This window comes from Phyllostomus hastatus, unplaced genomic scaffold (genome assembly GCF_019186645.2).
Source record: "Phyllostomus hastatus isolate PE091 unplaced genomic scaffold, TTU_PhHast_1.1 phas_scaffold_78, whole genome shotgun sequence".
In the NCBI taxonomy this organism is placed as follows: Eukaryota; Metazoa; Chordata; class Mammalia; order Chiroptera; family Phyllostomidae; genus Phyllostomus; species Phyllostomus hastatus.
Genome location: NW_025334041.1, coordinates 84763025 through 84989376, shown reverse-complemented (window position 1 = coordinate 84989376; position 226352 = coordinate 84763025). Strand labels below are relative to the sequence as shown.

Below are 226352 nucleotides of genomic sequence, written 5' to 3'. Positions count from 1 at the left end.
CAAACTTGCTTTCTGAAACCATCTCTAGACCCCCTAGGCTCTTCACACACTTTCCTTCCCTTCTCCCAGCTCTCACACACTTGTTCAGTCTTCAGGGCAGGTTCTCTTCTCAGAGTGAATATTTGCTATGAGATCTGCCACCACCAGCCCCCTCCTCACTCCCTGTTCTTTCCCCACTGCACTCTCTTGGCCTCCCATCCAGTAGTACACTTCACCTCAATGTGGAATTTGTAAGTTTTTCTCTGCCTCCCTAGTTTCACTTAAATACTGTTTATGGGGATCAGTGGTCATGTTTCCCTTGTTCTCTATGATTTTCAGAAAGGAAAATCCAGAACTAGGCTGCTAATAACATTGTTCTACCAAAAATCAGAAGCCCAAATTTCTTTTTTAAATATATTTTATTGATTATGCTATTACAGTTGTCCCATTTTCCCCCCTTCACTCCCCTCTGTGCTGCACACCCTCTCCCACTCACATTCCCCCCTTTAGTTCATGTCCATGTGTCATAATTTCTTTAGCTTCTACATTTCCCATACTATTCTTGCTCTTCCCCTGTCTATTTTCTATCTACCATCTATGCTACTTATTCTCTGTACCTTTTCCCCCTCTCTCCTCCTCCCACTCCCCTGTTGCTAACCCTCCATGTGATCTCCATTTCTGTGGTTCTGTTCCTGTTCTAGTTGATTTTTTTTGTTTTTGTTTTAGGTGTGGTTGTTAATAATTGTGAGTGTGCTGTCATTTTATTGTACATGTTTTTTATCTTTTTCTTAGATAAGTTCCTTTAACATTTCATATAGTAAGGGCTTGGTGATGATGAACTCCTTTAACTTGACCTTATCTGAGAAGCACTTTATTGTCCTTCCATTTTAAATGAAAGCTTTGCTGGATAGAGCAATCTGGGATATGGGTCCTTGTCTTTCATGACTTGGAATACTTCTTTCCAGCCCCTTCTTGCCTGCGGTCTCTTTTGAGAAATCAGCTGACAGTCTGATGGGAATTCCTTTGTTGGTTACTGTTCCCTTATCTCTTGCTGCTTCTAGGATTCTCTCCTTCATTTTTACTTTGGCTAATGTAATTATGATGTGCCTTGGTGTGTTCCTCCTTGGGTCCAACTTCTTTGGGACTCTCTGAGCTTCCTGGGCTTCCTGGAAGTCTATTTCTTTTGCCAGATTGGGGAAGTTCTCCTTTATTATTTGTCCAAATAACTTTTCCACTTGTTGCTTTCCCCTTCCCCTTCTGGTACCCCTATAATTCGGATGTTGGAACATTTAAAGGTGTCCTTGAGGTTCCTAAGCTTCTCCTTTTTTTGAATTATTTCTTCATTCGTTTCTGTTTGGTTGTTTCTTTCTTCCTTCCTATTGTTTTGAGTCCGAGTTTCTTTCCCATCACCATTGGTTCCCTGTGCATTTTCCTTCATTTCACTTAGTGTAGCCTGCATTTTTTCATCTAAGTTGCGACCAAATTCAACCAATTCTGTGAGCATCCTGATCACCAGTGGTTTGAACTGTGCATCTGATAGGTTGGCTATCTCTTGGTCGCTTAAAAGTATTGGCTTGGGGCTTTGATTTGTACTTACGTTTGAGCCTTTTTGGAGGGGGGTGTCTGGTCGTGCCTGTTACATATGAGGGGCGGAGCCTTAGGTGTTCACCAGGATGGGGCAACCCAGTCACTGGGATATGACATACGTGAGGATGGGGTCTGAGAGATAACTGGCGCTCCTCTCTCCGTCAGATTTCAGTCCCTTCCTCGGCTTTCCCCAAGCTAACTGGGCCTTTTTGGTGCTAATTCCCATGTGGGTGGGCTTGTGTACGTTTTAGGACCCCGTGGGTCTCTCCAGCGCACTGTCCTGTGAGGCTGGGAGTCTCTCCTTGCGCTTCAGCCCCCACAGGTGTTTTCAGTCAGTGTCCGGAGGTTCTGTTTTCCCACACTGGGACCCTGGGCCGCACAGTCTGTCTCACTGCCCAATTTCGCCTGCTTTATCTGCACGCGAGTGTGGCCCGGACAGCCAGGCACCTTGCGTGCATTGCCTCGCTTCACAGTCGCCTTACACGCCCAGTCCCAACCGCTGTTTGTGGTGACCCCTCAGCCCCTGACTGCCTGTTTCCGCCCCTCCTACCGGTTTGGATGAATGTGTATATTTTAACTCCTTGGTTGTCCGACTTCCATACAGTTCAATTTTCTGTCAGATCTGGTTGTTATCTTGTTTCTAAATTGTTGCTGACCTTATTTTTGTTGTTGGAGGAGGCACAATGTGTCTACCTACGTCTCCATCTTGGCCAGAAGTCAGAAGCCCAAATTTCTTAAACTCTTAAACATGTACATCTATCTGATCATGACACTCCCCTGCTTGAAAGTTTTTGTTTGCTTCAAATTGCATTTAGGATGTACTCCAAAATCTTTAAAGTGCAATCTATACTTACCAACTTTACAGCAAGCAATGCTGTACTTTCCCATAAGCCAACCCTACCTACACCACATTCATCTTTGAGTTCTTTGTGTCTTTTTTTAAGAAAGAGAAGAGAGGAAAAGAGCCTCTTCCATGAGACCCTGCTGGGGACCGAACATGCAATCTAGACCCAGTCAAATGCATGACCTTCTGGTTTATATAAGATGATGCTCCAACCAATTGAACAACATGAGCCAGGGCCATCTTTTAGTTTTTTGAATAAGGAAACACTTTATGTCCGGGTCCAGTCAGAATACACACCAACACTAATTTTTTTAAAGATTTTGTTTATTTTTAGAGAGGGGGAAGGGAAGGAAGAAGAGGGAGGGAAACATTAATGTGCAAGAGAAACATCAATCAGTTGCTTCTCAGGCATGTGCCCTGATCAGGAATCAGACTGGCAACCTTTCACTTTGCAGGATGATGCCCAACCGATTGAGCCACACTCGTCCGGGCCCAACACTAAAGTTTGAAAAGGACCCTTTAATGTAAGTAGTTGTTAATAGTTAAGTGGTTAACTACTAAGAGGGGTCCATAAGTTGCAGGGCTAAAAAAGCAGCTACTACTTATAGACCAAGTGAGGTGATGAAGGAATGGGTTAGGAGAGCCCTAAGATTCTGACCTCTTCAAAGAGGGCTTGATTACCACAGGAATGTGGAGCCTGGTGAAGAAGCATGCCAGAGGGCATGGGCCAGAGCTGGTCTATAGTATAGAAATACAGTAGTTGACCAGGTAGTGAAACAGCTGTGGTTCCCAGATTTAACAAATAAAGATAATTCTAAATATTGCATGGAAGATACACTAAAAATTAGTTTTTTGACGGAAATTCAAACGTAACTGGGTGTCCTGTATTATATATTCCTGTTTTTACAATATATCTTTAAATCCTCAGTTCCCCACTAGAGTAAAAGCTGATGACTGTTATCTTCAATGCTGTATATATTCAGTACATGGCAAACAAATAATAGGTGCTCAATACATGTTTGTTGAATCAATTGTTAAACAATCTGGTTTTGATCAAATGTCTTTCTACCATGTGCTGATAGTACTATTGGATAGAGTACTGGATGTGAGGTGATGAGACTTAAAAGCACTAAATTAGGGCCAATTCTTTATGCCATACAAGTGATTTGAACTTCTATTATCCTAAAGGTCCTAGGGAGCCATTGATCTAATCTGTTTAGTCAAGATGTCTTCAGGGTTTCTGGCTTGAGCAATTGTATGGTAGAGCTAGTTACTGGGGTGGGAATAGAAAGAGGAGCAGTTTGTAAGACAAGTAAGGATCAAAGCTAGAGGGCAAGGGATGAGAGCTGATGAGTTCCATCCTTAAAAATGTGGAGCTTGGATATGTGTGACACTTAGATAGAAATATCCAGTAGGTAATGATTGAGAATCTAGAAGGGAGATGGAGCTCCAGCCAAGTAGCTCAGTTGGTTAAGTGATTATATACCAAGGTTTGCAGCTTCCATCTCAGGTCAGGAAACACAAGAATCAACCACAGTATAGTTAGAATGTCATCATCCAGATGATCTAGGATGCTGGTGCTCATTTAAAAACTTACAATAGCCCTGGCTGGCATAGCTCAGTGGATTGAGCACAGGCTGCAAACCAGGCATCGCAGGTTCGATTCCCAGTCAGGGCACCTGCCTAGGTTGCAGGCTACGGCCCCCAGCAACCGCACTTTGATGTTTCTCTCTCTCTCTCTAAAAATAAATAAATCTTAAAAAAAAAAAAAAACGTACAATAGAAATGGAAAGACAAAACTGGAAAAGTTTTCCGGAAAAAGTGTGCCCTTCTCCCCCTACCTCCAGTTTAGGAAATAACAGTCCTGGAAAGGCCAGGCAACCTTCCTACAGCACCACCACTAGTAAGCAGCGGGAATCAAGCCAAAGTTTCAGGAAATCAACACACACAGGCCTCAGGAGCTTTGTGTCTTCTTCAATCACGAACAAAGAACATTTAGATTTATTCTGTGTAATTCCAAGGACCAGGGCTAGGATATAGAAGGCTGATTTCAACTCATTATAAAAGAAAACGGTAGAGTAATATGTGAGAATGTAGTTAAGGGAGAAAAACATAACGATATAAACACTAAGGGATAGAAACAGTGCATACTTAAGTGAATAAGACCTCCTTTGAGAAAACAATGTCTCAGCCGACATCTACTGACAGCGTAGAAGCTCTAACGCGATTTTTTCATCATTACCAGTGGAGCTCTACTCAGAAAGTGGACACTCTCAAGGCCTGAAACAGTCATGACCAGCCCTAGACAGCTGTGTCGGCGCCTTCGGCCAGCAGGGAAAGCCAGAAACACTTCAGCCCCGGTGACGAAACTGAACGAAATTCCCCAAGTAAACGTAGATTCTACTGCCTGCCGGATTCCGCAGCAATTCTCAGCAGTCTCTAGGAGGCAGAAACTTCAACTCCCATCAGGCAACGGGAGCTGAGGTGGGCGGGTACTTGCTGCACGTGGGCGGTGCTGACCAATAACGACTTTTGTTACAGCGAAGAGTTTGGCCCTGTTTGTAAAAGACCGTGGCAGGCGAAGAGAGAGGAGGTGAGGGCGGTCATCAGCGTGGGGCTCTGGGACTGCTGGGTGGGGGTTGGGGGCGCAGGGCAGGTAAGGGGTCCCTGTTGACAGAAGGTGGGGGCGGCGGTGGAACAGGATGTAGAGCCTGGAATTCCGACAGACAGCGTGTCCAAGCAGCAGGGTGCTGGCCTGGCGGTGCTTCTTCTTGGGCCTACTTAGAACCGGAAGTAAGCCATGGCGGCGAGAATGGATGCCGGGAAACAGGTCCCCGGCGGTGCGACCTGGAGCGGGCTGGGTCCCGCAAACCTGGCGGGAGGTACGCGTCCTGGAGGTCCTTTTTCCCAAATACATTTCTGCATTTCCCCAGAGGCCTTTCTGCGTTATTCCGAGGCTGTGCAGGTCTAACGGAAGCGCCCTGGACCAGAAGTCCAGAGTTCTGGCTTCTAGCCCAGCCCCTTCCTCTCACTTACAGTTTGACAAGGAATCCAGCAGATTCCAGACGCACGTTAGCATACCTGGTGGCTGGCTGTGAGACATTAATCACATCATTACTTTATCTGAGCCAATTTCTTCAACTCTGAAGATAAGTACAGTAGTATCTACTTCACAGGATCATGGTGTCATATAAGAACCGTCTAAATCTGTAAGAATTTTTATGAGTTTATTTGAGCCAAACTGACAACTGCTGGGAAGAAAAATCTCAACAGATTCAGAAAACGCTCCAAAGAATGGCAGTTTTGCACCTTATTTTACTTGTAAGAATCAAAGACTAAGACGTAAGGGGATTGTATGAAATCCATGGGTGATAAAGAGGTGAGAGAAAGCAAAGCAGGGAGAAAGCAAAGCAGAAAGCAATCTGTAATTGGATAAAAGGTAAACCAAATAGACACATTAGATGCAAAAAGATAGTAGACAGGCTCACTTAAGGTGAAGATTGACCTTTGTCAAGAAAGATAGTGGCCTAGGACATGACTACCCGCCATTACTTGATTTTAGTTAAGAAACTTTAATTTCCGATCATCCTGTGTTACTTTAGGTCTCTGAGTTTGTAAGGCCCGCCAAGCACGCCTCCCCTGACCTTGTCAGGATTAGTGGGGGGCCCCTTTTTCATCCACAGTAGTGAATAATGCATGAGTAAAATGCATGGAAAGGACTAACTTCTACTCAGTAAACCTGAGTAAGCTTCATTTGTTCTCTTCACTTACTGTGCTTTACAAACATTAAACAGTACCCACCAAACTTTATAGCTGTACAGCCAAATAGTAACTGGGTGAAAACCCACCTTCCAGGGAGCATTTGTGGGTTAGCTCTTCCAGCACCACTCCTTTTACACCATGTTGCTTTTATAGGCAGGATTCAAATACAGGTTCTTTATAAGTTGTGTTAACTTGTTTGTATATGCTTTCTTTTTTTCTTTTTCTTTCCTATGCTTTCAATATATAATCTGTAAGCCCTGGCCTCTGTGGCTCAGTTGGTTATAGTGTCATCCTGTAACCAGAAGACTGCTGGTTTGATTCCTAGTCAAGGGCACATGCCCAGGTTGTGGCTCAGTCTTCTGTTGAGGCACATGTGGGAGGCAGCTGATCTGTATTTCTCTCTAGCATCGATGTTTCTCTCTCTCTCTCTCTCTCTCTCTCTCTCTCTCTCTCTCTCCCCCCCTCCCTCTCCCCCCTCCCTCTCCCTCTCCCCCTCCCTCCCTCCCTTCCCCTCTCTTGAATGAGAATAAACCTCTAAAAAGTATATACAGTCTGTAATAAGTGATACTAGTATATGTTTAAGATCTAAATATTAGAAAACAGTGAAATGTAACTGTCCCTCCTATTTTCTATTCCTAAGCCCCAAGTCACTTCTTGTGGCAATAGAAATTATCCTGTGTGTGTGTTTGTGTGTATCTTTTCTTTTTAAAACAACAGTATCATATTAGTCCTGGCTCAGTTGGTTGGAGCGTTGTTCCGTACACCAAAAGTTTGTGAGTTTAATCCCTGGTCACAGCACATACCTAGGTTGCAGGTCAGTCCCTGGTCGGGCACATGCAGGAGGCAACTGATCGATGTTTCCCTGTTTCTCTCCCCAAAATCAATAAGCAAATGCTCAGGTGAGGATATTTTTAAAAAAGGTATAGTATTCATGAAGTGCTACACATTTTTTCACTCCACAGTATATCTTGATACTTGTTCCTTGTCAATATGTATATAGGCCTGTCTGATTGTTTTTAGTGGCTTTATATTGGCATATTGTATGATTATACCATAACTTATAAGGGGGACCCGAAAAATGGAATTTATTTAAAAATTGTTTATTCTTATGTTTTAACTTCAGTCATCTTCAAAGTATTCTACATTTGATACAATATACTTATTGAGACTTTCCACTGCTCAAAACAGTTTTTGAACTCATCCATTTTTACGCCTTTTAGTGCTTCTGCTGCTTTTTTGTTTTACCTCTTCCACATTGGTAAAATGTTTCCCTTTGAGGACTTTTTTTCATCTGGGGAAACGAAAAGAAATCGCTCAGGGCAAGATCCAGTCAATAAGGAGGGTGGAGCATTGGGATCGTGCTGTTTTTGGTCAAAAACTGCTGAACACTCAGCATGGTGTCAGCAGGTATGCTGGTAAATCACCCATCATGAAATGGGTAAAAGTGTTTAAAGAGCCTTAAAAATTTTTTTTTTCACTGAAGCCAAACGCAGCCTCTCCCAACAGTGTCAGCTAGTACACCAATATAGATGGGTTCCCAGAACACTCACCTAGTGGGGGAAGCCTGTACTATAAGGGACCTGGCCACCAGAAGATAATTCCGGCTTTTTGTTGGGGTCGGGGGTCCTACCTCATATTTAGTCAGCTCTTAGACTGCTTTTGTTTTTGTGCAATTATGGGCAACCCTGCATGGAGTACCCCTGTGCATACTTTGTGTACATGTGACCCTGTAACTACTGAAATCGTAAAAGTGGAATTGCTAAGTCAGAGTGTGTATTTTACATTTATTTTAATTACATGCCTTTTAAGAGGATGTTCACTCTACACTCCTACCAACAATGTACAGAACCTGTTTTTCCACATCATCATGAACATGGTGTTAACATTTATGTTTTACTGTCAAAGTACTATCTTGTTTTATTATTTATTTATTTATAATCCTCAGGATATGTTTATTGAGTTTAGAGAGTGAGAGAAAGAAAGATGGATTGGTTGTCTCCTGCATGAGCCCAGGCTGGGGATCAAACCCAAAATGTAGGTGCGTGTCCTGACTGGGAAATCATGACCTTTTGGTGTACGGGGACGATGCTCCAACCAGCTGAGCCATCCCATCAGGGCAGCCCCGTGTTGTTTTAATTTTCCTCTTATTCTAAGCGTGAATTTTAGGTGTTTAAAATCATTTTTATTTTTTCTTTTCCATAAGCTGACTTTTCATGCACTTTGCTTATTTTTCTGGTGAGCTTTTTCTTACTGATTTGTAAAACCTCTTTCTTATATTTGGAAATCAGCTCTTTGACATTTGCATTCCTAATATTTTCCGTCTTTTTTTTTATTCCCTTATGGAAATGCAATTCACATAATGTAAAATTCAGCCTTGTAAACTGTTATAGTTCAGTGATTTTAGTATATTGGCAGAGTTATGCAACCTTTCATTACCCCAAAAAGAAAGCCAGTTGCACACATACGCACACACCTACGTGTATGCACACACGTTAGCCATTACTCCCGATTTCCCCTTTGCCTGCAGCCCCTGACAACCACTAATCTATTTTTTTGTTTCTATGCATTTGCCTATTCTGGATATTACATTTAAACAGAATCATAGAATATGTGGCTTTTTGTGTCTCGCTTCCTTTACTTTGAATAATATTTCAAGGTTCATTCATCCATGTTGTAGCGTGTATTAGAACGTCATTCACTTTTAAGGCCAAATAATATTCCATTGTATGGATATACTACATTTTGTGATATTCATCAGTTGATAGACATGTAAATTGATTCTGCTTTCTTGATATCATGAATAATACTACTATGAACATTTGGGTACAGATTTTTGTATGTTTCAATTCTCTTGGGTGTGTATTCTCTTGGAGTTATATGGTAACTCTAACATTTTGAGGAACCATGAATTTTCCAGTGACTATGCCATTTTACAATACCATCAACAATAAATCAGGGTTCCAATTTTTCTAGATCCATGTCAACACTTATTATCGACTGTCTTTTTTAGTCATATTAGTGCCTGTCAAGTGGCATCTCATTATGGTTTTAATATGCATTTCCCTAATAGCATGATGTTGAATTTCCTTTCATGTGTTTATCAATTTGTGTATTTTCTTTGGAGAAATATCCATTCAGATCCTTTGCCTATTTTTAAATTGTTTTTTTTTTGTCTTGTTGACTTGTAAGTGTTCTTTACATATTTTGAATACAAGTCCCTGATATATAACTTGCAAATATTTTCTCTCATTCTATGGACTGTTCTTTTCACTTTTTTTTTTTTAAGATTTTACTGAGAAGGGAGGGAGAAAGAGAGGGAGAGAAACATCAGTGTGTGGTTGCCTCTCTTGCACCCCCAACTGGAGACCTGACCTGCAACCCAGGCGTGTACCCCAACTGGGAAGCAAACCAGTGATCCTTTGCTTTACAGTCTGGCACTCAATCCACTGAGCCATACCAACCAGAGCCTTTTCACTTTCTTTATGGTGTCCTTTGAAGCACAGATTTTTAAATTTTGATAAAGGCCAACTTTTATATTTTTTTCTTTTGTTACATATGCTTTTGGTGTCATAGCTAAGAAACCATTGCCTAATCCAAGGTCATGTAGATTTACTCCTGTTTTCTTCTAAGAATATTATAGTTTAACTCTTACATTTATGTCTATGATCCATTTTGAGCTAATTTTTATGTACAGTGTGAGTGTGGGGTCCAACTTCATTCTTTTGCAAGTGTATACCCAGTTATCCCAGCACCATTTGTTGATAGGACTATTCTTTCTCCATTATGTGATTTTAGTATCCTTGTCAAAAATCAGTGAATTCATCATGAATGTGAGGGCTTATTTTTGAATTCTCAAATCCATTCCATTGTTCTGTATGTCTCTCCTTATACCAGTACTACATTGTCCTTTTATCTACAGCTTTATTGAGATGTAATTGACATATAACATTGTGTAAGTTTAAGGTGTACAACAAGGTGATTTGATACACTTTTTTAAAGGATTTTATTTATTTTTAGAGAGAAGGTAAAGGAGAGAGAAAGACATCAATGTACGAGAAAAATATCAATCAGTTGCTTCTCTCACACCCCCAAATGGGGACCTGGCCCTCATCCCAGGCGTGTACCCTGACTGGGAATCGAACTGGCGAAGTTTCAGTCCACAGGTCAGCACTCAGTCCACTGAGCCATACCAGCCAGAATATGACTTGATATACTTTTATGTTTCAAACTGATTACCACCATAGCCTTAGCTAACACCTCCATCAGGTCACATAATTACCATTTCTTTTTTGTGGTGAGAACATTTAAGATCTACTCTCTCAACAACTGTCAAGTATGTAATACAGTATTATTAACTATAACCACCATGCTGTACATTTAATCCCCAGAACTTACTCATAACTGGAAGTTTTTACCCTTTGACTGTTATGTCCCTATTTCTCCCACTCTTAAGCCCCTGGAAACCACCTTTTCATTCTTTCTTTCTGGGAGTTCAGCTTTTTAAGATTTTACACAGAAGTGATACAAAGTATTTATCCATTTTTGTCCGAATTGTCTCCATTTGCTCTGTGGTAAGTTTGAAATCAGGAAGTGTGAGCCCTTCTACTTTCTTTTTCCTTCTCGAGATTGTTCTGGCCCTAGCTGTGTGGCTCAATTGGTTGGGTGTCATCCCACAGGCTGAGGGTCTCGGGTTTGAATTCTGGTCAGGGCACAGCACATGCCTGGATTGTGAATTCCATCCCCATTTGGAGCATGTGTGAGAGGCAACCGATTGATGTTTCTCTCACATCCATGTTTCTCTTCTCTCTTTCTACCATTCTTCCCCTATGTCTAAAATCAATAAGTCTAAAATCAATTTTTATCTTGTCCTTGGGTCAAGATAAAAATAATTAAAATCATAATAAAATTTTTAAAAACTTAAAAATAGATTTTTCTGGCTCTCCTGGGTCCCTTGCATTTCCATTTCAATTTTAGGATCATCTTGATAAATTCTGCAATTAAAGGGGGGAACATGGGATTTTGATAGGGATTACATTTTATCTGTGGATCAGTTTGGAGAAGTACTATCTTAACAACATTACTGTATTTTCCCATGTATAATGTGCTGTCATGTATAATGCACACCCACATTTTTGGCCCAGACTTTCAGGAAAAAAATCTTTCGTTTTAATTTTTTCATACAATTTTTTAAGCTCTTTTTGTTTTAAAGATTTTATTTATTTATTTTTAGAGAGGGAAGGGAGGGAGAGAGAGAGAAATGGAAACATCAGTGTGCTTTTGCTGGGGGCCGTGGCCTGCAACCCAGCCATGTGTCCTGACTGGGAATCGAACCTGCGATGCTTTGGTTTGCAGCCCATGCTCAATCCACTGAGCTGCACCAGCCAGGGCTTAATTTTTTCATACAATTTTTATTCATTTATATTTAGATACTTTTTTGTATTATATAGGAATTTTAGCATTTATTTTTTAATATATGGTATAAGAAATTTTATGTAACAATTATAAAGCACAAGAACAGATACAAGGTATTTCCGGTACTACCCATGTATAATGTGCATCCTTATTTTCCCCTCAAAAATTTGCGCAAAAAGTGTGCATTATACATTGCAAAATACGGTAAGACTTCTGAGCAATGAACATGAAATGTCTTTCCATTTTTTAGGTCTTTAATTTGTTTCAATGATGTTTTGCAGTTTTCAGTGTACACATCTTGCATTGCTTCTGTTGCTCAGTTTGTTTTCATCTTTGGACTTAGCTTATAGTACTTTTTGACATGCATAAAATTTTTGTTTTTATGTAATCAAATATCAGTTTTAGTTTAAAATGGACAAAATATTTGAATAGCTGTTTACCCAGAGAGATAGATATATGGCTAAATAAGCATAGGAAATGTTGTTTAACATGATTATTCATTACAGAAATGCAAGTTAAAACCATAATGAGATGCCACTTCATACCCATTATAATCAAATAACTATCATCAAGAAACAGTAACATGTGTTGTTAGCCAGGAAGTAGAGAAACAGGAACTCTCTTATGTTGCTGGTATGGATGGAAAAATGATGAGCCAATTTGTTAGTTTCTTAAAAAGTTAAACAAATTTATATGACCCAGCAATTCACTTCTAGGTATCTGCCCAAGAGAAATTAAGACATTTATCTTCACAAAGACTTGCATGTTTATTTTCTCAGCAGCATAATAGCCAAAAGCTGGAAAGCATTCAAATATCTGTCAAGCGGGTGAATAGATAAACACAATGATATATCTATATGATGGAATACTATTCAGCAATATAAAGGAATGAAGTATGGATACATGCTACAATGTGGTTGAATCTTGAAAATGTTATATTGAGTGAAAGAAGCCAAACAAAAAAGGCCACATATTATATGATTTCATCTAAATGAAATGTCCAGAAAAGCTAAATCTATAGAGACAGAGAGCGGATTAGTGACTTCCTGGGGGTGGGAATGGTAATTGACTGCAGGTGGCAAGAGGAATCTTTTTGGGGTGATGAAAGTGTCCTAAAACTGAATTGTAGTGAAAGGTATCCAACTCTATACATTTAATAAATATCATTGATTTCTGCATTTAAATGGGTGAATGTTATGGTATATAAAATACATCTCAATAAAGAGGTGTTTTAAAAAAATACTGGTACATCCAGGAAAAATTTTAATCAGTATTTTTTGGATTCTGAGTGTTGTATTATTAGGCCATCCTCATTCTGATATCCTTCAACAATATTTTAAAATCCTTCCCTTTTTTTTTTATTCTACTATCTTAAGAGTCCTACCTTTTGTACTTACCTGCCTGACTATTTAAGTATAGGAAGTGAGACAGAATGAATACAATATTTTCATGATAATTTTTGCCCTTTTTATATTGTATAATTAAAAAATAGGTTATTGAATAAAATTATTTGGATCTCCTCCCATTGTTGATGTTTAAAATCACTAATGTGTTTTTCAAATATTTTTAGAAGTAAATCTTTTCCTCCCAATAAAACCTTTTTTTAATATATTTTATTGATTATGCTATTACAGTTGTCCCATTTTCCCCCCTTCACTCCCCTCCACCCTGTACACCCTCTCCCACCCACGTTCCCCCCCTTTAGTTCATGTCCATGTGTCATACTTATGAGTTCTTTAGCTTCTACATTTCCCATACTATTCTTACCCTCCCCCTATCTATTTTCAGCCTACATTCTATGCTACTTATTTTCTGTACCTTTTCCCCCTCTCTCCTCCTCCCACTCCCCTGTTGATAACCCTCCATGTGATCTCCATTTCTGTGGATCTGTTCCTGTTCTAGTTGTTTGCTTAGTTTCTTTTGGTTTTGCTTTAGGTGTGGTTGTTATAAATGTGAGTTTGCTGTCCTTTTACTATACATGTTTTTTCCTTATCTTCTTTTCTTAGATAAGTCCCTTTAACATTTCATATCATGAGGGCTTGGTGCTGATGAACTCCTTTAACCTTATCTGAGAAGCACTTTATCTGCCCTTGCATTCTAAATGAAAGCTTAGGTGGATAGAGCAATCTTGAATGTAGGTCCTTGCCTTTCATGACTTGGAATACTTTTTTCCAGCCCCTTCTTGCCTGTAAGGTCTCTTTTGAGAAATCAGCTGACAGTTTGATGGGAACTCCTTTGTAGGTTACTGCCCCCTTACCTCTTGCTGCTTCTAGAATTCTCTCCTTCATTTTTACCTTGGGTAATGTAATTATGATGTGCCTTGGTGTGTTCCTCCTTGGGTCCAACTTCTTTGGGACTCTCTGAGCTTCCTGGACTTCCTGGAAGTCTATTTCCTTTGCCAGATTGGGGAAGTTCTCCTTTATTATTTGTCCAAATAACTTTTCCACTTGTTGCTCTTCCTCTTCCCCTTCTGGTACCCCTATAATTCAGATGTTGGAACATTTAAAGATGTCCTGGAGGTTCCTAAGCTTCTCCTCAGTTTTTTTAATTCTTATTTCTTCATGTTTTCCTGCTTGGTTGTTTCTTGCTTCCTTCTGGTCCACTGTATTGTTTTGAGACCCAGTTTCCTTCCCTTCACTATTGGCTCTCCTCCGTGTATCTTCCTTCATCTCTTTTAAGGTGACCTGCATCTTTTCATCTAATTTGCGCCCCAAATCAACCAATTCCGTGAGCTTTCTGATCACCAGTGTTTTGAACTGTGCATCAGATAGATTGGCTATTTCGTAGTCGCTCAAAAGGATGAGTCCTGGGGGACTGTTCTGTTCTTCTTTTGGAAACATGTCTCTCCCTGTCTCTCCTTTTTTTTTCCCCCCTGGTCTGGTCGCTCTTGTTACGGTGAGGGGCAGAGCCTTAGGTGTTTACCTGGGCTGGGCACCGCAGTCGCTAGATTGTGACATTGTCTGTGGGGACGGGTGCAGGGGCGGGAGGGAACAATGGTGGTAGTTCCGTTCTCCCAGGAACACAGTCCCTTCTCTGGGATCCTGGGTTGCGCGCTCTACCCTGGTCCACAATCACTGCTTCACTGGGTCCGCCAGCCTCCGCTTGCGCACTCACACCGCTTCGATCTTGCACACCCCGGATGGCTCATGAGCCGAGTTTGCGCCCAGTTCTCCCTGAGTTCTCCCCATCACTGCGCACGTGCGTGCCGCTGCCGACCCACACCCGCCTGGCTATGCCCTGCCTACCTGTCTAGGTGAACGGGTCTACTTCAACTTCTTGGCTGTCCGACTTCCATTCAGATAAATTCTCTATCAGTTCTGTGTGTTATTCTAGCTCTAAATTGTTGTTGTTCTAATCTTGGTTGTGCGTGGAGATACGGTGCATCTACCTATGCCTCCATCTTGCCGGAAGTCTCCCAATAAAACCTTTAAGAAAAGTAGAAACAATGTTTCTATTGTTTCTATAGAAACAATCTATTCTGCTGAAATACTTGCATCTATGTACTAAGATAAATGTTTAGGATGTTGATTGCAGCGTTGTCTGGAGCTGAAAAACCTGTTGATAGAACTGGTTAAACTATGGTATACTCACAACACAGATTACCGTACAGCCGTTAAAAATCATTTGTGCTGACATGGATAGAAATCTATGAAAAAATGTTGAGGAAACATCTCACAGCAAAGTGTATAATTCCACTTTTCTAAAAACTAAAATCTACATCTGTACATATATTCATCTAGTTACAAACATAAAATGATCTGATGGATATATGCTAGCATTACCATTAACTGTAGTTACTATTTAGGAGTGGGAACTTTTTTTTTGGGGGGGGGGCGGTTAGGATATGTGGAAATAGTGATAGTGGTAAGAATGGGACTAAAGAGGTCTTTAGCTTTTTTTTTTAAGATTTTAATTATTTATTTTAGAGAGAGGGGAAGGGAGGGAGAGAGAGAGAGAAACATCAATGTGTGGCTACCTCCCACACGGCCCCCACCAGGGACCTGGTCTGCAACCCAGGCATGTGCCCCAACTGGGAATCGAACCAGCGACCCCCTGGTTCACAGGTCAGTGCTGAATCCACTAAGCCACACCAGCCAGGGCAGGTCTTTAGCTTTTGATTGTTATTTTTTTTAAATTGATTTTAGAGAGAAAGGGAGAAACATCGATGACAGAGAGAAATATCAAACTGGCAATTCAGGTATGTGCCCTGACCTGAGAGAGAATCCATCACAGTTTGGTGTAGTAGGGAACATGCACCAACCAACTGAGCCACTCAACCAGGGTGGGCCTTTAGCTTTTTAGTCTGCTTTTGCACTTTGTAAGGTGGCTCTGTTATCTATACATTTTCAAATTTACATTTCTAAAAAGATCATAGTGCCCTGGCTGGTATGGCTCCGTAGACTCTGTACCCCCTGTGAACCAAAGGGTTACCAGTTCGATTCCCAGTCAGGGCACATGCCTGGGTTGCAGGACAGGTCCCCAGTGGGGAGAACTTGAGAGGCAACCATACATTGATGTATCTCTCCCTGTCTCCCTCCCTTACCCTCTCTAAAATAAGTAAATAAATAAAATCTTAAAAAAACATAAAAAGATCATAGATTTACATGGTTCAAAATGTGCAAATTAATAAATAAATCTCTTTTGCCCTGACTGAGGTGGTTCAGTTGGTTGGGCCCTGGTTGTCCAGCAAAGTGGCAAAGTGAAAAGTCACCAGTTTCATTCCTGGTCAGGGCACATGCTTGGTTGCATGTTTCTCCCAGGTAGGGGTATGTATGAGAGGCAACCCATGAGTGCTTCGCACATTTTGTACCTCTCCCTTTCTTTAAAAAATAAATAAAATCTTTAAATAAATGAACTGCTTTTAAAATGGAGTCAGGAAGCTGGAAGAGAGGTTTCATGCAGAGTCACTTAATGCATACTACTGATCTTAACAAGAAGTGATCACCTTGCATCTCCCACAGGAAATATACCTTTATATTTTAGCAGGGGGGGAAAAAAGTTTCCTCCTTGCCAGGCAACGGCTTAGCCAATAGAAAACTGCCATAACAGTCAATGAAAAGTCACTATAATTCCAACTTTCAGTGTCCTCCAGTGGACTCCTTATTTACAACAGCTCCTGTGGACTCCATAAAAGAGCATTTTTCTTCTTTGTTTCTCTGGACTTGCTGGTGGTTCCCTATGAGGTTGCATGTCTCAAATTGCAATTCTTTGTTCTGGAATAAACACATTTTGCTGGACAAATACCTGGCTATTTGTTTAACGTCAGCAAAAATAAACTATAAAACGTATGTAGCAAAACTTTTCTCTGCCATACTGGTCCCTATTTGCCAATAAGGTAACTAACTACCTATTAGTGTGTCCTTTTAGAGTGTTTTATTTATTTTCCTTTTTTTTAAGATTCTATTTATTTATTTTTAGAGGGGAAGGGAGGGCGAAAGACAGGGACAGAAACATTAGTGTGTGGTTGCCTCTTGCATGCCCCTTATTGGGGGTTTGGCCCAAAACCAAGGCATGTGGCCTGACTGGCAATCAAACCAGTGATCCTTTGGTTCACAGGCCAGCACTCAATCTACTGAGCCACACCAGTCAGGGCCTTCTAGAGAGTTTTAAACATTTGTATTTCATTTACAAGCTAATGCAAATATACATCAATGTTTTCCCTTTTATACACAGTTGACAGCATATTATAAATGCTGTTCTATATCTTGTTTTTCCACTTAACATTTCTTAAAGATCTGAACTTCCTTAGTCTGTTTTTTAAAACAGCTGTAAAAGTATTTTATATTTTTGGAATATGTTCCATTATATGGATATACCACAATGAGTTTAACCAATTTCTTCCTGATGGACATCAGTTTATTTCTAACGTTTTGCTATACAGAAATGCTTCAGTGAGTAGCCTTGTATGTTACTCATTTCACATATGGAAGTATGTCTGTAAGATAAATTCTTAGTGAAACTACTGGGTCAAAATGAATATGCAGACAAAACATCAGATGAGTCAAAGTTGAAAGAAGTCCTTTGTAAACTACCTGACTCATCAAAATTGTCAGGATTATGGAAAACAAGAAAAGACAAACTCACAGATCTGAGAAGACTAAGGAGACATGATGGCTAAATGCAATGTGGTGTCTAGAATTGGATCCTGGAACAGAAAAAAGGACAAAATCTACAGTTTAGTTAATAATGTACCAGTGTTGGCTTCTTAGTTTTGACAAATGCCCCATGGTAATACTTAATGTATTCTATCTTTGCAACTTTTCTGAAAATGTGAAGTTATTCTAAAAACATTTATTTTTTAATTATTATTATACATTACCTATAATAAATAAATTAAAGGATTCTTGTCTCCCCTGAAAATGCTATAGCAGAATTTCCTTAAAATACTATTTAAAACAAATTTCAATTGTTAGTCTGTTACAATTGTCCCATTTTTCCCCCTTTGCCTTCCTCCCCTTAGCCTACCCTCTGCTCCCACAGTCAGTCCCTACACCATTGTTCATGTCCGTGGGTTATTCATACATGTTCTTTAACTAGTTCCCTTTTCTTTCCATCATTATTCCCTTCCCTCCTCCCTTCTGGCTGCTGTCAGTCCGTTCCATGTTTCCATGCCTCTGGTTCTATTTTGTTAGTTTATTTTGTTCATTAGCTTCAAGATTTTAAAAAGAAAAGTTTATTGTTTATTTTGTAATATATTTTGTTGATTATGCTATACAGTTGTCCCATTTCCCCCCCTTTATCCCCTCTACACTGCACTCCCCCTCCCACCCACATTCCCCCCCTTTAGTTCATGTCTGGGTTGTACATATAAGTTCTTTGGCTTCTACATTTCCTATACTATTCTTAACCTCCCCCTGTCTATTTTCTACCTACCATTTATGCTTCTTATTCCCTGTACCTTTTCCCTCTCTCCCTCCCTCACCTAACCCCCACTAAAAATCTTCCATTTGGTCTCCATTTCTGTGATTATGTTCCTGTTCTAGTTGTTTGCTTAGTTTCTTTTTCTTAGGTTTGGTTGTTAATAGCTGTGAGTTTGTTGTCATTTTACTGTTCATATTTTTTATCATCATCTTTTTCTTAGATAAATCTCTTTAACATTTCATATAGTAAGGGCTGAGTGGTGATGAACTCCTTTAACTTGACCTTATCTGGGAAGCATTTTCTCTGCCCTTCCATTCTAAATGAAAGCTTTTCTGGACAGAGTAATCTTGGATGTAGGTCCTTGCCTTTCATGACTTTGAATATTTTTTGCCAACCCCTTCTTGCCTGCAGGGTTTTTTCTTTTTTCTTTTTTGAGAAATCAGCTGATAGTCTAATGGGCACTCCTTTGTAGGTAACTCTCTCCTTTTCTGTTGCTGCTTTTAAGATTCTCTCCTTATATTTAATCTTGGCTAATGTGCCTCCTCGCACAACCAAAAGAAGGACAACAGATTTTAAAACAAAAAACAACCAGAACTGACAGAAAATCAAACTGTATGGAAGTCAGACAACGAAGGAGTTAAAGAAGAAACATTCATCCAGACTGGTAGGAGGGGTGGAGACAGGCAGCTGGGTAGAGAGGACCCAAGGCAAGGCAGTGACTGCAGGACCTGGGTGGGTGAGGCAGCGGCTTGTGGACTGGGCAGTCCCACATTTGCATGCAGATAAACTAGGAGGAACAACTGGGGAAATGAGACAGACGGCGCAACCCAGGTTTCCAGCTCAGGGAAATAAAACCTCAAAGCCTCTGATTGAAAACACCTGTGAGGGTTGAGACGACAGCGGGAGATACTCCCAGCCTCACAGGAGAGTTCATTGGAGAGACCCACAGGGTCCTAGTACATACACAAGCCCACCCACCCCAGAATCAGCACCAGAAGGGCCCAATTTGATTGTGGAAAGTGGGGGAAGTGACTGAAAACTGGCAGAGAGCAAAGCAAGTGGCACTGTTCCCTCTCTGACCCCTCCTCAACATACAGTGCCACCACGAAGCGAAGTGGGGTGCTCTGCCCTGGTGCTCTGCCCCTAAGGCTCTGCCTCTTGCTCCATAATAGGCACACTGAGACAAAAAAAAAAAAAAAAAATGGCCCAAATGAAAGAACAGTTCAAAGCTTCAGAAAAAAATACAACTAAATGACAAAGAGATAACCAAACTATCAGATGCACAGTTCAAAACACTGGTTATCAAGATGCTCCAGGAACTCACTGGGTACTTCAACAGCATAAAAAAGACCCAGGCAGCAATGAAGGTTGCGTTATGTAAAACAAAGAAAAATCTACAGGGAACCAACAGTGACGGGAAGGAAACCAGGACTCAAATCAATGGTTTGGAGCAGAAGGAAGAAAGAAACATTCAGCCAAAACAGAATAAAGAAACAAGAATTCAAAAAAATGAGGAGAGGCTTAGGAACCTACAGGACATCTTTAAATGTTCTAACATCCAAATCATAGGGGTGCCAGAAAGAGAAGAGGAAAAGCAAGAAATCGAAAACTTATTTGAAAAAAAAATGAAAAACTTCCCCAATCTGGCAAAGGGAATAGACTTTCAGGAAGTCCAGGAAGCTCAGAGAGTCCCAAAGAAGTTGGACTCAAGGAGGAACACACCAAGGCACATCATAATTACATTAGCCAAGATTAAAGAAAAATTTATTCTTTAAAAAAGGGCAGTAATGGGCCCACTGGTGTGGCTACGTGGGTTGGGCATTGCTCCAATGACTGAAAGGTCACCAGTTCAATTCCTGGTCAGGACACATGCCTGCATTGCCAACCAGGTTCCCAGTTGTGGGCATGCCAAGGGGCAACCAGTTGGTGTTTTTCTTGTACATCATTGGTGTTTCTCTCCCTCTCTTCTCTAAAAATATCCTTTCAAACTTTTTTATCTACGTGTGTGTGTGTGTGTATATATATATATATGTGTGTTTTTAAAATAAAAATTGAACCATGCCATGTAAAAAAAGGGGGGAGGCATTAGTGGAAAAACTGCTTAAATCCAAATAAAGTCTGTAGTAGACTGAATAATATTGTACCAAAGTTAAAATCTTAGTTTTGACAAATGTCCAAAATGTTATTTTTTTAAGGTTTTATTTATTTATTTTTAGAGAGGAAGGTAGTGAGAAAGAGAGGGAGAGAAATATCAATGTGTGGTTGCCTCTTGTGCACCCCCTACTGGGGACCTGGCTTGCAACCCAGGCATGTGCCCTGACTGGGAACCGAATTGGTTACCCTTTGGTTTGCAGGCTGGCACTCAGTCTACTGAGCCACACCAGCCAGGGCATATGAGTGTAGTTTTTAGTTAAGCTCTTTCAATCATATATATAATATTTTTTCTTATTTCGCAAATGAAAAACAACCTGAAGCACAAAAGTTAAAAGTTTTAGTCACCAAAATAATTGGTGGTAATGGGCCAACCAACTCCTCCATCTTTTGACTTTAGAACAACATTGTTTCCTAAGAACCCATGTTCGGCTGAATGAGAATACCTACTAAAGAAATTTATTGACCTGGGAAGGAAATGCTGTGTAAACAGGCTAATGTCTCTAGGTTAGTCGTTTTTAAATGGGTTATTTTTGCCCACCAGAGGACATTTAGCAATATCTGGAGACATTTTTGTTTTTTTACCACATGGAGAGGGGGTGTTGATTGCTACTTGTACCTAGTGGGTAGAGATTAGGGTTACTACTGAACATCCTGCAATGTGCAGGATTCCCCTCTAACAACCAAGAATTATTACCCACACCTAAATGTCAGTAGTGTCAAGGTGGAGAAGCCCTGATGTAGACCATATTTTACAAAGCTTTATTTGCTCAGTGGATACTCAGTAAGCAAATATTACAGTTGAGGGATTAGTTCATAGCGCCAGTGAAAAATGGACATTCTTAGACTTTTCTGATTTGTACTTTTCAGTTTGTTAATCAGTGGACTATAGAAGATACGAAGGGAAAAGGGAGGAAGCAATGCAAATAGCCTATTTCAAAATCACAAGCAGGTTATCTTTTTTAAAAAGCATTAAAAATATTGAACTTTGGTTAATAATATGCATGCTGAAATGATGTCTGCAGCTTTCTCTGAAATGCATCAAAGTAAAAGATTGATGGATGGAGAAGAGGGTGAAAAATAGATATGTAATAAAGCAAATACAGTAAAATGCTATAGAATCAAGTGGGTGAGTATATAGAGGTTCACTGTATAATTCTATTTTTTATATGTTTGAAAATTTTGTAATGGGAAATCAAAAGCAGAGATTTATACGCTTCTTAATAGACACTGGATTTGTAGGAACTGCATAGCTAATTTTTGGGGGTGAACTCAGTCAAATAGTTGAATGTTCATCTGAAGAATGGTGGTTGTTTGGCCCAAAGAAGACACTAATATTGTGAGGTTCAAATAAAATTATGAATGTGAATGCACTTGGAAAAGCATAAAGTGCTCTAAAAATGTAAGGTGTTACTATTAGGAAGGATGAGTGACCAATTATAAACCGTGGCTCTAGGTGTTCTTGACAACTCCCTGTGTAGTGCCATTAGCACTGTTTTATCTTTATCTTCTTGCAGTTGGAAGTAAAAACAACCATTTTCATAACAATTTCTGCGAAATATTTGTGAAAGACTTTTTTTTCTTAAGAAAAAAAATCTTTCTGTCTTTGTATAACTTTAATATTTTTTCTTGTTTTATTTATAGACTGCAAAGATCTCCGTGTAGGGCAGCAGGAACCTGCTTTGGCTGAAACATTGGGCAGGAGCTTTGCCAGTGAGTGGCCAAGAAAGAGGCTGCATTGTTACACTATGGAGTTCAAACTTCAGAAGACTTTGGGTTAAGCAGTAACATTTACTCTGTAAATGATTATGTCTTCACCTGTCCTCTGTGATCATCACAAACTAATGAAACACGCTTTTAGGTCTTATAAGTTTAGGTTACACAATTTTCCATATGCTCTGGCAGCTGAAACAGGTAGGATTGGGCTGGGTGTTATAAGGAAGGGTGGAAGGGAAAGAGGTAACTTTTCCCATTCTCTGGTCCTTGCTCAAGGTAAACATGTGTGCATGTAAAGATTAGGTTCACTAATCTAGGTTGTTGTATAACAAGATTGAACCTACAGTAATGCTTTATTTGTCTACAAGGCAGTGTTTGAAAGGCAGTGTTTTCTTCATTTTTATTTTGTTTGAGGGTTTAAATCGATGTTGTATTTGAGGGTACGATTTGAAAATAGTAGATAGTTTCTTTGCATTTCATTTTCTGTACTAAATATCATAAATGATTTTAACTCTGTGTGCGTGTACATGTATATATACTCATGCTGATGGGCTTATTGCTTTTTCTAGGGGCCTATAAAAAATGGAACCAAACTCTCTGAGGACTAAAGTCCCAGCTTTCTTATCTGATTTGGGGAAAGCCACATTGAGGGGAATCAGAAAGTGTCCCCGATGCGGTACATACAATGGAACCCGTGGACTGAGCTGTAAGAACAAGACATGTGGAACCATATTCCGCTATGGTGCACGGAAGCAGCCTAGCATTGAAGCTGTCAAAATCATAACAGGCTCTGATCTGCAGGTCTATTCAGTGCGACAAAGAGACCGGGGCCCTGATTACCGATGCTTTGTGGAGCTAGGTGTTTCAGAGACAACAATCCAGACAGTAGATGGGACAATCATCACTCAACTGAGCTCTGGACGGTGTTATGTCCCCTCCTGCCTGAAAGCTGCCACCCAGGGTGTTGTGGAAAACCAGTGCCAGCACATCAAGTTGGCAGTGAACTGTCAGGCAGAGGCCACCCCTCTGACTCTAAAGAGCTCAGTTCTGAATGCAATGCAGGCTTCCTCGGAAACCAAGCAAACCATCTGGCAGTTGGCCACAGAACCCACTGGTCCACTTGTACAGAGAATTACTAAAAACATACTGGTGGTGAAATGCAAGGCAAGCCAGAAGCATAGTTTGGGGTATTTGCATACATCCTTTGTGCAGAAAATCAGTGCCAAAAGCTTGCCTGAGCGCCGTTTCTTCTGCTCCTGCCAGACTCTGAAATCGCACAAGTCGAATGCCTCCAAGGATGAGGCAGCACAGAGATGCATTCATTTCTTTGCTTGCATCTGTGCTTTTGCCAGTGATGAGACATTGGCTCAGGAATTCTCAGACTTCCTAAATTTTGATTCCAGCGGTAGGTGGTATGGTTGACACACTATGTTTTTCTAAAATGGCAGTGAAAGAATTCCACTGATGGCATTTGGAGATTGTCCTAGCAACCTTCAGAAGCAGTTGCTAGATAATTCAAATGAAAAGCATTCCTTCTTTTAATCCCAGGCAGCACTTGCATAAAGGTTGGTTGGTTGGTTGAAATTAATGATCAAGACACTCCGACATTTTCATTGAGACAATGAATCTAGTAAAGTTAGCTTTGCTTTGATTTCTTTTACTCTTCCACAGATGGCCTATGTTAATAAAAACAAAAAAAGAAGTCCCTTTTATTTTGGCTTTTTTGCTTCTTATCTTTGAAGCTAGGGAAAACAAGTACTTTGCTCAAAAGAAAACCTTTAAAGTTTGTAAATCAAATCTTTTGTTGTGTGTGTATATATATACATATATATTTTTTAATATTGTAAATGCTTTTTACTTTCACTTTTAAATAATTTCTAATTGGCAGCAGCTCCCAACTTTTTAGTTTTACATTTCTCTGTAGATCCTTCTATCAAGTTAATGTGCTATAAACATGTTTTTGGATGGCCTTTAAAGGAACTTTTTTGCAGGTTCACAATCTTTTTTTTATTTTATTTTATTTTAATTGTTGTTCAAGTACTGTTTTCTGCCTTTTACCCCCACCCTAGCCCACCCCCCAGCCCTACCCTCACAATCTTTTTTTATTATTAAGTTTATTTGGATGACATTGGTTAATAACATTAAGATTCAAATATACAATTTTATAATACATCATCTGTATATTGCATTGTGTGCTCAACACCCATAGTCTGGTCTCCCATATATGTGACCCCCTTTACCCTGTTCATCCTCCTCCCTCCCTTTCCCTTCTGGTAACCCTCAGACTGTTGTCTGTGTTTCTGATTTTGTTTTGTTTTTTTCTGTTTGTTGCTTTCTGTTTTATATCCCACATGTGAGTGAAATCATATGCTTTTTGTCCTTTTCCATCTGACTTATTTTGTTTAGCACAATACTCTCAAGATCCATCCATGTTGTGGCAGATGTCAGTATTTCAGTCTGTCTTATGGCTGAGTAGTATTCCATTGTATATATGCACCACATCTTCTTGATTCAATCATTCATCGAAAGACACGTTTCTATGTCTTGGCTACTGTGAATAATGTAACAGTGAACATAGGAATATACATACCTTTATGAATAAATATTTTAAATTATTTGGGTATCTATACCCAGAAGAGGGATTGTTGGGTCATATGGTAGCTGTGGTTTTTTTTTAAGATTTTATTTATTTATTTTTGGAGAAAGGGGGAGATAGACAGACAGACAGACAGTCATCAATCTGTGGTTGCCTGTCATGCCACCCCCACTGGGGACCTGGCCTGCAACCCAGGCATGTGCCCTGACTGGGAATGGAGCCAGTGACCCTTTGGTTCACAGACTGACACTCAATCACTGAGCCACAACAGCCAGGGCTATTATTCTTTTTGAGGAACTTACATATTGTTTTCCATAGTTGCTGTGCCAGTTTATATTCCCACCAGCAATATATGAGGGGTTCCTTTTTTCCCACATCTACTCCAGAACTTATTTCTTGTTTTTTCATAATAGCCATTCTAATAGGTGTGAAGTGGTATGTCATTGTTTTGATTTGTATTTCGAAGGAACTTATTTTAATGCAAGCAATCACTCCATTATTGGGGAATTTGGATTTTTATAAATTAATTTTTCTTTTTTTATATCCTCACCCGAGGATATGTTTTATTGATTTGAAAGAGTGAGAGAGAAAAACATCAGTTGCCCCCCATGCCCTCCCTGCACCCACCACCTATAGGTATGTACCTTGACGAGGGACTGAGCCTGCCATCTTTTGGTGCACGGGACAGTGCTCTACTCAACTGAGCCACCTGGCCAAGACTAAATTAATTTTTCTATAAGCAGAGTCCATACTTCCTCTTGGATGGTATTAGTAATTCAGAAATCTGTTATATTTTAGGTCTTAAAGAGATTATTGTGCCCCAGCTGGGTTGCCATTCAGAATCAACAATATCAGCTTGTGAGTCTACTCCATCTAAGGCAAAGAAGAGGAAAAAGGATGAAGTATCTGGTGAGAAGATGTTTGATTTGTTTGTTTGATGGTATTATCTTTAGAGATTGTTTATGTGTTTTACTGAATCTCAGCAATTACAAGAAACAGTTTTTATGGTTTTTTTCCTGAAAATATTTTATCCTCCATTGATGATTCTTTGTCCAGTCAAGCTAAGATTGGTTTTACTGGCTAAATATAAGATCAATCCAAACTCAGCTTTTATTATTGAATATGTTTTTCCATTCCTTAAACATTCAGACTAGTCTTACACCTTCACTTACCTTAGAACAGTGTTAGGAGGTTTTCATCCAGAGTATTTTAAGAAATGTGTTACAATAATTCATTATATATTCCATACTATCATAGGAATGTAGTTTATGACTTGCGTTTTCATATATATATTTTTTAAAGATTTTATTTATTTAGCCCTGGCTGGCATAGCTCAGTGGATTGAGCGTGGGCTGCGAACCAAAGTGTCGCAGGTTCAATTCCCAGTCAGGGCACATGCCTGGGTTGCAGGCCACGGCCCCCAGCAACCGCACATTGATGTTTCTCTCTCTCTCTCTTTCTCCCTCCCTTCCCTCTCTAAAAATAAATAAATAAAATCTTAACAAGAAAAAGTGAGATTTCTTCCTTGAAAAAAAAAAGATTTTATTTATTTATTCTTAAAGAGAGGGGAAGGGAGGGAGAAAAAGAAGAAGGGAAACATCGATGTGAGAGAGACAGGTCCCCTGCACACCCTCAACTAGGGACCTGGTTGCAACCCAGGCATGCCCTCTGACCAGGAATCAAACTGGTAGCTTTTTGGTTTGCAGGCTTGGGCTCAATCCACTGAGCCACACCAGCCAGGGCTATATACATTTTAAATTCAAATAATACTACTGTCATTTAAGGTCTCTTATAAATCAATATGAAAATGCTGAAGTACCCCATGAGATATATGTCAAAAGACACAGACTCTAAATAAAAGGAAAATATTACCTGGTCCACAAATGTGGACCAAACTCTAAACTCACTAGTGAACAGTGAAATGCAAAAATTGTAGACATACAAAATTAGAATAAGATGCATTTTGCTATCAAATTAGCAAAAATTTCTAAAATGATGAGACACAGGTAAAGGTGAAATTCAGGCTCTCTGGCATGGCTGGTGTGGTGTAAATTGCCATAATAATATGTGACAGTAGTTTACAGTTCCTGTTAGGAACCTGAAAAATGCTCCTATTCATAGGGATTATTGCTGGAGGTCAGTCAGGTGGTCATACACAGGAGTTTGGGTTCTGAGAAGTTGGACAAGGTGGAGGAACAAAGTGACAGGATCATTTTCATGTTTGTAAGAGGTAATTCTGGCAGCAGTGTAGAGCAGACGTTGTTGTTTACTTACTGGTCTTTCCCAGGAAAACTTGAAATTCAAAAATAGTGTTTACCCTTAGATGCAGTAATCTACTTCTAAATAATCTTTGTTAAGGAAATAATCCTTGGTGCAGGAAAAGCATTTTGCCCAGAGATGCTCATTTTATGGCTATTTATAATATTAAAAAATTAGAAACAACTAAGGGCCAACCACTGGGAATAGTTAAATGAACCAAGATAAAACCACTTGATAGAATATCAGGCAACCAATAAAAATGATTATAAAGAATTTGGAGAAATGTTTAGGTCACTCAGGTCGTCAGGTAAAGTACAGAACGCTCAAACTTGGTTTTTAGACAAGCAATGAATTCATTTTTAGTGTAAGTATTTAATATAAGTAATTCCCATGCAATCTTTGGAACATATTTATGCTAAAAATGTATTTATTTTAAATGTAAAAAATAGTAAATTAATTATTTTTAGAGAGGGGGGAGGGGGAAAAGAGAGGAGAGAAACACTGATAGGAGAGGGAGAGAGAGACGTTGATTGGATGCCTCTCATGTGCACCCCAACTGGAGACCAAACCCTCAACCCAGGCATGTGCCCTGACCAGGAATCAAACCAGTGTCCTGTCACTTTGCAGGACGATGCCCAACAAACTGAGACATACCAGCCAGGGCTGAAATGTAAAAAAATTTTTGGCCAAATCTAGTAGTCCTGGTAAAATCATGGCTACTTAAAATCACAAAACGAGCAAAATGATCTATTCATAGAAAAATAGAAGATAGTTCACCAGAAAATTAATAGTGGTTATCTGAGAGGTGGGAGCAATGGGTGTACTTTTTTTCTTCCTTTCATTTCTGGTTTCCCCCGTTTCCTATAAAGAGTTTTGGAAACTTAAAGTGTTGTGTATAAAGGCTAATGCTACTCCCTTTTAGACACTGAAGCTAACTTAGAAATTATCAAAGACTTTTTATGTTTTAGAAGCTTCAGAAATTAGCATAGAATCTATTTATATTCTACAGACATGTTATTAAACACTATCATGATTTATGGTTTAGGTGCACAGACGAACAGTTCACTCTTGCCTCAAGATGCAGTTAGCAGTAATCTAAGGAAAAGTGGCCTGAAAAAGCCTGTCGTCGCTTCCTCACTGAAAAGGCAGGGTAAGTTTCCCTGCCCCAGAATAGGCTAAAAAGGTGGAAAATCATCTGAAAGAAGGTAAAAGCAATAAATTCAAAGAAACGTACCCCAAGGAATGCTAAGATAAACACTGATAGGCACTGGGACTGAAGCTGTCCTGTCCCATTGGTCTCAAATCAGGCTCGAAACCAAAATGTGTCTTTTAAATAAAAATGCAACAAAAATTACTGACATGTTTTGACAGAAGGTATTTTGTAGGATTTTTCCCTCTTGTTGTTTATTACCTGCATGCAGTTGATATGGAGATTTAAAGTTGAAGAAGAAACATGTTTTATAATTATTCAGGGATAAATATTTGTTAAGAAAGACAGGTATAGTCTGTTTTCCGTTGTTTAATACCTGCATGCAGTTGATATGGAGATTTAAAGTTTAAGAAGAATCATGTTTTATAATTATTCAGGGATAAATATTTGTTAAGAAAGACAAGTATAGTCTGTTTTCCACAGTTAGTGAAGTTTGAAAACGTATCTAAAAGCAATAGCATGGCTATCATTCTGAATTTAGGAAGGCAGAATGACTCAATTCAAATATAACATATTTATATGTTATACATCACTTTTCAACTGAGAATAATTAAGCTTAGACTTGTGGGGATCAACCTTTTTTTTTAACTCTTTTTATACATTGTATAAAATAGTTTAGTTCAATGTTGGTAGAATTTATTGAATACTTACTGTGCTATGGTCAGTCATACAATGTGGCTGGGTGATTACAAACTAGACATCATCCCTGTCCTCATACTCTGATTTTGAACACCAATACGTAAATATAAAGTAATACAAGACCAAATCTTAATTAACTAATTAAGAATTTACACATTGCAGGAATAAATGTTTTTGGAAGATTAGGAAATAAACAGATCAACTGTATTAGGTAGAAAATTTTCAACAAATTTTCATCAGTTCCTTTGGTACAAAGAAAAAAGAAAATAGCTTTTCTTCTAAATTATCACTATATGCATTTACCTATGAGAATTTTAATTTCAAATGGTAGTTATGACATTGGTATTTCTCTGTAAAAGGGAATATACTTCAGACATGTGAAGACATTTCAGGGGAAGAAATGGAATAGAATAGAATGTCTCTGTGGGTAGAGATATATTTATTAATCAGAAATAGGACCAATTTATAGATCCCTAAAACAGCCATTCTACAAGGCTGTTCTTCAGTTTTCAGTTTAGTGTTTGTTGAAAGGCTGCAAACTTTCTGTGGTTACTAATCTTGAACCTATTAGTACCTCAAAGCTTTCATTTCTTTTTTTCTAAATGGATTCTTTAAAACAATTCTAGAATCTTCCATTTTACTTAATTTCTTTGAACTTTAGCTTATTGTTCTTTTTTAAAAAATCTGTATAAACCCTTTCCTTTTAAAAAGTTCAGTTAACTGATTATTCTGTAAGAAAAAATATAAGTTACTAAAGCTTTGTTTTTTTGTTTATTTCTAGCCTGTGGTCAATTGTTAGATGAGGCACAAGTGACCTTGTCCTTCCAGGACTGGCTGGCCAGTGTCACAGAACGCATCCATCAAACCATGCACTATCAGTTTGATGGTAAGTGTTGGTCAACCAGCTGAGCTGTTGATAAAAATAGGAGAAATGAAAGTAACTATGCTAGAGTTCTTTCTCTTTTTTTCTAATTGATTTTAGAAAGAAACATTGATTTGACGTTCTGTTTAATTATGCATTTGATGGTTGATTCTTCTAGGTGCCTTGGCCAGGGATCAAACCTGTAACCTTGGTATATCGTGACAGTGCTCTTAACTAACTGAGCTACCCAGCCAGGGCTAGAGTTCTCTTTTCATAGGAAAAGTGACTGGCTTTGACTCCAGAATACATAGGACCACAAAAAGTAGAAATAAAGTGAAAGAAATGAATAATCACATAATTTAAAGGCAGGATCAGCAAAATGAATTTAGAAATAGAAGAGGAAAAACACAGCAAATAATAAGTAAAGGTAGATAGCTTTGATCTTGAGGGGGATGTGTTTGATAAGGGAGATACAGAAGTCTTAGAACATCCTTCTGCCCTGGGCAGGTGGCTCAGTTGGTTAGAGCATCATCCTGATATACCAACATTGCAGGTTCCATCTGCAGTCAGGACATATACAAGAATAACCAATGAATGCATAAACAAGTGGAACAACAAATGGATGTATGTCTCTCTCTCTCTCTCTCAAATCAATAAACTTAACAAAAGAAGACAAAAATCATTCTGATTCTCAAACTTAAATTGAAGCAATCAGAGAGAAAGTTTAGAGAAAATCTAAACATGTGAAACTAAAATAATTATATAATATTACATAGAAATGTTAAGGAAGATTGGAGAATGCAGGCTGGGTGTGATTATGATAGACTCATGGAACCTCAACAATTTCAGCATGGACCATCTAGCCAGTCTTTGCCCATTGCCTTAAAACATCGTTGATGGATGGTTTTCCAGGCTTTGTCCAGTGATGAGGAGCTCACTGCTTTGTGATGTAGATCATAACATTGTTGAACAGTGATAGCTGTAAGAGTCCTTCTTCATGCTAAGTGGACATGTTTGCTTATACTACTTCCTTTGGTTCTAGTTCTGTACTCTAGCCACATGAAATAGTCCTGTTCCGTTTTCAAAAAACAGTCCTGCTACTGCACACACATCCACTGCACTGCTTAACAGTGTTACATCTTGGGTTTTCAGACACTATTGGTATATTTACAGACCTCATATCATTTTGATGTTCTTTGCTAATTATGTTTCAGCTTATGAATACCATTTTTTAAAAACAAGTACCCTAAACTGAACAGTAGCCTGATGGCAGATACTCAGTAAAAGAAGATGAGTATTGAAGGATTAGACCAGATATGATTTTATGGTAAGGAAAGGGATAAGAATGGAGGTCTTGAAATATATTTTAGTTTTATTTATATTAATTCAGAAGTTACTTTTTAGAAAATAAAATAAGCTAAGGAGGGTTAAAAAGAGAATCTATGTTTTTCTTTTCTTTAAAAATGTTATCTATTGCCCTCGCTGGTATGTATCAGTGAATTGAGTGTTGGCCTGAGAACTGAAGGGTGGCCAGTTCGATTCCTAGTCAGGGCACAGGCCTGGGTTGTGGGACAGGTCCCTGGTGGAGGGCGCTCGAGAGGCAACCACACCTTGATGTTTCTCTCCCTTTCTTACTCACTCCCTTCCCCTCTCTAAAATAAATGAAATCTTTAAAAAAGATTAATTTATAAACCTAGGCTCTGGAGTCATATCCTCTGAGTTCTAGTGAATTAGCACTTCTTTCAGAGCTGTTATGATCTCATAGATAGCCCATAATCTAATTTCAACATGAAAGATTTTAAAATTAATTTATGTGTTGACTTCTCTAAGCTGCCCTGATATTAATATTCTAGTGCCTTAAAAGCAGTGACAGTTTGTCACTGACATTGTGCATTCAATGAAGTAGGCAAAATCAATTGAAAGAACATAAATCTCTGTCTATGAAATTCCAGAAGACCTTTCATTTTAATTTTCCTTGGCCTGACCTTTGTTTCAAAAAGTATCTGAACTGTCTTTAAGAATCTTTTTCTTTTAAGATTTTATTTACTTTTTAGAGAGAGGGGAAGGGAAAGAGAAAGAGAGGGAGAGAAACATTAATGTGTGGTTGCCTTTTGCCCACTGTCCACTAGGGACCAGGCCTACAACCTAGGCATGTGCCCTGACTGGGAATCAAACCAGCGACCCTTTGGTTCAAAGGCTGGTACTCAACCACTGAGCCATACCAGCCAGGGCTAATTTATTTCGTTCTTCCCTCCCTCCCTCCCTCCCTCTCTCCCTCCCTCCTTCCCTCCTTCACTCTCTCTCTTTCTTTCTCTTTCTCTCTTTCTCCCTTTCTTTCCTTCTTCCTTCTTCCTTCGTCCTCCCTCCCTCCCTCCCTCCCTCCCTCCCTTCCTTCCTTCCTTCCTTCCTTCCTTCCTTCCTTCCTTCCTTTTTGTTCAATCACAGTTGTCCCTATTTTCCCCCATTACTCTCCCCTGCCCTATCCATCCCCCAACTCCCCCTTTTAATATTCACCCCCCGTCACTGCCCCCTGCCATTGTCTTTGTCCATGGGTTCCTTATACATGTTCCTTGACTTGACCCTTCTTTAAATGGAATAAACATATACTTTCTTTCAGGTGTATTTTATCCACGTGGTTCTGGATGTTTTCCCTCTGCTGGGGCTAAGTAGCCCCTTGGACAGTTTCCTAAGAAAAACTAAGAATTCTTTCAACCCCTCCCTTTAACATTCTTTCTGTTGACTTTGGTTGACCTACTGTCTTGTCTCTTTGAAAGATTTGTTAAACATTTCTATCCCTGACTGGTGTGGCTCAGTGGATTGAACACTGGCCTGTGAACCAAAGGGTCACTGGTTCAATTCTCCATTAAGGTGCATGCCTGGGTTTGTGGGGGAGCACGTTCGAGACAACCACACACTGATGTTTCTTTCCCTGTCTCCGTCCCTTCCCTTCTGTCTAAAAATAAATAAATGAAATCTTTTTTAAAAATTGGGAATTTGAAAAGTTATCCTTGGTAGCCCTGGCTGGCGTAGCTCAGTGGATTGAGTGTGGGCTGCGAACCAAAGCGTCGCAGGTTCGATTCCCAGTCAGGGCACATGCCTGGGTTACAGGCTACGGCCCCCAGCAACTGCACATTGATGTTTCTCTCTCTCTCTTTCTCCCTCCCTTACCTCTCTAAAAATAAATAAAATCGTTTTTTAAAAAAACTTATCCTTGGCGAACCAAAGTGTCACAGGTTCGATTCCCAGCCAGGGTACATGCTTGGGTTGCAGGCCATAACCCCCAGCAACTGCACATTGATGTTTCTCTCTCTCTCTCTTCCTCTCTCTCTCTTTCTCTCTCTGTCTCCCTCCCTTCCCTCTCTAAAAGTGAATAAATTTAAAAAAAAGAAATCAAAATAATAAAAAGATTAAGTAAAGAATATGTATAAAAAAAAGTTATCCTTGGTGAATATAGCAGAATAAGTGCCTGCTATACTTTTATGATTTCAAAGGATCAAGAGTAGGGCTAGTGACAGTGCTTGACTCATAAAGGTCAATCAATTCTTTTTGCCTCTATATAAAGAAATCTCTATAAAGTAGTATTTTGAGTTATTACTGTCCTTCAATTCCATTTCTTCCATTTCTCTACCTATCAGAAAGTCCATTGAGTTTCTTTATATATTTTCCTTTGTTGTTCTGTATGTGAATTTCTTTAAGAGTTTCTTTATTTCCTAAAGGCAAACCAGAACCACTGGTGTTCCACATTCCTCAGTCCTTTTTTGATGCCCTGCAACAAAGAATATCTATAGGAAGTACAAAAAAACGGCTTCCCAACTCCACCACAGGTATGGGATTTTTTCCTCAGGAGTAGCAACAAATGTCTTGACCTTAGAGAATTGTGTTTGGGAAAGTCATGTGGAATTTTCAGGATTATAACTTCTAGTTGCATGCTGAATGCACTAAGCCTTAGCCAGTCAGCTCTTGGAATAATAGTCACACTTCAGTGGCCTCATACTTACTCCAGTGCAAGTTAATGGAATAATTCTGACAGTGCAGACTTGGTAAAAAAACAAAACAAAACAATAATGAAGTTCAATGAAGGCACCCCCCAGGAAGTTTGATATTTTCTAGACAGAAACCAATTTCAACAAAAGCATTGCAGGCTCCAGCCATTATTTGGGCTGGCTTCTTGGAAGCATTTTACAGTATATATCAAAAACTAAAACTTACTTGTTGTGACTCTTAATTTTTGATGAAGGAAGATTTTATCTTTAGAGTAATTCTTGGCTTGGAACACTTTACGTTATTCTGGTACTTATTTCTTGGTTTCATATATAACATCTTTCTACTAGACATGTTGACATACTTACTGGGTAGTATAAGGTAGTAAGTGAGAGAAAAGGAGGAAGAAAGGATTTTTCAGGGCAGATTGGCCAAGAGTAACTATAGCTAGAAATTAATGCTATTTCTTAAGCAAATTGTTATTTGATGATATTATAGGGACTGTGGGGCTGTTTGAGGTTTAATTCTGTTTTCAAATAATGCAAGCTTTGAATCACTATGTTTAGAGTTATGAAAATCTTTGTCTTCATAACTTATCTACCTGACTTTTGAAGCAGTGTTGATTCTTTCTTTCAGTTTAAACTTTAGGCCTAATGCATTCTTTTTAACCCATCCCTCAGCTAGTTTTGCAGACTTTTGGTGGAATCCTTTCATAATCCTGCAGGAAGGGCAATGGATTGGCAACCATGTTAACAGGCTTAAACTTGGTATAATTATTTTAAGGACTGTGATTTGACTTCTGATATATCTAAAGTTGTAAGAGGTTGTAAGGAGCTGTTTTATAATGAAGTCCTGTGCATGTAGCTTCACCAAACAAAGAAACAATTTTCTAAGGTACCAAAAATAAGCAGCATCTCAAAGATGCATCAGAGACTTTATATCGCAGAAACTCTTACCACTTAATTATTACATTTATGTCAAACCCTATTGTATATTTGCCTCTAGATTTTCTTTTATAAATGTGCTGAGATTCTATAAGGAAAGAATAGCACTGCACTGAAATCTCTAGAAACTGGGAGACAAATGGTGAAGGAGAATGTTACTTTTTGGTAGGCTAATTTTGTTCCCTTTTCACATTGAAGCTTTTGTTCGAAAAGATGCATTGCCACTGGGAACCTTTTCCAAGTATACCTGGCATATCACTAATATCCTGCAAGTTAAACAAATTTTAGATACCCCTGAGGTAAGAGTTTATTTCTACAATAGTGGGAGGGCAGAGAGGGGAAGGGAGGGAAGCAACTGCGGGAAATATGTTTGTATCAGTTCCTTGAGTTATAGATACCAGAGAGAATTCTTTTTTAATATGAAGAGATTCTTTAGAAATATTTGTGGCTTTATAAGTGCTGACTGTGATTTTAATGGATATTCCCTAGAGCTTCAAAAAGTATCTTAAATTGGAGTATTCTTTTTCTTTGCCTTTGAGATCAGAAAACAGGAATGGTTTTTCTTGTAAATTAATAACGATCTTCTGTTAGCTATGGCAAGCCCTAGATTAACTGGCAGGTAGCTAAAAAATATATAATTTGAAATGATATACTGTTTGTGAAATTAGTAGGCCTGACACAATTAAATGTTCTTCACTGAACTGCAGTTTAGTTTCAATTAGAGAAATGGCCCTTAATTTGCATTCTTTTTCACAAGGAAAATATTAGATATTTTAAACATTTTTTTTCAAGCAGAACCTGAAAATTGGAGGATTTTTCTGTTCTTACAGTAAGGGAATATTGTAGAAAATTCAATATAATGTGATTTGATGCATTAAGAGTACCTTAATTTAAGGCATTGTTATGTTCAGAAAAAGAATAAATTGCTTGGTATCTATAGAACTTACATGTGAACCCTAGTGAAAGCCTATGTTAGCACTAAAGACATTTGACGCAAGATGCAAGCCTTATATGCAAGATATCACAGAGGCAGCTTCTTGCCTGGAACAAGTGGTATTTTGGGAGCCAACAAGCAACCAAGAGCAAAGTCAAATGAGGAAAGAGAGCTAATAATCGTTGAGCTTCTGTCTGTTGGGCGTTATTTACCTGTATCACCTCATTCATGTATTTTGCAGATGAGAAACAGGCTATGAGAAGCTCACCCTGCTGTTTAGTGGCAAAGACAAAATTCAGTTCAAGTTCTGTCTGGCTCAGTCCCAAGGATGGTGTGAAGCACACAGGATGGTGAGGTCAGCTGTAGGTGCTATCAATAGAGTTTCTAGGAGAATGCTCTAGCAGAGAAGTAGGGGAAGGAATGAAAACCAATTTTAGAGCAGGTCTGTGCCAGTAGTGGTCGTGTAGATAGATGTTAGGGGTTCAGTGCAGTAGGGTTTGGCTGGGGTTCATACTAACGTTACAGAGAAAAGATGAAAGCCAAGCCATGAATGATGTAAGGGAAAAAAGGCAGATTTGTTGACAGAATTTACTTGAAAATACAAGGGGGAAAAAAACAGAAAATACAAGGGGAAGTTTAATTAATTTTAATGTGCTTAATAAGGAAGAATGAATACGTAAAAAGATCTATTCTCATCCAAGTGTTTGTCTGTTTTGAAAGTTTTTCTTTCTCAGCTTTCTTGGTATTGTCTTCATGTCCAGATGCCCTTGGAGATTACCCGTAGTTTTATCCAGAACCGGGATGGGACTTATGAGCTGTTTAAATGCCCTAAAGTGGAAGTAGAGAGCATAGCAGAAACCTATGGTCGTATAGAAAAGCAACCAGTGCTGCGACCCTTGGAACTAAAAACTTTTCTCAAAGTTGGTAAGTGATTGGTGGTTTTAGTAATGCATCTTCCTGTGAAGGTCAACTATGTGTAATTCATTGTCCTACACTTTGGATTTTGACCTTAAACAAAGAAGGCACATTTATTCACCTTGTAAAGGTAATCATGGCATAAGGTATTTTGTTTCATTTGAGCTAGGGCTTTAAAAATAAAATTATAAAACTAATACATGTTTGTTATAGAGAAATCATAGATTTTTATAACAAAGAAAAAGAACAACCACCTGCAACCCCCCCACTGCAGACATCACCACCAGTAAGATTTTGGTGTAAACCTTTCCAGATTCTTTTCTGTGCTTGAAGAGTTTCTAAAACACGGGATCATACCTCAGCTACCTTTTCATTTAAAAATATGTAATGAATAGCGAGCTTTCCGTGTCTACCTTCAACTTTATTTTTTAACTTTTTTTATTGTTCTAAGACATACATAATATAAAATTTACTATTTTAACCATTTTTAAGTTCTCTGACATTAAGTACATTCACATAGTTATGCAACAATCACCACCATCCATCTCCAGAATTTTTTCATTTTTCTCAGCTAAAACAGTTCCCATTAAACACTAACTCCCCACTCTGCCTCCTCCTAGCCCCTGGCAAACACCATTCTACTCTCTCTCTCTTTGAATTTGACTATTCTAGGTACCTCATGTAAATAGAATCATATAATATATGTCCTTTTGTAACTGGCTTATTTCAGTTAGCACAACGTTGTCAACATCCATGTTGTAGCAAGTATCTAAATGTATTTTCTTTTCAAGGCTGAAGAGTATTATATATGTATACCACATTTTGTTTATCTGTTCATCTGTTAAGAGACACATGCATTGCTTCATCCTTTTGGCTATTGTGAATACATTTTCAACAACTGCATAAAATTCATATATTAAAGTACCTCACTCTAATCAATCCTCTAAGTTGTTTCAAACATTTTGTTGTTATAATTAGTGCTTCTTTGTAGATTTAACTTTTGTTTAGATAAAACTTTTATCTACTTAATTATTTCCTAACTTCTTTAGGATATTCTTTGGGATAAATTCCTAAAAGTGAAATTGAAGGGTCAAAGGTTATGTACACTTTTAGGGCTTTGATTGTTTTTGTCATACCGCTCTCCATAAAGATTGTAATATTTATATAAGTTACTCCAACCATCTATGTATAAAAGAATTTTTTTTAATCTTTGTTGATTTGATAGGCAAAAAAATGTTATGTCACTCTTTTAATTTGCATTATCCTCAATACTGAGAGTAAATTTTTTATATCAGTCTTTTGCATTTGATGAATTTTTTAATTTATTGATTTGAGAAAGAGAAACGTCAATTTGTTGTTCCACTTATTTGTTTTTAAAGATTTTATTTATTTGTTTTTAGAGAGTGGGGGAGGGATGGAGACAGAGGGGGAGACAAACATCGATGTGTGAAACATCTATCCATTGCCTCTCAAACACCCCCAGCTGGGGACCTGGCCTGCAACTTAGGCATGTGCCCTGACCAAGAATTGAACCAATGACCTTTTAGTTTGCAGTGTCACACCCAAACCACTGACCCACACCAGTCAGGACTGTCATTCCACTTATTTATGCATTCATTGGTTGATTCTTATATGTACCCTAATTGGAGATTAAGCCTCTGACCTTACTCTATAGGGATGATGCCCTAACCAACTGAGCTACCTAGCCAGGGTGAATTGCTTTTTCTTTGTCTATTTTTATAAAAATAATATATTGTATTTAGTATAATATACAAATACAATATACAAATGCTTGTATACAAATATTTAATAATATGACAACTATAACAAGTAGCACTTAATGTGCATCTACTGTGTCAGATATTAATCTTAAGTGATTTACAGTGCATTAATTAATTTAATGCTTATTAACTTACTGAGAGGTAGATTCTGTGATCTCTATTTGCAGATGAATAAACTGAGGTGAAGATAGATGCAGTCTTCCTGCTCAGTTATACAACTAGTGAGTGGTGGAGCTGGACTTCAACACCAGGCAGTTTTGAACTCCAGAGTTTGCACTTCTAGCCATCTATTTCTTATCTCTCCTTCCACTAACTAGACTATAAGCTCTTTCAAGGCAGTGAGCTATGTTTCTTCTGTTCATCACTATACCCCAAAATAGCATAGTGCCTGGTTCATAATAGGCATTCAATAAAGACTTATTGATTGAAGAATGAATGAATGAATGCCAGCCATAATTTTAATTACTTGAGCATTGCTATCTATCTAGGGAGCCTCATTCATTTCTCTAATTTTGTGTTTATTCTTTTAGGAGAATTATTTTGTCAAATTCATGTGACTATGTTCCTATGCATATATTTTCTTACTCCTATAAATAGGATGTTTATCATTTTTCTAACTTGCTACTACCCTTATAGAAAATGCTCTTGATTTAGTATACTATCAAATTGGCCCCTTTAACCTTGCAGAGGTTGTGGTCAAAATAATTACAGCGTCGGTCACATATATTTGGTATATTCATTACTAGTATGTGCTGAAATGCAAAAAAATGAAAGCACTACAAGTTTGCATTTATTATATTTACATAATAAATTGTACAGTTTTTTTCAGTTGTAACCTAGAAATATTAAACAAATATAAAAACATAAAAAGAATAAAAATTTTTCTTTTCTAATAATGGAAACATGGATATTGCTAAAAAATACAACCAAGAAATGTCTTTAACACCCCTGGCTGGTGTGGCTCTGGATTGAGTGCTGGCCTGTGAACCAAAGGGTCACTGGTTGATTCTCAGTCAGGACACATGCCTGGGTTTTGGGCTGGGTCCCCGGTTGGGGATGCATGAGAGGCAACCACACATTGGTGTTTCTCTCCCTCTCTGTCTCCCTCCCTTTCTTCTCTCTAAAAATAAGTAAATAAAATCTTTTTAAAAAATGTCATTACATTAATTAATCAGAATTTCAATAGTTGTGGGGGGAGTGATGGGGCGTAACTGCAGACAACTGTACTTGAACAATAATTTTTTTAAAAAGAATCTTCAGTAGTTGGATTTGCAAAATGTTTGTATCACAAACAATATTACTGTGCTCAAAGCATAAATGCTTTTCACTATTTATTTTGATAAGCAACTTGTTTTAGATGCATAGCATCTAACACACGTTATGACCAGAAAATGGCTTAAACTTTATGGCTTAACATTAGTCACATACAGACATGCAACCAATCATGACCTTGAACCCATGCACCCATTATATGTAACAATATCTAAGAAAAGAGTTTGTATCTCTCAGATCAGCTGTGACCTCCGCAGGGCTAATGAACTACTAGTGGTGATAATAGCTGTTTCTCTTAGTTTTCTGGGAAATCAATTATATTCACCTGAAAAATAATCATAATTTTGTTTCCTATCGTATGTTTATGTATCATTTTTTTCTTGTTAAATTAGCTAGGATTTCAAGAGCAATAATGAATAATAGTAAAGCTAGCAGCCATAATTATCATTTTAGACTATACAAAAACTCCTCCAGTATAGTATTTTCCAACTGTCTCTTGAAGAAGAGGTTGTGGTAAGTATTCTGTGAAAAAAAGCATTCCATGGTCAAATATTGGGTTGGCCAAAAAGTTCGTTTGGTATGTTCCCTAAGATGGCTCTAGCAGCGCTTAGTTGTCTTTAACTTTATTCAAAACAATTTTGTTAGATTGTATTGTGACAGCTGTCATGTCAGTGTTCATTTAAAAAAAACTTATCTAATTGGTGATTTTTATGTAGACATTTTTATATTGAAGATGGAGAAAACTAAGCATTTTTGGTATATTATGCTTTTTTATTTCAAGAAAGGTAAAAAGAGACTGAGACACATGAAAAAGATTTGTGCAGTGCATGGACGTATTGTGCTTAATTGAACGTGTCAAAAGTGGTTTGTGAAGTTTCATGCTGGAGATCTCTCACTGGATAAGACCCCACAATCAGTTGAAGTTGATAGCACTCAAATTGAGACATTAATAAAGAACAATCAATGCTATACCACGCAGGAGAGAGCCAACATACTCAAAATATACAAATCAATAAAGTTTTTGGTGAAAATGAAAAATGTGCCTTACTTTATGGAAAACTATATGGGCTTTTTGGCCAATCTGATAGGTTTGAGAAATGCTACATACTGTATTTCTTTGATTGTAAGACCCTTGATTGTAAGATGCTCAGTCAATGTACCAGTAACTTTTTTGGTGGGAAAGACACTTTGCCATATGAAAACTACTCTTTTTATTAAAGATTTTTATTTATTGATTTGTTTATTTACTTACAGGTCAAGGTGTGGTTGCCTCTCATGCACCCCCTACTGGGGACCTGGCCCACAACCCAGGCATGTGCCACCACTGGGAATTGAACCAGCAACCTTCTGATTCTTAGGCCAGTGTTCCATCCACTGTGCCACACCAGCCAGGGCACTACTCTGGTTTTTAAGATACATTCAGATCTCAGAAAATGTTGGAGTAGGGAGTAGTGTCTTAGAATATAATTTATCTCTCTTAGAAATTTAATTTTTTTTAATTGAATGATTTCAGAGAGAAAGAAAAGGAGAAACATCAGTTTGTTGCACTTATTGATGCATTCATTGGTTGCTTCTGTATGTGTCCTGACTGGGGATCAAACCTGAAACCTTAGTGTATCAGTACCATGTTCTCACCAACTGAACTACCCTGCCAGGGCTAGAAATTCATTTAATGAATTTGCATATTAAAAAGGTCCTGAAATAAAAACATCTGTTAAACTTTATTACTCTAAGTTTTTCCAAATTTACTTAACCAGTGAAGACTTCAGGGGAATACCATTAGCATTTCAGAAAATATTTTTTCTGGGAAAAGCTACTCTGTGTGTCACTATTAAATACCGGAGTTTTGGTTATTATTTTCAAAGATTTTTTTCATTATTGTAACAACATTGTATTCTCAGTTTATTAAGCATTTTTTAGGAATTAATACTAAATTTTATGAAATGCCTTTTTATCATTTTTTTGAGGTCTGTCTTTTGACCCATGTGCAATTAATTTTAAATAAATTTATAATCTCAAAATAATCTTGTATTTCTGGAATAAGTCCTAGTTGGTATTTGATTGTTGAGAAATATGTATATTCTATTTGCTGATATTTTATTTCATACTTTTTATTATCCATAGTGATATCTGCCTACAATTTCTTTTTTGGAGGCTGTCATTTTTGGGGTCTTGGTAAAAGTTATATGGAAAATTATTTTGAAAAACTTTAGAACAAATTATATAACTTAGGAAATTTGTATTACATGAATGTTTAAAAGAATTATTTTCTGGACCTAATCCTTTCTTGCAGGTAATTCTCTAAAATCTGTTCAGTTTCTTCTGATTTATACTTGTATTCATGGTTTATATCTTTTCTTGAGTCATTTTTGATAACTTATATTTTTCCTGAAATTCATCTATTTTCATCCCAAATTTAAACAATGTTGTGAAAATTGTTAAACAGTGACTTCATTTAAAATGGAGTCAGGAGGCCAAAGAGAGAGCACACGGCTTCCAGTGCACACTACCGACCCCAACAGGAAGAGAGGTGCTTTGCATCTCCAATAGACCAGAAGTGAAACTACTACCTAAGCAAGAGGAAGAAGAGATTCCTCCTTACCCAGTAGCAGCAGCATAGCCAATGGGAGACTGAAAAGCCAGCCAATAGAAAGTCACTAAACTTTGAACTTTCAGTTTCCTCCATTGGACTCTTCATTTACAATAGCCCCCTCTTAAGTCTCTTCTTTGTTTCTCTGGGTTTACTGTGCAGTCCTCTTCTTTGTTTCTCTGGGTTTACTGTGGTTCACCATCTGACCACTGTCTCAAATTGCATTTCTTTTTTATTCCTTAATAAACCCATTTTACTGGGAAAATATCTGGCTATTTGTTTAAAGTTAACAATGTACATTTTACTAATTTTTGGTGTAGATGATTATTACATAACTTTAATTTTTTATTTATTGATTTTGGGGGGGTTGGAGAGAGAGAGAAACATGAATTTGTTGTTCCACTTATTTATGTATTTATTTGTTGATTCTGTATATGCCCTGACTGGGGATCGGACCATAATCTTGGCTTATCAAGTGGACACTGTAACCAACTGAGCTACCTGGTCAGGGCCAATCATCACACAACTTGTAAAATCTATTCTAACTCTGAAGTTATATACTCTATCAGAATTTTGTCTGTTTTATGGTCTTCTTCAAAGAATTGGCTTTTGTATTTATCCAATTGTTCTAAATTTGTTTTGTTTCTTGCTCTTGTCTGTGTGATGTTACCTAGCTTCTTAAGTCTTACATTTTCTTGGAATTATTTATATAACTTCTAAAATGGTATTCTCAGCTAATCTTTTATATTCATATTTGATAATAAGAATATGGTTCTTATTGATAGTATCTAAATAATCTATAATTATAGTTTAGTTTTTCTGTGTCTTCAATACTTTTTATTTAAAATTTCCAGTTGGTTGAGGCTTTTGATTTTTATATTCTGTTATCAATTTTTAATAGTTTGGGGTCAGAATATATGCCTTTTCAATTTCTATTTTTTTTAGGAATTTAGAAGTATTTTCTCACTAACCTAATATATGAATTTGTACTAGCAAATATGTTATTTAACCTATTATAAAGTCTAACATAGCTTTAAAAGGAGTCATTATTTTATTATTCAAGTCTTCTTTATCTTTATTTATTATCTCTTTGACCTGCTAAAGACCAAAGGCTCATGATACAATTTTTGTTACAATTATGTTTCTCTAAATGTCTTATATTTCTTTCTGTTTTTAAAAAAGATTTTATTTATTTGCTTTTAGAAGGGAAGGGAGGGAGAAAGGCTGGGGGAGAAACAGCAATGTGCGAGAAATACATCAACTGATAGCCTGTTGCATACTCCCAAGTGGGGGCCTAGCCCACAACCCAGGCATGTGTCAGCACATGCCCTGACTGGGAATGGAACTGGTGACCTTTCTGTTCACAGGCCAGTGCTCAGCCACTGAGCCACACCCCCAGGGCTGTCTGATATTTCTGAAAGTCTTTAAGCATTGGAACACAGTGTTTTTTGGTACAACAAAGTTATTGACAGATGTTATATTGACCTTAAACAAAGTCAGGTATTTCTCCAGCAAAATGGGTTTGTTTGGAAACAACAAAGAATTGCAGTTCAGGACCTGCAGCTGAACGGTGAACCACATGCAAATCCAGAGAACAAAGGGGAGGAAATATTCTTTTATAGTGGAATGGGGACTGTTCACAAAGAGGATTGTTTTAAGTAATGAGTCCATTGGAGAAAACTTGGAGTTTGAAGTGTAGTGGCTTTTCACAGGCTGAGTTGTAACAGTCATCTTTCATTGCCTGAGTGGTGGCCAGGTGAGAAGATCCTTCTTCTGTCTGCTGGAGCAGTAGAGTAGAAACACATCTTCCTGTTGTAGGTGGAAAGTAGCCTTTCCCTGTTTGAGGTAATAGACAATGAGTGGTAGAACAGTGAGAGAGCTCTCCTTTTAGGCTCTTCTATCTCCAATTTAAATGAGGGCTCTGTTTATTAATCTTAATATCATCAATGTAAATTATATACTTGTCTGAGTCCATGCAAGGTGCTATAACAGAATACCATAAACTGTGTAGCTTATACACAACAGAAATTTATTTCTTATAGCTCTGGAGCCTGAGAAGTCCAACAGCAAGGCATTGGCCAATTTGATGCCTGGTGAGGGTCGGCTTCCTGATTCATAGATGGCAATCTTTTTACTGTGTCCTCACGTGACAAAAAGAGTGAAGGCTCTCTTTAGGGTCTCTTATAGGTGCACTCATTCTTCAGAGCTCCACTCTCATGACCCAACCACCTCCCAAAGACCCCGCTTTCAAGTACCATCACATTGGGGATTAGATTTCCTTTTTTAAAATTTATTTATTGATTTGAGAGACAGAAACATCAATTTGTTGTTCCAGTATTTATGCATTCATTGGTTGATTTTTGTATGTGCCCTGACTGGGGATCCTGCAGACTTTTGGTGTATGGTATGACACTCCAACCAACTGAGCCACCTGGCCAGGGCTGGAACCTAATCTATCTTGAGCTAAGGTACAGGATAAGATTCTGTCACCTTTTATTTTCTTCTAGATAGTTATCTGCTTGATGCACACCACTTATTATAAGAAATACTTCTATTTCTTTTACTAACTGAAAATGCTGCCTTTACCCTAATACTAGATTTCTATTCTGTTTGTGTCCATTTTGAATCTTTGTTTTGTTCTTTTAATCTGTATAGACTTGTGCCAGTACCACACTTTTTTGGTTTTTTAAGGATTTGTAATATGTTTTAGAACCACATAGATTTTAATTGTTTCTTTCTGGTTTTCTTGAAACAACCATTTCTTACTAGTCTCCCTTTTAATCTAATTCAGCTGTCCTTTCCTTTCAGTCTAGGCTCTTTATGATTCTTCTGGCCCTATTTTCATAAAGTCTTGATCTTATTTTATTCAAGGATGCCAGACAGTTCCCTGAAATTCTCTTTTGGATAGATACAGCAGTCATTGCTTTTACATCCCCTCAGTTCTTTTTTTCTTGTTTTTCCTCATTCAGTTTATTTTTTAATTTATTTTTCTCTTTTATTCCTGAATGGAGTAAAATCTGTCCAGAGTCAAATTTTGGAATTGTACTAATCAGTGTTCCTTTTTTGTCTTCAGGCAACACTTCCCCAGATCAAAAGGAACCAACCCCTTTCATCATCGAGTGGATCCCAGATATCCTTCCACAATCCAAGATTGGCGAGCTGCGGATCAAGTTTGAGTACGGTCACCACCGGAACGGACATGTGGCAGAGTACCAAGACCAGCGGCCACCCCTGGACCAGCCCTTGGAATTAGCCCCTCTGACCACCATCGCTTTCCCTTGAGGCAAAACAAAAGAGTCTTTTGCTGCTAAATTTGCACATCTTCACCCCTTGACAACTTTAAATACTAGTTAGGTACTTAGATGGCCCTGTTCCTCAGTGAACTGCTTTTAGCTAAGATGCAATTTCTTAACACATCCAGGTGGATTCTCTTGAAGAAAAACTCTTCTTATAAATAGCCTTTTTGGTGCTGCTGTGTATAGTCTTCATTATAAATGGGGTGGTATTTCTGGCTAGAGTTTTTAAAGGAAAAAAAAAAATATCAGCTCACTTTCCTTCTTAAAGAATTCACCTTTGAAGTAGTTAGCAACACTCCACCGTACACTAACAATGTTGGATAGTCGATAATACCCTGGTTAAGAAGAATGTTAAGGACCATCCTGTCAGAGTTCCAGTCATGCCCTTTTAGTCTGTTACCAAATAAAGCACAGTGTCACTAGCTTTTCCAAATTATACCTTGTGTTGGCCTGATATAAAATTTGAACCTTTTTAGGGGGATTTAGGTGATAGCGAAATAAGAAAAAGTGGTCCAGGTATCAAGGGAATATTGACAAGTCAAACTAATGCTTGTAATTGCTTATTCACTTGATATTTATTTCCTTCTTTATTCTCTAAAATACTTAACATTTGGTAAAATTCAGTTCCTACTTCTGAGTTCATTGACCCACAGAATGGAGATATGAGACACACAGAAATGGAAGTTTGTTTTCAAGGAGAAAAGGGAATGGACATTTTCTTTATGCCTACTATGTGCCAGGTATTTTAATTTGCATACCTACTTAATTATTTTTTTCATTTAGTCTTCATTCTTCTTTGAGTTTTAGGTCTTAATCCCTTCTTTTATAAAGTAAAAGGAACAGCCTCTCTGAGGTTAAGTATCTTGCTGGAAACAGCATTAAAAATGTTTCATTTTACTCCAAAGTGCATATTCTTTCCACTTTATCACACTGCTTTGTATAAATTCTTTATAGTTCATTGACCTTGGGAACACAAGAAAAATCCACATGAAGTAATCTCTTGGTTTTCTTTTCATTGCAAGTAACAAAACTCAACTCTCATGTTTAGTTTAGGCCTCAGAACTCCAGGAGCCAAGCTTCATCTGACCCATCTCTGCCTCTCCTGGGGCTTCTGTTAGGATTCTGGCTCCTGACATGCCTGAAAGTTTGACTTCCACGCTAGAGTAGGACCGAATGCTCTACTCTTTCTGACCCAAAGGGCCAAAACTCTCAAGAAAGGGAGTTGGCTTAATTTGTGTGCTTGTGTGTGTGAGGGGTATTTATGTGAGCATTTTTGGTAAAGGGGGAGCTGTGCCCATACAAGAAGGGGATAGGTAGGTAAATTAACTGTTGTCTAGACTGTATGGTTGAAGTGCTAGCTTATGTGGAGAGTTCCCAAGTGTTTCTAACAGAGGGGGAAATCCTTGAGGAGAGTCCAGGGAGGTCCACAGAGAATTTAGAACTAGCACTGGGCTTTAAGGAGAGGAAAGGCTGGAAAGGTATGGAAAAGAGGAGGAATTAAAACTAGGTAAGGGAGAGAGCCTGCCTGAAAGGCAAGAACACTCAAGGAAACACGTGGGTGGCCCATTCTGAGAAATCTTCAATCTGATAACTTCAAGGACATTGGTCACAGCTTTTCTTTTTTTAAATCCTCACTTGAGGATTTGTTTGTTTGTTTGTTTTTCATTTTAGAGAGAGGGGAATCAAGAGAGAGAAACATCAATTGGTTGCCTTTCATATGTGCCCCAACTAGAGATCAAACCTACAAACTAGGTTTGTGCCCTGACTGGGGATCAAACCTGCAATTTTTTGGTGTATAGGACAATGCTCCAACCAACTGAGCCACCTGGCCAGGGTGGTCACAACCTTTTGACCAAGACAAACTTGTGAGTGACAGGCAATGTGTGGGTCTAGCAATACTGACAGACTCAAGAGAACCACAGGGTCCATAAAATACCTGGTGGAAGAAAATGATCCACCCAAAGAGGCCCCAATTCAAATGCTAAGGTCACCGCTCAGGACCATCTTAGCACATCAAACTATGGAATAGGGATCGGATATACATTGATACTAACTTGATACCCTTTCTACCCCAAGTACTAGTAGGACCTCTGCACCCACTCCCAGTGTCCAGACACCTCTGGGACACCATCAGCATTGACCTTATTTGAGACTTACCCACACACGAGGGGTCCTTGGTACTCCCACCAGAACAGTGCTTTTCAAACCCTGTACCCACCTGCTTCTCCCACCCATACACACTCCCATCTGTACTATCCATTTGCATACCTCTTCCATTCATTGGAATATGGCATCTCTACAGGCTGCCCATCTGCTGCCTTTCTACACTGAAGCCACCGTTTGTATTCTGGAGTGAATAGATCAAAACCTTCCATGTTTCACCCTGGCTGGCGTAGCTCAGTGGATTGAGCACGGGCTGCAAACCAAAGCATCGCAGGTTTGATTCCCAGTCAGGGCACATGCCTGGGTTGCAGGCCATGGCCCCTAGCAACTGCACATTGATGTTTCTCACTCTCTTTCTCCCTCCCTTCCCTCTCTAAAAACAAATAAATAAAATCTTAAAAAAAAATATATATATATATATATAAAATCCTTCCATGTCTGCAAAGCCACCTGTCTAGAGCACAGACTGTACTAATGGGTCTGAGAGGAATGCTACCTTATCTGCTCCTCCATGCATCACTGGGGGGCCCTCAACATTGTGGGCATCATGAGAACAACTTGCTGCTACTCCACACAGAACATTTTGGTTCTATCATGTCCCTGCCTTTGTCAAAAATGCTGTCATTTTTGCTAGTAATTAGAAGAGTGACAGACCACTAGGAGACCTCCAGAAAATCTGACCTCAAGAACTAGTCACAAAAGCAAAGGTCTGTAGGCTTGCCACCAGGCTCTCAAGGCACCAGTCATCAGCCCAGTGGCCTTCTGGGCCCAGCAATTCCCAGTCACGTAAGTCTGCCTGACCTTTCACTGATTCCTGTTACGTCTTATCTGCCAATAATCTGTCCTTCCCACCAGCCCACATGTGCATACACACATGCACAAACACCACACACACTGTAGCCCCCAGCCCCTGCCACTTACAGATTGCAATCTGTTTATGCCATAGTAGAACCAGGCACTGACAGAACAGTCAGAAAAAGTCCAGAACTTGCCCTCCACTGGAACCCGGGAAAAGCCCACTCTTTGCTAAAAGTGAGGAAATGGGCAGGGGCTGCGCTCCAGTCCTTTGAGTGAACTGGACCCTCTCCAGCATAAGTCACAGACATAAAAAAGAAAAGCCACAGAGAACAACCCTTGTGTTTACTTGTTGGGGTAAATTTTCCCAAGATAGACCTGCTTACCTCATCGATCAATTTCTCTTTTCTTGTTATCCCCCAGATTCTAATTTCCTAGTTTTCTTCCTTTGCATCTTGTGGTATTTTCTGATACTCCTAATTTGATACTCATGTTAAACCTTACAGACCTTGTTGCCTGTCTGTCTGCCCTCCCATTATCCAGATCTGTAAGCTCCCTTCATATCTTCCTATCATCCCGTGCTTCCGTGCCTCACCAAGGGAGCAGAATAACTTGTTTTACAACAGTACTTTAATGTGCATAGGAATCACCCAGGGATCTAGGTAGAATGCATATTCTAACTCAGAAGTTCTAGGATGGAGTCCAAGATTCTCATTTGTATCATCAAGCTCGATGCAGAAAGTACTGAACTTTGCTACACACACACTTTGAGTAGCAAGACTTAATAATGCCTGATCTAGTATTGTAACTCTCACCTTCACTGCCATATATTGGGGACAATGTTGGCGGTCAATGACAGCAAATAGTGGCCCTTGCATATAGATAGAGCACCGGCCAGCACACAGCTAGGTGTTTTAAGGCAGTGTTAGTGTGTCTGCTTTACTGCACGCTCCCACAAAGTTACTCCTACTGATGGAGGCCCTAGGGCCCAAGAACCCTAGCCTTGCTCTTCAGATCTAACTACAAGTCGACAGCCCCACCAACAAACAGTGCGTCTGTAACCACACCCATCCCCTGCCATTTTTCTGCCTTCTGCGCGGCACATTTTCCATTGCCCTCCCAACAACCGTTATCCTAAGGTTCATATTTTAAGCCCCGGGTTCAACCCCTCCCCCTTGCCACCTGCTTATTAATCCTTTGACCCCATTTCCTCACGTGGATCATGTGCATAGTAAATAAGACATTGTGTGTGAAAAACACTTATTAGATAACTAACCACTACCCTTTGGCTTAATTTGCACTTCTCTCTTCCCCTTCTGTGTTTTCCTGAACATGTTTTTCTAACTTAGCCTTGAGGTTCTAATAGTGCTTTGTTCCTCCTTGAAAATTTTTGTACCTAATACCAGTGTTATACAGCAACATCACAATTTGGTTTAACGTTAAAAAAAAAAAGGCTGGAAGTAATTATGAAAGGGAGGGGCGCTGTACTCATAATCCTCATTTTCCCAATTTTTTGTAATGAACACTATTACTTCGATAAGTTTGCAAAAAAGGCAAGGTTGCAACTACAAAAGAAAGGGCATAAAAATCAAGCTTCTATACTCTACTGAAAGGAGGAAGAGAAAGACTCGGAACGCCACGGCTGGTAGCTGGTCACGCGGCTGTCGTCCCTCGCCCCCGCGAGATGACGTTAATCACGTTATCCCGCCTGCGTCGCAGCTTCCGACCGGTTTGACCACTCTTCTTCCACCAGGCGGCGCCACAGAACGGCGTTCTATGGCGAAGGCTTCCTGCGCAGCCGCACAGGCCCCCGGACACGTAATCACCTTCGCGTCTTTTCTGGAGAGCGCGGGAAGGTAGTGCGAGAGGGTGGTGACGTCACCGGGGTTCCCCGCGTGGCTCGCGAGGGCGGGGCCGCGGACGTGGCGCAGGCGGGTCAGGGGGAGAATGGAAGGGGAAAGGGGAAGAAAGGAGAGAGGAGGGGAAGAAAGGAGAGAGGAGGGGAAGAAAGGAGAGAGGAGGGGAAGAAAGGAGAGAGGAAGAGAAAAAAGGAGAGAGGAGGGGGTTGGGGCGGTGTGTAGATGAGGCCTCTTACAGGGTAGACCCGGCCGCGCACGCTCCAGCGCCCGCCTCGTGACCCACTGTGGGGCCGAGTCCAGACTTAGCTGCGGCAAAGGTGCTGATGAGGCGGGTCTCGGCGGGGAGGGACGCTGGCGGCCTCGCGCGAGGCTCTGCGGAGGTCCTAGGCCGGCGGGCACCCCGCCCCCCGCCCCCCGCCCCCCACCCCCACCCCCAGGCGTGCCTTTAGACTCGGTTTTAAGCTGGACACGGACTTCTGGCGCGCCCGGCGGCCGCGCCTTTTTGCCGGCGGGGCCAAGCTTGGAATTTGACCCGCGGGAGTTCCGGCGCCGCGGAGTGGACTCGGAGCACGTGGGGCCTAGCAGTACCGCACCCCATCCCAGGCTCTATACTGCGCAGCTCTACAGCAGAGTCGCTGGGCTCCTGGGCCCAGGCTCCGTCCCGCGCCTCCTCGGCTCATGCTGTACTCCCCGCCGCCCTAGGGTTGGCCAGCCCTCCCCCAGGCCGTTCTTTCCTGTTGGGAAAAGAGAAAGATCTTGGGCTCTTGGAGGAGATCTGGGTTTGACTCGGCCCACCACTTAACTCTGCTAAGTTTCGGTTGTTAGAATACAAGTAGTACCATTCACTTCACGAACTTCCTAGTCTGTGCTTAGCACCTGGTAGGCGGTCTGTAAAATCACAAAATTACTTTTCCACTTTTTCCTACCCAGTCCTTAGAACCAGTTTGCAGTGGTATTAATCCTTGGGTAGACCTTAAAACAAAAGACTGTGTGGTTCGAGTACTGGCTTTTTATAGAAGTTCCCTTTTGTTAGTATGAGTTCTGTTAGTATGAGCTCCACAACCTGCCCGGTGGCTTTGGAAGAAAAGGTGACAAAGAACTTAAACAGTAACTTGACTCAGTACTTAGGGAGGGGTTGTTAGTGGACTTTTCTCTGGGCCTTAGCAACTGAGAGACCACAAAATTTCCTGCTGGAAGCCCAGTCTAGAGCACATTCTGCCTTGGGGCACCCTTCAGTTATTATCCTCTTGCTGCCCTTTCCCAAAATCTTGCACCTCGTATTACATTGCTGTATTTCCCAGTCGTCTTTCCTGGGATGTGAAGTTTGTCTAACAGTAAACAGAAGGAAGACTGTCTCCTGGTAGAAAGAAAACGAATGTATTATGAAGTGCTTATGTAGATGTGTCAGGGACAGTATTAGGCTTTTCACTCAAGTTATTACCTCATATAATTTCCATAGCTAGTCCTGTGAGCTAGGCAGAATTATCATCTCTATATAAAGGAGAAAACTGGTTCAGCAGGTAAAATAACTGGACCTCACATTTACAGCAAGGAAATGGTAGAGCCAGTGCTCTTGGAGGCCATAGTAAGATTCTGTTGCAGGGCTCTGGGAAGAAAGAGGCAATAATACGTAGTCAGCCTTCCTAAGAGTATGAGATGCTCAGAACCATCATAGAGGGTATGAGTGAAGGAATAGTACATTGTGGGCTTCCCCTCCATATCCCCATTCTTTGGGTTATTCCTGACATTTTTATCAAAGCAAAATCAGGTTAAGTGACACATCAAGGGCAGCATTTAAAGCTTGAGAAGCTCCAAAAGACAGAGAAGGGGCAACCCCCTCCCAATTTGCAGGATCATGGATGGGTTAATGGAAGGACTTCTGTGTGAGATTGGGGCCTTTTTTTAGCACCATCTGGCCAGAGCCACCTCTCCTCTTACATGCAGCATCTACAAACCATGGCTGACTTGACATCAGTGCAAATGGCAGAAATCTGGTGTCTGTAATTTGGATTCAATGTACCTCAAGGACAGCTGTGTTCAGTGTGTTATTTCGTGAAAGTTGCAGCCCGTACCCACTGCTCAGTTGTATGTGGAAATGCCAGGCACAAGAGAAAGGCAACAAAAGGCAGAAAAGTCTCCTTCACTTTCATTGTTTTATCTTGAACTTGGCTAGGGCAACAGATAGAGAAATTCCCAGAATAAGGCAAACTAATAGGGCAAGGAGTCTTGGAGTAGTTCCTAAAATCCAGGGCTTTATGGGTAAATACTCCTTGGTTTTGAACAAGGCAGGTAGCTTTTGTGTTTTAGATCTGGAGAGCAGATGATTCTGGCTAACCCGAAGATACTTTCAATGGAGAGGGGAGGGTTTTTTTCCTTACTCTTCGCTGCCAAAGCAGTCCTTCCTGTCCTGAGTCATTTTAACATACTTATTAAAACCTACAAGGCAGCCCTGGCTGGCGTAGCTCAGTGGATTGAGCACGGGCTGCAAACCAAAGTGTCGCAGGTTCGATTCCCAGTCAGGGTACATGCCTGGGTTGCAGGCCATGATCCCCAGCAACCGCACATTGATGTTTCTCTCTCTCTCTCTCCCTCCCTTCCCTCTCTAAAAATAAATAAATGAAATCTTTAAAAAAAAAAAGATTAAAAAAAAAACCTACAAGGCAGTGTCTTCTGTTTTGTCATTACAGATTCTGCACCTAAGGGACAAGTAATCAGTTTGCCTCAGACCAGTAAAACCCACATGTAATAGATGATTAGCTGTCCATAAAAGTAAATCTAGAAATTGTCTATACATTTGTGCCTAACAGTGATCATATGTCCGGGAACAATCTCAGGAAGGAAGGATTATCATTTGGAAAGTGGTTGTAATTTAGATCATCTAATCAGTTGTGCTATAAAGCAGTTTGTGGGACTGAACAGGTGTTTGGCCATCCTCAGAAGTATGGAAGTTAGCCCTGGGACTGCCTAAGGAAGGACAGGTCTTGACTGAGGGGATTTGAGCTCCATGATTTCCTTGGTCACACTGCTCCTGTAGCAGGGAAAAGGGGCTCTGCCCTAAATGAGAAACATGACTTTAGATTGGTTACTTTTGTTCTAAGTCCATATTTACCAAGCAATGTTTAACCCATGGGGAAAAGATCAGCCAGTCAAGCTAATTCAAGCATTCTAGTAGATTGCTATTAGAATGTCTGTCATTCCTGATGTAAATTGGTACATTATCATTTGGTTTATATGATCAAAGGTCTCTGTGTGAACTTAAAAAAAAAAAAGTGTTTGAGAGGTGAATCCCCTTGCATGGGCCAGCCTCAAAGTGTAAAGCCCAGATCTGGTCTTTTATTTAAATCCAGCAAGAGAAGCACTGCCTATTGAGCACTTATGGGAAAGGGCTATCAATATAAGAAACATCCAAACCTGTAGAGAATTTTTATGAGTTTATTTGAGCAAAGTGACATCATATACTGGGTAGCAAGACCTCAAAGGATAATATTTTTGCAGCTTCTTTTATACGTTTGGAATTACAGAGAGTAAGGAAGACTGCATGAGGGTGGGAGAAAGCAAAGTGGGCACTGGGTTAGGAGATTAGGTGCTTTCGTAAGGGTGGTTATGTCTTTAGGTGTATTACTTTTGGCATCTCAAAGCTGTGTTAACCTAGATCCACAAGAACAGTGGACAAGGCTTGCTTGAAAACTTTCACTAAAGAAGCTATAGGCTGGGGTGTGACAACCCACCATAACCTGCCCAGTTAGGAATTTATGATTTATTATAGCACTCCTTTCTTGTCTGCTGAGGGGAGGTGGAGGGAAAGCAGGAGGCAGGAAGCCAGCTTTGCCAAGGAAATACTACCCTTGCATTATTGTTAACCTTCCTGTGAGATTACCAGGGAAGGCTCAAGGATGGTGCCAGAGAGAAGATGAGTAGGACTTGCCAAACAGATACAATTTCAGTAGGTGGAGATGTCAGAGGTAGAGAAGAAATACCCCCTGCCACTTCAGTGAACTTCCCCTCTAGCTGATGTAAAACATATGGTCATCTGATCTGTCAACTGTTAAGCAAAAGGAAAAACATTGTTGTGGCAAGAGAGGGCATGGCAGGTAGGCCCCAGAGAAAAGGAAGGAAAAATCAACTGTTCGGTCAATGACTTTTTTTATTCCACATTTATTGAGTATCTATTATGTGCCAGGCACTGAGCTGGGTACTGGGGATACAGAAATGAAAAAAACTGACAAAAGCCCTATCTTCAAAAAGGTCACATTATAGTGAGGAGGGAGAGAGAGGGAGAGGGAGAGAGACTGACTATGAAAGGAGGGACAGAAAGACTGCTGAAAAGAGGAGAGTCTATATAGTATGTCAGATGTGCTCTGGAGATAAAATAAACTAAGGGGTGGGGAGGTAAGAGGATATGTTATGTTTTTCCTCCAAATTTTAAATGAATTATGTGCAAATTGATATAAAAGTAAAAGTATACACTGTCTTTTATCATTTTCTCTGAGTTGGAGAGCTGACCAGGTGATGACCCAGGAAATTTGTCTGTGAATGACTCATTGCCTGGGGAAAATAAGCCAAGATCTCTGAACAGAGCATTTTTTTTTCTGAAAGCCAGATGTGGTGATAGAAGAAAATGGAATTGTACCCTAGACCCCTAAACAAACACTATGGTTCTAAAACAAGTGTGAATCTGGTAAGCTGTGATAGAACTACAGACAGAAGAGGAAAGAGCAAAAGTAGCACCTTCTTAGCCCTGGCTGGTGTAGCTCAGTGGGTTGGGCATCTTTCTTGTAAATAGAAAGATCAAATGTTCAATTCCTACTCAGGGTTCCATACCATACCTGGTGTATGGGTTTGGGGTGCAATGTTTCCCTCTATTTCTCCCTCCCCCGCTCTCTAGAACCAATAAAAAAAATGTAGCGCCTTCTCAGCTCCTTTTCCTGGGAACAGGGTGTGGGGTAGTAGAGAGGGGAGAAAGGTAGGCCTTGAGCTGGGTGGGGGTGCAAAGACCATGTTTTCCGCAGGAGGGGTTCCCCGTTCACAGATGCATGAGGAGGATGGAAATGGTGAAGCTGAGAAAGGGATTTCAACCTGCCCATTTTGTCCTCCACAGCATTATTTTCTGAACCAAGAGTTTCAGAACTATAACATTTATCATACTTCTTGGTGCCAGAGATGAAATTGGAACACAAAAATATTGACATTCTGAACACATTTTGATAGCTTATGAGTATAATAGGACACAATAGTAGAAAGTAGAATTAGTGGTTGAGGAGGGAAAGACCAAATGTGGGACAGTATTAATACTAGTAGTAACAGATAATATTCATTGGAAGAAGACTGGGGGATGTACAACGGCTCCAAAAGTCTGCACTGACCTGCAAGATAGAGTCAGTGATCACCTATATTCTCTTTGAAGCTGGGGAAATAGGGATGGAGTTTGTGAGAGAAATTGGCTCAATGACTTAAAATTCCTGGCTTCACCTGCTACCACTCCTGCTCCTCTGTTAATGATAAGATTGGGGAAAATTTAATGGAATTCCTAATAGAAGGGGGAGGGGACCTTGTTCTTGGCTATCTCTGATGCTCTTTAGCTCTGTCCTTGGGCAAGTCTCTGTACCTCTTGGAGTTCTGGCTTTCTCTTCTGCACAAGAAGGACTTGATCTTTTAATCCCTCAGACATTGTGTAAAGAGAAAGATGGGGCCCCTTTGCCAACCCAGGCTGGCTGTGTGGAAGGAAGTTGGTCACGTACAGGTAGTAAGGTGTCATCCTTTTTTGAATAGTGTTTCCTTTTTGCTCCCTCTGCACAGAAAAGGCAATGGGAGTAAGCACAAGAAAAGTTCTACAGGAATCTGAGAAGTGGGATCTGAGAAGTGTCATCTCACCCAGGTTTATAGTCTGAATCTTATTTAGAAGCTGCAGGTTACCAATACTTTCTATATGTGGTCAGCAGTGCCCATGAGAAACCATAAAAGTAACCATACTCTTTGACTTAAAAATGACAGCCTGCTTTATCCCATACAGTGTGCTGATCCTATATCCACCCACTTTTCTGCACCCACACTGGCACTACCTCAGTTCAACCCATCTTCATCTCTTACCTGGATCACTTCAGGTCCCTACCTTGTCTTCCTGTCTTCATTTCACCTTCTTCAAGTCTTCCCCCGATATTCCTGTCTCCTAGGCATACCTGGTAACCTTACTCATCTATCTGCTTAAAAACCTTCAGTGGCTCTTCACTGTCTTCAGATGTTTATTAGCAACTAATATACAACCATCACTGTCTGAGTCCCATGGAAGATAAATCAGACACAAGACCTGGCCCTTACCTTAGCATGACAGTAAGAGCCTTGGTCACCTGGTTCTAATTTCCCCGTCCTTGCTTATCTCTTCTACCCCATCCTCTTTCACCCTTTATTCTCCATCCACACTGAGTCATGTGAAGCTCTGCCTGAGCCACGTTTTCTCTTTCTTCTGTGTACCTTTGCACACGTTGGTCCCACTGCCTGAACATTCTTTCCTTTCACATTTCCCTTGGCTAATTCCTCCTTACTCTTCAAATGTTCCACTCAGGCATCACAGTTTCTGGTTATTCTTCCCTAACTTTCTCTGTGCCACCATGCTTGAAACAAGGCAGGACACACAACAGTAAGGGCAGTTTCACTGTGTGTGAACACCCGTCATAGTGCCTTCCTGTAACTGTTCATCTTCTTGGTTCTTCACCATTAATTAGACTGTGAACCTCTCAAAGACAGGAAACTTGCATTCCCAGCACCTAGCATAGTGCTTGAAACCTCAGAGGTGTTCTGTAAATGCTTGTTGAATGAGTAAATGAATAAATTAATGAATGGATGAGTGCTCTGTCTAATTCTGAGTTTGACATGACAAGCCTGGAGAACAGGGCCCTGGCCTACACCCTCATTTTAATAGATCCCTTTTTATCCCCAGGGAGACAGCTTATAGTGTTCAATGTGTAGTCTTATACTTTTTGTTGCACTGAACTGTCTGCGCTGTTCAACACCATCTGGCAAAGCCCATGGGCATTGGGAAACTCAAGCAATTTTCAGTCACAGGCAAAATGTGGTCTGCCACTTTATGCAGTAATGCTTGTACTCTGAATTTGTCGCATCCTTATTATAAATTTGGTCCAAGGCTGTTTATTTAAGATAAGGCCCTGGCTGCTCAGAATCTGTGCATGGAGACTTCCCCAAGCCCCCATGCTTCCATGTTTCTCTTCAGCTGGAAGAAAAACTACATGTCGTTAACGGGAATGGTTGATTTTTATGCCAGCTTTTGAGCTCTCCTTTGCAAGCCGACAGATTCCTGAGATTTTCAAGGACATGATCTGGCAGTTTCCTGTCTGTCATTTATTTTATATTTTTCAGTGACAGAACTGTGTTTCAAGCCAGGATGTCCTGAGAGGAAACCTGAGTAACGTAACACCTTCCTGTTGGTGTGTTTTGTGTGGATATGTGGAAGCCACAATGGTGCAATAGCTTGTTGCTGCTGCTTACAGTCTGTGGTATTCATTATCCTCAGCCTGGTTGGGGTTTTCCTCTGAGAATAAGCCAGTACAGAATGAATCCCATCGTGACATTCCTGGTGACACTGTACACATGTAATAGAGAATGGACATGCAGCCTCCATGCAGCCTTCTGCTCTGTGCTCCCAGCAAAGTTAACAATGCTTGATGGCCATGTTCTAGCCCACTATCTGTGGGGGAAGTCTATGATATGGTACTAGACACCTGAATCCCTGCCAAGTTCATCACTGAGAATGACTTGCTTTTAGACTCACATTTGTTTTGTATAAAATCTTTCATTGAACACACCTGGCATACATCTCAAATTTCCTGCACATTAGCCAAGGAATTCTAACTAATGAAAGCTGAAAGCTACGACACTGTTATGACTAAATTAACACCCTGAAAGGTTAGTGAATATTATGTGGATTATATTAACTAGAGTTTGAACTGTGGTTATGATGTTTGCAATATAAAAATTATTTCCCAAAACCTTGAAAAAGGAGAGGAGGGAGAAAGTCATTCCTATAAGTGTTTCTGACACTAATCATGAAAATGTCCACAACCCAGTGCTACATTTGATACCTTGCAAATAGATTTAAAAAATGAAATGAATTAGTACAGAGGCATTTATGAGCTGAAGGTACCTGAACAGGGTTGTTAGAGATTGGGAGCAGGATCTGGGTCTCATGTTTGTTTCTGTACCCAGCCCAGGGCCTCAGATGGCCATGGATATATAGTAGGTGTCGATTAACAGTCACTGAATTACTAAATGGAAATTTACTGGGGCTCTCTGTGCTGCTAGACTTCATGCACAAATAGACCTGCCCCATGGGATTCTGAGCAAGAGCAGATATTTTATGAGAGCTGTCACTCCAAGTTGATTGGATGGACAAAGTGAAACTGAAGGATTGTGTTTTAAAACCAAATACATTGACTCTGCTAAATTCTACAACTTAGATGTCCTGCTTTGGGTCGGGAGTTGGACAAAATTTCCTCTAACTTGAGGTTTGTAGATTTAAGAAAATACAGATTTTTTTTTTAAGACACAGAGATGAATCCTGCAGGCAAGCTGGCAGGAAGTCACACTGCGGTCCTTGCCTGAGAGGATGACACAGGCCAAAGGAGGAAAATAAATAAATAAAAGGTGGCCAGAACTAGTACGGCATTTTGCAGTTTTACAGAGCTTTCCAGGTTTTTCTGGAAAAAAGGAAGAAAAAAAGGAGAGTAAATGGCAAGAAGTGGATTGGTTAACAGTTGGCTTCAGAAATGCTGATGAGTGGATTTGCTTATTGGCTTTGTTTTTCTAAGTCAAGGATAGGGGAAGAGGGTGTGCTTGGCTTGGCACTGCTTCCTGGCAGAGCAATCTTCCCTAGTCTGTGTGCTGACACTGTTATTAGAGCCACCAGAGGAGTCCAGAAGCCTGCTGCCCTCTGTGACTCATTGAATTGGGGATACAAACTGCCCTCTAAAGATGTCTCAGGCTTTTGGAAGAGTGGAAAGGGAAGGAGTTTTGTTTTATTTTACTTTGCTTTTTAAATGTTTATATGTATTTGAATAGGTAATTCATTTCCATGTGTCAAAACTTTAAAAAATAGGTTAAAAGGTATATGGTGAAAAGTCTGTCTCCTGTTCTGGTTCCTGATTTGCCCCAAATAGATAACTCGGTTATTGGGTTTTGGTTTATCCTTCTAACATTGTTTTTATGCATGTGCAAGATAAAACAAATATATACTCATCTTTACTCCATTCTAACATAAATGGTACTGTGCTATATATATCTTTTTTTATTTTTAAAGAATTCTTTATTTTATTATTATTTTTTAATTTATTTATTTATTGTTTTTAGAGAGAGGGGAAGGGAGGGAGAAAGAGAGGAAAAGAAACATCGATGTGTGAGAGATATACTGACTGGTTGCCTCTTGCACAGCCCCACCTGGAGACCTGGCCTGAAACCTAGGCATGTGCCCTGACTGAAAATCGAAGCTGTGATTTTTTGGTTCACATGTTGGCACTCAATCCACTGAGCCACACCAGTCAGGGCTATATGTATTTTCTGAACTTTGTTTTTGGGGGTTTGTTTGTTTGTTTTTTCACTTAACACTATACCTTGAAAATGAAATAGAGAACATTCTCATTTTTATTTTTAAGATGCAGAGTTTTACAATGTATGTATTACTGAAATTTAACTGCTTCTCACTGAGGGACATCTAGGTTGTTTCCAGTCTTTGTTACTACAAATAAGGGACTTTCAATTCCCGGTCAGGGCATGTGCCTGGGTTGCGGGTTCATCCTGGTTGCACATACCAGGTAGATGTTTCTCTTTCACATTGTTTCTCTCCCTTTCTTTCTTCCTCCCTTCCCCTCTCTCTAAAAATAAATAAATAAAATCTTTTTTAAAAAGTCAGACGTGCCTTTGAAACCTAGTCCTGATATTTACTAGGTGACTGACTTTGGACCTTCATTGCCTCTTTAGAAAAACAGGGATTATTTCATATTTTTTAAAAAATACATTTTATTGATTATGCTATTACAGTTGTCCCAATTCTCCCCTTTGGGCCTGATCTTTCTGATATCCCATTCCCTCTAGCATTTTCCCCGCTCCTTAGTTCATGTCCCTGAGTTGTGCATGTAAGTTCTTTGACTTCTCCATTTTCTATGCTATTCTTAACCTACCCCTGTCCATTTTGTGCCTATCAATTATGCTTCTTAATCTATGCACCTTTTCCCCATTCTTTCCCTTCCTCCTCCTAGCTGATAACCCTCCAAATGATCTCCATATCTGTGATTCTGTTCCTGTTCTGATTATTTACTTTGTTTTAGTTTTTTTAGATTCCTTTGTTGACAGTTGTGAGTTTGTTGCCATTTTAATGTTCATACTTTTGATCTTCTTCTTTTTCTTAGATAAATTCCTATAACATTTCATGTAATAAGGGCTTGGTGATGATGAACTTCTTTAGCTTTACCTGTCTGGGAAGCACTTTATCTGCCCTCCCAGTCTAAATGATAGCTTTACTAGAGAATAATCTAGGTTATAGGTCCTTGTTTTCCATCACTTTGAATACGTCTTGCCAGTCTCCTCTTACCTGCAAAGTTTCTTTTGAGAAATCAGTGGACTGTCTTATGAGAACTCCTTTGTAGTTAAGTCTCTGCTTTTCTCTTGTTGCTTTTAAGATTCTCTATCTTTAAGCTTTAGCATTTTAATTATGATGTATCATGGTGCAGGCCTCTTTGGATCCAACTTGTTTGGGACTCTCCGTGATTCCCGAACTTGTATGTCTGTTTCCTTCACCAAAGCAGAGAAGTTTTCTTTCATTATTTTCTTCAAATAAGTTTTCAATTTCTTGCTCTTCCTCTTTTCCTTATGGCATCCCTATGATTTGGATGTTGGTATGTTTGGAGAAGTCCCAGAGGTTTCTTATACTACCCTCATTTTTTTTTTTAAGATTTTATTTATTTATTTATTTTTAGAGAGGGGGAGGGAGGGAGAAAGAGAGGGAGAGAAACATCAGTGTGTGGTTGCATCTTGCACACTCCCTACTGGGACCTGGCCCACAACCCAGGCATGTGCCCTACACTGGTAATTGAACCAGCAACCCTTCAGTTTGCAGGTCAGTATTCAATCTACTAAGCATACAAGCCAGGGCCTACCCTCATTTTTTTTTTAATTCTTTTTTCTTCTTGCTCTTCTGGTTTAATGCTTATTTTTTTCCTTATGTTCCAAATCATTGATTTGAGTCCCGGGTTCATCTCCTCCACTGTTGGTTCCCTGTAGATTTTTCTTTCTTTTATTTAGCGTAACATTCATTTCTTCCTGGATCTTTTTCGTGTTGTTGCTATACTCAATGAATTCTTTGAGCATCTTGATCACCAGTGTTTTGAACTCTGCGTCTGAGAGGCTGGTTATCTCTGTTTCATTTAGTTCTTTTCCTGGGATTTTGTTCTGTTCTTTCATGTGGGCCATATTTCTTTGTCTCCTGAATTTGGCATCCTCCTTGTGTTTGTTTCTATGTATTAGGTAGAGCTGCTTTGATTCCCTGTCTTAGTAGTGTGGCCTGTTGTAAAAGAGGCACCCATCTGGATAAATGTGGCTTCTTTAAATCCTTGGTTGTCAGACTTCCATACATCTCGATTTTCTGACAATTCTGGCTGTTATTTATTTTGAGGTGTAGTTGTAATCCTTTCTATGGTTGTGCAAGGAGGCAAAGCATGTTTAACTATGCCTCCATCTTGACCTGAAGTCTGTTTTATGTTTTTATTACCTGTTCCATAACATTACTATGAAAGATTAAATAATAGAATATACAAAGTACTTGAGAGACAGTAAGTCTCAGTGAAAAATTGATGTCTTTATAATTATGATATAAGTTAATTGAGCCTAAGGAGGGGGTCATGGGAGCCTCCAATTTATAATCATTCTGTCAGATGCACAGATAACAACTTGGACTTGTGATTGGTGTATGAAGTGGAAGCAGTTTTCTGGCACTGAGATCTTTAGTGTGGAATCTAATACTATCTCCAGGTGGATAGTGTAAGAATTGAGTTAAATTGTAGGATACCCAGTCAGTGTCTGCTGAGAATTAGAGAATTGCTTGATGGTGTTGAGAAAACATATATATTGGAGTAATATTTAATTTTTCTAGGCATCAGAATGTTTCTCTAGTTATTCTTTTAGGTCTTTAGGTAAAGTAGTTTTCTTCACAAAGGCTCTGGATGTTTCTTATATAAGGGTTTTTTTTTACTATTATATTTTTAACTGTAAATTAGTGGCATATAGAAATCTATTATTTTGTATATATTTATTTTGTAACTTTTGTTGTAATATACATAATTATGAATTTGCCTGTACCAGCGGTTTTCAAAAGATTTTCTTGAGTTTTTAGGTAAAGTAGCATATCATTTACAAATAATGACACTGTTGTCTTTCAACTCTCTGGAGCTGTTATTTATTTTTCTTGTCTTTAGTAACTAGAATTTCTAGAACAATGTTTTAAAATAGTGCCCTTTCTTTCCCTGTTCTAGACCTGACTTTAAAGGAATAACTCTAGAATTACCCCATTAAGTACAATGAGGCTATTGATTTACAAACTTTTATAACAAGATTCTGGGATTTTCTAATCATAAAGAAGTTTCTATCAATTGCCTTTGCTTCTACAATTAGTTAGAATAATGCTACAAAAAAAAAGAGAAAAAAACAGCGAATTCTCTTTTTCCTGCTTTGTTTTTCCCTGCCTACTAGATTGTTACTTTTAAAACTTAGACCTAAGCAAGAGAGCCCCCTACTCTGAAAGCTATACATTAGAGGACCCCACATATCTCAAGCACATAAAATAATAAATTATTTAAAGAACTCACAGAAATCTTTTTCATTCAGGACCTGGTATTTAGTGCTCACCCAGTCCTACTAACAACATGTACTTTTTTTTTTTATTACTAATTGTGTATTGAAAGCAGTAAGAGGTTCCACGACACCAGATAAACCAGTTCTGAGGTTTTCCCCCAAGATAAAGTTTAACAGCTCCAGCTTCTTCAGTGTTTATCAAAATACAAAAGAAAAAAGTAGAAGTTGTTGATTTTGATGTCAGACTTGACCCTTGCAGGCTGAAGGAGTGAAAGCACATGTGGACAGGGGCTCTAAGGAGCTAGGCTCTAAGATGAAGGGTCACATGTCCGTGCTCCTACTGGTGAGACGCAGACAACCTGGAGCAAGTGAGCGTGCATGGGGACCACAGAGGGGCTCCTGCTCTGCCAGAGTGATCCTGCCAAAGCACCTACACCAACCCAAGGAAAGGCTGAGGTCCCTCCAAGGGGTCTGTCAGTGGTGGCCACAGCCCCAACCCTTCCCTCTGGCAGTGGTGTAAGCACAGGTACAAGCAAATGCTATGGAATGTGGAAGACCCAGCAAGACAGCCATTCAGGGACCGTAAGTGACCATGCAGAATGTTTTGTGGCTGGTTCAGCCCACCACATGCTCCAGACTCGAGAGACCATGGGTAGACTGGACTCAAGCCATTACTATAGAACCTACAGTAGGCACATTTCCCCCTTCTCTGTGTTCAAGTGTCTCTTTATCTTATATTTGTAACTATTTTAAAAAATGCACTGAGCTTGGGTTAAAAATCAACCATCAAAATGGATCTCAACACAGATCTAAAGCCCAGAGGAGTGTTGGACTGATCTGACAGCTAATCCTAGAGGCCCTGGTGCCTAAAATTCCTTCTCAGTACTAGACAGTGGGTTGATTCTCATTTTACAATAAAAAGAGCTGAGTCATATTGCATAGGAGTACCAGAAACTGCCTCATTGGAAACAAGAACTATTTACATTAAATAAAAACCCGGTTGCAGGCTGTGTCTGCACATGTACAGCATAGTGAAGCACTCACACTGGGACCGACCATGGAGACAGCTTCTGGCACTCACACCACAGGGGCACGGCTGCCACATAAGAGGAAAAGTGAGGGTGAAGGAGGGAGTGACGGGGGAGAGAAGAGTGCAGCTCACTTCAGGTTCCAGAGCTGATTGGACAGCCAGTCCAGTCCCTCATAGAGCCCGTCCCCACTGGTAGCGCAGGTCGCCTGAATGTACCAGTTCCTGTGGCGCAGAGAGTGCAGGCTCAGCTTGTCCGTGATCTCCGCTGCATTCATGGCATTGGGGAGGTCCTGCTTGTTTGCGAACACGAGGAGAACAGCATCCCTGAGCTCGTCCTTTCCAGCATCCGCATGAGCTCCTCTCGGGCCTCATTGACACGCTCTCAGTTGTTTCTGTCAACCACAAAGATGAGACCTTGTGTGTTCTGGAAGCAGTGGCGCCACAGAGGCCAGATCTTGTCCTGACCGCCCACATCCCACACGGTGAAGCTGATGTTCTTGTACTCCACAGTTTCCACATTGAAACCTATAGTGGGGATGGTGGTCACAATCTCATCCAACTTCAGTTTGTACAGGATGGTGGTCTTCCCTTTAGCATCCAGGCCCACCATCAGAATGCACATTTCTTTTTTGCCAAAAAGGCCCTTAAAGAGGTTTGCAAAGATATTCCCCATGCTGTAGACCGGAGGGAGACACACTGGCCAGAGAAACCCTCAGCGTCTGCAGCACTGCTGCTACTCCGAGCCAGGCGTTGGTTTCGCTCAACATGTACTTTTATGACTAACTATATTCAGGCCTCCAGTAACCAGGGCTTCTCATTCTAACATCTTGCTCTTTCTACTTCATTTTGTTGCTACTGTACATAAGGTTCTCTGCTAGGGTCTGGAAGATACAGCCATGGCAAATCAACTCCCCTTGTCCTCAAGTTTACAGTTCACTAGGAGAGGTAAGACAAAATAAAATATGTGGGTCTCAGCGAGGTACACATCAAGGGCTGTGGTTCTTTAGAGAAGAAAAAAAATCCCAACTATTGGGGAGAAGAGGTTCCATGGAATAGGAGAGGTTGGGTTGTTGGGCTTTGATTTGAACCAGCAAAAGTAGGAATTAGAGAAGCATGTTAGGCTGAGCAAACAGCCTGAGCAAAGAAGGAGAAAATAGTAGTTCAGTTTGGTTGAAGCTCAGGGCTTGTGTTAGAGAAAAGAGAAAATGTGGGAAAGAACACAGTTGTTTTGATGAGGCCTTGGGTATCAGGTTTTGGATTCCGCATTTTATTCTGGTGACAGTGGTGAATCTCAGACAACTTTTCAGCCAAGAAAAAAGCATGCTGGGAGCTGAGAATTAGAAGAGGAAAAGTTATTATGACCCAGCAATTCCACTTCTGGGAATTATCACATGAAACCCGAAACACTAGTTCAAAAGCACCCCTATGTTCATCGCAGCATTATGTACAATAGCCAAGTTTGGAAGCAGTCCAAGTGTCCATCGGTAGATGAGTGCATAAAACAACTATGGGACATTTACACGATGGACTACTACTTGGCCATAAAAAAGAAGAAAAATTTACCATTTGCAGCAGCATGGATAGATGTGGAGAACATTATGCAGAGTGAAATAAGGTAGTCAGAGAGAGACAAGTACCACATAATTTCACTCATATGTGGAATCTAATAAACAAACTGAACTAACAAGCAAAAGAGACAGACTCATAGAGAGCAGGGTGACAGCTGGGGGCACAGGGCTGGCAGGTGGGGAGGTTGAGCAAAAAAGAAAACTCATGGAAATGGACAACAGTGTGGTGACTGTGGGGTGGGGGAGGGGTGGGTGGAGGTGGAAGAGGGTATAGTGGGGATAAATGGTGATAGAAAAAATGAAAAATACCTGGCTGGCGTAGCTCAGTGGATTGAGCGCGGGCTGCAAGCCAAAGCGTCACAGGTTTGATTCCCAGTCAGGGCACATGCCTGGGTTGCAGGCCACATGCAACCCAGCAACTGCACATTGATGTTTCTCTCTCTCTCTCTCTTTCTCCCTCCCCTCCCTCTCTAAAAAAAATAAATAAAATCTTCAAAAAAAAAAATAAAAGTGCATTTCTTTAAAAAAAAGAAAAATAAGTAAATAAATAAAAAGAGAAAAAGTCAGAATCATGGAAACCAGGCAGCAAACTATTTAGCAGTCCAGGAGAGACTTAGCCAGGGTGGTGCTGGAGACGGAAATGGAGAAACACTTGTGGGACACAGCATGACTATAGAATCTGTAGATGCTGACCATTGACTGTCTTGTGGAAGGGCAGAGGTATGGTTTAGGAGTCCAAAAAAACAAACCTTTATCCTAGATGCTTGGAAAAGAGAGTTTCATGGACATAAGCATTGAAATCAAAAGAATAAAGTGGTTAGGAGGAGGAGGGAGGGAGAATGGGGTGGGGCTGATGGGAAGTTGAAGAACCATTCTTTTGGACATTATGAATAACTAGTGGAATGTCTAAGTAGAGAAAACTGGTCAGTTGTTAGAAAATCAGATCTGGAGGTCAGGAGAGAGTTTTAGATGGGGGGTAGGATTTAAGGGATGTTTGCACTGTGGTAGTATTGGCATTATGGGAGTGAAGACATGCAGCACAAAAGAAGTGGACCAAAGGAAAAAGCCTTAGGAGATGTCACCATTGAGAACTGAGAGGAACAGGAGGAGGAAGTGAAGGAGTAGCCAGGAAACAGGGAAATCCTTTATGAATGATGAACCTAAAGGGAGAGACCAGGTATCTTACCCTTGTGTCCCCTGCATCCAGTACTGTGCCTGGTATAGTACAGAATGTTTGCTGATTGAGTGAACAGCAAATAATTCAAACGAATGAATGAATCAGAAGACAGAAAATATACCCCCCCAAAAAAGGAAAAAAGGATTTTCAGAGGAAGGTGGTTAATAACATAAATGCTTGCTGACAAGAAAAGGGCAATGTTGATAAATAAGGGGCTGTTAGCTTTCTCACTCTTTCACAAAGCTCAGGTGGTCACTGGAATATCCTTCAGGTGGGCCAGAGGGTGACTGCAACCACCAAACAGGAGGGAAGTCTCCCAGGGAAAAGGTGGTCCCTAAGGACACTGGGCAGCTGCTGTTGGAGAGGACCCCAAATGAGGCCAGACTGGTGTTTTCTGGCCCCACTCCAGCCCCTCCTCTTTTGGCTCAAGTAGTTGCCCCTGTGTGAGTACTGGCCCCTCCCCCCAAGTCAGAAAAGAATCATTTCTAATTCTTTGTTCGACTAAAGTGAGGGAACCTGTGTTGGTTTGTTTTAATGCTGGATTTTCAGTGAGTGGGAGTGGTAGGGAACACCCACTTGGAGAATCTGGCCTTATGTGGAATGGGATGGGCTGGTCCCTGAACTTTAACTGAAGGCCTTCTCAACACTGGCTTCCTAGGTTAAGTATCCATTTTTGAATTCACAGAAGCCTGGGGGTTTTACCTCCGAGGCAGGGGCCTGGAAGTGACCCTGATGGGAGGCATTTTGTGATGCAACAAAACAGGGTTTGAAGAAAAGGAGGGACGAAGGGTGAGGCCCCACCTCTCATCCCTAACTAACCACACCCATCACTGCCATTTGGGCCCCTGAACAGTCAAGGGGTATATGACTTTCCAGAAGTGCATGCAGGAAGATAGAATGGGGTCAACATGTCATGACAAGCTGGCCACTCAGAAGAGATCCCTGTGGTATCAGCTCACCTCAGAGCTTTGAGTGGCCTTCAGCCTTATCTCAAGACCTGATTTATTAACACACAAAGAGTAGATCAGCTCTCCAGAGGCTGACTCATTAACCAAGCTCTCAGACATTGGTGTACAGGCAGGGATAATATTTTGATCTAACCAATGTTTTTTTTTTCTTCTCAGTTTCCTATTATCCTGTAACCCTCCCTCCCCTTGAGATGGCTGCACCATGAGGCATCTTTTGCCTCAAAGCATTGCTGTAAAGCAGAATGCAGAAAAACACAAGACTAACGACTTAGATCACTCTGTGTTAGTCTCATCTTTGCCATGAGATCAAGTTTTCCAAGACTGGGAAGTGCTAGCTAGCTCCGAGTATGGCCTGGGGGCACTTGGGAGGGTTTGCACTTGCCCCTAGTATTTCCACTCGGGAGAGCAATACAACAAATAGCAAATAAAAAACACCACAACAGGTTGAGAAAGTGACTGCAGAAGAAAGGAAAAAGCTTTTTTCCTTTTATGAAAAAAGGGCCCCACATTTTCATTTCACACTGGGCCCCATATTATGTAGCTGACCCTACTGGCAGAAAGAGCATTCCAGAAGGAGCCAGCCAGAAGTCGAAGAGTATTCTGGGGGTATTGTGGCTGAAGTTAGAATGTCAGTTAGCCCTGCCTAAATTTGGAACAATTTGGGGCTATTTCAAGCTATGTGAAATGTCAACCCTAGTGGTAAAGGCTATTAGCAAAGCAAATGTGAAATGATCGCGAATATGACAAGGATAAAAACAAACTTGTTAGAAGGTGTTTGTAGGTTGTTCACCTTTGTTTGGAAGAGGAAAAAGGTGGATAGAAAAGGCTCTTTGACTAGTTCCCCCTTGAAGCAAGTACTTAGATTGTTTATCCTGATAATCTGGGATCAAATCTGACCATCAAAAGTTCAGAAAAACCTTGATTTGAAAAGAGAGTTGGTCTCACACCTTCTTCAGTATTAGCTGCCACCAATTTCTGGTTATTGCAAATTTGTTACACAACAATGGTACATGTTTACTTTTATTAATTCCTAGGAGGGTTGCACTCATTTCAAATGTCTTCCTGTTGTTGTTTTTTTAATCACTTCCTATGTGTCTCCTTTTTTGAATTTCCCACTCACATTTCTCATTTTCTTATTTATTTACAGGCACTTCCTACATATCAAAAATAGCATTTTGTTTGTCATGTGTTACAAGCAGGTTTTCCCAGTTTGTCCATTGTCTTTTAACTTTGTCCCTCTGGAATGTCTCCAAGCCACATCCTATGATGGTAATTCAAATTAGTAATCACCTAATTTACCACTAACAATCAGCATTTACTGAGCATGTTCTAAGTGCTTCGTGTGCCATTAATCCTGACAATTGCCCTATGGAGTGGGTACTGTTGTTAGTTCCACTTTATAAATGAAGAAACAATTAAGAAAGTAATTTGCCCATTCACCCATCCTAGTAAGGCATGGAACATAGGTTTTGATCCCAGACCTACCTGACACCCAAGTACCAGGTTCCAATCCTGTGCTCAAATACAGTGAATGGTGGCTATTGAGTACTTGAAATGTGTCTAGCCTAACTTGAAAGACTAAATATGAAAGAAAGAATGGGAGATATCTCATTTTTAGATTAATGACATTAAAATAATATTCTGAATACATTGGACTAAGTAAAATATTTTACTGCTTTTATTTTTTATTTTTTTATTTTCTTGAAGTGTTAAATATTCTTTATTTGATATTATACACAAACCACACTAAAATGCCTTTCAGTGAGTTAAAGGCTACAGTTCAGATACAGGATATTTTTTTTTTAAATGGGCATAGTTACAACCAAAAAGATAAAATGGACACTGCCAGCTTTTCTTCAGCCCTTGCCTTTTAACAGGCTAATGAACACAATATGAAACACAAGCAAGTCTTGCTTTTCTAATAAACAGTGAAGGGATTTTCTCAGTGTTTAAAATGTTCATATTAGCAGTTACATAAATCTAAATAAAAAACCAATCCCCTACAGGTTTTGAAACAGCATTCACCATCTCTGTGAAAAGGTGAATATTACCAACTGAGTCCAATCATATTTTTAGAAGGGGAAAATAGTGATAGCAGTTGCTGAACCCAGATTACCATCAAAGTTCAAAAAGCTGATTGTAATCATTTAGCCACAAGCCAATATTATTTAAATCAGAACTGCCCCAAAGAAATGCTCTATCAGCTATTCATGATCTGAATTCTGGTATATGAGATCAATTTAAATATGGTAGACATAAAAAAGTCACAAGACATTTGTAATAAATAAGGCAGTGGCCAACTATTACTCATTAGTAGCTTTTTTGAGATAAGCTATCAAATCTGCCCTTTCTGAACTCTTCTTAATGCCAGCGAAGATCATTTTTGTCCCAGGGATGTACTTCTTGGGATTCTCCAAATACCCCATCAGTGTAGCCTCTTCCCAGGTGATCCCTTTGTTCTTGTTAGCATCCGTGTAAGGAAATCCAGGGGCCTGACCTGTCTTCTGCCCAAACAGACCATGGAGATTTGGCCCAGTCTTGTGCTTGCCTCCCTTTTCCACAGTATGGCACTGGGCACACTTCTGAACAAAAATCTTCTTGCCTTTCTCAACATCACCCATTTTAAAATCGCTCTTTTGTTGTGCGAAACGCAGAAGTTCCTCCTCCCAAGCCGGACGTCCCACTCTCTAATCCTGCTTTTATTTTTTAAATGTGGCTACTAGAAAATTTAAAATGTGAGTTACATTACACTGCTATTGACAGGACAGTTCTAACCACTTTCCTACACTACCACCTTTCATTTAAGCAAAAGACAGTCTTCATGGTCCCTTGAGTCTTTTTCAGTTACATCACACAGTTGACTCCCTTTAAATTTTTCATTAAACTAAAACCTACAGAGTTTTTGTTTTGTTTTGTTTTAGGTGAATTAAAATCATCCCGGAACCTCGCTTTCTAAACATTCTCAGTCTCCTCTGCTTTTTATCATATGACCAAGTTTTGACATCCTTGTCATACCCCATCTGGATATTTTCCAGTGTAGGGCTTGTCCCCCTCAATCCCACAAAGTGGGAACAAGGCCATTGCAGATAATACAAAAAAGCAATACCCCAAAACTCATTGAGCCAGAAAGTAGAAGGGTGGTTGCCAGCGTTGAGGGGAGTTATTACTCAATATGTATAAAATTTCGGTTTGAAATGATGAAAGTTCTGGAGATGGATAGTGCCCATGTGAATGTACTTAATGCCACTTAATTGCACACTTAAATGGGCTAAAACGATACATTTCATGTACATTTTACAATTTAAAAAATAGTTAAGTTCCCAGACATATTAAAACATGGATGAACCTTGAAAACTATGCCAGGCAAAATAAGCCTGACACAAACGGACAAATATTGTATGGTACCACTTAGAGGAGATAATTAGAATAAATAAATGCATGGAGACAGAAAGTAGATCACAGGTTATCAGGGCCGAGGGGAGGGGTAATAGAAAAGGAGGAAGGGCAGGCAGCCATGGCTGCTGAGAGAAAAGATCTGGGGAGCGGGCCCTTTAGCATCGGGTCCAGATAAGGGCGGAGGGCGTGCAGGAGCTCCGCCGTGGCCTCCAACTTTCTCCGCTCCAGCATTGGGGCTTTGGGCGGAACCGCCATGCAGGGCAGCTAGGGCGGGCAAGAGGAACTGAGTCAGGGCCCTTCGCCCACTGGCTCTTGCCTGTTCCTCAGCTTGGGGTGCCCCGCGCCCGCCCTTTGGAGCGCTGGCGGCGTAGCGTCCTCCCCCTTCTCGCCATCAGCCTTTAACAAAGAGCTCAGAGAAACCCCACGGCGCGCTGCACACGCCTGCGCTGACGCCCACGAATTGGAAATAAGCCGCAACGGCGTGGCTGCGGAGCGGCTCCACCCGCCTGCGCCCAGGATCTTCCTCGACTCAAAGAGTCTTTATCGCCGACCCTGGGGTCCTTGGTGTTTTGGGGTTTTGTTTTGTACTTGCTCCTTTTGCTCTGTAAGTATTAAAGATTCTCCCCCTTCTTTCTCTCCCTCGTCTTCCACTATTCCCAATTTTAACCAACTTAAAATTATATTTCCGTAATTTTCCCCATACCCATGCAAAAACAGACACACACACGGTGTTGCCTTTGTTTTCCAAAGTGGCATCATACACCACCCTGAGTCTTGCTTTTCTAGTACACCATGGAAACGCCTAGTCCCAGTTGGAATCCAGTCTTTTGATGGCCGAATATTAATCCACGGCACAAAGGCACCTCCGTTCATTTAGAGTAGAGTAGTTCATGCCCTTTCCTTTGTTTCCTGTGTTTTACCACCATAAACAGTGCTGCCGTGAATATACAGCCCCAAACCAGGAACAACTCCTGTTTTCACCAGTTAGGTCTGAGAACGCGCTCTTCTCAGACCCACGAGCATTTCCCGGTCCGATGGGTGTAAATATCACGAGCCTGGCGCTGCTCTCCATTTTCCTCGCTTCCTCCTCACATTACCACTCCGCTACTACAGAAGACAGGCCTTTTCTCCTCCTCTGCAAGACCAGCTTCCGCGGGGCCTCAGTGCTCTCTCTCCTCCCACTCCTGGCCCCTCTTCCACCTAACCCCCACCGCCTCACATTTTCAATTCCATCCTCTAAAGGTCCTCAGATCTCCCCATCCTAAGGAAAAAAACCTGCTACTCCCTTCTGTCATTGTCCTTTTGCTTGCCTTCCGTTTACTACACAACTTGAAAAACATCTTGGAATTATTTTGCCTTTAGATATGATATGCCCATGGCTCATAATCCAAAGGTGTAACACAAAAGAGAGATAGCAGACCCTCGTCTGCCAATCACCCATTCCCCTCCCCCAAGGTCATGACTGATACCACTTTCCAGTGTATTTTTCCAGAAGAATTATAGCAACGCATATCTATTTCACAAAGAGTAGCAGGAGGTGCACACTGCTCTGCAATACTGCATAACTTCTTGGAAGTTGGTCTGCTCTCTCCAGCCCCTCACCAATTTCCCACCCATTCTCCCCTCTGCTCTTCTCATACTCTAAAGCTGCTTTCTCTAAGGGACTGAAAACTCATATCTAGTCCCTTCCTCTAGGCTGCCTCCCGTAACTGATCAGGCACCAACGGTGCCCCTTTTGCAATATTTATTTCTTCAATTCTTCCTCTTTGTTCCTCTGGCTCCACCTTCTTCCAGCCTCGTTTGTCACCTTGGCAAGCCACTGAGGAAGCCTCCTCGCTGACCCCTCACAAGATCTGGTATTGATTCCTCAGCTTGCCACTGGTTATTGATCCAGTACTCCACAGCAGATACTCTTCCAGGAAAATGGTCCCTTAGTTTTAGGAGATTGATAAAGTTTATTGTAATGAAGGAGCACTGGCCTGGGTGACCAGTGGCCAGGGTAGAATCTACACCTGCCCTTTCCTTGCCTGGTACCTCCTTCCTGACATCACTCCACGTCTCTGGTTTCCTCCCCAGACGATCGCCAAGGCCTCTGGCTATAGCCTCTGGGAGGCTACAATTACAGTTCCATTCCTCCCCCATCTCTACTCCCTGTGCTGGCCCTTTCCCCAGCCAGCCACTCTTTCCATTTATCTCTCAGTGCACCTCTGGAAATGTCCAGATCCTACTCATTCTTGAAGACCTAACTTTTAGTCATGGTTTTTCTCAAAAAGCCTTCTGCAGTGTCCCCAAATGAGAGGACCTGCTTTGTCTTTGCAAGGCACAGTCTGTAGCACTTTATCTCGATCTTACTAATGGCACTGACGACTCTGCCTTATAGAGCTTTTCCATACCTGTCCTTCTACCACTATCTACTTCTCCCCCTCCATCTCTAGCATAGTACTTTATACATAGTAGAGGGTGTGGTTTTGGGAGTCCCAAGACCAGGGCCCCCATCCTAGCTCTGACACTAAGTCATTGTGTTACCTTGAATACTTCCCGTAGCCTGTTTGAGCCTCAACTTCCCCAAATGTAAGATGGGAATAATAACCCATTTCATGGTGCTTTTGTGTTGATTAGATGAGATAACATGACAAAGTGCTTTGTGAACTTCAAAGCTATCTATAGATGTAGATAATAAGAGTATAGATAAATATTACTCAGATACTGGCAAGAGTGATTGTTTTTCCAAAGCAGAATTTTATTTTTTTTGAAGATTTTATTTATTTATTTTTAGAGAGGGAAGGGAGAGAAAAAGAGAGAGAGAGAAACATCAATGTGCAGTTGCTGGGAGCCATGGCCTGCAACCCAGGCACATGCCCTGACTGGGAATCGAACCTACGATGCTTGGTTTACAGCCCATGCTCAATCCACTGAGCTACACCAGCCAGGGCCAAAGCAGAATTTTAAAGGAAGGTGTAGAAGACTGTGGAAAATGAAAGACTTTTTCCCCTAGGGTACAGCCTCAAAATTTGGAGCTGCATTCTAATGATTCCTTTTAGATCAATTACCAGGTGGTATTAAATATAATAGTAAAAGTTAGAAATCTAAATATTGAACAATGGGGAAATGATTAAATTATGGTTGGTGGAAATAATATGTGGTCATTAAAATTATATCTTTGAAGAATATTTAATGACATGAGAAATTAGAAAAGTTAAGAAAGGAGGACACTAAATAAAGTATGATGTGGAGAGGAGGTGTAAGAGGGGAGGAGGCTTTTCCCATCACTCTTCATAGTTTTTTGCTAGGCCTCCAAATGGGGCACCTAGTGCCAGAGAACTTGGGATACATTCCAGAGCCTGAGTCCTCCACAAATAGCTCATTTCTTGCCTCCCAGGAGTCAGGGATTCAGGACAGATGAACCAGGAGCCTAGTGCCTCAGGGGCACGCCCATGGCGTGTCCCAGATCCAGGAACAACTTTGGCTTACCTCTGTGTCCCCATGGCTGGATGTTCCTGGGTCCTTTTTGCACCATATCTCCCAGCTGGACTGGGAGAAATATAACCTCTATTTGTGGACAAATAGCACCTGTCAGGGCATGCTTGGACAGTTTCCAGAGTGGGTCTATAGGAAAGGCCCTCTCTAGGCAAAAAGTAGACTCCAAGTACAAACACTGGAGAACTAAGCTCTACAAAGACAGGCCATGGGCCGCAGGAGTGGGCAAAAATGAGCCATCACAGACTTGGGGAAACTCATTGGGCTCCAGAGAGAAGGTGGCATTTCTGCTGGCCATGGAAGGATGGTGGGAATTTGGCAGGAGGAGATATGACCATTAAAACAAAGCTATATGGTTATTATTTTATCTACATTTTATACCCATGTTGGGGGAGGGGCAGTATTTTGTTTAAAGTATCCTTCCCCTCCTTATTGCAACTTTTTAAAAAAAAGATTTTATTTATTTATTTTTAGAGAGGGAAGGGAGGGAGAAACAGAGAGAGAGAGAAACATCAATGTGTGGTTGCTGGGGGCCGTGGCCTGCAACCCAGGCATGTGCCCTGACTGGGAATTGAACCTGCGACACTTTGGTTCGCAGCCCACGCTCAATCCACTGAGCTATGCCGGCCAGGGCTTACTGCAACTTTTATTGTAGAAAATGTGGAAAGTAAAGATACAAAAAAACAGTAAGTCTCCTATAACCTTACCAACCTAAAGCAGTGATTGCCAACCCTGGTTGCATATTAGAATCTCCTGGGGAGCTTTTAAGAAATACCGCAAACTATCTGTAGAGAGACTGATTCACTTGATATGAGGTGGGGTCCCACTGTACACACACACACACACACACACACACACACACACACACACTTCTCACCCAATCCAATAGCAAATCCTGGGAGTCTACCTCAAAATGTACCCAGGATATGAACACTTCTTACCACCTCTTGTGCTGTCATCCTGGTCCAAGATACTGCCTCCTGCCTGGATTATTGCTGTAGCCTCCTCACTAGTTTCCAACTTCTATCTTCAGCTCCCACCTGTCCCCCAACTCTGTTCTCTACATTGCATTCTCCAGAGTGATCCTTTAAAAGCATAAGTCAGGTTCCTTCTCTATTCAAAATCCCCCCAAGGCTCCATATCCCATTCAGAGTGAAAGGCAAATCTTTAGAATGGCTATAGTGTCCTACATGACCTGATGTGGCTACTTCCCTGACCTTGTCTTCTCACACTTCCCTCTTTGCTCACTGTACTCCAGGTACATTGCCTGTTTGCTCTTTCTCAAATACAACTAGAATGTTGCTACCTCAGGGCCTTTGCACTTGCTCTTTCCTCTCAGTAGTTCTTGCCTAGATTCCCTTAGTAGTTCTCACCTTTCCTTCAGGTCTCTGACAGATGTCAATCCATCAGAGAAGTCTTCTCTGACCTAGATTAACCTGCGAAGACCCCCATCCCCCACACTTCTTACATTCTCCTATCTGCTTTGCTTTACTTTCACCAGGACACTTTTGATGACCACATCTTTTCTTTTTTGTTAATCCCAGGCCCTAGATTTAAAGTCTCACAAGGTCTCTCATGGGAACAGCTTTTTCTGCTTCTGTCTCTAACCTGTCTCCACCAATATTCAATAGTCCCATTTTCTGCCTTTGTTAGCTCCCAAACCTCATTCCCCAAACTCTTCCATCCTCCTGCCTTCATCTGTCAGGTCAGGAAAATGAATTTCCAGGGGTGTCACCAGGCTTCCAGGCCCACAAATAGCCAGAACTCTAGGCCCAGGTCCGGCTTTGCTAGGAAACTGCTACACATGTGCTTATTTATTTTTAACTTTTTTATACAAAGGAGGTCATAACATTTCTATTGTTGGGCAGTGAGAGTGTTTTCCAATTTTTTAGTATTGAGGCAACCTTGAACACACCCATGATTGCTTCCTTCAGATAAATTATTTGAAGAAGAATTAGTGAGGCAAAGGGTACACAACTTTCAAGGCTTCTAGTGTATAGTGCCAATTTTTCCTTCATTTTATCTAATTATAGTCCCACCAGCTGTATGTGATGCCTTTTATAGTCTTACATCCTTGACAAAACTGGATATTTAAAAAATATTGGAAGGTAAAAAAAAATCTTGTTTTAATTGACGTTATTGGTGAAGTTGGGCATCTTTTTACCTCTTTTCCCTTTATTTTAAATGATTTACCTTTGCCTTTTTTTCTACTATTGAGATATTAGATATTTTATTCTTGATTTATAATTTTTAAAAAGATTTTATTTATGTATTTTTAGATAGAGGGGAAGGGAGAAGAAAGAGAGGGAGAGAAACATCACTGTGTGGTTGCCTGTTGCACGCCTCCCACTGGGGACCTGACCCACAACCGGGGCATGTGCCCTGCCTGGGAATGAACCAGTGATCCTCTGCTTCGCAGTCCGGCGCTCAATCCACTGAGCCACACCAGCCAGGGCTTGATTTAGAATTTTTATATTAAGAACATTTACTCTTTGAAATGTGTGTATGTTTTTTTAGTTTGTTTTTAACCTTTCAATTCTGTTTTACACTTATTAACATAGGAAATTTAGAAATATTTATGAAATCAAGCTTCTAAATCTTTGCCACTTTCGGTTTTGGTTTCATACTTCTTGGTAGCAAGTTTGTTTATTTCTTTTATTTTTTTTTTATCCTCACCTGGACATTTTTTCATTGTTTTTAGAGTGAGAGGAAGGGAGGGAAGAAGGGGGAGAGAGAGAAGAGAAAAAAGAGGAGAAGAGAAGAGAAGAGAAACATTGATGTGAGAGAGAAACACTGATTGGGTTGCTTTTTTTTTTTTTTTAATATTTTATTTATTTATTTTTTTAGAGAGGGAAGGGAGGGAGATAGAGAGAGAGAGAAACATCAATGTGCAGTTGCTGGGGGTTATGGCCTGCAAGATTGGGTTGCTTTTTTATATGTGTTCTAACTCTGGATCAAACTCCAATCTGACCAGTAGTTGAACCTGTGGCCTTTCAGTCTATGGGACAACACTCCAACCAACTGAGCCACACCAGCCAGGGCGGTGGTAATGGTGTTACTAACAGCTGGGATTTATTATTAAGTGGAGAGGATTATAAACCTATATGTCTTAGCTTTCAGTCCCTAGCCAGTGGCTTTCAAACTTTTTCTTACTGTGAATTTAAGTAAAAAAAGAAAATACAGTTTACATGGCAAACCACTTTACACAAAAATATTTATTTAAAAAAATTTGAAAATCTTTCATGAAACATTATTTACCCCAACTACATGTGATATAGTCTAATATTTCCAGTTTGACTAATTTTTGTTCTACAGGGCCTGGCACAAATAATGCCCCCTTTTTAAATTACAAATTCTTTTCTTACAGAATCATAAGCATGTAATTCTGTAATATAACAATATCACAGTCAAGCACACCATATGACATTTGAGGTGAAATACTCAAATTAAAACTATAAATCGTTACACTCCTATTATTACCCTACCAGGGCAATAAAATGAGTGTAACCACACTCAACCACACTCAAGCAGACATTATTCCTGCCAAGCCCTGTATTTCATTTTTTTAAAAAATCCATCTTGACCTATTAAATTGACTTAACCCACCAACAAAGCCTTGACCCAGAGTTTGAAAAACACAAATCAGAACCTTGAAGAGGCTGATTTTCTCTCTCCCCAAATCTTACCCACTTCCATGCCACTTTCATTCAACTCCCACTCCAAGGGGTGATGAAAAGCCAGGCAATTATCTATCCATAGAGATTACTGAAGACTGATGTACAAACACTGAGACTGAACAAAATTTGATTGACATCTAATAGGCAAAAGCAAAATCTTTGGTTTTGGATTTCAAGCCCGAGGATTAGAATAAGGTTCTTTATAGTTCCATGGTCCTGAAATCCTCACCATAGCTATATTCGCTTTAATGTAGTCCTAGAAAACTCCTCTTGTCTATTGTGTAATCTGGGATTTGGCAACAAATGGTCAACAGGATCTGCTCCAGCCCAGCTGTTCTTGCAATTAGAGCCCAAGAAAATTGTGACACTATTTTCTTGGGCAGAGAAACTAATCTGATGTATTCTTTAAGAATTTTTTTTTAATTTATTGGTTTTAGAAGGGAGGGAGGGAGAAAGAGAGAGAAAGGCATCAGTTTGCTGCTCTACCCGTTGATGCATCCATTGGTTGCCTCCTGTATGTGCTTCCACCCGGGACCAGTCCTGCCACCTTGGTTCTTCAGAACAATGCTACAACCCACTGAACTGCCTGGCTAGGGCCCATTGATTTTAAAAGATCTAAAAAGATTTTATGTATTTATTTATTTTTAGAGAGAGGAGAAGGGAGGGAGAAAGGGAGAGGAACATAAATGTTTCAACTGGTTGCCTCTCACACACCCTCAGCTGGAGGCCTGGCCTGCAACCCAGGCATGTGTCCCAACTAGGAATCCAACTGGGGACCTTTTGGTTTATGGGACAACGCCCAAACCACTAAGCCACACCAGTCAGGGACCATTGCATTTTTAAAACATTCATTTACACTGGTATGGAGAAACCAGCCCCTTTGTGTTAAGGCAGAAGATCATTAGGTAACATATTCTGATTCCAGGTACTTAACTACTCTGCTATTCCGTTCCCCTGGTAACATATTCTGAAAGAAGGCTGATGACATAAAGGGAATAAAAGAAGGGATGAATCTATCAGAAGGTCCTTATAAGAGATATCAGCCTAGGGCTGGGTCAAAAGAACTGAATTCAAGTCCTCATTCTCTGGGATTTCCTAATATTCTGTTCTAGACAAAATCAAAACTCTGTGCCTCCTTTTTCTAATCCACAAATGGTTATAATAATAGCAGCTTTCTCAGGGTTTAGAGAAATGCAATTGAAATAGCAGTTAAGGTGCTATCCAAAGGTAGTTACTGTTGCTGTCGATTCTTATACAGGCCTACTGGCTTTGAAAGGCTGGCTGAACTGCTGGCCATTTAATTTGGTTAGTGATTTGTTTCTATAGCTGAACTCCAGTTAGAGCTAATGGTTCTAATAGCCTTAAATGCGGTTTGGAATTTAGGCTAGGCACCTCTGGTTATTTGCTTATTAAGAGTGGCTGTGCATGGGCAGGTTTCTATGCAATGAGCACAAACACACGGCTGAATGAAATCAAATACATGGCATTTTTTGTTTGTTTGTTTGTTTGTTTTAAAGGGAACACTCAGGGGTTCCTGTAGAGTGAGCACAGCCTGCCTCCCAGACAACTCTGAGCTTTCTAGATTGTATGTCTTCATTTCTCCTTGCCCTGAGCATCCCTCTAATCCCTAAACACCCATAGGTGTCCTTGGAAGACAAGCTCCAGAATAGTCACCTTGGTGCTGTTAAGATGAATTTAAACACTTTCGGGGGTTCACTGAGTTTAAAATTGCAGATTTGCTGCCAAAGTTTGCAACCCCAGATAATGATGAAACTATAAATGGAACAATATGCAAAGCTTAGGCTGAATTTTTAGCTCAGAATTTAAACAGGAGCTTTTCTGGGTGACAGGGCACTCCTGTTTTCTTCCCTCCCCCAGAAAATATACTTCTGGGACACACCTGGGGGTCTGCCTGGCCAACTGGCATCCCCCTTTTTCTAAGGAGAGCTGATATCCAGGATGTGGCCCAGTGGCCATGTCTAGGGTCCAGGACTCCCATTTCTCTGGGTAGAGCTGACCTGTAGGGCTGTTGACACCTAAGTCAGGAAGGCAAACCAGATTCTCTCTCCTGGGAATTTGAAACCTGAACAGAGAATCTCTGAGCCTGATCATATGAGCCACTGAGAGAAGGTTCCCCATCTGCCTGGTTCTGCTGGTCTGGCCCTGTTTGTTAGCTCTTCCTCAGCTCTCTGTGACACCGTAGTCTCCTTCCAATAATGTCCCATTTGGTCCAGGTCACCAAAATTGCTTCAGAAGAGCTCAAAAACAAACAACCCCCCCGTCCCTCCGCCCCCCCCAAAAAATCCCTGAAACCAAAACTAAACCAAGTCAAGCAAGAAAACAACTTATAAATATTGTAGCACCCAAGAAGTAGCAGCATGGCGAAGTACAGAGAGCATGGACTTTGTTATTTTTTAAAACTCTTTCCACACCTAGGGTAGTTTTGAATGTCGGTTCTTTAACTGGTCAGCTATATACATTTTGGCAAGTTCCCCTTTCTGAGCCTTAATTTCCTTGACTATGAAATGGAGATAATTTATGTCATAAACTTGGCTCTTTAATTAGTCAAGTGATACTTATTTTGGTCACTCAGAGGTTATTTTTGCTTATTTCCTACCCCAGGCCACATGACAGATAGATGAAGCTTCTGGAAATTAGTGATATTAAGGTACTTTAAGTATTACTACATTTAAACATCTTATTAAACCAGGAATCCTCTCTTTCTCCATCTTCTTTAAGAATAGTTTTTGCCTTGGCTGGTGTGGCTCAGTGGATTGAGTGCCAGCCTGCTAATAATCAAAGGGTCGCTAGTTCGATTCCCAGTCAGGGCACGTGCCTGGGTTTCTTTCCAGGTCCCCAGTAGGGGGTGTTCAAGAGGCAACCACACATTGGTGTTTCTCTCTTTTCTCTCTCCCTTCCCCTCCAAAAATAAATAAAATCTTTTAAAAAATAGTTTTAATATGCTTCCTACTCAAAGGGTTTTTGTTTGATTACCTCAAAATCTCACTGAACAGAAGGCCATGGTTGTAGCAGCTGCACATTCAAAATGGTCCTTTATAAAAAAAAATGTGAAATACACATAACATAAAATTTATCATCTTAAGTATTTCTTTTCATCTTAACCATTTTTAAATCTGCAGTCCAGTGGCCTGAAGTACACACTCATTGTGGTGTGACCACAGGGTGGTCTTGTTTTGATGTGATTTAAAACATTTCATTGCATTTTAATTTAATATGTATGCCTTACTAAAAATTTACTACAATTTTTATGGTTTACTAAAATGAATAAAAATCTTTTAAACCCTTTGTCAGACCACTTGTCTCTATTTTTCTGTATTGGAAACTGCAATACAGAAAATGACTTTTAGCGTAAACTGGGTCAAATTCTAAGCAATTTTGAGTTCTGCCTGCGGGAACAGTTCTCACAAGTTAGGACTGGGCTAGAAAAGAATTTAGGAATTGTCCAGTTCAAGGGCCTTAATTGACATGGTTTTCCTTTTAGTTAGTCATTCAGTCATCAAACCTTTACTGAGAAACTGGGATGGGTGCTGGAAGATGGATGCAGCCAGAGTGGCCAAGCTATTATCTTTCCCGCTGGAGCTCATGGCTATCCAGAGGCAGCCACGACGCACAGGACGGAAGGGCTGTGGGTTCAGTGGGCTGGAGAACAGGAGAAAGGCACAGATCTGAAGTGGAGGAGACCAAAAATGTGGCCTGGGACTACATTTTGAAGGGCTTCAAATGACACAGAGAAGAGTTTAGATTTTATTTTTGTTCAGGTAATGGAATCCATGGGGTGGGAGTGGAGCTGAAGTCTGATCTTACACTAGGAAGTAACATGGTTAGATGTGCATTTCAGAGTGAGTACTGGCAGCAATGTAGGCTGGAGGGGCACAGATCAGGACTTGGGCGCTCAGTGAGAGGTCTGTTGAACTTAGTAGCTTGCAAACATGAACCATCTTTTCAAAATCACACAGTGAGAAAACCAAGGCCATAGCCCCCCAGCCCAGGTTCTTTCTAAGTGACTGTGATATAAAGGATTTTTCCAAACTGTGTATATCATAATTGGATGATCTTTCCTTTCAAAGAAACCTCCCTCCCACCCAGTCTGCCTTCTTTCCCTCATTCCATTGCTGGTTTCCCTAAGGCCTTGCTGGAGGAAAGTCCCTCCTCTGAGAATATTGTAGGAATGAAATTTGTTAGAAAAATGTGAAGCATTTCTAACTACCCCACCTACACACCAGCAGCAGGCTTTGCAAAGCTATCTTTGTGCCTTCAGATAAAGAGATCAAAGTTTCTCCAAGATCTGATTCCCCAGGCTGATTTACATGAGGAGGAGTGGGGGTGGGGTGGGATAGGCATGATAGGATGCAGCTAGAAGTTTCTGTGACAAAGGTGAAGTCTCAAAAAAACAGGAAGAGAGAAAGAGAGAGACACACACATACTCATCTTCATTACGGTTGGTGGCATTAAATCACTGGCAAGGGATATTCTCTGTCTGTGGAATCGGACACAAAATCTAGGCAGAGTGACCTCAATACAGAACAGCAATGTTCAGCTTTTTTCATCTCATGGCACACATAAACTAATTAACAAAATTCAGCAACATACCAAGAAATATATTTTTGTCTATCTGGCAAAAATAAAAAACTAAATTTGATTCATTCACACCAGATGGCTAATATGTTGGCTGTTGTCATTTCTTAATTTGACATTCTAAGGGAAAAGAAGTGTCCCCAACTAAATAGTCAGGTTTTGCATGTTTTAAAAATTCTTGTGGCACACTGGTTGAAAACCTCTGATCTAGAATTCTGAAATATCTATGCTGGAAGCTGCCTTAGGCCTATCTGGGCCAACCCACCCATTTTATATATGGGGAAAATGGTGTCTCAGAAGTGGCAGACAAGTACTCTTAGCTTTTTTTAATTGAGTTATATTTGACATATAATGTATACGTTGAAGGTGTATAGCATGTTAATTTAATACATATGTTATAATACGGTTGTCATTATAATGATAATCAGCATCTCTATCACAACACATAATTATCCTGTTTTTTTCAGTGGTTGGAATTTTTAAGTTCTCTCTCAGTAAGTTTGATGATTATAATACAGTATTGTTGTTATATTCACTATACTGTTCATGAAATCTCTAGGGCTAAAAAACTAAATACATTCAATCAATCCATCAAATCTGTAGGGCTTATTTACTACTTGTTGTAAATACTCTTGACTTTTTGTACAATACAGTTTCCACAGTCTCCTGCTTTCATCTAGTATGTGTATATGTGGGTATGTACACATACTTTATTTATTATAGGTTTACAATAAATAAAGCTTGAGAGATGAATAAAGCTGAACAGAATGTGCCCTAAAACAGCTGTATTTCAAAAATACACCAATTCAGAAACAGCCCAAGTTAAAGTGCTCAGCCTTTAGGAGGGAGCTGGTGTTTGGAGGATCCATTATCCATGTGGACCAGTTAACTCTTTACTCCAGTGATTATTATCCATGGCTGAACATTAGAACCACCTGGGCAGTTTTTAAAAATCCCGAAGCCCAGGCCCCAAACCAGACTAATTATGTCAGAATCTCTGGAGGTGGGGCCCAGGCTACAGGATTTTTCAAAGCTCCCTAGGTAATAACACTGGGCAGCCAAGGTGGAGAACCACTGGTCTTTCCCAAGGTCATGTTCTGAATTTCTTACCCTGATCAGCATGTCAGAAAAGTTTGCATTCTTTGGAAAAGAAATTAGGAGCCCTGGCTAGTGTAGCTCAGTGGACTGAGAGCTGGTCTGTGAACTGAAGGATTGGTGGTTCGATTCCTGGTCAGGGCACATGCTGGACTAGGGGTTAGGTCCCTGGTTGAAGGCATGCAAGAGGCAACTAATCTCTCACACACTGCTGTTTCTCTCCCTCTTTTTCTCCCTTCTTTCCCCTCTCTCTAAAAAATAAATAAAATCTTAAAAAAAGAAAGAAATTGGGAAAGAGAATGCAGATAAATTGCTGTGTGTTTCAATTGCATTAGAAAACACTTAAAGTGTATGTGTTCCTGAGGGTGGGTTTTTAACTTGGGTATTCTCTGCCACGTGACAGCTCCTTTGCTGTGTCAGGATAGGTGTCATGATGCATTCCAACTACACCTTAAGGACTTTGCTGCCAGGGAGACATTTTGGCCAGTTGGTTAATAACAGTGATTCTGGAATCCAACTCACTTTCTTACCTAGGGCAAGTTACTAAATCAGTGCAAAGTGTCTGGCAAGCAGTCAACCTGCTAAAAACTGGAGCTGGTTATTATCATCATCATCATCATCATCATTATAATTATTTATGGCTTTGTCCCTTCATGCTTCCTTGGCCAAAGTAGGTGTCTAATGAAAGTTAATTGGTTGATGGGGCTAAAATAAAGCAGCACTGTCCAACAGAAATATGGACACCACAGATGTGCTTTCAATTGTCTAGTAGTCATATTTTAAAAAGTAAAACAAAACAGGTGAAATTACTTAATATATTCACATATCATTTCAACATGTAGTCAGCATAAAAAAGTACTAGTAAATTATCAATGAGATATTTTACACTTTTTTTCTGTACTGTCTTTAAAAATCTACTGTTTATTTTACATCTTAATTCAGACCAACCATTCACTTGCTCAACGTGTGGCTAGAAACTGCAAGTTAGATGGCACAGGTTTAATGTTTCCTTCATGTCCCCAAGCCTGCACATTTTAAGTTTCCATCAAATGTGCTCCTCTGGGCTGGTCCTGTCTCCTGACTCCTATTCACAGGAGCATTTGTGCTCTGCCCAGGCTTTCTCTTATTCCAACGCAAACCCTTTGGGGTGGGGAAGAAAGGCCAGTTTTTAGCCTATATTGTAAACTCCAACACTTGTGCGAATATCCCATGACTTTGCAAGATCTTTCAGCCTCATTCTTGCTTCAGCTTGCCTGCTTATGCAAAGAAATTTGTGGCCATGAGGAAAGTTACATTTTCCGGCTTAATTTTTACAAAAGTATTTGGATGGCCCAAAGGGCAGTCTGCCCAGGGCATTGTGGGAAGTTCACAGGACCCATGGTACCTGTAACCCTTCCCACCCAGGCCCTGGGAGGGGGTGGCAGCCAAGCAGCATGAGTCATCATGGTCACTTGTTAAACAGCCGCTTTTGTTTTTCGGTTGAATTGGCAGCTTGAGAGACACACACACACACACACACACACACACACACACACACACCCAGCTTGAGACACACACACACACACACACACACACACACACACACACACACACACCCAGTCTGAGGGCTTGGTTCTTAAGCAGGAAAGCATATTGTTTGCCATAATTACTATCATATTCCCATATCCAGCCCTCCACTGCCATTCCAGGGGTTGCTGGGTCTTTCTGTCAGGGAATCTCTCTGCGGTTTAATTTAAGGCAGGAGATTGCAGAGAAGTTCAGATCCTGATGGAAGGGCAGAGCAAGGCAGGAAGTCATCCTTCTGGGATTGAGGGGATGGCCGCAGCCCCCACAGGACACTGTGCTTCAGCCAGGGCAGCAGAGCTTCTCCTTTTCCCCCACCTGGGGTTGGAGATTCAGACTCCATATGCACAAATTTACTTTTTGACTCCAGTAATTCTCAACCAGGGTTGCACATTAGCATCACGGGGCAATTTTTAAAATTCCTGATGCCCAAGCCCAAAACCAGGCCAGTTAATCGGAATCTCTTGAGGCCTTACTCTGTGACCAGGTGGATTTATGATTTCCATTTTCCGTCAGAACGCTCTCTCTTCCCAGCAGCATTTATTCCTCCCCAGTCAGCAGGCCCAAGAGCAGCAGTTCCACACCTGCCCTGCTCTCTGGGCTCCCCCACGCCTTCCTCTGTTTGTCTGGTTGAGAAAAGACAGAGGTGGGAAATTATTTTCTCCTGTGGCACCAGCCCTTACTCGTCTGACACATTTCCTTCAGGGAAAGCAGAGATCAAGGGCCCTATCAAGGGAACCCATCCGTTTCACATTCTGTGTGCTTTGTTGGGTTCTCTTTTCCCTCTGTCTCTTTCTTAAACTTTTAGTCTGTTTCACTGCCTTTTCCCTTTCAAGTTATGAACATCCTTGTGTCACTACAGTAGTCCCCCTATACAGTTTTGCTTTCCATTGTTTCAGTTATCCTCAGTCAAATGTTATCCAAAAATATTAAATGGAAAATTCCAGAAATAATTCATACATTTTAAACTGTGTGCTGTTCTGAGTAGCATGATGAAATCTCATGCCATCTCACTCTATCCCAACTGGGATTGTGAATCATCCCTTTGTCCAGCATACGTGCTATACTCTGGTTAGTCAATTAGTAGCCTCTCAGTTACCTGATCAACTGTCTCAGTATCACAGTGCTTATGTTCAAGTCACCCTTATTTTACTTAATAATGGCCCCAAAATCAGAGCAGTGGTGCTGGCAATTCCAATATGCCAATGAGAAACTGTGAAGAGCTTCATTTAAGTGAAAAGGTGAGTACAGTTCAATGAGATACTTTGAGAGAGACTACAGTCACATATTTTTATTACCATGTGTTATATTTGTTCTATTTTAGGATTGTTGTTAAACTCTGCCTAATTTACAAATTAAACTTTATCCTGGGTTTGTATGTATCCTAGGGAAAAAAACATAGTATACTCATACTTAGGGTTTGATACTATCTGCAGTTTCAAGCATTCACTGGGGGTCCTGAAATGTATCCTCTGTGAAGAATGGGGAGACTACTGTACTGCCTGAAAAATCCTGCTTCAATCCTGTCTCCCTTTCAGTTTGGTACTTTATCTCCTGGCCTCTCTTCCCTGTTAAACTTCTTGAAGGAGTCCTTATGGCAGCCTGTACTCTGTTACCTGTCCTCAGCCCACACTACGAGTGACTTCAGTCCCATCACAACACTAACACTGCTGACACTCACTTTGATCACTGGTGACCTCTGAGATACTAAACCCTTGGTCTGTTTTCTCTCTTTCTCTCTGCATTGTTTGGCTGGGTTAATCACTTCTTTTTCCTTGAACTCATCTTTGGTCTCCTGTGACTCCTCTCCTTACTGATTTTCCACTCATGTCTTTGATAGTTTCCTCTTCCTCTATTCAGCCTTGAGATTGGTGTTTGTCAGTTCTATCCTTGGCCTTCTCTCCATGTGAATTTATTTATCTCAAGACTTTAACCACTACCAATATGATGTTAACTCTGATATTTTTGTTTCTAACCCAGATTTCTTGTATGTCCAGCTCTCTACTGGACATCTATCTCCACACTAATACCCTCTCAACATGTCCAAAATGGAACCCATTTTATTCTCTCCAACAAGTTTGCTCTTTCTGTAGTCATTACACTTAATAGTGAAACACCAGAAGTATTACCATAAAAGTTAGGAATAAAAAAAGTGTTCACTGCCATCAGTATTACTTAGAATTGCTCAGAAAGGACAATAGCAACCTGAATAGAAAGCTCTATTCAATAAATTTTATAAGAAAAATAAGAATACATACTGAAAAAAGGTAATTATTAATATTTACAGATGTGGAAAATTCCAAAGAATAACTTGAAAAACAAAGCTAATCAAATAATTTAGCAAAGTTGCCTGTTATAAATCAATGACACATTAAGACAATAGCATTGCTTTATGCTTTTATTCCTTTACTCATTTAACAACTTTTACTGAGAATCTAAAATGTGGAAGCCCTGTTTTTTAAACTCTAGGGTTACGGTTATGAACAAAAGATGTGTGGTCTTTGCTCCCATGAAGCTTACATTCTATAATAAGAATTTAGATATTATATATATATTACAGATTTTATTTACTTTTAGAAAGGGGAAGGGAGAGAGAAAAAGGGAGAGAAACATCAATGTGTGGTTGCCTCTCACTTGCTCCCCACTGGGGACATGGCCCACAACCCAGGCATGTGCCCTGACTAGGAATTGAGCCAGTGACCCTTTTGTTCACAGACCAGCACTCAATTCACTGAGCCACACCAGCCAGGGCTAGATATTATATTTAAAACATTTTGACTGATAATAGCCATCAAAAATACAAAATATCTAGTAATAAATTTAACCTGTAATATATATGGCCTATCAGAATAAAACTATTCAGAGACATAAAGGGGATCTCTAAAAATGGAAATACTATGTACCTAAATTTGAAAATCAAATATAAAATTTAAATTTTAATTAATTAATTTGGACGTACTTCGATGCAATAAGTATAGTCAGAAGTTTAAATGAAGAGAATATAATCAAGAAAGTCTTGGAAAGGGTGTAAGGCTTGTGCTACCAGTTATTACCATTTAGTATACAGATATAATAACCAAACAAGGTGGAGAGCTGGCACAAGACAGGCATATTGGTAAAACAGAAAGGAAAGTCTAGAATAAAAAAAGAATGTTGCCCTGGCTGGTGTGGCTTAACAGGTTGAGTGTTGGCCTGTGAACCAAAAGGTCACTGGTTCAATTCCCAGTCAGGGCACATGCCTGGATTGTGGACCAGGCCCCCAGTTGGGGGTGTGCAAGAGGCAACTGATGGATGTTTCCCTCTTCCTCCTTCTTCCTCTCTCTAAAGATACAATAAATAAAAAATTTAAAAAATTAAAAAAGAATGTATTATCTAATAAAGAGCTAGCATCTATGGGGAAAATGATGAATTAGTCTAGAGATGACAAAAAGTTTCATCTTGATGTCAAATCACACAAATCAGCAGTGGCTGCCTGAAGTTGTAGTAGGGCTATGAGACCTAGTAAAGGCTTAGCCAGGAGTTCTGCATTTGATTAGAAATGTCTTCCAGGGGCCCAGGAAGAGAAGACTACAGTTAAGCCACATATTTGTCATTCCTGGATTATTCAATAAATATCATTGGGACAACTAGATAGCAACTTGTGGGGGTGGGGAGTAAATTATTAACTTTTCCCATCATAGATACCAAAGTAAATTTCAAAGGGCTTAAATTTAAGTATGAAAAATGAAAACACAAAATAGTGGAAGAAAAAGGAGGAATTTTTAAAAAAGTAATTATTGTGGTGAGGGAAGGACTTCCCAAGCATGATACTAAAGGCAGAAACCAGAAAGTTAAAGATTGTTAAATTTAGCTATTTAATCATTAGAAAATTCTGCAGAGCAGAAGTTAAAAGGAAACTGACAAACTAAGAAAAAAAAGTGTAGTATATGTACCGGTATAATGAAGGTTTAATATTTTGCTATGTAACACACTCCTCCATCAATAAAAATAACATGAACATCCTGATGGAAAAAGGTGAAGTAGATGTTAATAGGTAATTAGGTAAGTCACCAAAGGAGAAATGCAAACAGCTGAGAAACATACTTCCTTTTTTAACTCACCATCAATCTAAGGAATGAAAATTGACACAATGCTATGCTATTTTTTTTTTTATTTGCCAAACTGGCAAAGAAAAACCTCTAGTGTGGTTAAGAATGTGGGAAACAATGTTGAGAAAAATCCCAGCTAATGGGGCCTAGTCACCTTGGACACAAAATCCACTTTGTAATGGTTTCTGTTTACCTTTTGCAGAGAGCAGTCAAGCTGCAGAAAGTGGCATTTACTGGCTAATCTGCAAAAAGTTGCTACAGGAGATCTCTGTAGCTAAGCTATAATTCTGTAAATTTGTGGTTAGCTAGAATATCCTGTCAGACTGTTAAGTTCTAGTTTCCTTTTCTTGTTTTAAGATGTCTCTTCCTAAGAAATGGGTCACGAGTGCTTAGGCTACTGTGCCCTAATAAATCTTTAACTTGGGTACTGAAATCCCTTGCTAAAAATTTGGGTATAAACTGGCCCCACCTCAGGGTACGATGAGACAGCCCCCTGCTGGGCACCACAGTGTTGGCAGGAGGCCAGAAGGCCCACCCAAACGGGTCCTGTCCTACCCTGTGAGGAACGGGAGACACACAAGTCTCCAGCCTTTTGAGCAGGTGAGACCCACCTCATCTGTCACACAAGCAATAAACCCCACATTTGTCACCCTGTTCTGAGTGAGCAGGAGTTTTCTCCCCAAGCATTTAGTTGGGAGATGTGCAAAGATGATGATACCAACAAAGGTCATCTTCATTGTGACTCAGATGTGATTTCATTCTCATTGTTTAATGCCAAAATAATCAACAGAATAAAAATGGTAAGATTTTATTAATTCTATGAAAGTGCTGATCAGATCCCTCCTGATGCCTTCCTAGGCCAACAGGCACATTCATACACTGCTGGTGGCAAATTAAATTAGAGGACAATTTATTTGACTTTGGGTAAGGCAAAAGGAAAGGATGAAACCATTAAAAAGTCCTGATTGGTTTGCCTTTATAAAAAAAATAACAAAAGCCCTGCTTTTATTAAAATGCTGCCGTGGCTCAATGGATTGAGCACCAACCTGTGAACGAAAAAGTCACTGGTTCGATTCTCAGTCAGAGCACATGCCTGGGTTGCAGGCCAGGTCCCCAGTTGGGGGTGTACCAGAGGCAACCACACATTGATATTTCTTTCCTTCTCTTTCTCCCTCCCTTCTCCTCTCTCTAAAAATAAATAAAATAATAATAATAATAATAATAATAATAATAACAACCTCTTGTATATCAGAAATGTTTGCAACATTCACGATAAAAAGCTAGTTTTAATACCCTGAGCAGAAAGAGTACTCTTACAATCATTAAGATAAAAGATGCCCACCCTAGGAAAAAAATGTGCAAATGATATGAAGAGGCAATTCATACATGAAAAATATAAAAAATCATGAAAAAAATTCCATATTATCAGAAATTACAGAATGCAAATTAAAATTACAAAGAGAGTCTGCTTTTTTGCTTTAACAAACTAGCAAATGTTAAAAAAATGATCATGCCCAGTATTGGTGGAGATGCAGGGGAAAGGGCACAGGAGTGAGAGTATACTTTGGTAAAACTTTTCCGCAGAGCAGCATTTCACAAAGTGGTCAGAGACCCACCCCTAGAGTTTCTTGAGACCCTTTCAGGGGTCTGAGAGGTCAGAACTATTTTCATGATAATACTAAGATGTTGTTTGCCCTTTTCATTCTCATTGTCTCACTTGTATAGTACACAGATTTCCAGAGGCTAGATGATGTATAATACCATGGCAGAGTAATGCAGAAAGATATGAGATTCCAGCGTATTCTATTAAGCCAGACATTAAAGAGCTTTGGGGGAAAAAAAGGAAGAAATAAACTGCCAGTTTTCTCACTAAATTTTTTTGTCTTGAATTGTTGTTTTTAATCAAAATGTTACTTTTGTTAGCATTTAATGGTTTCATTATAGTTATTTTAAAATGAATGAATATATAAATGTTAAAAAATTTTCTATGCCTTAATTCTAAAACAGTTAAAACAAATACAAATTACCCACATAAGCAAAAGAATTTAAAACTTCAATAATTTTTAACAGTGTAAAGGGAAAAATTTGAGAACTGCTTTCAAGCTAAGTAATTATATGCATCCAAAGCCTTGAAAATAGAGCTACCCTCTAATCCAACCTTTTCCTCTTTTGAGTAATTCATCCTGAAAAAATAATCAGAGATGAATCTCAAGATATTTTTGTAAGTATATTCACCACTGTATGATTTAAGACAGCAAAATGTAAAAACAACTTAAATATCTGTAAACAGGAGACTAGTTAAATAAATTATATTAGTGAATGGAGTACATAGAGTTAATAAAAATACTATTACAAAATATTCATCATAGTAAAAATGTTCACAATTTATTATGTTAAAAAATAGGATATATGCCCTGGCTGGCATAGCTCAGTGGATTGAGCATTGGCCTGAGAACCAAAAGGTCACTGGTTTGATTCCCAGTCAGGGCACATACCTGGGTTGCAGGCCATGATCCCCAGCAACCACACATTGATGTTTCTCTCTCTCTTTCTCCCTCCCTTCCCTTTCTAAAAATAAATAAATAAAATCTTAAAAAAAAAGGAATGAACTACTGGTACATGCTACAACATGGATAAACCTTGAAAACACTATGCAAAGTGAAAGAAGCCAGACACAAAGGTCACTCCTATATAATTCTATGAAATGTCCAGAATAAGCAAATCCATGCAGTCAGAAAGTAGATTATTGGATGCAAGGAACTGGGATAAAGGGGGCGGGTGAGCAATGAAGAGTGACTGGTAATATGTGTGAGTTGCTATTTGAGGTGATGAAAATGTCTGACATAAGGTAGTGGTGATGATTGCACAACATTTTGAATGTGCTAAAACCCATTAAATAGTATACTTTAAAAATAATAAATTTTATGATGTGTAAATGATTCTCAATTTAATAAAAAATAGCATACACCTGGCTGGCGTAGCTCAGTGGATTGAGCGCGGGCTGCGAACCAAAGTGTCGCAGGTTCGATTCCCAGCCAGGGAACATGCCTGGGTTGCAGGCCATAACCCCCAGCAACCCCACATTGACGTTTCTCTCTCTATCTCCCTCCCTTACTTCTCTAAAAATAAATAAATAAAATCTTAAAAAAAGAAAGAAACTCATCAAACATGTGCCTTTAAAAAAAAAGAAAAGAAAATATATTAAAAAAATAGCATACAAATTAGTGTGTAGATATGATTCTATTTTTAAAATAGTGATTCAAATACACTAGTTTAAAGGAGTCATATAAAACAAATAATAGAGGATGCTAACAGTAGCAATATAGATTTTTATGTATTACATATTCATGTATGTTTCATAAAAATATGTATCGTCGTTTTACTTGAAAAATTGGACAATAAAGGTTATTAAAGACAGAATAAAACAAAGTGCAGACTCTCTGTATAGACTCTCCCAGGGGCAGTTTCTCTGGCCCAGAGGGACAGCCCAGAATAGTGATTAAGAGAGCAGTGTAGGGGTCACACTGCTTGTGTTCAAATACTGGCTCTGCTGCCGGCTAGCTCTGTAACCTTGGACAAGTCACCTCATTGCTGTGTGCCTCAGTTTTTTGACTTGTAAAGTGGCCTCAAAATAATATGTACCTCATAGGGCTCTCCAGATTGAGTGAGCTAATTCATTTAAAGTGCTTGGAACAATGGTTTACACATAGTAAGAATTTGATAAATGTTAGCCAGTCCTGGCGATGTTGCTTGGAGCTGCTCATGTTCCAGGTTGGGAAATGACAGCATCAGACCTCACTCAAGTCCTATCAGGAGCCAATGGGAGAAGGTTCTCTCTCTTTTTTTTTTAAGAGAAATGCTGGAGGTTTTGTTTTGTTTTTTTTTAAGATTTTATTTATTTATTTTTAGAGAGGGAAGGGAGGGAGGGGGGTGGAGAGAGAGAAACATCAATGTGCAGTTGCTGGGGGTCATGGCCTACAACCCAGGCATGTACCCTGACTGGGAATCGAACCTGCGACACTTTGGTTCTCAGCCCACGCTCAATCCACTGAGCTACACCATCCAGGGAGAAGGTTCTCTTACCGGCCCACTGAGCAAGCACTGAAAATGGTTTTTGTAGGGGTGAATTAACAAAGCACAGGTTTTCATTCACATGGAGGCAGGTTTAAGAAGGTGTGTCTGTATCTCCTCACAGTGGGTGAACTGCTCAGGGAATAACTAATTTGATGTCTCCCACCACTTGACTAACTGGGTAGTGTGTGCTGTCACTGAACTATAGTCACCTCAGCTCTCTGCCAAGGTGAACTCAGCCTGATGGCAGAGGTCTGGAGTCTCGGGAGGAGAAGGGGGCAGCTATAGACACCCTCTCCCTACTTCAGCAGACACAGGTCTATGAGACACTCAGGGGAGTCAGAGCTCTCTCTCAAAGTCCTCACCGTTAGAGCACGAGAGCAGGGGAAGGAGAAGTAGGGGGTTTGGGCCTGCTTAGGGGGCTAACTCTGCCTCCAGGTAACTCTGGCATGCCCCCTTTGCTTTCCCCTCTGCTGCTCTCTCCTCTCCCCAATGAGGTCTAAAGATGGCAGCACCTTCAAAGGTGTTAAGAGCAAAATTCTTTAGCAGTTCTTTTCTTTCTGCTTCCTCCTCAATCAAACCCTCGTGAGTAGTTACCCAAAATGCCAAGCTGGGGCTCGTTGCTGCCGGTTTTTGACTTCCGTTTTTCTCTCTTAGTGTGCTTAGGGAAGGTCTGTGTATCAGAAGACAGCCTTGTGGCAGGAGGCAGAAGCAGGGATGGATACCCACAAAGGCAGCATTATTCCCCAAGGTGGCCAGAGAATTGTGGGCATTATTTTATCCCCTCTTCTCAGATGGAAGGCTAAGGCCCAGAAAAGAGGAGCAGCTTGTCCAAGATCACCCAGGGAGTTGATACCAGAGCTTCAGTCTCCTGGATCCTCAACAGAGTGTAATTTTCTTTGCTGAATGTCAGTGCCCTGCCCTGACCAGCGTGGCTTAGTTGTTGAGTGTTGTACCATAAAACATAACATCACCAGTCTGATTCTGGATCAGGGCACATGCCTGGGTTGCAGGTTTGGTCCCTGGTAGGGGCACATATGGGAGGCAATTGATCTGTTTCTCTGTTGCATGGATGTTTCTCTCCCTCTCTTCCTTCCTCCCTTTCCCCTCTCTAAAAATAAATCAATGAACTCTAGAAAAAACAAACAAAAACAAAACAAAACAAGAGTAGGAGCCCCAGAACCCTAGAACCCTAGGCAGGTAACAAAGAAGAGGGCAGCCATGGCAAGGGCAGCCAGGGTCAGAATTACAAAGAAACAATTATTTCCCAAATGCAAGAATTTCCAAACAGAATGACTTTGGGGAACTACGAGTCATTCTGTATGAGAGGCCTGGCACTGCTGAGGCTGGTGGGAACAGATCCTGAAGGGTCTGTGAGCTGTGTTGAGAAGTGTGGATTTTCTTTTATAGACCACGGGTGGAGGCAGGACTTGATGGCCTTTAAGCAGGGGAGTAATGTGGTCAGACTAGAATTTTAGAACGGCCCCACAGGTGGCCAGGCCAGGCAAGGTGTCCTGAAGACTTGGCAGTAGAGCCTTCTCTGGTGGTGACTGCCTATTTATATGTCTGGCTGGGTGTTGTCTCATTGGCAGGAGGTTATAGGTCTAGAGATGGTAGACAGTATGTGGCTCACTACTTGGGGTAGCCAAGAGTATCAGGGATGAGATGGGTGCAACTCAAAAACCTCAAGCTCTTGGCAAACAAGTGACAAAAAATAAGTAGCTCTTCTAGGGGTGAACTTAACAGTGGTGATTCATTGTCCCAACTGCTTCCTGGGGTGGGGCATGTGGTGGTAGTGTACATATATGGTGGTGTATGTTGAGTGGGGTGAGGGGTCTGGGAGGGATACCAGCCTTCAGAACAAGTAGCCTAACTCCTCTGGCTATGACAGGCAGGTGTTGCCAATGTTTAAAGAAATTATTATACACTCCTGACTGTGGCAATAGCTGTGGCCTAGCAGCTGGTGATAGGAATAGGGTTGTGACAAGAAACACAGCAACCTCAGAGGGGGCTCATTGATTTCCAGTCCTTAATCTAAAACAGGACAGGATATACTTAAGCTGCCCCAAAGAGAAAGGAGTCCTGAAAGCGAGTCCCCATTGGAGTGAGGACAAAGTGAATTAAAATCTAATAGTCAAGCTGGCCTGGACCCTCCCTATCCAGAGCCTTCTATTGATTCCTGATTAGCTGCCTTTAGTGAGGTTCCTTTCAAGAAACCTATTTCCCCAATTCCTGCCTCTTGAGTTGTCCTATTTCTTTTTCTCCTTTGCACCATCAAGTATTTGAGCCATCTACACTCCTGTCTCCACTGCCTCATCCCCCAGTCCCTCCTTTTCTTGGTGCAATTTGGCTTCTCCCCATCATGCCACAAGGAACCTATAGCATTTAAATTGTTTTCTCTAGTATTCCCTTGAAGTGCTCTCTAAAATGATTGGGAAGAAAAGGTAAAAGAACTATTAGAAATTATTTTTCAATTTGTTTTTTATCTTAAGTTTTTGTGGTTTCTGATACACTGGTATATATTTAGATTATGCTTATATATGGTATATAAATAAGCATGACTAGTATCCATATAGGTACTTTACAAACATGTAATAAGGTATATGCTAAAGACTTATTACTGAAGGGGTACACTTTAAAAAAAGTTTGTAGACCACTCGTTTTTAGAATAAAGGTCAAGTCCTTTATTATGGCATTCAAAGCTCTTTATAATTTAGCCTCAAATGATTTAGTGGCTTCCTTCACCCTTATGACAACCTCACCCTTCCCTCCCTTTATCACAAACCATGCTCTATGAATTACTATACAGCTTCCAATTGTACCAAAATGTCAAGTTTTAGTTCAAAGTATTTTGCATGTAGATGTTCAAATGTTAAACCCAGCATGTTTTAGGGACTCCTCACAAACTATCTGGCTTGGTGTGTGAGGGGCCAGTCTAATAATTCATTCCTTCCTTACCCTACACAAACATGATTTGTGTGTATTATTCCCAGGAGACAATGAAACCATTTCGGGGCCTTCAGTAGGTCCTTCCTTGTCCTGGCCCCTCAGTCCAACTGTATTATCTCAACCTTATCATTTAGGACACATTGCTTTGTTCCCTACCTTTTATTATCTATCTTCCGTACCCAGAGGTATTGTGGGTAGAAATGGGCTTTTGACTTCTTGCAGCCTAAAGTATATTGAAGTTTACTGTGTTGTTACAAGCTGTTCTGCTTCATATATGTGCTCTCATTTTCTTTTTTTTTTTCACAAGCCCAGGAGATGAGTACTTTTACCACCATCATTTTAAGCTGACACAGAGTGATTTGCCCAATTGAACTCAGGTTGAACTCCAGAATTTGGGCTTTCAGTGACTGCATGCCTAACTCCAGAGCAGAGAAGACCCGACTTTTACCTCCAAGGACTCAGAATCAGGTCTGTACCTCAGAAAAAAAGGAGCAGATGCCCTGGAGAGAGTTAAGTCTCAACATACATTTATTGTGGATAAAATTCTTCTTCCGTTGGAATTTGTGATCTCCTCCAGTGCCTGGGGTGTGAACTACACTTTGTCACCTAATTGTCTATTGTCTCGTACTGTTGTCTATCTTTGCCTAATAATTTTTCTTCTGTCATCAGGTCCAGCCTTGTTCTTACTGGCTGATGTGCACTTGAGGCTATTAGGCCTTCATATCAGGACCATCCCAATCCACTAGTGAAGAGAATCAGTGGCACTCAAATCTAAGAACCTTTGGTAGTGTTAAAGATGCAGCCTTCTAAATAAATTTGGGGTGGGACTCACAAATCCGCATTTTTAACTCCAAGGTCATTCCTAGGCCGTAATAGCCAATGCTGTCTACTACATTCCTGCCTGTGAGGACTACCCTTTAGGTAGGATTATCTCCTGGTATAATAATTTCTCTAAATACTGCACACAGCTGAAGAATTAGAAGCTGGGCCTCTTTTGTTTCTGGATATGCCACTTGGCAGGTGTAATAACATCCTCTGACAGGCTGCTTGCCACAGGTGCATTCTTGACACGTGTGCCCCGCTGGTACCATCCCCCATTCAGTTGGTCCCCCATTCAGGGGTCTTGGCAGTTTAACCACCAAGACCCCTTTAGCCTTACCAACCACCCTGTAGCAGTTGTCCTCTTCCAAGCCCTCAAGCCCACCCACCTACCCTCGCCCCTCCCCCTACTCCCCCAACCGTCTCTCCCGCCCCAGCCCAATCCTTCCCCCTTCTTCTGTGTCCCCTGGGGCTCCTCCCACCTCAGAACATTTTTTTGTTCCAGGCTGAGTTTTCCAAGTGAGATTGGGGGTGGGGATAAAGCTGGTTAGAAGGGAGTACACAGGGCCATTCAGAGGTCCTAATGAGTAGGGATACTTTTTATGTCTGAGAAAACACATTTTCTACCAGAGAAATGGGCAGAGGCCTATCTCTGGAACTTGGGCGGAGGGATGTTACTCTCCCGGAGAGAACCTGTCTCTGCAAACATCCCAAAGGAGGCCCAACCTGCAGTGTTCCTTTGTTGGGATAGAGAGGAAATGGAATCTTACCAATGAGGTGAAAAGGGCTTCAGGGAATACCAAGGATGGGGCCAGCCTTCTCCCTGTAAATGACTAACACTAAAAGGGAAGGGGGGGAAAAAAAAAGCACCAACAAAGTAGTTCCCAGCTTTTTCAAATATGAAGCATTTTTTAACCAATCCATTTTTTAATTTTTAAATTCTTGACATTACAGAACTAAACTGAAATTTATTAACATTCCACTCTTACATTTCTTATCGACAAACAGAAATAAAATTCATGAGCCAAATACCCAAACCAAAACTAAAAACAGGGAAAAGCTTATAAAACTAAATATGGATCCCAGCATTAACAGCTGAACAGAGAATGTGATTTTTAAATTCTTAGCAGATGATAAAGTTGTGTAGAAACTGAACACTTACAAATTATTTAAAACCTGGAATCACTGACCAGAAATTACACATTTGGATCATGGGAAAACAGCAGAAAGGGTTATGAGTGGACCTATACTGTTCTAGCTGCACCCCATGCCCTTCTCAGAGGAAAGCCTGGCATTGATTAGATATTGGGCCAGACTAATACTGGCAGCAGAACCAGTGATAGTAACCTGCCTACCAGAGGAGCCTTCCACTGGATTGGCAATTTTGATCTGGGCCCCGGACATCTGGCGGATCTCATTAATATTGGCGCCTTGGCGCCCGATTATGCAGCCAATTAAGTTATTTGGAATGGTGAGTTCATGGGTGGTTTGAGTAGAAGCATCCAAACTTGCCCAATAGCCTTTCACCTCTGGAGAGCTGGAGTCAATTCCGGCGAATCCGGTCCCGCCGTGCATCATGGCAAAGTGACTCTGTTGTCTCGCCACCTGGTTCAGCTTGGCCAGATCGAGCGGAGAAATGGTGTGTTGTCCTTGAATCGAGTAGGCATCTAGAGGTGGTCCCTCCAGGTCATGGGTGGCATGAGGGTAGCCCGCAGCGTCGCTGCACCGATCTTGGCCGCCCGCGCAGATGACCGGAGAGCTGGCTGGCATAGGCTGGTACGGAATGGTCATGACTCTTCCTTGCGGAGACTGGGAGAGCGTCTCCAGCATGACCAGGCAGATCTGCTTGACACACTCGGTGACAGACTGCGGCACGCCAGCAATGGTGATAGCTCGCTCGGTCGAGTTGGGCAGCATATCGCCCGCCACCTGGACCTGGGCCCCGGTACTCTCGCGGATCTCTTTGATCTTACACCCGCCTTTCCCAATAAGGGAGCCGCACTGGGTGGCCGGCACCACCAGCCTCAGGGTGACCGGGGGCCTGCTGGCCGCCGTGCTGTTGGTCATGGAGCTGTTGATATCTTCTTCCAGCTTGTCGATGATCATAGCGAAGGCCTTAAAGATGGCATTGGTGGGGCCAGTCAGAGTGATGATTCGCTCCGGACAATTCCCCTCCGAGATGTTGATCCGCGCCCCACTCTCCTCGCGGATCCTCTTAACCGACTCCCCTTTCTTCCCAATAATGCTTCCTACTTCCTTTCCGTGCATAAGCAGCCGAATGGTGAGAGTCACATTTAGTCCACTTTCAGTCACACCGGCATCCATGGCGAGCGGCGGGCGGCGTTCGGGGGAGTTGGGCTCGTTACGTGGTCAAGTCTTTGGTGGCTGGCGGGGGGAGGGGAGGTGTAGGCCCAAAACTGCCGGCGCGAGGCGAGCGAGGGCCGCGGAAGCGAGCGGGCACGGGCCGGAGGCCGCGGCGTCGTCGCAGGGGCGGGCGGCGGCGGTGGAGGGGGCGAGCGGGGCCGAGCAGGGCCGGGAGCAGCGGGCGGGCGGGTGGGCGAGGGCGCGGCGGTGGCGACTCCAGCGGCAGCCTCGGCGGTCTGGGCGGGGCGGGAAGCCCGCTTTCAACCCCGCGTACCCTCTGACCCCGGAAGTGCTTGCTGCGCAGGACCCCTTGAAAAAAATGAGGACCCGTGTTTTTTTAGGTCACAAGATTACGCCAAACTCCACAGGGTAGTTTTACAAAAACCTTTTAACAACCTGGCATTGAATATAAAGCTCCGAGGGGCAGATGCTGTGTGTCCGGCAAAGTTTTAAAACGAATATGTACTTCATTAACTCTACTGGTGCTGGCATTTGTTTGGCAATGTTAGTGATGTAAATGGGGGCGACACGTTATTTTACTACCCTGCGAAATGTGCTTAGATGCGGAGGAATACGGCCAGACCGGGCGATAACTGCAGGCAGCAGCTGGGACGCCGCGGATTTAAAACGTGCGCGTGAGGCGAAAAGGGCGCGTGCGCGAGGGCGTGGGGGAATGGGAGGGGCAGCCGCAGTCTTCCGGGGGGGAAGGGAGGCGAGGCGAGGCTGTGGGGCGGGCGGGCGGGCACGTGGGGCTCTTTAGTCTCCGGCGTCTGGGCACTGGGTGCCAGCTGCCACTCGGGCCTGGGGCTGGCGGCTGGAGAGGAGAAAGATTGATCCACTCCACTCCGCCACTGGAGTCGCGGCTTTCCTCGCGGTTTTTACGTAGTGGTAGAAACGTGGCCCTGAAAAGAATGGCGTCCATTTACATAATGCTTTGTTTGCATTTTGCAAGTTTATTTCGGAAAACCCGCAGAAACCCCACCTCCTACCCTAGTGGTGGTTTAGTCATGGCAGCCTCCAGGCATTTAAAACAATAGTGTTCCTCTTGTAGGCCGCATTCACTCAGGGGTTACCGACTAGTGCTTTGGGGAGCTCCTGTGGCACTCCCCGCACGGCTTGCGCTTCGTAAGGCTTTGCGGTCCTGGCCACCCTTGGTGCAGCCGCCGTGTTCCGCACTTTCCGGGGGTGGCCCCTGACGGGGCCGCCATTTTGGAAAGCCTTTTCTGCTGTTGGCGCAACTGTACCTTTTCCTTGCTAAAGGAGAAAGATTGCTCTGGTTGCTGGTGTACTACTTGTTATTTACCCCTTTTCCCCTACCCTTCAGTTAAGCCAGACAGAAAAGGCCTTGTGCGCAACGTGTTTGAGACTCCCTCAGGGAAAACGACCAACATGGCGGTCCCTTTGCCCCCCGCCTTTCTTCACGGGGGTAGCCGCCATGTTTCCTTAACACAAAATGGCGGCACGTGGCCCGTGTCGCCGCCAACGAGAAATTGGGGTGGGCAAGAATGCTCTAGAATGCGTTCTCGTCATTCTGCCATCCCCCGTGCCTGTCGGCCGGGGACCTTCCCCGCGCAGCGAGTCTTCTGAGCACTCCGATAACAATTCCCACAGCGTGGTCCAAAACCTGGGAGAAGGGAGGGAGCGATTTTTAATTCCGTTCTTACTAATTTGAACCGCGAATATGAACTGTAAAATGTAGGCATGATGATGCCGTGTCTCTTGCTCACTTTAAATTTAATGCATAGCGAGGGCCGGTACCAATAGGTAACTTGGACCCTCAATAACAGACATTTAGCAATCACTGCCTTAAGGAGTAAGAGGGGAAATTACTGCTTCCCTAGTCTTCTAGGACTAGAAAAGTTCAAGAAATGACGTATATATTTTTAAAAAGTTTCCATGGAGATACTAGGATGCCGATGATTTTTTTCATGGGCAAGCTGGACAGTGAACCTCAGTTTCCCCACAAGCGGTGTTCACTTTTAGTCTAGAAGAGACAGACATTTATTGTTCATTTACCGGTACCAGATCCTGTACTAGACATTTTACTGCGTACTACCTAATTTATAATGATCCTCTGAGGTAGGTGGTGTTATCTTTCTTTCTCTCTTTTTTTTTTTAACAGACGAGTTCTCTTAGGCCCAGGGAGATGAAGTGATTAATTCAAAGTCACACTGTCAAGAATGGAATCCAGACCTCCTTATTTCCTTATTGGTGAGCAAATATCCACATTTTTCTGTAAATTAGGATTCTATAATTTAACTACTATTTGAATATTTAGGTGAGCTTGTCATTTAAAGGAATCCCTCAGGTAATCTTTTGGTGGGTATTTACCCCCTATTTGTACATGTTTGGGGATTTCCAGAATTTCCTGGTGTGAGTTATACCTGTAATGGGCTCAAATGTTATTTTCTTATTAGGTGTCTAGGTGAGGATAGGGAGGGGGAAGTGATTCAACCCTGCTTAACTGCTCTAGTATCTGTCAGTCCTGCCTCAGCTGTGGCACAATTTGAGTCTACCTGGCTCTGGAGCAAGCAATTTCTGTATATGACTCACTTGCTTCCTTTAGCTACCAAGAGGCATGACTTTGCCTTCCCCACCCCAACCAGGTAAAAATAAGTAATTTCACACTGGCGCCAAGCCTCTATTTCTCTGCAAATATTGACAGAGCATGACAGAGTGTTAGATAAATCATAGTCTGTGGACATTTTAGTTCAGTGTAACAAATAACTTGTGGGCCAAGCAACAGATATGTGCCTAAACAGGGTTCTGCTTATGTGAGTGTTAGATATGGAGAAAAAGGTTTTTGTTTCCTCTGACTTACATTGATACCACATATCAGACTTTTCCGAAGTGCTTTCACATTACTTACATAATTCTGTAAACAACTGTCATAGATAGGTACACAACAGCAGCAATGACAATGACAAAACTAGTGCTTACCATGTGGCAGACACTTTGCAGCTTTGTGTTATGTCAGTGGCTCTCACATTTTTAGAAGCAAACCACTGTAAGAAATAACATACAGTAGCAGATATATGTGCGTATCTGCTATGTATATATATATCTGCTGTGTATATATCTGCTGTGCATATCTGCTATGTATATATACCATGTATATAACAAACAAAATTTTGCAAAATGGTACTTACCATTACTACATGCAGTGCACTCTGGTAATTTTTATTCTCTCCTTTACATTAAAAAGGTAACGTCAAGGCCCTGGCTGGGTAGCTAAATGGGTTAGAGGGTTGGCCCAACACTTCAAGGTTGTATGTTTGATCCCTAGTCAGGGCACATACAAGAATCAACCAATGAATGCATAAATAAGTGGAACAACAAATAGATGTTTCTCTCTCTCTCTCCCTCTCCAAATCAGTAAATAAAAAAAGTTTTAAAAAGGGCACATGAAAACTAAAGTACTGAAAAACCCATTATTAGATTGTGACTGATATGATTAATGTACACATTTAATTCTCATAAAAACTCCTGAGATGGGGTAATGTTATTTCCATTTTAGAGAGGTACAAGAGGTAAAGGATTTTGTCCAAGGTCACATAGCCAGTGAGTGGTAAGCAAGGATTTGAATTTACACTATCTGGGTCTAGTGCCTATATATCTAACCCCTAAAGTGGATATGTTCTCTGCAGAGGGCCTTATTTTGTAGGGAGACAGAATTGATTAGGGTATTAAAAATATTAGCAAATGTTGCCCTGGCTGGTGTGGCTCGGTGGATTAAGCACTGACTGGCCTGTGAACCAGAGGGTTGCTGGTTTGGTTTCTGGTCAGGGCACATGCCTGGGTTGCTGGCCAGGTCCCTAGTGTGGGGGCATGCGAGGAGCAACCACACATAGATGTTTCTCTCCTCTCTCTCCTTCCCCTTTGTCTAAAAATAAGGAAATAAAAAATCTTTAAAAAAGTTAGCAAATGTTAAAAACTTAGGAGACTAAATTACATATAATCAAAAATTATCCTAGCCCTGGCCTGGTAGCTCAGTTGACTCTATAGTGTCATCTGATACACCAAGGTTACAGGTTTGATCCCCCATCAGGGCACATACAAGAATCAACCAATGAATGTATAAATAAGTGGAACAATAAATTATTGTTTCTCTCTCTTTGCCCCATCTCTAAAATCAATTTTTCAAAAATTAAAAAAAAGAATAATCCTGATTGAAAGCATTCTGGTCCTTATAATAAATCTGCCATCTATTTATTATCTCTAAAGAAAATTTTATCCATTAGGTCTTTCTTCACAAGACTGCCTATTTTAAGCCTTTTCTGCCAGAAATATTCCCTTAATTTCTTATCTGAGTACTCCTAGGACTCTACCCACCTCCTCATTGAAGCCTTACCTTTCCTAGCTCTCAATCTTCCTATTCCTCCAGAGTCCTACATCTCCTCCCTAGAGAAGCTCACATTTAGCTGTTGATTAAATTGTAATGTGTCTTGGTGTTGATAGTATGTTGTACAGGCCACAGGTAACTTGGGTGAACCTGAGATCTGGCAAAAAGTACAGTTGGACTTCGGAATTTGTGACTCTGGCCCCTCACTCCAACTCTATACCGCTGATTAGCTTTGAGACTTCCATATCCCAGTTCCTTTATCTCGGCCTCAGTTTCACCATCTGTTAAAAAAAAAAAAGAGAGAGATTAAATGATCTCTAAGACCCCTCTTAATTCTATCCAGTGAGTAATGATATTTGATGATCTCAGTTACTTATCCCTGGAGGGGAGGGTTATGAAAATAATGTATCTTATTTACTTATTGTAAATTCTCCACTTCTTTCTCAGATCTGCACTGTCTTGTGGATAGGTGAGTGAATTCCACACCACCCATTTTATAGATGAAGACAGTGAGATAATGGAGCAACTGACTATAAATAGTCACCGCCCTATCCTTGGAGTCTCACATATGACTCTTCTCCTCCCAACTTGAGTGCCTTCAGGTTGGTTAAGGTGAGTCAGGCTTAGACTTTGGAAATTGAACCACAGGCTTTATGCTCCATTCCGAGGAAGGATTTTTGCTTCCTCTTACCTCACACTGGCTTGTTACAAGAACCTTTCAAAGTGAGTTCACATTATTTATTTAATCATCAAAGACAATATTGCCAGGAAGGTATTCTGCTTGTTTTATGAAAGAGCCATGTTTGGATCAGAGTAGTGAAATGATTTGCTCAAGTTTACACAGCTTATTAGGATCTGAGCTGATCCTCTTGAGTCCTAGTTGTGGATTGTCCTTTCCTGAGCTTCTGGTGCTTGTGACACTGACTTTGACACATGGAATGGTCTTATCTGAAACTCAGAAGCTTTCCATCCAGTCTTTATTGTTCTGTTCCAGAACATTAATCCACATATGTTAGGGTTCTAACTCTTTTGGTTTAAGAGCATCTCTTTTTTTTTATTTTCTTTCACATTTATGGGTTTGGTAAGTGGTGGGCATGATTCCTCAGTAAAACTCTTGGGTTCCCAGTGGGCAGGGATCACATTTTTTTTCCTAAATTACCTGGCCCAGCAAATACACTATAGCTTTTTAAATTTGCCCTACTAACGTAGCAGCATTTTTTTTTCCAAAAACATGGTTTCGTTTCCTCTTCTCCCTTCATATTAGCTTTACATTTCTCTTTTATTTAAAATTATACTAAATTAGGAGCACTCTTCTCGTATTACTTTTGGAGTGCAGCCTAAAAACGTGGATAGTAACAATTTGACTTTAATTGCTGGTGACCCTGCATTGCTGTTATGGGGTCACTACTTGTATCATTAGAAACAGAAGAAATATGTTGGTGTGCCTTACGGAAGTGATGAGGAGATACAGCAACATCCTTGGCCTAAGTTCTCCCAGTTGGGCAAAGCAGTGCCATGGATTCCCCAGGGTCACTCTGAAATGAGGCATGGAGAAGGGGTTGTGGAGAAAAGTTAAAGAGAAAATGAGAACATTCAGAGTGAAAGTGCAAAGTATTGAAAGTGAGGAAGAAAAAAAGGTAAGAAAAAGAAAGAGAAAATAATAGGGCAGAAAAGAGGAGAATACAGGATTAGTGGAAGGGAGGTGAAGAGAATAACTCAGAGGTCCATTATCCCATCCTGTGGTGTGGGGTGCACAGGCTGCTGTCTTGCACCAGGAAGAGCAGTTGGTATGGTAACTCCTCCTTGAGCTGATTTTGAGCAGAACATTTTTTTTTCTAAACCTCTATTTTCAGTATTAGAAAGGAGAATTTTTTTTTATTTTTGCTATCAGCTGGGGATGTGATTAGATGCCAGTAATTTTAATATCAATACCAGTTCAATTGGTTTGTTAAGGAAAATGTGCTACAAAAATCACATAAGGTATTCTAAGTTAAATTTCATCTCATTCATTCATTCATTAAACACTTATTGATTGCTTGCTATATTCCAGACACTAAGGATATTCAAATGAATAAGATCCTGTCCTTGCCTTCAAGATGTGTATGGTCTGCAGAGGGAGACAGACTCATAAGTAGATTTACAATACACTGCATTAAAGTACAATATTAAGATATGAGTAAGCAAGGGGTGCTGTGGGCTCAGAGGAGGAACCTTGGTTCAGTCTTGGAGGGGATTCAGTGAGTCTAGGCTGCCTAGAGCAGTTGACATTCAGGCTAAATCCCAAGTTGGCAAATTGCAAGGTGGAGGGCAGGGAAGGGTATTACAGGCAGAGGGAACACAGTTCATTCAGAAGTTACATTCATTTAAGGGAGGTATGAACGATGTTTGCATGATCTAGTTTTTGGTGATTATTTTTCTACTGCTTCAGAAATGTAAACTATCGAGACTTGACTTTTTTGCTAGAGCACAAAGTTAAAGTTCTTATTTTGTCGCAGTGATTCTCTTTTAAGATAAAGACACCAGAAATTGCACTTTCTGTCTTGGAGAGTGTAAGGACAAAAATGTAAATCACAGCTTTTGAATCAGCAAATGATCATTAACCTTTTGTGCAGTAAAAGAAAAAAAGTGTATGCATAGCATACCCCTCTCTCATTCAGCTTTTGGATTTGATTGTGTTCTGCTTTGTTTTTAAAGGGGTGTGTGTGTGTGGAAATTTAGGGTCTTTTGCTAGGCTGTTTGAGTTAGGGAGGAGGAAAAACAGTTGAAGAGTAATTGCTACTTTATGGCAGAACAAAACAAATACATTTAAATAGCTCATTTCTCTTGATTCCACTTCCTGAGCACAAGCAAGATAGTTGGGGATGTTGTTTCAGAAAGACAATTGAACCAAAGTGTTAACTAAACATTATTCACTGTGTAAAATCTGTTGTGTCTAGATTTAAGAGCATTGATTTTTGTTTTTCGTTTTTCAGAGACATAGGTATAGCTTCATTAAACAACACTGGGATTTTACCTGGATTAAAAGATAAAAAGCGGTATGTGTGGAGTAGGGAAGAAAGTGCTTAGAAAATAGCACATAGATTCAGTAGTCATTTCTCAGTTGTCTTCTTTCTTGACCTGTGAGTAGCATTTGACACTCCTTTGCACTTAGTTTCACTTGGCTTCCAGGATACCACTTCCTTGGTTCTACTCCTACCTCATTGGTCCCTCCTTCTCAACCCCTCTCCCCTTTTTTGGCTGATTCTACTTCTTTCCTCATCCTCCAATGATGGGGTACTCAGATCAGTCCTGGGAGCCTTTCTTTGTCTACACTTATTTCCTAGGTACTCTATTTCAAGACTTTAAATATCACATACACCCTGACAGTTCTCAAGTCTATATTACTAGTGTGAGTGTCTTCCCTGAACTCAAGACTCTTACATACCACTGTTTACTGGATACCTCCTCTTGGGTATCTAATAGCTTCTTGAAGTTAACATATTCAAAATATTAACTCTGGAACTTCTCTCAAACCGCATGTCTCTGGCAGTTCCACCCATCTCTGTTTCTATTGTATTGAGTATATGGAAGACTCTCTCCTGTCTCTTTCTTTCTCATCTAATATACCAGCAGGTCCTGTCAACTGTATCTTAAAATAATATATCCAGGAACTGAACACATCTCACCACTTTCTCTATTACTATTGGAATATTTTCTAAATGGTTTTCCTCCTTTGCTGTTGGTCCCCTCAGATTGAAAACTAAAGTCCTTATAGTGGTCTGCAAGGCCACATAGCATCTTTAGCACTACCCCCTCCCATGTGCTCTGTCTTTATCTTCTACTACTTTGCCCTTGTGCACTAGCCACACTGGTCTTATAGTTGCTCCAATATGTCAGACACCTTTGGAACTTTGTAGTTTTCTCTGCCTGGAGCACTTGTTCCAGATGTTAGGCTGTCCTCCTTCCTTGCCTCCTTCAGGATTCTGCTTAACTGTCACCTAATCTGTGAGGCATTCCTTGACCATCCTATTTAAAAGTAAAAGCCCTCTTCTGCTCTCTGTTTTCCCTGTCCCCCTTCTGTGCTTTATTTTTCTCTGCAGAATTTATTGCTATCTGACATACTATTTATTCTGAAATTTATAGAATGCTGCCTACTATGTGCAAGGCACTGTTCTAGAGACTTTCTCTACTGTAGCTTATTTATTCTCATCTACAACTAAAATATAAATTCTGTGATGCCTATGATTTTGTTTTGCTCATTGCTATCTCTCTCCTAGAAAACAATGCCTAGCCCTAGGAGTTGAATGAATATTCAAATTTTAAACAAAAACGTATTGAATATATAGAGGGTTGTGCACCAGATAATGAGGGAAAATATCTGTATGAATAAGACATTGTTCCTACCCTCAAGTTTCCTAGGCTAAAAAATTATTTTGACCTAAACAGTGCTGTGATCTTTAGCAGGATAAAGTAATACATCATGTTGGAATTGGGGATGTAAGGACCTTTCGCTTTGTGGGATGACACCCAGCCAACTGAACCATACACCATTTGGAGCCAATTTTACTTCTTGTGAGGATTAAATGACTAAATAATAGTTTTGAAATAGGAGAATGAAAAGGGAAGGAGTTAGAGGACCAATAATTTCTTTTTTTTTTAAGCAAATACTATGTGTATCTGCTTTATTTTCTTTTTTCTTTTTTTTTTAAATCTTTTTTTTTTTTTTAAGATTTCATCCATTTTATTTTTTAGAGAGGGAAGGGAGGGAGAGAGAGAGAGAAACATCAATGTGCGGTTGCTGGGGGTCATGGCCTGCAACCCAGGCATGTGCCCTGACTGGGAATCGAACCTGCAACACTTTGATTTGCAGCCCGTGCTCAATCCACTGAGCTACACCAGCCAGGCCAATTTTTTCAAAAAATAATTTTATATATATATTTAAAGATCTTATTGAATTATTTTTTTAGAGAAGAGTGGGAGAGAAACATCAGTGTGAGAGATATATCAATCAGTTGCCTCTTATACATCCCCAACTGGGGACCTGGCCTGCAACCCAGGCATGTGCCCTGACTGGAAATTGAATCGGCGACCTTTTGGTTCGCAGGCTGGCACTCAATCCACTGAGTCACACCAGCCAGGGTGAAAAGTTAATTTTAATAAGCATGTTTCTTTTCTAATGAGAGCAATGAAGCTTTGAAAACAAAGACTAATGTATTGCTTTCCATAGAGTAGCAAGTCTATAGAAAATATTTCCTTGTCTCTCCACCCAGATACTTATCCCTGTATTGCATGAGGGAAATGAAATGCTAGAACCCCACCCCAGGCTGTCCAGTGAGCTGGTATCTAGGTAGGAAAACAACCATTTCCTTTTAGATGAAATTGAAACTCAGGAGGTAGTAGTATTTGAGAGAGGCTCAAAGGGATCTGTGATGATAACAATAATAGTAATGGCTAACCTTAATAGATTAGGCACTGTGCTAAGCATGTTTTGTGGGTCTTATTTTAACAATATAACAACCATATGAGGCTGGTACTGTGAGAAGTAGAACAGTATTTGGAGTAAGGAACATAGACTCTGAGGTCAGACCTGCAGGGATACCTCAGCTTTGCCAGTAACTAGCCACGTGGCCTTGATTAAGGAAATAGCCTCATTTTTGTCATCTGTATCTGTAAAATGAGGGTAATAATAGTACCTGCTTCATAAAGTAGTTATAATGATTAAATGATGTAAGTCATGTAAAGTGCTTAACAGTGCTTGGCACATGGAAAGTGCTCACCAAATGTCAGCTGTTATCATAATTAAAATAGTTATTATTAACAGATGGAGAAACAAAGACATAGAGAGAGGTAAGGTTATTTGCCTAAGTGATACAGCAAATAAATGATGGAATTTACTCCCAGACAGTTAGACTCCAGAACTCTTGTTCTTAACCATTACATTACATCACCCTCATGGGTTGAGAAGAGTCTGGATAAAAACTGTGTTTTGTTCAACTTCAGATAGCATAGATGTAAAAGTCAGGCTTTGGTTTGGGCCTACCTAATCTGCATTTGTGGTCCTAAGCATCTTATCACCATAGCATGTGCTTGGTTATTCTTTGAGTTGACCTTCCCTAGATCCAAAGGAATGAGTGATGGGTTAATGATGTTCTTCTCCATAACTAACCCATTGGGTATTCCTTGGCTGGGGCCAGGAAATGGAGCTAATAAACACCTATGTCCTTCCCAGTGCTCTTTGGATCAGCAATAGAAGCTTGTCTGGTCTCTTTTATTAGTATGATTGTTTTTCTTTTTAATACAACTAACTGGTATGATGAGAAGCAGAGCAATGTATGCATTGAATACTTTCTATGTGCCATGCATTTTACGTGGATTATCTCATCCTATCTGTAAAATAATGCTATAAAATAGTTGCTCTTATTCCTATTTTATAGAAGCAAAGAGAAGTTAGGAAACCTGCTTAAAGTCACAAAGCAAGTGGTACAGTTACCATCTGAATAAGCAATCTGGTTCCAGAGTCCATGCTCTTAACCTCTTCTCTCTACTGTTGCTATTCCTCTCTTACCTGTGTAAAGTACATAGTATGGGCCTGGTGGCTTAGTAAGGACAATTCTATTCTTCCCATTGGAAAAATGGGAAGATTTTGACTGTTGGGACTGTGATCTGATCTTGACCCTGTCACCAGCTTGCCTGGTACAGGACTTCACTTTCCTCAGCATATTGTCCTCACTCATTAAATAAATGTGTTGCTCTAGCTGGTCTCTGAGATCCCTTCTCACTCTGATTTTCTGTGATTGATCATGTGAAGTGAGGAGAGTAACATCAGCTCAGCTTCTTGCTATTTTTTTTTTTCAGCTCTTTGATTTTGAAGCAGTGGTATTTGTGAGTTTTAGGGAGTCTGCTTTGTGCAGGGAAGATGCCAGATTTCAGGGCAGAGAGTGAGGGCCTTCCTGAAGAAGGTAGGTCTGGTCTCTTTTTTGAGGTTGGTTGCCGGGGGAACCTAGCCTCTGGCCAGCAACAGTCAGGAATGCTTTGGTTGAGGGTTGGGTACAGATAACTAAAACAAGCAGCACATTTAGGTTTCACTTTCCAAACTGCCCCCCACCCCCTAGCTCACTTTTCTTTTGAGGCTGCTAGTTTTATACACTTTCTGTATGATAGGTACTATTTTAAGTACTTTCAAAGTATATTATTTAATCTTCATAGTAATAGTATGAGATAGGTACTGTTCTACATTTACAGATAAAGAAAGTGAAGTAAGCAGTTAAATACTTTGTCTATATATTACTCAATTGGAAAGTGGTATCAAATCTATTAAGTTATAATGCCTGTTTGGAGCTTTTTAAAATAAAAAAGCAGAAGGATGGCTTTTTAGTTATTTATTAGTGGATTTTTGTTTTGTTTTGTTTTGTTTAGAATCATAGACACTTGGAGTTGGAAAGAGCCTTTACAATAATAGTGTCAAGCTCCTTGTCTTCAGACTATCATCCAGTTAGTTACAGGAATGCTTTTTGTCATCCCCTTGACAGATGATCATCCAGTTCCTTTTGAATACTTCCACCACTGGGGAGCTCATCGCTTCTTGAGGAATCCTATTATATGGTTGAACAGCTCTCACTGGCAGGAAATTATTTCTTATTTTGAATTGTAATCTAATGAGATGACTTAACAGTTTTAGGCCTGTCCCCTGGAACCACGCAGGAGAAATATACCATATTTTGCTGTGTATATTTTGCACACTTTTTTGCCCAAATTTTTGAGGGAAAAATAAAGACATGCATTACACATGCCTAGTACTAATTCCATATCTATATAAATGTTAATTCTTCTATTTATGCTTATGCGTTAAAAGTGTAATTCTAGAAAGCAATAATGATATCCGTATGCAAAATGATACCTGGGAATACGATAATCAGTTTTGTTTCTAAATATAAATAAATAACAAAATGAATTAAAAGGTTAAAATGAAAGATTTTTTTCCTGAAAGTTTGGGCCAAAAATGTGGATGAACATTATACATGGCAAAATATGGGTAATCCATCTTCCACACACCAATTTTGTGAATGTTGGAAGACAGTCTTTCTATTTATAAGGCATATTTGAAGTTTTGTTGTAGCATCTAAACTTGTATTCAATTCAGATTGGTCTTCACAAAAGTAATCTCTATCTCTTACTACTTTGCAAGTACAGCCTTGCAACAAATAAATGCTTTACTTCTTGTGAGTAGTTAGGCACAAAGTGTGGGCCCTTCCCATGTTTTTGGAGAATGAACGGATAGTAAGCTGAACCTGTACAACTGTATATGAGTCTGGAGGTAGTCTCCTACTCTTGTAATCTCTAGGACATTAGGTTGCTGCCCTGTACACAGAGCCCTCAAAATGGCTGGAAGTTTATCTGGGCACTTGAGGAAATTGCATTTCCTTCATCAGACCACTAGGTGATGAACGACTCACAAACCCAGACTGCCAAGCAGGTTGTGTATAGGACAATTTTTGTTTGTGTTTGGAAAGGCTATCAAAAGTCATCTGGTACAACTTCATTAAAAGGTTTTTTTGGGGGAAGAGGGAAACACATGTATACTTTGTCTTTCCCAGCTTTTTTCCTCCTTTTTTAAAATTTACTGATTTTAGAGAGAGGAAGGGGAAGAAAGAGAAAGAAACATCAAGTTGTTATTCCACTTATTTATGCATTCATTGGTTGTTTCTTATATGTATCCTGATTGGAGATTGAACCCGCAACTTTGGCATATTGGGATGACACTCTCACCAAATGAGTTACCTGGCCCGGGCTGTCTTTCCTGGCTTACTTCCAATCTTAAATATTTATTCGACTAGGACACTTCTTTGAGTGATTTTCTTAGAAAATGGGCATGGATGATACTTTCAAGTTCCTTATATATCCAATTATTTTTTTCTTTAACTTTCACGCATGTAAATGATACCTTGTTTGGATTTAGGTTTCTTGAATAGTAGTCCTAGTTTCTACAAAGTCTGTGTGCAGCTTTCTACTATCTTCATTTTCTGGTGATATAGATGAAAAGTCCTTTGTCAACTGGATAATTTTTTTCTTTGAAATAATAACCTGTTCTCTCTTTCTGGAAGCTTATAAATTTTTTCATGCTTAGATTTTCATCATGATATGTTTAGGTGTGTGTCTTTTTCAAATAACTCTGCTTGCCATGTGATGAATCTTTTAGACTTCAAAACTTCAGGGAAGTTTTATTGCTTTCCTTACATCTGTTTCCAACCTCCTTACTTTATGGATAAGGAAACTGAGCCCAAGGTCACTCAGCTAGTTGGAAGTGAACGTCAAGACCTGACCAGTGTGGCTCAGTTGATTGGGCATTATTCTGCAAAGTGAAAGGGTTCTGGTTCAGTTCCCAGTTAGGGCATGTGCCTAGGTTGCGGGTTCTGTCCCTGGTCGGGGAGTGTGTGAGAGGCAACCAATCAATGTTTTTCTCCCTTTCTTTCTCCCTCCCTCCCCCTCTCGCTAAAAAAATAAATAAATAGATAAAATTTTAAAAAAATAAAAATGAACCTCAGGCAAATACCTTGACCCCTTTGATGAGCTATAGACTTTCAATACAATGAAAGCAATGTATTAAATATTGCTCTAATGAGAGGACTATCATGAACAACTTGGAAATATTTTAGTGAGACAGGAGTTTTGCCAAGGGTTTGTGTGGAGATGAAGAAGAAGTGATTAAATTCATTATGATCAAAATGTGGCCTATTTGAAAGAAAAACTGAAAAATTCACCAGTCCCCTGGTATCCCAGCTATTAGAGCTACCTCAAAGCTCCTAAAACTTTAATAAAGCCAGGAAGTTGATTGAACACTTGGAGAATTAGATATTTAATTATCAGAAGTTGGATAAGAATGGTCATGCCCTGTTGTAAATATTGGAAAACATAAAAATGGCATCTGAAGGCTTGGAGACAGACATCATAAACTATGTCTTATCAGTGGTCTGGTTTCTGTTTTGAGTTCCAGCCTAGGAGTCTGTTCTGTTGGGAATCACTCATTCCTGGCTCTGTTGATCTCTGGATTTCCCCAGCCCTTCAGTCCTTTTCAGTTTTGAAATGAAACCTACCCCACAGGGTGTGGTCAGGTACCTGGGAGGACTTTGACAGCTCACACCAGGTTGTTTTCTTTCTGGAGCCGTCTGGTATGCGACTGCGTGTGATATAAGGCTCAGCAGGTTGTGATACAGACTAATTGATGGTGAATCAGCCTTGCGTAAGGACTAGGCAGTATTATTTCTTTGCACAGCAAAGAAAACCTGTAGACCAAATATATTGTCTTTCATCCTCCAATTTGAAAGTTAAGAGCACACTCTCTAGAGATCTGCCATGATATTTTCCTGTCTTTGGTTTACTAAAGAAGGAAAGGCTTTTTTCAGTATCTTTTCTTGTAGAGACTCTTTTCTTATCTGGAAGGAGCCAAAATCCTGGTGCTTTCTGCTGCCTCAGCTTGTCAACTTTTAAATTGTTCCTCCTGGAATTGCTGTTCTGATATGAGGAGACTCTTCTGCATGCCCCTAGACAAATACTCATATATACCCTGTTGCTGACCCATTTACAGAATACAGCTTCTCTTCTTCTCTTTGCTATAAACCTGGTTTCCATCATATTATAACACTTCACTGGGAATTTTTATAAGAGCATTTGGCTCTTCCTTCAACTTACCCCATACCATTTCCCCTTAATTTTGCCTGACTGTCCCTTGGCCCCATTCTCCAGCATTGCAGAGCTGCTTCCAAACCTTCAATACCTTTTTTCCTTGAAACTTGTGATGGCCAGCAAGGCTGCCTGATCTCTGTCCTTGATGAGCATCTATACTCATTCTCTCATGTTTGTTTAGGATTTTGATGTCTGACCTCCCTTCCTGGGGCTCTGGCTAAGCCTGGGAATTGGTGGCCAGTCTTAGCCTGAGGCCAAGGATATAGGATAGAACATAGAATTATGGGAGTTGGAGTTAATTTTACAGATATGGGCAAATAGAAAACCAGAAGGTTAGAATATCAAGGTCAGTATCAGGATGGGGATGGAAGGAACAGAGAAAACTTAGTATCTGAAGGAAAGGATATCCTTTGCAGGCTCCTTGTTCTCACTTTTAAAAGAAATTTATAGTTATTATTTTTTTAGAATAGTTTGGTTCACAGCAAGGTTGAAATCAATACATTGTGGATATTTTGAATACTCCTGCTCCCACATTTTAATTATTTTTGCATTCCCCAAAGATAACCTGTTCGTGGTTTGCAATGTACCTTCCAGACTTTTTTCTGTATGTTTGCATACATATGTATGAGCCCAGAAAAATTTAAAGTATTATTTTTATTTTTTTATTTATTTACACAAATGGGGTTACATTTTATGTGGTGTTCTGGTATTTCTTTCTTCGATTCAGTAGTATGCTTTTGACAGTATTCCATGTTGGTACACAAAGGTACTTATTCTTGTTGGCTACTGTATAATGTTTCATAGAATATGTATACTGTATTTCATTTAGCATTTTTCTTATCATGGGACATTAAGTTGTGTCTAGTTTTTTGTTGTTATGAATGATGCTTATATTTTAAATGTCAGCATTCTGTTCCTAGGACTTTTTTCCCTTTTCTTCATATTCTCTCTAGGTGATCTCATCCTCTGATGGCTTCGGTTAATGTCTCTACATGGATGATACCTAAATCTCTTTCCAGACCAGAGTATCCAACTGCTCATATGGACAACTTCACTAGATTTTTTTGCAGACATGGCAAAATGCAGCCTCTTGCCCTTCCCCACTTGTTCCTCATCCAGTGTCCTATCATGTGGTAAATAGCACCATTGACCCACACAGTTGTTAGGCCCCAAAGCCTAGTAGTAATTGTAAGTCCTCCCTTCCCTTCCCACAGCCATCAATCAGCTTATCACTAGGACTTGTTCCCCCGTACTCCCAATATTTCTTAAATCCTTTCTGGAATGCTTGCTTTCCTCCTTCATTGCCACTATGTACCTTAGTTGCCTAATTTATCAAATAGAGTATTTGTGAGTTTTACATGAATTAATATATATCAAATGCTTAAGGATGGATTGGCTCCTGCTTTTCCTTCCTTCCCTCTCCCTCCCCTTTTTCTTCCTCCACTCCTCCTCCTCCTTATTGCCTTAGTTGGTTGTTGTCTTCGTAGTTGTCGTTGTGTTGTTATTCTTCTCATTCTCTCCTCTATAGTCTCTGTCTTCAGTCTTGATTTTTATCTTCTCCCTCTTTCATTCTCCATGTTGCAGCCAGAATGGTCTTTATAAAATGTAAGAATGATTGTGATCTAATCTCCCTGTTTAGAAATCCTTCAGTGATCTTTTTGTATATACTATACCCCCACCTAGAATGCTTTTCCCCTTGATCTTTGAATGGCTGGTTCCTTTTTATTGAGATGCTGCTTTTAAATGTCATCTCAGAGAGGCCTTATCCTAACCACCTATAATGATTCTAAAGTAGCTACCCATGTACTTTCTATAATATCACCTATTTTAGTTTTTTGCATAGTACTTAGCAATATGTGACAGCTTCATATGTCTTATGAAGCTCTTCTTGGTCTGTCCAGTATCATCTGCCTCATAGTATACTCTCTACCTTGTCCTCCCCACCGCCTCAGTACATCCCCTCTCTTTGTATGTGGTTTCTTGCTGCACAACCTTTGCATATACTGTTCTTTCTCCCTAGAACACTCTTTCTCAAATGCCCTGCCACTGTCTGGGTATCTCCTGTTTATACTTTAAGTTTCAGCTTAGGTGTAACTTCACCTTACTAGCCTTCTTAACCTTACAGTTCTGCAAGTATTGCCTTTAATTATCATGCATATTGTAATTATGTGTTTATCTCCTTATCTAGACTGTAAATTCTGTTGGATAAAGGCCCATGTCTTACCCACCAAGTATTCTTAGTCCTATCTGCTGTGGGTTGGAAGGATCCCTTGAGTTGTGGGTGGTGGGTAGGAGGGATATAATACCAGGGCTATCACTTGAGGGGAAACAAAGTATATCTTAAAATGTCAGGATGAGGTCTAGCCATTTGCCCCTGGCTTATTGTAATTCTCACATTATTCCATCATCTTTAGTGATGCCAGTGTTTGCCTGGCTGAACCATCTAACATTCTTGTGTCTCACTGAGACACATTCATAAAATCAAAGGAAGCCTGCCAGCGAACTTGTCCATGAAGGGGGTGTTAATGCTGAGGACAAAGGCTGAGTCTCTGGGTAGGCCAATTATTTACTTCTAGTGACTTATGGCAGAATAACTGAGAGTGCAGTGGAATCCTAAGCAAAGAAGGAAGCAAAAGGTTTTAGGGATAGGGTGAGGCAAAGATGAAACAGGAAGCTGAATCATTAGCTCAGAAACGTAGAGAATCAGGATAGTGGGTGGAGTGTAAGAAAAGACAGAGCAGGCAGTTCAGGATTAGGACCATAAATAATCTTGAGGATTACTTAAATTATGTTCTAGCATTTTTAGCTCTTTAGTGTGGAACCAGCTTTTGGATTATAAGAAGCATTAGGTAGTTCACATACAAGGGTTTGATCTAGATTGCATATTACTTTATTTGTATTTTATGTGCTATTTACAGTCAAATTCTGCCTTAATTTCCTCCAGAATTTCTACCTTACCTTTTTCCCCTACTTCAGTTTCTGTTCCCAACAGCCTGCCTTCACTCTTTTCACTAGGTTCAATGAACTCATCTTTGAAAAAAGATTACAGAAGCCTGCAGCAATCCTGCTGCTCCTTTCAGGTAGAGTGAACACTCCTTCAGGTGACTTCCTCTCAGTAAACTAGGCATAGGAGCTGGCCTCTGCAGGCTCAGGAGTTCAGAACTCTCTGCTCAGCCTAAATCTGTGGAATTTCTCTCTGAATTTTGGGGAAGGACACGGGAGTGTAGAATATAGACTGGTACTTTTATTGGTGAGGCATAGTAAGGAGAAGTGGAAAACTGGCTGGGTGTGTATAGATGGTAGGATCTGAAGGTGTGTAGGCAGTAGACTTCAAAGTTTCTGACCTGGAATGGTCCTTGAGTTTAAGGCAGCATTAGGGGGTCTCTGATGTGCCGAGTAGAGTAGTGCTAGTTATTAGCCCTTAGAGGTGCCCTTATAGGTATCCTTGTGTTTTTCTGTGTAGCCTGGAATTCTTCTGCAGACTGCCTAGTAGCTGGCATAGTGGTGGGTGCTGAGAAAGAATCATAGAAACAGTACTTACTGAGGAAGGGTGTGTTCATTTTCAAAGGTTGGATGGACTGATTATATGTACATACTGGGCAGTGTAAGGCCCAGTCACCTGACCTATATGAGGCAAGGCATCTGAACCCCATCCTAGGGCTCTACTAGTAACAAAACCAACCTAAGAGGGCTAGAAATCATAGCTTTTGTTAGAGATTTCTCCAAGAATGCAAGTGCTCCTGAATTTGACTCCTCTGTTCCCTAAGCCCCATGCTCTGATGTCCTGCCTTCTATTTTCTGCTTTGTGGCCTTCAAATTTCATAATCCATTTTGACTCCTATGTCTATATTACTCCATGCCCGGCTTGACTCTTGGCTCTATATAGTCCCTAATTTTGACACTGCCAGCCAGCTTCAAGTGAGGTCCTCCATTAGCCTTCCTCCTAGAGCTATGATTATGAAGCTTTAATGCATCAGAATTACCCATGGGGCAAGGGTTGGTGAGGGGAGAACTGGGATACTCACTTAAAATGCAGATTCTTGGTTTCTAATCCTAGCTATTCTGATTTAGTAGGTATGGGTTGGTAATCAGGAATCTGCATTTTGATGGGCTTCCTTGGTGACTGACACTGGTCACCTGCAGACCATATTCGGAGAAACTCCATCTTTAATGGACTCTGCTGACTACCTCCTCCCCACCCCTAAAGGGGAAGGAAAGGGATTTGAACCCTTTACTAGGATCCTAAGGTCCTAGGAACCTTAGTCATCCATTGGGAACAATGGATGACTCTGTGTACCAGTACCTTCTCTTCTCATTGCCATAGTAGGTATAGAGCCCTACTGTGAGGAGGAGGGTGTTAATGACTCCTTCATGAGATTTGCAGGGGGCTTTGATTTTGGATTCAGAAGGCAGGCTAGAACATAGATCTTGAAGGCTACCAGTTGCACTTTAGATTTGTGTCTGAGATGCCTCTCTTTCCTGTGCACATAGATCCTGCACTAGTGTAGGCTGGTCTCCAAGCTATTCTCACTTCCCGCTGTGGCCATCCTTTATATAGCTTTCACTGTTCTATTAAATAACCCAACCTGTCTTTCTGTTTTTGAAATTCTCTATTGCATTTCTGTTGTCTATACAGTCAAGTCCAAATGTATCAGTGTGGAATAAACAGTCTTGCACAATTTTGTCCAAATTATGGACTACAAGGCCCAGAAAAACTATTTCTCAGGGCTTATTCCAAGCCCCTCTCCTTGTCTCCATCTCCTGCAGGCACCCTCAAAGTTGCTTGACCTCTTCTTCCTTTCTCTGGCTTCAGTGTCTTTGCAGGGTTGTGGTCACCCCCACCCCCCACCCTGGAGCACTCTTTACCCTGCCTTTCACCTCATTAACCATCCCTAGCCTTTAAGTTTCAATTAAGCATTGTCTCCTTTTAGAGGTCTTTTTTGGCCACTCTATACAAAGCAACATCATGATACTCACACACATGTTATTTAGCACCCGGTTTGCTTCCATTAGCTTACTTACCAGTTTCCTTCCTACTAGATTATAAGCACCACAAGGGCAGGGACCTTCTTGTTCATGGTTGTATCTTAGTGCCTAGTGCATAGAGATACTCAAGTACTTGTTGACTAAATTACCTTTCAGCTTCTTGTTAGTATCTGTGTTGGTGCTTTGTGGCTCTGCACAGCTCTCACCCTTTGCATGTGTTATTGCCTCTGACAGAAACCCTCTTTCTCTCATCAATTGATTAGGTTCCTTGTTGTTCTTTACCACTTCTCTGAGTAGTTCTAGACTTGCCAGGCAGTGCTAATTCAACAGAGACAAGATTTTGGTTCTCTTGAATGGACTTTTGCCCTGTATGGTAATTTCACATATATAGGAGATAGGTAATACTGCTCTTGGTTTACAGATGACAAATCAGAGGCTCTGAGAGGGGTTAATTTGGAAATAGCAGAACTGAGATTTGAACCTTGATACGTCTGTAGAGTCCTCACTCATTTTACCTCACTGTGCTCTCTCTAAAAGAAATCAAATAGCAAGCTCAGGGACACTGAAATGAAAGAGGTGCTTTTAAAAAAATTGCTTAGGTAATAGAAGTATATATATATAAATATATTTTAAAAATTTCCTCAGAGTTAAACACAGTAAAAGGTATACTATTGACAAGCCATTTATAAGGATAATGGACTTAAAGGGTGACCATAATATTCAAAGGATGATGTGTATTTTCCATGTTTCTATGTTCCTGTCTTGCCTTGGGGACTTCTTGTGATAATGACAAAGTCAATATACAAGGAGAGACTCTGCATGAAAACAGAATTTATTTATAAAAAATAGTGTATTCTTACCTGTTTAAACTTCAGTCACCTTCAGAGTACTCTCCATTTAATGCAATACACCTATTGAGACATTTTTGCACTGCTCAAAACAATTTTTAAACTCATTGATTTTGATGCCTTTTAGTGTTGCTGCTGTTTTTTTGTTTTGCCTCCTCCCTGTCGGTAAAACGTTTCCCTTTGAAGATGATTTTCATCAGGGAAACAAAAAAAAGTCACTTGGGAAGAAATTGGGTGAATTGGGGTATGGGGGTCATGCTGTTTTTGATCAAAAACTGCTGAACATTTAGCACGATGTGGGTGGGTACACTTGTAAATCATCCATCATGAAATGGGCAAACGCATTGGAAGAGTCTTAAAAAAAATTCACTGAAGTTGAATGCAGCCTCTCACAATAACACCAGCTAGTTCACTAATACAAATGGGTTCTTAGAACACTCACCTATCAGGGGAAGCCTGTTCAACAAGGGGCTGCCTCCAGAAGATAATTCCAGGTTTTTTTGCCCCTTACCCCTGTATAGCCTCGTAGAAATGAGCCAAGGTGAAACACTATTAAATTCAAACCAAAGCAGTTATCAGTCATCATTCATAGTTGCTTGGAGCATAAAGAGTGGAATCTGAACATCTTTACTTAGAGGGAAGATATGCAGAATTCCTGTTCAAAGCCTTTACATTTTGCTTAAAAATACATCATTTGTTGATAAGATACTAATTGAGTTAATTATGTTAGATATTACCATATTGTGCAGCTATGAAAAAGAATTAGATACATGCACGTGGAACAAACTCCAAGACTTACCATTAAGGGAAAACTAAGGAGGATAAATGGTAGTGAAAAAAATTAGATACACACATGTGGAACAAACTCCAAGACTTATCATTAAGGGAAAACTAGGGAAGATAAATGGTAATAAAAAACATACAATAAAAAATGAACTATATAAAAATAAAAGGAAAACTAAAGGTGCAGAAGTGCAATTGTGGCATGCTATCTTTAGTATTTGTATGAATGAAAGGGAGGACTCTATGTCTCAGACTTCTGGAAGTTTTTTTTTTAACGTGTATCTTTTTGTGCTGCAGAATTTTTTTTAACCCACGTGTGCATTGCCTTTTTAAAAAACTGTAGTAAAAAACACATAACAAAATTTACCATCTTAACCACTTGTGTACCATTAAGTATTACAGTGTACAGTATATTCACATTGTTGTGCAACAGATTGTCAGAACTTTTTTATCTTGCAAAATTGAAACTGTTATACTCATTTAACAATTCCTCATTTTCTCCGCCCTCTAGCTCTTGGTAACTACCATTCTACTTTCTCTTTCTACGACTTTGACTACTATAGATACCTTATAAAAGTGGAATCATACAGTATTTGTCTTCTTGTGACTAGCTTATTTCACTTAGCAGAATGTCCTTGAGCTTCATCCATGTACCATGACAGGATTTCCTTCAGGGCTCAACAATACTCCATGTTAGGTATATGCCACATTTTGTTTATCTATTCACCTGTCAACATAGTGTTTTTTAGAGACAGAGGGGAAGAAAAGAATAAAGAGAGGAATAGAAACATTGATGTGAGAGAGAGACATTGATCAGTTGCCTTTCACACACTTCCTGATTTGGGATTGAACCCACAACCTAAGCATATGCCCTGACTGGGAATCGAACCAGTGATGTTTTGCTTTGTGGGATGACACCCAACTGACTGAGCCACATTGGTCAGGGTGTTTTTTATAAACTTTTAAAAAGCAATTTGCTTCACCCTATAAACATGATCCTACAAAATTGAATGTAAACATTGTGTGTGTGTGTGTGTGTGTGTGTGTGGCCACAGGGTACAGGTTATCGAATTGTATCTCTCTAAATTTTACAGCAAAGAGAAAGATTCCTTTTGTCTAGTGAATGATCCCCAACTTTATGTCTTGGACTTTTGTATTTGAGATTTTTTTTGCAGTGAATACATCTCTTACTAAGAATGAAACAAAAAAGAGAGATTGTGTGTGAAATTGAAGATATCTGTGTATGTCAGGATACCCCACTATTTGTCTTAGTTTACCCACCCCTTTGTCTTACTAGCATCTCTGTGCTTCCTGTTCATTGCACTAGAAATCTTGGGGCTCTCTTTTTATAACATGTTTCCTGTGTGTTGATTTTGTCTTTCCAGATGTAATAAATTCTTGAAGGCAGGAGACATGTCTTACGTTACATCCTCTAGTGGTGAGCATAATAGAAGTTGCTCAAAAACTACATATTCAAGGAAGACAAGAGAGAGATAGAGACGGAGAGAAAAAAGGTTCCTCTTCTGAAGAGATGATTGGTTTTGGTTTTTCTCTGATTCATCTTGTACTCTCACTAGTGAAGAATTTCTTTTAATTTCAGACTTAAGTGTGTTGGAGGATTTGTGTGTGTGTGTGTGTGTGTGTGTGTGTGTGTGTGTGTGTGATATTCCCTGCTGAAAACTCAGGAAAAAACTGGTATGGGGTCTTTAAGCCTGTGGACTGATAGTATGTAGTGAGACTTCGATGTTGCAACCCTCAGGAGAATCTCAGATTTCTATCCTCTTCCTAATTTCAAGCCTGGGTATTCACCTGTCAGCAGGACATCTGGATCTGTTTGTGCCTTAGGCTTTTTGTTTTTTTATTTTCAAAGATTTTATTTATTTTTTAGAGAAAAGGGAAGGGAAGGAGAAAGAGAGGGAGAGAAACATTGTGTGTGGTTGTCTCTTGAGCCCTCCCTACTGGGGACCTGGCCGGCAATGCAGGCATGTGCCCTGACTGGGAATTGAACCAGTGACCCTTTGGTTCGCAGGTGTGTGCTCAATCCACTGAGCCAAACCAGCCAGGGCCAATGCCTTAGGCTTTTTAAATTTAGTAGCACATGATAGGGATGTTTGATAAAAGTGATTTTTCATTTTGGTGATACGAAAGCACTTGGATATATGACAGCACTTAACACAGGACCTGGCATATTGTAGATAGCCAAGAGGTGATAAGGAGTATGTGAGAAATATTTTCAAACACTTAAATCTTTCTCTAGGTCCCCTACCTCTCATGTGCCCTCACTCCTACTCTCAGGCTAAAGAGATAGGGAATAGCCCTGGCTGGTGTAGCTTGGTTGGAGCGTCATCCTGTACATCAAAAGTTTAGGGATTTAATTCCCAACAGGCCACATCCTAGGTTACAAGTTTGATCTCCGGTCAGGGTACATATGGGAGGCAACCAATTGATGTTTCTTTCTCACATAGATGTTTCTCTCTTTTCCCCTTCCTCTCGCTCTGAAATGAATAAACATTTTAAAATGAGAGAGAGAGAGAGGGGGGATAGCAACATGGATACCATCTTTGGAAAGCTTCCAGTTTCTTGTTTGTGGCTTTATGCAAGAAGTGTAGTATGTTCCTACATATCTGAGAGCAGATACATCTGGACCCTGTCCACTAGGTTACTTAAAACCTTACCCCAGACAGAAAATGTTCCAAGCTAGCATGTCTTACCACCTTGGGCAACTTAGTAGGAACCTAGTGTTGAGAATCTTAGGGGAGAAGTGTGTAAAACTCGAGGGTAGTTGTGGCAAGGTGTAGTGGGTGGGTGGGGTTGGACATGAGTTTACCTTAGCCAGGATAGCTTGTTAGGTGCAGGCATGGAGGAAGGGATAAGATACGGGGGAAAAGGGCTTAGCTCTGTGTCATTTTCTGCTCATAGGGAGATACAGGTACTTGTTCCAGGTGTAGAGCCCTGGTCTACTGCGTCTGTTACCTCCCTGTGAATGTCACCTCCTGGTTGCTCTGCAAGGCTTTTGGGGATAAATAGGAGATGAAATAGGGACTCTGAATCAAATAGCCTCGTTTTAAGTTTTACAGATATGCAGGGTGGAAGTGTGCCTTTCAGTATCTGTTTCCCATGTGCCAAAATTAGAGGAATCCCACCCAGATCTAGGAGGGTTTCCCTCCATTCTTCTTATGCCCCCTCAGCTTACCTCAATCTTAAGCTTTTATCCCTTTCATCCTGTCACTGGCCTGGCTTCTGGGAAGAGGAGGGAAAAGGGTGAAGGAAGATGGGGAGAGTTAAAGAACTGGTAGAGGTATGTGGATTTGCTGTCCTTAGATCCTTTCTGAAACACAGTATAAGTGTGGGGAGGAGGATGAGTGAATGGCTGGGAGAACAACAAATGCCACCCGTATCACTTGCCTGGCACTCATTCCAGACCCTTGGTTGGTATTATCAATCTTCTGTGTTTTTCTTTTCTCCCATTTAAAGTATCAGCATATATGTACATGTAATTTCATATTAATGGAATTATACATTAATACTGTTTTTAAAAAGTTTTTATTGTTGTTCACTTACAGTTGTCCCCATTTTTCCCCTGTTCCTCTCCTGTGCCTTGCCAAACCCCCCGCTCCCTGTTTTTTTCTTTAGTACTGTTTTGTAGTCCTTTTTTACCTTTTCCTTCAGTTTTATTAAGATAAACTTGACATACAACATTGTATAAGTTCAAGGTGTACAGTGTGATGATTTTATATACATATATAGTGTTAGATGATTATCACATTCATTACCACACATAGTTACCAATTTTTTGTGTGTGTATGGTGAAAATCTTTTTTCATTTGATTGTGTGTTATAGATATCTTTTCATGTTAACCAATACAGAGTAAGTTGTTGAATTATATTTCAATGTGTGGCTATACTGTAATACATTTTATTCTCTAATATTTAATCTATTTAGCTCATTTGTTATCAGTGAGGCCTTTCCTGACTCCCCTACTTAAAATTGTAACAAACCTTTCTTTCCTATTTCCTTTTTCTCTTTTATTTTTCTCTATAGCATTTAGCACCACTTGATACACATTTTTAAAAAGATTTTATTTATTTATTTTTAGAGAGGGGGAAGGGAGGGAGAAAGAGAGGGAGAAAAATATCAGTGTGTGATTGCCTCTTGCATGACCCCCACTGGGGACCTGGCCTGCAACCCAGGCATGTACCCTGACTGGGAATTGAACCAGTGACCCTTTGGTCCTCACCCCATGCTCAGTCCACTGAGCTACACCAGCCAGGGCTTGATATACATTTTCAAAATGTATTTGTTTATTGTCTAACACATTCCATTAGAATGTAAACTCAATGAAGACAGACATTTTTTTTTTTTTTTTACCCGTTACTTTATACCTGGTACTTGGAGCAGTTCCTGGTCACAATTGGTGCTCAATAAATATTTGTTAAATGAATGAATTTGTTGAATTTTTTGTATACCTATTGGGCTTTTTATTTGCAATATTTTTGTTATTATATAGAGTCTGTGATAAATACTCTGATAAATGTTATGATCTTTGCATACTTTTATACTTACTCCTTAGGATAAATTTCAAGAAATGCAATGGCCGAGTTAATGATATGCACATTTAAAATGTTGACTCATTTTAACAACCTTTAAGAATGTTAACTTTGATGGAGGCATAGGTGGATGCACCATACCTCCACACACAACCAAGATTAGAACAACAACAATTTAGAGGCAGAATAACACCCAGAACTGATAGAGAATTTATCTGAATGGAAGTCGGACAGCCAAGAAGTTGAAGTAGACCCGTTCATCCAGACTGGTAGGAGGGGCCGAGAGGAGCAGCCTGGCGCGGGTTGCAGCGCTCGGAGAACAGGGAGAACTGAGAGAACTGGGAGAACTGGGTGCATAAGGCAACCGGGAGCGCGTAAGGCATCTGGGGTGCACAAGATCGCAGCGGGTGGACCCTGAGTACGCAAGCGGCAGCTGGCAGACCCAGTGAGGCGGCGATTGTGGACCAGGGAAGAGCACGCAACCCAGGATCCCAGAGAAGGGACTGAGGCCAGGAGAATGGAGCTACCGCCATTGTTCCCCCCCGCCACCACCCTTGCCCCCACCCCTGCCCCCACCCCCACATACAACGTCACAATCTAGCGACTGGGGTGCCCAGCCCCAATGAACGCCTAAGGCTCCGCCCCTTACCGTAACAGGAGCAACCAGACCAAAAAAAAAAAAAGAGAGAGAGAGACATGTCTCAAACAGAAGAACAGATTAATGCCCCAGGACTCATCCTTTTGAGCGACCAAGAGATAGCCAGTCTATCAGATGCACAGTTCAAAACACTGGTGATCAGGAAGCTCACAGAATTGGTTGATTTGGGGCGCAAATTAGATGAAAAAATGCAGGTTACCATAAAAGAGATGAAGGAAGATGCACAGAGAACCAATAGTGATGGAAAGGAAACTGGGGCTCAAAACAATAGAGTGGACCAGAAGGAAGAGAAAAACAACCAAAAGGAAAGAATGAAGAAATAAGAATTCAAAAAAATGAGGAGAAGCTTAGGAACCTCCAGGACATCTTTAAACGTTCCAACATCCGAATTATAGGGGTACCAGAAGGGGAAGAGGAAAAGCAACAGATTGAACATGTATTTGAACAAATAATAAAGGAGAACTTCCTTATTCTGGCAAAGGAAATAGACTTCTAGGAAATCCAGGAAGCTCACAGAGCCCCAAAGAAGTTGGACCCAGGAAGAAACACACCAAGGTACATCATAATTACATTAGCCAAGGTAAAAATGAAGGAGAGAATCCTAGAAGCAGCAAGAGTAAGGGGACAGTCACCTACAAAGGAGTTCCCATCAGACTGTCAGCTGATTTCTCAAAAGAGACCTTGCAGGCAAGAAGGGGCTGGAAAGAAGTATTCCAAGTCATGAAAGACAAGGACCTATATCCCAGATTATTCTATCCAGCAAAGCTTTCATTTAGAATGGAAGGGCAGATAAAGTGGTTCTCAGATAAGGTCAAGTTAAAGGAGTTCATCATCACCAAACCCTTATTTTATGAAATGTTAAAGGAACTTATCTAAGAAAAGAAGATAAAGAAAAGACATATATAGTAAAAGGATAGCAAACTCACAATTGTTAACCACACCTAAAGCAAAACCAAAAGAAACTAAGCAAACAGCTAGAATAGGAACAGAACCACAGAAATGGAGATCACATGGAGGGTTAGCAATAGGGGAGTGGGAGGAGGAGAGAGGGGGAAAAGGTACAGAGAATAAGTAGCATAGATTGTAGGTTGAAAATAGATAGGGGGAGGGTAAGAAAAGTATGGGAAATGTAGAAGCTGAAGAACTTATAAGTATGACACATGGACATGACTAAAGGGGGGATATGGGTGAGAGAGGGTGTACAGGGTGGAGGGGAGTGAAGGGGAAAATGGGACAACTGTAATAGCATAATTAATAAAATATATTAAAAAAAGAAAAGAACAGAGTCCTTTTGGAATTTAGGATATTTTTTTCATTCATTTTTACTTATAAATATACATTGTTTTTCAACAACAACAGCAACAAAAAAAGAATGTTAACTTCTACCAACGGTTATAAGGTTGTCAATTTCTTCATATTATGAGTAACACTGGGTTGTGTGTTTTTTGTATTCCCCATCTGACAGGTGAGACATGGTCTTGTGACTGAACAGTAGTTGAGCATGTAACTCTGGAGCCAGCCTGCTGGGTCCTGAATTCTGACTCAGTCACTTACTATGTGACCTTAGGTAAGTCATTTAACCTCTCTTCCCTCAGTTTCATTTTTGATAATAAAGTGGGGATAATGACAATAGTACCTATTTTGTGAGGGGATAAATCAATTAATTCAAGTAAAATGAATTCAAATAGTAACTGAGATGTAGCATGCAATAAGTATGATTTACTTTACATTTCTTTGAATATTAAAGATTGAGCATCTTTTCAAATATATTTTGGACATTTGGACATAATTTGGACATTGGGACTTTGGATCACTTAATGTCCTTTACACATTTTCCCAATAATTTGTAAGAGTTAAAGTGTTGATTCTTATATATGGTACAGAATTGTTACCAGTTCGTCATCTTGCTTTCGTCTTTGTTTATGCAGTTTTTTTCCTGCTAGAAGTTTTATGTTTTTAGGTAGTCAAAATAATTTTTTCCTTTGTAGTTTTCTCTGCTGCTAGGCCTGTGCTTAGAGAACGTATGCTTTGATAGACAGACAGCTGTCAGAGGGGAAGGGAACTTGGAGGGCTGGGTGAAATAGTTGAAGGGATTAAGCAAAAAAACATAAAAAACAAAAACACCCCTCACAGATACAGACAACAGTATGGTGATTACCAGAGGAAAGGGGGTGGGGGCAGGTAGAAGAGGGTAAAGGGGTTAAATGGTGACCAAAGATGACTAGACTTTGGAGGAAGAAACACAATATAATTACAGATAATCTATTATAGAATTGTACACTTGAAACCTATATAATTTTATTAAGCAATGTCACCCCAATGAATTTAATTAAAATATATAAATTTAAAAAAGACAAGGCATGCTTTGCTACCTCAAAATTATAAAAGCAGTTACCAATTCTTTTTGAGAACTTTGTGTATATATGTAATTTAAAATCTTTAAATTTAATCTTTAAATTTAAGTTTTTATTTGGAACTTATTTTGATATGAAGACAGCAGTTGTGATCTGTCTGTATTTTTTTAAAAGATTTTATTTATTTATTTTTAGTGAGAGGGAAGGGAAGGGAAAAGAGAGAAACATTGATAAGTCAGAGAAACATCAATTGGTTGCCTCCCTTATGCCCCCAACTGGGGACCTGGCTGGCAACCCAGGCATGTGCCTTGACTGGGAAGCAAACTGGCAATCTTTTGATTTGCATGACGACACCCAACCCATTGAGCTACACCACTCAGGGCTGGCTCTATTTCTTTTTATTTGGGTAGTTTCCCAAACCCATTTATTGAAGAAGAAGGAGCAAGAGCAGGAGCAAGAATCAGGAAGAATTCTCCTTCTGGAGAATTGGTTCTCCCCTCCTCTAATTTGAAGGGAGAATATTCTAGAGATATCAAATCTCCACCTCAAACTCAAAGTTCTTTGTTCAAGAAACAAATGAAGTGACAATAGCAGGTGTTTCCTCACTCCAGCCTGAGGGTATGGTTAGGGTATTGATAGGAGGTACCGAATAGTAATAAACTCATCAGCTCATTTTGGAACTCTAGTTCCATCTTGCCTCTGATTCAAGATAGAGGGAGGATGATTTTCGTAAAGTAGGGCATCTACATATCCTATGGCAGCTACTGTCTGCCAGAGATAAATAGAAGGGCAGCTCACTCTTACATGGTATATATTATGTACCAGGAACTGTTCTAAGCACCTTACATATGTGTATATACCCTTCCTGAAGCAGATCCTCTATACTGGGTTGAATAGTGCCCCCACCCCTATTTATGTCCACCCAGAGCCCATGAATGTGATTTTGTTTGGAAATAGGGTTTTTTTAGATATAATCAAGTTAAGATGAAGATACTGGTTTAGGGTTGGTCCTAATCCAATGACTGGTATTCTTATAAGAAGAGGGAGACATACACAGAGAGAAGATGGCCAGATGAAGATGGAGGCAGAGATTTAAATTACACTGCTACAAACCATGAAGGGCAAAGATAACTGACAGCCATCAGAAGCTGAAAGAGGCAGGTAAGGATTCTTCCCTAGAGCCTTCAGAGGGAGCATGGCCCTGTTAACAACTTGATTTTGGACTTCTAGCCTTAGAACTGTCATAGAATAAATTTCTGTTGTTTAAAGCCACCTAGTTTTTAGTATTTGTTACAGCAGCCCTAGGAAACCAGTGCACACTCTTATTATCTTCATTTATCAGGTAAGGAAATGGAAACCCAAAGTGAACAAGTATTTGGAGATATCTCTAGGCCACTGCTCTGTGGGCTGGGCACTTACTCTGAAGCTCCTGCCATTGCTAGCTCTCCACCTTCACCACAGCTTTCCATTTCTGGTAGTGCTGGGCCTCAGCTGTTGGGATGGCTCCTTTCTCTAACACAGCAGGCACAGTCTTTCTCCATTCATGCCCACTTCATATCCTAAAGTAGAAACCCTTCTCATGAGGTTTCTGGCTGTAGCCTGATCATTTCACTAGGTTTCTTCCTGGCTCCAACCCTTCAGGTGAAATTAGGCTTTTATATTTAGTTTCCATGCATTATCAGAGAAAAGTGAGTGGAATTTGAGGGGATGGTCATACAATTTCTTCTAGCAGTTGAATTATGCTTCTCATTTCTGGCCTGCTATGCTTCTTGAATTTGTCAGTAGACAACTCAAGTTTTATTTTTCTTTGGCACTTTTGGGATCTCACACACAGCTCACAAAGCACATATCATAGTTCATGGCTGTGAGTAGAGAAGGACTTCTTTCATGGTAGCACTGGCTGTGACTGCCCAGGTTACCTGTTCTTGATAAACACAAACCACCACAGTGGATCTCTCCCCTATGGGTGTAGGGGATAAAGACATTATCTGACCCAGCTCATCTTTCTGAATAGCTTCTTGTCTGCCCATGGTCTCTTCTGCTGGCATGCCTAAAGAGGTTTCCTCCCTTCACATCCTGTTACTGGCTGTGTAATCTCGTTTTTTTTTTTCCCACTACAGACCTTTTCCTTTGGATCTTGCTCTTATTGTCAGCTCCTCTCACTGGACTGAGTTTTGGGGACTTAGGAGTCATATATTTTGTTTGCCACTGTATCCAGGACTGAGCAAAGACCTGGCACTTACTGGACAGCCCCTCAGGAAATGTTTATTCAATGAAGAAGTGAATATTAACCTTGAAGCTTTGGAATCCCAGTTTTTCTTGCTTCTTGTTAAAGCCAAAGATCAGATTAAGAACTTTGGGGGGCCTGTGCAATAAAATGATTATTATGTCCCTCATACTTCAGCCCCCATATATATTTCAAGAACAATACTAAAACAAAATAAGTATAAGGAAATTATCAAAGTGTGAGGAAAATCCAGCACAATTCTAGTTTTTACCATGGTGACTACTTGGATAAATAGTAAATAATTTAAAAATATTTGTTATTGTGTCTTCTTTGATAGCTCCCTAAGCACATGCTGTTGGATAATCCTGCCTGGACCAGTCCCTCCCTCACCTTGGACTTCACATTTTCCTTTTTACTCCATCTGCTGAAGCTGCCATCTATCCCTTTTCACCCCCAAGGGGTGTCTGGCTCCTGAGACCCCAGCCTGGGCTAGTGCCCTGGGCTCCCTGGGAGTTTGCCAAGAAAATCAAATAGAACGTGAACATTGCTAAGGAAAACTCCCATGCTGAATTGTGATTTATAGTCAGCATAGCACATTGTGCTACTTAGGCCATTTTAGTTGTAATAATCTGCTTTCTGATCCTGTGTATGGAAAGCCCAGAGATTTTCCTGTAGTATTTCTTCCTGGATTACTGAGAGAGAACTCAAGACACAGGTTTACTCTGCCTTCTGTATTAATCTGGGCCTTGCTGGGACCATTCAGAGAAGGATGGTGCAATTCTGGAAGTAGAGCCCAGGCTTCCTACAGGCTGTTCAAAGGCTATGACCATATTCAAATCCTGTTGCTGCTTGATTCCAAAGAGTTTAAAATAGTGTTGGAAATCTCCTAGGAAAAAAAGCATGGTGGTAACTTCTTGGCTAAGGAAGTGGTGCTTGCTGGCCAGAGCAGAAGGAGTAGCCAAGGCTCCCAAGTTTTATTCTGGACCTGTTGACTTGAGGTGTGATATTCAGTAATCCAAGATGATGTTCTGTAGCTCTGATGGTTTCTCATCTCAGCATAGTGATATGGGTTGTCTTGCAGGGAGAGAGACCAATATACTGGTCCCCTGTCCTCTTGCCATTAGTTGACCTTCCTTTCATTTGAATTTCTAGGCTCCATTTTTAAATGCAGAACCTTCTCCCTGCCCCCCATACACATGGTTAATTTAGGAATCCAGCAATATTATCCACATTTTACTTTAATTAAATTTCATCAGAATTGCTTTCCTTTTATCATCATGATTAGATCAGGTCTTCTAAGGAATGAGAACTTTGATAGGGTTTAGGAAAGAAAGGAAGGGTTTGTGCGGGGCACATACCTTGGCCTTGTATAGCCAGAGCGTAACATGAAGGCACCAGGTGTATGATGTGCTAGATGAGGAAGAACAAATACATCCCTGAAGAGCCAGCATGTAACTAGATGCTTTTCATATATTTTCTTATCATAATGCAAACCAATATTTATCTCAATTTTTGCACGTGGGCAAGCTGAAAGAGAAGTTATGTAACTTGCCCAGGGTCAAACAGCGAATAAAAGGCTGAACTAGGATTGATTTCTACTCAAGTCTGCAATTCCAAGGCCCATGCTGTTATTGTAGAGCTCTTCTATCTCTGACAAGATTTAGCAAAGGGGTGTGGGCAGAAAGAGATGGGGAGACACCATCTTTCTCTAGTTTTGCTTGTTGAGACCTGTTTAGCCAGAGCATCCTATTTATAGGATACTAGGTTTTATATAGAGAGATGCTACAACAACATATGTGGGAAAAATACCAAATGGCTGTAGGGGAAGATTTAAAAAAGCCTTTATTCTTTAGCTCTAGTTCACCATTGCAGTGTAACCCACAAGTGTCAAAACACCACTGGTAACTCTGGTTTAGTGCTTAAGAGGCCCTGTCCTGTCATTCAGATAAAATCTGTTGCTGTATCCCAAGGAGTAAGCCATGACAGGGGCAGAGATGAGGGTGTGGTGTGCGCTTACTGCATCTACTAGAGCTGGTGGCACCTGTTATGTGACTATTGCAGTGAATTATTACTGAGTAAACAAGGTGTCTCTCTTTTGTCTTTCTAAGGGAGACCAGATGGCAGTGGATTTGGCTCAGATCCAGGGGAGCCTGGCCTTTGGGCTGGCAGAGTAGACAGCTTGAGAGTGTCAGGTGATGGAATAAGAAGAGACAGGGCTGGTCTATCAATTGGTGTAATCTTAGGGGCACCAAGAATGTGTCCTGCCCCTCAAAGACTTACCTCAGCTATTTGCCATTGGTTGGAGTTACACAGTGAGATTTCATTCCCTAGATTTAAGTCTTTGAGACCCTACTAAAAATGAAGAGACTCCAGGAAGGGGTTTGATATGAAGGATATTGGTCATGTAAGTGGAAGTGTCATTCAATTTATGAGATTAATCTCTGAGAACTAGACTAAGACAACCGACAGAGAGGAGAGGACACTGTGCTCCCAGTCATAGCGGCAGGAGGGAGACAACACTGAGTTGGAGATAAAGGCTCTCTGAAAAGAGAAGTTTGGTCTCTAAAGAAACGTTTCATTTCCTTTACAGTTTTGTCTGAAAAAAAAAAATAAAAACAACTAGCAGCTGAGGGTAGGTGGGATGGATGCTCTTGATCCCAAGAGGGGGCTTGGAGCAAAGATTTCCCACCAGCATGCTAAGTATGCAGGCACAGTATTGTCTGGAGAGCATCTGACAGGCAGAATGTGACAAGGACTTTTGGGTCTGTGGTTTGCTGTGACTGTCCTTAGACAAGACCATCAGAACTTAGGAAGTGTGAAGGAGCTTCCCAGAAATGACGTCAAATGGTGGCGCAAAAGAAGCTGCTGCTGACAACATGGGCAGGGCACTTCCTTAGTGGCCACTGGTCATATACAGCTTCTGGTCTTGATTTCCCAATGAGCTGTGCAGAGACAGGGCTTTACCGGAAAGCAAAATAAGCCACGTTAAAAACAGTGACAAAGCACTTGCGGGTGTCCATGAGAAGGTGCAGTTTCCCCTTGTTCACTGACTTTGTAGAGCCAAAAAGCCACTCCAGAGGCTGCCAGCATAGCACCTGTGATTCAGATCTACAACTTTTTGGCCTGAATTCCTCCAAACAGAGAGAACCTCCCTTAGTTGGCTTCATCTCTCATTTACCAGGCTTCTTAAACTGCCTGTGTGATCTAAATTTTCACATCTTTTTCTCCCCCAGGGGGTCTTTGACAGAGGCAACTCAACTCTCTGCCTTTCCTAGATCCTCACAGTTGGGTTCATGGAGGTCTTTCAGTCTCAAGCTTCAACTTCTACTCTGTCCACATTTGTACCCTAAGTCTAGTACATTTTCCTTTGATCAGATTTTTGGCTTCATTCAGGCCTCTGGGGTTCTTACTCGTTTCTTTTGGCATATTTTCCTAAAGGGCTGTCCTAGGAATGGTCTCTACCTCTCACCTCCTGAAGTTTTACAGGGTTTGAATCTGTTTCCTTACTGGAATTAGCACAGCTCTGGAGAGTTTTCTGGAGGTACCACACTCCATCCTTTTCCCCTAACTACTGTAGCCCCATACACAAGATCTAGTGATGTAGCTGGATCTGCTGGTCACTAAGATTTTGGAGCTAGTACCCCCAGCAGGGAGGGACTTATGGGCATGTGTACTGTGCACTGCATGACAATCGGTGTCTCCCTTCCGTAATACATATATTTTGACTTTTTCCTAAGAGGATCAAGCTTTGTCTAATTGCCTGCCTGAACCCCCAGCCCTGTTCAAGACTACAACCCTGTTGTCAATCCCTCACCAGGGGCTGTGGCCTTTGCTTTCCAGCCTTAATTAGGCTAGGTCCCTTCTCTGAGCCTAGAGCCTTTTCTTGAATTTAGGCTTTGGTAGGTAGAGTCCTGCTCATGCACATATCTCCCAGTGTTGACCACCCTGAATTCTGCCTGCTACTTGTTGTCTAATTGAATGTCATGCTGATCTGTCCAGGTGCCCTTGTGGAACAAGATTCTTAGCTTAGGCCCCTATCCTGAATTTCATGCTAGCTCTACAGCTGCCTCTGCCTCAATAAGAGCTTTAAATATGCATTTGTAAAGCTCCAAAAGGGAGTATAATATAAAGTATAAAGAATATAATATTTTTCCAACTTAATTAGAAAACCATTTTATTTTCTAAAGGAATATTTATTAAAATCTAACAGAACATGAAGTTTGGTGGGGCACAGTTTTAGAAAGTATGAGTCTTGATCCCAAATGAATGGACAGCAAATGGAGAAATTGTAGGTGAAGGTAATGTGACTATCCATGAAAAAAATTATTTGGGGTAGGAAATTTTTCCTTGTGTTCTTCATTGAACAAAAGCCCACTGAACCACCTACTGTTTACCAGTCTCTGCTGGAATCATAGCACCCATTTGACTGCTTACTGTGTGTCTGCATAAGGCCTGATGTGACCTGGTGAGGAACCCTAAGGTGGGGAGGAAGTATATAGATATTCTGCATTTTTTCTCCCACATTTGGATCCTTTTCCCCTTTCTTCCAGTTTCTGAATCCAAGGAAGGAGGACTTCTCTGAGGCTTCTTTCTCTGCATTTGACCTCTTCCAGGATTTCCCTAGCACTTCCGAGCATGCCTTCCCTCCTATCCTGGAACTGTTTACCTCAGTGTCAAGCCTCACTGCTAGTTCAGGATTTTGACTTTACAATGGGGATCAGTGTCAAGTAGAATGGAGCACATTCATATGGGATAGGTATGACATTACATATTTTCTACTTTCCCTGTGAAATCCCTCTTCTCTTATAGCTCATGGGAAGTCCAGACTATAATAATTTTTTTTCAACCTTTTAGTGGAGGTAAATCCATGCTTTGTGGGTACACTGATCTTAGAGGTGAAGAGCCATTTACATCTGGTAGGGTGGGTGACCAAGTGCTAAGGAGCTCTGGCTGGCATAGGTGGTAACCAAAGAGGAAGCCAGTCACTTTTCTCTGTGTGCTTTTCCCAACCAGGACAGACAGGAAAAGACTACTTGAAGCAGATAGAAATCTCTAAGACTCTCACCCTGGCTGGTGTGGCTCAGTGGATTGAGTGCCACCCTGCGAGCAAAGGGTCACTGGTTCGATTCCCAATCAGGGCACATACCTGGGTTATGGGTCAGGTCCCCAGGCAACCACACACTGATGTTCCTCTCCCTCTCTTTCTCCTTTCCTTTCCCTCTCTCTAAAAATAAAATTTAAAAAAGAAATCTCTAAGACTCTTGATTGAGAAATTACTAGTACTGCCCTGGCTGGCGTAGCTCAGTGGATTGTGCGTGGGCTGCGAACCAAAGTGTCACAGGTTTGATTCCCAGTCAGGGTACATGCCTGGGTTGCAGGCCATGACCCCCAGCAATTGCACATTGATGTTTCTCTCTTTCTCCCTCCCTTCCCTCTCTAAAAAATAAATAAATAAAATCTTAAAAAAAAAAAAGAAATTACTAGTACTCTTTGAGACCCTTATGTATATGTCTTTACTGTCATGAGTGATAACTTTGGTTGGCCAATCTTAATTCAGTTGGCTGAGATAATCATAAAACGAACTAGATGGAAAAGCTCAGCTTTTAGGTATGCCATTAGGTATGATGTTCTTTGAACATTCAACAAGTAGCATTCTCTACCCACAAGCCCCACCCTAGGGATCCTGTCCTATGGCACTTGACCATTTCTGCCGCTTCCTCTGAAAGACCATAGTTTTAACTGAAGATCAGGGAGTGAGGTAACTTACAGAAGGTGGAAAGAAGGCTTGAAATGGGCATTTAGAGATCTTAAATGGAGCCAGTCAGTTATTTGGTCAGTCTGCCTATAAGTATTAGTTGGCCTATAACTACAGAAGGCTTGTTTTCTCCAACTAGTTTTTCCCTAACAGGCTCCCTACATAAAGATATTTCCTAAGATTCTGTTCTTAGCTCTCTTCTCTCCTCCCCTTACTATCCCTGGGTGATGCTGTTTATGCTTAGGGTTTTAGCTCTATTACTGATACTTAAGAAACTCTCAAATCTCTGTCTCTAACCCTAAATTTCTCTTCTGAGTTCCTGACTCACAGTGGCTAAACACTATTGACGTTATAACCTGGATGGCTCTTCTACATTTTAAACTCAATACATTCTAAGCTAAATTATATCCTTTTTCAACCCATCCTCTTCTCCATATTCCTCTATTCCTTCCTATTCCTATTCCTATATTCCTATATTCCTATTCCTCCTCTTTTCCTTGACTTAGGAGCATCACCATCCAGGGTCATTAATAAAGTTGTTTCTGTATCACTATCTTATACTCTTCCCCCACCAGAAATTTGGTAGGTTCTGAGTGTAATGTAAGTTGTTTAGGATGTGGGTGGGTGGTTTCCTTCTTGCCTCCTCCCCTTTTTTCCTTCTTTTTAGGTTGTGGTTCTTGTCTGCAAGGCACCTATACTTGAATTCAGCAGTGAAGTTAACAGAAAAAACATAAAGAGCAATTAACGGTTAAATTGAGATTCAGATTCTAAGTAAAATGGAAGTTCTGAAAGGGAAGCATCTGAGGGCTAAAACCGGGAGAAAGCATCGTGGAAGAAGTGAGAGTTTATAAGAACACTCTAGGTAGGATAGGGGTCAGAAGACCCCTTGGAAGCATGCAGAGTGGAGAAGGGATGGGGCATATAATCCTCAGCTTGTTTCTTAGGCAAGCAGAGTAATTGTCACCTTCTCTACTGGCTGCTTTTGTAAGATGCTACTGAACCTCATGCAGATTGGTTCCTTTTAGATTGTCCCAAAGATTGAGTATCCTAGTGTAACTCGTAAGTAGTTAGCTAGAACTATAGTTTTCCTTAAAAGTTTGTCTCAATGTGTCATTCTACAACTTGTAGAAAGTCTTATTCCTTCACCTAGATTGCTCCAAATTCCTGGAATCTCATGTATTTATTTATGGTCACTCTAATTTTGAGCTCTAAATTACTTCACATTATAAATGGCCTTGCTGTTCCAAACATGCTATACAGTATCTGTTTTCATCCACACTGACCCAGATGTAGAACTCACATATCTGTCTCCAAGCTAGCCTTTATGTGTGTAGCAGACTTTATTAAAAGTTTGGGGTGATGGAGAGTATTTCACATTGTAGGAAAGGAAGCAACTTGAATTTTAAAACTGGCTATTCCTGTCCCTTAAAATACTTTTGCCTACCTAGCCATTAGGGATTTACTGCTATTCATATCACCTAGGTATATGGCCTTACTTTCTTATAATCTTACCTTTCTTCTGCAAACCTTCCTTACTGTATTGTCACTAAGCACTTCAAATACTTTTACTCTATTATGCAAAGTAAGCGAACTCTTAACTTTTCCTCCCTAACTCACTTCTGTGTGTCCAAAGCCCACCAAAGGGCTCTGCTGAATAAAATACTCATCCACTTCTTTAGCTACACAAAGAATTTGGGGAAACTCTGATGTGTTCTTTTACATTATCTTCCCTCTTTTGAAAGCATTTTTTGTTTTAGGTAGCATTTACTTCTTATCCCAGGAATGGTTTTGCTTTGAAGGATCTGTGATGGGGAGGAAAGAGGATGTTTCAGGCAAAGGCAACAATGTGAATATGGGCAGCAACCTGCATAGAACCTATTGTGGCAATGGAAAAACTAATCTAACAGGAAAGAATAATTCTTGTTGGGGAGCTGGGCTCAGAATAGATTAGAAAGCCCAGAAACAGACCCGGGTTTTAGTGGGAAAGGATAGTGTTCAGGACAAATGTCTAACCATTAAAAAAATTTTCATCTTCTAGCAAAATAAATTCTAGGTAGATTAAAGATCTTTACATGACATCTAAAGTAATATGTATACTAGAAAATAATTTATTAGGGCACCAATGGCAGAAACTATAAAGGAAAAAGTGTGATAGATTATCTAAAAAAATTACAACAAACACCATAAACAAAATTAAAAAGCAGATGCCATCTGGTTAACAAAGTGTTTTCAACATGACTCTAAGGTGCATAAGCCTCTTACAAATCAATTGGAAAAAAGCAAAAACACACACAAATGGGCCAAAGTCATAGACTAATAAAAAAGGCTGTTTCACTTATAATCCAGAAAATACAAACAGAAATGAGATATCATATTAAATTAAATATCATATTAGATTAACACATATTAAACAGAAAATATTTATTGCTATGGAGGACTTGAGGAAGTGAACTCATACTGTGTTGCTGCGGATATAAATTAACATAGTCTCTCTGAAGTTCAATTTGGCAATATGTATCAAATTTAAAGTGCAGGTATTCTTGGCCCTGATCAGGTAGCTCAGTTGATTAGAGTTTTGTTCCTATATGCAAGGTTGTGGGGTTCAATCCTTGGTCAGGGTACATACGAGAAGCAACCAATGAATGCATAAATAAGTGGAACAATAAATCAGTGTTTCCTCTTTTTCTCCCTCCTTCCCTCCCTTTCTCTCTGTTTCTCTAAAATCAGAGAAATTTAAGAAATAATAAATTGCATACACTTTTAAACCAGTAATTTAACTTCTAGGTATTTATCCCAAGGGCTAGTGCACAGAGATATATGTATGAGGATATTTGCTACTACAGAGTTTCTAAAGCAATCAAAATGGCTTTGTATAGGGTCAAATAAATTGTGGTATGTCTATACAATGATAAATGAAATAGATCTATAATTATTGACACAGATGGCTATAACATACATGAAAAATATATATGAATTAGTTGAAATATTTATTTAAAAACTTATGGAACACATTGTTAACAGAAATTATCTTTTTTGATTTGGAAAAAAGGAGGCCACTTAAAAAAAAGGAAATAGGTTACCTGACCAGCATGGCTCAGTGGGTTGGGTATCGTCCCACAAACTAAAGGGTCACTGATTTGATTCCTGGTCAGGGCACATGCCTGGGCTGTTACCAGGTCCCTGGTTGGGGGTGTTCAAGAGGCACACTGATTGATGTTTCTCTCATACATTGATGTTTCTCTCATACATTGATGTTTCTCTCCCACTCTTACCTGCTCTCTAAAAATAAATAAATAAAGTCTTTAAAAATAGGAAATAGATTCTAACTTGAGAGTGATTGGTGGGCTAAAACCAGGTAGTTATTTTACCTTGGTGGATTAGGTAATGAATAGTGGTGATAAAAGCAGTGTCCAGGGAAGGTTTTATGGTGTAAATGAATGAAATGAAGTGAAAAAAGCAGTAAATGATAGTGGCAGTCCAGGCCTGTAATAACGAGGCATAAACTAGGGTAGACAGTGGGATTATAAAGACAAGGGTTAATCTGAAGGACATTCCATGGAAGGAAACACTGATTTGATAGCCTGTTTGTCAGGAAGAGGATAAAGAAGAAAGAGTAGCAAATCACTGATAATGTCAAAGTTTCTGCCTACCCTGTGAAGTTGGAAAATTACTCTTCCTGACAGAAATGGGGTTAAGAGGAAAAGAGAACCACTCTTCTAGGAGAGGTAGGAGTGGGCAGTAATCCCCCCAAAATAACAGCCACTCTACCATTTATAAAGGCCAGTGTATACAGCGACTTAACTAACACAATCCTGTATGTTATGTGTTACTATTTTTCTTCTTTTATATGGACACTGAGGCTCAGAGTAGAATGTAATCTCTTAAGTTAGGTATTCAGGCCTCAAAGTCCATTTCCAGTTCCTCACTTTCTATCTCTTAGAGATGAATTTTCCAAGGAGGAAAAGACTAGAGAAAAAGCTGCAGCCTGGCAGCCTGTAGCCTAGAGAAAAAGCTCCTGTAGGAGTACCCACAGTTACTATATTTTGCCATGTGTAATGTGCACCACAGTTTTGTGCACATTATATATGACAGAGTATGGTAAGTGATGAGAGGAAGAAGAGAGCCAGGGAAGACACCATGCCACTCATAGTCACTGCCTTGTGCCCTGGCCCTTGTAGGCCCTGACATTCTTCTAAAGTAGAAAATGAATTTCTGTTGAATTCAAAGGGGAAAAACGTCCTATTCTGTCCATAAATAGTTTGAGGTGTTTTGGAAGTAAGGTTGGCCAGTTTGGTTACAGCAGAGTTAATGTGGTAGCTTATTGGTTTATCGAACTCTGGTTTCATTCTTTTGAAAGTAATACAGTAAAAACATATTGACTTTGATCCAGGAGGGAAGAACTTGTTTGAATTAATTACATGAAAAAAATTTTTTATGAAGTCATTAGGTTTGTTTACTTTTGGGATCACATGGTAACTCATTTGTATATGTGCCATCTGGTAGAGATCCTAAGAGGACCTACTTTAATGAGTAAAGTATCCAAAGTCTTTTAAGTTCCTTCAGTTTTCCAAATGGCAATCATATTTATGGGTTTAAATTATTTGCTAACCCTTTCTGGTAGCATAAACACACACACACACACACACACACACACACACACACACACAGTTATTTCCTGTCAGAAGTTCTGAATTAACAGGGTCTATTTTAAAGAGGTTCTCAGGCAATTGCTAGCCCAGTGTCCACTCACAGCCCTGCAAGGCATCCTTGCAGCCCAGTGCTTGGAGCAGAGTGTGCAGTTAGGAAGCTGTTGGGTGAGCGAGTGAAGGACTGAAGGACTTTCTCCCTGAGGCATATTGAGTTGTGAGGAACAGTCTTCCCAGAGCCTCACACCTCCTTCAGAAGGGAGGAAATAGAGGTACCATGGGAAGCTTCTGCTCTGTGAGCTGGTGACTCCATACAGTAGGGACATTTCTAAAACCAGTAAGCTGGTGTTAGTTGAATCCCTGTCTCACGATCTTTTCTTCTAATAAGATGAGGCTGCTGAGAAGGTTTCTGAAGCAAGTGAGGAGGCTTCTAGAGGTATAAGATTTCTGATTGGCAACCTGTGTCTTACCCAGAGAGGGCAGATACTTTCTAAGTCCTCTGGAAGAGGCTCTCCATGACCCTTCCTCCTCACTGCTTAGATTCTAAATCAGGAGCCTCTCTGGCTCATGGCTAGCTCGTGCTTACCCAGCCTGGTCTTGCTCTTTGGCTCGGTGCCATTGGTGATTTTTAGCCCAGTGGAAATTATACCCTCTGAGGGTAAAGCAAATGGGGAGGTCCTGGATCTGGCCTCAGAGGGACTGGGGCCGTTACCCTGCTCTGTGTTTCCTGGTATACATTTCCTGCCACCTTTTTGCTCTCAGTACAGTCCTCCAAGCCCATAATTCTCCCTGGGTAAGGATTAAAGACTGACTTCTTCAGAGGGACTATGATAGCAGGAATATCAATGCTTTGGAAGAAGCTCCTGACACCAATCTCCGTATCTTGCTTGAGGAGAATTATTGGTCTTATATAGATGATCTAGCAGTTATATTGGGGGTTGTAGGGGGACATGGACCTTCTTCATATCACAAAAGGAGTTACCACTGGGTTTCTTTAAGCATTGAACCTGTTTTTCAAGATAAAATGTTATTTTTCGTGCTACAAGTAGTATTCAGTTATTCACATCAGAAAAAAAAAAACTTTTGAGACTCTAGGCAAACTTCCTTGTTTTAGAAAAGAGTAAGCCTCTAGAAGGTCCAGCAAGGACAAAGACATGCTTATACTGAGTAGCTGACACTCAGGTTATGTGAAAGGAATTGAAGCAGAGGGGAGCAAGACCCTGCGTGAGAGGAAGTCTCAGTGCCTCCTGGAGGAGCATTTCTTGGGGTATTTTTCAGGTGAGGGAGGGGAGAAATGCATTCCTTTCCACCAATGCCCTGCTCATATTCCTTAGATTGGATAATTTCTGCCTCACTGACTGTGACAATAACTTAGTCCTTTCAGATTGAATCCCAAATGACATGATAATATCTCAGTATTTCAGACTTTGCAAGGCATGTTTAAATGAGTGAAACCCTAAGTTACAGGATGTTAATGACTAAATGCAACTTTATTAAATGTGTAGAAAAAGACTAATATTAAGTTAGTAAAATGTCAGTGGAGGTTTTTCAGGAGGCCTGATTTAATTAGTCCATTAGACTGATTAGTAATTAGAATTATCTGATTTATAATAGGTGCTTGTAAAGTCCATTCATTCATCTAGCAAATATTTATTAACTGCAGGGAATTCTATAATAATTTGAGAGAAAGTGATTGAGTATGACAGGTATAGACTAACTGGGAACTCAGAGGAGAGATTCTTTTTTGCTTTTGGATCTAGAGAATCAGGGAATCTGTCTAAAACAGCTTTGTTTTAAAAAACACTTTAAACAATATTGCTTATACTGTAGTCAGAGGTAGTGTTGATACAGAGGAAATCTATTCTCATTCCTGTTATTAAAAATTATTCTTATTCATGTTTAAAACCCTGATTTAATAGCAACATAATGTATTTCCTTTCAGTATGCTTCTTTGTTAATTTCTAAAGCAATTTTCCAAAGAGCAGACCTTTGGTAAATAAGACCATTCCACTCTCTTCTAAGAGACAGTACCTCTGCAGCTAGCAAATGAAGGGAGGGTGTGGACTGAGTCAGGAAGACTACTCTTTCAGGAAACTTTTCTGTGAAATGAGGAGAGTTATTGGGGGGGCGGAGGGAAGCGTGTCACAGGATTTGTGGTGTGTTTACTTTTTTGAGACCTGAGCATATCTCTGTGCTGTGGAGAAAGAAGCAGTAGAGAAGGAGAGGTTGGAGATTGAAAGAGAAATAAAAATTTTTGAGCAAGGCACCTGGGGAGAAGGGGCTGCTGTATCCTGAGCACCGGTGCAGAGATTAAACTTGAACTGAACAAAGAGTTAGGGGACCACTGAGGTTAATTCCATCACCACCACCACTACCACTGGTAATTGCTTTTTTACCTTTTGCGACCATTCGATAGGGGCGAGGGTTATGATGGGAAAGAGGAGTTTGCTGAAATTTGGGGGAGACAGAAAGTTGGAGTTTCCTTCTGTTGGGTTTTGTTTTTTCTAGACAGAAGAAATTGAGGTCATTTGCTAGGACCAGGTGAGATATTGGGGACAGTGTCATGGTTTTTAAAAACTTGTGCCAATGGCAGTAATCTGGACATGTAGGAGGATGACTGAACAGTGCCAAAGAACCAACTAATGTTGAAGATGATAAATTTCTAGAGGAAGCAGCCCTTACAATAGTGCTTGCTTTAGTATCACTCAGCAAGTTAGGGGTTAAAGCAGAGGACATTCTGTTCAAATAGGAGCTGTGTTTTGTCGGGGCAAGTGGTAGACTTGGAGTGAAGGGAGTCTAAGATATTGGTAGCAGAATGGTTGTCATCTAGTTGACTAGAGAGAGAAGTGAGTCCAGGAGAGGACTGATAGGCAGCAATATAATGGGGGGCTGATATCAAGGGACTGAAAATCTCATTGTTATTGAGTAACAGAAGCTGTAGAAATAAAGACAAGGAGGGACAGAAATACAGGAGATCATGACCAGACAAAGGGTCTGACTTAGAGTGGAAAGGCAGAGACTCTGATCAAGAGGCCAAAGTCATTGACGGACCAAGAGGTCAGTAGTTGAGAGCAGTGAGGAGAAGTATAGTTACTTGATACAAGCGTCAGCAACAGAAAGATTTTATTTTTGGGAAGATTGTAGGAATAATGTCTTTTCAGCAGCACTGAGACAGATTGTTTTTCCTCTTGGTACCACTGGGTGCTGATGAATGATTCTATGGCAGAACCTTCATTGCCTGGAAACCAAGTTCCTCAAGGAGTGTCAGGATTTAGCTAGGGGGAGGGAGGCCAGAACTATCTTTTAGGTCTGCATTCTGCACTGGCCAACCTAAATACCGTGGAGTTTTACTGGTTGGGGAAGGAAGAGAAGGGGGTTCCGGCCAAGTACTTTGAGGACCTCCACAAAGTACTGGGCCTTTAGGCAGAGTTTGTAGAAAGAGGGACTAAGTTTACTCCTGTAGGAAAATCTCATTTGGCCACTAGGGTTTTTTGAATTGTTCAGGATCAGGTTGTGCCAGTCTTCAGTGAGAGGCTGGAAAGAAACTTTGTAAAGGTTTCTTGTTTAAAATGCTAGGAGTCAGTGGATTCTTGAGCCTTTCTGTTCTTGTGGAGTATGAAATTTATGTCTTCCTCCACCTATACTAGCAGCAAATAATGCCCTAAAGCCCACATTGTTTGAGAGTCTGGAAGTACTCAGATTATTATTTATAAAGATGTTTTTGGATTTTCAGTGGTTCAGGATTCCTTTGACATTGTTAGTACATGACGCTAAACATTTATGAAAGGAGATTCCAAATAGCTGAAAACAAACAAAATCTTCAGAACTCATTTTGCTCCTTCATGATCTATTTATACCGTTACCCTGGCTATAAAACCAGATGTGAACAGCTCAGAAATGATTGCCTAATCAGCCATTCCCCACAGGAACCTAAGCAAGGTTGTGTGGCCCCCAGCAGAAGAGGCTATGTGGTTCAGAGTTTGGGGTACACTGTTCCCATGGCAGTGTTTTCTAAACTGTTTGTGATTGGATTTGCCACATGAAAATGACTTTAACTGACAAAAACTTCTGTCTGGCTAAAGTCATCGTAAACAAAGTTGGAAGGCAAGGAGAAAATTTTTGCAATATGTGTAAATGACAATAGATTAACATCTATAATTTATAAAGGGTTCCTATAAATCAGTAAGGAAAAGACAAGCCCAATAGAAAATGAACAAAGAATACAAATAGGCAGAGCAAATTAGAATTTCATCTAAAGAAATGCTTATTTCTGAGCAGAGTTCTCTGAATAAGAATGTTCATTGCATTGGTAAATATCCATGAGTAGCAGGACTGAAATGCTATGTGGCCATGAAAACATTAAAGTAGGTTTCTGTATCAGAGAAAAAAACAAGTGCAGAGAAATTACAAATAGAATGTTCCCATTTAAAAAAAACACATTCCTATTTATTTGATTGGCAATGTATTCATCCTGTTATAAATTTTATTAGAGGGTTCATTTAGGTCAAAAATATTTAAGGCTGCCCTGGCTGGTGTTGCTCAGTGGATTGAGCGCCAGACCATGGTGAACCAAAAGTTTGCCAGTTCAATTCCCAGTGAGGGCACCTGACTGGTTGCAGGCCAGGTCCCCAGTAGGGGGTGTGCAAGAGGCAACCACACATTGATGTTTCTCTCCCTCTTTCTGCCTCCCTTCCCCTCTCTCTAAAAAATAAATAAAATCTTTTAAAAAATATTTAAGGCCGTATTCTTCTAATTATGATATTAATGAATGAAAAGTCAACTTATGTCTTTTGTTTATGTAAAATAAAATATTTATTCCTCATCCTTACCTTCTTACTCTCTTTATTTGTTTAATTGGGTATTGTAAATCTTAACCTATAAGAAGAATTTAGGGACCTCTCACTAAATGCCCTCCCTAGGAACTAAAAAGGTCTCGTGAGGCAGGCTACTGGGCCATGGTGCCTGCTGTTGTACTCTTTGGCATGGTGAACAAAGGAATGCAAAGCTCAGAATTCTTCTTTCCTAGAATTTGCTTCTTTTTATTGTTATTTACAGCCTTGAAAACCCTGTTTGCCTCCTGCCTTTGATGCAGTGGGAGGGCCTGGGCCCTCCTCTGCTTGGGAGGTCTGGCTTGCTCCTTCCCCTTAGAAAGGGAAGTGTTTTTACTTGAGTGGCCCAGGAAGGCAAGGCCCAGGCCTTGCGAGGAACCGAGCTCCTTGCATTTGTCTTTGCCTTTCCTTTGGAGAAGCCTCTCAATCGCTTTAAACTTAGTCTTAGGCCCTACCAACCTAGATGAAAGAAGTCCTTAAAGCTAACACCTTAGTTTTGTCTATTTCACTGGGATTTGAGGCTCCAGAATTCCAGCCTGGAAACAACAGGAATTTCATCATAGGGTGGTACCCAAACCCCTTTATTTTTGAAAGACATGTAACACGTTTGGGACCAAAACACTGCTTTCCTTAATTACATTCTCATTGTCAGTGGACCCCAGTATGGGAGTACATGAATTGTTTTGGACTGGTAATACAGGCTTTTCTCTGAGCCGGCGAGTTTACACTTAGTGGTCTTGTTATCTTGTGCTTCACTTTGTTGCACAGATAATTTCGTTTTCATCAACATGGAGGCAAGACCTTTTATCAACAAAAATATTATAACTCATTGAAGGTTCAGGTGATGGTTAGCATTCTTAGCAATAAAGTCTTTTTTAATTAAGGTATATGCATTATTTTTTTATTGAGGTATAACTGACATGTATTAGTTTCAGGTGGACAAAATAATGATTAAATATTTGTATATATTGCAAAATAATCACCACAATAAGCATAGTTAACATTTTTTATTGTACATAGTTATACACTTTTTTTGTAATGAGAACTTTTAAGACCTACAATCTTGCTGACTTTCAAATATGCAATACCATATTATTAACTATAGTTACCATGTTGTACATCACATCCCCATGACTGATTTATTTTATAATTGGAAGTTTGTATCTCTTGATCATCGTCACCCATTTTGCCTACTCCCTACCCCTGCTTCTGGCAACCAGTCTGTTTTTTGCATCTTTGAGATTGTTTCTTGTTTTGTTTTTAGATTCCACATATAAGTGAAGTCATAACAGCATTTGTCTTTCTCTGTCCTACTTATACCACTTAGCATAATGCCCTCAAGATCCATCCAGACTTCCAGTCAAGATGGCATCGTAGGTAAACACAGCTCACCTCCTTGTACAACCACATCAAAATTACAACAAAACTATAGACAACCTTTACTTAGAACTGTCAGAAATCAAGTTGAATAGAAGTCTGACAACTATGGAATTAAAGAAACCACTTCCATCCATAGTGGTAGGAGTGGTGAAGAAGCAGAACAGGCTGGTTCCATATCCATGTGTGGTACATAAAAATTCAGGAGGGATATCTTAGGAATGAGGAGTCCAAGCCCCACACTAGGCCGCACAGGCCAGGGTTCCAGTGCCATGAGGATAAGTTGCCATAACTTCTGGCTGCAAAAACCAGCAGGGATTGAATCAATGGAAGAAACTTTGGAGTTTCAAGCAGTCCTCTTAAAGAAAACCCATACATGAACTTACTCAGACTTACTCCCTCTGAGCTCCAGCACCAGGGTAGCATCTTGAAAGGCACCAGTAGCATACAGGAAGGAACTGAAGTGTCTGGCATCAAGGCAAGAGCTGAGGGACAAATTTCTCCTAGACAAAAAGTCAGGCAGAGGCCATTGTCCCTTTTCTAAACCCTGCCCCCACAGAGCCATAGAGATGGCAGGCAGGTGCCATAACTGAGACTCCCTCAACCTGGCTAACACTGTTTTCCCTGCTGTGGGGATTCCCTGAGACACTGTCCTACCCAGCCGACAGGCCCACCCAAGCTGTTAACAGTGACTTTTCCATATGAGTGGCTAGTCTTTGCTCATGCTTCACAACTTCCTTTCAAACAAACAACAGCCAGCTTCAGAGATCCCCAACCCCCATAACTCTTGCTAAATGGCCCCAGGCACTGCACTACCAGCAGCCAGCCTAGATTCACAACTTGGCTTCACCTGAGAATCTCTAAGCCCAGCACAAGTAGCAGCCATCTCAGATTGCTTTATAACTCATGCAGGGTGGCCCTGAGCAGAACACAAGCTGGGATGACCTTGGCCTGCACCACTCAGGAAACCCCAGGGCCAATACAGACTATGTAGTGGAGCACCAGCACATTGCCTCTGCATAACTGATCCTCCATGGAAGGCCTCTGCCATGGAGGTGGTCAGTAGTCACAGCCAGTCCTGGCCTGGGTAAATCCCTCCCACTGTCAAAAGCAGTCAAGGATCAACTACAAAAGAAGGGTATACTCAGCCCACAGGGAGGGCACACCTCAAGTACCCAGCTTGGGTGATAAGGGGGGCTGTGCTGCTGGATCCTACAGGACACCTCTTACATTAGGCCATGCTACTAAGACAGGGACTCACAGCAGCTCTACCTTATACACAGAAACAAACAAGGAGACTGCTAAAATTATGAGGCAAAGAAACAAGGCCCAAATGAAAGAACAGATCAAATCTCCAGAAAAAGAGCTAAACAAAATGGAGATAAGCAATCTATCAGATGCAGAATTCAAAACACTTCATAAGGATGCTCAAGGAACTTAGGACTCAGCAGCATAAAAAAGGTCTAGTAGAAACAAAGGATACACTAATTGAAATAAAGAACAATTTACAGGGAAACAACAGTGAAGTGGAATGAAGCTGAGAATTAAATTAACGATTTGGAAAATAAGGAAGCAAAAATCCATGCAGGACAATAAGAAGAAAAAGACCCCCCCCCCAAAAAAAAAATGAGGATAGTATAAATAGTCTCTGGGACAACTTCAAGCATTCCAACAGTTGCATCATAGGTGGGCCAGAAGGGAAAGAGAAAGAACAAGAAATTGGAAATGTATCTGAAAAAATAGTGAAAGAAAACGTCCCTAATTTGGTGAGAGAAATAGACATGCAAGTCAGGAAGCACAGAGAGTCCCAAACAAGCTGGATGCAAAGAGGCCCCACTCCAAGACACATCATAATTAAAATGCCAAAGGTTAAAAATAGAGACTCTTAAAAGCAGCAAGAGAAAAGCAGTTACCTGTAGGGGAGTTCCCATAAGACTGTCAGCTGATTTCAAAAGAAACTTTGCAACCTACACAGGATTGGCAAGAAATATTCAGAGTCATGAAAAGCAGGGCCCTACCACCAAGAATCCTCTACCTAGCAAACAAGGATATCACTTAGTATGGAAGGGAGCCTGGCTGGTGTGGCTCAATGGATTGAGCACTGGACTGTGAACCAAAAGGTTGTCAGTTCAATTCCCAGTCAGGGCACATGGCTGGGTTGCAGGCCAGGTCCCCAGGAGGGCACGTGCAAGAGGCAACCATACATTGATGTTTTTCTTCCTCCCTTCCCATCTCTAAAAATAAATAAATAAAATCTTAAAAATAAAAAAGAATCGAAGGGAAGATTAAGAGCTTCCCAGACAAGAAAAAACTGAAGGAGTTCATCATCACCAAATCATTATTATATGAAATGTTAGAGGACTTATTCAAGAAAAGATCAAAATTATGAACAATAAAATGGCAATAAACATATATCTATGAACAGTTGAATCTAGAAAACAAACTAAGCAAACAAAAACAGACAAAATCATGGATACAGAGAACGTTTTGATGGTTGCCAGATGGGAGGGGATTGTGGGGAAATGGGTGAAGAGATGAGGGGATTAAAAAGTTCAAATAGGTAGTTACAGAATAGCCATGGGGATGTAAACTACAGTATAGGAAATGGAGTCGCCAAAGAACTTATATGCTTGACCCATGGACATCAACAATAGTGTGGGGTGTTGGGAACTGCCCTGCCTGGTTTCAGGAGCTGTAACCCCCACATGGCTAAGGCTGAGTGAGTGACCTTCGGACCATAAGTCACTGGCAGGAGCACCGCTTCTGCTCCTTTTTCCATAACTGGCCCCCAATGCTTGATCAGTTAGCCAATAACAGGTAAGATTCCCCGAGGGAGGAATAGCCTAAGACAGTCATGATCACATGGAGGCCCCAAGGAAGGACTTGGGGGGCTATAGCAAAAGGGAGTGATGGACCCTTGCCCCTTAGCTTTGACAAAGCCTGAGTCCTCATTCTGTCTCCGAGAAGTCTAATCTCTTGGCTGCCTTGCTTCCTCTGCGTGACTTAATCCTGAAACAGTGACCAAGGGCGATGCAGCCCTGTGCTGGAAAGCGCGGGCTCCTCAGGTGATCAGGCCTGAGAAAGAGTATATAAATTGTGAAACCTGCTTTGCTAAGAATGTTCTTAATTAAATGATTAGGGTCTGAGCAGGAAATGAGTTTCTCTCCCAAGGTTTTGTAGCCCTTTAGCTAATAGACCCTGAGTCAGAATAGGCCCTCAGAGTTCTTTGTATGTTATCTATTGTTTGATCCTTACTGCCTGACAATGATTAATGAGCTTTACCTGTATTCCTGTGCAAATTGATCCCAATAAAAACCTGTTCAGGGATGGGACACTCTCCTTTGAGAGAGTGGTCAGGCCGCTCCAAGGTGCTCTCCCCTAGAGAGAGTAGCCGTGCCTTCCCTTTTCCTCCACAGGACTTGGTAGTCCATGTGAATGGTTCTGGTCTTATCCATAATGCCACAGACACTGCTGGCTGTTGTCTGAGACAGTGGGGATTGCCTGAGGGAGTTGAGGGTGCTGGGGAGGTGGCAAAGGGGGAAAATTGAAGCAACTGTAATAGCATAATCAATAAAATATCTGAAAAGTCCATCTGTGTTGTCACAATGGCAAGATTTCCTTTCTTATGGCTCAATAATAATTCGTTATATATATCATTTTTTATCCACTTATCTATTGGTGAACACTTAGGTTGTTTCTATATCATGGCTATTGTAAATAATGCTTCAGGGGGTGCAGATATCTTTTCAAGTTAGTGTTTGTGCTTTCTTGGGATAAACACCCAGAAGTGGAATTGCTGGGTCCATTCATTCATTTTTTTCTTTAATTTTAAAATTTTATTTATTTTAAAATTTTATTTTTCAATTACAGTTTGCATTCAGCATTGTTTTTTACTAGTTTCAGGAGTATAGTATAGTGGTTAGGCAATCACATACTTTACAAAGTGTTATTGGATATTTCAAATACATGCCTGGCACCATACATAGTTATTACAATATTGTTGACTGCATACATTGTTTTTTAGACATAATTCTTTTGCACACTTAGTAGACTACAGTATAGTGTAAACAAAGCTTTTATATGTACTACAAACCCCAAAAATCTGTGTCATGCTTTATTGTGATATTTGTTTTATTGTGGTTGTCTGGAACTGAACCTGTGATATCTCTGAGGTATGCCTGTAGAAATGTATTTAAAATAAAAACTGGCCTCGGCTGTTGTGGCTCGGTGGATTGAGTGCCGGCCTGTGAACCAAAGGGTTGCCAGTTCAATTCCCAATCAGGGCACATGCCTGGGTTGTAGGCCAGGTCCCCAGTTGGGAGCACTAAAGAGGCAACCACACATTGATGTCTCTCTCTCTCTTTCTCCCTACTTTGTCCTCCCTAAAAATAAATTTAAAAATTAAAAAAACAAAACAAAACTGGTTTCAGCTAAGTCTGTTCTAAAGAGAGATGGTATTCATATTTGTAGGAGAAAGAATCATTCCATTTGCTTCATCACTACAGAATGGTGGTAGTGAGAGAGTGGAAGTTCAAACTTCTTTTGTGCTAGTCAGGGATGGGAGAACCTGGAGTGGATGGTTCAAAATGGGGCTGACTCCAGCTATGATGGGTCATTGGATGTCAGAGGAAACGGTGGAGAGCTAAGTTATTCTGAGTAATATAACGGGAGCTTAGTTTCCTGAGGGAAGACGAGACCCCTGCCATATCTGAGAAGCACCTAGAAGGGTAAAGGTGCCCAGCAGCATGAAATATGAAATATGAAAGCCCTCTGTCTCTGTAACTTCAGGGATGTCTGATGAACACACAATGGTTTTAGTGAGTTTGTATATGTGGGGTTTTTTTTGTTTTTTTGTTTTTTTTTGGTAAAGCATGGGAAAAGGGAGCTAAGTCCCACATCTGCAACAGCTCAGAGCAGAGGGGAGAGACCAGCCTTAGAAGGTGAACTGTGAGTGAGATAACAAGTCTAGAAGGATGTGGAGTCAGCCAAAAGGGATTCTTAAGAGCTTTAACTGCTGGGAATTTGTGGAAATTTTGGGAGGGTCTTTGGACTTCCCATAGAATTTGGGAAGGCAGATCCAGGCAGCTTCTAAAACATGCCCAAGGACAGGGTGGTTGCAGTTGACATCTGATTGCTACAGTGCTGTTTTGTACCTTACAGAATGTTTAAGTAACTCCCCCAACCCTTTTCTTTACGATCCTTCTTGTGGAGGCCTATTTGTTCAGTGCTTCAGGAACTATCCTGATACTCCTTTTTCTGCCCAATGACAGCCATTTTCAGTTCAGAATCCAAAAGAGAAGCAAAACTTTCCAACAAAGGGCTTGTTATTCCCTTCCCTCCCTATAATTTACATAGACCCCGAGGACACTTGTCAAAGGGCCAGAGAACTGCAGCCTCTCTAGCCAGCGCTGAGTAGGGCACATCATTCGGGAGTGAAGAAAGGCTGGAAAAGTCTTCCACAAAGTCTTAGGATGTGAAGACTGCTCTGAGCAAGCACATAAGCAAATATTAAGTCTCTAATGAGTTCTCTGAAGCAAGAAGCCAAGGTGCCTTAGGAGCTGGAATGGGACTGGGGCAAATACAGCCTGTGCCACACTGTACAAGCACTCTCCTTTGTTCCTCAGGGAGGAAGAAACTATATAATAGTTTTAACACCTACTGTAATTCCAAAGTTTGAGGACAGCAGAGGTCAGGTGGGCTTTGACTGCACAGCATGCATTCTTCCTTCATAGGTCTGAATACCTTGGTTTTCCTTTAGGGGACTCCTTCCTTCCCCATTCTCAGACTGGATTCAAGTCCATCCTGTGGCTCTAGATGGAGGAGACATGATGATGCTAATCAGAGAACAGCAGTTGGCATGGGTATTGTCTCAAATCCAGGCCAATCAGGACTCTGGACTTTTGTTAGAACTATTAGGAAGTAGATTCTCATTTCTTTTACAATTGTGTTGCCAAGCCTATAGTTTATATGTAACTCTGAGGCTACTGGTCACCATCTTGCCACCCCAGCAGGCATGCTGAAGCCAACATATGAAAACTGAGCTGTGAGATGGAGACTGGATGACATCTTTTGAGCACTTGGGTCTAAGCTTTAAGCTAGTCTAACTCAGGGCATTTCATTTTACATGGGTCTGGGCTTTCCTTTTTCTCTCTCTTGAAATTTGATTTCAGTTTTTGTAATCTGCAGCCAGTAGAGTCTTAATTTATGCTATGAATTGTGTGTAGTTCTCTTGATAAATTGTGGTTTGGCCTTTCTCAACAGATCCTTTTGTCTTAAAGTGCTGAATTGTCAGTTTGCTATATGAATCAAATGAGACCATACATGTAAAGAACCTAGCATTATCTTCTGAACATAGAAAAAAACCCCAGTAAATTTTAACTATAGGCAGCAAGGAAAGAGGGAGGGTAGGGAAGTGAAAGAAGACAGAGTGCTGAATTAAAAGAATCCTGAAGCCTCTAGGGTAATCTAGGAACCCTCAGATCCTATCAAGGCCCTTGTTCTACATGTCCCTAGTGCCCTATGTTTTTCTCTTCTAACCCTTCATCATGGTTTATAATGATATGTTTATGTAATATTTTGATCGTCTCCCTCACTGACCTGGCACTTCCACTAGGGCAGTGATTTTACTCACTGTTATATTCCCAGGAACTAGTCCAGTGTGTGGCATTCAGCAAACATTTATTGAATCATCACATATAGTTACCTAAATTGAATTCAGCCTCCTTGGTTATTGGGGTTAGAATTGTAGCAGAATTGGCAAAATCAGGGAAAGCCCATTCTATCTTCTCCTGTACTACCCACACCTCCAGTATACATACACAGAATTTTGTTTTAGTGACATAATTTTGATTTGGTTCTGAAATGCTTTATCAAACTATAGTCCTTATGGTTTTATTAGAACATTTTTATTGAAGAATTAAATAGTGTGGTGCTTGGTCTAACATGTGGAATGCCTTGTAGAGGAGTGGGTCAGGTCTCTGATAAACAAGCAGTCTTCCTTGCTCCTCTGCCTTTAGAAAATTATCTATTTAACCATAATAGTTCCTTTCACTCAGACTTGTTCAGAAATGTGTTGGAGCTATAGCAATGCCTGGGAAGTTCATGAGGGAAAGGTCCTGGATGCTGGAAACTACAGTTAAGCAAGAAATAAAAGCAGTAAAAGGTGGTCACTGGGAGGGGGTGGCTCACTCTTCAGTCCTTGAGTCTGGGTGCAGAGAATACTCCCAGTGCACCATTCCACCCCCTGCCTTGCCATACAAAGCCTCTTCCCAACTGAGGCTGTAGTTTATCCTTCCCCCAGCTGGATTTCCCTGAGGTGGGGAGAGAGTTTCCCAGGGTCCATGTGACTTCCACTGGCAAGTGACGATTACAGACGGTTTGCCCATCAGTAAAACTGCCAAAGGCTTTGTGCTGTAATAATCCTTTTCCTGTTTAAAACTCTGGGGATTTTCTACTGTTGCCAATAGTTTTTCAAGTCAGCAATTACGGTATAGATTATGTAATAGCTGGGTATTAAAAATAGAAAAGACCAGAGTTTGCATCTATTTTAACCAAATCAAAACAGAGCAAAGGGAAGGGAAAGAAGGAGAGGGAGAGACCAGAGGAGGAGGGAGAAAAATTACGTGACAAGAAGCAGTGAGATTGCATCATGTGACTGGACAGTCCAGCCCACAATTTACTCTGCCCTTTTCCTGCCATTCTTGGCCTGAGGAGCTGTACTCCCTTCCTCCAGGGAGGGGACCCAGGGGAGAATTCTGAGGACTCAAGATCCCTTGGATATTCCTCAGATCAGCCTTGAGGTGTTTGCCTGCCTCTCACAAGCAAAATGACTGAAAGGGGAAGGGATTGGGTTTGAACCACTCCCCCACCCCTTTAAGTTCAGGGCTCCTGTGTCTTGATTTCCATGGTCATGGCACTCAGCTTGTTTTTTTCTCTTTGTTGCAGTGGTAGAGTTAAGGGGAGGTTTATGGGGGAGTCTTTAACATCCCAAATCTCTATCAGTCCCTTGTCAAAGCCATCTCAAATAAATATGCAGTGTAATTAAAAACTGTGTACTCGTTAAGAAAATAGAGCTTTAATATAGATCCTTCCAACCCTTCCACTTTTTCACTCCCTGCCTTCTTCCCACTGGATTATCACCTCTAAGCTCCTCATCTAGGAATTCCAGGGCTACCCTGGTTTGTTCTTGTGTGACTTCTCACTAATCCCCTACCCCTACCCTGAGTTGAAAATTATCTTTGTTCTATCTATCTGTCTGTCTGTCTATCTATCTATCTATCTATCTATGTATTTATTTCCTCACCCAAAGACATGCTTATTGATTTTAGAGAGAGATTTTAAAGGGAGGGAGAGATAAAGGGAGAGGAACATTGAATTGTATGTGCCCCAGCCGGGTTGAGTGGGACTGAACCTGAAACCTAGGCATGTGCCCTGACTGGGAATCAAATCCTGCCACCTTTTGGTTTACGGGACAACACTCCAACCAAAGTAGCCACAATGGCCAGGGCAGTCTTTGTGTTATTTTAGAGACCTACTGAGTAATTTCAAGGACCCTCTAATGGTAAAATTTGGGGGTCAGGAGGTCTGGAATAGGGGTGATGTTTTTGGAAGGAGGATTTTAAGGGTTTGACAAATCACATCAAAATAAACCAGACTTCCTACTATGTTACACCACTCTCCCCCTTTCTTGGATACAGAGGTACCCACAGAGGAAGGTTTTGAATTAAGCACATAGCCCTAAGTCTACATAGAGCCCATGCTGAAAGCACCCTACTTCATAGCTCTCAGGTGGCAGGGAGTGGTGAGTACTTTGAGGAAGCTCAGTTTCCGAAGGTTGAACCCAAATAGGTTCAGTGGAGTCAGGAAGAGAGACCTGAAAGGCCTAGATTGTCAATAAAGTCAGTTCCTGGCTGTATTAGAAACTTGTCTCCTCATTATTGCTTCCATCCATTTCCACACCTACCCCATCACGCTTCATTGTCAGAGGCTTTGTCGGTACAAGGGTAAAAAAGATTGACAACAGCTCAGAATAATACTGGTCCTAGATCTATCCAGCTTCACCCTGCACTACCCAAACTAGTGGAAGTTCAGTGAAAGGGAGGAAGAGAGCCCTAATTTTGGAATTTTAGGCATCATTTCACTAGATAGGGGGAATCTGGGGACCTTCCTTAGGGCCTTTCAAATCATACTATCAGCCTGGACTGAGAAATGACCATGACATGGCACATATTTCTTACTCATGGAGGTTTTTAGTTCTCTGATGCTGGATTCCTATCCACATTCTCACTAGAGGCTGACTTTGGTAAGGACTACCAGACATCTGTTACAGGTCAGATTTTTAATTCTTCCAACCTACTGTGTCCATTAATGCACTTGACAAGTGTCCTGGCTTCAGGTGTGGTCATTGTCATTGCAGCATCAGTTTTTTGTTATCTGGACAGGCTAGTCACTTCAGACCAGGTGGTCATCAAAAGTTGGACATCAGGGTCAGTATCTACCCTGAATATCTTACTCCCCGCCCTGGGGCTTTGGGCAAGTTAAGGAGTTCCCTGAAGTATCTGTCTAGGGGCTGCCAGGGCCTATAGTCAATCTGGGACTAAAATCATTAGCAAGGTCCACAAAGGACTCAATTCTCTCTGTGGTCTCCTTCCAATTCTTACCTTCCATCCCCATGGATTAGACCATAAGGAGACATCACAACTTGACCACAGCAATGTTGGGTATACTGGTCATCCCCATCCTTCTCCTGAAGATCACTCTATCATTAAAACAAATTTATGGATTAAAAAAAGATTTTATTTATTTATTTTTAGAGAGAGGGGAAGGGAGGAAGAAAGAGAAGGAGAGAAACATCAATGTGCAGTTGCCTCTCATGCGCCCCTTGTAGGGACCTGGTCCACAACCCATGCATATGCCCTGACTGGGAGTTGAACTGCCGAGCCTTCAGTTTGCAGGCCAGCATTCAGTCCACTGAGCCACACCAGCCAGGGCAAAAAAAAATTATGTGTTTTAACCTTGCAACACACATACACACACACATCTTTTAGTGGTGGTGCTTCTAGTGTCTTTTGCTTGAGATAATACTAGTGGTCACAGGATAACACATTTAAATAGATTTATTTTTTATTCATTCAACTGCATTGACAGGTTTGAGACACATTATTGTTAATGTATGTGGGACAGTCATTTGGACCACAGACAGTGCAAGGTGTAAATGATAGACCTCTTGTGTTAACACCAGTACCAGGGCACAGAGCTAGACAACTATCTCCCTTTACTGCACACACCACCACACCCTTCTACCCCTTTTCTGTCACATTCTGACATCAGACTTAAATGAGTTTGGGGAATGGGCTAAGATAGGCTGAATGTTTAGACCTCAGGACACCATCTATTTGCTGCAACCCCTCTGGCTAAAGTGCCAGGCAGTGGGAATGGGGAGAGGGTGGAATGTGGGGGGAGAGAGTGTGGCACTTGATATGGCTCCAGTGACACCTGGACCTATTCTTTGTCTTCTAACAGAATATGATGGAGAGGAGGCAGGGAGAGGGAAAAAGATGAAGGGGAGAGGGAGGAGTAAGAGAAGGAGAAAAGAGGAAAGGAAGTAAGGGAGGAGGGGATTGTAGGCTGAGCCTTGGTGCTGGGCAGAGGAGGCTGACAGGGGTGTCTGTTTGCATCTGGGACTGACAGACCAGGCAGAATCTTACATTTGAGTCCAAGTCTTAGGGAAGCTTAAGGGAAGCAAGCAGCCCTGTAGAGCCTTGGGGTTATCTGATTTCAGGCCACCAGGGTTGCTGTAAGGAGTTGCAGTGCTACCTCCTCCCCTGTACTTTTAGCATCCTCTTTTTTCCCAACCAGACAGACAGCCCTAAGCCCACAAGACCCATCTCTTTTGTCACAAAAGGCAACTGAGAAATGAATTCACTAGCACTTTGTATGAAAATGAATTCACTGAGCAGTTTGTACTTTAAGAGGAAACCCCAGAATATTACTTCTACAACTGTATTATTAAAACTATTACTTCTGTAGTCAATTTTGGTAATTTTAAATTTTTCTCAAAAATGTTAAAGTAAAAAAAGGTTTTAAAATTATTAGCATAAAATTTTATAGTCTTTTATCTTTATATCTTTACTGTATTTTACTTATATTCCCTTTCATTCCCAGTACTGCTCATTTAATGCTTCATGCATTTTTTCATGATTAGTTTTATTAGATAGAGGTTGATTTTCTTTTCTGAGAACCAGTTCTTGTGTATTTATCTCTATTTTTTGTACTCTATTTCATTAACTTTTAATCATTTTTAAACTAGTTTTATAATTGAAAAGTAATGCAAAAAGTCACTTTCTCTTACAAACTATTATAAAAGAATCAGTTACCCAAAAGGATGGACAGAGGATTAAAAAATGAAATCTATGTGACTTATAAACATAAGTAAAGATCTTACTTGCAAGCAAGGATCTCTAGGCGTGAGTGGGGAAGAGAGACATTTTAGCACAAGTACTCAGTGGAGGGACCCCTGTATTACAACCCCAGGCTGCTGATCCAAATCTGTTTGTTTTTTATTGTTGTTCAAGTATATTTGTCTCCATTTTCACCCCACCATCCCCCCCGCCCATCCCCGCCTCCTACTCTTGAACTACGCCCTTTGGCTTTGTCCATGTGTCCCTAATACATGCTCCTTGATGCCCTCCCTCCCCTTATCCCCTATTATCTCTCTCCCTCCTCCTCTCTGATTACTGTCCGATTGTTCTTTATTTCAGTATCTCTGGTTGTATTTTGCTTGCTTGTTTGTTTTGTTGATTAGGGTCCACTTATAGGTGAGATCATATGGTATTTCTCTTTCACCACTTGGCTTATTTCACTTAGCATAATGCTCTCTAGATCCATCTATGCTGTTGCGAAGGGTAGGCTCCTCCTTTCTTTCTGCTGCCTAGTATTCCATGGTGTAAATGTACCACAGTGTTTTGATCCAGTCATTTACTGATGGGCACTTAGGTTGCTTCCAGCACTTGGCTATTGTGAATTCTGCTGCTATGAACATTGGGGTGCATGGGTTCTTCTGAATTGGTGTTTCAGGATCTTTAGGGTACAATCCCAATGGTGGTATTGCTGGGTCAAAAGGCAGTTCCATTTTTAGTTTTCTGAGGAAATTCCATACTGTTTTTCACAGTGGCTGCACCAGTCTGCATTCCCACCAACAGTGTACAAGGGTTCCTTTTTCTCTACAACTTCACCAGTACTTGTTGATTGTTTATGATAGCCATTTTCACCGGTGTGAATGGTATGTCGTTGTGGTTTTAATTTCTCTCTCTCTGCTGGCTAGTGATGTTGAGCATCTCTTCATATGTCTCTGGGCCCTCTTTATGTCCTCCTTGGAGAAGTGTCTGTTCAAGTTCTTTGCCTGTTTTTCATTGGATGGTTTGTCTTCCTGGAGTGGAGTCGTGTGAGTTCTTTATATATTTTGGAGATCAGACCCTTGCCCAGGATATCATCTGCAAATATCTTTTCCCATACATTTGGTTCTCTTTTGATTTTAATACTGTTTTCTTTAGCTGTGCAGAAGCTTTTTATTTTGATGCGATCCCATTTGTTTATTCTTTCCTTTATGTCCTTGCTCTAGGGACATATTGGTGAAAATGTTGGTGCATGGAATATCTGAGATTTCCCTGCCTATGTTCTCCTATAGGACGTTTATGGTGTCATGACTTATATTTAAATCTTTTATCCACCTTAAATTTATTTTTGTGTATGGTGTAAGTTGGTACCCCAATCTGTTCTTTTTTTTTCTTTTTTTAAATTTTATTTTAATCATTGTTCAAATACAGTTTTCTCCTTTTTACTCCCAATCCAGCCCCTCCTCCCACTTCTCCCCACTTCCCTCCCATTACCACCCTCCCCTTAGTTTATGACCATGTGTCCTTTAAGTTTGTTCCCGTGAACCCTTTCCACTGTCCCCTGAAATTCTCTCTACTCTCTTCTGTGGGCACTGTCAGCCTGACCTCTATTTCAGTGTCTTTGGTTATATTTTGCTTGTTTCTTTGTTTTGTTATTTAGGTTCCTGTTAAAGGTGAGATCTATTTCCCAGTGCTGGGATCCTGGGTTGTGCGCAGTGCCTTGCTTCAGAATTGCCACCTTGCTGGGTCTGCCGGCCACCTCTTGCACTCCCAGAGTCCGCCCACTGCATCTTGTGTGCCTGGGATGCCTTACACAACCCCTCTCTGCCCCTCCTACCGGTCTGGATGAATGTGTCTATTTTAACTCCTTGGTTGTCCGACTTCTATACAGTTCAGTTTTCTATCAATTCTGGTTGTTATTCTGTTTCTAAATTATTATTGTCCCTATCTTGGTTGTTCGAGGAGGCACAGTGTGTCTACCTATGCCTCCATCTTGGGCAGCAGTCCAGACATTTTCTTGAAAATGAATGAATTGAGCTTTGTCACATCAAGTAAAACAGCTGATAGTATTTTTTGCCAATAATAAAATTTGAGTTGTCAAGTAAAAATTAGAATTTTAGGAAACTTGTATGTACGTCTTGAACTTGACAACTTCCCAATATCTAAAGATGTTTGCTGATTATATCAGTGGTAATATTAACACTTCTGATATTGTGGACTGAAATGTGTCCACATTTGGAAGATCTGCATGACTCACTGAGCCATTATTTTCCAAATAACCAATGCATGATGTTACAAAATCAGACATGAATAAAATACACCTTACTCAAAGTGTTAGACAGACCAATGGAGTTTACTATAGCTGAGAATGGGAAGTTCATTGGTGTGGTTTCAGATCCCACACTGCAATTTATCTTTCAGAAACTGACTTTGTCCAATTTTGGTGACCTTCAAATACAGCCACAATTATCTCAAAAAGCCATTAAAATACTCCTACTTTCCCAACCACAAATCTGTATGCATCTGGTTTTGTTCATCTACTCCAACCAAAGTGACATATAGCAACACACTAAATACAAAAGCAGGTATGAGACTCCAGCAGTCTTAAGTTAGTCATTAAAGAGATGTTCAGAACTTCCAGCCAAGATGGAGGCATAGGCACAACCAAAATAAGGAGAACAAAAATTTAGAAACAAAATAACAACCAGTACTGACAGAAAATTGAACCATATGGAAGTTTGACAACCAAGGAGTTAAAGTAGACACATTCATCCAGACCAGTAGGAGGGGCGGAGTTGGGCGGCTGAGCAGAGAGGGACTGTGGCAAAAATAAAAAAAATAGCAGTGGCTGGCAACCTGGGCCTGCAGGCGGTAGCGCAAGGCGGCAGCAGGTGGACACAATGAGGCAAATAGTGGAGGGGCTTGGCGAGCAAGGTGGCTTGCAGAACTGGGCAGTCCCACATTTGTGTGCAGATAAACCAGGCTAAACTGGGGAGCGAGACAAACTGCACAACCCAGGGTCCCAGTGCAGGGAAATAAAGCCTCAAAACACTGATTGAAAACACCTGTGGGTGTTGAGGCACAGGGAGAGACTCCCAGCCTCACAGGAGAGGCCACTGGAAAGACCCATGAGGTGCACAAGCCCACCCACATGGGAATTAGCCCTAGAAAGGCCTAGTTTGCTTGGGGGAAGTGGTGGACGGGATTGAAGTCCAACAGAGAGTGGAGCAAGTGCCATTGTTCCCTCTTGGACCCTGCGTCTACATACAACGTCACAACCCAGTACTGGGATGGCCCACCCTGGTGAACACCTAAGGCTCCACCCCTTACTACGTAACAGGTGCATCAAAACAAAAAAAAATGGCCAAAATGAAAGAGCAGATCAAAGCTTCAGAAAAAATACAACTAAGCAATGAAGAGATAGTCAACCTACAGATGCACAGTTCAAAGCACTGGTGATCAGGATGCTCACAGAATTGGCTGATTTTGGTCACAAATTAGATGAAAAAAACGAAGGCTACAATATGTGAAATGAAGAAAAATGTACAGGGAACCAATAGTGATGGGAAGGAAACTGGGACTCTAATCAATGGAGTGGACCAGAAGGAAGAAAAAGCATACAATCAGAAAAGAATGAAGAAATAAGAATTCAAAAAAAATGAGAAGAGGCTTAGGAACCTCTGGGACATTTTTAAATGTTCCAACATCCGAATTATAGGGGTATTGAAGGAGAAGAAGAAGAGCAACAAGTCGAAAAGTTATTTGAACAAATAATAAAGGAGAACTTCCCTAATCTGGCAAAGGAAATAGATTTCCAGTAAGTCCAGGAAGCTCAGAGAGTCCCAAAGAAGTTGGACCCAAGGAGGAACACACCAAGGCACATCATAATTACATTAGCCAAGATTAAAAGGAAGGAGGAATCCTAGAAGCAGCAAGAGATAAGGAGATCATTACCTACAAAGGAGTTCCCATTAGACTGTCAACTGATTTCTCAAAAGAGACCTTGTAGGCAAGAAGGGGCTGGAAAGAAGTATTCCAACTCATGAAAGGCAAGGACCTACATCCAAGATTGCTCTGTCCAACAAAGCTTTCATTTAGAATGGAAGGGCAGATAAAGTGGTTCTCAGATAAGGTCAAGTTAAAGGAGTTCATCATCACAAAGCCCTTACTATATGAAATGTTAAAGGAACTTATCTAAGAAAAAGAAGATAAAAAACATGTACAGTAAAATGACAGCAAACTCATTAACAACCACAACTAAAACAAAAACAAAAACAAAAACAAAAAAACAAACTAAGCAAACAACTAGAACAGGAACAAAACCACAGAAATGGAGATCACATGGAGGGTTAGCAACAGGGGAGTGGGAGGAGGAGGAAGGGGGGAAAGGTACAGAGAATAAGTAGCATAGATGGTAGGTAGAAAATAGATGGGGGGAGGGTAAGAGTAATATGGGAACTGTAGAAGCTAAAGAACTTATGACACATGGACATGAACTAAAAGGGGGGAATGTGGGTGGGAGAGAGTGTGCAGGGTGGAGGGGAATGAAGGGGGGGAAATGGGACAACTGTAATAGCATAATCAGTAAAATATATTTAAGAAAAAAGAAAATGTCTGCCAAATACCCAACACTAAATAATCAGTTTGTCAATTGTTCTTTCCAATAAAAATTATGTTCCACAATAAAAGAAGGTAGTTTAGTTCTCAAAGCATCCATTATTTCAGTATGCAGCAGAAGTACTTTATGTACAGATTATTAATAAGTTGTATGTTCAAGGGTCATGTTTTAATAAAATTAATAATTATTACTTTAATGGATATTCTTATGTGAAGCTGGACTTTTTGCTAAACCATAAATGCATGGGGGGTGAAGAATACGACTACATTGATATGTGTTAAGGTCCCAGCAGTTTTACCCAATGTTGCTTTTGCATATCAGTGCAAATGTCAACACAGTGAATACTATAAAAAAAATCTTGGTAATATTATGAAAATGTTCTTCACCTCCTAAACTCCTTGGAAAAGGTCTTGGGGACCTCCAAGAGTTCAGTGATCATAATTTGAGAGCCACTGATCACTGTGACCATAGGCAATACCAGCTTGTGGTCTTGAACACCTCAGTTAGCCTCCCTGGGCCTTAGTTTTCTCAGCTTTAAGGAGTCTGGGTGGGCTTTTAGTTTCTCTACACTATTGAACTATCTTTGCTAGGCCTTGCAGCCACTTGTCTTCTAGCAGCTGTGATAATGGTCTCCTTTCTCCCTCTCTCCCTTTGTCTTTTTGTCCCTCCATAGCTCCCTCTCAGCCCACCTGTTACAGGTGGGTGTCCTTGTTGTTTTACCTCCTCTCTCGCTTCCTTGGTGATCTTATCCCCTCCTTGGTCTTTAACCATGACCTACAGGATGACAGTTCCACAATCTCTGCCTTTAGACCAGATGTCTCTCCTGGGCTCCAATTCTATGATTTGAGCAGCTTCTTGGACTTCTGCACATATGTGATCTACAGGTATGTCAAAGTCAACGTGTTTAAACTGATTTACTCATCTTCCCCCACATATTGCCTCTTCTTCCAGAGTAGCCAGTTGTGGTTAATCCATCATCCATCCAACTGCTTAAGTCAATAGCCCGGGAGCCCTCTTCTCTTTGTCTGGGCTCATCACTTCACTTAGCTAATCACACAGGCCTTTCAGTTTTGCCTCCTAAATATTTTCCCAATCTCTCCTTGCTTTCCAGCTCTACCACCACTGTCTCAGATCAGGCCCTCACCACTTCTTACCCAAATGATTACAAGAAGTTCCATCTTGGTCTCTTTTCCCCTTTCCAACCTATATTCTGCAGCTCAGTCTGGAAACTACAAGAATTATCTACTTACAGGTTTTTTAAAAATTAAATAACTATACATTGAATATGTATCATATCAGGCACTGTGCAGGGTGCTGGGGATACAACACAGAACACAATAGACAGCCCCTGGCCTCTAGCACTTACTATCTACAAAGGGAGAGAAAAAGTACAGGACACAGGTAACCAAGACAGTGTAATAGGGATGCTTGAGAACCCCTAGAAGCCTTAGCTAAAAGTAGCTGAGCCTTAGGGGTGGTCAGGGAACACTTCATGGAGGAAGCAACACTGAAGCTGCTCACTGGGTGGGAGTTAGGTAGGAGTGGCAGGAGTATGGTGGTGAAAAGCTTTCCTGGTAATTTGATTATCTCATTTCCCTGCTTAAAGTCCTTTTCTGAGCTTCATGACTGCCTGTAGGATGAAGTCCAGTTCCACACTATGAAACACCACCTTTGTGGCCTCATCTACCACTCCCCTGTATTCAGCCTGAACTGCTTTCACTTCCCCCAAACCCTGCTTACTCCCTCATAGCTCCAGGCCTTTGTATACATGGTTCCTCACTCCCTCCACCCTTCCCACCCACTGAATTACCAGGCAGCTGACTCAATAGACCTTTCCTGACCCTCCCATGTAGACTTTGTGGCTCCCTGGTCCTGTGCTCCCCACCTGTGCATACACCTGGACTCCTGTGCACTTCTCACATCATTAGAGCTCATTCACATGTGTCTCTGAGTTTGGCTCCTACTTGCCAGTGCAAGTCCTGCCTAGTTCCCACATCCTCACTCCACAAGCATTTTGGGCGTCCTCAGGGTGTGTGTCTCCCATGTGCCAGTGGATAAGGTTAGACAGTTACCCACCCCCCACCCCCAGCTATCTTTTTCCCTTCTCTACTGTGCAGCCTCCCTTTGCCCCTGCCACACCCTATGGAACTATCAGTTTTGCTGGACTTTGCCACACCCATCAAGCATCCCACACCTACCAGAACCACTGACACTCCTGTTGGCATGAGATCAGCCAGCTCCACTGTAGGAGCAGGGTCATAGGGCTGCTGGTACCCTCATTGCCTTAGAGAGCCATGGGGTCTGGCTCCACATATATGTCTAAATTACAAATACTACTCTAGCTCAGAATTAATTATCTTTCCATGGGGCAAAGCTTTGCCTCTGGGTTAGCTCATGGTACCTATCTCTTTCCCTTAGAAAGAGTTCTTTCCCAACAGGCCTCTTAGCCCCTCGTGCAAATATGCTTCCCAAGATGCTGCCTATCAGAGGGTCAGAGAGGGGTGACCTGCATCAGTTTCCATCTCTATCTTGGAGGCAAAAAATGTATGGGTGTTTATTTAAAATAGTAAATCCATATAAAAATATTAAATATAGCTTCATTATGAGAAAGTTCAAGCAGTTTAAAAATACATAGAATATAAAGGTAAAGCTCCCCTTTCACCCCTTCCCCTATCCTAAAGCTTACCCTGCTGATAGGCACTGTTACTTATTTGATATAAATGTTCAGACTTTTTGCTCTGTATTTACATACATATGTATGGCTGGCATCATATTTGAGAAATTAATCTCTTCCCCTACTAGATTTCTCCCTTTTTCCACTCTCACTGTCATGGACCTCATTTCCTCCTGAGCTAGCTCCCCAGCTTAGAAAATGGAATCCTTCAGGTGTCTCTGGCCTAGTGTGCCAAAAGCTTATACACTAAGGGAAACCTGGATTTGCAGAATAGCTCATCAAAGAAAAATATTCTCTTGCATAGACTGAATGTTTTGACTAGAAACAAGATGAAGACGGATTTCACCTGGAGTGGAAAGACCCTCTAACTCTTCGAAGCCCTCCCTTTTCAGACTGGAAGAGAGGGACGAGGAGAGACAGGAGAGAAATATCTGTGACCTCCACACTGCCTTCTATCAGCACACCTGGACAGGCAGGAGTAAGATCTCAGAGAGTGGTGGCCACATAGGTGGGGGGCAGCAAGCTCTGGGGAGTCAGGTAGCCTGGTCCAAGATTCCTGGCTGCCCGCAAGTGGCACAGAGCAGCAGAGGCCTCAGTCAATTTCACAGACATTTCCTCTATCCCATGCCTGGCACTACTCAGTGTTCTGGAGAACTCAGACACACCTAGAATTAAGTGTCCCTTTGGCAGGATGGAAGCTTACCATAAACACTGAGTTGAGTTATAGAAACTAACGTTAGTTTCTTGCATACCTGAATTTGTGAACTGAGATTTATTCCTGTGGCTTATTCTATTCAAGTTCTGCCACTTTTGAAAAAGCCACTTTTGAAAATAGTATATTTAAAAAATGTTTCCACAGCTATAGATACAGATTTATGTTATTGTTTAAAAAATTTTTCAAAATACATCCTCGTAGTAGAAAATTCTAATAGTACTAAAGGAGAAAGCAAAAGTTCTCCAGTCTTCTAGTCCCACTTATTAGATGTAACTATTGCTAACAGCTTCTTGAGAGCTCTAAAAACTTTTTTATGCAGATAAAGACATTCTGTATAGCTTTTTATATACAAATGATCTCAAACTATATATGCTTACCTGCAACTCATTTGCTTTTTTCTTTAATAATTTGACCTTAGTGTTAAATAAATTGTATTATTTAAGCAGATAAAGTTCTACTACACTTTTTTCAATGATGCCCAGTATTGTATAGAATGGGTGTGCCACATGTTTAACAAATGATTGGCATAACTTTCCAGATTTTTAGTTATTATCAGTTAAGGCACAATGAACATAATAATAGCTAGCATTTATTAACAACAGACACCTTCCTTTGCATATAGTAAGTTACATAACCCTTGTAACAGCGTAGTGAGTTAGGCCTTATTATTTCCCGTTTCACAAGTGAAGGAATTAAGTCACAAAGAGGTCAATAACTTTCCTATGATCACGTATTTTGCAGGTGCTAGATCTGGGGTTTGAACCAGGCAGTCAGGTCCCAAGCCTGCATTCTGGATTACTATACCCCAGCTGTGCACCTGTGCTAATGAAGCTATAGAATATATTTGTAGCAGTACATTTGTTCAAAATAAGTATTTGTTAAATTTTAATAATGTTAAATTGTCAGAAGATTTTTTTTAAAGATTTAATTTATTTATTTTTAGAGAGGGAAGGGAGGGAGAGACAGAGAAACATCAATGTGCAGTTGCTGGGGCTTATGGCCTGCAACCCAGGCATGTACCCTGGCTGGGAATCCAACCTGCGACACTTTGGTTCGCAGCCTGCGCTCAATCCACTGAGCTACACCAGCCAGGGCTTAACATTGTCAGAAGATTTTTTAATGAAAAGAGTAGTATGTTTATTTTTACAATGAAAAATTTATAATTACAAACAAATGCAGAGCCCACTTGTTTCCTGAGAAGAGAGGGGCTGCTGCTCCTATGCCCAGAGGCCTCACTAGTACTGACCTTCTCTCTGCCCTGGCCAGAGCTTCATCTCCGAACCTCTTCTGGCCTTCTCCCCTCTTGCCAGGACTAGGATCCTAGGAGTCTTAGTAAGCCCTGCTCATGCTCTCTATCTAAGGGCTACAGCCTCAGGCTTTTGGGTAATTCAGCCCTAGCTTCCTTTTCTCTTTGTACTCTCTTGGTCTCTCAAGGGTGAGGGATACCTTCCAAGTAGAAGTATGCCTAAGCCCCAGCTTCCTGTTCCATCTGCAAGAAGAGAAAATGGCAGTCACTTTAAGAAACAGAATTGGCTGCTCTTCACTTCCCTATCTGCAACTCCTACATCTAACCATAGGGGACCCCAGTGTGGGACCTCCAGGCCTAGATCCACACCAGACCTGGAGAGGTAGGAGGTCAGAGTGTGTGGCATGACTTCTCCATAGGGCTATATCAATGATCCTCAAATGGGGACAATTTTGAACCCCTCCTCCCACCCCAAGCTAGGAACATTTAGCAATGTTTGGAGATATTTTTGGTGGTTATATAACTTCATGGGAGTTATGAAGGGTTTGCTACTGACATCTAATGGGTAGAGAGAGGCCAGGGATACTGCTAAACATCCTATATTGCACAGGACAGCTGCTCATAACAGAGTTGTCCAGCCCAAAATGCCAATAGTGTTGAGGTTGAGAAAACCTGGACTATAGCAGGGCAGACTTCCCAGCAAGTGGCTGTCACTGTGACTCCCTCTGCTTTTGTTAATAGTGGCAAACATCTTGCTCACCTATAGTTTGCAAGTACCTACTGTTCTAAGTGTTTTACATCCATTAATTCATTTAATCCTCACAGGTCTAGAAGACAGGTTCTACTGCTATTCCATTTTACAGATGGGAAAGCTGAGGCACAGAGCTGTCAAGTCTCAGTCCAAGGTTCCTGCAGTGGCACTCTAGGCTTGGCCTCCATACAGCCTTTCACATGTGCTCACAGCAAGCACTTCAGGATTTCTCTCTCTGCTCCCTCTAGAAGCACTGAGGATTCTTTATATTTATACAAGGAGAGAAAACAAAAAGTAGTTGATTGGTCTTCTCTCCCTGTTTGACGACTCCATTCTTATAGCTTATGTATTTTTTCTCCTAAGGGTTTAACTGAACTAAGTAAGTACTAATTGCAGAGATTATTGACAACCATGAAAATTTACATGTTGAATTTGCATGAAAAAATTTTCTGTCACTCCTACAGTGGTCCTTTAGGGCCCTTTCAATCTCTGGGCCTACATGCTGAGATGCTTTTGAATAGTTAGATTTGCTTAGACATGAAAGCAAACTTTATCATCCAGGAGGAGAAGGAGTTGGTGAGTCAGGCTTGGGACAAAACACACCTGGCTGTCAGCCCACAGTTGGGATGAAGGGTGTTGCATATCCAAAGGAGGCCTCCAACAGCCAAGATGGGAAATAGTAAATGAGATGAGTGTGGCAGAAGAATTGGGAAGGGATCTGTTGGATCAAAGCCAACTTTGCACCAGAGGAAATACTTACCATATTGGCTTATTAATTATAGGATGCCATGAAATTGGCTTTGCCTCTGGGTGTGGGGACAGTAACCTATGCTTTAAACAAACAGTCCCATCACTCAATAATAATTAGTAGTAATAATGGGCATTTTAACAGGACCAGATTGACAGGTGGCCCACAACGTACAGCATCAAGCCTGACCTGAAACTGGGCTTGGATGCCACACCTGTGTAGCCAACCAGCCCATTCTTGGGCAGCTCACAGGGGCACAGGCACAGAAGTGACACATTCTTTCTTGGACCATTTGCTGAGAACTCGCTATGTACTAGACACTGAGAGGAACACAAAAGAAATGTAAGACACAAACCATACCCACAGTCTAGAGAAATGAAGAGACAAGGTTAAGTTTGAAAGGTTAAAGAGCAGCAAATAAATACCATATGTGTCACATGTAGGGGATGTGGATGCCCACAGCAAATAGGAGACAGGGACTCCCCACCAGGTGGATGGTGGTGGTGGGGCTCTGCATCACACCTCCATATTTCTTATAAAAGAAGCAGGAAATCCAAAGAAGAACAAAGAATAAAATTAAAATCCTACTAACATTTGTCAGAGATACCTATTGTTACTATTTTGGTTACATCCTTTAAGATCTTTTTTTCTGTGCATACATATGGATATATACACAGATATACATTTTATTACATAAATGGATCCATATTGTACCAATTATTCTGTGACTTGCGTTTTTATACTTAGTATTAAGTTGTGAAAAGTTTTCCTTGTCAGTAAATAAACTTCCTGTGGACCTCTTGTATTTCATTGTGTACCTACCATGATTTTTAACTAATCCTTTATTATTACCCCTTTAGGTTGCTAAGAGTTATTGCCTATATAATAGTATATAATACTGACTATGCACATCTTTTTTTTTCTACATTCTTATTTTTATCCCCAGGACATACTCTTTAAGTAGAATTGCTAGATCAAAAAATATGCACACTTTGAATTACTTTGATACATATTGCCCCATTGCCTTCCAGAAAGGGTATTATCAACTTAGGCTCTCACCACCTGTCCTAGAAGAGTATCTCTTTCACCTTATCCTTCCCAACTCTAGGTATTAATTACTTTTTAAAAATTGCAAATCTGATAAGCAAAAATGGTATTTCATTGTTGCTATTTCATTTTGCTTTTCTTTTTATTATTATTACTTAGACATTTTTTTTAACAGGCCTACTAGTCATTATTGATCCCTTTAAAAAAATAAACATTTTTTTAAAATTACATTTTATTGATCGTGCTATTACAGTTGTCCTGATTTTGCCCCCCTCCCTTGGCCCTCTCCACCCAGCACCCCCTACTCCCTTAGGCAATCCCGCCACCATTGTTCACATCCATGGGTTGTGTGTATAAGTTCTTTAGCTACTCCATTTCCTATACTGTACTTTAAATCACCATGGCTATTCTGTAACTACCTATTTGTACTTCTTAATCCCCTCACCTCTTCACCCATTCTTCCCCCCACCCCCCTTATCTGGCAACCTTCTGGTAACTAACTTCTTATCTCTTGCTTTTAAGAGTGTCTCTTTATATTTAACCTTTCGCCTTTTAGTAATGATGTGTCTTGGAGGGGACCTCTTTGCATCCATCATAATTGGGACTCTGCACTTCCTAGACTTGCATGTCTATTTCCTTCACCAAATTAGGGAATTTTTCTTTCACTGTTTTTTCAGATAGATTTCTGGTTTCTTGCTCCTTCTCTTTCTGGTACTCCTATGAGGTGAATATTGAACCACTTAAAGTTGTCCCACAGGCTGCTTAGACTGTCCTCATTTTTTTGGATTCTTTTTTTCTTGTTGTTCTGCATGGCTGGTTTTCTTTTTCTGTTTGTTTGTTTGTTTGCTTTCTTATGTTCCAAATCATTGATTTGATTCTCAGCTTCATCCATTCTACTGTTGTTTCCCTGTAAATTGTACTTTATTTCAATTGGTGTATCCTTCATTTCTGACTGGGTGTTTTTTATGCTGCTGAGGGCCTCACTAAGTTCTTTGAGCATCCTTATAACCAGTGTTTTGAATTCTGCATCTGATAGTTTGCTTATCACCACTTTGTTTATCTCTTTTTCTGGAGTTTTGATCTGTTTTTCATTTGGGCCATGTTTCTTTGTCTCCTCGTTTGGGCAGCCTTCCTGTCTTTGTTTCTATCTATTAGGTAGAGTTTCTTTGACTCTGTGTCTTGGTAGCATGGCCTAATGTAGTAGGTGTCCTGTAGGGGTCCAATAACACAGCCTCCCCTATCACACAAGTTGGCTACTCAAGTTGTGGCCCTTTGTGTACCCTCTTCTATTGTAGTTGAGCCTTGGTTACTGTTGGCAGTCAGTGGGAGGGATTTTTCCAGGCCAGCCAGCTGCAAGGACTGGCTGTGACCCCGGACTACTGACCACCAACCTCTGCCTTCCATGGAGGATCAGCTGTGCAGGGGCAGGGTGGTAGTGCTCAGTCCTGGTCTGTAGCTATCCACTGGGTTCGCTGGCTCTAAGGTTTCCCAAGTGGTGCAGGCCAAGGTCAGCCCCCACCTGTGTTTTACCCCAGACACTCCGCCTGAGCTGTAAAACAATCTGAGATGGCTGCTAGTTGTGTTGGGCTTGGAGATTCCCAAATGAAGCCAAGCTGTGACTCTATTCTGACTACTGGTAGGGCTCACTAAAGCCAGCTATTGCTTGTTTGATAGGATTTAGGAGCCAAGATTCTTAGGGAAAAACAGTTTGGATGGTAACCCCTACCCAACTGTAAGTTGGGTGGGGTTAGAGCCTCCAAGATGGGTCACAGTGTTAGCCAAGTGTTAACACAATGTTAGCCAAGTGGATGGAGTCTCAGATATGGCACCAGCCTACTGGCTGTGTTGGGGAACAGCTTAGCAAAGGGACAATGACCTCTGCTCACCCCGATGCCAGACACTTCAGTCTCTCCCTGTATACCACTGGTGCCCATTAAGCTGACACCCTGGTGCTGGGTCTCAGAGCGAGAGAGTCTGAGTAGGTAAGTCCACATGTGGGTTCCTCAAGAGGAAGTACATAGAGCTGTAGCAGCCTCCTCCACTGTCTCAATCTCCACTTGGTTTTTGCAGCCAGAAGTGTGGGGACTTATCTTTTTGGCACTGGAACCCTGGGTTGGGGGTCCTGGTATGGGTCTGGGACTTCTTGCTCTCAAGATATCCCTCCCAAATTTTATCCACGTGGGTGTGGGGCCAGCCTGGTCTGCATCTGCTCCCCGCCTGCCAGTTAGGATGGATGTGGTTTCTTCAATTCTGTAGTTGTCAGACTTCCATTTAATTGAATTTTTGACATTCCTGAGTGATGGTTGTTCTATACTTTAGTTATAATTTAGATGTGGTTGTGTGAAGAGGTGAGCCACATCTGCCTACGTCACCATCTTGACCAGAAGCCCTGGTGTCCTCTTTTGACAAATTGTTTGATTATGTGCTTTATCTAGTTTTCTATTAGAAAGGAAGTATATCACTTTTTCATTTCATTTGTGCAGTATTTTATTTAGTGTGGTTTATTCTTTTTGTCTTGATTTACAAGAGTACTTGATTTATATTCCAGTTACTAAACTTTTTTCTTATATTAAAAATATTTTAGCCTACATTGTCATTTGCCATTTAGTTTTGTTTACTATTTAAGCATTCATAAATCTAAAATGTCCATGTAGTCAAGGTAATCTATATAGGCTTTTCAAACCACTGGGCTGGAAGTGGGTGTGACTGGAAGCAGGAAGACCCATGGGCGGCCCCTGCACTGCCACAGCAGTGGCAAGACAAGGCCTGCAGTCATGGCCAGGCTGGAGAGGATCCAGCTGGGCAGACTTGAGCCAGAGTGAGGAGGTGGCTAAGATGTGGTGACTTGGGTAGGCGAGTGAGGAAGCGGGGGGAGTCTGGGATGACTCATAGGTTGCTGACCTGGACCACAGAGTGAGCAGGTGGAGGATAAGCCAGAATCAGGAATATAGGAAGAAAGGTGAGGGAGCAGGGGCAGAGATTGTTATATCCACTTTGGGATGGTTGATGGAGGCTCCTGGTGGAGAGAACTTGGTATTTGGATCTCTAGGCCTGGCTTGGTTTCTGTCTTTGTGTCAGGCTCAGAAAGGTTTTTTCTGTGACAGAATTGTATATTCACATAAATTCTCTCATAATTCTTTAAACCTTTATTTTTTGTTTTACATTTAACTTCTAATCTAGATGAATTTGTGGTATTTTGGTGAATTGTGACAGTTAAGGATTTAACGTCTTTTTTCTGAATTCACCAATGATTAAAATATCTACCTTTGCCCTCCTGATCTGTAAAAGTACCTGTATCTCACAATATGTTTCCATGTATATCTGGGTCTGTTCTGGGTCTCTCTGATCTGTTCCAGTCCATTGTCTTTTCCATCAGGTTTTGATCACATTTACTTTTAATATGTCTTTTTTTAAAAAAGATTTTATTTATTCATTTTTAGAGAAGGAAGGGAGAGAGAGAGAAACATCAATGTGCGGCTGCTGGGGACCATGGCCTGCAGCCCAGGCATGTACCCCGACTGGGAATCGAACCCACGATGCCCTGGTTCACAGCCCACGCTCAATCCACTGAGCCATGCCAGCCAGGGCTACTTTTAATATATCTTAGTAGGTGCTTGGATAAGGTAGATACTTCATCACACTTTTTTTCTCATAATTTTCTTTGTTCTTTTAGAATGGACTTTAGTATCAGTATGCCAAGCCCTGCTCTGCACAGTGGGAGCTGGAAACAGATGATCCTGGTTGAACTTTTTTTTTCTTAAGTACCAAACATACCAACAGCTGGATTTGGTGGGGCTGCACTTTCCTGGTACAGACATCACATGGCCTGTTAAGAAGAAGCCCCTTACTGCCATTGACCTGCACTTGGGGCATGCCCCAGACTCTGGCCCAGACAGTTCTGTGGACCCTCAGAGTCCCCTGTGTCCATATTGCTATGGCTGCTACAGCATCAGCCAGATGCTCCCCACTGTAGCCAAGACAGACTATACTGAGATTTTTCCTATCCATTTTGCAGGAGACCCTGCCTCCAGTCAGTGTTTTCTCTAAACCTGTTCTCCTCTAAGGATTTCCTGTTGGTTAGGTCTGGAGACTTTTTCTTACTCTGTTCTTAAATGTGTTATTCCAGAAAGAATTTTTCATAATTGTGAGGGCTTTTTCCTAGTTGCTTTTGTGCATGCATGTTTTCCCTGTCACATTTGTTAGGTTCTTTCTTATTTAAGTGACTTCTTCTGGATCTTTTTTATTGAGGAGTAGCAAACATACAGTGAAATCACAAACCCTAAGTATCCATCTCAGTAATTTTTACATGCGTGTACACTATATAACTACCACCCTGATTAAGATAAATTTTTTAGAGTTAAGAAGCTGTTGGTGGGAGATTGGGTGGAGACGGAAATTGTATGTCCCCAAACTGCCATCTTTTTCTAGAACTGTCTCTAAAGGGTGTTAAGGAGGGAGCCAAATGTCAAGTCTATACAATGGTGTGGGGAACAGAATGGTTAGGGGAGGTGGGTCATGTTCCAATCCTCCCTCTTACTGACCATGGGACTTTGTGCCTCAGTTTTAACAGCTGTAAAATGGGAGTAGATAGATGATAGTTCCTACCTCACAGGGTTGTCATGAAGATTACTTGAGGCAGTACATGTAAGTGCACAAAAAATGTTAATTGTTGTTTTTGTTGTTGTTAATAATGAGGAGGAGAAGCAGTGGTTCTTAATGAAGGGTGTGCATCAGAATCACCTGGGGCACTTTTGCAACCTACACATGCTCAACCTGGCCAGATGTACTGAGTCAGAATCTAGATTTCAAACTCCTCTGTTGCTTATTCATGGTTAAGAATCATGAGGCTGTAGGTGACTGTGACTGGCCCCTGTGGTAGTTAGGGCTAGAGAGCATGGAGCAGGGTAGATTCAGGGCAGAGTGGAGAGGTGGCCAAGATGTGGTAACTTTGAGTGGGGGAGCAGGGAAGTGAGGGGAAGAGTCTGGGGTGACTCACCAGGGTGCTGACCTGGACAATAGAGCAAGCAGGTGGAGGATGAGCCAGATTGGGAGGAGCAGGAGGCCAAAGAGTCTCTTTGGAATTGTTGAGTGGAGGCTGCTGGTGGAAATCAGTTAGTATTTGGATCTCTAGGCCTGGGCCTGTGGTGTTTTTTCAGGGAGTCCTTGGTATGAAGGAGATGGATCATTCATTAGGCCTGGTTATTGAATGAATGTAGAGGACAGAAGAGGGCCAAGTTCACAAGCATCCATCTTCATTCATTTCTTATTCCCTCTATAGAAATAGAATAATGCTTGTTTCTCATGTAATAATCCCCTTGCTGGGGACCATGGGGGAATGAACTCAGTCTTCTCACTTGAAGATGAATGCTAACAGTGTGTCACCTCCTTTCCTCATAGGACTCACAGTTTTCCACATCTTCTGATGGAAGAAGCTTATCCATCAATATCCCTTATCCATCAGTATCCTCTGATGGGACACTCTTAGGGGCAGTTTCTTATTTTCCAAAACCCTTTCACTCCCCTGCACTTCGCATGCTATTATATATACTCAGCCTCTGGTGGATGGCTTCTTGGACTCTGACTCTCTTCAGGCCCTTGAGATCAACTAGTTACTCTTTGGTAAGAATTTAAGCCATTTCAATACCTCTTCCAGAAACATTTGCACTTAGAATGACAGATGTATGGGAATAATGGAAGATGTTGCTTCCCTGAGGGAAGGTGAACCTGGAATGAATTGTTCATTTGCTCATTCTAAGACATCCCTGTCCAGTAAACCTTTCTGCACTGATGGAAATGTTTTTCTATGCTACCCAATACAATAGCCGCTAGTAGCTATTGAGTATTTGAAATGTGGCTAGTGTAATTGAGGAACTAGATTTTTTATTTTAATTAAAAATTAAATTTAAATTGACAAAAGAAAAACAGACCCTGTTAGGTTGCATTTACTGGATCAATAAGAGATAGGGACATTAGGCCTGATACCCCATTCAGCTGCCCTGCTGCTGAGTATCCCCCAAAGGTGATTTTGAAAATGGGTCTTTTCAATCAAATGGGCTTTCCTGTTTAGCCGTGGCCCCTTCTTGGTTTGCCTTCCCAAAGAAGGGCAGTGTCGATAGGGATCCATCACAGGCTTCTCCGGGCCCTTGTTTGCCCCACTCCTTCTTCCATAGGAAGAGACAGTGCTTGTGCCTTTCCTTTTGCCCTGCCACCCACTCTCCTTATTTCTGCTCATGTCACAGCAAACCCCACTTCCAAGAAGGCTTCCCTGACTCCTGTGCCTTCCAGGTGAGGCAGTTTTAGGGCCCTGAACAGATTCCTTTTGGCTTCTCAGTCAGTGATAGAGATGGCAGGGATGGATCTCAAGAAGATGTTGCTGCAGGATGGATGGGTGTCAATTCACCACATTTCAGACTTTCCTGCCAACCACTCCCAGGGAGAAATACATCTCATGTCCCAACCACCACACACATCTGTACACCAATACATAAAACCAAAGCAAATATTTGTAAAAACAGTACCTACCTTTACTATGAGTGATGCACGTGGATACTTTCTGTTTTGTTCCACTTATTTTTCTAAAGAAGAATGCTGGTTGTGACCTACTAAACTGATTTCATTACTCGGTAATGGATCACAGTACACAGAGTGAAAAATGCACAGTGAGATCATTGCTGTTCAGAACAATTTCAAACATAGGCCAATGGCCCTGTTCAGACAATGCCCTCTGAGTCCCTTGAAGAGCTGGCAGATGGTGGTTCCAGCAACTGTGTGCTCCTGGTGACAGTCTACCTGGCGATGCTCTGTTCTCTCTGTGGACTCTCCTTTCAGGGACCCAGTCAGTTGTTCCAGGAAGTGGCCATGGTCACAGATGATGTCTCATGCTGTGGAAGGAGATGGAAAGTTTCTAAAGTACTCCAGACACCTTAGAAAGATGTCAGGTCCATTTCAGGTGCCACAGGACAGAGTGTCTCAGCCCTCTTGATGAAGCTCCTAGGCCTAGCAGGGCTCACCAGCTGGACTCACCTGTGGGGCTAAAAATAACAGAGAAAGGAAGAATAAGACATGGAGCTCCTGCATGTAGCATCACAATAGAGACATCTGACCAGCCAGAGCATGGATGATAAATATTGTGCATGGAAGGAGCATTCCAGGAGGGAGTAAGTCTCAGAGCCCTGTTTTCCCTTTGGACTTTATTCTGAACTGGGAGTTACTGAGAACAGAATCCGCAGAAATAGGTACAATCAAATCCCTGCATCTAAACCCAGTGTTTTACTCCTCTGAGAGCCTCCAGCTCTGTTGCCATTTATTAGCATACTATTCTAATGAGAGTGGCACTCTGATTTCCCAACATACTGCAGAAGAAAAGAAATGACCTGGGAGGGTGGTGGTGGTAGTTAGTTTTTAGAGATGGATGCACAGATAACAGGAACAATAAGGAAACACTGTCAGGTTATTTTCTAGTTCCTTAGGGAATGTCAATAACAATGACTACTTCAGTGGAAGATGATTTTTTTTAAGTATTAGGGAACCATGGCACACCTTATAGCAAGATTTCCCTTTAAAGTGGGTAAAACACCTGCCTGGTGTAGCTCAGTGGATTGAGCACAGACCCGAAAACTGAAAGGTTGCAGGTTCAATTCCCAGTCAGGGCACATCCCTGGGTTTTGGGCCAGGTCCCGGGAGAGGGACTCATGAGAGGCAACCACACATTGATGTTTCTCTCCCTCTCTTTCTCCCTTCCCCTCTCTCTAAAGATAAGTAAAATCTAAAAAAATGAATGAAGTGGTTAAAATGGTGTTCTGGCCATTGAAGTTTCACTTTTCACTAATTCATGGCAACCTCAGTGTTTCTAGATAAATTCGATGCTATTGAACTACTACTGATTAGGGCTAGTCATACCTTCATGGGTTTGAGGCATGCTATAATCTCAGGTAATGGGCAAGATCTCCCACTCCCACGCCCGCATGCCCTAGTCTGTCTCACAGCCTAAAACTCCTTTGTTATAGATGGTGTCCTAGGTTCAACAATGTGTATTTGTGAATCAATCCTTTCAGATCTGAAAGCTTGCTGATAGTGGCTCCCTAATGCGCTGAAGATAGGTGTGGAGAGGGGACTCTGAGCTGGACACACCCTAGGGTGGCATGCCTGGGTGGTGTGGCCTAAATGACCAGAGGGCAGGACAAAGCCACTGAGTGTTTGGACTAGGATGAGTTTTTAGAGAGCAGTGGCAGGGGGCAGGGGGTGCTGGGCTGGGAGGACCAACTCTGCTCTCCTCACTGCTTTGCCTGAGGTGGCTCACTCACTGAGGCAGGGACAGGTGTCCCTTTCTTTGGTAGCCTGTCCTGTCCTGACTCCCTGGCCACTGGACCTACACATCTGCTTCTGTGAGTCACCTCAGGTGACAGCAGGGGTGTTCCAGTCAGTGAGAGGAGCTTAAAGAAAACCCAGGTATTTCTGAGACAATAATTATTTATTCCACACCATCTGAGAAAGCAAGTGTTAAATTGGAGGCAGTGGGGCCCGGAGATGTGCCACAGCAGGAGGTTTCTGTCTTAACAGATTATTGTATAGTAGTCATGAATAATACCTTACACATCCTATTGTTGATATTTGCAAATGCTGTTTTGACTACAAAGTGATGAAACTGGTTCTCCTAATGGGCCAAAATAAGGATATTAAACTAAGGTACATTATCAAAGATCTGTGAAAAGATCTCAGAGGTTTGCACAGCTATCATCCCAAGGCCAGAAATGGAGCATAGCTTGGTCAAGTGGTGGTTCTAAGAAGCTGCCTAAGAAGAATTATTTTCTTCAGTAGGAATGTACTAATGTGAGGGGTAGAGAAAAATCATCCAACCTTAAGCATTCTAACTAGCGGAAGTTAGATTCTGGTGATGAAGCCACAAATGATTTTAATGGGAGAGGGTGTCAAAAGAAGAAGACAGAGGGGCTTAGATTTTCAATAATCCTACTGGTTTTTCACATGCATGTGATATCTGGTGTGCAACATACTCATGTCAGAAGGACGTCAGAACGTCCAGAAGGATGGGAGTCTAGAATTAGCAGTGATTGTAAAGGAAGTCTGGCCCATGCAGAGGCTGCTTGTCTACTTCTTTATTGAAGTCTGTTTAGAACAAAAGGGTCAATAGGGCAAAGATGCCCTGTGCTAGGGGGAGGAGGCATGGCATGTTAATATCAGAGAGAAAGAAAAGCTCCTAATTCTCAATTTTTTCCAACTTTACCTCACTTGAGTATAGTCCTCAAACTGGGGGAGAAAGTAACAAAGATCATATGCAGTAAAATTAAGCTCCCAATAATAGAAGAGATGTTAGTGGAACCCCATTAACCCCTTCCCAGGGTAGAGTCACCTTTCACATTCCCCACCTGTCACATTCATCCAGGTTGACTAGCACCCCTGAATTAGCACTTCTGGGGAAAGGGTGGTCTAACCAGAGACAAATCCATTTATTAGTCCTAGATTTAAACACTGATGAGGAAACTGAAACCTGTCCTGTTCAGTGATTAAAAATAAATAAATAAATACCCTACAGTGAGGCTTCTCTAGTTTGCAGATGACACAGCCCTGGGAGGGACTAGTGAAATGGCTCTGGGGTGACAAAGTTAGGATTCAAACTAGTCTTGTTAGGGTGGATAAAAAGGAGGGACTTTTACAAAGGAAAATGTAACATTTCATTTTTGGGTTTAAGATAACTAATCCAGGTACCTAGAGATGGGTTTGTGGAGGGACAGTAGGGGGCCGGTTTTCCACAGACCAGACTGTGGACCAGGAGTGTTGGCTTAGAGGAGCCCAGATACACACAAGAGGCATGGACCTGGGAGGAGGAGGAGATGCAGCCTATGTGTACTCCCTGCCCCCTAGGCCCCAGTCATGTCCGGTGTTGGACACAGGATCATGAAGACTAATCAAGTAGGATACCTTCAGGGTGGGCCACCAGGAGAGAGAGGGTCTTGGGACGGAGGAGTGGGTGATGAGGCAGGGACTGTCAGCCAGAGGCAGAGAGGTGAGTCAGATAACTGAAGAGCCACCTGAGGGTAAAGGAGGGAACAATTCTGTATTTCCATAGGGTGGGCCATGTGAGAGGGAGGCAGGCCCAGATTCCTTCACAGAAAGGTGCCCTGGGTCTTTCCCATTAATGGAAGGTTTGCTCAGTCTTGTCCCTGCCAGGCCATCTCAGAGCACATGGCAGAGCCTGCCTAAGAAAGTGCCTGAGGATTCTAAAGTGCCTTGTCTAGAGGTCCCTTCACCATGAGTAGTCAGCACTTTGGAGTAGCAGTAAAAGAAAGGGCTGATTGAGGCACCAGGGTTCAAGTCCTGCTTCTGTCACTCTGCATGACCTTTGGCAGGTTACTCCCTGCACCTCAGTTCCTTCATTAACAATAAGGATCATGTCAATAGTACACATCTGCTAGGACGCATGCCTGTGGTAAGGGCTCTACAAGATAGCTGCTGTATTTTCACCATCCCAATCATTGTCATTATCACTACCACCTCTGATTTATCTCACAGTTACTGATCTTTGTGTGCTGGGAGAATAGAGGTGAGTAGGTTGAATCCCTGCCTTTAAGAAGTTGCAGCCCAGTATGGAAGGGAGAGAACAGTCACATGTGTAGTTGCGGTTTGGGGAAGGCTCCTGGGGGTGGTAGGTCAGAGCCTCCTTCCTCAGAAACCAGCTCCTGAAACTGTGATGTGGCTCCAAAGCATTTTCAGGCATCTCAGGGCTGCTGTCTTGTCAGTCCAGGTATCCAAATATCCTGACTATTTGCTATGGGGGTGGGTGTGCCCGAGGTGTCCCTTCTCTATCCCAAGAAAATGCTGGCACTGGATAGTCCAGCTGGGCATGTCTGAGGGTATAGGGGCCCACAGCCCTCATTCCTTAGCTTTAGGGTCCTAACACTAAAGCGTCCTGTGCACACTTCTCTGTGCCTGGCACTGTGCTGGGCGTCCTCTGGTGGTGTCATGCCCATCATATCTTGGGATGTGTCAGGTGATCCCCACTTTACAGCTAAGTAAACAGGCTGGGACATTAAATGTCATATAAAGGGCACAGACAGGACTTGAAGCCAAGGTTTCCAAGGTGAAAATCGAGTGCCATTTCCATACCCCACCCTGGGCAAGACCAGAGGTGACTCAGCTGGAGAACTCTGCCCTCAGGAGAAGATGGAGCCAGAGATCTGATACCTGACCACCCTAGCCTAGGGGAATGGCCACAGGGCTCTGAGGGCCCTACCCTTCCAGGCTGGTCTCTTGCTCCTCTGACCCCTGCCCACGGGACCCTCCTCACAAAGCTGATGCCTGCCTGAGAGTACTCAAGGGACCCCTCCTGCAGAGTGGTTCCCTGCCTGCTCACTCTTTACAGAAACATCTCTGAACCAATGGTCATTTTGGAGAAGGAAGGCAGTAGTTTAGAAAAAAACATTTTAAGAAGCTGTGGCCTTCTTTTTTTTTCCTAAAGAGTATTTTTTTAGAACATTTTTAGGTTCAGAGAAAAATTAAGAGGAAGGTACAGAGATTTCCCATATACTCCTGACCCCACACATGCACAGCCTTACCATCATTAACATCTACCAGATTGACCCCTTTGTCACGATTACTAAAGATTTGTGGTGGCCTTTTTTTCCAAACAAAATTGTATCTGAACATACTTAAAATTGAAGACAGTAACAAGGGAAAATATTCTGTGAAGAGCTCATGGGAGAACCTGTGTGTAACTTTTTCCTGACTGCCTCCTACCACCCCACCCGGATTCTGTAGAACCAGATGTGGGTTATGACCCCTGCTCTGAGTTGGGGAGGGTGAACCCTACTCTTTGTTAATGAGCTCTCTTCTTCAGGTCTGTGCCTCTAGAACATAAGGTCCAAGTAGCAGGGTTTTAATTTTTCAAAAAAGGTAAAATATATATAACGTAAAATTTGTGATTTTAACCATTTTTAAGTACAATTCAGTGACATTAAATACATTCACATTGTTCTGCACTCATCACCACCATCTATTTCCAGAACTTTTCCATCACCCCAAACAGAATCTCTACACCCATTAAAAAATAACTCCCTAGCCTCCCTCCCCCTGGGTCCTGGCAACCACCATTCTACTCTGTCTCTATGAATTTGCCTATATCAGGAACCTCATGTAAGTGGGATCACACAATATTTGGCTTTTTATGTCCAGCTTATTTTGCTTAGCATGATGTCTTCAAGGTTCATCTGTGTGGTAGCACATGTCAGAATTTCCTTCCTTTTTGAGGTTGAATAATATTCCATTGTTTGTATATACCACTTGTGTTTATCCATTCATCTGTTGACAGACATTTGGATTGCTTCCACCATTTGGCTATTGTGAACAATGTTGCTATGAACATGGGTGTACGAATATCTGTCCTAGTCTTTTGGGTATATACCCTTCTCATATGTGTCCCCAATTGGGGTATGTACCCCAACTGGGATCGAACCTGCAACCTAGGCATGTGCACTGACCAGGAATTGAACCCATGACCTTTTGGTCTATGGGATGACACTCTATCCAAATGAGCCATAATGGAGATGAGAAGCTGGAGAACAAGACAGGGGGCAGCCTGCTGTGGGCAGGGTGGGGTAGGGAGTGGGGAGGAGGCCATAGCCAGAAGAGTATCATTTAAATATTTAGAAAACAAATCCATGTCAGGATGTGAGCTGAGCTCTGGGGAATTAGGGCGAATGGATCCAAGCCCTTGCCTTCAGAATCAGATCACTCCAGTGTGGAGACTGAGTAGGAAATAGGAGACGTACAGTTACAGCAAGTGGGATGAATGGTGTGACAGAAAATAATAGGATCTGGGAGAGTGTGAAAGGGGTACCTGCATTAGACCAAGACAGCAGGCTTCTGTGAGGAAATGATGTTTAAGTTAGAGTTTGCTGGCCAAGGATCTTTGCAGTGGAGGCAGCACAGGCAAAGGCCAAGAGGTGTGGAAGACCCAGAAGCCAGTGGCTGCTGCAAGAGGGAGGCTGCAGGGCCTGAGCCAGCCTGCAGAGGGGCCAGCCTAGAGTAAGGATTTGGGGTTTTCTCCCAAAGGCAGTGAGGCATCGTTGGAAATTTTAAGCAGGTATAGGACTGTGTGTGTGATGAATTTTTTTCCATGAAAGGAAGAAGTACATCTAGAGCCCAGATAAGAACCAGGAGTCCCAGAGAAATAGGAAGGAAGAGACATTGTGAAGGCCATGAAAACCTACCTTGTTTTCTGTGGATTCTGGAGCTTGACTGTCTGACCTCTGTGTGTGTATGTGGAGGGTGGGGGGTTGGCAGGGAGCAGGTTAGCAGAAGAGATAGCAGATGCTTGGAGGATGTGACACTTGGGGGGACATTGGTGTGTTCTTCCTCTGGTGTTGCAGGGAAGGCTGGGAGGAGTTGGCAGGTTAGCAGAATAGGGGGTGGAGAATGCCTTTTATTCTCCAGGACTCCTTTTCCCTGTGCCTTCTCCTCATTTAGGCTGAACTTTGAATCAGATACCTTGTTCCCACCTCAGCACCATTCAGACTGCTCCCTCACCCTTGAACACCATCATACTCCTTTCCCTTTCTCCCTAACCCCAGGTGGCTCATCCCTCAAGGCCCAAAGGTGGGCCCACAACATAGGCAGGGCTTTCCTTACCATTCTAACTCCCCTTAGAATGGCGAGCCCTAGCCCTGTGCCATCTGCACTGGCAGGAGTGGGAAGAATGGTGTTACACAGCATGTGTTGTGGTACTGCCCAGATAGGGCCCCCTCTTCAGCTCCAGCTTGGAGCAGGATTAGAATCTTACCCCCTGAGTGACCTCACCATTATCTCCTACTCTCCTGGCTTCTCGTGAGAGGCACACATGCCCTGGCCCCAGTCAGTGGTCCCAGTCAGCATGAGACCAGCAGAGAGGCTTCCAGAAGGGAGTTCTGATGTCCCTCATTGTCTGGTCAAATGCTTCCCAAGCCCTGAGTGAGGGGTGCTGGAGTCTGATGTCAGAACCTCTACTCCCTCCTGTGGCTGCTGCATGGGTGAAGTCTAGGAAACTGTCATTCCACTTCCAAGCAGGGTTCCCTCCCTGAGTTAAAGAACCTTTTAGGTGCCCTCGTAAGGACTTGTAGATTTGGGAGGCCTTCTCCTAGCAGAGGGGGCAAACCCCAGTGAGCAGATTGTGCTCTTGACACACTAGTTCCTGCCTGGGGCAGAGCAGGGTTTGCCTCCTGCTCCCTTCTCACCTTCTGGGCAGCTGTGTTGCTCAGGAGGACAGCCACTACTGATGGCTATAATGCCCCCATACCCATTCATCCCAGCCACATGTAGAGTTACTCATGTGGGAGGCAGTCCAGCTGGGACTGCTGCCTGTAGGGCAGAGCTTTCTGTGCTGAATCTTGATTAGGGTTCATATTAGATACCCTGTTTGTATTCTCAAGTGAAGTCTTCTGCATATGGGGACCTCTATGTCCCATTCAACACTCAGGCCTCCAGCCAGGCCCGCCTGGCCCCCCATGTCCACAGGTCCAGTCTAGGATGACTACTACTTTCCCTGGTGTGCCCCTGGGCTGCTCATATTTAATTTATTACATGCCATAAAGTTTGCACTTTGAGTCTAGACATTCCATACTTCCCCTCCAAATCTGATGAAAGTCCTACCCCTCATTATTGTACTTATAGATTTGAGGCATACAGCAGAAACAATTGTACTTACAAATTTATATTTCTTCCTGATTTCTGGGTTAATGCTACTATCTGAGGCCGGATTCTGTGTCCACCTGACTTTCCTGCACCTCCCCTACCACAGGCTTGTGACACAGGTCAAACTATTTAGTTGTCTTCTCCCCCACTGGGCTTTAGCTCTCAGAGGACATGAGATGTTAGGTTCATTTTTTCATCTTTGAACCTGGCACATGAAGTCAGTGCACCATAAATATTTGCTGAGTGGACAGACATATGAATTTTAAACTTCCTAAGGGTGAAGGCTGGGTCTTTCCCTTTCTTATCAGTTCCACATTTCACCCCAGCCCAGAGCTGAGCCCACAGCACGGCTGACGGGTTGGCCAATTGAGGGGAGTGCTGGAGAGTCACCTGGAAGAATTTGGACAGGTCAAACTGGATTTTGATCTTCAAGAAAACAAAGAAACTCAAGGTTTGACTCTCCCAAATATCTGAATGCCAGTCAGTGAGAGGCCCAACTCTATCATAGGTGAGTCATGATCCTGAGCAGTGGGAAGAATAATAAAATAGTAGCTTGGATAGTAAAGAGGGGGGCTTTGCATGGACAAAAGGGTGATCAAGTGCCATGCACTGAAGAATTTGGTTAATCAGCTCTCTGTCCAAGGGTTCAAATCCAAAAGGAAGAGACAGGAAGAGAAGGAAGAGAAGGAAGAGAAGGAAGGAAGGAAGGGAGGGAGGGAGGGAGGGAGGGAAAGGAAGGTAAGACTTCAAAGCTGATCAAACTGGACCTGAATTCCCTTTCCATCTTCTTTAATTGTGGAACTCTAGCCATAATATTCATCTGAGTAGTCCTAGTTTCTGCATCTGTGGAATAAGAATTAGATTAATGTATGTGATGGGTCCCACACTGTTCTTGGTACATGATAGACACTCACTAAATAATGGAAATTATTGGTACCATGGCATCATGCTTTGCATGCTTTATTGGTTTGGCTGTAGCTAACATAAACAACTCCCACCCCTCCCCCTCAAAAAAAAAGGTTAGAAGAATCCTTGCCCATGAAGGCCAGGGAAGTTGGGTTTCAGGAACAGGAAGGCTGCCTTTGGGCAGAGACAGAGCCAGCCTCCTTGTGTGATCTCCAGATAGAGTTTCATTGGCTGGTTTGGATTCTGTGCTGACAGTCAGTCCCACTGGGAATTTAGGAAGATGGAGTTCTCTCTCAGATGTCATCTGAAGCCCCTTCCCAAGCAACCTTTCAATGAACTTTCATTCACTGGCATGCAAACAATCACATCCAGGGGTGGGGACTTAACTTTAAAATCAGATGTTCAGCCAGGCGTGTTCCAAGTATGTTTGGGAACTGCACATGCTCCCTTGGAGGTCTGAGAACTCTCTACCCTTTCCTCCAAGATCTCTGCCCCCGAACCCACCTAACTCGTTCCAAACTGACACTTTCCTAACTCCCCAGAATCTAGGAGAAGAGATCTATAGAGCACAAGCTCCATTCTTTGGCCAAGGAAAGTTTCTGCTTTACTGAACATGGTTTAATTCTATTGATGTGGATGACATTGGGCAGAATGACCACAGTTTCAGGCGCTTGACCCACAGGGGTCAGTGACATTGCCAGGACCAGTGTCCATTCTGAGAGGTACCTTTCTTTTCTCATTGCTCTTATGAGGACTCCAATAAATTAATCCCCACACAGGTAGTAAATTTAAAATTCCAGGAAACTTGCATTTAATAGGGGAAATTTAATGGGACAGGGTGTCTATTTCAAATAGTAACTCAAAAGATTAGCTCTTGCCCTCGCTGGTGTGGCTCAGTGGACTGAATGCCAGCCTGCAAATGAAAGGGTCACTGGTTCAATTCCCAGTCAGGGCACATGCGTAGGTTGCAGGCCAGGTCCCTGGTTGGGGGCATTCAAGAGGCAACTGATTGATGTATCTCTCAGATATCAATGTTTCTCTCCTTCTCTTTCTCCCTCCCTTCCCTCTTAAAAATAAAATAAAGATTGGCTCTTCACTATGGGCCCCCCTGGGCAATTTAGCTCTAGTACCAGAGGGAGAAAGAGGATAAAGGAAGAAAGGAACAAACAAATGAACAAATGAACTGGTGAGGAAGGAGTATCTCAGGATTCCATCTGTTGCATAAACATATGGCTACCTGCTCTGCCTACAGGGGCTGGATCTGGGGGCAGCTAGGTTCTATCCGCCCGAGCATTATTTCCAAGTAAGGAAAACAATTTTTTTTTTTAAGAAAATAATGAGAAGCAGTAAAATGTGTGGCATTTGGGTGGGGGAATTTTTTTCTTTCTCTTTTCTGTATTTGAAATAATAATAATCCACAAGCCACAAAATTCACCCTTTAAAGTTTATAGTTCAGTGATTTTTAGTATATTCACAAGGTTGTATAACCATCAACACTATCTAATTCCAGAACATTTTCATCACCCCAAAAAGAAACTCTGGACCATTAGCAGCCACTTCCTACTCCCCAGATCCTGGCAACCACTAATCTACTTTCTGTTTTTATGTATTTGCTTATTCTGGACATTTCATATGAATAGAATCATACAGTAAGTGGCCTTTTGTGTCTAGTGTCTTTCACTTAACGTAAAGTTTTCAAGGGTCATCCATGCTCAAGCATGTAATCAGTACTTCATTCCTGTTTATACCTGAACAATATTCCATTATATGGGGGTACTATATTTTATTTATCCTGATGGACATGTGAATTATTCTGACTTTTTAGGTATTATAAATAATATTGGCATGAGTATTCTTACCAATTTTAAGTTTTATTAAGTATAATTTTAAGTTACCTTTAGTGTACATATGTTTTCAATTCTTTTTGAGTATATACCTAGTAGTGGAATTGCCAGGTCATATGGTAATTCTGTGTTTAAATTTTTGAGGAACTACCATGGGTTGGGGATTTTTGATACTTCCCCCCTATTATTAATAACATGTTCATGTTATTAATAACAGTATAAGAAATAAGAAAATTTATAGTATATATAAATGTATTCAGAAGAAAATAAAATTCACTTTATATGACCCATTAATAAATACCTTTAATATATTGATATTTTTCCTTGTTGCTTAGGTACGTCATTTAAAAGTTGTATTGAGCTTAAAATATATAGTTTTGTGTCCTAATTCTTTCACTTTACTATTTATTGTAAACATTTTCCACATCAACAAATGTTATAATGTGATTCTTTCTGACCACATTCTATCATCATTGGGTACATTGTAACTTATTTGGTCAACCTGATAGACATGTAGATAATTTCTATTTTGTGCTTATCCTAAGTTGTGCAATATCCTTGTACATAAGTGCCCATCTACATCTCTGATAAGTTTTGAAATAAATTCTTAGAAGTGAAATTCAGTGTAAAAGAATGTGAACATTTTAAACATTAAAACTTTTCTCTTGAAATAATTTTAGATTTACAGAGATAGTACAGAGAGATCCCATGTACCCCTCACCCAGCTAGTATTTTACCTAACCAGAGTATAGTTGTCAAAACTAATAAGTTAACATTGGTATGCTACTACGAACTAAACTCCAAGCTTTATTTGGCTTTCAACAGTTTTCTTACTAATGTCCCTTTTCCAATCCAGGAATCAATCCAAGACACCATGTTATATTTAGGGTGTGAATACTTTTAAGCATGTGTGTATATAAAGTTGTTTTAATTTATATTCCCATCAATACTGTAGGGAAAAAAAGGCTTTGCCAACCTAATAGGCATAACAGCTACAACAATAACATAAATTTAGTGTGCCTCTGGCTTCCATTCAAGCTGACATGCAGTGTCAGATGAGCACACAGAAAGCTGTAACTGTATCTGGCAGTCACCAAGGCAGGGCAGCCCCAACCCCAAACCCCGGGGAGGGTGGGCCTGCCCAGATGCACCCTTGGGCCTTCTTTCTGCCTTGGAGGCCTGTCTGGTGGGGTAACCTGGGTGAGAGTGAGTGATGGTCCCCAAGAAAGTGGACTCAGCTGGCAGCTAGACAGAGTGGGCAGTGATGTGCTATAAAGATCACTGTCTAGGAGTCAGGAGATTTGGGGTTTCATCCTAGTTCTTACTAACTGTATGAACTTCAGCAAGTTGGTCCACTTTCTGAGTTCTAGTTTTTTTAACAGGCAGAATCTCAGGGACTGAATGGATGATTGGGAAGATGATTTGTATAGCACCATACAAATGGGTAATACGGTCATAGGGAACGATGTCACAGAGGGGACAGAAGTGCCTTATGTGGATAGTGTGAATCTAAATCCACCATCCCAAGAGGGCAAGAAACACTCTTGAGATGAACTCAGTTCCAATCCTGAACTCCCATCTTGCCTACTGGGGAAGGAATCCCATTGTGGTCATTATAGGCCCCCTCTTGGTAAGGGTCACCCAGAACCCAGAAGGCTGATGGGGCTATGCAAGAAAGGGGCACTTCTGTGGGCAGTACACTCTCATGGGCCCAGGTGCCCTGCAAAGCTCAGACTTTGCTCCTAGGCTACGTTTGAGGTCTTTGTGCCCAGGGCCCTGCCCCCTCACCTTCGAGGCCTACCATTTCCTGGAGGTGCAGCACCCAGGTCTCTATTCTTTTCCTGCACCCCTGTTCCCCTGGCCCCTCTCCCTGTCATTTCTTTCCTCCCAAGGCACCCTTGAGACGTTCCCTCAGAGTCTATAAGGATCCCAGGCTCAGGAAAACAGCTAAGGACAGAAGGGCCTGGGAGTGGCTTCTGTCTGGTCCTGATACTCAAAGAGGACACATCCAAGACCTTGGAATGGTGAGGGAAAGACAAAGTGCAACCATCTAAACACAAATTAACATCTGAGGAAATAATGGCCACACCAGGAAATGGGAAGAAATGGGAAGATATGTCCTCTTGTCCCAGTACTGTCACAAACCTGCAGCGTGGCCTCAGGCACGTCACCCATAGTCTCTCAGCCTGTTTCCTCAGCTGTGTGAGGACCAGGTGGGTTCCATAACCTCTAAAGCAGCTGTGGTACTCGCAGTTCTAGGATCAGCCACTTCTTGGGAGGGTCAAGGCTGTCTTTTAATTTGGAGTTCCTGGCCTTTACCAGCCATGTGACCTGACCAGGAAGATTCTTACTGAGGGCTGTTGTTGGTCTAATCTGTGAGAATTTTTTTTGTAGCTCTGTGTAATCATCATAGTAAAAGCAAGCTAGCTTTTGGCTTGGCCTAAGTGCTCTCCCTGCATTATCTCATTTAATCTACACAACTGCCTACTGGGTTGGCCCTAATGTTTTCATTTTATGAAAGAAGAAACATGTCATGTAGCTTCCCCACAGCCACCGGGTAGGTGAGGGGCAGAGCTGGCCTGACTCTGAAGCTGAGCTTTTCAGCCCTCTGGGCTGTGTTCCCTTGGGAGGTCAGGAGGACCCCAAAGGCAAATATCCTAGGACAAGTATGTGACTATCCTCAGAATCAAGTCTGGGAAAACCCTTCCTGAAGGGCTTCCCAGGTTCTCCAGTCCCCTGAGTCCTGAAGAGGTGGGGAGGGCGTGTTGGGGACATGAAAGTGCCGTGGGGGTGAGGTTCTCCAGGGGTGAGAGCAAGCATTTCCCAGAGCTCTGGGGTTGCTGCCTGGATGCAGGGCCCAGACCCTGCCTGAGTGTCTGACCTGCAGAGGGCTGTCCTCCTTTCTCCAATGGTGGGACAAGCCTGCGCCAGTTGTATTCATGCAGAGGTGGTCTGAGAGCATCTCAGCCTGCTCCCTGCTGGGCAGCAGTGTCTGGGTTTGCGTTCGGTCTCTGGACAGACACATGCCACTGTCATCACTCACCTCCCAAGGGTGGGGACCCATATCTGGGCTCACCATCTAGAGATAGATCCAAGGCAGCCTGGGATGGTTCAGGCGACAACAACACAACAAGTCTACCCCTCAGTGATTCTGTCACATCAGTCCCTCCACTCCCATCTTAGTTACTCCTATTTCTCATTTCCATCTTTCTCCCCTTCACCCCAAGGGCTAAAAATTGGCTTGGAGAAAGAAAAAATTTCAAGACTTGTGACCCCAAATATGCATTTTACCCAAATTTCCTGATGGACTTGTTGGGAAATGGTAGCTTATTCACCAAATCTTAAGCCAGATTTGGGGGTTATGTTAACAAAAGGCATGCTAGGCCCTTTCTTTCCATTTGTACTCATTAAGCCTTTTCCTGGGTGGTACTGGGCCAGGCTCTGTGCACTGTGGAAATCTAAGACAGAAGTTCTACAGGCCATCCTTCATTTTACAGAAGGAAACAAAACAGCCAGCAATGCTAAGGAGCTCACCCCCAGGTCACACAGCTACTCGAGGGGCTATTGTAGGTTTGGAACTTGAGGTTCCTGCCTCTCAACTCTGTGCTCTTTCGACAGCATCTTACACAACTTACAGTATGGTCGGCAGGCAGGAATGACACCTCTGCAGCAATTACAGAACTCAGAGAGGGGAGCAGAGTTCCCCTTGCTGGTGATTTCCCACCCACAGTGGGCTTGCTGCCAGTGTCTTTATGTTGTTTACTTATACATGCTTGTCTGGAGGTTGTAATTTTTCCTTTTGAGACAATGGAAAATCTCATAATTAACAAAAAATGATTAGGTGAAATTGAATTCTTACATTTTTGCCCAGTTTGTGCTTCTGCAGTGTGTGTGTATGTATGCGTGTGTGACACTCTGACCCTGGAGGGAGATAGGGATCTGCCATGGTTGTTCACTGCTGAGGTGGGGTCTCTGGATGAAACAAAAGAGGCTGGTAAAGGGTTTTCTTAACCCAGAAGTTCAGGTTTGGGAAGCTTCTGACTTGCTGTCAATGTCATTCATTCATTTGCTCAAATAATTCTGGAGAGCAATCAACAAATAATTATCTAAAATCGCCTCTGGGCAAGGGCTCAGTGTCAGGTTCCTGGAAGGCTGTGTTTCATAGCCAGGAATGTGTCTTGGTTAATATTGTCTCCTGAATAGTAGAGAGTCTCCAGGGGGGTCCCATGGCTTGTCCGAGAGCTTCCACTCAACATCAGGGCTCTGCAGTGGACTCCTGGCTGGTTCCAGACCCTTGGGATTGGGAGTGGGTGAAGGCTGCCCAGCCATGTTGCTGTCTGTCTCACCAAGATCAGATTGGAGTGAGTGGGGTACTATAGGGCTGGGCCTGGCTGCCAAGGAAAACCACCACCACAGCTCCTCTGGGAAGCCAGCGGCTGTGAGCAGGGACTGCAGAATCATGGGTTTCCACCCCTCCCTGACTTATACCCAACTTTTCATCAGAGAAGATGAAACAACTGGACCCACCATCCAGAAATGAAACCAGATTTAGAGCTCACGAGAGATCAGAACAGTGTCAAAATGGAAGCCTAGAGACCTGGGCCCAGCAGGACGCAGATCTCAGAGGTCTCCCATCCTGGGTCAGGGCCTCCCCAGGCTACGGAGTGGGAGAGAGGGACTGACTGGGCAGAGCTGCAGCTGGGTCACATTTCTAACTCCTGTTTTTTTGGAGCTATGAGTCGGACAGATTTTATCTTGCCTATTTTGACTCTCCATGAAGCAACAGCTGGAGCGTGGGGGAGAGAAGAGAGCAGCAAGCATGCTGGTTCTTCTTTTGGCCCATTTAGCAACTTCCCGTAACTTTTGAGTAAGGACAGGTATTTCCCTTTGTGTCCTGAGGCATGCAATCTCCAACATATGCTTGTGGCCCCAAGGACGTCTAGAAAGGGACCCTGGCTCAGCCCAAAAGCAGATTCATTGACAATGGGGAAAGGGGCGGGGGACATCAAATAGGCAGTCTTGGCCATTCTTTCATGTTCATCTGACCCATCATTCAATAAATAATTTTGGGGTACCTCCTTTGTGCCTGGCACAATGAGGGGCATTCTGGCTCATGTCTCCTTCATGTTCCATTCCTTTCCCCTTTATTGCTTAGCAAGGTCCACATTTTACCAATGAAAACATGAAATCACAGGGAGAAAACCATGGACTTGGTCTCTGTCTCTAATCTGGTAGCAAAGTCTCTTGGCAAATTCAAATGTATCTTTTACAAACAGTCTGTCTTTTCCTCAAGTAATTTTGGGTGCTTTCCAAATTTACCTATTTGTTAAAGGATGGGGGCGCTGCCAGGCACATGACCAGAGCCTGCTCTGTGCTTGAGGACCAGGCTTGTCCCCAGGAGCTCTGGGGGCCGTCAGACATGGGTGCAGGGCAGTTGGTTGACAGGCTGTAACAGGAATGTAAACACGCCATCAACCCATGACCCCATATCCTGGGACAGCCTGGCCTCACAGCTCCATGCCCTCCTCAGCTACCTGATGTTGTCATTCTCCAGAATGGTTCTCCCTTGGCTCTAAATCAATTCCAGAATCCCCACTTTGTGATTCCAGCATTTTCCTTTACAGAGTTTTCATCCACAACTTCCACCACCCCTGCCCTTGTTCTGGAGGTTCCCCAGCACCCTCCCCTCCAGCCTGTCCTCACCTCCCTCTCCTAAAGGCCCCTTTTCCTCACATCAGACACGTCTTCCCCAAACCTGCCAATCCATCTCTCTTCTGTCCTTTCACTGTCCCTGACCAGGCTAAGACATCCCAGCTCTGGATCAGGTCAACCTCCTGCCACCCTCATTTCCCCAGCAGGGAGATTGGAGCTGCTATAAACTAGGCCTCCAGTCACAACCAAGCCTCAGCCAGCCAGCATCAGCCTTTCCCTTTTCTCTCGAATTTTTCCAAGCCTCTTTTGTGGTCATCTACCCCATAACTTGTCCAGCACACTTCAGGCAAACATCCCAAATCCCACTTCTCTGAGGAATCAGAGGTTACCAGTTGGGGAGCACCCTGCTGTGGCAGTCATGGAGGGGTGCTGCACAGTCCTCCCTGCCAGAGGGAAGCTGGTAGGTTGGGGGGAGCATGGTCAGCTTGCAGCCCCCAGCTGCAGCCAGCAGTGAGCATGGCAGGGGTGTTAGGGCTCAGCCACTTCTGCCCCAGGTCTGAGGCTCTGCCTGACTGTCCTCCTGCCTGCTTTCCATGCGAAAGCTTTCTGTGCCTCCTTCAGCTCCCTCTCCCTCTCTTTTACAGGTGTCACCACCCCACTAAATCTCTTATACTTCTAACTCCATTTGGCATCTGCCTCCCAGAGAATCTGTACTGACACCCACCTTCCTGGCTTGTCACTCTGAATATTCCCTTCCTGGGTTCCACCCTTACATCCTGGCACATCTCTGTAAAGGCAGTTCTTCCCCAGGCCCAAGGCTGGTATTTCAGCTGGGCTGTGGATTGGCTTCCTTATTTGTCCCCATCAGGTCCCCATGCCCCTGGTAGCCATCATCCCAGCTCCCAGCCTCCTCCTTCCCTTTGCTGCCCTGCACTTTTCCTTGCCATCCACTCTTCCTTCACCCAGTGTCACCAGGGCTACCAGTGAATCCCAAATGTCTAAAATCCTTGGGTACTTCTCAATCTTGACCACACTTGATCTGTGCTAAGCATCCTCTCCTCCCTGAGCCACTCTCCTCTCTCTTCTTCTGGGACCCTGGACTGCTCTCTGCCTCCTTTGTCTCTCACTGATTATCTCCTCACCCACAGCCGGCCTCTTATACACTGGTGTTCCACAGGGCTTCTGTGGGACTCTCCCCTCCTCTTAGTCAACTCCTGCCCTGCACAAAGGAGGTGATTCCCAAATACTGACTTGCTGATGACTTTCAAAGTCCATCTTTTAGCCAGGAATTTTTCCTGAAGTATGGATTCCAATGGGTGAGGGGATTTTTCCATGGGTTCCTCAAAACCAGCATGCCCCCAGATGAACTCATGGTCACCCACAAAGCCACACCTCAGGGTTTCTACTCCAGAGAGTACTACCATCATCCTCCAAGTCACTCAGGCCAGAAGCTGGGGCTGCCCCTTCCCTTCCAGATGGTCACCAGGTACTACTGATTCCACACCTACACTTGCTCCCAAACTGTGTGCTCCTTCCCTCAGCACTACCACTGAGGACGGCCCACAGCATTTCTTAACTGCGCTGCCCAATCCCATCTCTCAACCCAGCATGTTGCTTCTCATCCTGTATCTCTCCATTATGTTCCTCAGATTGAGCTATCTGAAAGGCCTGTGATTCTGGAGCAGGAAGATTTCTGTTGCTCCCATTGCCTTCACCACTGCCAGTATCACCATTTTGGCTTTTTCCAAATTTAATTGGCTTTTACCATTTAAACCCTGTGGATCTGGTCTTGCCTCCCTCTTGACCCTTAAGGACTAGCCAAACTGAATCACCCATAGCTCCCAACACAGTACTCATACCTTGGGGCCTTTGCACCTGCTCCTCTCTGCCCAGAGCATTCTCCCCATCCCTTACCTGGCTAACTTCTACCCACCCATTAAAGATCAGATCAAGGGCTACAAGTCCTGGGAGCCCAAGTAAGGGTGTCTCCCTTCTGCTTTTCTCCAGCACCTCTGTAGGGTGCTGTGTACCAGGGGCTGATTGTCCTCACTTTTGTTCCCTGTTAGATTGAGAGCTGTCTCAGAGCCAGGCTCATTTCTGCATCCCAGGCATCTAGCACAGACCCCAGCACACAGTTGGCACTGAACAAATATTAGTAATGAAGTAATGCATGAATGAGTAAAGGAGTAAATTCTGTCTGGGGTTGGGGTGCTCACAGGGTGCTAACACTTGAGGTGAGTCCAAAGAAGCCCCAAGAATTTGTGAAACAAATCTGAGTGGAGGAGGGCATTCCAGAGACAGGCATGCACAAGGGATGGAGGTCTGGGAGAGTGGGATGTGTTACAGAAACTGTAGCTAGTTTTACAACTGGAGCAGAGATCAAGTGTGCAGGACATGCCCCAGATGACTCTGGAGAGGGGACAGTGACTGCTGGGCTCTGAGAAGCCTGGCTTTGCCCAGTTTACAACTGGGTAGGACATAATGAGTGCTTTAGATATCATGAGGAAGGCAGCCAGGCTATGGGGGGCCTGGGGAGGAGGTGATGGGGATGTGATCCTGAGAAAGCTAGGGGACAGAGAACAGGGGCAAAGTTGAGAGGAAGTGACCTGGTGCTAAAGGAGGTGTGAAGGTGGCAAGGTGGTGATGCTGTGTGGTCTGGCTTAGGTTGCTGGGTGGATGGGGAAGTCCTTCACTCACCAAGATGGCAGCCTGGAGAGGAGCAGGTTTGAGAGCAAGAACATGAGTTCAGTTTTGCTTTTAAGATAAGACCTGAAAAATGTCCTTTGGAAGGGGCCATCAGGTTTGGAGAGCTTTTTCAGGGCCCCATTCAAAGCAGAGCTGGGAGCAGGGGGTCAAATCCAGGTGAGTTCAGATCAGACCAGCTCCTAAGAGCTGATCGTTAAATATTGAAGAGTTTTATTATGCAGTAGTTAAACATAGCTATTATTTAAAATTAAGTTATATAAAATTACAATTAGGTAAATTATATTAAAAACAAAGATAAATCCTCAAAGCTTATCACTTCCTAAGAATTTTACAACATTTTATTATTTACATTTTTAAGAGTATTTTCATCTATTGTGTCTGTGGAAATACTATGCCATTTGTTACTGTGCTTTTCTTTCTAACTCTGCATTCAGTGACATCATATTAATAGCTTGAAATTGACCTTGAAATATTTACATCATGGAAGTTGGCAAACCCCACAAATCAGGGCTTAATTTATTGCTTGTTGACTGTCTAGACTTAAGAAAGTCATAGAGAAAATGTTAATAAACTTAAATGTATGTTGTGCCTTTAGCCATTACATTGTGAATGGCACAGAAAAATGAGCGTAAGTTCTTTCACTGTCCAGAAACTATGATTTCATTCAGTAAAGAAGTTGCTCACATCATTGACAAATGAGTGAAGTTCCAACATGTATCTTCATTGTGTCACTTTTTTTCTTATTAGTTGGCACAAACAAAAATTCCAACCAGCGTTCACATAAGAACTACACTCAATTACAATTATAGGTTGGTTATGGATTCAGCAAGTTGCCAAAAATCAATAAAAGCCTTTGTAAAACTCAATTTGCTCTATGCAGTTCACAATAAAGAGTATCGTATACTTCATTATTTGTAAGTTGCTACACATCCTTTATGTCAATAAAATTTATAACACATTCATATATGCACTATTTTCTCTGCTATGTAGGATGCCAGCCATCTTCTGAGAGTGAGAGGCAGAGAAGAAGTGAGCTGCTGAGGTGGGTGAGGGGCAAAGAGAAGGGACCTGTGAAGACAAGGCCAACTCTGAAAGATGGGAGATGACAACAGCACCAGAACCACGAGAGCTAGAAGGTAGGGTGTCAATGAGGTTCTGGTCCCAGGCCAAGCCCTGCAGTATGGATTTGTTTTATTAATCTCCTGAGACAATCCTAGGAGGAAACAGAGGCTTGGAGAGGTTAAGTCCTTTATCCCCAGTGCACAGCCAGTTGGTGGCTCAGTCAGGATGTAAACTCAGACAGCCCAGCTCTGTTGACAGGACAGGAGCTTGCACAGCAGCCCCTTTGTCCTCAGCAAAGCTCCTCCGACTGTGGACACTGGAATTGCTCTAGGACAGAGATTGGAAGGACAGGTGTGACCACATATCAAGGACTTGAGGGCATCCGAAGGGCTGTCAAAGCCACCCAACGCTTTTGGTCCCTATCTGGTGTCTACCTCCCAGCACGTTCCTGCTACCACTCCATAGTGTCTAGTGCAGCTAATGTATGAATTGGGGCTTACATTTAAAATATATTTTTGTTATTTTATTTTCTAATAATTCATTCTTATTGTACTTTTAAAAAGTAAAATACATGACAGATTGGAAATTTACAAAATTGGTGCATTTCCTTAGAACATTTGAGAAGCACTGTTGAATTCACCCTCCTATCACATTGCTCCCCTGCTGGAAGCCCTGAGTGATCCCCACAGGCTGTAGTGGAGGCTTCAAGTGGTGGGTGGGGGCCGGTTTGTGGGCTGGGAGTTTAATTCAGTGTGTCATTACCAGCATTAAGTAAAGAAGTGGAGTGAAATAGAAAATCTCAGAGTATATTGCATGTAGTAAATACATTTGGTTTTACCTATATATAAATATGTACTTATATATTGAATATGTAATATATAGTCAACATCAAATATATGATTTAATTATATAATATACCAGTATTAAATATACAGAAATATACCATATATTAAAAATACACTTTTACATATTTGTAGATAGATTTATATCTAGTATATTATAATGTGTATGTGTACTGGAACATGATGAGGAATGTCTTTCTTACTGTAGTCACAGTAAAAAAAATTAATCTCTACTAGTCTACCCAATAACGACAGCACTGTCAAACTTGCCATTCAGAGCCATACAGGAAAGAGTGATTGCTGAGGAAAAGCAGTCAGTGCTTCCAGGGAAAAGCATGAAATGAGCTGGGCTTGGAGGACTTCAGGTTATTGATAAGCAGAGGGAATAACATAAGCTAAGAGGCTGAAAGACCACAGCTTTCAGCCCTAGATTATGCTGGTGCTCCAACTCAGAATGAGTCTGGACCTAGCGTCCAGGAGCTTTCAGGTAGCTTGAGGATTGCAGTCCCAGTGATGACAGCTTAGAGGAGAAATCAGGGGAGACTTCCTGGAGGTGGTGACACCTTCACTAACATCTGAGGGAAGAGTTGAGTTTTGCCATAAGATCAGGGGAGCAGGGAAGGCTTGCCTGGCCAAGTGAGTGGCTTGTGAAAAGGCAAAGGAAAGCTCATGATGTTTGGGGAAATATGAGCCATTTAGCATAGGTGGAGCATGAACTAGGGAGGAGGCCTCAAGTGCCACCTTGAGAGTCAGGATTTTATTTTGGGATGAGGAGCCATGGAGAAATGTTGACCAGAAGAATGGCATGAGTAGACTTAATCTCATGACTCTAGCTTCCCTGAGGAGAGTGGATTAATGGGGAGGGGACAGGAGGCAGGGAGAGCTGCAGGATGAGGTTGCAATAGTTGGGCCTGAACTAGGGCAGTGGGGATGCAGAGCAGGGCTAAAGGGAGGGAGACTTGGTAGCAGGAGCCAACAGAACATGGTCATCCATCACTCATTGGGTGAGGCAGTAGAGAGGTTCAGGGTGACTTCAGTGGTGCTGACTGGGGAACTAGCTGGATGGTGGTGCCTTTGCCCAGATGAAGAACATGGGTTTGGGGAGAAGACAGTGCTTTCAATGTTGAAAGCGGCACTTGTAGGTGGATATGGCAGTGTGCAGCTGGAGCAGAGGAGTGAGGTCAGGCCAGGGAGAGTATAGAATGAGAGAAAGGGCTGTCAAGGGAAGCCCATGAAAGACTGAAGGGAGTGGTCTTTTTATTTTTTAAAATTGTCTTACTTTTTAAATTAGAGCTTACATTGAATATTATTTTGTGTTTTTTTTTAAATAAAACTTTTTATTTTGAGATAGGTTCACATGTAGTTGTAAGAAATAATACAGAGAGATCCCAGGTACGCTTTACCTCATATCTCCCAATGGTAAGAGCTTGCAAAACTATAGTGCACTGTCACAACCCAGGTATTGGCATCAATACAATGAAGATATAGAACATTGCCATCTGTACCAGGACCCCTCATATCACCTTTTTATAGTCACACCCACTTCTCGCCCATCCCAACCCCCTCTGTAATCCCTGGCAATCACTGATCTGTTCTCCATTTCTATAATTCTGTCATTTCAAGAATGTTATCTGAATAAAATCATAACCTTTTGGATTAGGTTTTTTCTTTTTTATGTATTTATACATATATATTTATTTATTTTTATTGTTGTTCAGTTACAGTTGTCCTCATTTTCCAACTTCCACTTCCCTTGTCCCACCCTCAATCCTATCCCCCTTTGTCTTTGTCCATGGGTCCTTTATACACATTCCTTGATGACCCTTCCCCTTCTTTTCACCATTATCCTCCTCCACATTCCCCTCTGGTTACTGTCAGTTTGTTATTTCAATGTCTCTAGTTATATTTTGCTTGCTTGTTTGTTTTGTTCATTAGATTCCTCTTACAGGTGAGATCATATGATATTTGTCTTTCACCGCCTGGCTTATTTCACTTAGCATGCTTTCCATTTCCATCCATGCTGTTGCGAAGGGTAGGAGCTGCTTCTTTCTTTCTGCTGCATAGAATTCCATGGTATAAATGTACCATAGTTTTTGATCCATTCATTTACTGATGGGCACCTAGGTTGCTTCCAGCACTTGGATGTTGTAAATTGTGTTGCTATAAACATTAAGTTCTTTTGAATTGGTGTTTCAGGATTATTTTTTTAAATGTATTTTATTGATTATGCTATTACAGTTGTCCCATTTTTTCCCCCTTTATTCTCTTTCACCCTGTATTCCCCTGCCTACCAACATTCCCATGCCCCCTTAGTTCATGTCCATGGGTCATACATGTAAGTTCTTTGGCTTCTCCATTTCCTTTACTATTCTTAACCTCCTCCTGTCTATTTTGTACCTATCATTTATGCTTAATATTCTCTGTACCTTTTCCCCCATTCTCCTTTCTTCCCCTCCCTGCCAATAACCCTCCATGTGATCTCCATTTCTGTGATTCTGTTCCTGTTCGAGTTGTTTGCTTAGTTTGTTTTTGTTTTTGTTTTTTGGGGTTCAATTGTTAAGAGTTGTGAGTTTGTTGTCATTTTACTGTTTTGATTATTTTCTTTTTCTTAGATAAGTCCCTTTAACATTTCATGTAATAAAGACTTGGTGATGATGAACTTCTTTAACTTGACCTTATCTACGAAGCACTTTATCTGCCCTTCCATTCTAAATGATAGCTTTGCTGGACAGAGTAATCTTGGGTGCATGTCCTTGCCTCTCATGACTTGGAACACTTCTTTCCATCCCTTTCTTACCTGCAAGGTTTCTTTTGAGAAATCAGCTGACAGTCTTATGGGAACTCCTTTGTAGGTAACTGTCACCTTTTCTTTTGCTACTTTTAAGATTCTATTAGCTTTAATCTTGGCTAATATAATTATGATGTGCCTTGGTGTTTGCTTCCTTGGGTCCAACTTCTTTGGGTCTATCCAAGCTTCCTGGACTTCCTAGAAGTCTATTTCCTTTGCCAGATTGGGGAAGTTCTCCATTATTTTTTTCAAATACGTTTTTAATTTCTTTCTCTTCTTCTTTTCCTTCTGGTACCCCAATGATTCGGATGTTGGAACGTTTAAAATTCTCCCAGAGGTTCCCAAGCCTCTCCTCACTTTTTTGAATCCTTGTTTCTTCATTCTGTTCTGGTTGAATGTTTATTTCTGCCTTATGGTCCAAATCATTTATTTGAGTTCCAATTTCCTTCCCTTCACTGTTGGTTTCCTATATATTTTTCTTTACTTCACTTTGCATAGCCTTCACTTTTTCCTGTATTTTGCTACCATACTCAACCATTTCTGTGAGCATCCTGATTACCATTGTTTTGAACTGTGTATCTGATAGGTTGGCTATCAGATAGTTCTATTTTTGGAGCTTTGATCATTTGGGCCATATTTTTTTGTCTCCACACATCCGTTATGTTAAGAGGCAGAGCCTTAGGTATTGGTCAGGGCTGGGCAACCCACATTGCTGTGTTGTGGTGCCATATATGGGTGAGGGTTTGAGAGGAAACAATGCCACTTGCTCAGCTCTCTGCCAGCTTTTGGTCACTTCCTCACTGCCCAAAGCAAATTGGGCCCCTTTGGTGCTGATTCCTTGGTGGATGGGCTTGTGTACTTTCCAGGACCCTGTGGGTCTCTCCAACAAACTCTCTTTTGAAGCTGGGAGTTTCTCCCACTGCTGCAATTTCCATAGGTTTTTATAGCCAGAGGTTTGGAGCCTTTCTTTTCCTGTGCTGGAACCCTGAGTTGTGCATCCTGTCTCACTACACAGTTGTTCCTTCCAGTTTATCTGCACACAAATGTGGGACTGCCTGGTCCCCCAGCTACTGCCTTGCCATGCATCCTCTGTTTTGGCTGCCTGTCTCCACCCTTCCTACCAGTCTGGATGAATGTTTCTTCTCTAACTCCTTGGCTGTCGGACTTTCATACAGTTTGATTTTCTGGTAGTTGTGGTTACTTTTTGTTTTTAAATTTGTTCTTGTCCTTCTTTTGGTTGTATGAGGAAGCAAAGTGTATCTACCTATGCCTCCATCTTGGCTGGAAGTCCTGAATATTATTTTGTATTGTTCAGTAATTTCAGGTGTACAGCATAGTGGTTAGACAATCATCTACTTTACAAAGTGATCCCTTCCAATAATTTCAGGACCTACCTGACACCATACATATTTATTATAATATTGACTATATTCCCTATGCTGTACTTTACTTCCCCATAACTATCAATTTATAACTCTTAATTTCTTCATAAGACCCAGAAACTTGGGTCACAGGAGCCAAGAGGGCAGAAAAGACTTAGGAGGAAAAGCAGTAAGACAAATGTTTCAGAAAATCAAATTCTTGAAGGGGCCATGGGGTGTGGCTGTTGGGAGGCCCCAGATGTCCTTGGCGAGGGTGCAGTGAAGGGTGGTGTGGCAGGAGCCAGGGGCTTTGGGAGTGTGTGGAGGTGACACCCTGGGAGGAGAGGAAGCAGGGCTGCATCTAGACCCTGCTATGGCGTCTTCGTGTGCATTAGAAAGGGTTGCCCCTTCCTCCTGGCATATCAAACCCTCACCCCAGCACTCAGGCTTGGTGAGAGGATGATGGACTTCAGCCCCCACATGGCCCACAGTGAGGTATCTGCAGGCTGTGGCCCTGCAAATACAGAGCAGCCCTTCTAGAAAACTGACCATGGGGGATGCTGGACCACACGACAGGTTACATTTTTCAGCTGTAAGAGATTGGTGAATGCTGATTCGTATGAAAGAGGGGAACCCACGAGGAAAAAGAAAATGCAGGATGGGGAGCCCTGCAATGAGAAGCTGGGTAGGAGCCCAGGCAGGAAGGGGCATGCTGCCATGGCTGTTGGTAGCGGGCTTGGGCTGAGGGGAAGCAGTGTTGGGTGCCCTCCTGGAGCCTGGGGTCCCAGTGTACAGGCTGGTGCTGCAGGTGAGTTTGCTGAGGATCTCTGTAATGGAGCAAGGGACATGGAGACATGGCTGAGATGGCCTAGACCAGATGACCAGCAGCTCTGGTATCCCAGACTGGTGACACGAAGACTGCTTGCGCAGCAGGCCTACAACTGGGCAGGCCAGGCCAGTGAGGGTCTTGGCACAGAGTTTTTGTTTCTTCTTCTTTTTTTTTTGTGGAAAATTTTCAAACACACCCAAGAGTTGTGGGAAATGCAAATGAAAATTCCTCTTATACCTATCATTTAGCTTCAGTGATTATTACTATTGTGAATGTCATTTAATGCCCCCACCTTAAGTACTTATTTAAAAACTTCAAAAAAATTTAAATAGACTTTATTTTTTAAATCAGTTTTGGGTTCAGAGAAAAACTGATTAGAAGATAACAGAGATTTCCCATATACTCCTGGTCTAAAACTTTTTTTATTTGGAAATAACTTCAAGCTTACAGAAAATTGTAAGAACAAGTTTCTTTTTTTTTTTTTCAAATTTTTCCAAAGAAAATGTGTTTTTTTTAAATTTTATTTATTTATTTTTAGAGAGGGAAGGGAGGGAGATAGAGAGAGAGAGAGAGAAACATCAATGTGCGGTTGCTGGGGGCTGTGGCCTGCAACCCAGGCATGTACCCTGGCTGGAAATCGAACCTGGGACACTAAGAACAAGTTTCTTTATGTTTAAATAATGTTTTTCTTATTAAAGAATATATTCTCATAATGTATTTAGAAGAAAATTGAGAGCATTCATGATTCTGCCATCCGTAAATCAACACTGCCATTGGTTTGGTGTTATTTCCTTCCAGCTTTTTATTTGACTCTTTTATCCCTCCAGAGTCCTCCTGGCTGGTGTGTCCACACGAGTGACTTCAGCCCGTAGCCTTCACCCCCGCATCCCTCCTCAGAGAGTCTGCTCTGTGAGCAACAACTGATCCAAGTTTGTGGGTTTTGGGTGCCCTCTTTCCCCAGTTTTAATGTTAATGCAGGTTTTCCCTTAACATTTTTTCCATTTTTGTTTTTCTTGGGTAATATTGGCTGACATCTGGTAGGACGAGTTGCCCAATGCATCTTGCCCACGTCCCACACTCATCTCTCTGTGTCTGAGTCTGTCTCCCCCACTCACCTGAGCACTCTGTGAGGGTAGGGCTCAGGGCTGACTCACCACTCAGTGTGAGGCCGAGTTGGCCTGAAGAAATATGCATGGTATTGAACCAACCCACTTACTTGGCATTGCTTATCCCCATCTATGCTGCAGACTCTCGGAGTGCCTTCTGGTAATTTACAGCCACCAGCATGGTGTCTGGCACACAGTAGGTACTCAATAAATATTTATTACTGCTACTACCAATAACCTGGAGATTTCCATGCATGGTAGCTCATTTTTCCTCTGCCTTTTCCTGTCCACCCCACTTCTCCTGGTTGGTAAAGGAGAGACGCCACTTTGACATGCCAGAGGGAAGGTGCCCCACTTTGTCCCCCATCTTCTGTACATTAGGAGCAAAGCTAAGTTGGCAGTGGATTCAGTAGAAGCAGTTCTCTGTGCTGAGGCTATTTTATATGTTTGCATTGCTCACAATACAAGTTGTCATTAGCAGCAATTAAAACTATTTCAGGATCAGTTCAAAGCTGCCTTTGAGGTATTTTAAATTGCACAAAAGTTCTCCATGTGTCTAGCTCTGAGCCAAGTTTCCTGGTGTCATTAGAAGCCCACTTGTGTTTAGAGAATACCCAGTCTGTATATTTTGATTGCCTGAACATTTTATAAATTTCAGGAGTGTTTGTCAGAAGTGGGTTAATGTCTCCAGATCTGTTTGGACTATCTTACAAGTCCCACTTCCAACCTTAATTAAATGGAGGGGACCACAAAATGGGAGAGAAGGAGGGGCTCCACAGAGGGTCTTCCCTTAGAACCAGTCTCTTTGGCCAGGCAGAAACCCTGGGTCTCTGTGGCCCTGAGGGAAGCTGGCAGAAACCAGAGTAGAAAGGGGTGGGGACTTATTCTAGGGTGGAGGCGTCAGGAATTGGGAAGAAGGCGGGAACCCGATTTGCAGGACCGGGCTGTGAGGAGAGTAGTGGGGAGGCTTTCAGAACACCTTAAGTAATCTTCAGATTTGATTGAAAGATGAAAACAGGGAAAGAACCAGTTTTGGCATATGGGACTGCTAGGGAGTTAGTCAACAACTTGTTCTGACCCCCTCTTGGCTGGCCCTGGCCATGGCCCTGACTCTGGACCTACAGGGCTAGAGTGGCAGTGGGGCTTGGTATCACTGTTCCCTAAACACTTCCAAGATCCTCCAGGGCTACGATGGGCACCAAGTTCTCACTGCTTGCTGACAGAGGGGCTCTGCTGGGGGCGCTGAGTGGGGTGACTCTGGGTGGGAGTTCTGAACTGGGTGGTAAAGGAGAGTAGAGGGCAACTCAAATGGGAGGAAGAGCTTCTGGAACAGTGGAGAACTGGGGAAGGGCCTGTCAGTAGGACTGGCCTGTGTCAGTGCGGGCTGTGGCAGGGACCAAGAAGGGGGACCAGTTAAGGCAAAGCTGTCTTGTCCAAGTGTCTTTGGTGTGACAGATGTGACTGCTGGGTCATTTCTGCTTGGGAACAACAGTGCTTGTTATCTGAGGGTTTGTGGTTGGAAAATAAGGAACCTGCCGTCACTTTGGGTTTCCCCACGTGCCTTGCTTTGGTCAGAGCCCACCCAGACTCCCCTGGGCTCTGATCTGCATCCCTAAGATTTTTGTGTGGAATTTGTCTCTTTGCTCCTCTTCTCAGCTTAAGGAATGGATGCCATAACCGGCTGAAGCAGAATGCTGGAAGCAGCCCTCCCTACACACCCCTCCACTCTCACCTACCCTGGGACTGGGGCTTTGGGCGGGGTTGAAGCAGGAGTTGTGCAGACAAGTGGGACCTTGCTCATGGCAGCAAGTGCCCACAGGTAGCAACAGTGGAGGGCATCGTGTCCTTGGCCCCGCAACCAGAAGGCAGGATGGCCCATTTTCAAAGCGGCGTGGCTGTGACTGGGGCTTCTTCAGGTGGTCAGCCTCACATACAGGTTGGTCTTAAATGATTCAAAACCAGGCAGTTAAACATCTGTATCCTGTTTTCATTGGCTTGAAAGCCATGGTGATGGGGACCTGCCTAGTTTTCTGAGCCAGCAAGTGTGCCCAGAGGCTAATAAATAACAGGTGTCTCCAGTAAATAAGACTTTAATACTCAATGTAAATGTCAGTGCAAATAAATATATAAAATGAAATGTGGGGGCTAAATTCTATATGCAAGTTACACAATTTCTTAGCTGTTTTGAACTGCGAAATATAGTGTGACTGTATACGGTGTGTGCATAGTGTGTGGAAAGTGTGGTTTTATAGACAGTATAAACAGTATAGACAGTGTGGTGTGTGGTAATGTATGTTTGTGTGTGTATGTTTGTGGGGCATGTGTGTATGTGTACGTGTGTGTGTGAAGGGATGTCCCCATCAGGTTGGTTGGAGACAAAACCAGCTATATACTTTACAGGGCCTGGTGCAAAACGTCAGTGAGGTGCCACTTACTCAGAATTATTGGGAACTTCAAGACAGCAACTGCAGAGCATCAAACCAAGTTTGGGCCTTTCTGAGTGAGAGCCCCATGTGACTTCACTTTGGGAGTGTGGGAAACTATGAACCTGGAGAGAAGCTGCAGCAGCTGACCTCTGCATTGTGGGGCTTGTCTGCACCTTTCTTGACCCTACCTCATGCGGGCACCCAGATCCATAAAGTGTATCTGGGCTCTTTGCTCAAAACAATCTCCTAAGAATGTCCAGGTCCCTTTCCAGTCCACCCAGTATCACGGGGCCCTACCCTCCACCCTCAGGATTTGAAGTTTCAGGCTCTTCTCCAGTACCCGGTGCCCTCTGTGCTTCCAGAAGTCGTCAGGCAGCAGAAACAGTATAGGATAAGAGTGCAAAAGTTTTCCAGTTGTGCCCTCACTGCCCCAAAAGTGCTTCAATTCTCAGGGGCCCTAGTGGGCCCTATCCTTCGGGGAAGACGTGGCAAAGAGGAGCTGGGAGGCTGGGGCTGCATTGGGCCAGCAGAGTTCACTGCCCCGAAATTTCAGTGAGGGGGTGTGGAGGGTGGGGCTTCCCTCACTCCTTCCTGTTTACTGTCCTGATTTGCCTCCTCTTGGGTCAAGTGCCATGTGCTTGCTTCACAACCCACTCAGGAGATGCTAATGGGTAATAATGAGGGTGTTCCCACCCCAATACCTATACTTGTCAATAATTAGCCATAGTTTCCAAGGTTCTGGGAGGAGACACCTGGTCTGCCCCAGCTGGTTTAGCTCATCAGTGTACCAATAGCATAGCAATCTTGAGATCTCTGAGTGGTCTCGGGGTGTTCCACGTGTGGGCATCTCTTGAGGGCTAAGAGAACTGGAGAACTTCCTTCACCATGTTTTCGATCCTAGCTGGAGACTGGACCCTAAACACAACCTGCTCTAGCTCTTCTAGTAACCACCAGGCCACTGTGTGCTTCTGTCTTAGGGATCCCAGATGGGACTGTGTGAACAGCCTGCCTGAAGGGCCTCCCTGAGGGGTGCTGCCTGCCCCAGGCCAAGGGACCCAGAAATGTAGGGGTTGTGGGGAATGTGGGGCAAGCTAGGCTAGAAGGGGGGATTTGGGACAGGTAGTCAGGCAGGAGTGGAGATTGCAATAAATTTGTTAGCCATTGGTCATGGGCTTTCTCTGCCAGAGAGAGAGAGGGAGAGAGAGAGGAAGGGAGGGGGAAAGGGAGAGGGAGGGGGAGAGGTAAATGAGTTCCCCATGCAGGGGTGGGATGATAAATGGGATTTCCAGAGGGGGAAAAAATCCTGATTTGAATTTGCCAATTCCCACAAAGATACCAGTTGGATTAACAATTGGCTCACAAAATTCTTGAATATGCAAAAATCAGCTCTTGCTCCCTGTTCATTAGATCACTGTCCCCATCAGAGGCTATCAACAAGCCCAAGCCCCCAGACCCTGGCTGCACACCTCCCTGAGCCCAGCACTCCCACTTTCCTGACTTTATTTACAAAATAACTGGACAGCTAGGGGCCTGAAAGAACCATCCAGCTATCCAAGCTCCTTGTGCTTCAGATCCCAGAGTAGGGTGGCCTGGTCGTGACACTGAGGTTATGGTTATGAAATGACTTTGCCAAAGTGAACACCAAATCCAGTCAAGTGAAGTGCCACACACCCCCAGTGACCACCTACTTCTAGTCCAGAGTGATGGGGAGATCTGATGTCGGCATCCACCCCAGTGGTTTGAAGAGCCATACTGTGGGACCTCTAGCAGTCCTAATTCACCAGCTGATAAACCACCCTGCCTCCTCCTTCCCTTGGTTCCATGCTGGCCTCCTCACTCATTCTTACTTCCAGAGGACCAGGTGTGTGGGGAGATAACAGATACCAGGGAGCCAGGAGGCCAGTAGGTCAGGTCCCTGGGCCACAGAACAACAACCATTGCAAGAGCTGGGAGTCTATCCACAGAAGTCCACCTGCAGAAAGGGTTTCCTGGTCTTGCGGGTGGTGGGGACATTTCTCTGGGTACAGACTGTTTTTACTATATGATCTCAGAGACTCATCTACCCTTGACCTTCCCAGTGACTTCATTTCCCCCTCTTCTGGGCTCCTGGAATGGCATGGTGGCCCCACCTTAGCCTGGAGGCTGTGGAAGAAGAGGTGTTGACCCAGCTTCCTCTCTGCTGGCTCACTGTGTCAGGTGGAGGGGGTTGAGATAGTAGCAGGGACCGAGGGTCTTTTGGCATGTTTGGGAACCTTGAGACTGTCCAGAGGCCAGATTGGGGTCAGGGTTCCCTGGGATTCAGCCAGGTACTAGGTGATGAATGGTACAGCCAGTGAGGAACAACAGGTGATAGGCCAGGAAGAACAGCCCAGAGCCATAGGTATGCCACTGGTTCTTGCCCCTCTCCTGTCTTAATCTGTCTTGTTTGGTGAGAGTGCTCAGCCAGGCCTAGAGCTCAGCAGAGAGCACCTGCTGAGCCCAAAGTTTCTGTGGAGGCTGGAGACAGTCACAAAGGCCTGTGTGAGCCTTACAGGCTGGTTCATCACAGGAGACAGACTAGTAAACAAACCACACAGCACAGTGCAACACACACTCAGCTGAGAGGAGGTATACATGCGAGGGGCAGGAGAGAATGCTCCATGGAGGTGGTGTTACCTGAATGGGGTCATAAGAGCGGTCCCCTCCAACAGCCCTAATCTCCCTGCACAGGCCCAAGTTAGGCTCCAGCCCTAGGACTCACAGATCCACCTTCTGGGCATCCATGGGGTGGCCTGGGGTGGCCCCGCACCCCCCAGCAGGAGGTCCCAGAGTCAACCTTCTCCAGCCAAAGCCTTCCGGAATCTCACCTCTGGCTTCACCAACATGGCAGACATTTCCCCCTCTCAGAGCAAAGGGAATGAAATTCCCTGTCTGCTCTTTTTATAAGTGATCAGGTGTGTGTGTGTAGGGGGCTGGTGGCTGCAGACCTGGGGAAGGGGCTCTTAGGAGGTTCCTGGAAGGTGAGAGGGGCCATCAGGAGGAGCCAATACATGGGGATGCCTAGAGCTGGAGCTGGAGCTGGATCCTGGCTCCTGGCTTCTGGCCTCTGGCTTCCAGCTTGCAGCTTTCAGCACTCACTCCCACAGTTCAAGATCTGTACCAGCCCACTCCGGGGACTTAATGAGGGCACAAGGGCTGAGGCTTAGCCTGGAAAAGGGCTGACTCAAAGTGTGATCAATGAGGGAAAACTACTGTAGCAAGTGAGCGCATGGAAAATGCTGTGTGTGTGTGTGCGTGTGTGTGTGTGTTGTCATTTAATAACTATTTCTGTGCATCTTGATTCTGGGACCCTTCTCTGTGTCCCTCTCTGGGGAATCTTATGGGATTCTATATTTGGTTCAGAAGGTATGCAAAACACCTACCCCATGCCTCACACATAGTAGGAGTGTAATAATGTAAGCTACTTTCCTTTAACTGCTCAAAGTGGTCACTTGGGGCTGAGGGCAAAGGGCTTCCCAAGTCTAGAGATTGATCGGCTTCTGGTCCCTGTCTCCCCCTTCCTTCCACAGCTGATGACAAATACCTGGATGTCATAACATCCTCTGTGTCCTCCTGTGTTATTCTGGGCACAGTCTGGGACGATACCTCAGTGGCCCCCCTCTAACTGAGGCTGGCCTTTCTTGCCACGTGGGCTGGCCTGTGCCAGTCTCATGGATGGATACAGAAGGGTGAGGCACTGATCCTGCTAGTTGGGCAGGATGCTGGCAAGAGGGCAGGACGAGCAAGGGCGGAGCTTCCAGAACAAAGAATGGGGAGCCCTGGGGGCCCAGGCTAGGCATCAAAAAGGCTCTGCAGAGTGAGCAGGCTACAGCATTTACCTCTGCGCCCAGCAGTCTGTCAGACAACCCTAACCTGATCCTTTCTGCTTGCCCCAGGCCGGGCACCTAAGCGACACTCTGTTTAAAGAGGCCTTGTTCTCCAGCGTGATTGCGCCCGTGCTGCTCTGCAGTTTTCTCTACTTGGCGTGGGCCGCTGCTGCAGTTCCACAGGAGAGCAGAGGAATGGCTGGGAGCCGAGCCAGGAGCCAGGAGGGCCGCCGGGAGCGCACCTTCACCCCGGAGCCTTTTGATGGAGCCAGTGTAGCCCCCCACCTCTGGTTGCACCGCTTTGAGGTCATCAGTGACCTCAACCATTGGGACCAAGTCACCCAGCTAAGGTTCTTGAAAGAGTCCCTCAGGGGAGATGCTCTGAAGGTCTACGATGGACTCAGTCCCAAGGACCAAGGGGACTATAGTGTGGTGAAAGAGATCCTGGTGAAGACCTTCGGGGGACCCAGAGCTGCCCACAGTCACCTGCCCAAGGAGATCTTCTTTGCCAACAGCATGGGTAAGGGCTACTACCTCAAGGGAAAAATTGGCAAAGTGTCTGTGAGGTTCCTGGTGGACTCTGGGGCCCAGGTGTCCGTGGTCCACCCTAGTCTGTGGGAGGAGGTCACTGATGGTGACTTGGACACCCTTCGGCCCTTTGAGAATGTGGTAAAAGTGGCCAATGGTGCAGAAATGAAGATCCTGGGCATCTGGGATACCGCGGTGTCACTGGGCAAAATGAAGCTCAAGGCACATTTCCTAGTGGCCAATGCCAGTGCTGAGGAAGCCATCATTGGCACCGACGTGCTCCAGGACCACAACGCTGTCCTGGACTTTGAGCATCGCACGTGCACCCTGAAAGGAAAGAAGTTCCGCCTTCTGCCTGTTGGAGGGTCCCTGGAAGATGAATTTGACCTGGAGCTCATAGAGGAAGAACCCTCAGAGGAGGGGCAGCAGCAGCTCTCCTGTTAAAAAGCCCCCATTTCCTTACCCCCTAACACTGGACGAAGACCCACCGTGGTGGAGGAGAAGGGCAGGTCCTAGGGGGTCAGGGGGCTTGGCCAACCCAAACCAACTCTTTTCCTCCTCCACTCCTCCTCCCCCTCTTCCTCCTCTTCCTTCCTCTGCAGGGAGCTTTGTCTGCCCATGTTGGGGAGGCTTCATTTGAAAAGGCACAGGTGAGGGAGAACAGGCTGACTATCTGAGGGAGAGAGGGTCCTTATGCTCTCCAGGCTGCTATTGGTGATGAAGACTCAAAGGCTGGAAGAAGGGTCCATGAAGGCTAGAAATGATCACCTTTGAGAGAGGACTAGGGGACGTTTCAGATCTCCTGAGACATGGTGAATCACCTTGGTATCTGTGAAGCCTGAACCAGCCAGGCTGGCTTCTGGCTGCAGGGTCCTCACAGGTCTTGCCAGTGAGGGTCACAGCTGCTCAGATATTCTTCCCTGTTGGGTCTTCCCACCTGTGCAATATATATTTCCTTCTATCATTTGCTTTGAAACCCATGGAGCCTTGTGTCAATAATTCATTACTTCCAAAGCCAATAAAGATTGACTCATGGAAAACCACGTAATGTGTTGATTGGGGATGAATGGGATGGATGTGAGAGGGTGAGAAAAACAAAGTGTAAATGTCAGAGAGAAGGAAGATTCCAGTATTTACTGAGCGCCTGTCCTGGATATAGGAGAATATATAGACAGTGACTGTGTATCTTGTATTTTATGACAGCCTCAGTTTCAAATATTTTGACTTATTTCTTCCATAATTCCTACCATCATTTCTAATCGAGTCATAATTTCTCTAATCATTTCAAACTAATATTATAGCATTTAAATTGCCCCCTTATACTCAAAAGTGACCCTAAAGTTATTTGTGAGGTGTCTTGATTGGGGATTGGAAAATTATGGTTCTTGTAAACAGGTAAGAAAGTATCTGACAGCTGCCTGGGAAGGACTCAGAGGCAGAACACAAGGTCAGGGACAAGTGTTGACCTGCATGGGCCTGCCCAAGGGAGTTCTGGAGGACAGAGGATGTAGCGACAACAGGGGCCCTGGTGCTGGGAGGACAGCTTCTTCCCGGAGGGACTTGGAATGAGCCTGAAATTGGAGAGGCGGGATGGAGTGGGGGGCATTCCCAGATCTGGGGATGGGGTGTCCATCTTTTTTAGCGTCTACCTCATAATCTGCTTGCAAATGCCTGCCTTTCTCTCTGGAACTGAGCAGGGCCAGGAATCTGAAAACCCCCAGCCAAACGGGAGACCAAGGGTGGCAGAGCTTTGAGACCTTTCAACAGTAGGTGGGAAGGGCCATCTTCCCCTCATGAGGGTTCAATGCGCCTCTCATAGAGGTTTCTACCTGGATGTCTTGGAGGAAGAGACAAGCAGCCTGCCTGCACAGGTGAGCCTGTGGACTTCTTGATCTGAGCCCAGAGCCACTGCTCCTCCCTCGAATTCCAGCTGTCATTCTCCTGGAAACTGAGACACCTGCTCAGCCACTGAAGCTAGGCCTTGAGCAAACATCTTCACAGGAATTAGCTGTCAGCCCCAGGGAACATGGGACGATAGGCGGGGCTGAATCAGAAGGAAATCTTTTCCCAGGAAAGTGGGGCCTGGAGAGGGGGTGGGTCCAGCGAATGGCCTCAGAGTGGAGATAGAATCTGAGAAGGAGGTAGGAGAGCTGGGGAAAGAGGTGAGCTCCTGTCCCCCACATCCTATGTGTCCCTTTCTCAAATTTGGTTTTCAACTTCTAACAAAAGCTGCTTCTTTCCTAGGCCAAACCCTCCCTTGAGGGAACAACCCAAGTGGCACCTCCCTGTGACCTATTTCCTCTAGGTCCTTTAGCTCCCAGCCACATGCTGGGCTGAGGTAGGGAGGGTGCAGAGTGGGTGGGGAAGCAGGCAGGGGTACAGGCATGAGAAATTGGGTGTCAGGCCACATTTCCAGGGCAGCACCCAAATTGTCTTCTCCTTGGCCTTCCCATGCACAGCAGGCTGGTGTACAAGAATGGGTGACCTGTGTCCCAGCTGCAGAGTCCTTTCCTCCCCTGTTCTGAGGGAGAAGAGTTTGTCTGAGCTGCCAGGCTCTCTCTCCTGGAGGAAAGTGAGCGCCCAGGCTGGGCCTCAGGGTAGGAAGAGGCCCCCATGGAAGCAGGAACTAAGTGGTGGTTCTTACCTGGAAAACCTTAGGTCTTAAGGTTTTCCAGGTAAGTCTCACTCAGGGTGAGACTTAAGACAGGTGCTGTGTGTGTGTGTGAGCTGGTTACTAGTGCAAATGTGGAAGCTGGGCTGCAGGGTGGAGACCGCCAATCCCCTAAGAGCAGAGTATCAAGGTGGATCCCTGGAGATCAGCCAATGAGTGGGGCAGCCACATCACAGAGTGCTTGATTGATGCCTGGGCGAGGAGTTTGAGCTTGACTTGCATGATGGAGGACCAGTAAGGTTTATCTGGCTTCTAGGTGTAGGTTGGAGTAAAGCAGCAACAAAGAATCAAACTGGAAAGCCAGGGCAGTAGTCAGACTCAGGGTCTGAGTTTGAGATGATGGAAGGGAGACAGGCAGGCAGCAACGTAAAGGTCTAATCTGGCTGCACTTTAGAGTGGCCTGGGAAGAGCAATTAAAGCTGGTTCCTCAAGGTGCCCCTAATGAGCAGCCAGACTCAAGAAGCCCTGGTCTAAACCCCAGGGGTATCTGTCCCATTGTGACCCAAAGGGTGGTCCCCAGACCAGCAGGAAGGCAGCATGAGCATCAGTTGCAAGCTGGTTAGAAACATAGCATCTCATCCTCACCCAGACCTGCACTTTCATTGAACCAGAGGTCCAGGTGATTTACATGCACATGGATGTTTGAAAAGCCCTGGCCTAGAACATTCTGATCCCTCTAGTTAATTAAGGAGCAACTCATGGCCCCCACAGGACCCCTCTTCTCTGATAATGACCACATACTAAATGCTGACCAATCCCCCAGCGGTGTGAGATGCTTTCTCATACATTGATCCAGCAAACATTTATTTTTATACTTTTGTTTTGAAATAATCTGACTTACAGAAAAGTTGCAAGAAGAGTACAAAGAATTTCCATATACATTTTACCTATTTTTCCCCAATATTAACATTTTACCAATTAATATTATCATTCAATCTCATTCTCTTTCTCTGTATCTGTATGTATATGAACTGTGTGAAAATTGTAAATATGATATACATTTACTTCTCTACACTTCAGTGTTTATTTCCTAAAAACTAAGGAATCCTCTTACGTAACCACAATACAGTAATCAAAACCAGGAAATTAACATTGGTATAATACTGTTACTGTCTAATCGGCAGAGCTTAAATCATTTTTCCAATTATCCCATCAATGACCTTTGTAGCAAAAGAAACCAATTGTTTTCTGGTCCAGAATCCGATCCAGCCACATAGAGCATTTAGTGGTTATGTCTCTTTGGTCTCCTTTAATCTGAACAAATCCTCAATCTGCCTTTGTCTTTCATGACCTTACCATTCTTGGAGAGCCTTGGCCGCTTTTTTCATAGAACATGAATCTATATTTGGGTGACTGACACCTTCTCATGATCAGAGTCAGGTTATGTGTTTTTGGCAGGGACACCCAGAAGGGTCGTGCCCATCCCAGTGCATGCTGTCAGGAGGCACAGGGTGCCTTGTTATTCCGTTACAGGTGATTTCACTTTAATCAATTGGTCAAAGTGGTGTCTGCCAGGTTTCTCCACTGTAAACCATTTTTTCCTGTGTAATTAATGTCTTCTGGGTTGATACTATGAGAAATGCAGTATATATTGTATGTACAATATGTAAATAGCTTGTTTCTCATCAGACTGGCACCCACTAGATCCATGGATGACCCTTGCCTGCAACGCTGATTTTCAGCTTCACCCTCCACATTTATTAGCTGGTACTCTACTCTAGGGAAAAGCTTTCCCTTCCTGTTCCTTTCTTTATTATTTATTCATATCATTGTAGACTCACAGACTCTTATTTTATTCCATCAGTTGTACTCTGTTACTGCTGTTGTTTATTTTGATGCTCAAATTGTTTTAGTTTAGCCTCAGGAACCTCTTCAAACCGGCTCCCATCTTCTTGGGACATGTCCTCATCATAATTTGTGCTCGCTCTTATTTTCTGTCACAAGATGTTCCAGGTTCATCTTGTATCTTCCATGTACCCGCGCTGGTTCTCTTTGATAGAGTCTGGTATGTAGAAACCAGGATCCGGGTGTTAGGTGTGCTCATTGCTCCTGGGGTGTCAGGGCTCCTAGGTCCTCTCGGTGGTCAGAGCGCTAAGACAAAAACATATACCACATCTGTATATATTTTTACATCATCCTCTATAATGAAATTTGGAGTTCGTACTGATACCTCCAATTCCAACCCACCATCACAGGATTTATTCTAACTTTCCCCTCTTCCATATTTGTAACTTCTCTCCCCAACAGTGAGAAACCTGGCTCCAGGTTACTTATTTGTTCAATTCTAGAATACCCAGAAAGTAGTTTCCGAATTGCTAACCCATACGATCATGAAAAACATAACCCAGTTATTAATCGCCTACTCAGCACTAGGTGTGGGTGGTCCTTGGCAGCACGTGAGATAGATTATGACATCAGACTGCAGTCATCTAAAGAAGAGTGAAGGCTCGCAGGTGTGCAAGGCTCTCGGCGTCAGTCTGCAGGTATTACTTTATCTTGAGGACAAAATGTTCCCGTCAGGAGGCCAGCTGGAGTCAGAGACCAAAGGCCACAAGTGATCCAGTGGCAATGCTAAGGGAGTGGCCAATCTCCAGGCCCCAGAGAGGTGACCTTCCCTGCCCACCTGGTCCTCAGCCACTGAGAGCACACTGAGGCAGCTGTCTAGCTGACCCATCACACATTCCAGTCCCATCAGTCACTGGCCTATCTAGTTGGCAAGCAACCCAGGGTAATAAATGCAGCTTCCCTGGCTATGTGGCAGGGAAGGCAAATTCTGGTCAGGCTAATCTTACCATCAACTCTACCCAGCTGTTCGTTCCTCATTGTGGGTTCATAAACTAGTTCTTAAGTACTGACTGCTCAGGTATTGTAGGCCAGTCTTCCCTCAGCCTAGATTGGGGCAAATTCTTTAAGGCTCGTGTTGCCTGTTGGGCTTGCTGGGGGCCAGCTTTGTCCTGCTTTGCCTTTCTGAGCTCATATTAGAGCATCTTCCTGCCTAGGAAGTGTGTGAGGTGGGTCCTGACCTCTAGGGATTTACAGCCTGAAGAGGGAGACAGCCAGGCCTGGTGCTGTGTCCCCTCCCATCTGTGCAGGGACACAGGGAGGATCACATAGAGGGTCACATGGAGGGAGTCAAAAAAGGGCTCCATGGAGGAGATCTTTACCTGAGTCTTGAAAGACAAGTGGTCATTTCCTAAGAAGACATGGGAGAGAGGGAGGAAGTTAGGAAAGGGTGGAAGGACCAGTGGGTTGGGGCAGGCTTGGGGAGTAACTTGGGATGCGGGGAGAGGGCCAAGTGTAGAGGGTCCTGAATGACCTTTGAGAATACTCCAGAAGGCCAGGGATAGCCAATGCTGCATTTCTTCAGCTCTAAGATGCACATAATTAAAAAGTGCATTATAAATTTAATAATAATTATGGAGGGAAAACAACCCCTGTAACATAAATATATACACCAATGGTACATGCTAATTTAAGCAGCAGTAATATATGTGTGGGCATGGTAGTGGTGGATGTGGGTTCTAAAATGGAGAAAACACTTGACTTCAGCTCAGGTTCCAAGTCAGATCCATACAGCTGCCTGGTGGGTGGTGCTGTAAAGGATTCTGGGACTGTGTTCAGACACAGCCAGAAAGATGCCACAATTGATTTGTGATGTCTGCCCTGGGAGCGAGCGCAGAGAATGTGCCCCTGCTTCCTGTGCTGTGAGTAATCATGTCTCTGTCCCTACACAATGCAGGTGCCATGGAAGGGTTGTAGTCAGGGAAGTAACAAGTTGATATCTGCATTTGTAATGCCTCTGAGCCTCAGTTCAAAATCCCAATGAGGTATAAGGAATGTCATTTTAAAATGATTTTCCAAAATTAAAACTAATTATGTCCAACTCTGAGTCCCTATTCAGCCAGCCTTTTGAGACAGTGACTCTCAGTCTTTCATGCGCCCTGCTGTGGATTGGGGAAAAGTCCAGAATCTTATGCAGCACTGAAGCACAGGGCAGGGTGGGAGTTGTGAGGCACAGATTCCCAGGTGCACAGAAGCATGGAGAGGCCACACCTCCGTCCACATGGTGCCTTAGGCCATGTGGCTGCACTGCTTCCGGGGGAGGGCATTGGAAGCCTGGATCTCAGGTCCTGCCTTCCTAGGGACACCAGGCAGCCCCCGCCCCCACCGGTGATGTTCTACCACTTCCTCAGGCTGAGGCTGCTGGGTGGTGTGTGGTGCCTGTTCTCTCCAGAGCTCATCACCATCCAGCCCAATCTGTCCTCCTCACCTCCTCTTATACACCCAAAGGCCACCCTCCCCATCCAGGGCCTTCAAACAGATTCTCATCCTTGGGTTTAGGGAGGGACAAAAGATGGGAAGAAAAGTATTATACCTTCTAGGCCCAGTGTCCCTTCTAGGGACTTAAGAGAGCCCTAAGAGGCCAGGCTACTTACTGAGATGGAGGAATTGGAAGCAAAAGCACACATTAGCGTTGTCATGTCCCACAGCCTGGGAAGGGGCACCGGGAATAAGACTGGGTGGAGGGAGGTAGTCTGGTGAGGATTCTGTGCTGGCCCAGGGGCAGCTGAAGAGGCTCCATGAGGAAGGGGGACCAATTCTTGAGGTAACAGGAGGAGGAACCAACAGGACCTGGGGGCATCAGTTATGGGATGTGAGAGGGACAAGTCTAAGGCAGTGGTTGTCACTGAGGACTGTTTTGCCCCCAGAGCACTTTAGCAATGTCTGGGGACTTTTTTTTTTTTAGTCACAACTTGGTGGAGCAGTGCTGTTAGCATCTGGTGGGTAAAGGCCAGGGATGCTGCTGATACTTCCACCAATGCCTAAGGTGCCGCCCCCAACACAGAATTCTCCAGTCCCAAATGTCAGCAGTGCACAGGCTGAGAAACTAGCCTGAGCTGACACACAGGTGCTGATTTGACAGTTTCTTTCTAAGTCTCACAAAACTCTTGCAATGTCCGTTTTGTACCCATTTAACAGATGGGGAAACTGAAACCAGGGGAGGGTAGTCTGCCCAACGGTCAGTTGCTCAAATGGTCAAGACTGAGCTGAGGTTGGAGTTTAAGCCAACCTGACTTAGAGTGTTCGATTTAGTCTGCTGGAGCAGTCTAGACAAAGATTTGATCAAAATGAATTTAGGTTGTTTTCATCTATTGCAAATAGAGCAAGGCAAGACAAAGTGGGTGGAAAAGCATTTAAAAGGCTGAAGTATCTAACAAATAGGTTTTGTTTAACTAAACAGTGTGTAAGGTATTTATAAAACTCACGAACATGGAAATATTCATTGTTATGTGATCAGTTTATGAAAATAAAAGGTTTATACAAATCATCCACCAAGTAGAGGAGAAATAATTTAAGGAGAAAAAAAACCCTAAAACCTCCACAGAATTCCAGATCCTTTTCTTCGATTGTTACTTATTGTTACTTTATTAATTTTTCATTATTTAAATTCTCTTTAGTGGTTTTTTGTTTTGTTCTTTTTTCTTCGAAAGCAATAAGTGTTCATTATGGGAAAACCAGAAAATGAGGTCAGTCCAATTATATATACAAATAAACTTCATGAAGAACCATGTACCCACTCATGCTCCTTAGGTTAAGCATGGCATATTTTTCTAGACCTTTCTCTTTAAATATTCATATGCATGTGTTTCCTTCTTTCTTTCTCTTTCATTTTCTCATTCTCATTTTTTCTTTATTCCCTCTTAGTAAAAGTAGGCTATGAAGTGCTTTCTGTTTTGTGAACCCCCACATTTGGTACTTGATTAAAACAATTCCCTATTTTTGGACATGCAGCTCGTTTCCACCACTTTGCTGTTAGAAAGCTCACAGTAGAGCAACGAAAGGGAAGGACTGCATCCATGTGCAGCACATGCAGATCTCACAGCCATGTGGAGGGAGAGAAGCCGGACACAGACATGTACAGCAGGATCCCATTTATAGACTAAAGCGAATAGACAGAACTAAACCACAGTGCACAGAAGGCAAGGCTCAGGAGGCCAAAATTATAAAGACAAGAAAAGGTGTGATTGTGGCAGAAGCAGGGCAGCTGAGATGCTGAGTCAGGAAGGGCATTTGGGGACATCTGGGGGTCAGCAGCTTCTTCATTCTTGACTGGGTCATGTTTGCTTGGCGTTTATAATAAGTCACTAAGCAGCACATTTATGTTCTCTGCACTTTTATCTATGTGCATGACATTTCACAATACATTTTAAGAAATGAACAGAATTCAAATAGTTGGCTGAAATATTGCCTGGAAACTTAAAGCAGAGGGTAAAACAAATTTAAGCAAACTACTTAAAAAAGGCACAAAAGGATGCACTCCAGCTCCGTGCTGCATCAAAACCCCAATTTAAAAAAATAATGTGGAGTATACTTTTAGACAAAATAGTCTAGAATTGTTTTTCCCCCATCCTGTTCTCAACCAGATTGTTTTTATCAGGTTGCTTTTGTTTTTGGCCAAATCATCTGGATTATGCTAAAGCCTAGGCATTTTCTGGGACCCTTATGGTGGTGCTTCCCCACAGCCCTGATGGTGATAAAGTCCTTAGTTTGCAGTGAAAGCCTCTCTCAGTTTGGTGCATGTGACATTGGAGATACTGTTCTGCCCTAGCTCTAAGCCTGAAGCGTGTCTCTGCCTCTCACCCACCCATCCACAGAAGTATATCGCTGAGCCCGCACTCTGTGCCAGGTGCTGTTGTAGGTGCTAAGACAGCCACAGTGTCGAGTTCAGCTTCTGCTCTGGCAGAGCCCCATTTTTTTGTTAAACAGACAGAATTATAATATGTCATGTGGTAATAAGAAGAAATGAATCAGGGCAAAGGGGCTAGAAAGTGTGAGGGATGTGCAATGTTATACAAAGGGACTTTGTGGGCGCCTCATGGACAAGGTGACATTTGCACAGACACCTGAGCGAAGCACGGGAACAGGCCATAAAGGTGTCAGGGGAAGGCATTCCAGGTGGAAGGAGTAGCAAGTGCAAAGGCCTTGGGTGTTCTGGGAACAGCCCACAGGCCGGGGCAGGCCGGGTGGCGGTGGGTCTGAGGGGGAGGGTGGTGATAGGACACTGAGTCAGAGATGGTAGGGCCCAATCAGGTGGAGACTTGCCACTGAAGAGACTCAGATGTGCTGTTGAGCAGGATGGAGCTCCACAGGAGGGTTTTGTGTCATGGGAGGCTTCCATCTGATGTTTGCTTTAAAAGGATCTTGTGGGGCTTGGGAGAGGCTGGAGGTGGGGTGGAGGAACAGAACCAGGGAGAAAGCCAGGAGACCAGCTTGGGCTTTGCTGAGGCCCGGGGCTGCCCTGAGCTCATCTGGTGGCCCCTCTTTCACTCTGGGCTGCTCTCTGGCCTATTCAAGTGACACAGAAGGGCTCCCCTCTGCAGTGGTCCCTTCACTGTGGAGACTCAGCATTGAGCCCATTCTCTTTGACATGCTGGCTGTAAACAGGGCTTCCCTCAATCCATTCATGGCCAAGTTCAGGAGGCTGTTCTTATCTCTGTCCAAGATGCCCCCTCACTGCAGCCCACTGATCACATTTTGGGGTCCTGATTCTGTCAGGCTACTTGGGTACCATCTCACTACCTTGGGGTCACCCTAGATTCGGGGTATGTGTCATCCACACCTGGCTCCAAATTATTGTATTCGTGTTGTTGGGGACAGTGTTCCATTCATGATACTGGACACCTTGCAGGTTGACCTGCATCCAGTAATTTAATTTTGGTGAGGCCATGAGTAATTTGTTAATAAAATGCTGAAATTTGCAAGTCATTTTCTTTTTTAAAGTATGCAACAGCAGATTCCAAGCTTGTTGTGGAAAACGTTATTCTCATTCATTTGCAACCCAGTGCACTCACTTTCTTGAGTTGGGGAGACAGGGTGGTGTTCCTTCCCCTTCTGACAGGTGACTCAGGCCTAGGTCAATTCTGCCACTGTCTCCTGCCTCCTCCACTGTCTCTCTGTGGAAAACCCCAGAGAGCCTTGGTTCTTGGAGACAGTGGAGTCAGGATTACCTTCAGCTCTGAGGCAGCTCCCTTTTATTCTTTGGCAAGTTTGTTTCCAGTACTTAAAAAAACCCCACAACCCTACACTTAACCTTTCCACTCCACACTCTGAGCTCCAATACACTCAGTCTTGCTTAGTCAACCTCACTTCCCTCTGCTTGCAAAAGAATAGACCAGAGTTTTCTTATTATACACAGGCAGCACTCTTATACAACCATGTCTTCCTTGTTCTCTAAAATATGGGTTTGAAATGATTTCCAAAATTACATATATTAAAATAGGAAAAGAATTAAATAAAAAGCCAGGTCAGAGAAAAGGCTAGGGGGAATTTAAGACACAAATATACAAATCATAGGGTTGCACGTAATTATCAAAAGTGAGGTGTGAATTTGGCTCTGAGCTTCCCGGCAGCCAAAGCAAGAAGAGGAAAATGATCCATTTAATGATTCACTGTTTCCCTGAGGAAACACACACCCATTCTTAAGGGAAAGCAGGATTTCTGGACTGAGTTCTGAAAAGTTGTGTTTCCCAACATTAAAGGATCTCAGTGTGATGAAGAGCAAGCAGTGCCCCTCACGCCCACTGCCCCCTCCCCCGGCACCCCCTCCCCCACATCCCTACCATGGGCCCTATCCTGATGTCTGTTTCCACAGATGGGTCTTCTGGGCCCCATGTTATTCCATGCCCCATGCTGGTCTGCACTTGACTGGCAGCTGCTTTGACCAAAGCTTTTAACTGCAAAGGTGCAGAGATTTGTCACAACCTCAGCAGTTACCCAGAGTTTATACTAGAAGTATGGTTGTCTTCATTGATTGTCTGGCTAGAGCTCTAGCGACTACTGTTTCCTTTTTGTTGGAAAGATACATGGAAATTTTAGGACTTCAGGCATCTCCCACAGTTCTGATGAAATTTTGAAAAATGTAGGCATTTAAGCAAGGGCCTCTCTCTGAGCCACCCAGGCACTGCCTGGTTCTTCTTTGAGAGTCTCTGAGCTACTCTGCAGGGCTGGAGGGGTTTTAGGGTCTGACTTTCTGAACAGCACCTAGATGAGGTACCACCTGAAAAATGCCCCCTTCCCCACTGTTGGCCACATTCTGTCCCTGAGTAGCCCTCTTCTCTGCTCCCCCTTTCAGTTTAACCACTTCCTGCTCACTGTTTGTTGTCTAAATAGCACAGTCAGAATGATGTGTTTGAACACTCCCCTACCATCTAATGTCATTTTCCCCAGGCTGATGACTTTGCTGAGTGTCAGAATTTGGTCTTATAGTGCTCCAACCTTTCTCCTCCTCAGTAAAATCATTGTCATGACTTGTAAGTGCTGAATGCTTCCTTCCTGAACAACAGGCACTGGGCTGGGCTCTTTTTAATCCCTTATCTCAATCCTCCCAAAGTCCTGGGAAGTAAGTACAGTTAGTTAGCTCTCTCTACGCACAGGTTTTACATCTGTGAATTTAATCAACCAATATAAAAATATTCTTACCCCCCCGAAAGTTCTAAAAAGCAAAACTTGAATTTGCCACGTGCTGAGCCCTACAGTGATGGATGCAGCGATGTTCGGGCACCCCCTGTGCTAGCCAGCGTGCCAGTGTAGGTTATGTGCACATACTGTGCCATTTCATATAAAGGACTTGAACATCTTTGGATTTGGGTATCTGAGGGGGAGAGTGCCCTGGAACCAATTCCCCTTGGATCCTGAGGGATGACTGTACTATCCTCACTTTGTAGACAGGTCACCCAGAGTATAAAGGGTGGAGTTGGCATTGGTCTTGGATCCATCTGACTAGAGAGTCTGTGTGATTGACCATCACCCATAACCCCCTTCCCACATAACTAAAGGGCATGGCTACCATGGCACCCCCTCCCCTCAGAGTCCTTCATTCCACTCAGCCAGCTCACTTAATCTTCCTTGGTCATAATTAGCTCCAGTGCTTTATGATACCAGCATCTTCCTTTGGGGGGATGGGAATACCAGCAAGGCAAGGCAAGGGCTTATCAGACATTCTGTTTTTAACCAAATGAACTTTCTTAGCAGATGGCTGTTGGGTCTCCTATCCCCACTGGCCACTCTGCTGGGCTGGGGACAGCCCCAGGTTGTTACCCAGCCTGGCCATCTGGGTGGCCAACATGATTGGTGGGCTGGTGTGTTTCTCCCTTTCCTCTCTCCCACAGGCCCTCCTAGGGGCATAGATTCCTTGAAGGTAGATGTATTCTGACCCAGAGATTTCTATCTTGACTCTCATTACAAACCTCTGCTCCCAGGTGTGGCCAAGAGCATCCTATAAAAGTCTCCTCCCTCTTCTTCCAGGGCCTCAGTGAACCCCTTCAGCCCCTAGTCCCCCAGCTGCATCTTGTCCTTGGGGCTAAACCTTTGCTTCTGTGCTTAGCTCTTGCCTCAGTTGCCCCACTGAGTGCTGAGTCTGCCTTCATGCACATCGAGGAAAGTTCCCAGAAGCTCCATCCTGGCAGAGTCTGCTGTCTATCTGCTGAAAGGAGGTCAGGCACTGTCTCCCACCATGCAGCATTTTTCCCCTCTGGGCAATGTGTTTGCCTCTAGTCAGCAGTCAGCAGCCCCATCTGCCTTGACTGCTCTCCTCCAGGAGGCTTCAAGAATTCTGTGTAAGACAGAGTGTGTGGAGATCTTGACACCCAATTAGTGTCAAGCCCCGAACAAGGCTTCCTATGGAGCCTAGCCTGTGGGGCCCTTGGTCATTGGGAGCCAAATGTCCCTACTTGAGGGGAAGGCCCACGAAAGCAATGGGAATAAGGAGCTGCTATTCCAGAGACTCTTGGCAGAGAGACTTGGTGTGTCCCTCCTCATCTAGGTCACATTTAGGGGACTCCAAGGCCTAGGTGGAAGTTGTGCTTAGTAAATACTGGTTGATAAGTCAAGTGATGTCACAGGGTCCACAGCCCAAAAGATGTGGTGTAGAAAGAGTGTCTTCAATCCTTGAACAGGATGTCCTCCTCCAGGAGCATGCTGAGTGATTGCTGTAAGACCCCCAGGAGGTTCGAGTCCGGGTTACCCCTCACAATAGACAGGGAAGTTAAGATAGAGGGAAGCATGATGACTTAGCAATGACAATCTGCAGTTGTCTCATGCATTCCCAATTTCTGCCCCATTAACTGAAACCTAAGGCACCTCTACAGAAAATGAATCATTGCATTCAAAGGCTTTAAAAAGAAAGTTGCTCTATATGGAATATTAATTACAGTTGGACACAGGTCTTGCAAAAATGGAGGAAAAGGAGTGAGGCTCTGGAGTCAGCTTGCTTGCTCTGTGGACTTTGAGTAAAATGCTTCCCCTGTCTCTGCCTGCCTCATCATCTGTGGCCTGGGGGTCATGATGGCACTCCTCTCCCCTCAGGGCTGATGTCAAGGAGGCAACGAGCAGAGCACTCAGTGCCTAGTGAGCACTCAGTACATGTGAATTGACCATTATTGTAACACTGACACATATACCACAATGAAGGACACTTCATCAGGAAACCAAGTCAGGAAAACTTGGAACTAGATTTGTCAACTTGTGGGGAGACTATCTTTCTGTGAGAGCTGGCATCTTAATTATCTGTGGTTCAAAGCCGCCTCTACTCAGTCCTAGTAAACGGGGATCCTGACACTGTGGTAGAACAGAACTTTCTTTGATGTTGCTGACAATTCACTCTTTGGTGGGTTCTGTTTGGAGCCGGTTCAGAAGTGGGTCCTAGAATCACATCCTAGACAGGCCAGCACATGGCCTCTGCTTTTTGGAGAAAATGGAAGAGCTAGGCCATTTCCCCAAGTAGAAGTACCAGAAAGATCCTTTTTTACA

At 42.1% G+C, this 226352-nt stretch overlaps 4 protein-coding genes and 1 pseudogene across 24 annotated transcripts; 2 read left to right on the top strand and 3 right to left on the bottom strand.

Moving 5' to 3' along the window:
* Positions 1 to 4922: 4922 nt before the first annotated feature.
* CUNH2orf42 (chromosome unknown C2orf42 homolog) lies at positions 4923 to 46027 on the top strand. Of its 7 annotated transcripts, none has more exons than XM_045828509.1 (11): positions 4974 to 5003; positions 5449 to 5619; positions 22241 to 22309; positions 22882 to 23717; positions 25707 to 25817; positions 28213 to 28317; positions 29798 to 29902; positions 33595 to 33702; positions 35002 to 35102; positions 36499 to 36661; positions 45369 to 46027. In XM_045828509.1, exons 4-11 carry the CDS (start codon positions 22895 to 22897, stop codon positions 45575 to 45577), a joined length of 1725 nt encoding a protein of 574 aa, XP_045684465.1. In that variant the 5' UTR covers positions 4974 to 5003; positions 5449 to 5619; positions 22241 to 22309; positions 22882 to 22894; the 3' UTR covers positions 45578 to 46027. The 7 variants fall into 7 exon arrangements, with proteins under 7 accessions (XP_045684464.1, XP_045684461.1, XP_045684465.1 ...); XM_045828507.1 differs by having other exon boundaries at positions 22241 to 22510; XM_045828508.1 differs by lacking the exon at positions 5449 to 5619 and having other exon boundaries at positions 4923 to 5003.
* An 18377-nt stretch (positions 46028 to 64404) lies between these two features.
* Positions 64405 to 64982, bottom strand: LOC123811776 (annotated as a pseudogene).
* Positions 64983 to 70187: 5205 nt separating this feature from the next.
* On the bottom strand, positions 70188 to 70655 carry LOC123811721 (cytochrome c-like). The gene has a single exon (XM_045828150.1). The coding sequence runs from the start codon at positions 70619 to 70621 to the stop codon at positions 70304 to 70306; it is 318 nt and encodes a 105-aa protein (XP_045684106.1). The 5' UTR covers positions 70622 to 70655; the 3' UTR covers positions 70188 to 70303.
* A 27983-nt stretch (positions 70656 to 98638) lies between these two features.
* PCBP1 (poly(rC) binding protein 1) lies at positions 98639 to 100266 on the bottom strand. Its single transcript, XM_045827617.1, has one exon. The coding sequence runs from the start codon at positions 100054 to 100056 to the stop codon at positions 98986 to 98988; it is 1071 nt and encodes a 356-aa protein (XP_045683573.1). The 5' UTR covers positions 100057 to 100266; the 3' UTR covers positions 98639 to 98985.
* Positions 100267 to 100864: 598 nt separating this feature from the next.
* ASPRV1 (aspartic peptidase retroviral like 1) lies at positions 100865 to 212908 on the top strand. 15 transcript variants are annotated; one of them, XM_045827009.1, is made up of 7 exons: positions 100865 to 101371; positions 102218 to 102306; positions 104885 to 105049; positions 128385 to 128486; positions 130312 to 130434; positions 198077 to 198222; positions 211415 to 212908. In XM_045827009.1, the coding sequence occupies exon 7, from the start codon at positions 211541 to 211543 to the stop codon at positions 212315 to 212317; it is 777 nt and encodes a 258-aa protein (XP_045682965.1). In that variant the 5' UTR covers positions 100865 to 101371; positions 102218 to 102306; positions 104885 to 105049; positions 128385 to 128486; positions 130312 to 130434; positions 198077 to 198222; positions 211415 to 211540; the 3' UTR covers positions 212318 to 212908. The 15 variants fall into 15 exon arrangements, 13 of the variants coding, with proteins under 13 accessions (XP_045682965.1, XP_045682960.1, XP_045682958.1 ...); XM_045827004.1 differs by having other exon boundaries at positions 100865 to 101590; XM_045827002.1 differs by having other exon boundaries at positions 100865 to 102306; positions 104885 to 104906; positions 105040 to 105049.
* The last annotated feature ends 13444 nt before the right edge of the window (positions 212909 to 226352 follow it).

What these genes read in the sequence shown, in the direction of transcription:
- CUNH2orf42 (XM_045828508.1), top strand. Translation starts at nt 22,895, where the DNA reads ATGGAACCAAACTCTCTGAGGACTAAAGTCCCAGCTTTCTTATCTGAT. An exon ending in TTCCTCACTGAAAAGGCAGG is followed by an intron (nt 28,318 to 29,797) that starts GTAAGTTTCCCT and finishes GTTTATTTCTAG; the next exon opens with CCTGTGGTCAATTGTTAGAT. An exon ending in CATGCACTATCAGTTTGATG is followed by an intron (nt 29,903 to 33,594) that starts GTAAGTGTTGGT and finishes TATTTCCTAAAG; the next exon opens with GCAAACCAGAACCACTGGTG.
- LOC123811721 (XM_045828150.1), bottom strand. Translation starts at nt 70,621, where the DNA reads ATGGGTGATGTTGAGAAAGGCAAGAAGATTTTTGTTCAGAAGTGTGCC.
- PCBP1 (XM_045827617.1), bottom strand. Translation starts at nt 100,056, where the DNA reads ATGGATGCCGGTGTGACTGAAAGTGGACTAAATGTGACTCTCACCATT.
- ASPRV1 (XM_045827014.1), top strand. Translation starts at nt 211,541, where the DNA reads ATGGCTGGGAGCCGAGCCAGGAGCCAGGAGGGCCGCCGGGAGCGCACC.